This window comes from Harpia harpyja, chromosome 1 (assembly GCF_026419915.1).
Source record: "Harpia harpyja isolate bHarHar1 chromosome 1, bHarHar1 primary haplotype, whole genome shotgun sequence".
Lineage (NCBI taxonomy): Eukaryota > Metazoa > Chordata > Aves > Accipitriformes > Accipitridae > Harpia > Harpia harpyja.
Window position 1 is genome coordinate 81,200,895 of NC_068940.1, and position 288,358 is coordinate 81,489,252.

General features: G+C 42.2%; 3 protein-coding genes and 1 long non-coding RNA gene across 10 annotated transcripts; 1 reads left to right on the forward strand and 3 right to left on the reverse strand.

Moving 5' to 3' along the window:
- Positions 1–2,503: 2,503 nt before the first annotated feature.
- DYNC1I1 (dynein cytoplasmic 1 intermediate chain 1) lies at positions 2,504–202,243 on the reverse strand. 7 transcript variants are annotated; one of them, XM_052801851.1, is made up of 17 exons: positions 201,961–202,243; positions 184,312–184,426; positions 181,647–181,761; positions 178,851–178,992; positions 161,452–161,511; positions 157,293–157,408; positions 92,441–92,530; positions 83,384–83,546; positions 82,112–82,211; positions 77,071–77,196; positions 54,049–54,195; positions 49,713–49,826; positions 46,785–46,918; positions 43,950–44,094; positions 28,458–28,598; positions 22,015–22,140; positions 2,504–3,462 (listed from the first exon to the last, which is right to left on the reverse strand). In XM_052801851.1, exons 2-17 carry the CDS (start codon positions 184,417–184,419, stop codon positions 3,352–3,354), a joined length of 1,938 nt encoding a protein of 645 aa, XP_052657811.1. In that variant the 5' UTR covers positions 184,420–184,426; positions 201,961–202,243; the 3' UTR covers positions 2,504–3,351. The 7 variants fall into 7 exon arrangements, with proteins under 7 accessions (XP_052657811.1, XP_052657801.1, XP_052657840.1 ...); XM_052801841.1 differs by having other exon boundaries at positions 184,312–184,429; XM_052801880.1 differs by having other exon boundaries at positions 178,851–178,908; positions 184,312–184,429; positions 201,961–202,242.
- A 32,020-nt stretch (positions 202,244–234,263) lies between these two features.
- Positions 234,264–235,163, reverse strand: LOC128148309 (uncharacterized). Its single transcript, XR_008237250.1, has 2 exons — positions 234,720–235,163; positions 234,264–234,553 (listed from the first exon to the last, which is right to left on the reverse strand). It is a non-coding gene; the product is annotated as an uncharacterized LOC128148309 (long non-coding RNA).
- Positions 235,164–235,432: 269 nt separating this feature from the next.
- PDK4 (pyruvate dehydrogenase kinase 4) lies at positions 235,433–246,014 on the forward strand. The gene is made up of 11 exons (XM_052801978.1): positions 235,433–235,668; positions 236,514–236,655; positions 237,654–237,725; positions 238,310–238,494; positions 238,928–239,017; positions 239,547–239,624; positions 240,277–240,353; positions 241,079–241,177; positions 241,466–241,576; positions 242,295–242,408; positions 243,464–246,014. Exons 1-11 carry the CDS (start codon positions 235,521–235,523, stop codon positions 243,605–243,607), a joined length of 1,260 nt encoding a protein of 419 aa, XP_052657938.1. The 5' UTR covers positions 235,433–235,520; the 3' UTR covers positions 243,608–246,014.
- Positions 246,015–261,258: 15,244 nt separating this feature from the next.
- Positions 261,259–272,869, reverse strand: ASB4 (ankyrin repeat and SOCS box containing 4). Its single transcript, XM_052801965.1, has 5 exons — positions 272,565–272,869; positions 268,688–268,987; positions 265,562–266,052; positions 263,791–263,904; positions 261,259–262,137 (listed from the first exon to the last, which is right to left on the reverse strand). The coding sequence occupies exons 1-5, from the start codon at positions 272,776–272,778 to the stop codon at positions 261,949–261,951; spliced, it is 1,308 nt and encodes a 435-aa protein (XP_052657925.1). The 5' UTR covers positions 272,779–272,869; the 3' UTR covers positions 261,259–261,948.
- Between the last annotated feature and the right edge of the window lie 15,489 nt (positions 272,870–288,358).

Sequence of the window (288,358 nt, forward strand, 5' to 3'; positions counted from 1 at the left end):
TTCAGCCTTTCCCTTCTTAGCCCACATTGCTCATCTTCATGTGCCACTTGGCCTCCTTCTTCCCTGCTTGGGTTTGCTCTTTCTTACCCTCCTGGTTATGATGCGCTCTCCAGCTCACTCTGAGCACACAGTTTCTGTCCTTCACAGAAAGCTCACTTGCAATGGCCCCAAAGTAGCGCCAGGCTGTTTTCTAACTCATTCCATGCCTGGAGCAGGCATGGCAGTGTCCTGGCAGTGCTAGAGCATGGGGCATACTCTTCATGCTCTTCCTTCTGTTCTCTGGATGTTTGTAGGCAAAAGAGCCTGGAGAAGATGCTTTCTCTTTGCTGAAAATAAAGGGTAATTTTGCATTTATTTCCCTACTGGGCAGATTCTGAGGAACATCTTGTCATACGGGCTGTTTTGGAAAGCCAGTAAGGTGGAGCTATTTGTTTAGCAGCAGGAAAATCAATCAACCAAACAAAAACTGTTGGAGATTCCTGGAAGGGCAGCAACAAGGGCTGATCAGAATCTCCACCGCATGGCAATCACGACCAGCAGAAGTGGAGTAAATGCCTCCTGTTCTTCTGGGGTGCTCTTCCATCTGCTTCAGCTGCCTGTAATGGCCCTTTCATGTTGCTCTGTATATACAAACCTGGTCATTTCTGTGGAAATCTGGATCTTTTCCTTGTTCCCTCTGGGTACTGCTGAACCCCACTCAAGGAGGAGAGAAAAATAAAAAAAAAGAGGGAGTTTTTGGTCATATTCATTTGCACACAGCAGCAAACGCTGAAGGTCTTCTGAGGCTGCTCTTAAAACCATTTTACAAGCTATTAATGCTATAAAGTAGGGAGAGCTTGGAAGGTGAACATGCATCTCTCCCCCCCCCCCCCCGCCTTAGGTTCCAAAATCTGAACGGTAATACAGAAAAAGTGGAAGCAAATTTGCTGACCATTTCCACTGCACTGGTTATGAATGGCAGATGACAGCAACTAAACACCCTTCCCTTTACACAGCAGCATACTCTCGCACAGTGTCCCCACGCTTTCAGATGTGGATTTACCGTAGGGAGCTAAAGGGTAGTGAGCTACCCACCTCTTCTCCCCAGTGACACCACCAGTTTGCCATGTATCTGTGTGCACACATGTTCCTAATCTTGTGACCCACTAATGGTCAAAGCATGCCTCCCCCCTTCTGCTTTGCACTGGATCTGCTTTGCCACATACATAAACAACTCTTACATATGCTTTTTGAAAGGAAAACAAGGAGAAACTGGGGAAAAAAAACAACCCATAGATGAGCTCTAAACTGCTGCTTTACAGGTGTCTCCACTGGTCGCTTATTAGCATTCACCTTTAAGCTACAAAAGTGCTGCGAGTGCTACGCTGGTTCTTCAGGACAGCTCCCAAAGCACCCAGGGGAACAGCTGGAACACAAGGGTCCCTAACGTGTGGCTCCAGCCTCATGGAGCCACCAGACCAGCGACAGATGTAGCTGTGCTGTGTGAACTAGTTCATCGGGGGAAGACCCCGCTTACCACAGCCCAATGGGCAGGATGCTTCCATGGGCAGTGGGAGGTAGCTTCAGATTGCGTGTCCACAAGCACTGGGACGTATCTTCAGGTCCCACCATGAAGAAATGAGCCCATGCACTCTAACTGGGAGTTACTTCTAACCACCAAGAGGCTAAGGGAAATCCAGCTTCTCCAAAGCATTCCATTTCTTAGCCTACTCTGGCTTTTCACAGTGCAGAGACTTCCCAGCGGTTCTGGGTGTGACCATAGTTCTGAAGAGCACTAGATGATATATTCCTCAACACAACTGCCTAAAGACAAGACACGGTTCCCAGCAAACTTACGTACAAAATCTTTGTTGCTGTCTGACTTTCAAGTGTTTCTTGCTGTAACGGTTCACCCGCCTGCCCAAGTGAGCGTGAACCAGTGTTAAACCCAGGTGTCAGAGCCGTGCTCTGGCTCAGCATAATGTTGTGATGCCAACATAACTAGCAGCCTCACCACCAAGGTTAGCATTCACCAACATCCCTCTGGGTCACAGCACTCAATGACATCAGTCTGCACCCTACTGCTTTGCTCAAGCCACAAGAGCTTGTCATAAAGGAGAATATTCCCTTGTCCCCTATTCCAACCTGTCTTTCAGGACAGTTTGAGGAGGCCTTGTCCTTCCTATTCCTTTTCTTTTAGCGCATATGGCAGCATGTACTGCTCTGCATGTGCATGTGTGTGCACATAAGCATGCACAGCTAGGAATGGAAAAAAAAAATAAAAACAAATCAAGTCTAGAAGTTGACATGGATTAGTGTCTGCTCATGTAAAACGTGTAGCAGGATCTGATGCATGCAAGGCCTTTACTGGCAGTCCCTGTAGCCGAAGGTATCTATTTACATAGCAGCTGCATGAGCATTCTGCCAGTCAGGGCAGTCACATTTTCCCAGTGCCTCGCCAGTGACCGGTAATGAACACGCTGAGCACTGCTGGCAAGGAAAGATTAACCACACTGCGACAGAACAGGCTTGATACATTTTATTGGCAATACTAGTGTCATACTCGGGAACCACAACCCTTTGTCAGACTGTTAGTGTTAACTTGCATGACAAGTATCAGTGACCAACTGTATTTGAAATATAGTTAAAGTGCCTAGAAATAATAGGCATCTGAAAAAAAAAAAGGAAACTCATTCCATCCACTCAAGCCAACCTTTATAGATCTTACATCTTAAACACAACTGATGTACTGTAATTGTTATGTGGACTTTAATGTAACCTCTACAGCAGCACACAGACAATGCAGTTCTCTCATTATGCACATGCTTTAGGATCGTTTATTTTAATGCTTTCAAATAAATATGTTCCATGCAGCACACTGCAATAAATAAGGAGCAGCAACTTTCGTATAGTACATCCATTCATAATGTAAGTCACCATGTGAAACACCACATCTAAAGTCTTTGGCCCAGTCCCATACAGTGAAGCACACAACATCTGCACATAATCATATCTGGCTTCATATGGATTTAATAGGACTATGCCAGAAGGGCAATGTGAGCACAAGTTTAACCAGGGGTTCCTAGCTATTAAATACAGCTACTAAGTAGTTAAAAGGCAACAACTAAACCCATAAAGGGTTGATTTGTCTTTTCTTTCTTACTTTTCAGACAGAAATATAAAGTATGAAAATGCTCTGGATATTTTCAGCCTTGTGTAAAGCAGCATGATTAATATGGAATGCTTTGAGCAATACTGGCACGTACACTGGCATCAAAAGCCACAGCAAGACTGACTGACACCGAACACCGGCGTACTCAGTGGGGGAAAGCTGCTGTTCTGGCGATGGCGGGCGCTGCTCCTTCTCTTCCTCTAGGCCGACAGCTCCACCGCCCCTTCCTCTTCACTGTCTGCTCGGTTGGCGCGGATTTCCACCAAGGTCCGAGCGAAGCGGGTCCATTCATCGTTGTGTGGAACAGCCAGCTGGGGGAGAAACCAACAGGGAATTAAGAGACCGCATGGCGAGACCAGTTATCTCTCTGGCCCAAAATCGAGGCACCTCCTTTCAGGAGAGCTCCTATAGCAATCAGTGCCGTTGTGCACGCTGAAGGACCGAGGCATGGGCCTCACCAACCTGCTGTGGGTTGGTTACGCTGTAATGTGCTGCCGAGTTCCCAGGACAAATCTGGCAGCTTCTTATTCAGTACCAGCTAGAAGGAGCATCTACAGTCAATGGCAGAGAAAAAAGCTTTATCATCTGCTTGATTTTAAGGAAAAGTTTCTTGCTGGAGTGTTGTTGCAAAATCTACCCCTCGGTTAAAATATTTCAGATTTTCCAAACTAAGGCGAGGCCTTGATCTCTACAAGTATATACATGTACGTTTAACTTCACACACGTGAGCTGGCCATTTGAAGTCAGCGAGGCTGTGCCCAAGTGTAATTGTTTGCAGGACCAAGGTCAATGTGTGCAAGGTAACAGAGCTTTTACAACACTGTATTGAAACTATTTTCCTGAAGTTCATTAAAGCTCTTAATAGTAAAATAAATATATTGTGTTATTTTAGTTACCCTCCTCTATGTTAAGGAATTCACAATTACAAGAAATGCATTCTCATAGAAATGTTATACCAACTGGATACTACATTACTGGTCTGATTTTTTACATCATCATGCAAGATCCGTTTCCATTTAATACTATTGATGTTTCTAATGAAGAGCTCTTGAACATTAGGCTTCAAGAGGGACATGTAATCTAAATAGCTAGACTTCCAGACAAAATGCTTTAGTGCTATGGCAAAATAATACTGCAGTCATTTCCCGCTGGATCCAACATGGCAATTTCTGGAAGATAATGCAGGCTGGGATTGAGATAATTAGGGGAAAAAAAACAAAAACCCAAAAAAAACGCAAGCAGTTTTCTCAAACTTTGTTTTCATTAACTCAAATTCCAGAAAACAGCAACAAGCATCCCAATGAACCATGCACATTTTTACTGCCCTCTTGAAGCCCTGTGATTATGTCCTGAATATAATATGAAAAAAACCCCTGTTTTAAGATACTATGCAGTGCTTGATACTGAAGAAGGCAACTGCTTGGAAACTATGGGGCATATAATAAAATGCTGTCCACCTTAGCAAATGGATGCCTTTAGACTAAAGAATGAGTATGACCTTAGCTAACCCAGTTTGTGGTACCCAATATTCAATCTGTACTGACTTACTCCTTTTAAAACACCACCAAAAATGCCACACAGATGGCTGGCTAACTACGTCTATTTGGCACTAGCAGATTATAGGTGCACACAAGGCTGTATGGTACACTGTACTGGAATGCAGTCAATTTATCCTCTTCTCTTTACATCCCAACAGCGATACGTATAACTGGAGACTACAAAAAGGATCTATTACATGAACTAGCAAGCCCAGCTGGGGAAAGAGCTTGTGTATATGCCCAATGTTAACCACAGGTGAAAGCTCGACGTACACTGCTCCAAGTTCAGTGTCAATCGTATGGCCAAGAATTTGCAATATTGGATCTAAATATCTCCTTTGTATCTCACTCATGTTGATGAGTTTTTCAACTATTTTGTATCTAGCTTTGCCTCTACATCCAATATTTTGGGGAAAAACATAGCATGTGTTTTAAAGCTTCCCATGTATAGTGCATATATCAGTGACTCAGTTACATTACGAAGGGCTGGTGTACAAGTTTGGGGTTTTGCCTGTTGAAACACTGAATATAGTACAGTTCAGCATTTACTAAGGCTACAGTGAGAAATGCAGTCTGTGTGAAAGCCAGCTTGGCCCTCAATAATAAGTGTCACTGCACACTCTGCATTTTCCCTTCCTTGTCTTCCACTTTTTGCATTTTTCTCCTTTACTTTTCCCAGGAATGGAGACCAGAGTTACAGGAGTAAATCGTTTGAGACAACTGTCTCTCACACTTACATGCACAGATGTGGATCTAGTTATGGTCTTTATTTGAAAGACAGCTCTGTTCTTTCAAAAACCTTCAGCAGAAGGAAATGTTAACACCAGAATGGAGGTCAGTGCACCGACACACAAGTACTGACAACACAGGTTTGGTCACAGCCACACACCTATAAAAGCTACTGTATAGTAAGTTAAGGGACAGTGCAGAGATCCTTCTGTCATAGATGCAACCAAACCCAGCTGTATGGCAATTTCCCTGTTACTATTGCTTGTGTCCTAAAAGATTTTATTTCTTGCGATGTGTATGGCACTATCATTTATCAAACTCCTGAATGAATGAAAATGTGAAATGAGTCTCACTTATTTCAAGTAGTAAAATCATTAAAGTGGAACAATATCCTAGGCAAAGGACTTACTGAATTTAATAAAGCCTCATTTCTCCTTGTCTTTTAAAGTCCTAAACAGCATTACATTGTATTAAATGGCTGAAGAAGACAATATGTCACTCTAAAGAAAAAAAAGACATATATTTATGACATTGAAATCATTTAATTTCCTTTACTCCACAGCGTGGCCACAGACAAATAAAATCAAGTCCAGCCTATTAAAACAACTTGGTATCTCAAACTTGAGGAGTCTTTCCACAAATGGATGCATTACATGCATTACTGTTAGCTGACAGTGTTAGCAAGACCTGGGCCATTTTTAATGACTCAGTTCACAAAACAATTAATGATTGAAGTGAACACCTTTAACACAGAGATGAAAATACTCAATGCTCACACACAGTCTAATTACTTAGAACTTTGTCTTATTTTAATTTTACCTTATTTAATCTCACGCACTGCATCATGCTTTCAATGAGGGGCCAATCCTGCTAATAGACTGTTGGTAGAAAAAACCTCTCTAATACAAATTCCTCAGGGATGCAGAGGGAAACCTTGGCAATAATGAAGTCAAAGGAAAAAATTACTTTTACTCTTCTACCCCCCCTTCTTTCTGTGAAGGCCCTAATACTGAACCACAACAGTTATACAGAAAAAGACCACAAATAAAAACAAAAGCATCCACAAACTCCAATTCAAATTCTTGTCTGAATTAATGCTCCCCTTCCAGTAATTTTCCAGTCAAGTTCCTTCAGCCAGGCACACTGACACTCACAAGTGTTAGAGGCCTGGGTCTATCTGTGGAATCTTCCTTTCAGCTTCTTCGCACAAATTTTTTTCTGTAAATACCAGGGCAGGGTTGGAAGAAACGAGGAGATACTTCATAGAGGAAGGGCAAAGGTTTTGAGCTAGCTGGGTGCTCCTCACTCGTTTGGCATTTTTGCCATTTTTCTGTCCACTTCCAGTTACTACAAAGCAGCACGTGTTGAGTCTCAGCAGTCGTGATGTCGACACAGGGTAGAAATGTTCCCCAAAGCATAATAACTTAATGTAGTAACTTATATTAACATTTGGGGCAGAAGGTTATTTGAATGAACTGACACTAAGTTATGGAGCAGAACAAGAAAATAAATGCTATTAATTGTTCTCCTTTGATCCCTTCACAATGGAAGGTAAGCGCTACCAGCACCTAATTAATTGACTGAATTACACTACTTTAACTTAAATACCATGGTACATTTAGTTTGTGTGAGATGACAGTAATTCTAATGAGGAAAACCAGTATTATCAAAGCAAGGTGGTGACTTTAGCCAAACTTTGTCTGTTAAGCTGTTGGAAGAGGGGTACTTTTGTCTTTTGTCTGGCTTTTAAAATACCGAAAGAGTTCAGGCTGCAAGACTACTGACCTGCAAGTGTGACTACAAGTTTACACATCCAAATAAACCTGCTTCTGCTTGTGAAGTTACATGTGCTCAGCTGGTTACAGGAGTGAGAATTTAGTATAGGAAAACATCTTCTCAAGATGTTAGGATGGTGACCCATTTTTAATTAGGTGAAGATATTTAACTCAGGACAATTGGGGTCTCTTATTTCTCAAAAAAAAAAAAAAGTTTTCTTTATATCACTATCAACTTTTTAGATCTCCTGCCCCAATTCATTTTCATAAAATATTCTTCCAAAAGCACTCAACACCTATGAGTATGTGTGCTTCCTACATGATCAATAATGTATAACAAGTAACAAAGACATGTAACATACTAAATACTAGACACATTTAAGACTTTATCATTTAAACTAGTTCACAAACTCGTTTTCTTGCTGATACTAAAAAACTGATTTACGTGATGCAAACTCTCAGAATTAGTTTTGCTACCACCTCCATTACTTTCTTTTTAGATAAGCAGATTTTGGATAAGAAAAGATAACTCTCCAGCATGCTCCTCCTGGCTGAACGGTGCAGCTCAAATAACGTGGCTGGAAAAGGAAAGCCTCCCTGGGCAGCACCTCCCAGCCTGCAGTCTTCAGACCCCCATGCAAAGTGAGCTCCGTTGAGCCCCCAGATTGAGACTGGCTGCATGCTGCACACGAGGGCTGATATGCAGCAGCCACAATTAATATTAAGCACCAGAGAGAAAGACTGGTAATTTCAGCAAGCCCAGGGGCGGCCTCCAGAGAGTAACACTAAATAGATTTCTGCCTATTCCTGCGAGGCGTTACAGTTATCAGTTTATCTTATTATAGAGAAATAACATTATACCTATGTGAATCTTTCCCAGCCTGTGTTTACCCAGTCCACCATACGTACATATACCAAGAGAAGGCAACTCTTGACTGGACAGAACAGCATACAAAGGGCCTAGAAAGTAAGATGATGGGATGCAACAGCAAAAGGATTGTAAATTAGGAGCTGAGATCACCCCGTCCTCTTGTTCTTCTCCTTCCTATCTGCTAGAGGTGACTGTTTCCTGGCCAGCTAGAAGCCCCTTGTCTTTAGTATCATTCTCACCCTCTTCTGTTTTGGGTGATAATGTGTTGAGCTGTTCTTTCAAGACTGGAGAGGATCTAAACAACATCTAGATTTGGAAAGAAGGGATTTGTCTAGCTAGGCCACATAGGTCAACCACAGTAGGTCCCCCCAGCTCATTTTTCAGAGTCATGGGGTTACAGCAGACTTTGAAGCAACAAGGCTTGTAAAGTTTAAAGGTAAGATTGTTCCAACTTGTGCCTATTCTTTACTGTAGGTAAAGGATAAAATGACCAGACCCAAGGGAAATGACCACCAGGATCTTCCTGACAAGCGCCTGGCTTTGCCTTGCCGATGTGTCACAATACTACGTGATTTATGCAGTGAACAACAAAACGGTATCTTACAGTGCCACCACAGAGCCCTTGGATTTTTGAACCTTCTGAAGCTTCTCTGTGTTTCCTGGGTGATCACTCTAGCCAAGCACTTCACTTACCTGTTAGCTTTCCAGCCCTGAAGCACAAACACGTGCCCCCCTTGACGCTAGTACTGACCAAGGAGATGGTTTATGTGCATGTAGTAAGAGTAACAGACCCATCTCGCCCCGAGGCTCGCCAGCCAGCTAGTCACAGGTAGCAGCATGAATGTGAGTTTCACCAGGAACAGCCCCCTCCATCTTCTTGTCAAGGCAGAGATTTCCTGCGTGTGTAGAGCTTCCAATCCATACACCAGAGATCTTACAAACACAAACTGTATTTCCCATATTTTCCCAGAAACTGTGCTATTAGCAACTTCACTGAACACTACTATTCTTAACACTGTTAAGACAGAACTCAGGAAAAGGAGATGCTCTGACCAGACAACTCTCGATGCTGCCATTTGTGTCAGCTAGTGCTGGGTTCCCCAAGCAAGCAGAAAAGCAACAGAAAACCAGTGCCTGAAGACACAAATCAACATAAATCTCTTTCCATTTTCAGATCATTTAACACCTTCTAGTAACATTTGCTCTTTTAAGTTAGGTCTATTTAAAAAAAAAAAGAAAAAGTAATGATTTTGAGACAAAAAAAAAGCTTTGAATGTGCTTTTTAAAGGAATCTATCCAGAAGGTTGAAATAAGATATTACAACATATTTCAAGATTTTTCTATATTCCCCTCCTATCCATCTTTTTTATGGCTGAGAGTGTTTCAGCTCAATTTGTCCAAATCTCTGTATAGCTTCAGTTTCCCTGAAAAACCACTTTCCAGCAAATGAATTATTCATTGAGGATATTTCACTTTATTCCTGGCTCCTCGCCTTCCCTGGAGCCTGTAAATCTTTGGGATGGGAGCGGACAAACTCTTCCTGCCTTCATCCCTTCATGCTCCTGTCCAGCACAGCTCTCTGAGGGCTGGGGACTCTCCTGAGAAGGAGATAAAATGCAATTTCAGCAGCGGCAGCCTCCACTTTGGAGAAACCAGTGTCCCATAGGCTCAAAGGGAGCACAGTCATCCGTGTTCAGCCTATTGCGTCTCCTTTTTAATGACTTTACCTCGTGGGTCAATCTACCTGTCACTGAGACACTTGTTCACAACCTGCAGCGCTGATCACTGGTGAAAGTATCATGCAATCCCAATCACCAGGTTAAGAAGCACATTTTTTTCATCTTCACCTAGAGTTCAGACACCTCAAAAGCAAAAATAGCCATGGGAAGAACTTCCTCAGTGTTGTCTCTGACTGAGGGGTTGTTCTGAAGAGGCAAATTTTTCCAACCAGAACGGTCTATGATCGCTTCTAACAGACACGTCCCGTGGACACAGGTGTAAAAGGAGAATCTAAAAATGAACCGTTACACCACGACTTGGAACGATCTCCCAAAGTATGTGGTCTGCAGCCGGCCCGCGCAACTGTATTGCCACACACTGTTTTCAATTAGACGTTTGCAGACGAGCCTGCATGGTGGTCCAAGATACACTCTAAGGGTGACAGCAGTTCCCAAGTTAAAAAATCTGTGACCCATTCAAACACATTTCGTAGAAGTACAATGCTTTCTTGTTTTTGTATATAGAAAAACTTGTTCTGATCTAAGTTGATGGGTTTCTATAGCTGGTCACCATGTTCCTAGAGATCAGAAACTTTCTGATTAACACGCAACTTTTATTAGTTGCATTTGGGTTTGTTGTTGTTTAGAGGCAAAGGCTGATCTTACTTTAGACAATCCTGTTTACTTCTCTCCACTTCAACACAGCCGTATTTGCAAAAAAATCTCATATCCAGCAGGGAACATAAAAACTATATGAAAATTAATGTTCCTCTAATCTCCAAAATACTCTGTTGCTATTATAACTTTTGAGAAGGGCAAGTTAAACACTCTTTGAAGAGACAGCTAATTAAAACTTAGAAGATATTCAGATTAATTTGAGTTTGTGGAAAACACCAAGTCTGGTAAACTAACTTTAACAATTAAAATCTCAGACTTCACACTAAGTTATTTGTGTATGTGGTTTATCACCATTTTTATATTCTTTCAATTTAATAGCATCATCAAATAAACGTAGCTTCAGGCGAATATCATTTTAGCTATTTTCTCTAAGCAGAATTTTTGTCAACCTACATTGTCCATATCACCCTCTAAAATTAAGTAAGTGCTGTATTGAAAAGAAATCTGCTGCAAATACTTTGTGCAATGGATTAACAGCTGAATGCAGTTATGACATTTTAGGTAAAAATATTTTTAATGATGATAAAATATAACTACTTCAGCTTGATGTTTTCTAAAAAGTAGAACAGACAATCGGTCTAATTTTCTGGGTAAAAGAGAACACTTGCAGAATGAGGATCGTAATACTTACAAGTGAAAATCAAGAATTATAGTTCCGCTTTAAGCAACTGATCCTATCTTCCAGAGTTCAACAGATGTTTTATCACTATCACTGAGGTGAAAACAGATACGTAAATATTAAATATCTTGATATGCACACAGAGAGCAGGCAAGCATGCACCTATTCTGGCCCTGGTCTTGCCCCCCAGAATCAATTACAGACCGCCTTTGATATTTTTCTCAACCTATATGGATTTTTTTTTTTTTCCTGAAAAAGCCTATATTTTTCCAGGCAACACCCTATGCCACACACATGGATGGAAACAAAGTGGGAGGTAATATGTAACGAAATGGCCACCAAAGTAACCAAGAGCACCCTTTTCACATAACTTTGGTACCACTGTATTTAACTCTTGGGAGAGCCGAGCATCACTGTTAACAATGGATGAAACCACTAGCAGGAACTCAAACCCCACATACTGCATGCAGATGATTTTAATGAGATACAGTGTTTAGACCACAAAGGATACACTCCAGAGTAGCTCTATATATATTTGTTTACTTAATTGAAGGGGTGGAATACCATAGGCAGCCTAAATACTGCATTTATTCTATGCACAGCAGTCAGTCCAGTGTCACAGACACAGTATACGCCACCCTTCTACGAAGTTAATTACTTAGCCCTCATCTAGATTAATGTCTGTTGTGATTTATTTCTTTGCAATTCACCAGCAGGGTCTGATTTAACTAGTGCTGCCATAGTAAAAAGAAGACAAAATATTAGCTTATACAACAACAAAAAAAGAGCTTAATCTCAAACAGAAACTGAACCCATTTTCAGCAAACTTTTGACTTTTTCTCCTAAGGAGAACAGTAGCTGCTGAATTGTTAGACTTGATGGTAAGTTATGTTTTGAATACCAAGCAAACAATGGTGTTATTTTAATAATTTATACGTAATATGCAAAGATACACTGTATAAAGGACCTACATAAGAACTCAAGCATTTGAATACCCATTTATTCATTTTGCATTATGATACTGTCTTTAATCTTTAAAAAAAAAAGCAAAAAAAAAAAAGCAAGAAACAACAAAACCTGTGCTGGAAGTAAACACCAATTATGGAAAACTTCAACCTGAAGGATTAAAACTTGATAGGGTATATGGAAAAGAAAAGAAGGAAGTGGAAAGTATCTTTATATTGTAGACAACGCTACAGTTCCACCTATAGTATCAGAATTGGCTCAGGTTCTCCTGAATTAACCAGAAAGAATGATGTCCAAGCTATCAAACAGATTATGCTTCCCTCAATTAATGTATCAAAATGCTGCACTTGGTATTGACTACAGAGGATAAAATATTAAGTAATCCGCAGTCATCTTGAAAGAGATGACTGAAAAGTGAAATTTATATTACTTTTGTTTCCTTAGATCACCTCATATTTTTAAAACACAAACATTAAGCTATAAGCTTATAGCCTGTTCTTAAGCACACCAGAGTGCTTTCACCAGTCACATTGTGTGGAGGATCCTCTCCTACGGATCTCCTCAAGTGATACTTTCAGTGGCAGAGACTATTGGCCTGTTTAAGTCCTTGGAAACAAGAGAGATTTAATATAATTAATCAGCTACAGGAGCAGAAAGAGCATCTGCCATGCTTCAGAGAAGCTAACAATTTTGCTTCAAAAGAGGTGGTGCCCTAAGCATCAAAGTTCTTGCAGTTCCTACCTTGCCACCACTTCTGTAATGCCATCAATTTACAGGTTGATTAAGAAAAAGTGAGGCATGCTGCCCGCCATTTGTCTCCCATGGGGATCTCAGTCCTGCTTTGATTGCCATTTCTCAAAGTTATTGAAAACTCCTGTGATTTTTTGCATGAGTTTCAAGATATTTAATGCTTGGAGCTAAGGGATCAAGAGAATTCCTCTACCAAATTATGTTATCAGTTTTCATCATTGCACTAGAAAGCCTAAAAATACCAAATCGATCAAAATTAGAAGGTAAGGAGCCTTCAACCTATTATTCTTTCCAATATCTACATTTTTTTTTTACTGACTACTACATTGATTGGAAGAACTGTCCCATCATTTTTACTTGAAATACTAGAGGTTCACCCTGTGCGGTAGCTGCACTGGCAAAGGTGCCTCCCTGAAGTTCAGCTGAGTGAAGGACTATTGCCTCAGGGAAGAAATAAATCATGGTGTCTTCAGCTCAGCTTGCTTCCTTTCCAAACCACGTCAGCCATGTCCACGCCATGATTCATGCCATGAAATCTGGCAGAACAGGAACTGTAAAGGACTTTTGCCACGGCTTTCTGGCTCCCAGTTGGCAAATGGACTCTCAGCAAAAGCAGCTTATGGACCGCTCAAAGATTTTGGTTTGCAGGAGAGTTGCTGCCTTCCCTGAGATTTTGCACACATCCCATTATCTGCCAAAGCTCATCCATGAAATAGCAGGGGGGTTTGTTTTGTTGGGGGTTTTTTTTTGTTTGTTTCCATTTCAGACATAGACTTTTTCCATCACTCTAGGCATTGGAGGATACATTTCACATTTAAGTTAAACACTGAACATGGAATTTTAGCCACCAAATAGGATGTATTAAGACCCAGAGTTATCCTCAGTTGATATTTTAGGCTTAACCATTACTTTCCAAGTCACAAATTAAATATTTTTTCATGTTCAAAATACAGACCATTTTGCAAACCATAACAAAAGATTTGCAAATTGCTGCACACAAACTGAGCTTAAACCGAATTTTGCATTTTGTACTTTTTCCCCTTCCATACTCTCTGTTACTTAAAGCTATAAACATTTTTCAGTAACACTTCTTTTTACATCAGAAAGGCGGGAAAACCTTTCAGAGAAAATATCACCCAACAGACTAGCTAGATGTTTAAAATACATACTCTGTGACACTATTAACATGCATTGACTTCAGCTCTGTCCCCCACCGAGTGTCCCAGGATGCAGGGTCAGGATGGGGCAGACCAGCTAAAGCACTTGCTCAGCTTCCACTGCCTCACCTACAACTACCATGGGAAGCCTGGACCCGGATTGTCTTTTCCACTAAGCTTCTTGAAAGGTTTGCAGGAGAAGCAGTAACTGAGGAGCTAGTAGTGAAGCCACCGGTAGTGCCGATGCACTAAACATATAGTGGATGGACTGGTATGTCCAATCTGGAGCCTGCCTTTCTCCTTTGTCTCTTGCCCTTTACAGTGTTTCCCAGCTCAGCAGGAAAATACTGGCAGGAAAATGTCACATAGAGCTCTCCCTTCTCCCTCTCCTGCAGGCTTTACTGTGCAGAAAGGGAATGATCTCTTACAGCTTCTCTTCTGCCACTCTCATCACTTCGTTATCTGAGTCCCTTCTAATAGTGCATTAAGCTACATGATTAACTCCTGTCACATGTGGCTTGTTCTCTCTGATCCTCTCTGCAGGGGTATGATCTGGGCCTTTGCAAGGGAAAAGGAAACATACGTTGGCTTTAAAACCAGTGTGCAAATGAATAAAAAGGACTGGAGCCAGATTTTTGTTGGTTGGTTGACTGGTTTTCTTAAGCTTTTTATTTCATATGATGAGGAGTTCAGGAATTCTTATAGAAGATATTTGTATCATATTGGAAACTCATGTTTTTTTACCCCATGAAATTCTCTGGAGAGCTAGTAAGCTATCTCTGGAGAACTACTGAAATATTTCATCATATGCAACTGGAAGGTAAGGATAAAGAATCAACTGAATTTTTAGGATGACAATTTAAGCCCCCTCACCCCTCCTTTCTGTCTGTTTTCACTAATGCCCATTTAATTCCACTGTCTAATCAACAAATGAGAGAAAGGGTATCTTTGTTAAAAATCTGGTACTTCCTCCTTTAGCTTTAACAAGTAATATTCTGGTAGTAAAATGAAAGTGGAATTTCATGTTCATTTATATATATATAGCGAAACAGAAGAAAGTCTGTCATTACCAAGAACAAGCGTACATCACGGCATAGGGAGGAGAGTGACCCTATATGCCAGGTGCGACCCACTGCTGTATCAAACACAACCACATCACAAAACCCTGTTGACAGGCTCCACTTCAAGACGCTGTTTGTCCCACTGTCCCTACCCACTCTGGAACTTCAGCTTTCTGATAGTTAAAAATATTCTTCTAATTTTTTACTTGAATACACGACCAGCTTGCAGCCACATGCGCTGGTGGCAGTGTGTCCTCAGCTTCACTAGTTCTCCCTCTCTGGCCGCAAGCACTCCTATCTCTGTAAGTACACGAATCATCTACATTGCCACCAGGCTCAGACTTCCTTGGCTAGTCACACCAAGTTCTTCAGCCTGTTTCTAAGGCTAGTCTCCTCTCCCAGTAGCCCAGATCCACATCTCTCCCTGATAAGTGTCAAGCATTCTTTTAAAAAATACACATTTTTAAACAAGAGGGGAAATGATTTTGAAGTAATCCTTTAAATAACATCGTTTTTATGAAGCTGCTTTGTAAGTCAGAAGGCCACAATGAAGGTGACGGAGAGGGGCAGAGAAGCAGTGATGCTGCGTGATGTGCAAGAGGTGGCAGGGAAAGGGAAGCGCAAGGCCCTAGACTGGCACTGGAGATAAATAGCTCCAACCCTCAGCAACCAGCCTTGGGTAAGTCAGATTAGTTAGATCATGGCTCAGTTTTCCCTCTTGAAAAGCACTTCCCCAATAAAGATTGTTATTCATAATGCAAGCCTCCATTCCAGCTTGTGTAAGTACCAAAACACGACTGAAAGAACAAGGTAACTCATATCCTTTTCCATTTCTTACCAGACTAGTATGACCAACAAGCACACAGCCATGCGTATAGGGGTACTCATGGGCATAAATGTATGCATTTCTATGTCTGGATGTAGCCAAGCCTCGTTTCAAACTGTAAAAGTATATAAATGCTTGGTTTTAACTTATCAATGTAACAACATTGTTTTTCTACAGGAGAATAAACCAGTGCTTACATAAAGACCTCAAAGCATTCACAGTAACCTAAAGTAATGAATATTGTAATGAGAAACACAAGTATTTAGGGTGATAATGACTGGACTTTGCTCTACTTAGATCGGCTCACCCCCTATGGAGGCTACCAAAGCTTAAAGATTTTATCACCCTAGTAATCAGCAATGGGTAATGGCCTTCATAAAACACAGTAATTAAATTGACTGATTTCAAACTAGTGCATTTTTTTCATTAGGGAGTTCTTATTTAACCTACTTCAAAAATCCCTTTGTGAATACTGGCTATATCAGTCAAAATTCAAATGACAACGAGGGATGAAGAACTTGTTCTGTTCAATATTTCAGATATTATTAAAGTAAAAAGCTGGAGTTCCTAGTATGCTGTCATTCTCTCTCTTTTTTTTTTTTTTTGTCATCTCTAAGAGCTTCCAGTTTTAAAAGTCTCTCAAGACTGAACATTATAAAACGGGGCAGAGGGGAAGCAAATCAAAACCTTAGCTCTTTACATTTTCCAACAACTCTTAAGAGATTCTGCTTTGTTAAAACATGCTTTTAAAAGTCTCCGAGGCCAGTATTCCAACCTCCCTAGCAAAAATATCAATGGTGAAATTCAGGCACTGCCTCACAATCCATTTAATTATCCTTTATGCCTGGATTGTGTGTGTTGTTGTAACTACTGTATCTTACTTGATCTTTGAATGCTTTGAATAAAACTTGGTTGTAAGCACAACCCCTTATTATTGCTCAAATTTGCCTTTACAATATGTGTGTAAGCCATTTATCTGTGTTCCAAGAATACTTGTAACTCAACACAGATTTTAAAACAAAATATTTTATGGCAAGTCTCAACTCTGGTTTTGCGGCAAAAACATTTCCTAACTCAATATATGCTCTACGAGAGCTTTATGATGGCAAAAGTAAACTTACTGGAAAATCTACCTGGATAACTACATGACACAAAACCTAGTTTCGTATTTCTCTCTCTGGGCTACAGCAGTTTTTAACTGCCTGAAAGAGATGTTGGCTATGTTTTCCATATGAAATCTATAGTGAAACACAAGGGTCTCAAGGTAGGAGTACAAAGTACCAACCCTTCCCCACTCTACCCAGAAAAAGAAGTGACTGTAGCCATGCTGAAATGTGAGAGTTGGTCACAAATACGCATTTCTCTCCGTCTAAAACCCTAAGAATCTCAGAGCAGCTGTTAAAGGCCGCTGAAATCAAAGGAAATTATTTCATAGGCACCAGTGGGATATTCCTTACTGTACCACTTCATCCACATATTTCAGGCAGTTGCCAGCTCCTCCCTCACTGGTCATGTACTTGAAAATGAGATATGGGATTAACACCCATCATGGAGCAAATGGGGAAGTACACAAACAACCTAACACAGCAGCCCTAAAAGGGCTTAAGGAGATATTAACTCTGAAACCTACCAAAGTCACATAAACATCAATATGATTCTGATTTCACTGCAAGGAAATGAAGACAGAGGTAATAACTGTGTAATGAATCCCAGGTAACTGCTTGCTTTGGCAGAGCCAGCTTTCCTGGATGGTCTAGGGAAAGACCTTTTCTCACTTTTCTCCAGTTCCACCTGTCATACTAGTTGCCCTTTAAAAGCATGACTAGAATCAACTGTCTGAAAGACTGCCAAACAGATGCAATAGTTTGTTCTGTAACTAGTTTAACAAAATAATGTACAGTAATAAGCTCCTTGTGATTACAGTTTCAAACTCTCCAATCCTGTGCTGCAAACTTACTTTATATTTTATTAAAATCAAATAATAAATCATTGATTTACAGTTTCTATCTATTTATTCACAGTGCAAGCAGAATATGACCTGGAAGAGATTAATGGAAAAAAAAAAAAAAGAAATAATGGAAGGTGGATGAGAAGCTGCTTCTTTCACAACCAAGGGTGCAAAGAGCATTCTCAATAAGCCAGGTAAGCAAGAAATGTGGTTGTTAGAGAATATTTATGACAGCGGCAACTGTGTAACATCACTGAAGCATGCACAATGGCAGCAAGCTTTCTAGAAAATATAACTACAAAAGAGACATGCAGTTAGATCTAACTATCAATCACCTGGACCTGTGAATAAATCTATAGTCAGTGGTCCATGTTCTGTTAAAATCAACTTCTACCATACAGAAAACTTGCTGCCCAGTAAATAAACTGTAAGACCACAAAAGCTAAAATATGTTATACATACTATCACAATAATAATATCTCAACTACTAGACCAGCAGAGGTTTGAATATTTAGATCTTACAGAGAGTAAAGTATATTTAGAATGACTGGTTATATTCTCTGGTTAAGTTATATAGGTTTAAGATCCCATCACACTGAAACAATCAGATTTTTGTGTGTGCGTTTGGGTTTTTATTTCATTTTATAATTCACATTCTTTAAATCAGTGGTTACTGATCCACAAGAGCACATCTATATGGACTATTTAAGTCTCCTCTCCCCTGGAAGTGTGTGTATAACTCCTATTAATGCTAATGGGCATAAAGCACACGCATTGAGGAGAAAATAGACCACTCACTGTGAAAATAAACGTGTTCAGTTATTTTCAGACACAATGCCGAAATCAAACAACTAAAAGTACATACTCTAAGGAGATAACATTATATAGCCTAACTGAAAATGTCACCATTATTTTTAACTCCCTGGTCATGGACCGTGCCATGTCCTTCATGTTTCTGCCATTTCTTATGTCATAAAGAATATGACTAGATAACGTATCAAAGAGGGCCAAATCCTAAATACTTACACAAGTGAAACAGCCCTGATCTCACGCTCCTTGCCTCCACAAAGGATGCAAGGTTAGTCCTCGTGTCTTACGTTTTCACTTAGGCCCTATAATGTTTTCTCCTTACACCATATGGGTTAATAGCAGCAGTAAACTTTACTGTTCTCTAGAATAGTTCCTTAAAACTCTGATGAATCTACCGAAGTAAAAATTCCTATCACTTAATTTTTTCCTTAATGATTTGATACCCTGATGTTTTCTGCTCTGATCAAAATTCATGGAGTCAATTCCATCTGTTCAAACAGGTAAGAAAAATTGCTTATATAGTAATGTGAAATTCAAAGACACTGTGCTTTATTATAATACAAATATAATCACAATTTTTCTGATAGAACCAATGTTTTATGAATTTACAGCTGATCTAATGTGATCCTCACAGACATGAAAAAAGAAAGGTTTTAAAAAGGGTACAGTATAATTGGAGCATTAATGTTTTTGGTGAGTGTATTTAGGGTCTTTGTAAAGTGGGCTGCTGACTTTCTAATGCGAGTAATCACACCCATCTTCCCAAATCAGAGACATGCACCTTCAAATAAGTAGATGCTACTGAGTTATCAGTCAGGCAGGGATGAGTTCTTCCAGTGATGAGGCCTTTTCAAAAGTTGATGCTGTAGGAGATGGGTAGAGTGCTATTGCTGAAAGGTCAACTGTCACAGCTTAGGTGTCAGGCTTTGCAGTACTGCTGGGTAAAATATGAAAGCTAGGTGCTCCCAGCAGCTGTACAGTCCAGCTCCCAGCCCCTTGCCCCCAGCTACGTGCTTGTTCACCTACTCTCACACTGAGTCAGTTCATGGAGAAAATTACCCCAAAGAAAACAAAAAAACCCAAACAAACAAAAAAAATCAATACTTCTCTGCTGATCTATATCCCTCCCCACAACGTGGGTGGTGACAAGCACTGCTACCAGCACAAAAACTGGGCAGCGAGCGATATGGCTAGGGCTGGCTGGCTGGCAGTGGGAGAAGGACAGCCCATTTTAAACTGTCAGACCAGCCCCATCATATCCCAGAATCAAACCCATACAAATAGGACAGTCAAAAGAGGACCCCAGCTGAGCCATGGAGCTGGCCAGTGTTTGCACACTGAAGTAAAGAGAGAGCCTTAAAGGCTGCCATATTTCTGCCAGACACTTCCAAAAGTGCACGTGCATGCTGTGAATTCCCCGTGTGTCATGCCTGAGGACAGCTAAGCAGGGAATAACTCATCAGAGAGCTCTTTATGGACTGGCACAGAGGGTTAATGACTGAAGAAGCTGTTATTCACTGTACAAACCCTTGGTTCCAGGCTCTTGAGCTGCAAAGTCTTTCTGCATCTCACTTAAGGCTTTATAGTGAGAAGAGTTGTGCTGGAGAATATATGAGCACCCTTCTTTTTTAAACCAGAAAAAGCCACTAACAACGCAGCAGTCCTAGTAGTATCTAAAGCTGTTGCAGCCCAGACCACCCCTCCTAAATTTGGTACAGGAATTACTGCAGAGACTGATACTGCCAAAATGAACCAGGCAACAAATTAATGAGCTCCTTCATTCATTACGGAAGAGGAGGAGGGGTGGCAATGGCCTGTCAGCAGCCACGTGGATGGACATCCATCTGTTTGCATAAGTGTGTATGGAGCTGAGCTGGAGATGCTGGGGCTCTGCACAGGCAGGGCATGCAACATCCGTGAAGCAGAACACTTTATGTAACACTGATCTGGACTCACACAAATAAATACTGTTGAATGACAGTCTTTTCTTTTTCAAGTAATAGAAGCCTGTCTTTCTTTTTGATCTGAGTGTATCACTGTGACTCATTTTGCAGGTTGAAGTCTGATTATAAAGAGGAAAGGCCAAAAACTTAAATATTACTTCTTCTGCATAGAACACTACATCTATTTTCTCCTGGGTGAGCTTGCAGGGATAAACAATCCTATGAATGATTATTTGGTGTATGATATGCAAAAAGAGACATTTCTACAGCCCGTCTAGACTCCCAGACAAGATCAGACTGCGCTGTCATCAAAGACATTGCCATAGCCTATCGTTTCACTTGGAAGACAGAAAAACCACCTTTTCGGAAGAGTCATGCAAAAATGAAAACTAAATAAAAACAGCCTGACCTGTCAGTGTCATAGTGGAAATCTGAGCACGGTAACCTTAGACAGTTTAGAAATTATGCTAACAATATGGCAAGAAGTTTCAGCAAACATTTGTGAGGAAAGGCAACTCCTGCACAAGTGAATGCAATCCAAAAACATGAGTCATGCACAAGCAATTTTGCTATGGGCCATAAAATCACTTTATGAGAGTTACAGATAATTCTGTATGTATTCTATAATGTTTCCCTACTGTGTAGAGATGGATATCTCAGTATCCTATCACAGATAATGATGGAAAACAAATTCTCTACATAAAAGCTGATTGCTCAAAGATTCACCCTTAACTGTTCCAAGGGATTGTAATGCTGACAGAACACTTTACACCGTATTCATCAACAAAGAGGTAGATTCCATCAGTGCCAAACACACTGCAGTTTAGATGGTTTTTATAAGATGTAGCAGGGTGAATTGAGAGCAGCCTTAGAAACAGAATACACATTCTACTATTTCTCAGCACCTACATACTCTTTATCACACATACATCTACAGTCCTCCACAATGACACCTCTCATTTCCTCCTGTTTGTACTTTTGCACATATTCAGACATATTCAGCATTATTCAGTATTAAAAGAACAGATGTATTCTGTACATGTCATGCTGAGAAAAATCTACAGCATTAAGCCAGTCATGAAATAAGAGATACTGGAGTATAAAAGGTTAACCCTTCAGGACCAACTTCAGAACAACACAGCTTCTTTCTGAACCTCTGCTTTCCTCTTCACGTTCCTTTGTAACTTTTTCCAACTGTACCCATAGGCCCATTAAAAAAAAGTTTTAAAAACACTGAAAACTTTCAAAAAAGTCTTCTCTCATGAGCCTTTAACTAGTTAACTCTTTTGCAAGGTAGCTTTACAACAAACACACTGTTGGCAACCCAAAATCAACAGGGACTCCACTGAAAGAAAAGTGGCTTATTCTTTGGAGGTGTCTTACTTATGTGTTATGATACATGATCTTTTATCAAACTTGGATGTGGCATTCTCCAGGAGCCAAGCTTTAAAAAAACAAAACCCAATAATAATACCTCTCCAACATCATAGATCCATATGCGGCCTTCTGAATCACCAACTGCTACCTCCTTCCCAGCCTGGGCCCAGCGGACACGGTTGAGGGCAGAAGCTCCTTCTATGGTGACACTGGCTGTGGGAACCTGTCGAAACAATAGGAACAGAAAGGACAATAAAATCACACTGCCTGTGAACCTGGGGGTCAGTTTTGAACATGTCCTGCTTAGCTGGGTGAGTCACAAGTCCCTTGGCATTGCTGGAAATAACATACAACCCTCGTCGGGGGGGGAAGAAAAAGGGTTCATTGTTTCTTCGATCACATGTGCTAAAAAGAGGAAGGAGTAAGAGATTGCTTGGAATGAGCAGGGAAGACTTCTCCACAGTAAAGGACAGTAAATGAAACAGTTTTTTCCCCTTAACCTCGGAGACATGTGAAACCACATCTGCTTCTTTCTCAAAAGTCACTGACTTATGACCAAGAACCAACTGAGGGTAGGACTTGGCTTCAGTCCTGCCCTGGCTTCTGGCCTCTGACTCGGGCCCAGATAACCTGACGGTTGGCAGACACATCCCTGTATTCATGCTGACACATCCTTTAAATCCATACTCACCTCTGCGGCTAGATGCAGAGGTCGAAACTTAGGTACTACGTCAGAAAAGTCCTGAGCTAATCACTTCAGAGCAAGGACATGGCAGAAGTGAGAACAGCTGAGCTGACATTTAGGAACTCCTACAATATGTTCCCACAATTCTCTTTTATGTCCCCAGGAGACTTCTTCTGCTTTAAATACACCTGGATGCTGTCTAATTTCCAATCCTCCTCCCCGCCCCAAGTCAACCAACTTAACAGGTGATCCACAAGAATACATAAAGATTCTGGTTAATGCGTGGGACGAATAAAGCAATGAACATGATCTTAGGAGAAGTATTTGCAATCTACGCTGGAATGAGGGCATCAAAAGATGCTGCAGGAGGAAGGAACTGTGTGGGTGTTTGTCCCAGATAGGTAGATCACTCAGTTGATTTAGGTCACCTCATAAGACAAATGACAGTAACCTACAGGTCTGCTAAAGCTCCACTCAGCTGCCTTTAATAGGAGAACCTGCCTGAGCAAGGAGCCTGGAGCTTGGCGTGATGGTCTTCCAAACAAGGCTTTTTAGGTCAGGGCAAACAGGATAGGATAGCTGCAAAAGCAGCTCCTCCACCAGATCCATCTGTGAGAACAGGTCTTGGTCACATGGTGAGATGGGCACAAGGGGGTGTCCTGGGATCTACAAATGGACATGAAATTGGAGAGCAGCCCAGGCAAGAAGAGGTAGTTGAACAGGAACCAGAGCCCAGGCTATCTCTGGAGGAGTGACAGGTACTCCTTCTGTCCTCCTTGTTGGCACAATGCAGCAGAAGCAGGAAGAAAGCAGCTTGAAGGTGGTATTAAAGCCTGGTCTGAACACTGACAAACTGACAAGATTAACAAAAACATATTTTGCTGACTTCCATCTTGGTTCTCTGGCTGTAGCTTTATATTGTAGTTGTGAGATAGGTCCAAAGATCCAGGAGAATAATTTTAAAACAAGCATTGTATAGCTCCCATGCCAATCTCCTTCTCCTCAGTTCTAACGCCTTCATTGTGTCACACAAGATGAGTGACAGTAGGAAGCTGAACCTTTGCAGACTTCCCGAGACTCTCGTTATGGCCGCAGCACATGCGCGGCCATGCCAGCAGCAGGACAAGCACCGGGAAGCAGGGCTGCTCGCCCTGCCCCTCTCCCCCTGGAGACTCCCCACTCTTCCTCCTCCTCCTCACCGACCCAGACACAAGGCTGCAATACCAAAGTGGCAGCTCGAGCACAACGAGCCTGCCAAGCTAAAGCGTCACCTCAGCAAAGGGCTTCATGGTAGTGTCCTGAGGCCCATATGTGAAATGCCAAGAGGATTTTGTTTGCAGAATGATGTAGAAATAATGCTGGATAGCAATCAGAAAGCAGACACCATCCTCTGCCCCCCCCCCAAGAAGTCATTCAAATGCAAATAAGCTACTGGACTCATCTCCTCATTGTGCAAGGCCTAGGTCCTGTCCAAGGCAGTATTACCCAAAAAGCTGGCACGCTCCAACTCCTCGTCCCAACTGTTACTGCTTAGTGGGTGAGAGTCAGTGGCCTAAATCTGACATGGGGTCATTGATCCATGATAAAATCACAGTAGAAAACAAGCAAGTTTTAGTCCTGTGATCACTGAATTATAAAAAAAAAAAAGCTATTTTAATTCCAGCCAAAATTAATTTCAAAACATTTGGAAATCAGTTTCTTCAAACAACTAAATGCCACATTTTAGAGGACTAATCCACTAACCAGCTATGTTTCTCAGAAAACTGTAGATCAAAGATATTTGTTTCATATACAAATATACGCAGCGTATATTTAAGGCACTGAATTTTCACAAAATCTTTCAGAAGGCTGAAATACATAACTCTAGAGCTTTTTTTTTGTTAATACAGCATTCTTTCAGTGTTCCACATAAAAATAAGCAGCATGCATGCCACAGACACAAGACACAGCCCATGCTTTTTTTCAAAACCCGATGGTTTTGTAAAATCCTGTTACTATTCCACAAAGCTATCTAACAAAATAAAAAAGCAATAATGAAACAGTCTTTAAAAATCTAAATAAAAAGCCTTTTCTCCAGTGATACGGAGAGAAATATAGTTAAACCATAGTATCTTAAAATAGATTTGTCTCTCTCAGTAGTGATAGGTTAAATTACATATGCCTATTTTAGATTTCAAAGATAAGAGTTTATTTTATAATGGTAGCATTATGTTTTTAAAATCACATTTTAAACACTTCACAAATTCTCTGAAGTTGGTGCTTGTCAGATTTTTAACAATTTTGAAATGAGATTTTAACAGGTAACAGATTAAGAAAGATGGAGTCAGAAAAACCTACATGGTAAGAATATACCTTTTATTTTTTTAGTGTTATTGCTTATGTAGTGTCAAAACCTGCTTGCAAATACATCATCTGTTTCTAGAAATAGACACCATCTTCACACTTTCAAAGCTAAGGTATGGCATGCAAAAAAACCCCAACAAACATTTGAATGGGATGTAACACAGCAGAAATAAGCAATTTTGTAAGTCAGTTTAGTATCAGTTTATAGATAAGTAAGACTCACCAGTAACCTAGAGACCTTCTCCAATCTTGATCAAAAAAGAAATGTTCCAGACACGAGTAAGAAATTGGCATGTAGTATGCTGAAACTATCTGCAAACCTCACTATACTGATCCATAAGAATTATATTCAGTTTGCAAAAGAATGAAGGAGTAAGGATTTTTTGCTTAAGGTTTTTTTAATATTCTTTTATCAAATATAAAATAAAACGTGATGACTTTCGCTGCTATTACAAGAACAATTTCTGGTATCCACAGAACAACATGAAGCATGCAAACACCCTTGTTACTTTACACTGAGATTTTGAGAACAATTAGCTTGATTAAATCTGTGGTACAGTCAAATGATTTTAGTTATTGTGATCAGAAAGCATGTAGCTCTCAGGAGAAATGTTTTTAATAAATATGAGGAGTAACACTAGTAGAAACTGTGTTACAGTTCAAAAATTTGAAGGTAGCATATTGTAACTAAAACCAGGTATTTTCTTAATTGGTTTATAATAATACCTAAGTAATAATGTGGCTTATTTCCCAAATTAAACAAAACCAGGTCTCATTAACAACAATAATACCTATTTCCTACACAGAGATTTTTATCAATAGCTAGCAGTTAAACACATTAATATACCTGTCATTTTCTACTGTCTTCACAAATACTTCGACATCACATATCTGACATCTAAAAGTAATAATGATCTAAAAAATAGGTGTTTCAAGATTTCTTATTACAAAGGCAAAAGTGCCGACAAGGACTTTTTCTTAGCAAACAGCAGTGCAGACTTACATGGCATAATCAATCACAGAAATCTTGAAAATTATAAACTAATTATGACCTACCAGATAGTGGGTAAAAGCAAACAACAATCACTTTCAGTTACGGTGTTTAAAAGAACTGCTTACAGTTCTCTCCTTCAGTGCTACTGTTGCTGCTTCTCCCGCATAACAAAACCTCACAACTATTCAGAATCCGCCAGTTTATCATTTATAGAGATTTTTTAAATTTGTTTCATCAGTGCTCAGTAAGGAAACCAAATGGTATTTCTGCCTCCAGAGACCCAAATTCGATTCTCATAAAAATACAAAGCTCAGATACCACAGAAATAATTCCAGTCTGATCCTTACATGAGAGCTGGTTTTGACCTCTCAGAATGGAAATCATTTGTGAAATCAGGGGTGGCCTTGCGTGCAGAAGAAAAGCAGGATCGAGCTTGAAATTATTTTTTTTCCTGATGTTCCTATGTATTTATATGTAAACACACTGAAAATATATCAGCAGTTTTCTACGTACAGCCTTATTATTGATGGGAATGGGATCAAGCAGTCCATACTAATTTTTTGGAAATAAATTATGGTCTCATTGAGATAAATGGCAAAACATCAGTTGATTTCAAGCAGAGCAGGATTTCAGCCCTGGTATTTGGGGGGAAAGGGTTATTTTTTTTTTTTCTTCTTAAAATGCTGGGGTTTATGCTCTGTGTTTAAGCCTGCATTAATGAGAACACCTGAAGGATATGTCCCTCCCTTCCCAAAATAAATTCTGAGGAGACTCCTCCTGTATATCCTCCAGCTGTATGTGCTCTAATTAAAAAGGCTGCACTGCTTCCTGCTCAGAGCACTTCAAAAGGCCTCACTGCTCCCCTTGACAATGCAGCGCCCGGTGCTGGTTCCTCTTACCTGTCCATGCTTATTTATGGCAAGCACTACTCACTGGAAGCCATAAACTGCGCCTGTATTTTACTCTGTCTGAAATGTATAGCATGTTTACGTGAAAGGTGTATTAATGATCAAACTAATCTTAAGGAAAAAAAAAATTGTAAAAAACAGGGTGTATGGGGGGGGCAAAATACTGCTGCTTGCTCTTCAGTCTTCTCTTTTTTGGAAATAAAAAGAAACTGTCAGTTAATACGTGGCTTTTTTTTTTTTTACAGTCTGTTTGTTCTTAATTTTACATAATATTAAGTAAAAATATGCAAGACTTCAGTTGTGGAAAAATATTTTGATTCTGATTGCTGGCCATCTAAGACTGACCTCAAGCGACATAAGAGGTTTTCTCAAAACCATTTTTGGGGGAAACTCAAATCCAGAATAAATAGTATCTATACAAGTCTGCAGCATTTTTAAAAATCTGAAATAATAGAAGAAAAAGTGGTGTTTGGCACGTTTAGAAAATGACTTTTTTTCAAAAATACAGTATTTTTCATTCCCAAATTTTGCAGAAAGCTCTCTGACTAATCCTTTCTTGTCAGCGAAATTCAAAGGTGCGATGTTTCCTCCCCAGTTCTCCCCACAATTTAGTTAACAGCGATGGAAAGAAAACTTATTTTTTATTTGCATTTGTGCCTTTTGAGTGTTGCAGCAAATTTTAAAGAGGAAAAAGGTGAGGGTATAAAATCACAAATAACACGTGAGAGAGAGGCCCCACGCTTAAAATATTCAAGCGGAGCAGCTAGCGACTCAGAAGGGCAGGAGGCAAGGGAAGATGCAGGGGCACACTGGGTTTCTGACACGCTGGAGCCACTGGTATGGGGCTTGCGAGTTATCATCTCCAGAGGATATGGCGCAGAGGATAAATACGAAGCGAAATGAGGTCTCCCACCCAGAGACGAAGCACCTCCTGAGCGCGGGCGGCCGGCGAGGGGCTGCCCGGCGCCTCGGCCCCCGCCGCAGGCGGCAGGACAGGCAGGCCTATGGCCGTGGCGGCCGGGCTGCCGAGGTGTGACCACCTGAGTGCGGGGAGGCATCGAAAACGGGGCGTTTGAAGCGCCTGGCTGAAGCGCGGTGTGCCAGAAGCGGGGCGGGGGGGGGGGGCCCAAAACAGAAAACTACAGAACGGGCGCGGTTTAAAAGTGCACCTTAAAATAACAAGAGAGGGGAAGGAGGCTCCTTCCCGAGTCGGCACCGTGGCTATTTATTTGTGTTGGCTTTCTGCCGGGGGTGCCGGAGCCGGCCCTCCCCACCCCTGACAGGTACCCGGGAGCAGCAGCCGCGCCGCGGGGGAAGGAGGGAGGCGGGAGGGAAGGCGGGCGGGGGAGGGGGGCGGTCAGGCGCCCCCGGCAGCGGGACCTGCCCTCCCCGCCGCGCCCCGGGGCGCGGGCGGCGGCCGACGCCGGGCTCTCCGCGCCCTGAGGGAGCCCGGCGCCCCCGCAGACCTCCGGCGGGGGTGGGCGAGGGGGTGCTCGGCAGCGCCGCGCCGCCGGCCCTCACAGGGTTAAGGTCTCGCCCGGCGCCCCGCCGCGCCCGCCCGCCCTCGCCTTCCCGCCACCGGCCGCCGCCGGGCCGCCGCGCCGCCTCACCTCGGTGTCGTTATTCAGGTTCCACAGATCCAGGCGCCCCATTCCGTCCACGGAGGCGAAGAGCGCGGGATGCACTGGCGACCACATGACATCGTAGACATAGTCGGCATTGTCTTCAAAGGAGTAGAGCGGCTTGTTGTGCTGTAAAGCAGAGAGAAGCATGAAGACTTCGTGGCGCTAGTGCTGCCTGGGGCTGTCTGGCGAGTCTAATTAAAAACTTTGCACATTTACAAAGTGTCATAAAACTTCCCCAGATGAAAGGTCCTCGCGAAGGGTGGGACTGCGCTTTAATGGGGCAACAACTGTCCGGTGGGATAAATGAGATGCCCGGCGTGAGGGGTGTGGGACGCGCGGGTGACGGGGCGGGGGGGAGCGCCCGCGGCCTCTCCCGCTCCCGGCCGACACCCCGGCGGCGGCGCGGGAAGGGGGGGGGGGGGGGGGGGGGTGCGAGAGGTGGAGGCCGGCCGGCACCGCCGTGCCCGCCCGAGCCAACCGGGCTTGCGGTCGCACCCGATAAGGATCGTGAGACCGGCGGGGAGCCGCGCGGCGGCCTGCGCGGCCCTCCGCGCACCGCGGGCGGCGCCTGCCACCTAGCGGCGGGCGGGGCGACCCAGCGCCCGCACAGGCCCAGCCCCGCGTGCCGCCCGAGGGCCCGGCTTCCCGCCGCCGGCCCGCGCCCTGCGGCCGCCCCGCCGGGGCGCCGTGCGGACGGCCGTGCCCGGCTCTGCCCGGAGCGAAGGCTGTCCTCTCCAGCAGGCGGGAAGTCTTAGGGAAGTTAGGAAGTACACCACCGGGAATCGAGTCTAATTGTCCGTCATGAATTATTCATCCCATCTGGCTTGTCTAATTTTTGCATAATGGCTTCGCTAATCCCCGATCAATTAATGGAAAATGAAATTTGAATGATAATGAAGACTCCAGAGATGAAAGAAATCAAGTGTTCTCATGGCTTGTGACAGAAACCTAAACAATGGGACTTCTCCGAGGGTCTCCCTCCGCCGCCAGCTGCCTGCGGCGGCCCTGCCGCCTCCCTGGCGAGCGGGGCACGGCGGGGAGGAGCGCGCCCGGCCCCGCGCCGGCCTCTCGCGGAGACTTCCGCGAGAAATTAAGCACCGCACATGTCAAGGTCCCGTCTATAGGCTCTGTCTCGGCCAGGTCCCTCAGGAATGCACCCCCGTTCGCTTTACGAAGGAAACAATATCGGGAACGCCTCCATGCGTTGCGTAGCCGTGCGTTATCTTTCCGAAAAGTGGAGCGACTGACATTGCAATCATTGTATCGCTTTTCTGTCGCATATGGTTCATGTAGAGCGATAAAGCAGTCGGTTTAATCTCCGTTTACCGCTGGGTCCTCGCCAGTTTTGTTTTTGGTGCTCCTGCACTACACAACGTGCTTCGTTGGGGCCGCAAGCGCTGCGGCTCGGCACATGGACCGGTGTGTGCGCACACACGTCTCTCTATACTGCTCTGTTTGTGAGTATTCACGTGACGCGTTGTTATGGCAGTCCCGTATTGTAAATAATTCAGGTATATTTCTGCTCATCACAGGTATTACGAAAGACTATAAAAAGCATCCAGAGATTTAATTACATGACTTTGTCCTTTGAAAAAATAGTGAAGATACAAAGGGATCAGGTTCAATAGGCCAGTTTTTCCTATACTTGAATTAATGAAAGGCACTTTGAATGATTACAGGATCGGGTCCCAAATTTTTATAAGTGGCCTAACGTTTTTTTGTGCATTTCCTAAGAATAGCATGCATTTTGTTTTGTGTGACAATAAAATGAAATTAGAGCTTGAGCTTATAACCTCAAATTTATACAACATTTTTATTTCTTTTCCAAAGCTGGAGTTTTGCAAAAGAAAAGGAAAAAAATTACAAGAATATTTTCTTACCTAAACAAGGTCGTGTTCTCCAAACACATATGTATCTGCTTAGTATATTATCAGTACCAGTGGAGGGAGTTACATGTGTGAATGGAATTACATGCCTGTGCTAAAGCTTTTGCAGGTTGAGGGCCAAATGAAGACTAAGCTTTTGAAGAGGCAGAGGTATTTCATAGGAAATTTCAAAGTGAATCCTTACAGCTGTGATCTGGGAAATAATATTTAGAGCGGGCCATACAGATCCACAATGTCTACCTGCTGTATTGTGTATTTTCACTGAAAACACCTGGTTTTAGTTCAAATACGTCAACCGTGTAAATGTTGGAAAAATGGGCATTGAACACAATAGTATACCAAAGGGAAAGAAATCCGGTCAACTGCTAGGTGGCTGGTGTTTTTCTTATGCATGGGAAATGTGCTGCATATATAGCATTTTAACGTTTAATGTCATGGGAGAAGTAACAAAATTCCACAGAAGAGGACTATTAAGATATCAATCAATCCAGGGCAGATTTCAATCAGCATTTCCTTTTTGTCAGCATATCAAAACCTGTTTTGATCTTATTTTGGGTGTAACACCTTTTTAATGCTCTTTTTAGTTCTGCCAGTTTGTTTTCCAATTCATGCCTGAAGACCAAGGCATTAAAAGGAAGGGTCAGGAGATGTGGTTCTAGTCTGTATCTTGCTGTTCACATGCTGTATAGTCTCTGGCAAATAGCTTTAGCTGATGTGCCTCGGATTCCCTGTTAGCAAAATAAAAACACTTTTGCAGTGCTGGTGTTTGAGGTGAAAAGCACAGCAGATGTGCAGTGTGTATTGCCTTTACCATAACAGTGGAAATAATTCCGTCGGATAGGAAGTCAGGGGGAAAATCTGGACAACAGGAATAATACGGCTTTTGAGAAAGATCTCAGACGTGCAAGGAATGAGACACGAATGGAGATGAACAGGGAGTGGAGCGCTGTAAGGAAACGAGAAATTGCAGCCATGTGAGCAGCCCAACCAAAAGGCAAGGTCAACTGCAGTGTGGTTGGGAAAACAGGGAGAAATCATATGGTACCACCAGGCAGTGGCAGTGGAGCTGAGCTACAGAGCTACAGCTTTCATAGTGCCCCCAGCATCCCTGCCCTCCCAGCTTGACTAGCATGGGGGGGGGGATAGTATTTCCCATACTGTGTCTTGTTTTGCACTTTTTAACTAGAGAAGAAGGTAACAACTGCATCAGGTCAGGCTGGAGGGCCCTCTTGCCTAGCATCCTGTCTTCAATGGTAAGAGCCAGTGGCCTTTCTTAAAAGCTGACATTTCATCCTGGTCTGATTTTGCTCACTGAGAGCAGTTATGTTGATTTCATTGTGAAGACTCGATTTGTAAGGTTAAGTGTGTATATAAATGTTTGCAGGACTTCCTTACTGTAAGCCTTTTAACTAAGGGCCCAGGCCTGCAGATTCTTCTAATGTAAGGATTTATGAGTAAGGACCAACACCAACCACTTTTAGAAAATGTTGAAATGTGGAACCATGTAAAGGTCACTTTAAAGCAGTTTTAAATTACCAAAACTTCAGACTTACACAATCTATAACTAACATATGGCTATTATTATAAAACAACTGAAATCTAAACTTGATGAGCTTTCATTCTTAAATATCAACCCACTCTGTTATTCAATAGAACAGAAGAAATAGTTTAAAGCAGTATCTTCAGACAAACTTGTGCCAAATCTACTTATTACTGAAAAAGAGAGTTTAAGGTGAAAATGTGGCCCTACTGAATCAATGGAGTTTTACCATTGATTTCAGTAGGACAGGATTTGAGCATTTAGTGGAAAAAGCAAAAAAGCCAACTCCAAGACATGTGGTTTTGTCTCATTTATTTAAGCATGTCATCAAAATCTATTGTTCATCCTCAGTGTTTGCAAACGGGCATTGTTTAAAAGAACGACGTAGAGTGAACATTTTAAATACACGGGAGCTGTCTAGGAATTAGCGCTTCTCTATGAAATAAGAAACTCACGTAAATAAATATTACGTATTTATATAAAAGAGGTCTTTTTTTCCACATATAAATTTGACCAGTGTATTCCTCTTCTTATTTGCATAGAAGAATTTTCTTTAATCCAGGAGGTGCCACACATAAAGTAGCTAATTATCCATATAAAAGAACGTATACATATCCACAGGTTTTAACTAGCATCTGACTTCTGAAAAGCCATGGAAAAAGCTATTGGCTTTGCCTGTTTCATGAAGGGAGCGTTTTACACGTTGGCACAATTTCTGTGGGTGTCAGCTCCACCTAAAGGTACTTCCCTAGACTGTACCTTCAGCAGTACAGATGTATGGTGACACCACATACTCTGTTGTCTCCCCTTCTTTCTACTCCATTGTCTTCCGTTCTAAAGACAACAAGCCAAGCCTGTACTTCTGGCTCACACTGTATTAACAACAGCCATGAGTGCTGTGCGGTATTATAAGTTGATTCAAGCTAATTTGGTTTTTCTAGGTGTGCAGCAAATATGACAGATTCATTAGTCCTTGGCATAGAAACTTTCCGAACAATCTGATGTGTTTGTTTAGGCTCAAGGCTCAAGCTCCGGCTCTCGGGCACTTGGAAAGAGCAGAGTTGGAGCGGTCCTGGGCAGAGTGGCTGCTCTTGTGTCTGGCCCTTGAACAAACCAGGAATAGGGGCTTGGAACTAGATGATCTTTAAGGTCCCTTCCAACCCAAACCATTCTATGATTCCATGATTCTGTGCTTCCGGCCCCTATGGGACCAAATATTGTATAAATAGCCTTTATTCGTTAAAAAAACCAAAAAACCTACAAAAAGGTGTCAAAGGAAGGCCATCTCTTTTGGCATAGATAACACACAGGGAAGAGAAACTGCTGTCTTTATTTAAAGCAAGTGTTACGGTGTCACACTGACCAGAGGGATGCAAAAGAAACTGAGACAGGGCACAGTTGTGGGACTTCCACTCAGGTTAGGATCTGAGCTCTTTCACTGTTTTGTAGACCCTAGCTGCTAGACCCAGTCTTCTCCACCCTGAGAGAGAATTCTTACTACTTTGCTGAATCCAGGCTCATCTTTTCCTTTCTGACCCTGCCAGTTAGCCAGGCCAACCCAAAAGATGCGGATAGTGTAAGCAGAAACTAAAAGCCACTGGGAATTTCGAGGCAAATACTCCTCCAGTTGGCTTTACTTCAGTCTTGACCTTTCCTCCTTTAACCATCTGCTTCCTGGGACACCAGCTGTTAGCTGTTTGGGGTTACTTGTGCATACCTCTTGTGGTGGGGAATAAGTCCTCCGCTGTGTATAAGGCTCTACTACTCTTGTAAGCCTTCATGTTCTCCATTTGTATGAGAGTTAAAGAGGCCCTGTTTTTTATTCAGACTGATTGATCTCCATGGGAATTTTGCCAGTTCTGGACTACCATGTTTCTCCCAAATCTGTTTTCTAATAGTTCTGAAAATTTAGGATAATCCAATAGTTCCTACTTTAATACTATACTTATGGAACTTGACTTAGCTCAGGTTATGCTAGCTTTTAAAAGGTACAGCGATCGCAGGAACTGTTACAAGATGCCATAAATCAGAGGCACTAGTTACAAGTACATCCCTGATGGCTCAGCAAAGCCTGTCTGCATTCTCCCCAAAGGGTATCATTATCCCACAGACCCTGATACTATACAACTCACAACTTGCAGTCTGCTCCACCTTTCCCAGGACTAGCCAGACCTTGAAGGATGGCAATGGGAAAGCAAAAGGGGAATGTTTATGCACTTCAGCATTAGCCACTCAATGTCACTGGCTAACTGAGGTGCCCTAAATTGAGTTACATGAGTATTAGCTCCTTTACCAGTCTTTAAATTCCTTCTGGCAGTCAGATTCAGTGCTGAATCACAATGAGCCTCTGGGGCAAAATGGACATTTCACTGGGCTATGACCTGTGTACATGTTGTGCCATCTCACTGTCAGATGATTATTAGGTCACTGAATCAAGTCTAAACTGCATTTTTGGGCAAGGGTAACAGGCTTCATTTTTAGATGCAGTAGCAACAGGGGGGAAGAAATGAGAGTGGAAATGATCCATACAGTCTTCACAGCCCTGTTTTACTTAAATACTGTAGTATTACTATGTTGATTGGTTTTTTGGCATCCTAAAAGTTGCAGACAGTCAAGGCAGAAAACTGTTGACTTTCAGAAATGATTGTTCTTGCAGAGATGCTGAAACTGTTGCCTCTCTTAATTGCCAAAAATAAAAGAAAGTCCAATATTTTTGCATAAACATGTGGGAATTATTATAGATGGAGGAGGGGAAAAGGGTGAGACCGAAAGGAAAGGGGTTATGAGAGCAGACCAAGTCTGGAGATAACATGATGATTACATTTTTGTGGTTTCCTTCCAAGTCAAAGCATCATGGGTGAGCATACAAGAAGGAAGCAAAGGAAAAAAGGTTTGATGGGTGGCACAGGCGGTTTTAATGAGAACCAATCTTAATGTCTAATACTGTGGTATGGAGGAAAAAAAAAAGAACTTGGGAAGTCAGATATCACCTGACTTTTAGGAGCATCAGAAAGTCAAAGAGCAGAGCTTTCGGGGTCTGTGGAGGTAGCCTGGAAGCTATACGGACAGATAAACTGCTGATGTGGTTAACCCTCCTTAACTGTTCTAAGTCCTCTGCAGAGGTGCGACACATTCAGGCTGTGCTGCTAGACTTCAGTTGTTCTCTTCTACTCTGCCTTTCCACTAACTCAATGGAAAAAGACCTTTTTATCTTCTGAAGGCAAAAGGCAGAAAGCATGGCATTCCTCTTCACCACTGCATTATTAGCTGAGGAACTATTTTCAGTTAGTTTAATATAAATGTGTATTACTTGATGTCTAATGTAAATTTAAATGAATTAATGATAAGATATTTTCTTGACACAGATGAACTTTACAAACATCAGAAGCTATGTAAGGCCTTGAAACTCTACAAAACAGGCTTAAGAAATATTTTATATGAAGAAGCTAATATGCACACTGGGTTATAGTGAGGCACACTGGGTTATAGTGAGGCACCAGGGAGGTCAGTGTTCCCCAGCTCACTTTTCTCCCCAGTTCCTATTGGCCAGGCTGGTGTATGGTTGTTTCTGCGTTTTAGCTCATCCAGTTTCATTCCCAGTCTGGAGACCCTCTTACTCCACACTTGTGAGAGTTGTGCCTACAGGTTTCCACTGCTTGAGGTTTAATACCTTCTGCTCCACTCGCCCACATCAAGCTGGATGCAGTGTGGCTGGCAACAGTGGAGAGGTCTGTACAGGTATTTGCCATTTGTTCTGTATTTCCTCAGACTGCTGACTTCATTGCTAAATGTTAATCAAGTTTTCCACCTTTTATTTAAAACATGCTTTAAGCAAGCCAGCACTTCTTCCTATGTTACTAACTATGCATTTCAGTCATGAGATTTCTTCAGAAATACTGTCATTTTCCTTTGGAATTTCTACCTACTTCTCAAGATGGCTCAATTTCTTCTTTTAAGAAGCTCAAAACACTATAGAAGGTCTTATTGTCCCTACCTGGCAAACTGTTTCACAGTTTCTGTAGCTCATACTCCTGACTGTGTATTACTATATTCCTGGATCTTTTCAGAGAAGCACTTGGGTGACTTGCTGAGAAATACTAGTGAGGTATGGTTTTCCTAGGCTGATGGAAGAATTGCCAAATCCTGGTCAGAGGAAACACTGAACACAGAGTGAAACACTGAAGAAGGGTGGATGCGGTCTTCTACCTCCAGTCGTCACTCCCTGTTTATATCCCACATAGGTGGGATCAGAAAGCAGAGCTGGAGAGTGAGTGGGATGCTTTGGCAGAAGCTGGATCGCTGTGCTAGTGCTCTCCTGTCATGCAGGAGAAGCAGTGGCATGCACTTAGGTCCTGAGCCTACTCCTGTTGGAGTCAATGGGACTGGTCTCCCTGCTTTGGGCCTCAATTTGTTAAAAAGAGGTAGTTCAGCTCAAATTGCGAGGCGAGGAGGGGAGTGGGATAATGTAGCTGTGGTTTCAGGGGGTTGTTTCCCACCCCTGTGATTCTGACAGGAACATTCAGTATGAGGCCCCTGAAAATTAAATTTTTCTTTTTAATGGAAAATGCTGCTTCATCACAGGGTACCCGGCCTGGCATTGCATGTGGACTTGGCGAATTACCAGGCTTGCAAGCGACTCTGCTGCTGCAGTTCAGCTGCCAGGAAGTGCAGGCAGGAGCATGGGCAACACTGCAGGACGGCTGACACAGCCTGATGTTACAGCACCGTCTGCTGAAGAGTCAAGATTAGTATTTGTAGCTGCTGCCACCAGGATGCCGGCAGAGCTTTCATGGGTCAGCAAGCAATGATTTTGAGGCTAATTATTATTGAAGAGAAGTCCATCTTGTAGGATTTTGAATACCGTTCCTTTTTTTTACTGATAACAAAAGTCTCTCACGTAGCAGGGAAATGATGGCTGCATGAAGCAGGTGGGAGAAAATTTCCATTAGGGAAGAAGTCCTGGGTTTTATATATTGATAATTTTCCTGAAATGTTTCACTATTACATGTGAGCCTGATCCTCCAGCATAATTCTGCAACAGAACAGTCAGTGGGAGGTTTGCATTTTGATTTCAGGGGAAAAAGGAATGATGACTTTGTTTTGTACAGATTATATGAGCTCCTGAAATCCAATTCTGCTTTCCATGTGCAAATAAAGCTTTCATTGCTACAGCTGGATTTATGTTAGGGTTTTCTGAAATAGAGTTTAGCCCACTGAGTTTTTCAGAATAGCCTCAGTATTTTAGATGACTTTTATTTTTATGTGTGTGTGTGCCATTCTTCACAAAATGTTTCACAAAGGAGAAGCATGGTTTGCCTGAGTAAATGAAGTATGTTGGCCAGCTGAAGAATATTTTCCTATCACTTTTCAAATATGGCTACACCGAAAACCAAAATCATGAGAAACATTTAATGTGAAGAACTTGGGGCTGATTTCAAGCCACCTGACTTCACTTTGGTTTTGCTCTTTAAAATTACCTAGAAAATACCATAATCTTCTTTTTTGTACAGCTGGATGAGAGCCAGACCTCTGGCTCCAGAGGTAAAGGGCAAAAACTAAAAAAATCCTGTCTGAACAGGCAACTCCACCCTCTTCCCCAAGTCAGCTTGGCCTTTTGACAGAAAGTGAGCTCTGAAGCAAATTCATTCATTGCCTTGTTTTTGGACAAAACTCAAAATTCTGAACTCGCACCACAGAGAGACTGTTTCCATGAAATCCAGCATGCTATTTTATCACCCTTTGTCTTTCCCTATAATCAGATAAAATTAGCATTTGGACAGTGATTAATCAGATTAATCATTTTAATTGCTTTTATCAAAGAGAAAAGCCTGTGCTGGAAATGGAGTGTTGTCAAAGGAAGGTGATTGCCCTATGAGCAGAGTCAAGAAGGAGCTCCGTGTTGTGATGCAGCAGTGAGGGGGACCATTCTAGCCAGGTATCCAAAATAAGAGGAGTGAAATCATCCCAAGATAGACATTTGAGCCCCACCAGAATCAATGGGAGAGAGGAGTAGTAAAGGATTCCACAGAGAGAAGAAAACAGGGAGAACTGTCTGTATTCAGTCCATTTACCCCCAAAATAGACTAGTTTTGGTCTCCCTCACAGTATATTGTTTCTTTTCCTCTTTTTCTTCTTGATATTATTTCTTATTAGCCTCCCTAAACTCTCTGGGCCCTTTTGAGATCACCCACCATGGCACTAGAGACAGATGCAGATTGCATCCAGATTCAGTGGGGTGGTAGGTGCAGAAAGCCAGAGGTCCTGACACCCCTATAGTTTGATTTAGCATCTGGTCAGAGCACACCCTGGCTTTCTTCTGCTTGTATCTTAGCTTTTCTGGCTGCAGAATCAAGGTATAGCTGTCTGTGTGTGGCATGGGTAAAGAGGCTGATTGCTTCCTGGTAGTTATTTGGGAGAAGCCAGAATAAGAAGACAGACCCAGGAGCTCAGAAGTGCTGCCGCATCTGCCAGTTTAGATATGACCTGAGGCTGTCCAGATGCAAGAAAGCCATCAAAAGCTACAACAACTGATTATCTGCCAGACTTGGGCTCCTGTATAGTTGGTGGTGGGAAGAAGTAATGGTGGTACCTCCAGAAGATACCTAATGTATGCATTGCAATTACTTCTTTCCAGTGGCTGCATAAGAAACCAAAGTATGGAAGCCCTAAATAGTAGAGGATCCAGGAGGATCCAACTTCATATGCAGTAAGAGTCATCTAAAATGCCTCATGTGCTAATGTGAGAAGACTGAATATGGCCCAAAGGATTTAAAAAAGCTTAGAAAATAACATCAAGAATGAACAGGTTCAAGACTGAAAGTAGTGATACTTTCTAAATTTCACTAAGTCCAGCTCTCATCTACACTTAAGTGTATCTGAGATAAGGTACATGAGTAACCTCTGCATTTCACCAGTCCATTTCGCTGTTGGAGACCTGTCTGATCCTGTTTCAAACTGGAGAAGTAGGGCTGGCCCCAAGTGGACAAAACTGGTTTTCATCAGGAAGCATCAGCACCTTAAAATCAAAGCTTTAGTCTGAGAAGATCCTACTTTCAGTGAAACCAGAGTTGTTCATAGGCACAAGATACAGCTCAGAGCAAAATGGCAAGATGATCACAGCACTTCCTCCCCTTAGGGAAGACACCTTTGCAGCGTGGCCTGGTGCCCAAACCGCTGGCTTACAGGATACTCTCATGGAGCTCCTACACTCTTCATAAATAACTGTATATTCACTGGAATAGGAACATCTTCCGTAAGGCAGGGGAATGCTTTATACCATTAACCACTAACATCAGTGTCTCTAATCTGTGATCCACTCTAATCACCTGCCACGGGACTTCACTAAATCAAGTCATTCACTCCAGCACTTCCAATTACAGTTAAAACAATTTTCATGAGGGAGAATTCACCAAGTTGTTGTAATAGTTCACTAAGTTTACTGTCCTGTTATCATGACTACGTTTGACTACATTTCTATTTGGATCTTTAACTTCAGGCAATGCTATCTATAACACAAGAGGCTCTCACTCACCCACTTAATGTGATTGAAATTATACCAGAGAAAAATCTGAGCCAGTAGCCAGATACCTTGATACATGGTATTTGTAATGTAAAAAATAGTAAGTTCTTAATCTTAAAAAAAGTGATGACCCGACCCTGTTATTTTAGTAAACTTTAAAAATTGCCCATTTGTGAGTGCATTGTTTTCTTGGTGACTGATCCACACAATCATGTAATGCTCTGATTCATTCTGCTACACCATTTTCCATCACAGTAAGTTTGGTCTATCAAGTTGATCCTATCAGATCCTATCAGTCAGGCTTTTGGGGGAGGGGACTGGGGGGATAGAGGTACCTGTCTTTAGCAACACCACCACCTGCTTCTTTGCATTGTTCTAGTGATAGGCTTCAGCTTGACCTCTGAGGAGATGGTGTTCAACCTCTAGATCAAATTAAAACCAGTGGCATTTGAAGTTATATGCTGATAGGAAGGTATGAAAGTGGAAGGTAAAATAATTTACTCCAGGAGTCTTGTATCTTGGGTCATACCAAGATAATCAGCAAAGAGATGGGCATAAGATAGTGAAGGTACAGAAATGTACGTGAAGGCACATAGCATAGAAATGTGAATTTTTGCTGTTTAAAATGTGGTTTCTCAAAAATCACAACAGCCTGCAGACTGGAACAACACAGGACACCAAAAGAGAAGAGCAGCATGTGAAGAGCATACGAAAGAGAAGACAAAGGAGAGGGACTAGGAAGGAGCTACCATTGATGCACATGCTAGTAAGGCAAAACTGAGCATGGTCAAAAAAGTAGGTAGTCTGTCACTGAAGGCACACATGTCCTCTGGCTCAATTAGTCCTTGCTAATGGTTATGTGGTGGTCCTACTACCAGTCTGCTCACCTCTGTCTCTCCTTCTGATTATGGCACTCACTACCATTACTTAACATTGGGCAAAGAGGGAGGTAAGCATAGATGGGGATACAGCAATGCTGTTACAGCTATTCCAATCTCTTTTCTAGTCAGCTGCCCATCTAAGCATGACCTAGGCATAAATGCAAGACGAGAAAAACAGTCATTAGCACCTCGCCTCAATAAGGATAGGAGATAAAGGAGACCAGCTTAGGATGAAAGAGCTAACGAAATCCAGCTCTCTATCCAGACCTTTATTAACTACCTCAGCAGAAACAAGCCATCTCCTAGGCTTTAGCTGAAACTAGCTTGTTTTGCTACACTTTAACAATTCCAAGCTAGCTCCTGTCCCTTGACACAATATCTAAAAATTCGCACTCCAAACAGCAATTGCTGTAATAATAACAATACTTACATTTCATTATTTAACCTCATGCTATTCGTTCATGAGGATTAGTGCTTAATTAATTAACAACACTTAGCATTTCCACTTAGCGCTTTGCCTCTTCAAAGCATCATACAGACAATACCTAATTAAGGGCAATGCTGCGCAGACACTTCACATCAGGACTTCCCTTTGACAGCTCTGCATCCAAGACTTGCTCACATGGTGTAGCATGAATTCAAGTTGAAAGCCCTATTGACTTCATCAGGAACCAGGTAATGCCCTGGCTATCAAGTGACTATATACCTTTGCAAATTCCTTTTCTTTTCCTGTTACTTCTGCTTGCTTACTATTCACCCAGGGATCTAATTATTGGCTAATGTGATGGGTGATAATGTGAACCTTGTATTAGTGTTATCTACAAAACCTTCATTCTTCCGTTAGTGAAAACCTTATTCTCAGTCACCTGGTTGAACTGCCTTTGGAGAGAAAATGTGTTAACCACAAAAACGGATTATAAAATGTCAAGCCAGAGTTTTTAAGGGAGATGGTGCTTTCAATCCATCAGTCAAATGCCTGCTATGAAAGTGCCTTTCTCGTAAGCACCCCAGGGTGCTACACAACATCAATAGACAATATAAACACAGAGCTTTCATGGTTCACTTTACAATTGGACATTGACTCTGAATCTGTGAAACAGAAAGGAATTGAATTTCATGACCAAAGAGTATAATGTGCACAGGATTAAGTAGACAACACTGGTAGAAGCGGGAAAGCAATATGGCATTGGACGCTGATAGATTAAATTTACAAATAAGAAACCAAAGGAATAAAACAATTCTGAGTAAACTTTCATAAACCAGCAGTATCACTCAATGCTTCCTATCAATCCACTATTTTTTTCAAAGAATCAAATGTGCTGATGGGTTTATTCAAAGCCCACTGATTGAGCAGGCCCTGACTATGGGAACTGAACAAAGAGAGCCCTAAATATCTAATAGCTCCAGCCAAGAGAGTTATCCAGGCACTATGGAAGGAAACTTCTGCCAGAGTCAAATTGGAAGAAAAAGAAAACATTCATCACAGTTTAAGAACTTGTCTAGTGTCTCAGAGGATGTCTTCACAGGGCAGTGGCTGGCAGCCTGGGGCTGCTGCTGCTCAAACCTGCTCCAGAAGAAAGCAAGCGATCCAATACAGCGACACAGCTTCCAGCTCTGGGTGGTGCTGTGGTGTGTCACATGCACGTCACAGCTCACATCAGCTAGGTCAGACAGCTTTCTCAGGAAGCCCCTCTTGCCAGATGAGCTACAGCTTGATAGATATTAGAAATTTAAATGGTTTGATTCTTTGAAAACTGATTGTGTATTGAACAGAACCTGACCTAACCATTTTGGCACTGAATTCTTCCACAAAGATAACCGTCTACTGCTAAATGCAGTGTCTTTGTGGCCAAAATATACTGTGTTAGTGTTACTGCTAACTTCTAAAATCCTAGGAGTTTAAAATAAAAAAACCAGGCCTTATTATCCCTTAATATAATTTCATTTAAGCTGCAGATGGATGAGACCCTTATTGCCATATTCAACCTCAAGCTGAGGGTCAGATACTCATCCCAGACTTTTCTGGACATGTATGTTTGGAATTCAGTACCTGACTTTCATCTTTCCCCCCAGTCCTCACAAATTCTTTTCCCCTTACTCAGCTTCAACTTCAACCCTTCAATATTCCCTTGCCACCAGTTACTGCTGTCCAGGACTCCCTTACCTCAGACACCAAACAGCCTAGCTAGCCCCAACCAGCTAACACGTAAGCTCTCCATCACTTGGTTATCCTGCAGCCCTTTCTAATGTTTACCACCTAGGACCCATCCCAGACCCATTCCAGCCTGCCCATGACCACTCCCCTGGACCACTTCTGCATTGGTTAAGGCTGGATCCACAGATGTATATGGTTACATGTGAATTAGGTAAATCATGCACCTTTCTTATAATGAGTTTCCTAAAATATAACACTCAAGACAAAACTGTCAGCTGTGGTCACTGTTGATCAGGAAAAGATACCTGTTAATTAGCATGCACATTGGAGCAGGCCATTAACAAATGCATTGTGAAGCTACTGTGGAAGCTGATTCAAGTGATTATCTAGGTAACCGTGCTTCTGTTTCCAGCACAAGGCTGTCACATAAGCCCTTCTGATCACTTTTGTATTTACATTTGCTGTGCCTCTGTCCTAGCATCTCCAAGCCCTGATGTCTTGGAGGAACACACACTGAGATACTTCCTGACTGGAGTCAGCTTCCAGTACTGGAACTCTGCCGGGTGCAGCTCAAGATGTGAATCAAATGCAGGCATAAAAACACGGTTAAGACAAAAGCCTGGCATTTGGAAGGCAGTTCTCTACTCTGGTGTATGGCAAAAATAACTGTTTAGATGACTTATACAATTAGGATTTTACCTCTCATTCTCCTGTTTTACTCAGCCTGTGCAATGAAACAGGTTGGTCTGTTTAGTCTGTCCCACAGTTTTCACTCATGCTGTCATTACTCTATATCCATACAGTTCTATGGGGTGTTGGGGTTTCAAAGCTTCACAGGACTGTCTATTAATTTCTGCTGTTCATAGTGCTCTCCCTGTAAGAGGTCATGGGGACAAGTCCATAGAGTAGTCAGCAACAGATCCATGGTGGTCATGAGTGTTAAGTTCCAGCATGTATTTCCTCCCTGCTTCCAGCCATCAGTGTCTAATGTCACTGGGACAATTTATACTTTTTGGCTACCACAACCTCATACAGCAATGAATTTCACAAGTGATATTGATTGCATTAAGTCATACGTGTGCTTCCCCTGTTGCTTCATCAGAAGAAAGTGTTCCTGCTGCTGCACCACCATGGTGCATACTCCTAGCCTTGCAAGTTAGCCTGCACAGGGAGTGCTGGATGGATTGTTTGATGACTTGCAGTACAAGATATCCTAATCTCCTTGCCTAGTGAAATTGCTCAGCACTAGGGTTAATACTGAAGTGCAGGCCAGCTGAAGCTACCTTTAAAGAGCATGGTACGCTCCAGGGCAAATATGGTTGACACAGTTACACTAGGTATATATTTTACTTACAATTTTATCACTATGCCTATTCTAAGCACAGCCTTTCAATTAATTGATTCTTAGGGCTTGATATAGAAAATATTGAAATATTTCTGACAACGGCATTTTCACAAGTAGCATTACCCATCCCACCCCAGCTCGGATTTCTCACCTTTGTGGTCCACAACTTGACTGTCCAGTCAAATGATGATGTGACAAAGAGATGGGAAAAGTCAATTGGACCCACTGCCATGTGACAATTGATTCCTGTGACGGGTCCTTGGTGGCCTTCAAAAATTTCACCAATGCCAGCTTTACTGCAGGAAGAACAGACATTTGCATTCAGAGAATGATTTAACATCTGGTGATTTAACATCGTTTTTCTGTACTCTTAGGTTCCTGTTTCCTTTTAAAGTTCCATTTAATCTGTAAATCTCTCTCCTTTCAGTAAGGCCTTTGCCTGCAGAGGTTTACTCCTGTGGGCACAATTAATGCTTAGGATCCAGCACAGGGAGACTTTTTCTTACTTCTGAAGACTTGCCTTACTTACTTTTACGTACGCTGTCTACTACTGTAGCTTGAAATAACATTTACATATAATTATAAAATAATTCTAAATTATAATTATACTATAGCTTATGCCTCTGACTAAGCCATTATCACAAGGAATAACATTAAAATAAAAATGCAAATATGTTAATGACTTATCATGAGCAATTCTTTTTCTCTTAAATATCTAAAATAACTTTCCACAGCATCAGTCAGGTCACTAGGAAGCAAATCCTTTTTCACAAAAAGTGAAGGAACTGTTCCTGTCATCAGGTATCATACAGTCATTACTTTGAACAAGGGGAGATGTGCATTTCATCGGCTTGAGGCTAGAATAGCTATTAGGAAGGAAAAATACAATGCTGTGTAAGAGAGAATGTGCACAGTTTTCTTTTTCCTGGAAGCAAATGACACCAGATCAGTTGTCAATGCTGTGCAGGGAATCATGTGTGTCAGTGCAGGGGAATCATGAAATTACCCTTTTAGTTACATTATAGAAAAATTGCTAGTGGAAGAAAATACATAAAAATAGCCACAGCTCTGACAAGGCTGCCACCTCTGTGCCAGTGTGAATACAGCATACCCAAAGAGATGAGGAGCTGCACTGGAGGAAATTGGTCCCTCATATTGCTAGCATGGTGTCCCCTCACCTCTCCTGTTGACCATGGCAGTGTGGCCTCACTTAGGCTCTCCTGCCAGACCCTGCAGCATGTGCTGGAGCAGGGACTGAGTTCTGCAGTGCCTCTGCAGTGCCGGGTATAAAGCACACCTCTTATTTTATGCCTATCTGTCTACCATGTAGTTGGCTGCATAAGGGGAGTTCTGGAGCACTGAGAACACCTTGTGTATCTGCTGTGCTTTGACACAGCTGCTTCAAGAATAACATATGGCTCTCCACTGTGCTGGGCTGAAGGACACAGGAGCCTCTGGAAATAAAATGGGAATGATAGCAAAAAGCTCTAGGAAAGACAGGCAGGAGCAGAAAAGGAGTGCATTTGTCGATGGTCAGCAGAAGGTTTGCTAAAAGGGTGGGCTAACAAGAGGATATGGCACCTTCCTTCTCTTGTGAAGAACAAACCAGGCATGTCTGAAAGATCAGAAGTGAGAAATGCCCTTGGGCATGCTTCATTTATCCTAGCAGCCTAAGACTAATTCAAACCATCAGCCGCCACACAGCCTATCAGTACAATGTCTAAATATACACAATTTCGCAATACTGTCAGCAGTCAGGCTAAAATGAAGGTACTTTAAAATAAAAATTATATTGAACAAAATATATGTAAAACAGTATTTATACAACATTAGGAATGTCCAATAGAAGCCTTACAATCTTAAACCAGTGTATCCATGTCTATTTGGTCAACAGAAACACAGAATATGAAAATACTAATTCAGAGAATATTGCAAATATTCTGCAAGTGTGGGGGTGAGCTGTAAATCTATCAGTGAAAAAAGTTTGTTCTTTACAAAAGCCTTTCAAGCATCCCAGAGGATGAAACTACTACTAGAAGCTATCGGCGGATGCTAAAATCCTGCAGATTTACAGGGTGCAAAATAAGGAACTTGCAGTATTAAACTACAGCCTGGGTTATGCAAGGAAGGGATATGACCACCATGTGTGAGAGAGCACAGAGTACCAGTCCTGGGAGCGGGTCAGCCAGAGCTTGTGTACCCGTGTGGCACACTGTGGCTACATCTGTGTTAGCAAATAAACAAGGTGGCAGCCTGGGGGCAAACGGTGTGGCATGGCTCCTGGCTGTACCACAAAACCCTCTTGCCCTCCTGGAGGGTCCAAACTGCCCTCTGAGAGCAGGGGCCAGGAGGGCTCAGTCTCTAGCCTGGCTGCACAGACACAGCGGGCAGCGCTGTGCGGGAATACCCAGCGCTGGATGGCTGTGCACTGGGACATGCGTGCTCTGTTTCTCACATGCATATGTGTCCATGGTGGCTTTTCTCTGATATATCCCTGTGGAGACTGAAGATGGACCTGAGGATGGTAAAAAATAAAGCGGATTACCATCTCTTATGAGTGGTTTAGGCCTGATTACCCTGCAACAAAACTGTCTCCTAGGGCCTGAATCAACCTGCCCAGACATAGATACCTACATCTCAGCTAGCTGTCTAGACCTCCGTCTCACCTCATGGGTGAGAAAGAGGCATTTCTGAGGTCCTAGTCATCTCTTCTTCAGGCAGATGTCTGAAAAAGGTAAAGGAAATAAAACCCTAAGAGCAGTCGTTGCTTCCCACCAACTACGCAGGGATCCTGGGGCAACTACCCCAGTATAACAGGCTGTAGCATAGATGCTCAAAGTCAGGTGACTCCTGTCCTAGTCAAGCGAAGAACAGTACAGACACCATTGATCCAAGAGAAAAAACATGAAACACTCTCCACACACTTGGCTACCTCACACCAATGCAGGTACACAATGTTATTTAAGTACAAAATGCTGAACATCACCTTCCATGACGACAGGCTGTGTAGACTGTTCCCTCTTCACTGCCAACGACAAAGTTATTGACATCTCCAGTTGGGAAAGCCATTCCTGTAACCGCCACTGGTTTGGACTTATTGTACACCAGCTCCATGCTCTCCTACCAAAACAGGTCTTCATTATTATTCTGTGATCATCCTTTTGTTTGGCTGTTGGGGTTTTTTTCTAATTATTTTCTAAAGGTTACACAGGGTAGCAGGAGGGGAAGAAGAAATCATTTGACCCAGCTGCAGGACTTCGGTTTCTACATAGGACATTGTGAGAAGATGCAATGTCACAAACTAGGATGCACTGCTCCTGCCATCCCTGCCGCTGTCTGTCACACGTTTGAGAGCAGCTGGAAGGCACTAGTCTTTGCTACAATATCTTAAATCAGGCAGAGATGACAGGTGAGAATTTAAAATCTAATGGTGCAGAAACTAAAGGTAATACCTTAATGGTTACACTTGCCAGCCCCAGGCTCTAATAAAACATGCAATACCCTTCTATTTACAAACATTTTTGAAATCAATTGTTTGTCAGGAAACATGTAATATTGTGTGCACCTGAGGCATTTATCAGACTGTGCCAATTGTCCCTTTGCAGAACAAAATTTAAAAGTTGGGGTCCTGTCACTACCACCATTCTAAGCATTGCTTTTCAGGGATTTTCTGAGGTAACCATAAACACTCCCTCTAGACTCCACCATCAAGCTACAAACCAGCAAGCATATTTCTTTCTTCATTTGGTAGCTATATTTCAAAGTAAATCAGCATGCCCATTTTTGCTATTGCAAGTACAACCAGCATGAACAGTTTCTGGCTGTTGCAAGATGCGCACACTTTGAGCAGATTTTGCAAAACTTTCTGGTTGTTCAGCCTAAATGGTGTAACCCAAGAATCCACAAAGGGGCTGAATGATTTAGCAATTTTCATTTTTAGCTATTTAAGCGGGTATGTTTTCTGTGTTTAAAATGTCTAAGCTGCTATTCTTCTAGGGCCAAAGCCTGTAGCGTTTTTCTCAGGAGGGCTTTTTGCCGTAGCTAAAGAAAACGGGCATCCCTGTGAGAGGAGAGGGCTGCAAATCCATAGAGAAATACTTTTGCTTGGTTTATACTTTTCTTTGAAATACATTTGATTCTATTAAAAAGGCAAAACAAGACCTGGAAAATGCATTGGCAGAGCACCTGTGGACCATATATTTCTGTGAAAATCTTCTGGGGTGAGATCATCATTTAGTGTCTGTGTGGAGAAGCAGCCAGATACTGCGGTGGACTCTCTCCTCCCAGCACCTACACCGTGGCTGTACAAGAGTGTTCTGGATCTGTGTCTTCAGAAAGTTTCAGACTGACACACATCAGCAACACTCTACTCCTCCCAATTTAAAGCTGTGGCATGTAGCTTGACATCAAGTCCTGTGCCTTTCTTTTCCAGATCACCAAAAGCCATGCGCCAAACTTCAGTGTAATGTGGGGTGTGTTCCTATCCTTGTTGAAAGCCAGTTTTGGAGCAGGAAAATTCCATCTGAGTGATGAAGTACTGGAAATGAGATGTTCACAAATGTCTGCTTCAAAATTTAGTATTCCAGTAAGTGAATACATAAGGGTGGGATTTATCTTCTTGATGTTTAAGTGAAAAACTGGGGAAGGGATTCAGGTGCCTAAACATAAACATCTGGGCCATTTTAGATGCCTCCACTTCTATTCCAGAAGAGTATTGGTTTCTTATAGTCCCAGGACACAACTATCAGACCCATACTGTTGCCTTAGATGAGCGAACAACATGATCTAACTTTGAAGTTGGCCTCACTTTGAGTAGGGGAGTAGATGGGATGACTTCCAGAAGCCCCTTCCATCCTAGGATTTGACAGTTCTGTACCCCACGGTGGGTATCTGAAATAATATTTCACACTGGGATAGCAGGAGTCGTCCTCCAGAAGTGCCCAGTCTTTCTCTACATAAACTGTAAAGGGAACTCAAATTACTAGCTTAGACTTGACACAGACCTAACTTTTAGGTGGCTAAGGTTAGGATAGAGGAGTCCCACCTCTTGTGTCAACACTGAAAAGCAAATGATTTGATAGTAATTGCACATTAATGCATGATTAATGGATGGTTAATTGAATCATTAAGAGGAGTTTCTACACAGCATTTTGAGACAAGATCAGATCCCATGATGCTTAGCAAAAATGATATTAAATTTTTTTTTTCTAAGAAATTATGTATAAAAACCGAGTGATGGATTGGAATAGAAAATGTACTACTCCAGAAGATAACACTTAAAAGATGCTTTCCATAGACCTTTTTCAGCATCAGATTCTTTGTTTAGTTTCCATTATTATAATCACTAGTGGTTTGGACAATTTTCCTGGGTTTTCTTTCATTCCTGATACAAAGAAGGGGGGGAGGGGGGCGGAAGACAATAGTAGCAAACATTCCAGAGGGGGGAAATTAGTTCTCAAACTTCTGATTTGCATTGTTTGTTTCTTTGGCTACTGAAGGCAGGCAGCAAAGTAAGCTTTCTCACTGTGTGCCTTGGAAACCCGTAGTGCCTAGGGTGTGTTCAGCAGCAGTGCGATCTAGTCCATATTTGTTAAACAATGCTGTAGAGTAAGTACAATTTATACCACAGGCGACTTCTGTAATTACCGTGCTTTAAAATGGATTATTTCATTTTCACTTGAAACTGACCTATGTATTAACGTATTACAATAATTACATGATTTGTGGTAAAGGAAATGGGTTTTGGCTCTTAGCAGAGACTGCTGGAAGCAAGCTGTACTCTTTCAAGTGCATCCATTGGTTTTAGTTTGTATAGGACGTGAGGTTTTGGCTTTTAGGAGCTATGTTCCATTAAGCAGGTATCCTGCTCTACCGAAGGTGCTTTTTTTCCCTGTATAGGTGAAAACAAACCCACCTGTGGAGTTGAGAGCATGTCCAGGCTCCAGGAGCACATTTTGCCATCCGTAGAGACGGTGATGAGATTGTGCGCATTCTGTGTTCCAACTACATTCACACAATACACAGGATGCTGAAAACACATTAACACTGGAAATCAGAGAGCCATTCTCACTTCTTCACAAACAAATTTCTCATGTCTCATATGTTATTTTAAAGAACAATCAAGTAGTCACATAATACCTGGAGAATACAGGACTTAGCTTTTGCCAGATAGGATTTTTTTTTTTTTTACGTTTAAATTTTAAGAGGCACGTTATGGAGGTGGAAATGTTTTCAAAGTTTCATTTTCCTCATAATAAACCAACACAGCTGAGTAATGCTGTGAAAATACTGAATTATGTGGATGAGATTTCACCCACAGGGATATGTATCATTCTACTGATGGCTTTTGACACTGAAAATAACCGGCAGAAAGAGGTAAATTGTCCAAATGGAATCAAAATGAAAACTTTATTCAAGAAAACAGCTGCCTAAAACTTGAACTTTTCCAGAATTTGGCTTGCATGCTAAATATTTGCAAATGTACTCCGGTTGAAAAACATGAACAAGTCCATCAGCGTTCTCCAGCACTGGCCAATATACCTTTCAAAATCTGTCATTGTCAATGTAGAGTGACTAAATTTAGGGTGTTACACCTGGTTCACCATAGCATAGTCTTTCCATGGAGGCTGAATTCCACTTAATATGCAATAATGAAACTTGGCCTATTCCTTTTCCAAGGAACCTGGTAACATTTTGAGCCTAAAGAGTCACCTGAGATCTGATGGTGACACATGAGGCATGGTTCAAGTTCAGCAATCTCCAAAGTGAAAAATCAGTCAGACTGAACAATAAGATTTAATTTCCTTTGACCAGTACAAGTGAATCTGCTGAATGAAGGGTAAGACATATACACAAGTCAAGCAAAGAAAAATTGTATTTCTCTGCCTCTTTTGCTGATGAATAGAAGACCTGCATCTCCAGGAAGAAAAAATACTTTTCACTAAAACTTTCCTTATTTAATGAAAATTAGGACCAACTTACAAGAGATCCCTATAGAGCTTCTAAGCCAACTCCATGTAGGGTTAGAAACCTAGCATTTGCTCCTGCTGAAAGGAATGCCAGAACTACCACTTATTTTAGACTACTTTAAGATCCAGCTGCAGGTCACCTACCCAGTCAGTAGGGAAAGGCAGAAATCTTCAGAGCACTGGCTAGCTCTCAGGTTCGATACCTGAGCGGGCCCAGTAAATGCCCCCTCCCTAAGTGCAAAAAGGGCAGCATCTGAAGGCACAGTGTGTGTGTGTGCACACACTGAAGATGGACTCAGCAATTGCTGCTGAAATAGTACCTTGTGCTTGGAGGCCACCTGTATGCACCAGTAATTTGCAAGGTCTATTCTGATGCTGATTCTTCTCTTTCTCTCAAGATTGTCAGGCACCTGGCTTCCCTTAGATCATCAAATGGACCCCAATCTGTCCCTCACATGTGTCTCCTGCTATTATCCTCATATGATGGACCTTCTTGCTGCTTAGTGAGAGCTAATGACCCCAGTGCTAAGCATGATTAGCAAATACTGATGTGTGAAATAAGAATAGACCTATTTTTTCATGGGTGTTTGACTTCCAGTAGTCCAAACAGACAGGGACAGAGTGGGTGGGAGGAAGCTAAAGCAAGCAGTTGAGTATCTAGAATATTTGGGGGGGGGGGAGAGTGAGCCATGTCTTTCCAGCAGCACCTCAGTGTGCCAGGTCTGGCTTTAATCAGGGCTATCAGTCATCAATTTCATGCACAATAAAACTCACAGCAGAAATGAAAAGACGTAAGGAAAATGGATGAAAAAGACAACCAACTGTACGTAACAGAAAGTCTTAACAGGCTCCTTCCTTTCAAAGGGTCGCTGCCAGCTTGCTTTTATTTATTTTGGAAATGAAATCATCATGCAAAAAGGTTTTGTCTTAATTAAAATTTTCTGTTGTCCCAAGTGCAGATGTGTGGTGGGTGTGAAAGGAAATTAGTGAGTAAGCTGTGGGTAGAACTCTCTTTCCTGGTGAATCCAGGCAGCAATCAGTGATACTAAACTTCAGGAAGGTTTAAGTCAGTGATAACAACACACTCTATCTGTTTCAAATAAACAAAGTGGGAGAAAGAAAAGAGAAAAATCCCTTTTTCACATATGGCATAAGTTCAAATTAAAAGATTACTATTCAGCTCAGGTATCTAGCAGTACGCAAAGTAACATTGCTACAGTAGAGTTGTCAGTTTAATCCTTTTTTTTTTCTTAGCAGCTAGGATTCAAGCCAGCCTTTTGCAACCAAGACTTCGTTTACAGTTTATGTGATTCCTATATATGAACATAAAATAAGCACTCTTTTATTGTAAAATCTGATCACTCCTTAAAAACATCATGCTTCCTCATGTTAGACTGTGTAAACACTTATTTATACCAATCCATGACAGCACATAAAGTGCCCATCCACAACTGAAAGTAATTTATTTATATTTGTCAAAAGCAAAACATCACATATTGTTCTATTGCAATGATAAAACTAGTTTAATATATAATTCCAGGAGGAACAATTTCGTCTTAAATGTTTTTTGAGTGTAAACAAATTACTTCCCATTAATCTTTTCTTTTCCACTAGATTTGGAGTGCCAGTTGTTCAATTTTCAGTGATAGTCAGCTTCTTGCCACTAGTTTTCTGGTCTGCTACATCTCTAAATTGCACTTCCAGGAGAGACTGTTTCTTTTCATGCAGATTGAACATTACTGGCGACAAAATGAACAAAAACATTAGGGAAATGAAAAGCAATGTTGAAGTTGCAACCCATGGCACAGATCATTAGATTATTACATCAACATTCGTGATAGTGGAAATTTAGGGAACAATATTTGTGCTGCCTGGCCCACTAAGCGAGCCTGTGCACACCTGTCATTTTTTAATATAAGAGACTTGCCATCATAATACTGGCCCCATGCTGAATCTTTTTCATTAATTCACCTGGCATGGCTTCTAGAGTTGTCTTTTAACTCCAGGGATTATGTTGTCACAGTCAACTAAAAGCTGAACCTTGATCTGCAAATTCCAAAGATAAGAATCGCAGAATTGTAAAAGCTGGAGGTGCAAAAGACCTATCACTTTGTCTGATCCTTCCCTCTGCTAGAACAAGATTATTATCTTATCTCTCAGAGTGCTTTATGTAGTTCAGTTTCTTATGTTTCAGGAAATCTGCATTTTTCTGCATTACTGTATCATACTATTACATTTTTCTCCTCCTTTACAGCCTGTATTTTCTTTTCTGCTTCCCACTCAGGAATGGTCCCAAGCCCACTACCAAGATGAGATATATTTATCCACAGAATACACCTTCCAGCTCTTATGAAAAGGCTGCCTGAGCCCAAACTCTGGAAGAGGAGAACTCAAGAATGCACAACATCTTAGTGCAGGATGGACTGGAGGTCAGCGCCATAGCAGAGTGAGGACACTTTAGCAGGCAATCCAGGCTTGTCTCTTCCTCCAGCACAATATGAGTACTTTGTAATGTAAGAGAGTCTTCTAGCACAGACATCATCTTTATATCACAGAGAAACTCTCTTCCTTCTCAGGCATTTCGTGCTACTGCTCTGCCTATATATCTCCCAGACATCACCAGAGCCCTGTGCCACCATCACTATATCTGCAGGTATATGTTGTGTCAGCAAAATGCTCTTCCACATCATTTTATCGAAACAAACTCCCCCTCACTGTGCAAGCTCTGCCCTATGGCCCTGTCTGGAGTAGGAGACCATGACAGGCATTTATGTATTGCTGTATTGGAAAACAGAAGCAAACTGCCCCACTCTCTTCAAGGGCACCAGTCTCTACTTGCAGGACTCCACTGAGACAACCACAGGTGCCTAATCTGGTTCAAAAGAGAAATTAATGTACAACAAGACAGCAGTAAATGATTCAAATTGCCTGCCATGCTGGTCTGACAGACACACAGTCCCTATAGTGACCTGGCTGTCTTTACAGGCAATGGAGAGCAAGAGTCACAGTCCCACTGTGCTGCCACAAAGGCACCTCACTCAAGTGTTGTAATTGATCCTGCCCTCTTCCTTGGAAAGGAGGATAATCTCCTGACCCGACCTACAAAGTGTGATGGTTAAGCACTTACAGGAGGTGCTGGTACATCTCTCTTATCTATTTCTTTCCCTTCAAGGGCCACACTGTCTTCATCTGTGTGGCAAACAGCATTGTAGACACAATTAGACAGCTCCACTTCCCCGCTGACCTTTTCCTCTAAGGAAAGGAGGTGATTTTTATCCTTACCGTGTGAGCAGCAGCAGATAAGGGAGTTCTTTGAACCGGAGTGCGCCTGTGACTGCGATTATCCCACAAGACAATTTGGCCAGAGTATGTTCCACCAACAACCAGGTTTGGGTGAAAGCGGGCAAAACAGACAGACATCACGGAGGACTGGAGTAAAACAGGTAGAGAAAAAGAGAAGGGTAACATGGTCAGTCATCTTCAATTCTCTCCTTAAGGAAGGATATTGTCATTAGCATTTTGTATTTTAGAAATCACTGTATGAGCTCAGTTCATATTCCTTGCACACCAGCAATTCTGCTAAAGCCAATAGGACAGATGCAAAGGGCTAATTTTGACCCTAAAATGTGTGGTTCCATTGGTCCTAGTGAAAATATGCACCACAGGATAAGTCTTCGCATGATGCTAAACACCTGAGGTAACCTCTCCCTGACAGCGATGGGAAAGTGCTTAATTTCATTTCCAAAAGTGAGAACTTTAAGTAACCAGATGCCAACCCAACAGAGGTTGGCATCCTGGCCCATGATTTCCCATCAGGGAGAGCTCTTCCCTTGCTGCTCCTCTAGCTTTTAACTCTCAGACAATTTGAGGTGAGTTTGTGAGAGACCCTCCGAAGTTCACCTCAAGGTGCACTGCCTTGAGAGCATCAGCTGACAAGCTGTGTCTCATCATTGGATCAATGACTGATTTCTCTGCTAGAGAGGTCCTCTTCTAATAGCAGAGGGAATCACACTTTCTCTTACACTGTTTGAGCAGAAATTAGTTTTTCCTCATTTTAATGACAGCTGAGTTGCCTTTGTACATTTTCTTTACCTGGGGATGCTGAGGAGCCAGACTGGTGTAATGGTTACCCTGGCTATCTGGTAGAGTGCCCCACAAGCCAGTATGGAGATGGGTATCTATCCCAACTACCACCTTCCAGTCTCTTTAAAATAACATACAACATCTGAAGTCCTCAAGGGAACAATCCCCAGAACCTTCACATGCCAAGCTACAGCCAAGAGCAACAAGCTGTAACTCCTTCAAGTCCTCCATCCTCTTTGTAAGGAATTATTTCCCGTTTTTATATAATTGATCCTGGATGTTATGTCTTTGTTTTATGCAAATTGGAAAGCAAAAGTTACAGCATTCATATAATTTCCTGATAAAGGAACATACGAATAAAGACAGTTTGCAAAGAGAAGCAAATGTCATTTTTTCATGGGCAGTTCTAGTGATGCTTACAAGCAACAGAGCAAGACTTGAACTGCTGCAGTCATTATAGTCAGAAAGTTAAATTCACTGTTAGTGGTCACATTCTTAAAAATTCATTTTCTGGCTGTTTCCAATGAGTTTTGGTAACAAATCTTTGTTACAGTTTAATGACTGGATATTTTGAAGTGGTGATGTTCCTATGTGTAAACCCATTTTACTCAATGACAAAGGGTTAACTAAATTGCCGTATTTCAGTTGCATAAAAAGCATTGCAGACATTTAAGCAAACTCTGTTGAATTGGGAACGTAGGAGCTGCCAAGCTGAACTAGACTCAATGTCTACCTAGCTGACGACCCTGTCTCTGGCAGGAGTGGATGGAATTGTAAAAACTTTGACATGGGCAGATGTGTTGTTTTCTTTCCTTACTGCTCCTTATCCTGATTTCTAGTGACTAGAGACTTGTTTGAACTCTTACACCACAGATTTAAAACCTCTTCTGATAGGGCTAGAATTAATTATGCTAACTCTTGATGTCTATAACTAGGTTAATAAGAATAAAGCAAAATGTGAAGTTTGAATAGTTTTTACTGAATTCATGTGGCTGCCTGATATCCATTGTTTAAAGCCAGATTATATGCTAAATTATCTTAGTTTCTACTTACAGCATACAGCAGTATATTCAATACTGTTTTTTTGACCTAATAAGATTGCCAAGACAATTAAATAATCTGCCACTACCTTTTTTCTTCACCATTCTCTCCAGATTCTCATGGCTGTTCACTTGACATCTCTGACCCCTTCCCTTCTTGACTAAAGCTTTTGCATACTTTTCTCTGATGTTATATAGTCTAGTATCTAATGACTAGCTGATTAGTATACATAATTGCCTATTTTAGTCCACATCTATCTAACCGCTTGAGCATAGTAATTACACTATGGTCAGTTGTAGCAACAAAAGTTAGCTTCCAAACACCATTTCCAAAGGACCTATTAGCTTTACAGATAAGAAAACCCACCTCTGAGTAACAGGACTTTGGTACTGCTAAGAGGGGCTCAAATACAGCTGCCATCCGGTTTCCACAGATCCCCCATACATTATAATTAAAACGACCCTACAGCACATGTTCTACATTTTATCTCTTTGTTTAATGGCTTCATGAGTTGTTTTAATCAACCCCTCTCATTCCTTATAACTAAACTGACAGATATTCTTACATGAAGTGAAATAGCCAGATGATTTTAAAATAGTACAGCTCCACCACTGTGTACACCCCGCAGCAGCTACAAGGCTCCACATGTATTTTAAGAAACCCCAATTCAAACAGTCATTCCACAACAAAGTTCTCAGTTTGTCCGAAACAAACTTGGGAGACTCTGAAGCAGGGCGAAGAAGCCAAGTGGACAGTGTATTTTTAAATGTTGTGTTTTCATGGTTAGCATGTTTTTTAATTCAGAATCCCAGAATACAGTTGAATGGTCAGGATATAAACTGCTAAAGTGTGTTTTTCATAAAGCTCAAAAATAACCTACAGACATGACTCGGACTTAAGCTCTCTGTGCTACTTCTAGTTTTACGTATCGCTCCAAAGTAACTTGCATTCTTCAGCTGATGAAATGTTCACATCCTTTTAATTATGTCAATATTATTTTTCTACCAAGGAAAAACTTCTGTCAAATATTAGAATTTAACAATTTAAGGACTCCACTCCATAGCACTTAATAAGGTGATTATTTTCTTAAAGTTAATGGCAGTACTCAGATGAGTAAGGGCTGTAAGATCCAGCCCATTCATTTAACAACTTTAAAAGCATTCATTTCTTAACCTTAATGGGAGAGAGTGGCAGACAGGTCTCCAGTCTGTCTGAACAGCTCTGTGCTCAAGGAGAGCAGCAGAAACCATTCCCTGTAAGCCTCTTCTGCCTCCAGGCTGCCTCTTGTTTGCCGATTCAAGCAGTCTTGCTCCTCTAAAACAGTTTCGCCACTGACTTCAAAGGGGGAGGAACTAGCGCATTGTCAGGTTTTAAAATAACAGCGTATCCCTCTTTGCACTTCTACCACACCTTTCTAGGGAAATCTCACGACACTTTCCAATAACGACAGTAAAGCTTCCCAGTTTTTCAGTTAGGCATATTTTATATGCTGTAGGTGCTTAGTTACCCATTGCAGAGGACAGGAGCAGCTAGTTTCACAGTATATGGCACCAGTCCACAAAGAAATGTAAGAGGGATCATGTCAGAAGGCAACTTCACGGGGTATTTAATGTCCACAGTATAAAAGGGGCATTTAGAATAGGAGGTTCCCAGCGTTATCTTTTTATGGGTGCCACAGAGCATCTGTGCCTGCAAGTTGTTGGGACCTGCAAGAGATAGGCAAACCCCAGTGTTTGGTCACCTTCATTTCTCTGAATTGCTCTGTGCAGTGAATCATTTCATTATTCATTTTAGCTTAATGCTCTGGTGTTGTCTCCCTCTATGCAAATACAGTCTACGAGATTTAGCTTTCTCTGTCTCTGCTTAGCTTTCTCAGCAACCCTACTAAAGTATTTCTGGTACTTCTGGCTTTGTGATCTTCCACCCAGGTTTTCAACTTCTGTCTCTTGATGATGGCTTTCTGGTGGGCACCACCTCACTGGTGCGGCCGCCTCATCCCCTGTGTATGCTCTGCCTGTCCATGGAGGTGAGCAGCTCTCAAAGGGCCAGATGAGCAAGCCTGAATTAGCTCCATGTGGGAGCACTGCCCAGGCAAAAGGGAGAGCCAGGCCCAGGCTGGTAAACCTGAGATTTTTGTCTGGCAAACGGGCAATCCTGCTCCCCGAATGCTAAAGCTTCTGCTCCCGGCTGTTACAAGAACTGTGCTGAAAACCTAATTAAGAAACAAAGCATGAAATGTCTGTGCTCTCGTCACAGCAAAGAGAGGGCTGGCCTCAGAAACATAAGTGTTGCCCAGCCCTTGGAGAGGCCTGCAGTCGAAGGGACGAAGGCGGGACACCCCGGCCCCTGTTTTGGCAGCTGTTGGGTCTCCTCAGCCCGTATGGAGAGAAGTGCTACAGGGGCGAGAGGGTGGTGACTTTGCTCAGCCGCCTCGGCCTCCTCGCCCCCTCCCCACTGATGCACTCGACTCAAGCGGGCCCCGAGCCCTCTTCAAGTGGCTGGCAGACCTGTTTTTTATTTTAGAAGCTTAATCCGGCCCAGATTTGGACTAATGATGGCATATCCCTTCAACCACAGATACACATGCTCGGGACAGACAGTCATTTAGATTCTCCTTACTGAGAAGCCTGACCTCAGTACCCACATCTGATGTGCGTAAGGCCCCAGAGACTCAGCTGTCTGTGCTCATGTCCGTAGATTTGGATGGCACTCTGCCCAGCCACCAGTTGAACAAGTTCACAAAGACCTGGGTGCTAAACAATAATGACTTTCAATAGGCAATGACTACTGCATTCAGCGAGACCCCTTCTGCAGGAAACCACCCCCATAGGCAGCGCTGCCATACTGGTGCCATATGCCTACACTTGACACCAGATGGATCTCAAAACAATACTTTGTCAGTGGGAATAAGCGATCTGAGGAGTTCACAGGCATTTCTAGACTCCAGAAGACCAGGTTATATTGCAGCAGGCACTCAGGAAACTCCCGGGTAGATTCTCTAGCTGAGCAAACACATGTGAAAAAGCACTACAGTCTGTGGCATGCTACTATAGGTCAGTCTAACACAGACAACAGCGGGCAGTAAAATTAACTCCAGCTGAGCTGAAGAGGCAGATCCTTTTTCCATGCTTGAGGGAATTGGCTTAGAGGGGCTGAGAGCAGAGGGACAAAGCTGGGGTACTGCCGCTTAGCTAGAACCACGAAAAGGTGCCAAACTCATAGTCCTTTATCCCCAGGAACTGAAGAATAGGGACTGGACCTCTGATCACTTATGCCTGCCCTCCTGAGGAATAAATAAATAAAGACAAAGGCCCAAACTACACGTACAATTTACTTATAACCTTTTGCTCTCACTCCTGCTCGTCAAGAACAGCATTTAAAGAGTCTAAGCACTCTCAGTCCCTCTGAGAGTTGCCCTACCTTCTTCTGGCCAGGCAATCAGGAGACCATCTCCTCATGCTTGCATTGCTACACACACTTATATGTGGCTGCAGAACAGACACGGATGATATATCTCAACTGCAAAGGTGGATTAAAATCATCATCTAGAAACAAAGCAGCAGCTAAGTTACTAAATAAAGCCCTTTTTTCCTGCCAGACCAAGGACTGAGAAACAGCATAGAACTAGAATGTAGCAGTATCAGATCTGAATACTGGTTTGTCTGGTTTATTGCCCTATTACATCCTTTTTGCACCACAAGAGAAGGTGTGAGATACCTTGAAAGAGGCAATTCTAGGGTGACTTTCCCCTGGCTACTGAGATACCTGGGTTTGTACTCTGAAATAAAGACTATGTTCCTTCCAAGAGTCTTGCTTATTTTTAGTATCAGCTATTATCAACCTGGATATTTCAGTGTTTCACATAAATGTCTAAGTATTATTAACAGTAATAAGCAAATGGCAGACAGGATAGCAACAGAATTACAACTGTTTTTCCCAATTAAATTTGAAAAGGTACCTAAAACATTATTTATGTGTATGGAAACCTTTACCAAAGAAGTTAACTCTTAATTCTAAAAGCTTTGAATGCCAAGACTTCTGTATAGCTCCCCATGACTCTCTTCCTATCCAACTACAAAATAACATCTGAAAGATTTTGTGCTGGAGATTATTTGTGGTACCATACAAAATTTGTCTTCTACTAAAAATAAAATAAAAGCAGTTGACATCCTTCACGTATTTAAAAAAATAAATAAACCCAAACAAACACTTCTTCAAACCAAATGTCAGAATCCTGTTTAATTAAAAAAAGGAAGTTTATACTTGGTTATGGTGTGTGTCGACATCTATCCCTTTGATTTACAAGAGTATGGACTGGAAAGAACAGATTGCTTTATTCAAGAGAAAGAAAGGAGGGAGGGGGGCCCAGTGTGACAGGAAAGAGTGTAGGCTGTATTAACTTCAGTGCTTGTTAAAACATGAAGGATTAATGGTAGAAAGGGAGGGAAGAATTGTGAATGTCTCCAGTTTAGGATCTTCAAAAATGTTTGGGGATTCTAAGAATGTCTCACCCGACCACATGAAAGCTGCACAGAGAGACTCAGCCACACGACTGCTCTAAATCCAAAGCTGGTATCGCTCCACTTATACCATCAAACCAATGGAGCTGAAATGTAACCACAAATTAAATTTATTTTTATTGAAAAAGTACTAAGTCCTTAAAAAGAAGGAAAAGAGTATGTCAGGAAACGCAGCTCTTTCTTAGACAAGTTTACAGGGTAGGTAACTCTGACATCTAACCTCAGTGCTGACATCTGAGCATGGCAGCAGAATCAGAGCACTCTGCCCAAGTCTGCAGAAGGGCAATATCCAGCCTCATGCCTTCATTTTAAGCAGGGGAGAAAGCTCAAGCTTTCTACTTTCATCTTTGTAACTGCAGGTTCAGCCCGTGTAACTACAAGAATAAAATAATTAGAAGAAAGTCCACAAGCTGCCTTGCCAAAAGGGAATCTGCACTTCAGCCCTTTTGGAAAGTGCATTTACTGATATTATTCATTTGGTGGTGGTGTGATGACTCAGAAAAGCAGCAAAACTGCTTGCTGTATTGCAAAAGCAGATAAACATGATACTTCGCATATGCGATACAGGGAGCTTCTGCCTACCTTTATCCACGACTGCAACAACCAATCAGTTTGGTAACCCTGAATTACTACACATACGTGCAAGCCTAAGAATACAGTCTTTACTGAACATCATACTTTGTTAGACTGATGATGAGAGAATTAAAGCCTGGAGAAATAAGGAGCAATTTCATAACAACAGCACATCAAAATCAAGTTTTCTTTCCACCCAACTGCTTACATGCTAAGTACCGGAATTTTCTCTGATTTGGCTGCTTATCAAATTGCAGGGTCAAAACCTTAACATCCATGTGCCTGCATGTTGGAGAAGCAAGCACTTCCTTGGTGTGTCTGTTTTATTTAGGTCATGATACCCCAACAGTTATACAAGAGCACTCTTAATTGTTTGATTAAATTATTCACAAGCCTGAAGTGATGGGTCTGCACCACCCATGCAGACCTGGAGCCTTAGGGCATGTGTCTGCAGGTGGAGCGCAGAGACCTTCTGCCATCCCCACTCATACCACAGGCTGGCCAGAATTTGGAGCAGATGGTAGGTGTCAGCTTTAGCATGGCACTCTGGCACTCCGCTTGCACGCAGCAGGGCTCGCTACTTTCGGCACAGTATTAGCCAAAGGCTTCTGGACCAGAGCTGCTTGACACACAGCCAGCTCAGGCCATGGGTAATGGTGTCACTGCCTGCCACCACCCATAACTATAGCTGCAAGTGCTTTGGGATGGAGACTGCTTTGTTACAATGGGTTTGTAACAAATTTCTTTCAGAGGCATCTGTGTGGTGAAGGCCTCTAGAATTGACCAAATAATAACATTATATGAAAAATTTACTTGGTGGGTGGTCAGAAATGCCATTAGGTAAGAAGCAGTTCTTAAACTGAAGTGTTCAGCTGCTTTCTGAAAATACGGGGCTGGTGGCAGAATGTCCGTATCAACTACCAGAAATCCTTTCGACATCAGTCATCACTTACATGGGACATGACAAAACAGAAGTTGTCTGGTGTGTTTCTACTGACACTTTTGATTCTGTTAACTAGTGGTTGCTGTTTTCATATGGAGGGAAATTCCAAGAGATTTTAGAAGTTAAAGTCATTGGTGAATTGCAGCTTGAATAATTTTCTAGTGATGAAACCTCCTTAACATTCTGCAAACATTTACATTTAGTCACTTTGACTTCTGTTTTAAAAAGCATCTCAAACACAAAAGGTGTCTATCCACACAGAAGCTGGTTGGTGAGACAAAGGTATTTAGGTGCTGCAAAGTGCATTGGCAAATCCCATTGCCTGCCTTTCTCTTCATCTTTAGGCACCTAACCACATTTGTAAATCTAGCTTAAAATCATTGGAACATAAATTAGTGTCTTAACAGTTTTGGTCTGCCAGCAGCCAAAATTCAGATTCAGGAACAATCAATTCCAAACTGTATTTCATTGCTCATTCAGGGCAAGATGCGAGTCTTCTATTTTCAGCTTGTACAGTGTTTGCTATGGAGGATGTATACAGTTTTCCTTTCAACAGTAAGTAATATCAGGTTGCAATTGTCACCCCCCCCCCCCTTTTTTTTTTTTTGGTCAGAAAAGGGCTTATTGGATTGGACTTCTAATATTAAAGGACTGTTTAACACAGATAGCTATCCCAAATAAAGAACCTCAACCAAACCATGACCTCCATTGTGCTCTAGTGTGACCACCCTCCCATATAAGTGATAACACAATCCGCATGTTAGCTTAGTTACGTTTGGGTTTCATCTGCACTCAGAAAATCAGCAAGATAAGTTACAATGAACAGTCTGCAGTAATTCATGAAGGGGCAATAACTGAAGAGAAACAAAAGATTTCACATTCAACTTTTCAGCTCCATTGAAATGCTTAATTCTCCATTCCCTACAGACTCTAAAGAATATGCTTAAAGACACAGTCTTTGCACAATTTTAGGGACAGTTTAACTATGACACCAACAATTGCTGTAGCAAATACCCCTAATGCTATGCACTAAGTATCAAAAAGTATACCCTATGCACGATCTGCTGTGTATATATTCAATCTACTGTAGGTACACGCTGATAATACAATATAGAATGAAAACTGATGCTTCCCTAATCCTTTTTCTTTCTCTTTAGCACTCATTTTGGTGAGCAGGGCACAGATTGCAGCATTCAGTGCGAGAAGGTCCTGAAAGAGGTGGAGTATTTAGGATAGGACAAGTTTTCAAAAGCCGTCTGCATAGCCTTAAAGCACTGTTTACATTTCCATGCATTATTATCCATGCATGTGGATAGCAGAATAGAGATAACAGGATTAGAGTCCATAGTAATCCTACAGGGTTTTTTTTGGGGGGGGAATATTTTAAGCACTGCAAAATGAAATACAGATCTTGAGAAGCACATACTCAAAACATCACACAAACCAAAGCCATCTCTAAGTGTTGCAGTTATGCAACTCCAGGCAAAAGCATCTACACAGGTGAAGCCACTTCTTCTATCTAGCAAATGCCTGGGGAACCTGGCTGGGAGGGACAAGTCCAGGAGTTCTGGTCACTCTTCCTGAATTACTTCTGCATATTCTCTGATATTATCTAACATAAAACACAGACCTAGTCTTGGCAGCTCAGCCCCATGCTCATAAAGTGCCCCAGCCATTAGTCTAAGGACTTAAGCTTCTTCTTGTTGCACATCTCTTCTCCAAGCAGAGTCTGCTTTCTGCTGGAACCATGACCTGGCCTCAGGAGTGAGGCTCAAGGGTCCCTATCCAGGGTGGTTCCCATCTAGCCCTATGCAAAAGCAGAAGAGATCCCCCAGAGAGTGATGTGTGGGCTAGGCTCGCCTGGCATCTTGGTGTCCTGGACTCTTCTTCTCACAGAGAAAGCACAGCAGATAATCACTTGATGGCAAGTTCTGGAAATATCAAGAGTTGGGCTTTACAGAGCACACAGAGATAGCAAATTCCAGAGTTGGAGAACAGGAATAGAAACATGAGTTGTTCTTGAGCTGTGGTGGTAGCTTGGTGGTTTCTATGGCAGCAGTTCCCCAAACCATGCATTCGATCAATCAAACTATGTGAAGCCACAAATGAATTACAAGCCAGTACAGATGCTGCAAGAACAATTATCTACAACAAGTTGGGCATAGTAGTCACAGATGCTCATAAGGGAGTTGCAGATAAATCTCAAGTGTAGCACCCAGTCCAAACCCCCACAATAAATGCAGAGGCTGTGAGAACCCTGGCATAGTCAGAAGATCGAACATATCAGACCAAGAACACTTTAAAGCTGCAGCTGAGGAAGGAACTTATCTACATGCTTAAGTCTATCTTTTCTCAGAAGTCCATGAACTTAATTGTAGTCAGTTCTTCTAAGTTTCCCCTGACTTCAATGACTCAAAAGCCTGTTCACAGCCAAGCAAATTGGTAAGCGCTTTCCTAAACAGGCAGTTTCTTGATTCAGGACTTCTGAGAGCTGGTAACCTCCTTTCAGGGAGGAAGGAAGGATGCCCTGACATTCAGCTGGTCCCAGGAAGACTCTGTAGAATTAGAGGCAGTCACAGCCCAGCTGACTTCTGCATAACCTCAGAGACATGGAAGGGAAAAGGAGTATGAAATGTCAGAGACAGACTCACTGAATTGCCAAGGTTGGAAGGCACATCTAGAGATTGTCTAGTCCAACCCCTTGCTCAGAGCAGGGCCAGCTGGAGCAGATTGCTCATGACTGTGTGTAGCTGGGTTTTGAGTATCTCCATGGATGGAGATCCCATGACCTCTCTGGGCAACCCGTGCCAGTAGTCAGTAACCCTCACAGTAAAAGAGCTTTTTCTTATGTTTAAATGCAATTTCCTATATTTCAGTTTGTGCCCTCTGCCTCTTGTCCTGTCACTGGCTGCCACTGAGAACAGCCTGGCTCCATCCTCTTTAGTCCCCCCATCAGATATTTATACACATTGATAAGATCCCCCTGAGCCTTCTCTTCTCCAGGCTGAGTAGTCCCAGCTCGCTTGACCTCTCCTCGTACGAGAAATGATCTGGTCCTTAAATCATCTTAGAGGTCCTTTGCTGGACTCACTCCACTATGTCCAAGTCTGTCTTGCACTGGGGAGCCCAGAACTGAATGAATCTCTACTTACTGGACCTCTCTTTACTTATCAAAGACCCTACAAGTCTTTGACTGAATGGAGCTCTGCCTAATCCTGGAAATAGGTCACTTGGTTTTCCAGGTTAAGGCTTGGGAGCAAAGGGACAACAGTGTATCTTATTTTACTTATTTCTAAGCAATTGGCATTTTGTACTCTGTAGTCTGTGTCACTTGGGCAAACTTCTATCAGTTCACTGTCAAAATAATTACAGTAATCTTTTCTTATCTTTTTGATTTAATTGTAGCTTCTAGTGAAGACTGACAGGCTATTATATTTGCCCAAATTCATCACTTTCACTGATGTATCATTTATAAGTAGTGTCACTACATAATTGGAAATAATTGAAAATTAATTAAACATTGCACATAGATATGAGGATTGAGAGACTGAGAGGCACAGATAAACACCTATCTAGTGGAAGTGCAGAAGATATCACAGGCAAGTCTGTATTTAAGAATGAGGGCGGGAACATGAGTTGCCTTCACACTGTTCATGTCTCCCACAGTAAATTACTGTACAAATTCTGGTATGAGTTGCCTGGCTCTGCACCCATAGAGCATTAGGGAGCAGCTAAGGCCAGGCAGGAATAGATGACTACTTCCCATTATAGACCTAATTTTTAATTCCCCTTTCTCTGAACAAACCTTAGTTTCCTGAAATTTCACGTCCTGCTTTCCTCACTGGCAAGGTTCTGCTGTTAGGCTTCTGCTATTTTTTTCCATGAGTAGTCTTGTAGAGGAGCAAGGAATGAGATAAGTGTTTTTCCGGTCTCAGGGTCAAAGCCTTAGTTACAATAAATCAGCAGTTATGCCAGCTTACATTTGCTGACTCCTGCAGTAACAGAGGACCACATCTTGCTCAAAAACCAGCTTGCCTGGGTCATCCACTCTCACCCATGATGGGACATTTTATAATGTATCACTGTCCTGCCAAGAAGAATGGATTTACCCCAGACAACTCATGGCAAAGAGAAGTTCTGCACAACTCCTATACATTGTTAACTCAGTCCAAATTGGGCTTAGTCTATTTATTTACAGATGTAAACATGAGATAGCAAATGTTAAGCATGTTCTTCTCCCCATGAAATGACTGGTGATTCAGTCTATGTTCATGACCAATACGGAACCAAAGTGGAATCGATATTCATCTTAGCTACAAAAATACTAAATATTGTTGTAAGGGCAATCAAAACAAATTAATCATACATCCCAAAGCACCCTGGCACATTTTGTTGTAGAGATAATGAAAACACTCTGATCTCTCCAATATGACAAGTTTTTAAAAGTACATTGCTTCCTGCACGTAGGACATTTGGTTGCCATCTCATGCTAAAATAAATGTATTTTAGCTTTTCTTCTCTGATACTTTTCATTATAAAGACAACCCTGTTTTAATAAAATGTCACCAGATAGATCTGCTTTGTGAAAGTTAAATCTATGGTATTTGTCATCATTCGCATTCTGTCATTATGGTTATATAATGGATTGCAAAATTTTCACACGACACTAGGAATGACTTCATACGGGCACTTATTACTAACAAAGACTCACTTTTTATAATCATCATTGTAGTGACAGCAAATATGATACCATTATGCAGAGTAGTGCTTGTACAATAAGAATTACTGGGCAGTCCCTGTGGGGGCTGATAGAGACTCCTCTTTTTGCCGCTTTCCAGAAGACTCTCTGCCCCACGGGAAACATCTTCCAAGGATAGTATCAGTATCTCGGCCAGTCGGCACGTGCTTCTGCTTTCCCTTTGTGGGAAGCAGGGAGCGTTAATCATCATTAAATCAATGTTGCCCGTATACAAAAGGTCTTTTCAGGGAAGTACTTGTCAGTCATCCAGCTGTGGGGGCAGAGGGCGGAAAACTGTTGATTTTAGACCTAAAGCAGAGGACAGTTGTATCCCAGGCTGTAATGATGGATTCCTTGGTTTCTGGGGCCTTTTACAGCACTTTAGAAGAGTGACTGTTTTATATTTTGTGCCAGGTAACACAGAAAGAGGCTTCACTCCTCACACAGAGCTCCCACAGAGACAAAAATCATGAGGTGAAATAATTTTCTCGAATTTGGACCAAATGTAGTCTCCATTGCAAGTAGCTTACACTGTGAACAGTTACATAACCTAAACAGAAAAGTCATGCCTATGGCTGTTTATCCATCATTTGCAGTGCAGCTAGGGAATTGCATGGTATTTCATATCCTTTATGGAAAAAAATTCTGTGGAAGGATCCCAGTGACTTATAGATTTCACATCTGATCCTGCATTTCTTGTTCACCCAAACCCCTTTTAGCACTGGGAGTTTCAGGTATGCAAGAAAAGCTATAAAACATAATGTTCGTATCAACAAAGGAAAGTTATGTTCTTTTTTTCCTTCCTTCCTCCCTTTTTGTTGAAATATTTTACACTAGGTCATGTTGAAATGTAACCAAATCAACAACTACTAAACCATAAAACACCCTCAGGAACAATTGCAGGATTTGGTGATTTTTTTTCTCTGTGATTTTGGCATAGTGTGACAAATTTGCATTTTTTTACCAAAAGAGTTTTTAAAAATTCTGAGTCGAACGAATAATGTCATGTGTTTATAAGTATCAATAATCTAAGCCATCTGCAAAGGAATGGTTTTGCAAAGGCATCTCTTTCAGGACAGTCTGTGGATTTTGTCACTGCTTGAGGGTTTGGCAAACCATCAATATCACTATAATTTTCTCTTATGAAATATAGTTTTTGACTATTTTTTTTTTTCCTTAGCTAGCTAAAGTTTAAAAATACTGCATGTCTAACTCTGCAAATTCAAAGGTTAGGTTTTCTTCAAATTGCATTATTTGAATATTGCATATTAGATGCTAGTAATTCAGAAAGTGCTGAATGTTTCTGTGAAACAGAATGCAAGTTTCAGTGAAACAAAGACACTTAAAAAAAAAAAGAATGCCTACCATATCAAGTGCCCAACATATTCTTTATATTTGGTCTGAAAGGAAGACTACGTGAACTTTCAGAAGAGAAACAGCATCTTTAAGTACAGGTTCATTACAAATCACTATTTTAACACCTACAAAAAGCACAATGCTATTGCTAGTAGTGACAGCATATCATTTAAACATATGATAATCTACCCCCTCCAAAAAAGGCTTAGAAGCAGGAACCGCCTAAAATTTTCTATTCAAGACAAGCAGATTTGTCACTTCCTAATTCTTTGATTCATAATTGAAATCTCAGTTTCAAATGAGGAAGATGATCTATGTTAAGCATTGCTCTAAGCAAAGGAGCATTCTCTTGCTAGCAGACTTTGTATGTATAAACACAGTCCTCAAGTAATTCAGAATGTTAACAGGGAAACTGCACCCACCTTTTGTATTTGCAGTCATTTCACAGACTGATGAGATATGGCATACAATTATGCTGTTATAATGTACACATTGGCTTTGATGGGTGTGTTGCTCTTCAGGGTTCTGCACAAGATAGCAATAGATCCAAGTCATCATGGAAAAAGCAGCTTTGCTAAGGGTTGGGAAAGATACAGGTAAACAAACCCAAGGGAAGGCACACAACTCTGTGAATCCAATTGACATCCCTTTAGTCTACATAACGATGCTTAGTTTCTCTCTGATCTTGCCTGGAAGAAGGTTTCCTTCTCCCACTCCTGCTATGAAAAATATCATGATTTGATCTTCTGAGGAAATAAAGTCAGTTTTAAGAGATTTTTAGGACTGAAAGGCTATGCGGAAAACATGGCATACTTTTTCTTGAGCTGCAGATGCTAGCAGATGCCACATTAACAGCTGTGGCAATTCAGCAGTAAAGCAGGACTTGGAGCATTTCATACTGGTGATCTCAGGACTGGATAAGACACTGTGGCACCAAAGACAGAATATACATTTTCACATTTTCAGTGCCTTTTCTGTCCTCCCCCACTGATGCCTCTGGGTTCAGCAATAGCCAGGAGACAGGAGACTCTGCCTCTTGTATATTTGGTCCTCTTTGGCCCCTCTACAAATCTGCTGCATGCAGGTCTCTCCTCTCACCTAACACACCGAAAGACATTTTCCAAATACTACAGCCTTCAGATGTGTGGGTGACTTATACACAATCTGTCCACAAGTGTTGGAGCACTAATCTTAGGCCAAATGATAGTTATTTTTAATCACCAAAGGCTAGAAGTGGTGTAGCCTCCAATAGGAGGAGCAAAAAAAGATAGCTGGTATCAGTTGAGAACAGGAGGAAGAACCTGAACCAAAAGCCTACGAGACAAGACATGGGCTCTTGTTTACTGAAATCCTCACAGCACAAACTGTGCTCTGTGTTTCTATGTTCCAGCCTGGACAAACACAACAGGACAGAGGAAAAAAGTTTTAAAATAAGAACAGAATGAATATATCCTTCTATCACAAGCCGTAGCTGAAACTGTTCTCCTTCCCCAGTAGCATAGTTAGAAATTCCCCCCAGTTTTAATTCAAAATGGTGCACCTATGCATCTGCATGAATTATTACAGTGTGCAAATGACCACGTAGTCACAAATGTAATAGCAACAAAGTGTCCTGGAGAACAGGCACAGCAGAGCTCTATGCAGCTCCACAAAGATCATCCTACCAACGATGCATAGCAGGAAACAAAACAGAAATGAAAATGAAACAAACCCTTCATCTCTGAAGAAGCCCTACTTGATTCAATTTTACAACATTTTGGTATGCATTATAAAAATTCCGCAAGAAATTTGGGTCCTTAGGAACTGGAGCATTCCCAGTATGGGAGCTGCCTCAGCATCTTCACAGGCAGACATTCAGAGGTCCACTTACCAGAGAACTACTTTGAAAATGGGCAGAATCTGATTCATGTTTAGGATCATAGGGTCACAGGATAATGCATGTTGGAAAAGACTTTCTCTTCCAAAGGAGGGGCTTGGGGTTTTTTTGAAAATTTGCAGTCAGCTCAGAGCCACATGTCTTCTCTGAGATTTGCAGCCCTTTAAAGACTGACCACAGGTGCCCCCTCTAACTAGAAACTGAGGAACTAGACAAGTCAGCTCTGAGACTGGACATGCTGCTGGTTCTTCAGATTGTTTTTACTTACGAAATTCTGGGAAGCTTGGAGGGAGCTTACGGTCTCTCATTTCTTTGATGGCTCTAAAGAGCTGAATCCTTACTTGAAACTTAGCAGCAAAAAAGTGAGGAAGCCTTTGTGAAAAACAGCAATATAACTATCAGAGAAATTTTTCTTTAGTTTTTAAGTATTCCAACCATGCTTTCTTGACAATTAAACTTGTTCCTTTCTTTTAAAGTTCTGGAGGGACTGAGCTCTGGTCTGGCTTCCACAGAGATGGAAACTCAAGGACAAGAGGAAAAGGAGGATATTAGTCATTCATGCTGTTACCTCAGCCTGCTCTGCACACAAGTCTCATGGATTTGGGTGCTCAGCACCTTTAGGAGGCAGGCTGCTGGAGCAAAAAGTACATCTGAAGGAATTTATGTTGATTTTGAAAGAGCAGACAACAAAGCAACCAAATCAGGAAAAAAAAAGGCAACTGCAGCCAATATCAGCCACTAAATATAGCCCTTCACTTACCTCAGTGCATCTAATTCTAAGATATGCATTTCTGACTCCATCCATTTAGTTGAAAAGGGAAAGACCACACCAGGATAAGCAATGAAGAGTGGTCAAACACATAGCTTAATGGCAGTGTATAGAAGCCACTACAAAAAAGCTAGGGGAGAATGAAACATTTTGTGGTGCGGCTGAGTGGCTGATTTCTGTACCCAATCCACCAATATTTTCCAAGCATGGACAGCTTTTCTTGAAATTAAAATAGAAAACACAAGTCCCATATCCCACAAAAACCTGACAGTTTAGTAAAGAGATGGAACCAACCAAGTAAATCTGACTGCACGGCATTTTAGGAAAAGGACAGAAATAGCTGCAGCTATTAAAAGTGATATACTGCTGAAATCTTTTTGTGATTATGCTAAAAGTCAATCTGACTCCTTGAAAGAACTCTTAAATGGTTACTGCTTCCTCAAATAAAAGCTACTTCACATGTGCTCTCCTTCCTTAAAAATATGCTGAATGGAGTTACTTCTAAGTGTCAGATCTGTACTTCTCACTGCCCCTTTGAGACATTTGGAAAAGACATAGCTGAGAAAGAGGAAATTAATAGATCAGGAAATAATCTATAATAAATCAAAATGCAGTCAATGTAGTCATTTTTTTGTTGTTGCTGCTATCATTAGACTGGGTGTAGGAAAGCAGAATCCATCAAACTTTCCAAACACAATACAGAGTCCTCCAAATCAGAAAGTAACATTCAATTTGGTTTATTTGCATGAAACTAATATCTTTAGCTGTCTTCTCCTCACCCCTCCTCTCTTGAAGTGACGGATATTTGAAGCTGAGGTCCAGATACCTCAACCAACTTTAATAACCCCTCTTTGGTTCCAGAAGAAAGGAAATGGTTTGCAATATCCTGAAGTCCACTAGACCCACTGATTATTTATTTCCCTTTTATCTTCCACCTCTGTAGATCAGCTCTAACCCAAAAGCTATGAGATCTGGTTTAAGAGCGGTGCTGTACCCATGCTAACAGGACTTGCTGAAAGGAAGGGCATAATAGCTCAGAGTTCAACCACCCACTTTAGGGCAAAGATAGTCTGCATTCTCATTTGCCTCATTCAACCAGATATGTTGGTGCAAAGTTTCAGATACTTCTTCAGGTCACTGTGGCTTAGAAAGCTTAGATCAGTCCCCCAGGAAACAGAAAAAACATCATGGGCAGAGATGACCAGTAGTACATTAACAATGGGCATTGCATTACAAATAATCCTCATAATTAATGGGTAAGGTAAATTTTTATTTGTTCAGTGAAAAAATACATTACGGACATATAAGTGTTTTCTAAGAAAGAGAGCTAGAATAAGAAATATCATTGACGCTACTCTATCAATCAATAGTACAGGAACGTTCACATACAAGGCCAGCCCCATGCATTGCATATATCAATATAGGATTGAGCTCATGTTGAGTCATATCATCAATAACCATGCCATACTATTTTTGTTTTTGTCACCCCCACCTAAATGCAGACCAAGAGTAGCTGAAAGACGCAGTGTGAACCACTGCTTAAAGTTCTCCCACCAAAACGAGGGAGAGTCAATGTGATTTCCATGTCTTTGCTGGAATGCTCTGGATACTGCCAAACCAACCCAACCAGGGATGACTCATCTGTAGGCCTCATACAGTACTTCTGAAAGGCTTGGGTTTGCCTTTGGAATGCACTGGATTACACCAAGAGTTTGTGATGCTCCAGCATGGGGGAAGAGGACATCCCTGACTTTTCCCTACAAGGACATTCCCAGTCTGCACTCTGCAGTATTAACTGCATGCTCAATTTATTCCTCACTACCTAAGGAAAGCATTGGGCGTTCATTCCTTTGGCAAATGAAATCACCCTTCCACTTTGATTTTGCTTCTGAGACAACATTTTTTTGCTTGCATAGGAAAACAAATGAACAAATTGCCCAATCCCTCACTCTTCCTTGCTTTCCCATTTCTAACCTTGTGGTAAAGAGATGTATGATGAGCTATAGAGGAAAAAATTTGTGGGACTCCCAGCTAAAATATTGGCAGCACATCACTGGGTGAAGTAGAATCAGAGAATCAGAGAATAGTTTGGGTTGGAAGGGACCTTTAAAGGTCACCTAGTCCAACTCCCCTGCCATGGGCCGGGACATCTTCAACTAGATCAGGTTACTCAGAGCCCCGTCCAACCTGACCTTGAATGTTCCCAGGGATGGGGCATCTACCACCTCTCTGGGCAACCTGTGCCAGTGTTTCACCACCCTCATTGTAAAAAATTTCTTCCTTATATCTAGTCTAAATCTACTCTCTTTTAGTTTAAAACCATTCCCCCTTGTCCTATTGCAATGGGCCCTACTAAAAAGTTTGTTCCCATCTTTCTTATAAGCCCCTTTTAAGTATCGAAAGGCTGCAATAAGGTCTTCCCGGAGCCTTCTCTTCTCCAGGCTGAACAAACCCAACTCTTTCAGCCTTTCCTCATAGGGGAGGTGTTCCAGCCCTCTGATCATTTTTGTGGCCCTCCTCTGGGCCCGTTCCAACAGGTCCATGTCTCTCCGGTGCTGAGGACTCCAGAGCTGGATGCAGTACTCCAGGTGGGGTCTCAGCAGAAGGGCAGAATCACCTCCCTCAACCTGCTGGTCACGCTTCTTTTGATGCAGCCCAGGATACGTTTGTTTTTTTGGGCTGCAAGCCCACATTGCTGGCTCATGTCCAGCTTTTCATCCACCAGTATCACCAAGTCCTTCTCCGCAGGGCTGCTCTCAATCCCTTTATCCCCCAGCCTGTACTGGTACTGGGGGTTGCCCCGACCCAGGTGCAGGACCTTGCCCTTGGCCTTGTTGAACCTTATGAGGTTCATACAGGCCCACTTCTTGAGCTTGTCCAGGCCCCTCTGAATGGCATCCCATCCCTCAGGCATGTCAGCCGCACCACTCAGCTTGGTGTCATTGGCAAACTTGCTGAGGGTGCACTCAATCCCACTGTCCATGTCATTGATGAAGATATTAAACAGTACTGGTCCCAATACAGACCAGTAGAAATATAAAAACCTAAAGAAGGGCAAAAATAAAACAAGTAGAAGAAAATAAATATTCCACAGGAGGAGAGAGTAGAAGCCAGTAGGACTGTTTTGTTTAGAAAGGATTTGATAGACCACATGGCAGTTCACATAAATTAATTAGTAAACAAGTCCACTTGGCTGATAATAATTTTTCCCTTAACGCATATTAACTAAAGTTGGACCCAGTATTTGTAGCACAACATATTGTAGAGCTATGAAATTTACTACCACCTACACTGTATTGACGAGCCAACAACCTAACATGACTTTAAATGGGGCAAGAATTTCATACCAGTAAGATCATTAGTGACAACAGCTAAGATAAACATTTAGAGAATACTTCATCCCTCACATCTGAGGACTGAAATCAAACGTTTTGCTGATTGGAGTTAGTTAGGGAAAAACATCATCACTGGTAGATTTTTGCATCATTGTCTGCCATGGCTGATAGACAACTTTAGTTGAAGCCCCTGGGTTCTGGCAACTTTCAGCAAAGGTGCTGGGAAAGCCTGTTGTTCTGATTATGACAATTTCAATGATCCTATGTAAGATTAGAAAAAGTCATAGAAAGAGGTAAAGAAAATTAAGAAATTTCTTGGTAATCATCTCACTTAAATCTGTATAATATACCAGGAAAGACAGAAAAACTTTACAGTTCCTAGCTTCAAGAATTTACCAAATGCGCACAAGAGGTATCTAAAGTTCTACCTGCTGAAGTTCAGCCAGCTCTTCAGCTGTCCGGAGATGTTTCACATATCTATTTCTTCTGATGTTATCAGAACTCCTGAGGTGGAATTTCTTAGAATTTCCTCAGAAATGGCTTCATAAACCTATTTATTGATTTGGCTTCTCAGAAGTGGCTTGCATGAGTTCCTCAACAGTCACATCTGAAATGAGTTTCTACTTGCTTGTATCTCACTCTATGAGCCCCAAAATTAAAAGGCAAAAGGTGTATTAGTCAGCACCATATAGTATTTATTAAGACCACATTTTTATAGAAGGTCTTTGGAAAGGAAAATAGAGGGCTACTGGGAAAATACACTCAAAAAGTACTGTGTTTGTCATATCTGGGCAACCTAGCTGTACCGGTAAGGTGTGTGTTCATCTCTATCTGCTGGGCTGGACTGTTATAAGGTCATGTATTGCAGAGGAAAAATTGGGTGTGTCTCACAGAAGACCTGGAGAAATGACTGAATCAGGACTGAATAAGGGAATATTTCTCTTGCAAAATGGCAATATAAATGACATTGGGCTAACTAATAATACAGTTGGTTTCCACTAACTAACAGAATAACATGATGATCTACAGAACTGAATTCCAGACTCTGAGCTAATTTTTTTTCCTATTTTCCATATGAGTCAGTTAGCACAAAACCTGTGTTCAAGAGACCAAGTCTCACGCTTTTTGCTTCCCCATTTCATCTCATGTGGGTATCCCCATTCGATCTGAGATGCGGAAGATATTCCACAGGTCAGAAGCCCCATAATGGTGGTTCAAACATGGTTCCAACTCATAACAGACTTATAGTGCAAATTATCTGTGGACAGTTTGACCAAGAAAAGAAATATTTCCCATGAACAGAAGAACTGATTTCATTTAACTGAAAGATGATGAATCCAGGATGTATGTGAAAGCACAGGGCCATATATGTCTCTCAATTCACAGGTTTTAAGGATCCAGTTCTAAAAAGGGGGACATCCACCTTATGGGTGAATTAGACAGAAGCTCAGCCAGGCCAAATCTCTGGCCACCACTTTGTCCTATGTGTGTTTTTCTAATGGAGAGTATAGCCTGCCTCAATGCTTTGAATTTAGTGAGTCATACCTCCCCTGTTTAAGTGTACCTACTTTTAAAACTAGATAGAGTTTTCAATTAACGGAGCACATATTGTTATGTCTGTAGTCAGTCTTCCCTTTGTGTACTCAGAAGGGCTACCCTGAATCTGGTTATTATCTTGCAAAATCAATCTAGTTTAAGGATTATTCTTCCTGAAAATGCAATGGGCAATCTCTCCTCTTGAATATGTTGTTTAAAACATTAAGCTGCATGTACATCTTAGAAGAATTTGAACATGGGATCTGAGCTATGATCTTAAGCAGTCTGAAAGAACACATCAGTCTGCTGAATATGATATCCAGAAAAATAGAAGTTCTCCTTTCAAAGGTAATACACACACACACACACATATATATGTATATAAATCTGCATGGCATATTTGCTGTGCAGGCCTAGACTCCTTGTGAAGTTGTTTTTCAGTATAGCAAATTAGAAAAACATGCCCAGAATTAAAGGTTACTTAATCGGGTTGAAGCAGTAACTTCAATTCCAGCAACTCCCTCCCACTATGTTACATCTGATAATGTACCCAAGTCCAAACATAAACTCAGTTCAAAAAGATGTTTGGTCCTTGAATGTAAAATGACACTTAGCTTACACAATTAGCCAGGTAATACATATCCTTCCAAGAGAAGCAATTTTTACCGCAGAATAATCTGCATTTTACTAATCTCTGATTGTTAAGTTTTACTTGCTGAAACTTTTCCATATGGCTTTTTGAATACCACTGTCCTGTATTTAATTACCACAGAAGGATATTAATGAAGAGGTTGGGAATTTGGCCCAAGCCCTGTTCCTCAGTTTGGACAGTTTGATGGAGGTAGAGCCGATGAGCAGAACATTTCTGTCAATACAAGGCTGTGCCATTTCACACATAAAAGCAATGGCAAAAGAGGAGTAAACAGACCTATAGAAATAAAACACCCAACTATTTTTGAAATGGCCATAAACTTCTAAAATAGTATGGTCATAAAGTAGCACTGAGTGAAGTGAAACATTGGTTTGCTAACCTAAAGGAGAGTCAAACAGGAATTGGTGGAGTAGTCCTTGTAATTGAGACTGGTTTTATCAAGCTGTAAGTAAGATGCATGCCCAGAAATGCAAAGTGTACTTCCCAATTTTAAAGGCAAAACATGATATTGAGCAGAACCAAGGCAAGGGTAGGCAACTTGAAGTACAGAGGATGCAAGGAAGCTAACGTGGGTGGGAAAGCATATGTTGCTGCCTGGATGAGGAAGTGGTACACCACAGTTACTTCATAAGTGCAAGGGCTTTACAAACTAAATCTCCCAGGGACTGTTTTAAATACACAAAGAATGACACGCAGTCCTGACAGACTTTCAGTATTGTTTGAGAAGGCTGGTTGCCTTCTAAAAACACTGGACTGCTGCTTGTACTTTTTCCAAAAATGCCTATTTTTAACCTCAACCTCTTCATATAAACAGTGGGAAGATGCACCATGTAGTAAACTCTGTTTCATCTAGCATAAAATTAATGGCCTCCTCAGCCTTACCTGACAATGGAAAACATATTCCGGTGTGGTTTTCTTGAACTTCATGTTCCATACCAAGGCTACCCCATCAGGCTCATGTGGAGCATCTTCATTATTGTTATAAGATGCAACCATCAACTCAGGGTACTAGAAAGAAAAAGAAAAAGCAAATGAAGTAAGACGGATGATGAAGAATCTATGAAAAATCAGATGAGACAGAAATAATCTACACTAAATGTGCAATATCTGGTTTTAATTATAATACAAGCTCATAGTATTCAGCTTCAATTTGGTTTTATATTTTACTCATCCTTAACATCCTTAAAGCCCCTGCTCCTTGTTCTCTATCAGTTATTCTCAGATACCACAAAGGCAATGTTATTTTCTGCAGGTAATTCTCAGAAAAGACAACTAGCAGATATTCATAAAGGGAATGCAAAGCAAGGAAGAGGAAAAATTTGAAAGCTTGAGTAGTATTTCCTTAACCATTTCTTCAGGGACAAACCGTTGTCTTAGCTGATTTTGATAATAAAAACACTATGACCATAGCATTGACTTGCTTTTATTCTGAAATTCACAGTTTTTTCAGCATCCCTGAAAACTATTCTCTTATTTCATTAGGCACTCTTCCTATTCACTTATGCATAGAATCAACTTGAAAGCTCTTCTTGACAATTCAAATAGCAAACAAAACATTTTCTTCACAGAAGCTCAATTTTGCAAGATGCTGAGGTCATCTTGTAAAGCACAGGGTGACCTCAAATTCCACTGACTCAGTAAGATTGATGCAATGAGCACTCTAAAATCAGATCCATATTTTCTTGTATACCCATTATCCACTGATGTATAGCAGTAGATATGCAACACACATGTATGTATTTGCTCTGTTTATACATATATACACACACATACACATAATATCATATATGAAAAATAAGATTTTCACATTATGTTGATGACCTTGTATTGTTTAAAAACCCCATAAGAAGTAACAATTTGCCCACAAAACATCAATTATTTTCTACCGACACAATAGCACCCAGTTCTCCACTCCCACGTTTGACACTAGGCACCTCTGGTAGCCTCTGTCCTTCCCTCTAAATAGTCAAAGTAAGGCAGTAGACCTTATGGCATGTCCAGAGAAAAGCATGTGGCTTCTGCAGCCCAACGAGCCAGCAGCCCAAGCTCCACAGGACCGACACCCTCCTCTTGTAAACTAGGAATGCTTTCCCTCCAAATTTCTCAATGATCTCCGCAAATCATTGTCACTTTTTGTCTTTCCCGGGTAAATTCCTGCCAAACCATTCACCACTTTATAGGGGAACAGCGCAGCTGATAGATGTAAAGGAAGTGGGACAAAGAAACTGCCAATAGTGCTATTGGGAGCTGTGAATTTGGTCCACACCAGGCATTTTAACAATAAAAAAACCCCCACAACCCTTTATATCATTATTATTGGGGTTTGAACCTCTCTGCTGTCAAAATCCGTTTGGAAGAAATAATGCGCACAGCTATAACTTTTGCCATCAGCAGCTGTTCTTTCCCACTTTGTGTACACTTCCATGGATAATACATCATGGAGCTGATGATTTTTCTATTCAAGCTCATGGTTCCAAATGAGCCTGGACCCACGTGTGGGAGAACCAGGAACGACACATGGCCACCATAGCTGCCTCCTTCCCGTTTTGGGGCAGCTCTGACCGGGTAGTACCTACAACCTGGCAGACCCTGGCTGCTGGCACAGCTTGTAAGGGCAATTTAGCACTGTGGCAGTACACCCCCTCCACCCCCCAACAGGAAACGAAACTTTTCCAGGCAGGGAGGAGAGGAAGAAAAAACCCAAACCCTAGAGGCCGCAGGTTGAAAATTGAACTGACCAATGGAGATGTGCCAGGTACACGGAAGTGACCTTTTGGCCAACAGGGATTAAAACGACCACAGATCAGATTCGACAAGGGTATAAACAGGGCCCCGCCGGAGGACATTTTGAGCCAGTCCTCCTTGGAGCAGCGGGTCTGCAGTCGGGGACTCTCCCCTTGGGTCGGGGCGCTGCCCTAGGTAACTCCTGCAGGTGGAGAGCCCTCATCTGTTAGGTGAGTGTCGGCTGTGTAGTACTAATTCCCCTTCCATCATTGAGCCTGTGGCTTACAAATGTTGTCAGAGTTCTAACTAACTTTCTACTGAAGAATAAATCTGAGTTTTAACACCTGTTGGATTTGATTGTGCGTGCCTCCGAAACAAGCACCTAAATCACTTGCGTGGGATTTAGAGCATGCAGCAGACCAACCACCTCTTCTCCCTCCTCGAGAACTGACGGAGACCTGAGGGTGGTTAAATCCCACACCTGAAACACCACCTCGCTGGACACAGCTGTGCCAGCCTGCCCTCCACTGCTCTCATCCATCTCATCCCCCTCTTCTCTCTCTCTCCCGCAACAGAGATTACAACAACTTCTGAACAGAAAGCTCAGCTTCTCCTTTGAACCTTTTATTGCACATTGGCCCAGGTCCAAGTAAACAGCATGCGCAGTAGGCTCTTGCCAGGGCATCTCATTTTGGCTGAATAGGTTAGGTACCATTCGTGCAAACAGCTGAGCCCGCAGTTGCGAAGGGGCAGATACCTTGGCAGGCAGAAGCGACAAGCCCTTCCACCGGCATGACTGCAGCCAGCTAGGGCGCGGGACCAGGTCTGAAGCACTAATTTAGAGGCACTTTGGGGTTGGTTCACACTCCCGGAAAGTTTAGCGAGCATGTTCTGGTTGGCAGCACATCTGGCCATAAACAAACACTGACTCAAATCTTGCTGGTCTATATGTAGGTTTGGCAATCACAGTTTATGCATCTGACTGGAAATACAGTTTCAAGTTTACACAGATGCTGGGGTCATACCTAGCTGGGTAACACCATTATGAGGCTTTTTGACTCTTAAAAAAACAGAGCTAAGTGCAGCACCCTAAATCCACCCATGACACACTCACTGCTTCACTCAATCTACTTGCATTTACAGAATTTCAGTCCTCACCAGGTGCCCAGCTGTCCTGTTACTGCAACTGAAAACAACGTGGAAATGGTGCTGTGGGAAACAGCATTCAAGGCTGCTGCCTGAGAATCAAGAGAGACACAGCAGTATTCCTGAGACTGTGGTTTTCTTGGCTTTAGATGAGCTAAGGTTCATCCTCATGGACAGAGCAAGGCAATCCCACTCTCTATGTTTACATTCAGTCTGTTGGGCCTTTCCCTTAGATCCCTGATGAAGCATCTAAGCCATTTTCCCTTTGCTCTGCAAAAGAATCAAGGGGCTAGTGGGTTAGCTTTAATGGTATGAATGATCCCACGTGTTTGGGACCGTATTTTACATGCAACTGGGAACAGAATAACTTGTTTAATCAATGCATCAAGGTCCTTTGTTTGATTAAGCTTCTATTTGCCTCCAGGCTGTTTTGCAGCAACAGTTTTATCGCAGAAAAATTGAGCAATATGTGTTCTGCAGTTCCCATGATTATTCAAGTTACCCTTTGGCATACTGGACACTGCCATGTCCTGGAGCATGGGTGAGAATCGGAGCTGGCAGTTTCGTGAAATACCTCTGTCCGGCTCCTGCCGCACGATACACCTCAAAGCAGGAAAAAGAGGGGGCAAATCCCTCCTCCCAAGCTAGCGTAAGGTGGTGTGCAGAAGCCCCCCCCCCCCCGGCACAGAGAAGCCGCTGGGCCAGAGAAGCCCCCGCTGGGGTGCCAGGGAGCTGAGTGTGAGGAGTTAACGGAGGGGAAGGCAGGAGGGGCCACCCTGGAACAAAGAGGTGGGAAGCAGAACATGCCTAAGAGCCCCAGGGGCTGAGCAATTACATTTGGCAGTGCTCTTCTGAGGCGGCTTTTTTTCTTGCTGCCCTGGGAATACAGTAAGAGCTGCCTGTTAGGAAAATATCAGATAAGAATTCCATGTAATTTCCAGCTCCTGAACAAGTGAACAACCTAAGATAAGTGTTTCCTCAGGCTTATATTTGATTTCTGTGGAAATCCATATGTGCTTAAAGGCCACCCACGTCACACCAGTGCATACCTGTTGTTAAGCTGATATTTTGTATGAAAGCAAAGGGATAAATCCTTCATTTCACACACGGGGCGCAAGCTGGATATTACAAGAATCCTCGCTGCAGCTGGCTGTTGTACACCACACCCGGTCAGAGAGCCGGACCAGCACAGCCTACCAGTGACGCTTGGTGGGACCCTCCAACTCCTCTCCTCCCTGCTGCCTGCCACATCCTCCGTGCAGTCAGCTGCCACCTTACCTGAGAAGTACCTGGAGGGATGGAAGCAGCCCTGCTGCCATTTCAAGGGGAAGGAGAGAAGGAAGGATGTGAGAGTTACTGTGCTCCTTATCCACTGCCTTTCTCCAGCCCGCACGCACGCTTTACGTACTTGGCCTTAAACACATCATGCTGTGTCCACATGCACATCTAACATGGTGCAGAAAGAGCAGCTACTTCTAAGATTAGGCTAAGCAAAGCTTATTCTTAGCACTGGGCTGAGCTACATCTATAGCATCTTTGCCACCCACACCAGACTGCATCAGGGCTCTGGACACACCAAGGCATGCCTGAGACTGGGTTTGGAGCCAACTAGGCAGACTGGCTTGTGTTTGCATTTTTCAAGTCTATGTCCTCCTGGAGCAGTTCTGTTATATCTGTATTGGGGACCTTGGAGCAGGGTCTCCCTGGTTTCCTCCCCAGGGAAACCAGCTGCTTTGCTCCAGGCTGGAACCTAGGAACAGGCTAAAAGGGATGGAGCAGGGAGGATGAGAGGGGCTGGAGCGAAGCTGGGATCGAATGAATTAGACAGGACCTGTGCTGATGTGTGCGTGCATTAATCCCAGCTCTCCAATGGAGTAACTAATTAAGCTGGTTTCTGTGCTTTGCTGATGCGGCTGTATTGGTTTTGGGAAGCTTAAGCAGCTCTATCGTCAGTTTTATTTTGCACTATGACAATGCTTTGCAGCTGGCCGTAATTTTTTTAGGGCGAAGTTGGAAGGGATGTGGAAACATATCTCCCGGCTTCACATCTTACCTGAAGAGACCAATCCATACAGGTGACAACACGATGCTTTGACCAGTGTTCATCATAAAATTGACGGTTAAAGGAAAGGTTGGCTCCTGCTTGAACATCTCTGTGTGAATTCAAACAAAGTAACAGGTTTTGAAGTACCAGGGTTCAAATGCTGTGAAAAGCAATGCAAAAGTTTCTGACTACTTCTTCTCAAATCCCTGCCCAGCCTGGGGAAGCCTGCCACCTTGATTTAGTTGCTCTCACTGACTGTCTTGCTGATAATGAATCTGCACCAAGGAACAAATCTTACATCTGTTTCACAAAACCACATTTCTTTATTTCCCACTGCCTTTCTGACTCTTCTGGGTCACCCTGGGCCACCTCTGCCACCTTTGTCTCTCAGGTCTGAACCTGGCCCTGGCATTCAGCTCCCCATTTTCTGAATCTTCACCTCCAAGCTATAACCAAATACCTCTCATTTTTGACTCCTGAAATCTTAAAGGTACAGCATCTCTTCCCAGCAATGGAGAGGGCAGATGCCTCCTGGCACCATTAGGATGGGCTGAAGCTCAGTACTGGTCCAACGCTGCCACACTGATGCATTTAGCCGGTTCACAGGGGTGATGGTCTAGAGCAACCTCCAGTAAGTAACTTCAGTGCGACACAGCTACTGATTTGCCATGAGGCTTCAACAGATATGCAGCTGTTGAAACCTAAATACTTCCTCTCCTACTAACAAGTTTTGCTGCTTCTACTCCCCTATCAATTGCTGAATACACAACCTGTCACCTCTCGTCTTATGCGTTTAGATTGCGAACACTTTGGGAGATCATAATTTTAATCTACAGAATGCATAGTACAGTGGGATCCATTACAGACCCGAGGCAGTAGTAGAATATAAACAACAGTAATTTGAATTTGTAAAAATATCATAATATAAGCACACAGACATACATCACTGGAATGTATACATGCATATCTACATATACATGTGCATACACACATTTATGTATTTCAATTATTTTTTCAGAATTTGAAATTTCACCCCAAAGATGAAACAAAAAATTAAAACACCTGAATAATACGTCAAGGGAAAAAACCCCAGAGCAATAAAGCATGAAGCAATTTTACAAAATAATTTTGGCTAACAAAGTGACCCAAGCCTTCACAGAGAGATTTTAACCTTTTCTTAACTATAAAAATGTTGAATTTAGTTTTAAAATTAAGGCTTCCTGGCATTGGAATTCTTTTTATAAAGCTTATTTTACAAAAGCAAAAAAACCCCAAACTGACCCATCTTTCTCTTCTACATCTCTGCCACTGTAGTCAAAGAAGATGTCTGAATCTTCAGCCAAAGCTCGCTCAATTACACGTATTGTCCGGTCAAAAAATATCAGGAATTCTTCTGAATGGAGAACTTGCTGTTTTTCTTCTTCTGTCAGTTCTCTAGGAGGAGCTTGGAAAATGAAAAGATGTAGTTAGGAGTATGACATTTCACCTCTTTCCCAATGAATCAACATCTTCAGTGGCTTCTTTTGACATGAAAGCTTGCCGTAGCAATGTCAGGACAAAAATCAAAGCTTTGCTCTTAAAATCATAACTAAGAATTTTTTAGTATATCTAAAGATACTCCTGTGTATTCCCAGAATGTAGCATTTACATAGAAGAAATCCTGTAACTTATATATTTATTATTCTGAAATGGAAAATACTTAAACACCCCAAATTAAATAAACTCAGTGTTCTTATTTCAGGAAATGGCTGTGACTGACATTTAGGCAACACCTAACTTGAAAAAGCAGAACACTTATGTAACAAGGGACCTGTCAGAGGAGCCAAAGATAAAATAATCTTCTTAACTTATACTACAGTTCTTTGTATTAAAAGAGCTCACATAATCTCTCCCTTCACTTCTTCCCATTTCTCCTTGGTGTCACTGATAAAGTCTGTCTTTGCCTTAGAGCTTTTGTGAAGCAATGAAGTAAATAACCAAAGATCTTCTCTGAGGCAGCAAAATCAAAAGCAACCCACCAAACACCAGTTTCTTTAAGGCAGTTTTTTTCCTTTCAGGGGAATCCTAAGAGCCAGAGCAACAAACATCACTGAGCTGTGGCCAAAGCTGGCCTGGGAGGGGGTAGGAACTGTCTCAGGCACCGGTCAGGATAGCCTGGTCCCCCGAGATGGGGGACTTTTTTACACATACACAGAGATGCTAAATCTTTACTACCAAGCCAGTATTTCCAGTATGGCCCTTCATTTGAAAAATACTATCTTTGCAGGATGCACCAATGCTATGTCTCCATCAGTTTAATGACTTGTTGGTAAATTCCAACTCAAACATCAGAGGGAAAGGAAATTGGGATGCTGCTATTGCTACAGTGCAAAATTCTGTTCTCAATTACACTAGCAGGGTTGTATTGATATTGTGTCAATGTTGTATGTCAATTATGCCATTGCCCACATGTGCTTTTAAACCATCATTTTAGTTATATTTCAGAATTACTTGTATTTCAAAAAATGCCGTTAGTATCTTCATAGTTATGCCAAACCAACCTTGCAACTAGCTTAAATTTCCAGCGTGAAAAGCTCTGTTGACATCACAGGAATTATGCTAACAGAGAATTTTGTTCCAAATTTATAATTTGGTACACAAACAACATATCATAAACAGATTTACTGCAGAATTACAGAGACTCATACTTAAGAGTTAACTGGCAATCAAAGGTCTCCTGCATTTGGCTTTACACTACAGATCTGAGGTGTTTACTTGTGAAAATGCCCTTGCAGTCTCCCTAGGCCATATTGGCTTAAACCACCAGCAACCAAAAAAGATAATTCAGCACGGTGCCTCAGCGAGCACCCAGTATACATTAAAGTTTAACTCCCAGTCATACATATCTTAATGTTTAATGAAACAATGAGTGACAAAGTTTAAAGTTGCAGTTCGAAATTATTTTCGTGTGTGTGTGCCATGCCACACAGCTTCTTTCAGTTATCAGGGAGATGTAGCCCTTGCTCGCCACCTGATTTTTCCCATGGTTCGCACTAGATTCGTGAGCTCTGGTGCCCAAGTACGACGCCACCACCAGCCCCAGGGGCAAGGACGGATTGAAAGGCGCAACAGCAGGCAGGAATAGTGACATGGTCTGCATTAATGTTGTACTAAGCTCCCCCATTTTTCAGTGTACTTGCTTTCAGAGCACTCCCTGTGGTTGGGAGAGGCTGTTATCACCACACTTAGGTTTGCCTCAACTGGTCAAAGTGTTAGCTCTGAAAGACAAAATCTCTGCACTACACCTGGGCTAAATACAGAGGGTAGGAAAAATGCAAAAGGTGGAGGAGCAATTTGGCCCTCAGGAGACAAAGCAGCTAAGAAGTTGGAAACTTTAGCCTTTGATGATCTCCTATGGCCTTGGCCTTATGCCTCCTACCACCAGGTTAGTGGTCCCTGTGGAGCTCCACACATCCAGAGAATATCTGCGTCCCCCTGCACGGTCCCCCTGAGTAGCAGAGTGACAATTACCAAGGCGGGAGCACAATTTACCTCTAAGTGCTTTAGACAGAAGCAATGCATGTGAGAAAAAGAATGACTAGTAAAAAGTACAGGTTGACCTACTGCAGCATCCACTGCTGAACAGCAATTGGCACTAAGGGAACTCATCTGGCAAGGAGGCCTGTAATGAGGCAATATCCCACTGTCACCACTAAAGCATCGCTTTCCGAGAATCAAAGACAACAAGCATGACAATGCAGCAAAATGGCATAAAAGGGGAGAAAATAAGTGCAAATGCAACTGGAAAACTAATTTTAAACTGCTCCAAATGGTAAAAATTATTTGCTAAATCACATCCTCTCTACAGCTTGGAAATATAAATTTATTACTCGGCCATTTGCCGACTATAACTGGCAAAGAAAAAACAACCAAAAATCAACAGAAAGGAAAAAAGGCAAAAAATAAACAAACAGCTTGGGAGCTGTGGAGTGTTCACAAGCAATGGAGACACACATGATTGCAGTTCTACCTCAGCAAAATCTCCCTTGCAGTTAGCAATGATCTGTGGGAGGCCAGCAGTCTATTAAACCCTCTTCGGCATCAGAAACACCTTGGCTAAAGTTTGTAGGGCATAAATCAGCTTACCTCATTCATCTGACTGACACACCAGATGCCCCCTGGTGATATTAAGCTTCATATTTTAACCTTATTTTCTTCTTTCATTCGGCTTCCTCTGAAGTTTTATTTGAGGCAATCTCTTCTTACAAGAATGTTAACATCATTACTTTTTCCAGTGTAAAACATTGCTGTAACTACTGCAAATACATGAAGTATAAGCAAAAAAGCCAAAACAGACAGGCTTGTTCTTTCAAATATGAAGATTTTCTAACCATTTCTTTCTCAGAGCCACTTCCATTTTCCCCTTGTTCCTTCTCCCTGTCTGTCCATTACCTCAAATAAAATAAAAAGAATCTATGTAATTTTCTGCAATTTTTCTTCCTATCTGGGAGCTTACAGTTACTTTGATCTAAGCTTTCAAGAGACACAGACTCTCTTCAAGGAAAACTCTGAGAAACATAAGTAGCTGATCAAAGTATTTTTTGTTTTGTTTTGTCACAGAGACCTATGTGATGTGACAGTATCTTCAGAAATTCCCTGTAAGAATACAGCATTTGCCTTCAAGTATCTGCTCTCCCTGGCGTAAAAACCAAACAAACCACATCTAACCTTCCGTGTCTAACAAAGCCTACTGCGATGCTTAGCTTACCAGTGCTAAAAGTTACGTGCTTATTGCCTGGAGTGCAATGAAAGCTCCTGCAAAGGCAGACCTATACTTTGCTCTTGTTTCTATACTGTGGCTTCGTAACGAACTATTGTGCCTGTGCTCTGCTTCCTACCTGGAGGATCTGAGCCCACCCCTGGCCCCACACAGCTCATGGCGAGAGGAGCCGTGGTGCAGCCACCATGTTCCGCCTACACAGGGCTACTGGGCATCCCATCTGTCCGTGGACCCACTGAAACATCGGTGGGATCAAGCACCCACAAGCACAGTGCTGTCTGGGTGGCTCTGGGGTTATGAGGTCAACTGCGTGTATCGAAGAAGCCCTGTACTCATATTAATGTATAACACTGTACAAAATAAAATGGAATTTACATTTAAAATTAAAATACTGTGCAGTTATATATGCATGGAGGACACCACAGGGGAAGAAAATGCAGGGTATATCCGTAATGAAAGACATTGCACACTTGTGCATGAGCAAAAAGGTCTACAATATGTAACAAAAATTGAATGTGACATAAATCCAACAGATTTATTCAACACTTATTTCTGAAAAATAAGAGCATTTTTTTTTATTTCACATGTGATTTAACGTGATCCTCAGAAATACCGTATTTCACATCAGGTCCTTTGTCCACAAATTTCCTTGGACAAAACAGAAAAAAAAATTTGATATGAAAACATTTCCTTGGATCTTTAGGCACTAAGATAAAAAATGCTGCAGACTTGTTCTTATCTGGCAGAAGCAGGTTTGTAGTAAATATAATATAAATAGTTGTGATAACAGTGCAGGATCAAATTCACAAATATTTAAATACCAGGATTCGAGTCTTCTCCCAAAGAAGCCAAAAAGATATTTAAAAAAAAAAAACCCAAACCAGAAAAAAGACCCACATTTAAATAAGTATAATAGAATATAAAATTTTTCTCCTGGAACCTAAGCAATTGTAAAAACCTGACAAAAGAAATGAAGTCCATTAAAGGCAAAAAAGAAAAAAAAGAACAGAAAGAGTAAGTGAATGAAGGAAAGGGGGAACTAATAAAAACAGTAAAGCAGGAAGCAGCCTTGTTATGAGCCCAGAGATATAACGAGAGACAGAAGGAGATTAGTAAAACCCTTCTAAGAGCTGTATTATTTCTTTCAGCATGTATTTAAACCTAGGTAAACTGTAGATGTGCTGACAACCGAGGATGGTAGAAATGTTCAGCGTCAGAACCGCAAGGTGCTAAGTGGCTCTCAGCAGCTTTTAGTCCTTGTCTGCCGATAGCCTGCGACCCTCTTGTTTTTCTTGTTCTTCTCACTTTCATGTCAGGCTTGATATATGCCACATTCTGGTTTGATATGTGCTGTATCATGGTTCGATACATGTCATATCCTGGTTGTGTTGGATTTAAGATGCAAGCCCCTGCATGGCATAATTGCTGAACTTATAAAGGGAGATTTTGAGGTGCATTTAGGCATTTTTTGGTTCTGGAGTAGCAGGGTCCAGAGGCTTAAATTTGAAGCCAGGCAGGGCTGTTCCTGTTGATCGTGCTTCTCCAGGGGCTGTGCTGAGCACCATCCCTGAGCACACCTCAGCTGGGCTATCGGGATGGGCTGGCACACCTGAGCTCACTGTGGCATTGGCGGCAGTGAAACCGTGGTGTTACAGGCTATTACAAACCTCAGAGAGATCACAGGGGCAAAGACGGCAACCTTGTCCTGCTCCTCCGATGCTGATGGCTGAGCTGGCGAGAGCTAAAGCATCTCCCCCACCACAGCCTGCTGCGCGGACACCCGGGCCCCATGCACAGGGCCAGGGCAAGAGGGGGGCACAGCAGTACTTTGAAGCTGCAGATCCCAGACTCCCCCACCACAGCCTTTCATGCAAGTTTCTGTGGATATATCCACGGCTTCAGATAAACGCAGGTTGAGGCCCACTTTCAAGATCCAGCCTGTCCCACTGTTCCTGTGGTTTCTACCGACACAAAGAGGCACCTTAGGTGGAGCTCCAGAGCGCTCTGGTGGTGGAAAGCCCCAACCCATTTGATGCCACAGTTTGGGACCAGTCTCTTGTTTACGTGGTCAGGAGAGGCTGGAAACAGGCAGAGTCCAGCCCAGTTCACCAGCAGGTATCCCACACTCAGCTCTTCCAAGGACGATGGGGCGACCGTGCACCTGAGACATGGGTGACAACAGGCAGCCCCATGGAAGAAACACAGCGGGGTCCCAAGGCTTCATATGCTTCAAACGGTCAACAAGCCAGGTCTTCACCTCCCATTCCAGAAACACTTTGGGGATGTCGAGCTGCTCCTCTGCCCTTAGTACCTCCATGGCATTGAAGTGCTGCAAGGGGTGTTGTGCCAGACAGGCTGCCCTATTGCAGGTGCACTGTGTGCCTTACGGTGATGCTGAGACAGGTCCAGAACTACGGTCAGACCCTGCAAACAGCCGTGACTGCTGAATAATGCCACCAAACCCCACAGAGCAACGCTGGGGTGTGTGAGGGGAAGATGAGGAAATTAAGCATGCAATAAATGTCTGTAGAATTAAATTGGACTACCTATAAACCACAGAGGGGAAAAAAAAAAATCACATTTCCTCTTAAAATACCATTATAAAAATAGAGCACTCCTGTCCTGTTGGCTTGGGGAGAGGGAGACTGAACAGACTGGATCCAAGCTTTATTTTTCATCCTGACCTATTTTTGAGTTATATTCATGAAAAAAATGTCTGCCTTTCTCTCCCCACACTTCTCTCTCCCATGGTTTTTTTTCTTACACTCCTATAACTCAAAAAAGGCCATGCTGATTTTTTTTAATCTGTTAAAAAATGTGCTCCCTGAGCTGAAACCAAATTTCAGCCCAGAGCAAATTTTTACGGCTGGGTTATAAATCCCTGAAAAACAGGATTCATAATGGAAGTGCTGACACAGCCTTAACTACTATATAGCAGTGTGAATGGCGCCACTATAATATCTATTAGAGATTCTTTAAAAAGTTTGCAAAATATTGTCTTGCCTTGCAGAGAAAAAGAAGCCAGAGTACTTAATGCCAACATAAACATGCTTTTAACCCATTATGTGCTAATTTGCAGAAAAGCTATTAATTCTGAGTAGGCACACAGAGTGCAGCACCGACAGGAAATGTTCTTCTAAACTCCTGTTTGACTTGTAACATGGTTTTAATCACTTCCATGAAACACAAACGATGACTTCAAACTCTGAATGTTGCTCAGAACATGAGAAGGGTGATTACAACAGAGAGGAAAACGGGATTTTGTTGGCAAAAGGGCTGAAGCCAACAGGGAGAGAGCAACACCAAACGCTAAAAAATGGGACTCCATTCCCTGCCAATCTGGGGACAACTGCTTCATTTGATTCATAGCATTTAATGCCAGTCATCAGCACGTCACTATTTTATCCATTGCAACACATACTGCAGGTCAAGTTCACTTTCTATCAGGCAATGGGCATGTTTTCTTTTTCCTTGAACCCAGTCAAGTGTTAGCACCTCACAAAGCCGGTTCTGCTAAAACAAGCTGTGCCTTGCTTTTACAGCCTGCAGTTTGTGTGTCTGAGACTAGTGCTAAACAAGCCCAGTTGATCTACCATTCCTGGGGGGTCTGCTAGGCAGGGAAGGGGAGCACTGCCCCGAGACTAAAGAACAAAAAGAAATAAAAGATGTTGGCAGTGGTGCTTGGTCAGCAAAGTACATAAAAGGCTAACTTCAAAGCCCGCAAAAAAGTGAAAGAAATCAGTTCAGGAATGTATTTAGATTTTTTCTTCTCTTCATGCAGGAGTTTGTGCTTTCTCCCGAGGTATGGGGATGGGATCAGCTGTAAGCTGAATACTAGAGGGACATTCAGCAACTCAGGACAGTGCTTATGCACTGCGTGCAGTGATACTGTTTTTTACGGCTTCCTGTCGTCATCAGTAAAAGAGATACTGTGTTAGGTCCAGTAACTGCTAGACCCCATATGTGAGTTGACCCCACAGGTTTGGGAGGAAGGGTAATTTTCAGGAAAAAGTAATTTTTCCTGTGTTGCCATGTTTCTTGCGCATGTCTTCAGTTCTGCCTTTGCAGACTCTTGTGTGACTCCTGTTCCTCCTGTCACGGCTGCTCCCGCTGCTCCCCTCCACCCATGGCAGCGGTGGCTGGGGGCAGTGGGAGAAGCAGGAGGATGAGAAGTGGAAGGAGTGAATTCCCCCCTCCATGTTTCTACAAGGAGCTAACGAGCAATGGACACAGCAGGATTTATGGTATGGGTGATTTCTATGATGCTCGTAAGAGGAAAGAAATATCAATGTACAATCAAAACAGCATGGCTAGTACTGCAACTCACTTCAGTGTGTGAGGATAGTGCCTGTGGGCACTATACACCAGACTCAGTTTTTTTGGACACTGATGTAAATCTTGCCAGGCTCCCTTGGATGAGAAAGGAGCATCCACTGCTATACTCTCAGTTAAACATTTCATGGGCTTCTCTGTAAAATGACTCCATATTTTTCCCATAGTGAGATTATCTTGTGAAAAACAAAGCCAAGATCACAGAATCATCCTGATGATGATCACCATAGCATGAAGCGACTTAGGCCCTACCTGAGGAAGTAAGTTACCTTTCAAGAGGGTAAACAGTGTTGTGAACAGTCCTGACAATACAGAGCTAAGAAATGCTGGAGAAGAAACTCATTTCCTCTCACACTGGAGCTGCTGATATTTTAGCAATTTTCCCCCACTCCACACAGGGGTAAGCTTTGACTGTTCAAGGCGACATACCAGAATAGCCAATACTCTAGTAAATTCCCAGATGAGGAAGACCAAATTTCACATCCCTCTTCTCATTATGAAAGCTAGAACAGGTCCAAGAGAAGTAAACAAGAGACACCCAGCATATCTACTGTGCCCAGTGCTGATACGCACCACTTTGACACGTGTCTCTTGTCTGCACCAGAAAGAAGTAGTAACCTGAATTATTGTCTCTTGTAACCCTGGAGAGTGTTTCAGTCCAGAGAAATTGATAGAAGGGCTGGACCTGCCTGGCTTCAGCTTTGGCCTTAAGTTCCTTGGGGGCAGCTCCTACAAAAAATTTTGACAGTCAACATTTTCCAGCGAAATGGTTTTCTGTTGGAGGATTCCTGACCACCACTAGGTTTAAATTTGCCCCTCTCAAGCAGGCAGGCAGTTATGGACTCTAAGTACCTTTGAAGACCAACCAACTTCTTTATGGGGCTGCTGGAATGCCTGGCATTTGCATTTTAAATCTTTCATGTAAGCAAGCTATTTGAGCCAGATGACAAGTAAGCACCAGTCCTGGAATCCAAAAATCTCTACTTTGTTCCCAAATTATAAGGACACGTAGCTTCTTCTAAACAGCCAAAGTTTTGTGCCTTTCACAAGCTTCTCAGACCTACCAGCTGGGTCACTTGGATACAATTTTCTGCTTTTATGCCACTCATATGGTTTTGAATCAATAAAACTGGTGACTGTTTCGATTTCGCAGTGTTCTCAGTCATGGAGACTACCTATGAGAATAACTACTTGCAGGATACAGTCCTTTAAAGCTGTAACAAAATCCTTTTCATTTTTTAAAGTACCTTCTTTCACTTCCTGCTTCTGGTCTTGATTTTCCGTCTCCAAGTCATCCTGTGCTTTTGGCTCCACCATCTCTTCATCATCTTCATCCTCTAAAAAAAAGGAAGAAAAAGATTTGTGAGAGTCTCCTCTTTAAGGGAGATGGAAATTGTGTATCTTCTTTACAATTATAAACTGGTAGTAAACACAGGTAAAGCAAAGTGCACAATAAATGGAAATGTCTACATTTATACTCAGAGTGACACTCTCAGACGCTTCCCCCCAGACTGCAAGATAATCTGCTAACACAGGGCACCTGCCACTTGCGCTCCCTGTGGCAACTTCCCATCTCGGATGTCGGCTGAATATCTCCCTGACCTCGGAGATGACTTCTTGGATGGTATAAGAACAGATGCAAACATGTTTCAGCCTGGCAGCTATTCTACGGTTGGGACACCTGCTATCCAGGCACCTCATTTCCAATTCAATTCTCACCAGATTAATTTGTCTTTTGACCTACAGGAAGGGGTTAAATAGAAATCTGACCTCAGGTCAGATGCCACTAGCAAGCAAACAAGCATGGTACAGTTCTGAAAAGTCATCACCATCAACTGGGGGAACATGGCAACCAATAGTGGCATTTGGAGCTTAAGAACCATTCTTGCATTAATACAAATTTAATGAACACTAAAATTTGACACATGTCAGTTACTACTGCCAGATGTTTTAATGACCTTTCCTGACCTATGCAAATGCCTCTCCCTCTTCCCCTCTCTTCCCACATTCACATGTTCTCATTTTATTCAGGAGGGCAAACCATTCATTCCTTTCCTTGATGTCCGTCTGAACTTACAAGGGTTCCAATTGTCCAGACCAAAATATAATACAGCAGAGCTGGAGAGACAGTGATGCACCAAAATGGCTCAAAGCCTACCTAACCCTCATTACTTCTTCCCAGCTACAGCAACATGATTCATTCTCCAGTGCCCAGGGCCGGCACCCAACCCACTCACACTCATGAGAGGGTAGGGATGCTCAGCCTTCTAGATTCAGTGAACTACAAAGACTGAAAATAGACCTGGTCCTAAAAGAGTGAGTTACAGTAATTAACAGTTAGGATGAGCAAATCTGTGGGCTTTGGAGGAATTATTCTGGAGTGATTCTGGAGCTTGACGTACCATCAAGACATAGCAAGCACCACTGGCATCCTGGGTCAGTCCGTCACATGAGAGAATGCATGTTGTCCCAGAACTGGGGCATTCGGCCACCAGCAAAACCGCTGCAGTTCCTTCAGGGCATTCTGAGCAATCTGCCTGTCACCACACAGTTTCTTGTGACATGGTGCTTTTCCAGGCACACTCCCTGATTTAACACTGCCGCCTTAACACGGCCTGGAAGCAGGCAGGAGGCAACATGTCATGCTTCTCCAACTGCTCAGCTACTGGCACCTTCTCCTGCGAAGGTTGGCTGCAATCAGTCCTGGCTTCCTGGGGAGATGTTGGTGCTGACAGGTTGCATTCAGCTAACAGTAACACGCAGCTGTATTTTGTTTTCAGTAACATAATAGGCACCATAGTATTCCCACCATGTTGCCTACTCTAGGACTTCTCCCCCCAGAAGCCCACAGAGCGCAGGTTGCTAGCTGACATCTTGGCTGGAGAGCATGGCTTAGTCATGTACCGTAAGGAAGTGTCTCAGCATGGGCAAGATATGCTTCTCCCTCTTGGGAAAACGAGGAAATCTTGGCATAAGATCTGCCATCGCTCCCCCTACTGCTAGCGACTGCAGCAAGGAGAAGAGGAAAGCTCAGCTCCCCAGCCGTCAGGGAGGAGGGATAACCATGTGCTCCCCAGGCTGGGAAGGGAGGAGGAATCCAGTATGGATGGGGAGGCATTTCCAGAATTAAAAGCACTACTAATGAATGCCACCCCTTTATCAGGGATTTTTCAGACCATGAAGCTTGGAGTGGGGAAAAGGTAGGGTATTCACGATGCCTCCTTTTGATGCCTCACTTGACAATTATGTTTCTCTAGGTACCCTATATAGAAGGGCCATAGAGAAAAGCTTTTAGAGAGCAAGCCAGGGCGTTTCAGTTTGGCAGGGTAAATACATTGCTGTGTCCACTGGCTGAAAGACAGATAATATCTGATGCAGTCAGCAGAGAAAAGCTCTCCTGCTGTACACACACAGGAGGGGTAAAAAAAGGTCCTTCTGCCACCAGTCTGCGGCACTAGCGGAGATGGGGATGTATGAAGGAGAGACGCACACCCAGTTTCAAAGAACAGATGAGAAGTGTGAGAAGAGAGAGGAGTGACGGGCGCAGCAGGGAGTGAATACTCTGCTAACCTCAGGTACATATGCACACACAGATAGGATCGCAATGGTGTACAGATATATGCACACAGACACGCTTATGGTAGATACCTAATGAAGCCAACTCCCACAAGAGTTTTGTGAGTCTTGCATTACAAGTTTTCGTTCCCTAGAGCACCAGCTCTTGGAGCCAGCTGTTTACATATGGATTTCAGCTTCCATTTTTAACCTGTTTCCAACCTGTCAGCTTGTGCAGGGAAGTTTCAGAAAGGGAAGGCTTTGAGAAAACTTGCAGGCAGCAAACAAAACATAAACCAATATTTAATTGAAAATCTTGGGATTTTTAAGGCAGCATGCTATGCTTTTTAATGCCTCACTTGTAATTTGGTAATGGGTAGGGACGATGTAGCAAATGTAGAATTTGAGATTTAGTAGTGGGTTTTCAGACTGAAGTGAAGCAAATTTATCCCTGTCCCCTAGAAGTCCTCGATCCCTCTGATTTGGGGTGTCAAATTGTTTGCCTGCTTATAGCCCATTCCTGCTTCTAAAGCAGAGTAGGAATGAATGGCTGAGGCACAGCTGGAGCAGGGGGATGTATTGATACTTCAGCACCTATTAAGGTAGATCTTCTTCACTTCCCTTCCTTCCTCTTCTGGGAACAATCAAAATCAAGTTTCCCTAGATTTCTCTAGATTTAACTGCAGCAGGAAAAATAAGTAAAGGTTATTACAACACATGCCATGCCTTTTTCCAAGGGCACAAACATGAATAAATTAGTTTTACTGAGAAGGTGCTGCAAGAGTTTTTAGCAGATAAGACACAGTTGAGATGTCCTTATTTATTTACAGAGAAATGTATACACATACACAGAAAGACTCAGCTAAAAGAATGATAGGGTTGTGAGCCAAATGCTAAAATGTTAGCAAATGCCAGAATTTGGATTGCCTGGGCACGATTAGCTCCTTCCCCCTCCCCACGTGTAGGGAATGATGACATCATTCTGGAATTTCCTCCCTCTTGAGTGCTTGGCCTCATTTTCTGGGTGCTCAACAAGAGACACCTGGGGCCTGAAATGCAGAAGTGCTGAGAGCTGAAGTCAACTGGCCCTGGGCTTTGAGTGGAGAAAGTGCTAGGGAAACACTACGCATGCGAAAGCTCCCACATCTCTCTCTCTCAGCTTTCACTGAAAGTTATCATTCTGATGTTTTTGTCCTTTCTCCTCCTGTGCTTCAGTGCTTTTGCATGATGGCAATAATATTGTGAAGATAATAGTATTCTCAGCCTGCACAGATGTGTTGCAGAGATACGTTCATCAGGATTTGGGGCATATTAAGATGCTGTCATGGGAGCAACAGAGAAACAAAAGCTTGGAAGGGGATTAATCTTTTCTGTGTTCAGTGTAACACTTAGACCACGTGCATTAACATGAGATCTGAGGCCAGAGCACTGAATAGAAGAAGATAAAAACCAGAAGGGTTAAAAAACTGCCTCCCCATTGACTGACTGAAACAAGAATCCATTACAGAAAAAAAACCCTATATGTTATCATGTAATTAAAACTGTATCATCATACATATTAAAAAGGGCTAATTAAGGATGCCCAGGAAACCTGCATTCTGGAATAGCCAATGTTGCTTGGCTTTGCAACCTGAATGTTTATTTGCTATATTTTTTTTTTTGCTATTGCACGCTATTTAATGTCAATGTATGCATACTTACACATTTTCATAGCACATACATTTGCTGTTGTGCCTAAGTATGGTTATGCATTTGTACATTTGACTGTGCACATACACATACATTACAGAATAATGGGAAGTGCTTTGGCATTAATTTTCCTGTGTTTTACTTGAGTGTGAAAAAGATAACATTTATGGTACATTTATTGGAGAATCTGTGAGTGTCTACAGGGTTATTTGTTTCCACATGTGCCTGCTCAGATTGGATGTGCCATTGCAGTAATTGTCCAGAGAGATGAAGACAATCCTGTAGTTTCTGAACACAGATAGCCTTTCCCTATTTAAGAGCACATCTGACATCGGGAAGTTTAAAGAAGTAACTTTTTAACCGCTTACATCACAGATGTAGGAGTGTTCTAGTCACATTTGGCAAACACAGAGTTGTTACTAACACCAGTAGTGTTACACCCTGTTCAGAAGATCTAAATCAGAACCCAAATGTCTATTAAAGGAACCACATGAAAAAGAGCTAGTAATGAAGAAGTGTATAGCTGCTGTGTAACACTTCTCCTTTGTAGCTCTCAAAGGACTTTGCAAGGAGGCCAGTTTTGTTATGCCCATTTACCACGCAGAAGCTCACAGATAGACCCACTCACTGTAGATCACTCGGTAGACCAGCAGCTGAGTGAAGAATAGAGGGTTGGCTTCAGAGTTTCAGCCTAGAGTCCTTCCCACTAAGGCCACCCTGCCTTTTACTGTAAACAAACAATTCCTCAATGGAAATGATCATTAAATGCTTAGGTTAAAGATGTTTGTCTGCTGAAGCTGGTGGAGCCTTATGTGGGATTACTATAGACTGACATAGCAGGACCAAATACCGTTTCTTCTTAACTCAAAGCTTGATGACTCTCCAGGCTCTGGGAGGTGGCCGATCAGTCCTAACAGTGCTTTGTTTAACATGATGAAGTAAAAGCAGAGCAATTGTTCCCAGCTTGTACTTAGCTTTGAACACTCCTGCTTCTGTTCCAGACCAGAAGTGGTCTTGTCTAAAAGCTTGCCTGTTTTTTCCAACTATAGAAGCTGCTCTAATAAAAAAGTATGACTTCTTCCTACAAACCTGGTTTTGTTTAATCTGTGTGTAAACTACTAATTTTCGAGTGTTGCTCAACTACTAGCTCCAATGAGCCTGCTCTATGCCTGGCCTTTGCCTTAGCCTCCACAAGGATAGATCACCACTTTGCAATCGCAGTAAACGGAGGGGAAAGCCCTGTAAACACATGGCTAACTCCCTGGCACCTGCAGAAGAAATGCCCAGATGTGTTGAATTGGATCAAATGTTCACAGAGAGCACAGATGATCTCAGAAAGTCAGACCCTGCATTTCTACAGAGCTGAACTATTTATTACCTACTTGGACTTTGCAGGGTTTTAAATCACTGTATTTATTTTTACAGCATATAAAAACATACCAGGCACATTCAGGACAAACTAGAATACAATAATTACATCTGAGAGGACTGCACATGACACTGGCTTAGGGTTTTAATTCTTGAGATGAATACTGTTTTGCTTGGGTCAACATTTTCTTTGTTGGTTGTCTGAGTTTTGGATTGTCAGTTTTAGGCAGTTAGCACTGGTACTGCTCAAATAGTTTACTAAATAGCTAATTGGGGGGGGGGTATGTAATTATAGGCCTCTGCTCTGCTAATATACGTATCACCAGTTAAACAGCAGGCAGCATGTTGTGTATTTTTCTTGGGTGGAGGATTTACACCTCCTCAGACCTGCACCTCTGAGACTAGCTAAGAACTTGCAGCTTCTGTGTATTGTTTTTAGTATTGACAGCTATACTGAGTTAGACCAAGAGCTCTGTTTTTAATTCTGGGTAGGTACAAACAATCCCTTTATTAGAGACATATCTTTAAAACAGCAATTTAATTAGCATCACAATTATATATTTTATTGCCTGAGTCACTGATATATGAGAAGCCAGTGGGTTATTATATGGGGGTTTATATCAGCATCAACATTCCTTCAGTGCATGAGAAGGATCAGCCGTGCATATGACACATTCAGTAAAATCAAGTGTCTTCACCAGAAGCAGACTTGATATTTGCAACTATGAAATACCAGAAACTGTTGTATCACTTTTATATTTACAACTGTTCAAATTAATTTTGCTGTTTCTGTTAGGAAAGAATTACAAATTAAGCAAGAACAAATGCATTGTGTTTATATTGACATAAGCCTGAATCAAACAAGTTGAATATTGTTGGCATTATCCTGAGAAGGAGTTAGAACACTGTCTTTCCTTTTCGAATATGTTCTTTCCATCACTAGCAAAATATGCAACAAGCAAGGGAACACATATTTTTTCAAATAGGACTGCTTGACATTTCACATTTTTGAAAAATCTATGATTCGCAATCTGGCTGAATGACCTATTTTTCATATAATGTAATTTTTTGAAATATGTCCAGCTTTTCACTTTCATCTTTTGACTGCCCTTTGAAGCAAGAAGAGAATTAATTCATCTGTGGATTTTGTTTGCAGAGTGGGATGTGAGACTGGACGTACACTGGGCACATGTTAGTCATCCCAGATGGAAATATTCTTGCATGCAGGCTCTTCTTGGCAATAGGCAGCTGCCTCCTAAAATGTATTTCAGTTAGCCAAAGCAGGGAAGACTACTCAGTGCTGAATACTGAAAAAAACCAGAGGTGAACAGATATTGGCCTAAGCTCTGTGCAACAGGCTACAAAATTCAGATGAGAATTTCATGTGAGCCTGAGCTTGCAAGCATATCTGCATGCAAGAATCATATGCCTGCAAGGTACCTCTGCCCGCTACGCAGAAAGATACTTAAGTGTGCATTGCAGGAACATTAAAAAGCTCCAGGTCATCCTTCCAGAGTTCCCCATCCCTGACACGGCACATTCCCAACACATCATCTTGTCCTTATGAAGAAGTACAGAGAAGTCATGCTTTCTAACGGCCATCAGATGAAAACAGAACATTAGGAAAAAAAAAGGGTAAAATTGGATGAATGAATGTCTGGAACTATCTTATGGCCACAGCACCTAAAAGACTTGAACAGAAGCATGTGACATTCCTCCTTCACTTTCCACCTGTAAGTTTTTTAATCATCTGAAGAAAATGGTCTGTCTGTATATTCTTTGACTGCAGTTCTGCAAGAGCAAGGATAAATCACAGCAGTACAAGAGCAGACTGCCTAGCATCTTCAAACTCCCTTGATTTTTTGTTATCTTGAAGTGCTGTGGTACACTTGTAAAAGAGAGGCTTCACATATTGATAAAATACAGGCTGTATGAGTCACATTACTTTTACCAGACTCAGGTATACTGACTGAATCTTTTTGAAGAAAATATTGTTTTAAAAATTAATCATAAAAGAATATAATGTTTGACACATATATCACTTTAATCCGGAAGATTGCAGGGCACTTTTCCCTGGAATTAACATATTTAGCCTAACATCTTCCACAGCAAGTAGACTAGTAATAATACACCAGTTTTAAAAGTGCAGGACTAAGAGAAAAAGCCCTAAGTTTTCTTGTTACTTGCAAAATGAAGTACTACTTGCATACTTCTGCCACATCTAAGAAGGGTTTTCTGATCCCATCCCTTGTTCGCAATGCAAATCTCTGCAGAGCTTCACCCCTCATCCCATAAGGAGCAGGTGGTATTGCCAGACATTATGACCAGATCTCTAGAGTCCTCCTCTTGGGCTTCAGCTATCCTTGTACCGGTGCAATGAAGGAAATACATATTTCACCTCAAAAACAAACACTGTAGCCTGGCTGACTGAGAGGAGTCATTTAGTTCAGAAAATTTATTTTGCCTACAGCATAGGCTGTGCCTGTACTATTGCCACTTAAAAATTTGTCCTGAAATTTACTACACTTCCCTCTTAAAACAAGCACCCTGTAAGTAATTTTTTACTCAACATTTCTTTTTAAAGCTCTCCTTAACAATTACCGCATTCAATTACTCCTGGTCAGGCGATTCTCAGGACTCCCGGTATATGATTTCTCATAACCATCTCCTGATCTAGAGTTTCACCACTCAGCTCCTGTCCCTATTCCTCTTCCTGACTTGTGTTTGCAGTCAGACTTCTTTTTGGTACATTATGAAGACATCTTATTTTTCCATTTTGTGACAAATGATAGACTATCACATCCAAATGGCAAGAAAATGTCACAGAAAAATTTGTTTTACTATACCATTTCACTAAGCTCCATGTGAAACTATCCAAATCTCTTCACAGCCCTGATTGCAAACCTTTGCACCAGTTCAAGTGTTAGAATCAGTGCTTCAGAATATAATAATTTCTTTACCAATTAAAATGGAAAGCTGCCTCTGATTCTTCAGGGAAGCATTTCTCTAACTCAAGAAACTGATTTTCCAGTTACTTGGCCTGAGCACAGTTTTCAGTTGTGGTGAGAGTCTCAGAATTCAAAGTGTCCCTTGGTTTTAGTTTCTGGTCAGTCTAGACCAGACATGGATTCTTCTTTCCTCTTTTGGACTGTTGCAACATCACACTGGTTGAAAGCATTATGCAGTCCCCAGAGAACTAAAGTGCAGAGTACCCCACTGGAGTCATCATCTCTTCTAGCCGATTCCCTTTCCTCCTCTTCCTCCCTCCCAAAAGCTCATGTTCAGTTCTATTGTGCTTGAGAAAATTCCAGTTGGAAGATGTAACACAAAAAGAAAAGCACAGAAGTTTCCTTTTCTTGGCCATGGTTGGGCCTTCCAATAAAAATGCCAACATGAAATAATGATTGAACAGCAGAAGCCTTACTGCAGTATTTACAGACCTCTAGCTCCGAAACCAAATAGCATAAATTTAAAATATCCTGCTAAAGTATAACCGTGGTGGTGTTATCCTTGAGGAAGAAAGCGACGGAGACCCTTCGTTTCTGTGGATGAAGAAGGGGTTGCTAAACCATGCAGGTTTTCACAACCTCTGAAACCTGTAAGGATTTCTTCCTGCTGTGCTGCTGGAAGAAATCACGTCGTGCCAGGAGCGTGAAATGACTCCTGCACTGGGAAAGGGCACCGAGACGCGTGGCAGGCTTTGTGGATTGGGCCTGCTCAAGTCATTTTCAAACACTCAGATCATGTAATAGTGTTAAATCACAAAAGCCCAAGTATGTTAATGAAAACCAGTCCCCACAACCTATGGAACTAGGAGCAATTGTAAAACAAAAGCTGCTTTCATATTAAACACACACAGACATTCACACAGATGATGTATCTGGCATATACGCAGTGCCTGATTTGGAGGTCAATCACAGAAGACGGTTGCCTTAGCTGGGCACGAGGTACTTAAAACCTTAAGTATAATGTAGACCAAGCCAATTCTGTGCGATTTTTACTGCTGACATATAGGGGCTAGGACTTCACTCGTAGACTCATTTATTCCAAGTGCCAATGACTTTATACTCCACAGGCCACCTCTCCTATTTTCCACTGTGCTTTTGCTTGAGCAAGATTACAAAATCTTGCTATTGTGGAAGAAATTAATTCTCCACTTCCATACTGTGTCTCCGTTCGTGAAGCCACACTAATGTGCTTTAGGTCAAATTCTCCAGCCCTGATTCTGGCCTTAACTTCTCCTGCAGGCATTAGCATGAGTTCTGGCCTTTCAGAGTTTCTCCGTTATTTTTTGGATATGAAATAACATTTCAGTCCAAGGCCCTGAAATTAGCTGTATGGCCACATAGTTGTTTGCAGGACCATGGTTTAACTTTTAACTCCATCTTTTCCACAAATCTCTCTCTCTTTGTTCTATGGCACTTTATGAATAAAAATCAATGCTTAAGATGTAGCATATGCTGTTGTAACTGAAATATCTGACAGCATAAATCTCTACATTTATACACAAACCTCAACAGAGGGAAATGGAGACAAGAATGCTGATGTATTACAAGGATAATTGGAAAAAACAACTATATTCATAAACAATTACCACAGCAAATACACAAAGACTCCCTCTCTTTGTCTCCCCGACACACACATGCATACACTTTGCTCAGCGCTTTAAAAATAACCATTAGTCATATGGCAAATGCATTTTACATGAGCAAAGGTTCATTTCAACATTTGTCTTTAAAAAGGCAGACAAAAAATTGTTTTATTAAAAAATTAAACTACATAAGAATAGCTGGATCATGTCCCTATGAGTGTGTGCTTATTACTTATATGGGCACTGAACAGACCCCACTTAATTCTGTTTCCCACTGACGCCAGTTCACCTTAGTCACTGGTGTCAGCCCCGATTTGCATCAGCGTGTGCGAAAAAGGAATTCCCTCTGACAGTTTCGAACTTGCCATATTTTAATTTCAGTGTTTTTGTCCTACCACGCTGGGAGAGTAGAGGCTTCCTCTTCTAGTGTCTCAGTTTCGGGGGTATCAATGTGAGCAAAACCTTTTGGCGGCGGGGAAACCAAGGTGCAAGCACATCAGCTGCTTGCCCAAAGTCACTCCTGAAATAGCTGCAGATGATGGAATAAAACCCCGGTCTCCTGATTCCGAGGCTGATACTTCAGCCGCTGCTTCCCCCGGGCATGTGATCAGGGCTCAGCCTTCGTTATGTCAAACCAGCTGTTAAAAAACACAAGCCGGTTTCCCCCAACTGCTTGTTGCAACCTGTCTGGCGAGCACCCAGCTCCCTGCGCTGCTGTCCCCACTGCTGGGAGCGTCCCTGCCCGCCCGCCCTCCGCCCTGACCCTTGCCTTCCCCTCCCTGCCTCCGCAGCCGCTGCACCCCGCTGCCCGCCCCGGCTGCCCTTCGCCTCCGCTCCCGCTGTTCCCACCCCAATTCTGCTGGGGGTCACGCTTCAAAGTCTTCCCCCCCCCTCCCCAGGAAGGCCTCTTCCTTCCTCCTGGCCCCTCTCCAGCCTCCCTGGCATCGGTCTTCCTGAGGCAGATATCAAAAATCCCCTACTTGCAATCCGGGGGTTTGTGCACGCCGAGAGCCATACCCACCTGCAGATACCTGTTTGACACAGAAATGCCCTCTGATTTGGATTCTCAGATGAACACTTCAAGGTTTTCCTGAGAACTTGGGTTGTAAGATGCTAATTAAAAAAACCCTAAAAACCAGCCCCTGCCCCACCAAGTTCCCAATTGCTATGGTTAAAACCCAGCTTATCCGCTGCAGCTTGGAGGATCAGGTATGTTTTTGTGTGCTTAAGCTCAACAGACTTCAGTAGCTTCAGATCTCTAAACCGGCATACTGCATCTGCAGTTGGCATACATGGGAAGATTAAACTGCACCACAACTGCTCACTGGAATATCCTTCCCTTTTCCGACTTCACAGTTCAGATTCAGCAGGAAAACCATTTCTGTGGCTACTTTATATTTGTCACACTTTGGAAAATAGATGCTTTGAAGTGCCATACAATAGGCTGCCTGTAAAACAAAATCCTCCTTTTTCTCCCGAAACACTGTAAAGACCCTCTCCTCAGCCAGCTTTCGGGAGCTCTCAGCTACAGACAGGGGCATTAAGTCAGAAGAACCACATGAAACTGGAGAGAAAATAAACTGGGTTATGCTACCTCATAGTCCTTCACTTGAAGAAGCATCTTTACACAGACCTTTTTTTTTTTACAAGAAAAGAAAAGAAAGAAGTTGCTGGCTTCAGCCCCTACGTCTCCTTTTGGTTGTAACACAGCTCACAGCTGCGAAGTTTACATGTGTTAACTTGGGATGCCACAAGCCAGCCAGCAATGAGGTTGTCATCCTGATCTAAGGAAACACAATGTGCATACATGCCAATGATTTTACTGCAAGTGAAGCGTTTTGCTGAGATAATTCAAAGCATACTATATTTCATCAGTTGACTATTCCATCTACAGCCGATCACAAAAGCCAGCAACACTGGAGCCATATTCCGTCAAAAAAGGTGCAGCTCCGTAAAAGCTTAGTCTTTTGCAAAATGGTACCACTTTCTTTGTGGAAGGGGTGGGGGGATATTAAAGAAAGCAAGATGAAGAGACAGTTCTGGCAATATCAAAAAGGCTTGTTTTCACATTTTCTGAATGGATTTTGGGGGGCTTTCCATTAAAAAGTACTTCTTATATTTTTTACTTTTAGACTATTTTAAAATATGAGATGAAGCAAATCAAAATGAAAAGATTTTGGTTTTGTTAAAACATACATGTGTTGAGTGACCAGACAGGAAAATAAGACAAAATTTTACTTCAGGTGGCATTTCAGTACATTGGAGTCTTCTTTCAACCTGGAACAAAATTACATTTTGAAATTTGAAATTTCACAGCACTGCATGAAGAAGGGATTCCTTCTGGGCCTGATTTTAATGCTGTCACTGCCTAAGGGATTCAGTCTTAGTTGAGTGGGGATTTTAAATTCTGATATTAAAGCAACACAGAAGTACACACTAGGTTGGGGATAAGGATGTCTTTCATCACAGTAATGACAAGATCTCTTTTCCCATGATCTGAGATTCCCTCTGCTACAACTTCAGGTTAATAATTTCTTTTAGGTGGGACAAACTTAAAGTCATGCTTCCAGTGCTGAGTGCCTGAAGGCAAATTTCACATCCATGTCCTGAGAACAAGATAACAGACACCAGTGACAAATCTACTAAGTGCACATTTGAAACACAGACCAGTACACCAGACAGTGCCAATATTTGGAGGAAATATGCAAATGGGCATTTACCACTTTTGAGACCTGATCCAGACTTTTTTTTTTGCATGCAGAACTCCAAATGAATGTGACAAATGCATTATGAAGCCAGCAAAGTACTACCAAGCTGTCCTGATGGCCCTTGCATGGAGAAAGAACTGCCCAAGCAAGTCTGACAAGCTTCTCGGAAACCATTGTCTTAGCCGCCTGTACTGTTGTATAGTTGGATAAAAAAGGAAAAATCACCGCAACAGCGGTGTTTGCTTTGGGGGTAAGCACTGGGGGTAGTGCTAAATTCAGCAGCCGCAGCAGAACAAATAGAAACTGTGAGCTTTCCACCACATTAATGAAACTTCATTCAAAAGGTGGAGTGTAATGTTCTTCAAGATGGATAATTCACATAACTTGTGTGATTCAAACACTCATGTCTCCACACTGGCTCCACACCACCTCAGGATTTATGTTTTATTTCAGTTTTCATCGGATTGCTCATGAATGACCAACGACAAAAGAACATGTGTGCATTTTTCTTTTTCACAGGTCCCTGTTAATGAGGACTCTGTTGCATTAAGACAGTCAAGATTGTCTCTGGCAAAACGTGTTGAACCAAGGTGTTTGTGCCTGCATAAAATTAAGCCACAAGTACAGCACTTATTTCTGACAGCAGATTTATAATAGGAAAATCCCAGCAGGAATGAAGAGTTAGAAACCCCCGTTGTAGGCTTTTTCATAAACTTCACCTTGATTTAGTATCTCAAACAAGTAGCAGGAAAGGCTAACAGCAGAGGTAATCCTATCATCTTTTCTCCAACAGCACCATTCCATCTTTTTGACTTCCTCATGCTGCTAACACGAATTCAAATCATCTGTGTTTAAACTTAAATGCAGTGATTGACAGATCTTTGTAGTCTCAGTCCATACTGAAGATTATTCTAGATACCTATCAGTTATTACTACAAGCCCTGTCTGATATCCAATACCTACAGGGAAAATTGTTTTTAACGGTGTAATGTCTGATCTATTTTGAAAGCTATTTTAAAATAAGAAACTAACGATAACCAGGTGGCTAAAATCCAGACAGGTTTTTTTTATGGGTTGATATTTGGGGGGAGAAGGTGGAAGATAACAGCAGAACTCTGTTATACTGCAGTAACAACCATGATTCAGAGCAAAACACGGACAAAAAAGAAGCATTTTGATTCCATGACATCGATTTCTGTAAAATCACCCATTCCAGTAACATAGGATACAGGAAAGTTTAGGGGTTTGCTCCTGGCTCTTAGTACAGACTCATGACAGTATACGCTGCTATGAAGTAATTGCTTGCTTTCATGAACACAAGTCACTTCAAAGCTCAGTTGCTATGCTAGAAAACAGGGATGCTAGAAGAGACCTCTGTGTGTACTACATCTCTTACTGTGGACACAAACGAAAAATGAAATAGTCAATGCAGTGGTCAGACCATCCACTGTGCTGAAGGGCCAGTAGTGCACAAAGGCAGAAGGATGTCCTCTTTAATTAATACCCCCTGAGCTCAGCTCTGCCAACCCCACTGCTATGATGCAGCTATAGCCTTGCTGCTCCTGATTACAGCATTACAGAATAGGCTGGCATTAGGCACAAGAAGATCAGCCAGTTGGGTAGCAAAGCACTCCAGTCAATGGCCCTGCACTCACGGGGACAAAAGTGGAAGCACTGCCCTCTCACATGAGCAGCCCAGCGAAGGTGGAAGATGGAGGAGTGATAGTTGAGCAATGCCAGCTGGTGCCCATATTCAGTTCCCTGAGCTGATCACTTCACTCTGAGGCCGGCTCTTCCCCAAGCCTGTTCCATCCTTCCCCACCACTCAGTTTTGCTGCTGAAAGATTTTGAATCAGTTCTGCCTGACAGCCTCATGCTCTCAGTGCTTTCCCCTACAGCACTGAAATGTAATAGCAGGGAAAGAAGTACAAGAGAAGAAGCTTGGCACAAACAGCAGGCAGGACTTTGCCCTCAAACTCCACCACTTTTCAGAGCTCCTACTCACATGACTGGGATCACACCCAGATCTTTGTGAAACTTGATTAACTTTGTGCTCACAGTTAAATGAATCTGAAACTGTTAGACAAGGGCTTAACAGTGCTGCTCAGTTCAAGAAAGTCTTTCCTGGTTCTGTGATTGGGGCATATGAGGAGTGAGCACAGCTAGTGTGTTTTGGCTGTAAATCGTGGTAGGAAAAGAATAAACAAAACTGGGGAATGGAGCTTGTGTGTCTTGGGTTAGATGGGATGATTCGGGCTGCTGAATTCCTAGTGGCTTTTTCAAGATTTAATTTATCTCTGGTTGTTACTCTGTGTGCTTAGCAATGAAAAAAGAAGTACAAAAGAGATGAAAATACTGACTTTATGAAGCCAAACTCAGCCCCCTAAAATCAAAGTCAGTAAAGGCATCAGTAAATGCATCAGTAGTTTGGCCAAATTGGAAAGTCACAAAGATGGGCAAGTTCCATCAGCAGAATGACAGCTAAAAATAAACTCACATGGAAATGTGCATGGATGTTCATTTTTTCATGCACTGGGCAAATAAAATCCGATCGGTTTTTGCATTCTCAGTATTACCCCGTTGCATTACATGGGAGCCTGAAAGAAGATGATGATTTAAATAAAAAGATCCTCCCCTGTTTGTCAAGTTGTCATTTTTCCATCTGCAAATAATGAAACATAAACTACTCTGAAAGGGAGAGAGATGGAAGGGAATGTATTCCATGGATCTGTGGAGAACCACACAGAAACATATACAGAAAAAGAAGCTGCAGCACGGAGCACTTCCTGACCTCCTTTTGGCTACAAGTCTAAAAGAAGTCTCTAAGGCAAGAAGCATGAAAGAGCTTAAACAAGAAACCCTTCAGAAGTACAGCTCTTTGCTGCATGAATACCACAACACAGGGAAAATCTGCTGTGTAGGAGTACAGTCCTCCCACTTGAAAAGAGCTGGTAATGCCATCATGTCACGGAAAGATTTTCTTCATGGCTTTTGTGCATTGAAGGCATTAGCAAAGTGGGAAAAGTGCGAGCTGACAATTGTGCAGAAAGAAGGGTTTCTTAATTACATTGTAAAGCATGTCTCATTTAAACATGCAGCAGAATTAATGTTAAAAATACATGTCTTCCCATATAAAAGGATGCAAAATCAGTGCAGGTTAACCTAGCAGATAGTGCGCTCCAGAGGTCTTTACAAATATTAAGGAGATTAAGTTTCATCAACGGCACCTAAATATTACTACTACCCCAGCTCCCTCCTGTAGTGTTTGCTGCAGCAGTATTCACAGGCCCCCTGTGTTACCTTCAGCTGGACCTTCATACAATTCAGTCCGTGCCTCAGCATTTGGCCTAATGCTTTGTCTGTCCTGTCTGTTCATCATTTCCCACTTCACAAATCCCCAGTTCAGGATGTGTTGACCCTTTCCTATTTAGCCATGTCTGGATGTCTGCTCACATTCGCTGTGCCATGTGGCTTCAACCAGTTACATCCATCCCGCTTGTGGAGGTGAGACTTGAGCTCAGATCAGTGTCTTGCTGTGTTCCCACCCAACTGAGTTTCTCCACAGCTGGCTCCCAGTTGTGCCAGACTGCAAGTCAACAGTCAGGCAATACGGAGCACCAAGGCATTCAGCAGAGGCTCAAACTGTGAACCCTCATGACAACAGAAAGACATAACCCAAGTGTCAGAGCCGAGAATTGAAACCAGGGCTCTGTATTTTGATCTGATACCTTACACAAAAGGCTGTGTAGGTGACCGAATCAAAGTCTTCAGCACCAGGAATGCGAATAAGATCTGCTGGGTTTTGAACCAGTACCACTGCCCGAAGACTACACCAGGATGATGGCAGCTTTCCTGTTAATGCAAAACTTCCTGGGTATGCTGAATATGAACATGCTTATTCATACTATTTCCTTTTGTTACATGTTGGTGAATAGCAGCCTTCATCTCTACGCATGTCATTTTTCTCGTTTCAACTGGTATATCAGTCACCCTTGCTGAGCCTGCCTAACACTGTAAGGACCAAAGAATATTCTATACAAATTAGTGACACAGACCACTTGTAGAGTACAAAATCCTTACATGAAATAAATACCAGAGATACACTTCCCTCCCTGTCCTGCTTATGGAATTCAGAATTAAAGGCCAGACTTGCTTTCTTTCCCTGACCTTGGAAAACTCTAAATAGGATTATTCTCCTCCTGCTTACTGATCCTTCAAATGGCATTTGCTTCCACTAACATGCTTTTTAATTCGGGAAACATTTTTTTCTTTTCCTTCATTTGCCTTGGAAGTCCACTGTAACACATATAAAGCACGGGCTCTGGCTTTTGTGATATGTTTGTACAAGGTCTAATGTGCATGTGCAAGCATATACATGCACATTCAAACAGACAGTGCTAATATGCACTGGTGCAGCTGAGCACTTCGCCTTGCTTTGGGCTATGCTTTAATAGAACAGGCATCAGGGCCTTGAAGCATAGCAGTAACGAGCTGTTCCAAACATGCTTTGTGTTTTGTTTTCAGAGGAGGTGTGGTGGGGGCACAAGGGATACTTAATCATAAAAATGCTGAATATTTAAGCCCTTTCCCCCTTCCACCACCCCATTTAAATCAGCAATGCAGTTGGAATGAAATACAACTCAGCTTTCAAACATTTTCGTATTTAATTCAATTTACTTCTAGATTGATAGCTAAACTCGAAACAGATTTTACCCCTTTTCTCCTGGATGGGGAAACAGAGATGACCACATTCCCTTTGAACTTGGTTTAGAATGTTTCTGGTTTTACCTATTAACTGAAAACAAACAAACAAAAGAAAGCAATTATTAAAGTGGTCCGTAATCTATTTCCAGTAGAGGACTGCAATGAAATGGGGTGAAGAGCTGAGTCTCTCTGTCCAAGCCTAAGGGACAGGTGTTTCCAGTAGCTGACACGTGGGTTGGCTGTCTCAGAAAAAGGGCAAGATCTTGAATTAGCCTTTTATTTTTAGAAGCAAGCTTTCTCTACAAAAGTTTAGGTGCATCTATGAAGCACTTTGGGTGGTAGGAACTGTGACTTTGGGGGTAGATGGCTCCAAGAGCCACCCACATATGTGGGGAGAAGAAGCCATGGGTGTAGATCACCAGAAGTCAGACTGAGAGGTGAAACTACCCAGCCATCATGTGTATTGTACCAGTTGACTTCTGGGAGGAATGACAGCAAAGTAATATTCAATCACCTGTTTTGGCAAAGACATGAGTAAAGGGGAATGGAAATTGATAACAAAATCACAATTTCCACTGATGTAAATGATAAAATCCACCAGCTAGGCATTTCTAACACTCTAAACTGGGAATATTGAGACTTTTTTAGAGTGATCCTTCAGCAAAATGGAAGAATTAAAAGGTTGTGGACACAGGGCACACACAGTTCACTTGAGGAAAAGCACTACCTCAGCCCAGCCCCAACTGAACCTATGCTGCCAACAGCTCCGTTCTTAAGCAGAGATGTTTGATCTCCACAGATGTCAATCTTGCCACTTTCATAAACATTCATTGCATTTTAATGCCTGCCTTTATTTTTTTAAGTCTGGTTTTGGTGACTATCCCAGAGTTCAGACGTCTCTCCAAAGTTTAGAGGACTTCATTCCAACATCTATTTTTTTTTCTGAAAGTACACTGGAAATTTCACAAGAAAATCTTTTCACTCTCAAATCTCCACATCATTCAGGTTTCATCCAGGTCAGAGACAGTATTTTGCAGCTTGCTCACATTTTTTTTTCAGGGGTTTGCTCAAGCCCAAAGGGTAATAGAGGAAAATGATGAGGAGATGACTTCCAGAAGTCCCTTCCAGCCTCGACCATTCTGTGATTCTGTGAAAACTGACTAAAAATGAAGTTAACTGGGTCTTCAAAAATACAAGTTGTTTGAATTTGGACAGAAGATGAATCTGTGGGATTTTTTATTTGAACATTCCTATTGCCAGCACATACTAATAAAATGCTAAATGCATTTCTGAACAAACAACTACCCTCACAGTGTTTGTAGCTGAGGTCTCTGTCTTGACTTTTAGATAGCCTAAGACCAACGTCCTCTCACTGGAGTTGCAGTTATCTGTATCTAGTAGGAGGAGAGTGGAAAGGGCTGTTCTTTTGCTTCTGTAATTCTTCCAGAGCCTACAATAATGAAACACATCTAGAACCTCCTTCTACACTTCATTTCCATTCAGAGGCCTATTTTACACACCACAAGCATGGCTCTATTTCACACACCTCTCATAATTTCAGTGAGTGCAAGTTCAGGCACAAAGCCAGCCCTGCTTCTGAAGGACTCAGCCCTGCAAAGTCTGTTCACGCTCAGTCCTCCTCTGATGTTTAAAAGGGTCCAGCCTCCCTTTAGAAGTACTTTACAATTCAAAAGTGAGGGTGAACTGTTTTCTGTTCGTTAAACTTTGCTCTGGCCTTGCTAGCAGACCTAGACTTTCCATGTGCACAGGAATGCAATAAACACACAGGGAGAAAAAGATCTGTGAGGAAAATAATTTAGAAATCAAAGGGTCATAATATACCACTTTTAAAGTATTTTGTGGATTGAATTACTGAATAATAATGAAAGATGAGAGATTAATGGCAACCTGGTCCAAAGCCCTCTATTTATACCCAGGCCAAATAAAATGGTAGGCAGGTGCACTCTATCCCTGACTCGATAGAGGACTTCTGTCTGCCCCTCACTTTTCAATCCCATTGAAGTTATTATACATGTTTTTGTAAAAAGACAAAGAATATTTCCCAGAGTTAATGACAAATATATTTTATCTTTAGTATTTACCTCCATCAATTACATTTTTTTGGCAGTACTATAAAACAATGCAGGGCAAAAAAATCTCCATCCATTCTAAGCAGAGTTCCCTCCAAAATTACTTTCATCTTTGTTTACAGGAAATCCAGACAGACTACTAAAAGATCTTCTTTTTTTTCTTCCTGGCACTAACAACCATCTGAGATTTTTTTACTCTTTTAAGAATTTCAGGAATTTTTATTTTGTTCTCTGTTTTGCCACTGCAGTGCAATCACAAAATTGCCAGAACAGAAAACTCTAACACAACAGCAAATCATTTCTAGAGAAAATAAAACATTTATTTCCTGCCTCCAAATAGTTTTTTTTAAAGTTCATCCATAAATAAGGCCATGTTAATGCCTTCTATAGCTCCTGTTCCAAAAGCTCTTCCACTCTAATACAACTTTTTGTTGCACATTTGTACTTTGTTATGCTACTTGTTCTGTAACAAATAAAAAGCCCAAACAAACCAATTTTCTGGCAACAAGTTTGCTCATTTATAAAGTCTTTTAAAAAGAGGGGGGAAAAAAGATGCTCTGTTAGAAATTTATGGCATCAGATGCTTATTATATTTCCCCTAAGTTAAGGTTCTTTATGATAAAGAGCCACACCAAACAGCATCAACAAAGATCAGAAGACTGAACATAATGGACTTTCTAAGCTAAATCTTAAACAATAGAGCATTTACTGCAGTGTTCAAGTTATAAGGAAGAGTAACAACTGGGGAAATGAATGATAGAAAGAAATGGTCTTGAGGAACTTGCACTTCTATGGATCAAATTCTGTCCAATGGCAAGAAGGAATTGCTAACTGAAAGCTGCTCACCAGAGTATACAAAGAAGGTGACCTTAGTCTAATGCCTAATAAATAAACATGAAAAGCATACACCAATTACAAGCTATATACTGAAGCATGACGAGACCAGGATAGGCACAAAGAGTAGCAGAGGTTTAGCTAAAAATGGGGTTATCAAAGAATTTTGCTGAAATAAAGCTTTTGGTACAAAAAGGGCATCATGTTCTGACAATTGCAGGATACCTGTGATTTCAAACTCTGCATGCAACGTATTGTAGTGATTGACTTTGCAAGTGATATATAGGAAATGCAGCAGACGTGACTGCAAAGTGAAGCCTTATATAGAGGAACACAGTTTAAACCACTAAAAAGTGTGGGAGGAAAAGAAAGAATGGGAGCTCAGCTCTATAAGCCTTTTTTAGGCCAAACCCTAGAAAATCAACTGGAAAGGCTGAGTACTCAGCACTTTGGGTAACCAGGCTATTTGTTTAAGTGCCTGTATACAGATTTATGAGCCAAAGTTCCAGCTCTTTATAAATCCTTAAGCACAAAGGCAGAGGGTTAATATTTCAGAAGTGCTTAGTTCTTAATTACATTTAAAAAGATGAGGTGCAAACCTACGTTGTAGAGAAGATTTTCAGAAGACCTCAATACCAAACAACTCCCAGTATGGCCACCTTGAGGCTTGTAGAGAATCAGTTACAAAATCTGCTTATCTTAGACCTAAATAAGGCCTAAATGTATTTACAAACATGATCCTAGGACTCTATCCATAAACAGTTAATTTCTGTGCCTACTACTATTGGATGCACTTGTGTAAGACTTGCCCGATCTCTGAGGCCTTAGCTCTGCTCCTTCACCTCCAGTGAATTTCACTAACAGACGGTGTTTTTACAATTCTTATTTTATTGCAAAACTGCCATTGCTATGTGAGGGCAGGAAGGGCTGCAGAAGACACGGGTGTGTCAGAGGTGCCCTGGATGGGTTGCTGCTCCCCAGATCTGCCACTTGTCCACCAGACCACCATTTCTGCGTGAATCCGTGGTCTTCAGCACATCCCCAAATCAGGGCCAAGTTCAAAATGTGCAGTGCTGCTTGCATGGCATGTCTGAGAAGAGACCGTATCACCACCTTCCTAAAGACCACTGCTTTCTAAACAAATATGTCACTGAAAGAAATCTTGAGGAGAGGGGTGGAGAAAGGAACTGAGGGGAAAAAAAAAAGATGAGGGGAATTGACTAAAACCAACCTAAGGAATATTTTTCTTATTCCAGCATGAAATGTTGACAGAATTAAATGTGGGATTAAAAAAACCAACCTTCTAACGCACAGTTTCATGTTACCTCCGCAAGAGTTTTGATTCCACTTATGAGACTTCCCGAATGAAAACGCTGGCTGTGTGCCTGCCTCAAAAATACATTTTTTCCTCAGCAGAGTGGATTTGCCAGTTGTCAATGCCATTTCTTTGCTAGCCAGCAAAATATGTTCGTACTCACAGCAGGCAATTACCATTCTTTTCTCTACTGGTAAGGGGCATGACTTCATTCCTAGGCCTAAGATCCCTGGATCCTTTCCTTGTTGCATAGTCTTGTTAGCCAGTGTAATTAACCCTTAAAGCAAATGGAACAATTATTTCCTTTCTTTCTAAAGTGAGTTTAAATGGCTTCATCTGACAATGGTTTTGTAAACAGGCGAATCTGTTTTACACATTTGCGGCCTGTTCCAAGGGGCATTGGTTGCTGGGAACGCCATCGGAACTAAGCCGCCTCGCACCACGGCTTGAAAACCGCGGTTACAGTCAGCTCTCCAAAAACAAAAACACCGGGGATCGGATCCAAAACTTCTTGAAGTTAATGGGAGCCTTTTAATTAGTTTCAGTGTCTTTGGGGAAGGCCCTTAGGGCAAATATTCCTTTTTGAAACTTGTTCTCCAACTCATGGGGCCGGGAGGTGGTATTTTTCATGCATACACAACAGTGCTGCAAATGCTCCCAAGCGCTCTTATTACAAGCCCCAAACCATACTGGGAAAAAAAGAAAAAAAAATAACAGGTCTCTGGAATATGAATCTGATCTGCTTTGTCTGATAAGAGCAAGAATATTCCAGTGAACACCAAATGCGATAGAGCTAACAGATCTGGGCACCTCACTCACAGCGAGCAGACAGGGCAAATTACTGTTAGGGTCCTGATCTGTGTGAGTAAAGCATAACATGCTGACCACTGAAAGGTGCCACAGTGAAAAATAAAAAAAAAAAAAAAAAGAAAGAAAAAGTCAGGCTCCTTATATAAAAGCAATTGTGAATTCAGCTGTATAAACCGGCTGCTTAAAAATGCTGGGCCCAGAGATTTGCTATGGTCAGTTAGATCTTCCATAGCACAGCTGGGAGGTTTGGGGCTGAACCACTAGACATACACGGTCTTTTCTAGAGTACAAGGATTACATCTTTCCTTGTCGGACCGAAGCACAATCTTTTATTTCTGCCACTGCGCAGCACTCAGGCCAGAGCCGGCATTGTGCTAGAGAAAAAAAAGACAGACCTTGGTCACATACCGATATTCATGTAACACGGCTCCTCGCTCAAAGGAGCAACGTTTACACCACACCGTTTACACGTTCACCCCATGTTTACACCACAAAAAATGGGATCAGAATCTGCACTACAGTATGTGGGGTACAACTTTCCAGCCCAAATATGGTCCTGAACTAGAGTTATGTAGAACAACCTGTCTGTACCAGAAAATGCAGGCAGCTTCTTAAGGGTTACATTTCCTTTTTACATACTTCTACATCAAAACCATATTGCAGCATAGCCCAGGATTCAAACACATCCTACAAAAACAGGCAGCATAACTCTGATATTGAACTCCAGCCCAGTTTTAATTGACTGCCAGCTCTCAGCCACTTCCTAAAGCTCCAGATAGCCAATACCAATGTTGTAATTTCTAAATGTGTGCTTCTCTCAGCTGGAGACCAAATCTAAGAGCTTCGGCTTGCCTTTTGAAATATAAACACGATATCTTAACTCCCACAGTAGACCCCCACCTTAGACACCTTTCTGAAGGGGGCAAAAAAAATTAAGGAGGGTGGCAGGCAGGCAGTTGCTTAAGAGGATATTCCTGAAGTATAAACAACACAACGTTTTCATCATTCATTGACAAATAATTTACAGTGCTGCTGGTGAAATCCCTTAGAAACGTCTTCAGGCACTGGCAACAGGGTAGACTGATAAGTATTTTTAATTAATGCCACGGTAATCATGGTGTTCCATATACTTGGGATGGTATTTTCATGCCAATACTTAATAGCAAAATGGCTTTCAGTGCATGCTACAGTTCCCAAAAGCACGACTCTACAAAACTCAGAGGCAGCAGTCTTGGGCAAGAGAAATGTTTAATCATGGGAATTAGGTGAACACTACACACTGTACATCGCTATGGCCAGGACTGGCAGACAGTGCACAGATGTTTTGTCCTAGCTAGGTGTCTAAGAGCAGCCTCACTAACATTTCTAGGCTTACCATGCCAGACAGCGTTGATGGAGCAAGTCACTTGATGAAGTAAATTGGGGGGCTCACGAGTCCCTACCTTCTTCAGATGGTTACTCCCCATTTTGAATGTCCATATTTTCCCACTTCTGCTGTACTCACTATTGCCTCCAAAAACCTTCTGAGAAAACACTTCCTCTGCAGAACCTGCGCAAAGGAGCTGTTGATGACATCCTGTCCCTTCCTTTCAAGTCAGAATAAATTTTTAGGCAGATGCTAGGGATTAAAACAGCTATGCTGATGTCTGGAGGGCCCTCAGCTTGACAGCAGTAGCCCACAACAAGAAGCAACACTAGTTTTGTTTATTTATAGCATTGGTTGAAAGGTTTCAAAAGTGCAGTGAAAAACATAATGTCACTTCCTGAAGCAGGCATAAAGACATATATAAACATGTCCTCCAGCCAGCCAGAGAATGCGGTTTTGGTAGCAGTGAGGAGGCTGCCTCTGTCACTCTAGGAAACACACTTAAACGAAAGCTGAGTTCCAGTCCTGGCTCCCAGTGTAAGGGGAGGGGTGATTTAGCAATTATTTCTCTTGTTCATTATAGCATCTCGTGCCTGCAAAGCTTGCAGAATATTGGCACTGCCCCAAAATATCTCCAGCGCTGATACATCACAAAGCACCAGAGTGCAATGATGCATCACCACCTCCCCACACAGCAACATGACATGAACATCACTAAAGAACAACACAGTGACTTTAACACTGAGTAATTTAATTGATGACTTGAGCTCTAAATAGCCAATTCCCTTCACCTCCTCAGCTGCATCCCTCCTTACAAAGATGTCATCCACACTAAACTAGCACTTACTGTTGTGATACTGATTGATGCTTCATGGCAGCAAGTAACAGGAAAGAGCTCTAGTGAAAGTTCATTAACTTTAAGCTAATGCATTTTATGATAAACAACAAACTGAATCACTACGGGAGGGAGAACATCTTTGATTAACAGGAGATGATCTGTAAAACATCAGGAATGCCCAAAAGCCAGATGGAGCAAAGGGTGAAACAGAGGAAGATGGAGGAAGCTAGAATGGAAGAGAATACCGTCTCTGAGCACAGGACTGGCAACACAGAAAAAACAAGATGTAGGTTCCCTAAGTGTTTATTAGACAAAGTAGGATCTCTGTCCCAATGGATACCTAGGGTGTTCATTTATTTTACTCTTCTTCAGAAAAAAATATATGGAGAAGCTGAAGGGAGAACTGGATATGAAACCATGTCAGTTTATGACTATTTCACATACCATGACTCAAATGGTCTTTTTTGGTCAACAGCAGTTTCAAGATAACTCGAGTGATCAGATTTCTGCTTGGATTGCAGAGAAGCTGTGAATCCACCTCACAGCTACACCAAACTCCATGGCTGTATTGGAGGCAGGCCAGAGGTTTCTCCACGAGCGCATACACTGGTGGAGCTACTCATGCATCTCTGCCTTTCCCACCCAGCCCCTTCTTTCTACTCCCAAACTTCTTTCTCTACTCATGCCTTGGACCCACTTTGTCCGTTTGGGAGTATATTCTCTACATCCTGTGCTCAAACACTTGGACAAAAGATTCCAGGGGAGGTCAGGAAAGAAACCAAACTTGTGACCCTCTCTGTATTTCTAGGTATCATTGCATAACAAGACTAAGGTCTCTTAAATCTCTTGGAGTACGGGAATGCAGGCAAATTCCCACAGCGCAGCTCAGAATTGCACAGGCTTCTAAAATTCCTCCAAATTTCTTCATTCAGTCTCTAAACAGAGCAGGGATGTGGAACATGTTGGTACTTGAAGCTTAGAACTACCACTTGGTTAATTATATAGCTGATTATGTAGGACTCTGTTGGCTGACGTACACACAAAAGCTTGGGCATTTCAGTAAAAAAAAGTAAAATAAATAGAAAGACCTACTGCCACAACGTGGCAGGAGCTAGGAATGATGAGAAACAAGGTCCTCTGGCTTCATGTGTGGCATTTACAATATGGAAAACTCAATGCCACACATGAAGTACAGTAAAAGTAACAGAAACAACAAAGTAGCTCTTGGTTTCCTTATTTAAACACTTCAACTACAGCTGGAAGCTCCCCTTCTGCAAAAGCAACTCAGTCAGCACAAGCCCTCTGAACTTTTTCACCCAAGTTGCCTTGTAGAAAAAAATACAGTTTCTTGCTTCTCAGTAACGGAATTTTTAAAAGTACGTGTGTATATTTAGTGAGGTTGTTGAATTACGGAAACCAGAGCTACACCCGGCAGATACTCCTTAAAAAAATAAAAGCCTTTTGTGCATTTTGATTGGGATGACTGCTAAAAATACTCCAATGCAGCTGTTTAATTTGCTGTAGCTCGAATGCTAGTTTTATACTTTTAATTACTACTATACAAAATTCTTTGATTGCATTTGATGAAATTAAGATTTTCAGCGTTTAATGATTAAACCTGAGAAAAAAAATGCAACCACTTGCTAGTTAAAATGTAAATTGTGCTGGGAAACCAAGGTAAATCTTTTCAGATAGTTGTCACAGATCTAGTTACACTAGCTTGACAAACTGCTCAAAACCTGTTCATTCTATAGTCTCCTAAGGGTCAAAAAAGGTGTTCTCTTAGTAGAAAACCTAGATACCACTGCTGTCACTTAAGTTTTGCACTTATTTCTGAGGATAAAATATGTCCCTGTAACAGCAAATGTCACATTTTCAAAGACCCAAGGTAGCCTGGTTTAGATACACATAATTTTGTTGGTGCGTTTTTTACACACTGTCCCTCAGGCATGCAAACACTGGGATTCACATGGACAAAACCATGGGAGTGTGCAAATACACATGTGTACAAATAAGAAAGATGTTTACAAGAGCACACAAAACTTAGTGGTTGAGTGTCGTGGTTTAACCCCAGCCAGCTGAAACTAGGACATTGAGGTATTTTGCTATGCATACAGAGACACAGGTTTTGAGTTCTTCTGGACTGATGCTGAAAGCCACCCGCAATTAACCACGTGTTCTTTTGTGTGTTGTACCTTGACCACATTAACGTGATGGCCTGCTGGGGAGAGAGCAGAGTTTCCACCTTAGAATATCAGAGCCCTCAATGTATGACCACTGTTCAACCACTTTTTCCTTGTAAAAGATGCCTGCCACAGCCCTTCTCTCTCTAAATTTTGGAGCGCTCCAGATTGTTTAGTCTTACTGTAAAGCTGCCGTAAGGGCCATGCACTTCATCTGATGTATTTCCTCTATCTGGGATAGGTGACTGTTGTGCCAACATCTGGGGTAATGAGGCTGATGTTCAGATTATCCTCTGGAAACTCAAGTCTATCACCCCAGCCAGTGTTACTCAAGCATAGCTCTGGCAACAAACTAAATATATATTGTTCTTTTAAACAAGACCAAGCCATATGAAAGGAAAGCTGAAGTGCCAAGATAAAAATACAGTGGGTGTTATTAGAAGCATGTACTACAGAGGCATTTGTTCTCACAAACTTTTTAAGTAATACTGCAGTGATTATAGCATGTTGATATCTATTGCAGAATCTGAGTCTTCATGTAACTGCATCACAAGTACTGGACTTTGCTGCTAAATAAAAATTGTGCACCTACTTCACAAGCTGCACAGGGACACCAGGAATTTAACAGAAGCCTCTGCTCCTATGCATGTATGCAGTAAGCTGTACTTAATTCAGACACACCATTTTTTTTCTTAAGCTTTTACATTTTTACCTAGTAATTATATTACAAAGGCACGCAGGCAAAGGACAAGCACACAAAGCACACTCTCTTTCCATTTTCTTCCTCCCTGCAGAAAATGCCAGGATTTGAGATGATCTCTCTGACTGATTCTTACAGTACTCAATTCTACCTTCATTTAGCAATCTAGTGTATTTTGCACCTTCAGATTTTTAATTAAATATTTTAAGTCACGCACAGTTGATTATGCCTCCTGAGCACTATACACTTTGTTCTAGTGTAATGAACTCTTGCCATACATAGATACAGTAACAATGCAAAAGCTTTATAAGTCAATTCTTATAGTACCCCAAATGAAAGCAGCATGAAATCCCACCTTCATGTCAGTTGTGCACCTTCCACAGATTACAGTAAAAATGGCATGTACATGTATGCGTCTGGGGTTTTTTGTTTGGGTTTTTTTTGTTGCTGTTTTGGTTTTTTTAGTTGCTCTGTTTTGGTTTTTTTAGGATGGGCAACAAAGGAAAACATGTTGCATTAATGGGGTGCAGAAAGAACTGGACTAGTTTTCTAGGAGGTGCTGTCACAAAGACTCGGAGCAAGACTGGGGTCAGAACAGAGACATGTAAACTCTTGTCTCTGGCAAGGAGTTGATCATGGAATGCCTATATGATGCATTACTAAGGGTAGGCAGGGTATAAGTGTGGGACAAGAGTTCCCGTGTCTGCCCAAATTCCCTGGGCAGCCACGTGACCATGCATGATTCATGCTGCAACATGCGCTTGTGTATGACCCAGAACATGGAAGAGGTGAAGCCTGAGCTCCCATAACCCTGTAACATAGCTGCCCTAGATATGTCCCATGGTGCACAATATGGATAGCGGGAGCAGAGGTCAAGGGGAGCACTCTGCTTTATAGTTCAGCCTCTGCCCCATGTGCCTACAAATGGCACAGATGTAGCCAGCATTGTTTCAGAGAAGTCTCACACTTTCTTTGCATTGCTTTCCCTGCTATAGAGCATATAGGAAAACCTTGACTTGTCTAATTTCTGAGTGTGTAGCCATGGCTAGACTATTTTTAGGAAATCACACAAGAAATATTTCCCCTATATGTTAATGGAAATGGCACCCACATTAGGCAGTACAGACCCTCACATTGATTTTGCTACATTCCCTGGCATTGATGCATTTAGGTCCTTAAAAGCTCATCGTGACTTAAGTCAGTCCACTCCTATCCTGCTAAATATATGGTTGCAAAAGTTAAACAAATGTCATTAAGAAAGCTGTGATCTTCCCTCAGTCATCTCAGGCATTTGCTAAATCTGCCCTTTTCCATGGTGTTTTCTGTGATCATTATGATGCCTGCAGCTCCAACAGAGGTAGTAACAACAGGAGCACTTGTTTATACAAGCCACAAAGAGCTGTCTACATTTGAGTACTGTTCTCTTTTGATCTCACACACAGTCAGTTTTACCTACTGAGTCCATCTTTTTAACTATGGCCACTTTTCCCAACATTTCCAGAAATCTCAACTCATTAACATTAAAATAAAATTTCTTCCAATAGACTGATTTTTTTTTTTTGTGCCAATGAATACAGAAAAATTTCGTGTTTCTAGTTTCATGTTTCTAGTTAAATAATTAAGATTGTATTAATGGCACAGGCTTGTTTTAATGACAGACAATATTTTTTGATACAAAGCCAAAATAATATTCTGGAGAGATCCTCCCTCATTACCCAAAAGTCTGAAAACAAGCCAAACTGTAAAGTGGATACTGTGGAACCCAGGAAGATAGAGACCGTCTTTTTGTTTATTGATTTTTACCAGAAATAAAGATTGAGAACTATTCCAATGTTTTCTCCTAGTCTTTGCATTAAAGATAGAGGCTTATTCAAATTATAGTGAACAGCAAAACCCATCCACTCTGAGGCATGACTCATGTTTTTTTCTTTTGAACTCCCAGCCCAAAAGCAGCATGCATGGTAGAAGGCATGGGTTCATTTGCCAACGCACGACATTTTTCATGCTGTCACAATACATCTTGTGCCAGCTAATCAGCCAGCCAAGAGTGGCACCCACCAGCTGCAAAGGATGCTCATCACTTCCATTCCCAGTTGGTGGGAAAGTGCCATGTAGAGAAGTTTGGACACACAGAGAAATGCTGTTTCTAATGTAAAAAAGCAAACAAAAAACAAACCCTTATGACAACATTGTAAAAGATATTATAGCAGTGTCACAGAGCCTTTCAGAAACAATTCATTAAACTACTTTAAATATTCTTATGCAAGCTCTGGCACGAAAACACTGCAAAGTCTGTATAACCAAAGCAAAAGGCGATGAAAGATCCTGTACAACCTCAATTCCCCCTCTTTATCCCTCCCGCAATACTGAAGTTGCCAGGGTTTCACAGATGTTTTCAGATCATAACACAAGGTCAGAGGATAACTGGTAAGGTCAGCTGGAAAAGGGGGAATGTAAACACTTTTTTTGGACCTTCATGAATGGGACTCTCAGAATAGGAACTTCAGGCTGAAAGCAAAATGAGATAATCTGACTCCATTGCCGTCCTGTACTGTACTTCTGGCTCAGGGTTCAGCGTCTTCTACAAGCCTCGAAGTTGTTTTACCTGCTGATTTTGTGAGTGCCACTCCAGAAAAGGCAATCATAAAGGGATCTAAGTTCTAACCCAGAAAGAATAATTTTACATTAAGGAATAATAAAAAGAAAAGATATTCAGGAGGTTTTAAGCAAACCAACAACTAAAGATTTTTTTTTTTCATTTCATCATAAGAGAGCAGCACACTCTACTGGCTGTTTCCCTGCAGTTTTCTAGGTAAACCCCTATGCATTATTACTGTAAATCAGTACCTTTTACTGTTCCACTGATACAATCAGAAACAATATAGTCTAGCTGGAAAAAAGAAAACTGAAGGATATGGATGGCAAGTCCTGCTTCTACCACCGGCTCACGTTACTCAAGGCAAATGACTTGACTTGCAGCACTGCAGTTTCCATGTTAAAAGAGTAAGGAGAATGACACCAACCATTGCAAAGCACATGGACACTCATAGTTTAAAGGCACAGACAGAGAGTACTAGTACTGTCATTACTGTATTAACAATGAAAACACAATGGTAGAGGTTTACATTTCATCTTTTATACCAGCTCAGTCGTTCAAGATTCTTCCACATTTTAGCACAGCACCGTCTCAGGAGAATGCATGTCTGTATACTTATCAAGATGTTTGTGGTTAAATATTTTCTGTTCTTTAGTTTTGTGTCTCTGCAAATACACGATTTTGCCTGGAAAGTATATAACTGATGAAATTGAAGACTGCTATTTGGCTGATTTTGCATGGAGTACATTACAAAGAGATGTCATTCACTCTCATGAAAAGTCCATCTCAAAGGCATATGCCCTACATGCCAAGTTGTGTGTTAGACCACAAGAAACAGTTAAACTGGTGCTCCAGTGTTGTGTGAGGTTTCTGCTGTTAGCACCCGGTACACAGAATCCAGTTTCACATAACTGATTGGTTTAACGTGTTTTTTCCTTTCAAAATATACCGATTCAGTACATTCCAAAAATGTTACTGTTAAAAAAACAACTTGCATACTTAAACATCCCTGAATGTCATATACAGGGAACTCTTCTTTCAGGTTAAAATAAACCTATTTAAAAAAAGAAAAAAGAATCCCAGCCCCTAAAGCAAAAACATTGGTTTCACAAACAACTATCAATAGTCATTAGTGTACTGCAATAGTTTGAAACAAATCTGTAACTTTCATTTTATGCAACTATTTGTAGTATTTCACTACTACAGACATCTTTGTTTCTTTATCACAGCTCTACACTAACTTCTCTATAATTCAAAAGAACATATCTTCATTCCCCAGCTACAGCTTTGCATATATACAGACTACTTATAACACTATTAAAAGAAACTTCCTAACTAGAGACATAGAATTAAGTGAGAAGAAAAAAAAAAATAACAAAAAACCAGATCCTACAAATACTTTTGTTCACGTTTACACAGAAACATTTTTATGAATAACCTATATTTCTTTAGTATCAATTCACTTAACATGATTTTGCCTTTTTTTGCTTGCAGGTAAAGAAATATAACCAAACTCTTACGGAGTCTACAAAAGAGACAACATGATTGCAAGGTACTTCCAGGCTTTTTTTCTACAGAGAAAGAGACAATTCCCTGCGTTCACTGAAAGTCAAACGGGCTCTTACATGCAGCTGTAATTTTTAGTTTATCTGAAAACAAATCAATACTGTCTCCGCAAAACTCTAACTCTTTATAATGGCACTAAACTGAACTCTCTTTATCAAGTTCTCAACAGAATTTCAAGTTTATTTGTCTATGTTTACAAGAGATTACATTCAACCAATTGCACCTATGAATAGAGTACCCAGCTCTTTTATCTGGAAAACTGGACAAGAGCTTGCTTCATGAAACTACTTCACTGTGTACAAAAGAATATATGATCATATACAGTGTCACAGGAAAACCGGTAAGATAGTTTTCAGAGAATGGCATCTTTGGGGCAGCTGACATATTTCACACACTTCTTTCTGTCTCACAGCTAAGGAGGGATGAAATTTACCCCTGTAAGAGAAGCTAAATCCTTCTGGTATAATTCAGCCAGTCAGACTTCAGTTCCTTTGTCCTTAGGGCTTTCTTCAAAACCTTTTGAAGTGAATAGAAAGACTTCCTCTGACTGCAGTAACTTTGGCGCAGATCCTAAACCATGCTCCTCTACCTTTCACTCACCCTTATGCCTTCCCTCTTTCCCAAACCTTGGAACCAGTGTGCATGTTTCATGGCTTCCAGGAGCCTCGGGGCCGCTCTAAATTACTTTAGCTAATATTATCTCCCAAAGAACTAACTGGGGGGGATACAGCATCAGTCTATTGTACCTTCTCCTCTGGTCTATCTCCATAATGGGCTCAGAAGAATGGTTGGCTTGAGACAGCTAAGATTTTTAGTGTGCCAGAGGAATTAATATCCAGAAACTAATTCAGCTGTTTTTATTTTACTGGCAGAAAATAAGGCCAGGTTCTGGCTGGAAACAACTACAATTCATCTCAGAAAACAACTTTCTCCCAGCCCTGCATTCCTTCCCAGCAAAGGGGACATACTCAGAGCTGGGCTCTGGGAGCCCTTCACTGCAGGGGAGTGTGCATGGCGTAAGGCTCTCCGCATCCCAATGGCACCAATTAACAGAACAGACACTTATAAATATAATAGTAAGGGTCAGATGCACAAGGACTCTCCTTTTATATGGCGATTACAATCAGCCTAAATTTACAAAGGTAGAATTCACAGTGCCCATTACATGTGTTTTAAGTGTCTCTAAATCTGGCCGAGTCCTAGCAGGATGCCATCCAGAACCCCGGGTTCCTCTCGGAGAGGTACTGCCTTTCTCTTTTTTCTTCTATAATCTGCATCTCCATGGTACTCTAGCAGCCATGCATTATTCAGTAGAGCATTGAGTAGTGTGAGTGACATCTGTGGGTCCTTTTTCCCTTCATATTCTCACCAGAAAGAATTATATTTCATTGTTATCAGGCCCAATGTAATGGTCAGATGGTACAGACCGCTGGCAGAGCCGCTTGCCAGAAACAGCTCTCCCATGTCAAGTACGTGTGTCAAAGCCATTTGACGATAGAAGCATTTCCTGAAATCACATTGCATCTCACTGTTACTGAAATTAAGGTACATCCCATAGGTCTAAATGAGCAACACAAAGGAGCTGACTGCTGAACTCCATAAAAATGCAGTCAATGCTATGACTGAGGGTCTAACAACAGAAAAACCAGGATAAAATAGTACAGAAGGTTTATAAAGAATAGGGATAATGTGATAAGGATCAAATGTGTTCAGTTTGTACACCTAGAGAAAAATTAGCTTCATTAATTTATTGATATCTTTTTCATATCCAGAAGAAGTGTGTAACTTCCTGGTAAAATGAGAAGTGTAGAGCAGTTGAAAGGAAGATTTTACATTTAGTTCAGTACTGCAGAGAATACAATGTGCGAAAATATCATTCTCCAAAGCAGAACCAAAAGGGTATAACACAGACAATCAATCTACAAAGCTATACAACCACCAAAGCCACTGTCTTTTTTTTGCTAGTTCCTGCTTGCTAATTTCCTTCTTTTCTTCTAAGTGCAGTAATAATATTGCATGGGTCCATTTTATTTACTTACCTGCTTTAGGATAATGTGACAGTCTACCAACCTGTCTGCATGCTTATACCTTTTCCATTCTAATTAATAGCTTGCCTGAACCACACAAAAATGAGAAGCTATGAGGGCTCTGCATTGTTTGTACCTTTTACTGTTTCTTTACCAACTTTTTTCAAGTAACTTTTTGTGTAATCACTGAGCAAAATTCTGGAATACACAGTCACAAAATTCCCCTTTAGGACTTTAAAAAACATGCCAATGTAGAGAAGAAATCTAATTATGACATCAGATCATCATCAAACACACACAAACATATTCTTCTAAAATAGATTCAGAATCACGTGTTAATAACTGTCCGAAATGCACAGAGTTATTTCTGTCTTATGACCTAGTATTTTTTGAAAGCTTGATGAAACATAAGCACAGCAAAAGAGAAACGTTGTTACAACCTGCAATTGTATGAAATAGGAAGTAATCAGGAGGCTGTCTAGCATTACTTGCATCATCTAAATGTGGAAGAAAACTTTGACCACTGGAAAATGATTATTATGCAAAGAGTCAGCTGCATGGATATGTTCCTTCTCTTTCCCAAAGCATCTTTCAAACACTTTGCCTGCTGCAGAGCCTGCCAGACAACGTGCGATACATGATTGTGTTGGCGGGCCAACGACCACTGCCGTGTTCTCCACAGTTGCTGCCTGCCGATACAGGGTGGGTCTGCTCCTACTTAGATTTAGTCCAGTTTAAGCAAGCTATCTGAGCTCTCCAAGTGGTCAAAAGGCTGAAATAGGTGTCTCCTGAAGGCAGCTCACCCCACCTTAGATTGTTATGTTGCTGCTCTCTAGAGATGTCCCTGACTCTACAGGCAACCCCAGCAACTAACATAAACAAGGCACTTCATAGCAAGCTGGGTAAGACTGATGCTGTGTTCAGTGATCAGGCTGCAGCTGGGGTCTTCAAAGGGGCTGGCTCAAAGACCGATGAACACGGCATCCCTTGAAGTCTTCACCAGGAGCACCCAGGAAAACATTAGGAGAGTGCCTTCACCTAACTAACCACTGCCCTAGTGAATACTCCCTGCTCGGCATCATCATTCTTATTCTCTCATGACGAGTGGTGGGTTTTGTCTCTTGCTACTTTTATCTATGTGGATTTGATCCACTGGTGAGTGTGAGAAAAGCTTGTAGTGTTTGGAGGGCCAGCTGCTGATGGGGGCATGTTTCAGGTCCTGGTGTGTCTACAACACAGAGCTGCTAAGCTGCAGCTTGAAATTCCTGTTGCGCTGTACAAGAACAAGAGAATAGTCTGTGCAACTGAACAGCAGCAAATTCAAACTTGAAAGGAGGAAATGCTTTTTTCAAATAAGGTGTAATAGGACCTTGGAGCTCATTATGACAGGATGTTGCTGGGGTTATGGTCTTATGAGAGCGTAGGCATGTACTGAAACAGTAGTAATATCCAGGGTTGTAATAGTTAATGCTAAAAGGAAGAGTATGGGAACAAAAATGAAACCTTATGCTTCAGGATTTAAAGCAATCTCAATTTACTGAGAGAGATCTTTTCTGAGTGTGATGAAAAGAGGGAGGAATTATCCACCTCTGCCTGCTCTGAGTTGCTGAAACCTTTCTCTGAAATACCTCATTCTGCATGTTGTTGAAAATAAAAGTGCCACACTGGATGGATATCAGACTTGATCCAGACTGGCATTTATGTTACTGAATATCTCCTGTATATTGTATTGTTGATTGTATACTACAATAAGATAGTACTGTATGTGAGGTGTTTTTTTTAAGGGCAGGACATTCAGATGGATTAATTAACTATTTGTTTATTTCTTTACTTTAGTGTCAGAGATGTCTTTTCAAGCCACATATATATTCATTTCACATAAAGTGTAATTAGACTTTGGAGCTTGTTATCAGATGATCTCCCTGGGGTGTATGTATGTAAGAAAAGATTTTGCATTTTTAGCTGTCTCCGAGGTCCACAGAGATCACAGTTCAGACAGTTTAGGCAAGGATATTCCTCTGGGAAAATGGCAGGATGTGAACAACTCCCACTGGCACTAGCAGAGACAGCACATACAAAATGAGGGTACACACAGCCCAAAAGAGGATGCTAAGAGCAGCGAGAGGGTTGTACATACCCACAGAGAAGGTTTCAGCCATGTTAAAATATGATGGGTGATTGTTAGTATGAGGTGAGAAATTTTCCCCTCGTCAATTAATAGAAGGCCTGGAATACAGAACATGCTGACTTACGTATTTTGCTGGGGAAATAATTGGAAATATTTTCTTATTGAAAAGGAGACAAGTGGATTTAAAACATGTCATGTTTTTAGATGACTAAGTTTCCTCTGTATGGAAGAAGAGTTATAAATATTGCATTTGAAAAATGTCATGTTGATAAAAAAGCCACAGTTTCACCAATATAAAATATGAATGTAAACAACATGTCTGTCAGACATGGCTGTAACATACTGCTTAACACTGCTAACTTATAATATGCACCTATTATTGTTAGTTCTCTTAATGAAAGAAAGTAAAGACACTGCATAAATTCTTGAACACATGTTTCACTTTTCCAACTGCCTTGTGCTGTAGAACATCATGCTAACAAGAAGTGATGCTAACAAGAAGCTAAAACCAGTGTAGCAAATGGGGCATTTAAATATATATAAACATACAGACATTCATATATAAATAGAAACTGGCTATTTTGGGGAAATGAATGGATCCCTAGACAGACATATTTCAGTTTAATATTACCTATATTTTCCTACATGGTAACCATTACAGTCCTGCTTAATCAGAAAAAAAAAAATGGTTATGCTCAGTGCTAAAATGGAAAGTCAATATTCAGCTATCATCTCTTTTAGGTTCAATATGAAATTTTGTCTGTCAAGCACAGGGAGCAAAAGGAATATGAATTTTGACATTTTTCCTCGGTCACTTCAAATCGAGACTTGACACCTGTATCTGCTAGCAAAAGGCGTGTGTTCATGTTCAGACCATTTCCATACAGACTGCCACCATGCAATGGCACTGACAGTGTCAGAAACCCCAAATCTCTGTTTTAACATTATAAAAAAAGCATATTTTAATACCATCTCCAAATATGCTGTACTTGCACTGTCTCAAAGAGATTATTTTTGTTCTTTCCTGCACCAAAATCCATGTTCTCTGCTGTGATTTTCAATCTCCACTCAAGTACAAAGCATCTACATTGTTATTTGCTGAGAACTGCGGCTCAATGTTGCAGCAGGGTGGCATACCTCTATCTAACCACCACATCATAAAAATGGTATTCCATTTGCACTTCACACTAAATACTGACTACAAAGTCATATGCAAGCATTAAGCTATAGTCTTTCATTTGAAACAGAAACAAAAAACTAAAATGAAACTAAGGGGACTGCATAAAACAGGTTGAGATGTTAAATACTTGATGATGATTACTAAGAAGTCTGGAGGCTTGAGTATCTGATTAAACAGAGAGGGAAAAATGACCCTTTGAACTTACAACCTACTGGGGGTGGTTTCTACTGCAATAACACCCTGTTTAAACCCTATGGCTACAGTACATCTGCGGTTCACTGGCTATAATTGCAGCTTTAATACTGTAACTGTAGCAAACAAGTCCCATGGTGTATTAGACTAAACACACGAGGCATTCTGTCCTCTTGACTACAGCCTGTTTAACGGCATTTCAGGCTCCAGCACATAAGTCTACTCTTGGCCACGCACTCCCAAGCAGTTAAAGTTGGCCTGAGCTGGTTCCAGAGGAACACCGATCCAACCCAACTGGGCATCGGACAATTACTTGAGAATATCATTTAGGGTTGAAACTGATATTTATCTAGTGATTGAAATCAGTTGGGAACTCAGTTACTGTTGTGTCAGCATTATGTCTTTCCTGGAGCCTTCGGCACTGTTGGTTTGGCTTGTTCCTACACTGGGCATTTACAGCTGGGCTGACGTGGCAGCTGAAGAAGCAGCATACTGAGTGTATTTGTTTGTGTTTTTTATTATACTTCACTCTTTATCCTGGCCCCCCTCCTGAAAAAAAACAAAACACAACCCACATCAGGAGAACTGAACTCACTTGGACTACCCTCTCCCTTCCTTTTCAGAAGTCTGCCCATGCTCCCCCCTTGCCATGCATCACAGAGACCAGCCCCAGAGCCAGGGACTCACTTTGAGCCTCTTTTGTCGAACACACTGCAATGCGCAGCCTCATCTATGTAGCTACCCAAATAGAAATCCGTGTTTACTTACGGTGAGTGAGTGACCTATTGAAACTCTTTAAATGTGATGTTTCCTTCTGCCTTGATCAGATGTCCTGACTTTATCTCTGCTGTTAAGGACTGGCCAGTGGAACTCCTGCTGCCATGTCTCATGATGCATGTATGTACGTAGACCTCCGTAATCCTTCCTTTAGTGAGAGGTTTCATCTATCCAGCCCTGCCCAAAAGACCAACCTTTTAATGCCTTGAGTCTTCCTTAAATCCTGCACTAAAATGAGTCATTAGCAGTCATTAGCCTTGTCCTGACCCTCAAAGTAGGAACCAATTTTTTTTTTCCAAGTACTTTTGCTTTCTTTCAGTAAAATACAAATTTTCCAGTCTTCTGACTGTATCACTTGGTCAGTGAAACCTCATAGCCCTGTTAATGCTCCTGCCTCCCACAGTTGGACATTTCTTTTACTGACTTTGTACCTTTCTTTTTTGCATCTTCTTTCAAACCCATTTTTCAGTATTTTCTCCTACGTAGCCAGTTTATCTAAATGCAGGGTGACCCTGAATACAAAGGAGACCTGACATTTTTTCTGTGGGGTGGAGATAGGCACTGGTTTTTAAAGCAAGGCCATTCCTTTGCTTCCCTGAACTTTTGTTCCCCTGTCACCCACTCCCTTCCACAGCTCCTACTTTGTAACCATACCCTCCTATCTCCATAAAACACCTGCATCCCCATTCCCACTTCTTCTGCTGGAAAGCCCAGGGACACTGCTCTATTCCTGCAGGCACTGCAGAGGCTTGAAGGGGGCATGCTGTTTACTTGCCTCTGTGTTATGTAAAAAGTCCAAGCTCCTGACCACGAAGAAAACGTAATGACTATAAGGCAAGTACATTCTTAGGGCAACTATTTGGGGAAAAAAAATAATAATCTTGTTGTTTGGGGTTTTTTTAATGTAGGACAAATGATAGATTTTATAAATACCCAGCAGTAGCTTACATCACCAAGTAGAGTCTAGTGGGAGCTGTTTCCACTAGCTGCAGGTAGAGTGCAAACCACATATGGAGACTTATGATCTCGTACCACAACTACCAGCCAAAATAGTCACGGTCATTTCCTTAAAATATTGGAAGAGTACTTGGCACCCAATTTGGCCAAGGAAAGGAGACTGCACACGAATATTTAGACTTCCACTGTATTCTCAAAATAATGTAGGTTAGAACTTTAAAAATAATATATTGCCCCTAATAATAATAGTAATACTTCACAGGGTTGTAAGTACCTTTCAACCTAGGTTATCAAAACACTTTACAAAGACAGTTAAGTAAGTATCATTATATCTATTCTACTCTGAGGTGACAATGACTTTGTGTCAGTTATAACTGCAGAACAATCCAATACTTACCCATTATTCAGTTTCCCAAAATAACCTGTAATTCTCTAAGCAATTCTAACAGGAAAACGAAGTTACAAATGGGGCAACTGAATGATTCATCCAACAGTGAATTTAATGGCTTATTCTCCTAACAGGCAGAATTACCACCACATTGCACTCACGCTGCAAATAATAATGGCTTGCATCTATACAGCATCTTTTGCCCTGAATGATCGCAAAGCACTGGACAAACTCTCTGCAGTTAACAGCTGAGGACTGCCACATGGCAGCATAATGCAGCCACCTCTGGGAAGGAATGCAAATAGCATACTGAAGCAGAAAATTAAAGAAAAAAACCACACAAACATTAGCCTCTTTAAAGGAAAGCTGAAAAAGGGTGTAAATTCTCCTTAGTGTAGAAATATAGCAGAGCTCTTTTTGGTAGGTGACACGAAAGTTACGGTGAGACAATCAGTTGAAAAACTCTGTGGGGTTTCCTAAATAAACACAAAAGCCAGGGCCCCAGCAGGTGGCCAAGTTTGATATTCAAATCATTAACATTTTACATGTGGAGTTTTCATTAGGACAAGGTTACCACATGATGGACAATCTGTATATATTTGCAGATGTGGCATGCAGGGAAGTCAAACCTGGGCAAGGAGCATAATTCACAGCAATCTCTCTGCCCAAGAATAGCTGAAGGCAATGTCCAATCAAAGTACTGTCAGTGCAGTGCTCAGCGAATAAATGAGTTGCTTTGACAGGAAATTCCAACAGCAATTTTAATTCTGATCAGGCTTCAGGAAGTGGAAAGAATAAAAACACATCAATTATAGTGACAGGAAGTTTTAAATCACATGGCAAGCAGCTGCTGCCAAAGGACACGTCTGCCAGCTTTGTTAAGAAGTATGGTATTTTGGTGCGACCAAAATTTTACACCAAAATTTTACAGGCTGACATCAGTCCCTAATTGTATGTTATCCTACTACACGGGTAAAGAAAATGACACAGTGCAGACAGCACACCGTCATTACAACAAATCAGAGAGGCTGCTTTTTTTTTTTAAATCCTGACCCAAAACAAGCATATTTATAACAACTCCAGAACACACCACCAACTAATGATATGAAGCCCATGCACGTCTATCTCAATAAAGCAGGAGATCCCAGCAGCAAGGCAGAGACCATCATTTCCTGAGTCAGCCTTAGGCTGCAGAACGATCAGCACTTTAATCATTTTACATACATTGCCTTTTTTCATTAATCCATGTTGTAAATGGTGACCACTGAGATGAATCAGTGGTGCACTGAGAGGAAGCCTGAAGAACGTCTGATACCAAGTTCTTACTGTACGGTGCAGACTCAGAGTCTACCATTATAGTTATATAGGTTAGGTCCTCAGTTATATAGGGTTATGTGCTCTTCCATGCTCCCTGTGCAGTACCGCATGTACCATGAATGAATTCTGGGCTAGATTTCTTATGGCAGAACCTAATTAAGCTGGCCTGGGAATGGGATGGTGGGGATGGGGTGGGCAGAGGGAGGAGGTCTCAGGCTAAGTTGCTGATTCTCCTCCTATGGCATGATGGGTCAAATGGCTATCACTTCAGGGCAAATCATTCAAATGGATGCAAATTGTTCTGGCCTCACTTTCGGGTACACTGAAGCTGTTTTATACAGCACTGGGACTGGAGAAGGGTATTACAGCTAATGTAAATGTGATTTATAGTCTGACACAATGCTGTAAAGCAGCCCAGCTGTACAGGTGATTTAGATCCCTATAGTAAAACCTTGATCTCACTTTTGTCAATGAGATTTTGTAATTGGCTTCAGCGAGTATTTCTGCCCTGGAGTCCAAGAAGGGAATGGCTATTGCTGGCTACATGACAGATGCCTACAGAAGGTTAGTCAGATATGGCAAGTGCCATTCAATGCAAAGTGACCAAAGAAGTGTCTTGAACTGCCAAACAGTGATTGACTCATATCCTACATGGATAATTGATATCCTCCACAACTGAATTACATCCTCTGCTACACAGCTTCCTGGCCTGCCTAACTCCTGCTGTCCCTTCACTGAAATGACCAAGAGTGTCAAAGGGCTTAGAGCTGAAGACTATGTTTTTCAGATGGGTGGGTAAGTATAGGAGAGAAAAATTTGACCTCAGAAAAGGAGGTGCTCATGTGTTTTGCTAATCACATGGACACAGATAGGATAGTATTTTTTAAACTGCAGAAAAAAATACTCAACCAAAAGTTACAGAAGTATTTATTCAGATTTAGCAAAGGTCACCAAAACCGATGTCATTTTGACAATACTGGCAAGCTTTGCATAAAGTTCTCCTTTTCAAAGAGAATATTTTTCAATAAAAAGACTACTGGAGGAAAGATTTAAACTAATTCTACATAGAATTTTTCATTATGTCTTTGGAGACAGTGTGAATATTGGATTCCAAAACAAAGAAAAAAAACCTGTCAAGATAAGACATGATACATCTTTTTATTTCATTTTAACTTCTACTTAAAGAGTAAATGAAGCAAAAACATAAAAGTGTTCACAGTTTCCTGCATAATTATCCACGTTCAAATCTCTCCTCAGGAGAGATTCTGTGGGCTTTGATCCAGGGATTTTCAAGCATTTAAGGAAGATACAGGAGCCAAATCTCATATTTCTTCTGAAGAAAATATGGTATAATTTCCTTATGCTTTTAAGGACATTCCATATAGGGACAATCTGGCCTGAAGCCAGAGACAAAGAAAAATACAGGCAGACTTCTTAAATGTCCATTATTTTTGTATGTCTGTTTCTATTATTTTTTATCTTTATAAGATTCTCTTTATATTCAGTGTTTCCAATCCAAGAACACTTAAAGGATATCTATCGTGTATCTTACTAATTGTCCATATTTTTCATCAAAATTACCCTATTTCACCCTAAAATGACATGTCAGTCTATGTACATGCAGATATATATCTTTTCCAATGATTGTGCAATATTTCAACTGCAAAGCTATGAAATAATGCACCAAAAATCACTTAACTCTCATTGCATGCTGCTGCCTTGCAACAATACCTATGGCAGTGACAGTAAACTTAGAAGAGTGTGAGAAACTCATCTTTAAAGCATAGCGCTGAGTCCTAAGGCACTTCTAAAGTAAGCAAAGAAAAAGAAACGGACATTTGCATATACAGACAGGTATTTAAAATACCTCCTAATGACCACTCTAGCACTAAATCACTTTGTGCTTCAATAAGTGCCTAAAATGGGCGAAAGAGTGAGCGGCACAGATTTCCTGTTTCTGTTTCCCAGTATTGTCCTGCCAACAGTTACTATGAACATATGTGCACAGATTTGCTTCCGAAATCCACCATTGGCCCAAATCATCTAGAAGTTTCCCATTCAGGTCACCTAGAAGTGTACCTTGAAGGACAAGCGTCTCCTACGGCACATCCTTGGATGTGTATCTTGGCTGTACCTTGACTACCTACCACAATGTTCTTAGCAGCACCATTTTATGCAATGCCCTTATTCTGCATAAGGACTGTGGCAGGCTGGGTTGCATTTTATCCTTCAGCCGAACTGAGAAGGCTCCCCTGTTTCAAGCTAAACACATTCTTCAATCCTTAGTGTTGCTGTGGCAGTTCCATGTGCCAATAAAACCTGCTATAAACCAGACTCTCATGCATCTTCCTCCTGTGTTAATTAGCCACTTTGTGCAAAGTATCTGCAAACCATGGAAATAAATCTTTGGTTTCAGTGGTTTTACTTCTTTCCTGCTTGATTTCTTCTCTCTCTGCTTTTAACAGCAAGACTACAACCAACACCTGGACTCCAACACTTTCTTGTGGCCCTGTCTTTCTGCTTATGCTCGCAAAGGACCCACTGGTCCACTGTCAATACTGTCAGTGTTCACAGGCTGATGAAGTACTAGCAGTGCGTCATGGGCATACGCAGCTGAAACTCAACCCTTGTAGTCCCAAGCCTTAGTCCTTCTCAGGTTTCTTTTACTTTGTTCCCAACACTGCTTGCCAAAGTAACTCCAGAAACAATAATGTTTTACAGCTGGAGACCAGAGGAACATAGACAGGACCCTCAAAGCCTGACCACTTGACAACATTAACCAAAGGCAAAGAGCAGCACTGGTTTACCAGGAGGTGAGTTATAGAGCCTTTGATGTCTTGACTGATACTGCTTAGTGAAGTGTACACCCCCATGTTGCATGATGAAATTATGACCTTACAGCTGTGAGACCTTCCCTTCATCTGGCTCTGCCCACCTCCAGAGACAGACTTCCCATGCTGGGATGCACAGGGTGGCAGTTCTGAGACTGCTACCTTCACTCCCAGCCTAAATCAGGGTTGTTCTCATTTACACTGTGCAGTATCTACTCCACCAGCTGACAACAGACCCCCCCAAGACAGAACATGACCAGATACTCAGCTGCTGGTACATTTAGTCCAAGAGCTCTCTGTGTTGACTGACAGAAGCCTTACCTTCTCTGAAGGGTACACTGCAGCTGATCAGACCAAGTTTATTTCTCATTTACTCTGAAGAGCAAAACTGCAGTGGACGCTGCAATCAGAGCATCTGGAATCAGGAGCAATGCAACAAGATGACTCATTAGTCCGTGGTCAGACTTCTTCCAGTGCAGGATGTCAGCTCCTCATATCCTCTCCCTCTGCCACCTCCAGGAGCATCCTCTTAACTTCTTAGGAAAATACAAATTTATCTTTGTGGTTTGCAGGACTTCCTCTTCATTATTTCTTCATTCTTTACAATCTATTATTCATCCGCCTGCTTGTTCTATTCATCTTGATTTCTTGTCCGTCCCTATCACCAGGAGTTATTCTTTAGCTTATGATGTTCCCGCATCTCTTCAGCTCTTTGTTATCCCACCAAGTGTCAAATGTCGTCTTTTTCAGTATTTTCTCCAAAGACTTCTTCTGATTTAGCTTATGACTGGTCCTCTCCTGTATCATTTTGTTTCTTCATCAATCGGGGAACAACACATATGGTGATTTACTGTTGTAATTACTATTGGCTAATCCTTGGAAAACTGTGTTAAAGTTCACAGGTGGATTCAAAAACTGAAATCCCTCCCCCCAAGAAAAAGATCTCATCTCCAGATAACCACTGGTTATTGGTTTTCCAGCTGATACACTGAAGGTTCACCTCCTGGAAAGCCTCTCCTCTTAGTCACCTTCCAATGAGGCCATATAAAGGGTTCTCCCCACCTCAGTGAGTTGGTCAATGATATAAAAGGGTGATGCTGGCACATGGTGATTTTGTAACCAGTTTACTATCCAATTCCTCACAACCATTAGAACAAGAGGAATCATTTACAGAGATGCCTTTCAACATTCATCTAAGTTTTTCCGGTCTCTGCAAAACCACTGAAAATTTGTAGACTCCATTGCTGAGAATTCTCCAGGGATCATGCTACTCCCTGTAGAGATGTGAGTTCTTCCTAAGTCCTGTTCCTTTGGTCCAAGCCATCTTGCTTCATTCATTCCTTCCCTGAGGAACTTGTTCAAGATTCTTGCACAACTGAGATCTCACCATCCAAAGGACCACAAAAAGACAGCTCTGTGTTTCAGTTTGGCCATATCCAGACTCATGATTTTGAAAAGCAAGTGCTTAAAATAAATCAATAGCTCACCTCTTTTAGCAAGACCTTGTTCCTCAGCAGAAGAAACATTGACTGAACGCAGCTTGCAGGAAAGGAAGACAGGTCACTGTCCTTTTTAAAGACCCTGCATGAAAGCCCCACCAGCATGAGAGATTCAGAGGACTAGAATTCTACCAACTCTAATCAGCCATGGGAATGACCCAGCTTGTTGCAGTGTCTCAGCATGTCTCATAAAATGCACTGAAACATTTGCTAACAGGACTATCTGCATGTTATTGTTCATTTTTATTACAGCAGCAGTAGGAGTGCCCATCAATATCAGGACCTTGTGCCTGGTACAGATGTCAGTTGTCAGTGTGTTAACCAAAGGAGACCAGATTATTCAACTTCCTACTCCCAATATAAACAGTCAAATAACAAGACCGTTTCATGTCGATGTGCCATTTGTACAGACAAATGCTCAGCAGCATGGGTCATAAAAGTTAGCCCACAAGGACTGTTTCTGGGAAAAAAAAAAAAAGATTCTTAAACTTATTTTAAGATTCATATCTATGCATTCATGCATGTGTATTTAACCATATACATAATTCACTTAAGTTTAAGAGACCTGCTTTTAAATACTTCACCACTGTGTCATACCATGGAAACTACCTCAGGGCTACTAGGAAGGGGGTTCAAACATCTCTCATATAAAACACATCATTATGCATTAGAGGAAACTTCATTCACCAGAGAAGAATGGCACACCAGCTGGAGGTGAACACCATAAACCACATAAAGTTTTAATTAAATTCATTAAAAATTCTTTGTCTCTCACTGTGTTTGGAGGCAGATAGAACTCTTTAACAATGGCCAGCACACAATCAGGTTTGTCAAAACTAATAATAATACAAAAGCATTTGCTTACCCTGGGACATTTTGAAAAAGTCTGAGCAAGTGTATTATTTTTAATATGGAGCATTTTTAAATTATTGCAAGATGTGGCCAGTCTTGGAGCAGAGTTGCTGTTTCTATTGCTCATTGGATTGATAAAAGGTGTTAATAATAAAAGGCACATTTTTAGCAGTTGACAAAGTGAATCAACCTGGAATATATATATTTAGTAGGGCCTGTTGTGACAGGACAAGGGGGAATGGTTTTAAACTAAAAGAGAGTAGATTTAGACTAGATATAAGGAAGAAATTTTTTACAATGAGGGTGGTGAAACACTGGCACAGGTTGCCCAGAGAGGTGGTAGATGCCCCATCCCTGGAAACATTCAAGGTCAGGCTGGACAGGGCTCTGAGCAACCTGATCTAGTTGAAGATGTCCCTGCTTATTGTGGGGGGGTTGGACTAGATGACCTTTAAAGGTCCCTTCCAACCCAAACTACTCTATGATATACAAAACCATTTTTCATGACCAGTATTACTTTACAGCATGCCTTCTATATCCTGTACTGGTAAGTATGATATGATATTATTACATTTGTTATTATTATTATTACTACATTATTATGATATGATACTATTACATTTCTTGCCCTTCAGAACTTGTAGTCTATCAGCAAAGCAGGGTACAACAAATGAATGTTACAGCACCAGATCTCCTCCTGAAAACACATACATGCCTGATGTCAGACAATCAAATATGCCAGGGGACTAATCATGAGCACAGAGCATGCATAAATATTTGCAGGATTAAGCCTACTAACCAGGGTAAAAGAGGATAGCTATGTGGTTGCTTAGCTTTTATGTAAATGACTTTGTTTTTCAAAGCTGAAAAGCCTTGCAAAATACTTTTATGTTTAATCAAATCCAAATAAAATGATTCTACAATGTACTGAAGGGCTTCACATGATGAGTCAGTGACAATGATGTCAGCTATTTAGACTCATGGCAAGCACTTAATTTTGGTCCCAGTCCAGGTCCCATTGAAGTCAGTGGGAGTCCTTTCCCTGATTGCAACATGAGCCTTTGTTACTAAATTATCTCAAGCCGATGAACTGTGAAACAGAGAAGTTACTTTTACTAACCATTCCTAATCCAGACTTATTAAGGATAATTGTAAACTAGTACTAACTAATTCAGTAATTAGGTCTGAAAACATACTCACTGCATAGCTAATACATAAGGGTTGGGTATTCATTTTTCATACTTCATCAAGACACTCTGATACAAGAAATACCACAGGTCAAAGGAACAGTCCCACTACCTATGTGATATATTCCCCACTCTACACCTCAGCAAACAGAATTGTGGTTTTGTCCATTTCATAGTCATGGTGCTATAAATTTTAGATTTAATCTGTATCTGTTTGATGTTCAGTGTTCTTTGGGGCAAGGAATTTGATGGGCTTTAGTTCTACCTTTACTGTAAGGCATACGCCTTGAGCAAAATGTGACAGAAACATACATTTGAGCAACTATACAATACAAAAATTAGCCTGGTGGATCAAAATCATGTTAGCACATGAAGTGTAGTATTGAGTCTACGTGATAAAGTATTCTGACTAGTATGAAAACACTATTTAATTGAAGAAACAAAAGAGCAAAGTAATTTTTCTGTTTTTTTCTCTGTCCTATTGCCTTTAAGTATCAGCTGTAGAAGTGCTGTCCTCAATTACATAGGTTTCAGAGGAAAATAAGATGCCTGCTTTCTCAGTTTGCTTTCACACAGGCACAACAAGCAACTTCAAAGGAGAATAGCTAAGAGATGAAGGAGCTGAAGAAACAGCAATAACAATAGTCCCAGAACTGTTTCAGGGGTTGACAGAAGAACACTGCATAAAGCATTTGCCCATATTCCCATCACAAAATGGTGGGAATTATCTCATCTAACCTCAATCATCTAAAAATGAAGCTTATATTTTAAATATATTGGCTAAGTCCTGTAGGCAATGGAGAAAGGCACAAACAGAAGGTAATTCTTTCAGTGGTATGATAAATGCAATAGGTACGGTAAATTGCCTTCTGGAAGGGTCTGTCTCACTCTTTGGACCATAGAAAGTCTACACAAATAGGCTAGGCCCCTTAAGGTGGAGCTATTGCATGTGATTACACTGAAATACTGAAGTATATCTCAACAAGGATGTAACTAGTTAGCTTGGGTACTAGCATCAGTCATGCTGCCAGATCAGGTAGCTCTGTGACAGCTAAAAATCCTAGTAAATTTGGCTGCTGTGAGTTCACTTAGTTCATGTTTAAACTGTTAGTGGTCTCCACTATGGGTAAATGAAGAGATATACCTATGTCTCTGCAGCGACTGTAACTCAGTTTGTGATTTGCTCTGAATTACACGTATAGATTGTAACAAAGATAAGACTCCTAACATTCACTCCATTGTTCTGTCCCCAAGGCTATCATTTGCCAGGTGGTGAGATCTTGTAGTGGTCAGCTTTATATATGCATCTACAAGTATCCGTACATCTATAGATACAATATAGATAGATAATATATTACCTAAACATTGTATCTATAGCTATACCTATAGGTAAATACTTAAGTAACTATATAAATATATCTACAAGTTTTTAGCACAGTTCAGTTGATAGACTAGAGAGACAAAAAGAGAAAAGGGAGACCCCGTTTGTCTCCTGTTCACTCTCTGCCTCCATAATGTTATAAACTAGGAATCGCAGGACAGATACCTCCCAAGCATACAGTATCAGCAGTGCACTCGTGCCTGCACACTCAACCTTAACTCTGCCCAAGGCCGCCTTGAAAATAGAAGCTCACTTTGTTCACTGGACACCTTTTCATGACTGCACACCTGAGACCCAGATGTAAATTTATTGCATCTTAGCTTAAACAGCAACTCTTACATCCTTAAAATGTATGCAAACACTTCAGTGCGAAACTCCTAGGAATCCTGCCTGTTTGGAAATCCACAGCCCTGAATCCAAGCTTTCCACATTACCCAATGTAGCAAAGAGCAAAATGCAGACAAGAAAAGATCCTTATTCCTGATCAGTCTGAACTGTAAGCATGGTGTATCACGCCCAGTTCACATCTGGATCAAATCAAGTAGTTCCATTGGCCTGGAAACTTGGGCACAGACTGAAGGACAGTCTGGGCTAGGGTCCATATCCCGCCTCACAGGGCTGTGCTGGGTTCAGCTTTCTTGGGATCAACCAACCCTCCAAGTGAATACCAGCACATCTCACACTCACAGGTAAGAAGTCTGTGAAATGCATGCAAGAAGAATTCGTGCTGTCTCATCGTATAACATGATGGGATAGCTACCACAGTACACTGTGAGCCTGACAAGAAGCAATATGGGTGAACTGACTGCTCCAAGAGATTTTAACATAGGAGGTAAGATGACCCAATCCATACCATTTGGCACAGGCATCACAGACCATTCTCTGGGATCACCACCAGAAATATATAGCCTGTGTAGTTGACCTGACAAGAACCAAGTTCCTACCTCTGGTCTAGGCAAGCATTTACCACTTCTCAGCATCCTCAGCAATGGATCTCCTCCAAGGTAAGGAATCTATCACCAGATTTTCTATCACCAGAAAACACAAGAGGGACCCAAATTAGCCAATAACTTTAAAACATTGTCTCAGATCCATAAATGCCAAGGTAAGACAGGATGGCTGCTCTAGATATCCAGAAACAAATCAGTCCTATGTCATGATGATAATGAACATTCAGCTAGCATATTGAACACTACACTTCTGGTGCCTGGTCCAACAAATAACTTACCCCAGATCACCCAACACTTTACTGGTTAAAGCATTAAAGTGTACTCTTTGCTGGGTGAAAAACTGGCTGGCTGGATGAGCCCAAAGGGTTGTGGTGAATGGAGTTAAATCCATTTGGCGGCAGGTCACAAGTGGTCCCCAGGGCTCAGTATTAGGGCCAGTTCTGTTTAATATCTTTATCAATGATCTGGATGAAGGGATTGAGTGCACCCTCAGCAAGTTTGCAGACGATGCCAAGTTGGGAGGGAGGGTTGATCTGCTCAAGGGTAGGAAGGCTCTACAGAGGGATCTGGACAGGCTGGATCAATGGGCTGAAGCCAACTGTATGAAGTTCAACACGGCCAAGTGCTGGGTCCTGCACTTCGGTCACGGCAACCCCATGCAGCGCTACAGGCTTGGGGAAGAGTGGCTGGAAAGCTGCCCGGCAGAGAAAGACCTGGGCGTGCTGGTTGACAGCCGGCTGAATATGAGCCAGCAGTGTGCCCAGGTGGCCAAGAAGGCCAATGGCATCCTGGCCTGTATCAGAAATAGTGTGGCCAGCAGGAGCAGGGAGGTGAGTGTCCCCCTGTATTTGGCACTGGTGAGGCCGAACCTTGAGTACTGTGTTCAGTTTTGGGCCCCTCACTACAGGAAAGACATTGAGGTGCTGGAGTATGTCCAGAGAAGGGCAGCCAGGTTGGTGAGGGACCTGGAGCATAAGTCTTATGAGGAGCAGCTGAGGGAGCTACGGCTGTTTAGTCTGGAGAAAAGGAGGCTGAGGGGAGACCTTGTCGCTCTCTACAACTACCTGAAGGGGGGTTGTAGTGAGGTGGGTGTTGGTCTCTTCTGTCAGGTGGCTGGAGACAGGATGAGAGGAAATGGCCTCAAGTTGCGGCAAGGGAGGTTTAGGTTGGATATTAGGAAAAATTTCTTTACTGAAAGGGTTGTCAGGTACTGGAACAGGCTGCCCAGGGAAGTGGTTGAGTCACCATCCCTGGAGGTATTCAAAAAGCACGTAGACAAAGCACTTCAGAACATGGTTTAGAGGGCATGGTTGATGGTTGGACTCGATGATCTTGAAGGTCTTTTCCAACCTAAATGATTCTATGATTTGCCTATTGGGCAAAGCAAAGACTTGATCCCAGGCATGTCATACAAGAAACATCTGAATTTTGGCTACTAAGCTACCAATTTTTCTAAATACATGTATGTATCAGGTGTAGGTGGCAAGGTTTTGGTAGTGGGGGCACTGCAGGGGTGGCTTCTATGAGAAGAGACTGGGGGCTGCCCTGTGCCAGACAGAGATGGTTCCATAGCAGACCCACCGCAGGACACAGCTGAGCCCATCAGCCATGCTGCTGGTGCCTCTGGGAAAACATATTTAAGAAAGGGCAAAACACCACATGGCAGAGAGAGGAATGAGGAAAAACAAGTGTGAGAAACAGCCCTGTGAGCACCAAGGTGAGAAAAGAAAGGGGGGAAGGAGGTGATCCAGGGGCCAGAGCAGATATTCCCCTGCAGACTATGGAGAGACCATGGTGGAGCAGTTACTTCCCTGCAGCCCATGGAGAGGACCATGCCAGAGCAGATATCCACACTGTAGCCCATGAAGGACCCCATGCTGGAGCATGTGGATATTTCCTAAAGGAACTGTGGTCCATGTAGAGGCCATGTTGGAGCAGGTTTGTCCTGAAGGACTGCAGCCCATGGGGAAAACCCATGCTGGAGCAGGGGAAAAGTATGAGGAGGAAGGAGCGGCAGAGAGGATCTGCTATGGACTGATAATTACCCCCCATACCCATCCCCCTGAGGCACTTGGGGTGGAGGGGAGGTAGAGGAGTTGGGAATGAAGGAGTGAAGTTGAGCGCAGGAAAAAGGAGAGGAGCAAAGGTATTATTTAAATTTTGTCTTTGTTTCTCATGATCCAAATCTATTTTAATTGGCAGTAAACTAAATTAATTTTCCCCAAGCTGAGTCTGTTTTGCCCAGGATGGTAACTGGTAAGTGATCCCCCATCCTTACTTCAACCCATGAGCTTTATCATCTTATTTTCTCCCCCATACTGTTCAGAAAGGGGGAGTGAGAGAGTGGCTGGGTGGGCAACCAAAGTCAACCCACCACAATGTATATGTCCCCCAGCTTCCATTTGTGAAGACAACAGGTCAAGGCAATTTTGAGACTCCACTCTGGAAGGTGGGTTTGCGCTGTGTTTTCAACCTGCACGTTATCTGTGATGCAGCATCAGCGCATGGAGTTCTTCACGCAGTCACAGGCAAAATCTTCAGTGCTTTCTGTGTTTCATAGCAGATGAGTAGTTGTTTTGAGCATGTTGTTGCTGAGTAACTAACTGGAGGGAGACAGTAAGACCTGAACGTCTGTGTGGAGATGACAAGAAACGAGATATGAAACAACCATGTTTAAGGCCTAAAATTTCAAAAATTCTCCAGCTCCGCAGTTGGGGCCAGACCTTCAGAAAAAGTTCAGCTCCAAACCAAGTACTGAGATCTGAAAGAGTCATCGAAACCCAGCAGCTGCTACTGAGACCAGTGAGGCTATTCATAAGTGCAGGGATCTGCTTGTGCCCAACTTAGAGGAGCTGGACCCATTTTGAGCTCTGATGTGGCAAACTTTAGAAGGCAAGCGGGGTGAGGAAAATAAAAAAAGAAAAGAGTATCCACAGCAACAACATGCAATTATAGACTTAAAATAAGTGTGAAGCTTCATGGCTCGAGTGCAACACATTTTACAAGAATAATTACTATTCTCTCACTTCCTGTAGGCCTTCAGTAGGGCATTAACTTGCAGGAAGAGTGAGCACTATTTTGGAGGTTTATGACTAGGACATACATCTGAATTAACTGTGACTCAGAGTGAATTTATGCTAAGTTTATTTAAAATAAGATAGATGGGCAAGTGGCTGCCAGGGTCTGGTTGAAAAGTGACATTATTTGTGGAGACAGGCTATTGTATTGCAGCAAAAGAGAATTCCATCTTCTATTAATAGTGGCCAGTGGGAATTCACACTGAGACTTTTACTTCACTGACATATCCATTTCATTAAAAGTTTCTTCATCCAGATCTTTTCTTCAGTTTTCATAGTAACTCTTAGTGTGTGTGTGAGCGAGCAAAAGGTTTCCCTGGAAAGGATCCAGCTACTACTGATTTTGAAGGAGGGATTCTCAAGTACTTCAGAGGAGATCTACAATTCGTCATTGTAATAAATAAAACATGGCTTTACACAACCTTGGTAGCGGCTCTTGGGAGGGAGAAGGGGGGCCCAGGGTTGCCACTGGAGGGCTCTGCCCAGATGCTTGGGTCAGGCTGCGAAGATACACTTGGTGAACAAAGACCCAGCTTGGGGTGCATCCCCATTCATCTTTATGGCGGGTAATAACGTGGGGTGTGGCAAACCCTCTTCATTCTACCCAACCCAGCCACTTGGCTCCTTCTCCAGTTAGTCTGAGGGCAAGCAGCTGACACTCCTCTACCCCAGGCAGGTGGCCTCTCCTATGGAAATGAGCCAATTAAAGGAGACTATAGAGGGGCACAATTGGCCAGCTTCTTAAGCTGTGGCTCAGCTATAGAATTGAAGATAGAGAGGTGACAAACAGGAGAATTTTCAGCTGCATAATTTTTGACCCAGTACATTAGTAGTGTGAGTTAAAACAGAGGGGATTTTGGCATGTGAATCTTTTCCCCTTGAGTCGCAAGTGCCAAGAAACAAATTGAGAAGTGTGAAGTAACAGAGCAGTGGTTTTTTTCTGTACATCTTTTTAACACTACTAATCAAGGGCTTTCCACATTATGGCCCGTGTCTATTACAGCCCTGATTTTGTATCTACTTATAGGATTAGAAAGATTAAGTGCTAATTAGAGCACTGAGGATTAATAACTGCTACTTCTGCAATGCACATTCTTCTTAATCTTGTCTTTAATTCCAGCAGAGATTGGTCCATGCTACAAAGCCAGAGTTTGCCAAAGATTACTAAAGATGTAATAGAAGGTGCTGAATATTTGTTTTCTTGTATATACTGAATAGGCATCATCCATTAGGCTAAAGAAGGAATTACAGGGATGGTAGGAAAAAGCATGTTTTGTTTCTGAAGAAAAAAAAAAGCTGTGTCTTCATTGTTCCATTGGAAGCATTGCTAACCCAGCTTTCCCCCTTTTTACATTTTCATATCTATAACTTCTAATTTGAGCATTGTTAATTCAAAGTATATTCAAATACTACTGAAATGATACATATGGTAAAGTGAGAACTAGGAATATGTGAAAATGGCAAATAGAGAAAAATTGGCCACTGTCTTTTCACTGACTTGACTGGGGAAATCATGGTGCTGTTCATTAGTGGGATAGTTTCCTTCTGTTCTCATGTTAAAGCTCAGTTGTAACATACTGATAGTCATATATTTGCAAATAAGTTTAGAACTATTTCATTACTTGAGGGGAACACATAAATCAGCTCAATACGGCAGTTGTTCATGTGTAAAACATGGCTAGGAACTTTTCCAGAGAGGAAAGACTTAGAGGAAGGTTTTCATTTCCAGCCAACAAAGGATTTAATTTGCACACAGGTGTTACAGGGCTTGTCTCTGAATTCATGGATCACTGCTAGTTTCAGATGTCAGGACACAAAGATGGGTCAAAGGCACTGTGAGATGACTTGCAGCTAGTTAAAGGAGTTTGAGGTCAAGGCTGCTAATGTCAGAGCTCTCATTTTCCACCAAGTGACACCAGATGTACCAGGATCTCATTCAATTACGTATTTCCCACTGCAACTAAAAGAGCAGGTTGGGTTCTGCACAAGGGGGCTGGCTGACTACAACATTTTTTGTTTTATTCTAGGATAGAGTAGTCTCTCATCTCTTGGGTGGAGGATGGGATCCACTTGCTCAAAAGCACAGAGCAAGGATCATCCATTAGGATCAAGCAGGATCTGCAAGGAGGGGAGGTAGAGCATGGTCCTTCTCCATGCTGTCTGCAGAGGCTTTGAAGCAGTATTACTTCCATGAACAGAATGACAGTTGCACAACAGTCCCCTCTGAGGCAGACACAGCCTAAAAACTGGTTCCTCATTTCATTGAGAAGGCAGTTAACCTTTCGGGTTTGTTCCTCATCTTCTGGAGCCTGAATAGTTTAGAGAAGGTGTAGGCACAGCTGTGACAAGGCTATTGTTCTCCCTCCAGCCTTGTAAAGAATTATTAGGTGTGTTTCCTGGGCTTGCATTTAATGCAGAGGTACCTTGTGGAAGAAGGCCTGGGCCTCTTTGGAACAGGAAACTCCCAGGCATGTGGGCCTGGTTTTCAGGACACCTTCCCAGGATTTTGTTAAGATTGTGGAGGAGCTGCAAAGAGTCAAATTACTCTGTCCCTGTGTAATGAAATCATCAGGGACAAAGTCTAAGATCCCTAAAGAGTTTTCCTTCCTCAGACCTCCTACTGTGTGTGACCAGAGCCAATCTTCTCTCTGTTAAATCAGTTCTTAGTAGATAATTCCCAGAGAATTACTGATGCTTAATAAATTCTCCGATCTGCCCATTCAAAACAGTTTAGCATTAAGAGGGCTCTCTGCTGAAAACTATATGAAAACCATCTTGAGTGTAAGAAAAACCCTTCTCCAGAAGTCTTTAGAGAAGACCTGGGAGGAGAGACAGGGAATGGGAGCAAATATTGCAGCAATGATCACTGATAAATATACCAGTAGACTGTGGATGTAACAGGCCACCTTTTAGAAATGGAGTGGGACTGTCCTACAGAAATCCTATTTTAGCCTATGTGTGCAACATATTTCAGGAGATTAGACATCTGATGTCTCCTCCTGCCCCCAAACACCAAACTGTGCATGACCACAGACTACGGCCTCTTCATTCTTCCTCCCAGAAGAAACCCTTGTCAGTGTCAAATACGTTATTCTGCACAACAAAACCCACAGAAACACATTTTCTAAAGCCAAGCCCTTATCCTAATTCTGTACTACATAAAATTAACATGAGCCAGCTGGTGAAGAAAGCCTTTAGCGGTATACACCTAACGTCTGTAGCTTGCTAAGAGTGGAACACAGACACACCACACCTGGTACCTGCCTGATATGGCTGTCCTGGAGAATATGTATTTTAACAAGCTGTACTCTACTAAGTGTACTTCAAGAAAGGATTGGCAAGAACGAGGGATTGCAGCTGATTTCACTTCTGTATTATTCCCCTGGATTTTTGTCATAATACCTATAACTGAGTTTTTAAGGCTTTTTTTTTAAACATTTCTAGATAATATCTTTCTTTCCAACCTTTTATATAATAGCTTGGTGGTCTTCTCAGACTCCCTTCATCAGCACTTACATTCATACAGCTTTTCAGTCACACAACTCAAGCATCTTCTGTTAAGTATAATTCTTGCCTCAGACAAAAGATCAGGTGAGTGGTTTTCTACAGCTCACACCAGCATCCCTCCCTCACCTCCAGCATCCCTTAGGCATGACGCGTCGGTTAATGGCTTCGCCACCAGAGGGAGCTGCCTGAATGCCTTTGAGAGATTTTAATGCCCAATTTAAATTAAAAAAAAAAAAAAATTCCACCTTTGAAATCTTGATATTTAGAAAAGGGGATGTAGTTGTGACAGACATAAAAGGGAATTATTGAAAGACTGTTATACAGTGCAATGCCTCGGACCTTTGCTCCGCTTTGTTCTAGTCTCATCCAATCTTGTACAGTCTGGTACAACAGCACAAAATAAGCTTTGTTGATTTAATCAAACAAAGCAGTCTTGAATTAGGGTGTTTATGCCAGCTATTGAGATCCACAGTATGACTCTGATGGACTGAGGTTTGAGAAGAAAAGGCAAACTAGACTTTTATAGCTAACTAAGAACACTCGGTGATACATGACAGTGCCTAGGATAGACCATGTTTCTTACAAAATTAGTGTCCATTAGTACTAATACTAAGGCTCTGTCTCTTTAAAAACTGAACTTCTGCTTTAACACTGATTAATCTTTAGTTGTCTCCTCTTTTTAGTAGTAATTTCTATCCCAGTTGTGCTCTACTTTCCAACACCACCTTTTGTTTACAGAAAAGGGTCCCTGCTTTCCCCCAGTTATGCCTAATGCCTTTCCATCACACATATTTTCATGTATCCTGACACATATGTTGCATGCATGGCGATGCACAAACGTGCATCTGCATTTCCCATTAAATGAGGGATTCAAAGCTATACTCGGGTCCAGACTTGTCTTATCCTCTTCAGACTGGAGCTGAGCTCTAGGATTCTCTGGAAGGGAAAAGCCAAACTAAGATATTTAACTTAACCCCCAGCTTCTGATCCATGAGCGCCAGACAGATTGAGCATGGGAAAGCTCAGGTATGGTCTTGCTTAGTTCTGGGACTGGCTCTTCTTAAGTACAGCATGCATTCACAAAGCTAGAGCTGAGCTACAGTCAGACACGGGAAGGCACAGCAGGCCTGGTGCAGAATTTGCTGTGGTAGAGGTCTGCTGCACATTATCTTAGGGGACAGGCAGAGCCAGAGCTCCACACTGATTAAACCTGGAAATCTCAGCCCCTAACATTCAAAGTAAAAATAACTTTATCTATCTGTGGATTTTATCATGGAACTTCCACAGGCCTGACTTGTTTTCACAGCACTGGGGCTTGTTAGCCCTAGTCACAGGTAACTCCTCATCCAACTACCAAAACACGAAGTAGGACACAGTCCTCACATGGTGTCAGTGTATGACACTTTTAGGCATACACAGTTTACTCAATAATGAGAAACCCACATTAATATGCCTACATATTAGCAGGAGAGCATCTCAAGAGCAGCACAAAGGAATTCCAGCCACTCCAGCCAGTAAGTCAGCTTCAATGAGGGCCCAACTCAAATGCAAACACACAGAGCATGGGGAATAAACAAGAAGAGTTAGAGATGTGCGCACGCCTTCAGGACTACGGCCTTACTGGCATCACGGAGATGTGGTGGGATGGCCTCTATGACTGGAGTGTTGGAATGGAAGGATACAGGGTCTTTAGGAAGGACAGGCAGGGGAGATGAGGAGGGAGTGTCGTCCTCTATGTCAATGACCAGCTGGAGTGCACGGAGCTCCACCTGGGGATGGGTGAGGAGCTGACTGAGAGCCTATGGGTCAGGATTAAAGGGAGGGCAGGGACAGGTGACATTATAGTGGGGGTCTGCTACATGCCACCCGACCAGGAAGACTAATTGGATGAGGCCCTCTATAGACAGATAGGAGCAGCCTCACATTCACAAGCCCTGGTCCTCATGGGGGATGTCAACCACCCCGATATTTGTTGGAGGGACAACACAGCAGGACATAAGCAATCCAGGCAATTCCTGGAATGCATTGATGACAGCTTCCTTCTCCAAGTGATAGAGCAGTCAATGAGGAGAGGTGCTATGCTGGACCTTGTTCTCCCCAACAAGGAGGGGCTGGTGGGGAATGTGAAGCTCAAGGGCAGCCTTAGCTGGAGTGACCATGAAATGGTGGACTTCAAGATCCTTAGGGCAGTGAGGAGGGTGCACAGCAAGCTCGCTACCCTGGACTTCAGGAGAGCAGACTTTAGCCTCTTCAGGGATCTGCTTGGTGGAGTACCATGGGATACAGCCCTGGAGGGAAGAGGGGCCCAAGAAAGCGCGTTAATATTCAAGATCACCTCCTCCAAGCTCAGGAGTGATGCATCCCAACAAAGAGGAAGTCAGGCAAACACACCAGGACGCCTGAGTGGATGAACAAGTAGCTCCTGGACAAACTCAAACACAAAAAGGAAGCCTACAGAGGGTGGAAGCAAGGACTGGTAGCCTGGTAGGAATACAGAGATATTGTCCGAGCAGTCAAGGATTAGGTTAGGAAAGCTAAATCCCCGATAGAATTAAATCTGGCCAGGGACATCAAGGGCAACAAGAAAAGCTTCTATAGGTATGTCAGTGATAAAAGCAAGACTAGGGAAAACTCTAGACTGGGAGACTCCCTCTCCAGAAGGAAACAGGAGACCTGGTTACCTGGGACATGAAGAAGGCTGAGGTACTTAACGAATTTTTTGCCTCAGTCTTCACCAGCAAGTGCTCCAGCCACACCACCCAAGTCACAGAAGGCGAAGGCAGGGACTGAGAGAACCAAGAACTGCCCACTGTAAGAGAAGAGCAGGCTCGAGACCATCTAAGGAATCTGGAGGTGCACAAGTCCATGGCACCTGATGAGATGTATGCATGGGTCCTGAGGGAACTGGCAGATGAAGTGGCTAAGCCACTATCCATCATGTTTGAGAAGTTGTGGCAGTCCGGGGAAGTTCCCACTGACTGGAAAAGGGGAAACATAACCCCCAATTTTAAGAAGGGAAACAAGGAAGACTCAGGGAACTACAGGCCAGTCAGTCTCACCTCTGTGCTTGGCAAGATCATAGAGCAGATCCTCCTGGACACTATGCTAGGGCACATGGAAAATAAGGAGGTGATTGGTGGCAGCCAACATGGCTTCACAAAGGGCAAATCATGCCTGACAAATTTGGTGGCCTTCTACAACAGGGTTACAGCGTTGGTTGACAAGGGAAGAGCAACGGACGTCATCTACCTGGACTTGTCCAAAGCATGTGACACTGTCCCACATAACATCCATGTCTCTAAATTGGAGAGACATGGATTTGACAGATGGACCACTCGGTGGATAAGGAATTGGCTGGATGGTTGCACTCAAAGAGTTGCAGTCAACAGCTCGATGTCCAAATGGAGAGCAGTGATGAGTGGCGTTCCTCAGGGGTCAATATTGGGACCAATGTGGTTTAACATCTTTGTCAGTGACCCGGACAGTGGGATTGAGTGCACCCTCAGCAAGTTTGCCAACAACACCAAGCTGTGTGGTGCAGTTGACACGCTGGAGGGAAGGGATGCCATCCAGAGGGACCTTGACAGGCTTGAGAGGTGGGCCCATGAAAACCTCGTGAAATTCAACAAGGCCAAGTGCAAGGTCCTGCACATGGGTTAGGGCAATCCCAAGCACAAATACAGGCTGGGCAATGAGTGGATTGAGAGCAGTCCTGCAGAGAAGGACTTGGGGGTACTGGTGGATGAAAATCTGGACATGAGCTGGCAATGTGCACTTGCAGCCCAAAAAGCCAACCATATCCTGGGCTGCATCAAAAGTAGCATGGCCAGCAGGTTGAGAGAGGTGATTCCGTCCCTCTACACTGCTCTGGTGAGACCCTACCTGGAGTACTGCGTTCAGCTCTGGGACCCCCAACATAAGAAGGACATGGACCTGCTGGAGTGGGTCCAGAGGAGGGCCATGAAGATGATCAGAGGGCTGGAGCACCTCTCCTATGAAGACAGGCTGAGACAGTTGGGGTTATTCAGCCTGGAGAAGAGAAGGCTCTGGGGAGACCTTATAGCAGCTTTTCAGTACTTAAAGGGGGCCTACAGGAAAGTTGGGGAGGGACTCTTTAACAGGGAGTGTAGTGATAGGACAAGGGGTAATGGTTTTAAACTGAAAGAGGGTAGATTTAGATTAGATATTAGGAAGAAATTCTTTACTGTGAGGGTGGTGAGACACAGGAACAGGTTGCCTGGAGAGGTTGTGGATGCCCCATCCCTGGAAGTGTTCAAGGCCAGGCTGGATGGGGCTTTGAGCAACCTAGTAGAAAGAACCTAGCTTTGAGTCTAGTGGAAGGTGTTCCTGCCCATGGCAGGGAGGTTGGAATGAGATGATCTTTAAGGTCCCTTCCAATGCAAACCATTCTATGATTCTGATTCTATACATGAAGCACTCCGCTATCAAGCTAGTCAGTGAAGAGCTAGTCAATGCAGTCAATGGCACGTAGAGAGAGTTTTGGTTCACCCTACAGTAGTCACTTACATTTGGTATCACACACAGATATCTAAACTCATGTGTCCTGGTCTCATGAGCCTTAGACTGTGAGAAGAATTCCCCTCTCCCGCCTCAATGCTTTAAAAAGGATAACTTTCAGGAACATTAGTTCAGAGAATTACAGTGTCAGAGAGATGCAGAACCCAACCCAGCCTCTAGAGTTTCACCTCTCTTTCGCTACTTCATTCCAGTCTACTTCCAAATGGAGTAGAGAACTTATTTTTCCTCTTTCCCTGATAGCCAAAATATCCTCAGTGTTTGAATACAGCAAATAAACAGATGGAGCACAGGCATCAATTGTGTTCTTTGCCAGAACTGGGCAAACATTTGTGATGTAGGATGAGGTTATCCTGCTCAGGAGGAGTGTATGGTAACGCATTTGTTTTCCCCACACGAACAACCACCTGTTGAAGATGATAAACAGGTGAAGTACATAGGACCTCCATTGTTCTAGAAAGTCAGATCTTGTTCCCCTGTATATGGGATCTACTTTTTCAGAAATGCATTTCAGACTAACCTGTTTGCAGTGACAGTCTGGCAAGCCAGAGAAGTGAGAACATCTTATTTTATCAATGAAGAAGTAGTTTCTACTTCATGAAAGAGGAATGACAACATTCCTGACACTGGCCAGCAAAGCCAGAGAGCTCACAGACCTTCACCTTCTTGCTGCCCCCTGTTTTTGAGGGGAGCCAGATCAGAGGAGTATCTCTCTTCTCAGTGCAGGGACAGTGTGATGTTTTCCACACTGAGATTTTGTCTCTTGGCCCATTAAAGAGCAGGAGAACAGTAAGCTGGAGCTGAGGTGGGCACCCAGCAGAGTTTGAATGGGCAGGCTGTTTTCCTGTCTGAAAAGGTAGCTTGCAGGCAGACATACAGACCTCCTTCCACTGTTGTACGGCAGTGAGGGATTCATCCCGGGAGAGGTCAGGCCATGGCTTTTCTGTTGCTGCATTCTCCGAAGTGTGCCTTCGGCAAAGGGCAGTTCTGCAGTGCTTTGGAGGGTCCAACCATCAAAGGCTACATGGGGCTGCCATTCTGGGGCTATGTGAGAGTCTCTGTACAGTGAAGGAATGTGTCCCAGAGACCTCTCAGAATACATTTGGCATAGTCTAGGTCTTAATCAACTCCAGAATGGAAAAAGCAGCACAAGTGAAATGTCTCTCAATGCCTACAAATACCTAAATTCAAGTCCAGTTATAGAAGAAGGAGGGGAAGAAGGAGGGGAAAAGTAAAGACCACTTTTTTTCTTGGGCTCTGGAGCCAAGATCTGGGTGTTTTTGAAGTCATCCTACAAGGAAGAAAAGAAAAGTCTGAAGCTTACTGTGACCTAAATAAAGCAAAAGAATTAGGTACTTGTGATCAAAGGGTTGAATGATGCATATACACATCTCCCTAAATAATAGAGTGGGTGGGGGAAATGACATGTCATTATTCCTCTGAAATAAACTGAATTACCTGTTCTGAAAAGAGGAGTTAACCTGTTTTTATACAGTGAAGAATAATGCCACATTATTTCTTCTAAAATTAGCAGCTGACAAGCTGAGACTTCAATGCTTATAGCATCTGGCTCCCTGGCACCACACTGTACTTACCACAATGAAGCTTTCCTTTACCAGTTTTATAAGCTTTGGGGGGGAATAGCCATTACCACAAAGGCCTACATCCACTGAGCTCCAGAACAGCAGTAGGTCTAAGTTACCTCAGAGTTTCTTTCTTTCTTTCTAGAGAAGCAATATACAGAAAATCTGATACTGACATTTCAAAAAAGCTGCACAACTTTGAATGGACTCAAAGTCCTCTTTCGGTGGCTTAATTGTACAGGAAAGATCTTTCCAACCAGCTGTACCCTTCATTAGTTGTCTTCCAAAACAGAAGCAAGCATGTGACAATATCATCCTAAAATTCTGCATTTTGACATTTCCAGTGCCCAAGGCAGGCAGCGAAAGAGTGAATTCTGAAAGCTGAAGTCAGACTCATCTAAGTAAATAAGGGGTTTCTTTTTTTCTTTTCTCAAACTCTAAGGCTTCGGATACTGAATAACTGAGCATATAACCATAGTACTGGCTGAACAATTTATCTTAAAAAGATAATGGCTATATTTTATCACATGAATGCATAGGAACAGCGTAGACTTCTCCTCAAAACTGCTCTCCCGAGGAATTCCCCTCTGTTTGCTGTTCATGTTTAGAGACAGTATGAAGGGCTCAGCATTCATAAAGAGGCTTGGGAGATTGAAAACCTGAGAAGTCATTTCCATCAGACCTGGGAGACCAAAATCACAGAGATTATTTCCCCTCTAGAGAGTTTCCAATTAAATACCACTTCAATGGAATAACCAAACATCTCCTTTACTGATGCAGGGCCATACTCGTGTCCAAGTTATTTGCAGAGAATTCCCTAGCGACAAATTGGAAAGGAAATAAAAGCTAAACTTTCTCTCCCACACATCTGAGGGAAGTGATTGGGTGATGTCTTCTCTGTGTTTAAATATTAAAACTTCACTTTCATTGATGTTTTTTCCTTGACTGTGGTGACACAGAGATATGAAAGATAATAAATCCCGTCACCAAAACCACTTATCACCATTTGACCTTTCCCATCACAGGTTTGGCCTGGGCACTTTAAAGTCCACGACTTTTTACGTTTGCACTTATCTTCTTTCACACAAGTGAGCAATGAGAGCTTCCTCTGTGTTGGGAGAACCAAGACAAGCCACATAGCCCTCTGTGCTTGCTGTCCTGACTGCCACACTCCACAGCAGCACACTGGTGTTTTGGATTTTTTTTCCTTGAAGGGTAGGAGATTGTCCTCTTGTCTACCCAAGAAAAGGATTTTGTAATTGTTGAAGAGCTCCTTGGAAAAAAGCAAGAAGGACTTATTGGAAGAAGTTGCTTCCTCAAGAGAGGTTGGCCTGTTCAGAAAGGCTTGTCAGCTAATGAGTGCTGGAGTTGCAGGCCTGAGAGAGGTAAACACGTCAAAGCTATGTCTTCAACTACCCCTATCCATAGGCTCTTGCACTGGACAAAGGCCCTGCGTCAGGGAGGAAGGGCATCCTCTCCATCCGATCTAACAATGACTCCATGATAAAGTCCCAGGGTTGAGCACCTACTGGTCTCAAGCCAGGAAGGCAAGGCCTCAGGGGCAAGCCCCATTTTCTCGAGGCTTCAGCAGCCCTCAGAGACGAGCAGAGATGAGCTGGATAGAACTAGAGAGGCTTGTGAGGCAACCTCTCCCTCTGAGAAGGCAAAGCTGTCAGGACATGCTGCTCAAGCAGCAGCATCCAAGCAACAGGGTTGTCTATGCTTGAAGGCACTATTTCAGACAACAGATGACTAGGGTAAACTTGTGGTCTGGAAAAGTAGAATCTGAGTATCTAGCTCAGCAGTTTTCATTTCTGGTTTCTTAAAGGCAGACCTGGTAACCCAGTTGCAGAAAAAAAGCTGGTTATGTTAATCACTGTATCTTCCCTGACGGTAACTTATATTTAAACAGATTTACTTGCACATCTTTTGCAACCTACTTGAATCTTCTTTTTCTGTATGGAGCCTGGTGAAGTTCTACACTATCTGCTACAGGAAAGCACCCAATTGTTGAACTCTTCTTGATCCTTCATTGTTAACAGCAAAAATGACAGTCAAGACTGTCTTCAGTTCTTCTTCTTCTACCTGCTTTGTAATAGTGTGTAAATTACATTGGGCTAATGTAGAGTTTTACATTCAGTTTAAATGGTTTCAACTGACCTGCAATCAGTGTTCTGCAGTACAACCCTAGCAAGTGTCTAGTCTAAGGAAGAGATACATCAGCACTCCCCGACTAACTACTCCACGTATTTACTTACCAACGGGAAAGCCAAACAACTAACGAACAGCTCCATGAGTACAGATAATATATCTGTCAGCAGAGAGAAAGCAGGACTGTCCACATTAAAGTATGTAAGCCTCCTTTTTCAGCACATGGAGCTAAACTGTAACTTCTCCTAAGATTCACCTACTGGAGGGGGACACAGTTACACTGACCATGTATCTGAGGGCAACTTTCCCTCACTGTCTCTTTACAAAGCATGCAATGAATAACTTCCTTGAGAAAGAAAGAAAAATGGAATAAAGCACTATCTTAACTATGTTCATAATGATTTATCTGAAAATATGTTCTCATTAAACTGGTAGGTAACCACAACCCATTGTAAGGCAGAAGTAGTTTGGTTCCACCTGAATTTAAAGTCATTATTCTAATTATTCTCACCAGAACAGCCATTAATCACATAAACAATACCTGGCTTACAGAAAATATGTGATAAGTAGCTATATTATGATTTACTATTATTTTTCTTACATGCTTTAACTCTTTCTCAAATACTTATTTTCTATGAAAATTTTTTAGAAAAAAAAAAATCTTACCTTCAGATTGATGTGTGGCAAGAGGTGTCTGTGTCTCCTTGGAGTATGATACCACCTCCCGAGGTAAGAAATCAACCTGGGTAATCTTTGACACCCCTAGTTTGTGCAGTCTGCGTCTAAGATGGAATACATGACATCAAAAGGTTAGTCATGTTAAATGTAAATCATCAGCAGGAACAAGAGTGTTTGCTTTTATGAACAGGATCAAAAAAATACTTCAGTGTTTACTAAGATGAAACACAATACACTATGCATAAGAAGTACCTAACTGCAGTGAAGAAAATTAACCTGGGAACCATTTGCCATAATAAAGTACAGTTACTGAACCTTCAGATCATGCTGCTGAGAGGGACTGTAAATGGGAGAGAGAAATGACCTGCTTGTGCCCCTTGTAACATGCAACAAAATTCTCTTTCATACCATTGTTACTACAATGTTCTGCCTGCTCAAAAGAGTTAATCCTCAACCTGAGATACACAATAGTGGAAAGAGCACAGTGGGTGTAAACCAGGCTGGATTAGGACTGTCAGATGTTCACCTGAGAGTGATAATAGAGCCTTTAATTGGCAAGGTGGTTAATTTCCATAAAGAAGGAGATTCTCCCTTCTACAGGAGTCATTAGTAGTGGAATTGATGTAGGTTTATGATTAATAGAGTCCTAATGCAAGGGTTAGAGGGGAGCTCCAAGATACAGCCAGAACAGGGCACGTATAGCCTTCTCTTTTTATTACTTCCCTTACTTTAAATAAGCTGTATGAAATAAATCAGTAAAGCCAATTAACTGTAAGTGGGTAAGGGAAAAAGAAGAGAGACAGCTGAATGCGGTCATGAACACTTTTAGTAATACACAGTTCACTCAACAGTGGGGGGAAAAAAATCAATTTATTTCCTGAATATTATTTGACTGTCTGTAGGGTGGGAAGAATAAACAAACAGTTACTTGCAAGTGTTTTACTGGAAAAAATGCCAACTTTCAGCAGAGAAAAGAATATGTACATAATAAACAAATCAACTGAATAAGTCCAGTTGCCTAGATCAACAAGTGCAAGCACGCTTATATGTTTATGGAAAATAAATTCATGGACACGATGTTTCTGAACTGCCATGTCATTAGAGAGCACAATTTGGAAAAGCAGAAAATTCATATGCATTATCCATATCCTCTCCATTTTCCAGACTGTCAGAAGAAGAGAGGTCAAAGGGGTTTTGATCTAATTAATTTACAATGGTTTAGGTATTCCATTAAGATTGATGTCTGAAAGGAAATGAGAGTCTCAAAAGGAAATTGTCATCATTGGATGACACCTCCTGAACTCTTCAGCTAGTTAATGCTACATCAGCTATACATTTTTCTAATCTATCTTATTGGCTGCGTTGTTATTAAGCTGAATGCAATTAGATTCAGCAGGTAATCAGTATGAATCAGCCATATCACGTAACAAACCACTAAAGCAGAAATAGTTGTTGCAGCTCTGAGTCTTTCTTCTTTTCAAAGAGGAAAAATTAACAAGTCTTCCTCCTTACAACAATCTGTGACTTTGCCAATATGAACAAAAGCTACAATTGTCTGAAAATCCTACAGAAAAACTTCTAACCTATTACTGGGGGCAGAAAAACTTCTACAGCTTGCTATATACTTCAGCTAACAAAAGCTTCAGTAGTGTTACATTTTTGTAGCTGCTTTAACTGAGGGTTTGCATGAATTCAAGCTTTAATAAATATCTCACCCAAGCAAAATCTCATGTGCTTTTCCCTCCTTCAGCACCAGACGTGCAAGCTCTGTTGCCTACTTGGTCAGTTACACTTTCCTATGTAACCAGTCCCCTGCTGCCACAAGCTAGTGGTTCCACTCAACCAAGATTCTTAAGCCTTCTGCATTGAAAGAGCTTCTTGACAGTGGTCTTGGTTAAGCATAATCTCTAATTAATCATGTGCCTAATCTGGGCCTAATTAGAACCTCACCTAATTCTAACAACAGTTTCACATGACGTCACTCTGTATGTCCTCAACAGCCTGAGGATGGGGAACATCGATCCTAATGGAGAGTTGGATTTAACTGCTAGTTGGGTTAGCCTCTTTGTAGACTGCTAATCAAGAAGTGGGCTACATTCCAGAGCACTGTGCTGAGAGAACGTGTGGAATTTTTCACCTAAAACATTTCTAATTTGGGAACTGCTGGTGCCTGTACAACTGTCTAGCATCACCCATATCCTGGTAATTACTGAAAACAGGGTGGTCTTTCTTATCTGAAGGAATGTAGTCTCTTAGTTCTTTTTTGCCCCTGTTAAGCAACCTGCAACAGTTCTCATGTAACTAAAAGTTGGCCTAGCCCCTTGGTCCCAAGCACACAGGGACAACTGGAGCATCCTTTCAGTATCTGGACTCTAACAAATATGGACTATAATGTTCTAGTCTCTAGTTCTTTTTAGGGCAGCAGTAAACTGTCTATTGCTTTCCCATCCCCATTTTTCATCTGAGGTGCTCATAATTCTTATCATTTACAGTTTGCTGAATATTCATCTTAAAGAGCACATAAGCTTTGAAGGATTCCTTTCAAAACTGTCTATGGGATGTCAGTAGGAGGACAGTAACTAAAGTCCATGCATTAAAATTGATTCCTCTCTCTGTAGGTGGCAGAAGAAAGATGTATCTGCTAGAAGTGTTTTGCTACACACATCATTTAATTGCTGACTACAGGATTTCTTTTGCATTGGTATTTTTTTAAATCTAGTCTCATGACACCAGAGGGAAGTCTGGTCCTCTCTCTAACTCTGCCTTGGTTTTGAAGACAGTTTTCTTTCAAAAGAGGCAGGACTTCCCGTCCAGACTACACCTGTGGATTTACTCTTTTGCGTGCTTCTTTTATGAGTGGTCAGTGCAAAGACAGAAAAAGTGTGAAGTCTGTGGCTATACGCAGGGTTATCTTTTTGCGAATCAAATAAAGGAACTTGCTTTGCACAGCTCTTTGAGGAACCTTGCTCCTAGGAGTTCTCATCTTTAATCCAAAATTCCGGGAAAGGGCAGCTGAGATTTCTAAAAGTTTTCTGTATATTAAAACAGCTCCAAAAGCTCTATCTTTTTGGTACGGTCCAGGTAAAGTTGTAGAAGCTGGATCTATTTGAAGCCACGCTCACGTAGAAATTACAACATTCATAGTACTTCTGGATGTGGAGAAACCCTGTTTAGAAAGCTCTCTGGATACTTTCCAGTCCTTCTGATCTTTCCTGGTGAAGAGCCCTAACATTCCTAACTGCAGCTGGGAGCACTGTCAATCAGTAGTTAAAGGGAAATTGTTGTTTTCCTTATAGAATGGTGAATAAATTTCACAGGAACTAGTAAAAGCATAAGACACTTGCCTGGAGATTCAGACAGGCAAGAGCTTAAGTTCATAGGTAGAGCAATTTCTTCAACATAGAGATTTGGTTTTGAGTATGACTCAAGTTCTGAACAACTTGAGGGACTGCTAGCTATCCTTTGTAGAGGAACAGTTTATCCTAAATATCTCTGCAGGTAGGCATTTCTAAATTATTTAAATCAACTAATTTTTTCAGATGCTTGGGTTAGAGAAGTTCCACCCCATACTGGAAAATATTCATTTTAGCTTTAGTACCATTTTAAAAATACTTGATTGGCCTGAACTCAATTAAGATAGCAATTACTCTTGGACTATGACCATATTTAAGTGCACAATTATAAGCATATATAAAGTTCCTAAGGAAAAAGGGGAAACTGTTACTGCATGTGGAAACAGCATAACTATGGCAGACAGGAAGGAGGGGAAAAGTACCTTGCAAATGATTCAGAGAGAAAGGTCTGAATCAACAGGTACAAACAAGGCCAATGTAGCTGTACATGCACATTTAAGTGCCACAATAATAACATTTCATCTGTAATGAAATAGTTATTTGTATTGTGTTTCAGGCAACAGAAATAGCAGCTTATCTTTTCATGAGCTTCTTTAAATAGAAGGTTTTTTTCCACAAAGATGCTTTGCTGAAGCTTCTTACTGATGAAACCAAAAAAAGGAAACTTAAATTATGGTCTTTTTGAGTCAACAAAGCAAATGAAAATCACATAAAACCAGCTCAGCTGGGAAGCATTTTCAACATAATTCTTGCAAAGAAATGATAAACAAATAACAAAAAGAGCTGACATATACCCAAGTTCAGAGTCAGACTGGAGCTGCAGCACTGAGGGGTCTGTGTCCCATTGCAAGGTCCTAGGGTGGTAATCAGCCGTGCAGCACAAAGGGAGGGGGGAAAAAAGAACACACAGAATTAACTGAAAGGATGAACAAAACCCCGTCTCATTAGTTACATGCTCTATGTAGTACATTCAACCTTCAAGTGCAAGGGACAGCCACGCTATGTCAAATAAGGTTTGTGTGTCAAACTGTGACAAGGCAGGCAACTTATTAAAACTACAAATTATTGGTAAACAAAGGGAAGAAGCTGGGTTTCCTTTCAGATATTGGTTAATGAAACTTTTTTTTTCTTTTTCTGAAAGATTTCTAACTCTTTAACTATGGTTGATACATTCACAATAATCTGTAAAATCTGCAGGCACAATTTATTGTAATCATGTTTTTATGATAAAGTGGACTGAGCACTTGCCATGAACTCCACTCAATAGTCTAGCTCTTCACACACTCCTGAGACTGACAGTAAGCCATTCTGTAAAGGAGTGCTCTGGGCGCAAATATCGCCTAGCGCATATGCCAACAAATGCCAAACTGACACCAGCTCTGACATATTCTGGGGGCATCTGGGACAAATAAATTCTTCTTCTTTTCCTCCAGATAAAATTTCTGGGAAAAGGGGAATGATACATCTAGGGAAATCAAATCTATGACAGTCTCTTAATGGACTGCTGTCATATGGGACCGTCACCAAATGTATGAATGCTCCAGAGGTGTGGTCTGTAGTGAAGACGTTTTTCCTTGCATTGCAGTGCAACTTGCCATGTTACCACATCTAAAACACTTTGCAAACACTCACAGAGCCTTTCCGGAGTCCTGTGAAATTATAATCCCCCAATTTAGAAATACAAAAATTGACATATTGAGGCCAACATTTTCAAAAGTGCCCACTCATTCCCTGGCTCTTGATTTTACTTTATTTTTCCTCCCTTGGGAAGCCACATCTCGTATGCAAGAAAACTGTCAGAACCTATGACAATCAGGAATACAAGTTTGGCTCCTGAGCACCTTTTCCTGTGGTATGAACGCTAGATTATGCATTGCTCTCACTAGCAGAGGCTGAAGCAGAGGACAGTGCTCCTTCATTGAAGCAAGCAAGTCAAGCAGACACACAGGATAATGATAGTCCTCAAAATTAAAAACTCCCCTCATTTCTCCTGAATACAAATTTTGAGGATACAGAGAACATAGTATTACCACGTTCAGCCAAAACCAGCTGTATAACCAGCCATGCTCAATTTACACAAGCCTTTCTGCAACAATAGCAACTTCTGCCAATGAATCGCTCATATATACTAACAAGTTATTGAATTAGGTTAGAAATAGATCTCTTAAAGCCATGTAATTATGCTACCTCCTGTACTTAGTAAACTCATCCTTTCTATTACCTATGTTAACTCACTCTCTGCAGAGACAGACAAGGGCATGTGCCGCACTCTGTCATGTCGGAGGGAAAAAGAATCAATCTCAACACCCTGTACATCCAAAAAGAAGGAAGAATTGTAATGCAAAGGTGCTTTCCCATGCAACATAAGGGCACTTATTCCCCTCAACTTCTTATGATCCATAGTGCTGTGTATTGGCATGAAAGACTTCACAGTGATACAGAAAGGCTTCTCCAAAATGAAACTGTATTACAAAAGGGTCAGAGGCAAAATCATACAGTAATAAAGAACAGATTTTTCTTTGTAACTTGACTGTAGCTCAAGTACAGTGGAAAGTGGACATAAGGATCTGAATGCCTGAGGTAAGGCAAAGGCATCAGTGACTAATGCATTATAGTTAAAAATGCTATCTGTGTGAATTACTCTGGTAATGTCACCAAGGTCAGTAGCATATATTAGGACTTACTATGTAAATGCCAGTTTCTAATCTTATAGCTGCCTAGGGGCTGCTTATACACGCATACTCAGGTTTTCCTAACACTTAAAAGAAAACATACATAACTCATTTCAGTTTTTCCCCTCCCTCCATCCACTTTCAAACCTACCAAATTCCCCAAGGGATAAAGACTATTCCATCAGAAAGAACTCCGTTATCATCTGATCAAAACAAGAGCTTGCAACAGGTCTCTAAAGAGGCACACCCCTATATTTCACCTCTAAGAATCCAGACCAGGCTACATTTACCTGGTACCCAGCTGAATGCCTAAACAAAATAAATTTAGAGATCTCACACCCTCAAGACAGCACTCAAATCCCCAAAATATGAGAACAGCAACACCTATGGTTCAGGCCATCATTTGTTACATGCAGACCATACATGTAGTGGAGACATGTTCTTCCCTTAAGTTCTTCATTATCTGGATTCTGACATAGAGACTTCACCATTCTTGACATTGATACCTACTTTTAATAGCAATTCTCCTTGACTCCTGATTACACCTGTTTTCAACAGTTTTAGTGCATCTGCAAAACATTTCCTAGATTTGTGCTCCAAATGGTAATTGTTCTCTCTGCATCATCGTGTTACCATTTGCAAGGGCTTGAAAAATAAATAAGGAAGCAATCTGCTGTGTTATCCTCTCAAGCTTGGCAGAGCAAGGTTACTGTAGAAAACAAGGCTGCAGGTAGCAGGTCTTCAGGTTTCAAGTCTCTTGCCATGGGAGACACAGAATGCAAGTGGCTACACTTGCATAGCAGAGGCTGGAGAACACAGGGAGTGACTACATGTTTCAAGGAACAATATTGATTTGTCCTTTGCCTCTTCCTGGCACCTGAAGAATGTCTGCAGATCAAAATGAAAGTGAGCAAACAGTAAAGATGTAATCTGGACCTGCAATTTAGCCAGTTTCCACGGCAATAACACTGAAAAAGAAATAGATTCTTTGAGGATTAGCAACCCAAAGACAATGTTGAATAGCCTGTGCTGTCATCCAGACTAGGAAATTAAAGCTAATCTCTTTGTGATGAGCAGACATAACGTATGACATTCTGTGATCGTTTGGATGAGCTTGTTCTCCTGTGGACAGTTCTCAGTGGGGATTGTGAAATGCCATTAGATCTCAGTTAAAAAGCTGTGCCAATCTTTCTCAAATCTAGTACATGAGTTCTTTCTCCAGAGATTTCTCCATGAAGAAAATGATTAGGTGCTGTTCCTCTTTTTTCTTTGTTCTTCATAAAAGAAAACTGAAATTAGCTTTGGCACTTCTAGTCACCCAAAGACAGGGCCAGAGGGAGTAATGTTACAGACCCTGAAGACAAGTGCATGGCCTAGGAGAACTGCCTGACTGGTCCATCAGCAGTCAGGCAGAGGTGCTTCCACTCTGGACCCTTTCAGAAAGCACAAGTTGGTGAAAGTCCCCCTAAATGGATTCAATGGATTTTGGCACAGATCTATGTAGAGGAGATGATACAAAACATTTTACCTTAACTTTTTAATGGGGAAAACAGACGAGCATTAGACCAAGCAGGGAAAAGTAGTGTTCCCTTGCACTTTCCAGTCCTTCCACAAACCTCCTGCAGACCACCTGAGCTGAGCCTCCTCCAGTGGGTGAAGCAAGTGCACGCAGCGTGGGAAGGGACCCTGGAAACTCAGCGAACATGAGCAGCATGGCCAGGACTAAGCCAGATCAGCCAGTTCCCACCACCCAGACAGTGCAGACACTATTTTAATCAGAACTACCCAACATTGTTTCAAAGCTGGTTGCTGTATCAGTCTCCCACATAGTGACAAACAATAGCCCTGCTATCAATCTTCTTTTTACATGTTCAGTGCACAACAGCTGCCCTTGGCTGATTGTAGGATAAAAAGCTGTAACTATTATCAAATAACAGATTGTTCTAAAGCAGCACAAAGGGAATGAGGGCTTTTAGATATTGCACTAACTAGACAAGGTATGAGTGTTATTACTTCTCTTTAAACTGATCTGCTTTCACTCTCTTCCTTTAGATAGGCATATTTTAGTATTCTCTATTTGCTCTGTATTATTATCTCAATAATCTTTTTTTTCCTCAAATTTAGGACAGTATTAATGCTGATGCTGTTTCAGCTCTTAGTACTGAAAAAGTACCAGATGATTTTGATACAATGCATCTTCTTTTTCCCCAGTCAGCAGGGGAATAACCTGCAGAAAGAAACCAACAGGAGGAGGAGCCCCAGATGTCATACATTTATTAAAGGATTGGATGGTAAAGCAACTTGTTACATTTTTCTATTCTGAATACATGTCCAAAGCATTAGGGAGATATTCAGAGCACAGTTTTAAGAGGACAGAGACCATTGCAAAATTTAAGGTGGGAGGTGAAAGCAATTTGAACAGAAGCATTCCCTTTTCTGTATTATTATTACCATGGAAAACCAGGCACTCTGCCATCTGTTATGATGCCCTGTGGAACCCTACTTCCAGAAGATTTTATTCTGATTGCATAATGTCAGTTATGTAGATTAAAAATGTGGAAAAGACTAAAGTAAAGAAACTAAAAATAAAAGAAAATATTTGAACTCTTTTAGAAAGTTCCCAACCTCTGAATGCATTAATTAAGTATGGAGTCTGTCATCTAAACCCGTCTGGAATCCATGAGAACTTCTCAGCTGATTTAAACAACTTGGGGTCTGGCCTCAGTGATAGTATATGAAACACGTAAGGCATCAGTGCCATACATTTACTTATTAAATCACCACCATAAAATGATATTTAATATCCAGAATCATGGTCAGATTGCAGTACAACTTGGCTCTGGTAAGTGCCCCAATCCAACACTTTTCAGTCAACCAGTATGCAACATGCTGGCAGCTTTGTTCTGACTCTGCTTCCCTGAAGCTAAAATCAAATCCTCCCTCATCTGTTGCTGATGCTGCAGAACATGTGTTCTGCATGATTTCTTTTCTCCCCCCACACTCCCTTCCCAGGTCAAGAGCAACCAGGCCTGAAAATCCATGCTTTTGAATAAGGCTACTCACAGAAATAACAGCAAACCCTGCTTTCCCAAGGGGCCTCTTGCAAGTCAGAAATCTCTTTGCTGCATTGCAATTCACACCTTCAGGCAGAACTAGAGGAAAGCAAACACCATATTGTGGCATCTCCTGTCAGCAAGAGCTGTTGTGCTTTCCAGACCAGGAGAAAACTGCACTGACAGTGTACCAAGTCCCAAAGTATCTGCTGAACTGAGATATCCATATGTGTCCTTAATGAACCACCATTAGACCTGACAGGTCCCAAATCCAGCGTCTTCCCTGCAGCAACAGCAACGTCCTAAAATGACCCTTTGTGTGGGATATAACTATGCCCTCCTAACCCTAAAATACAGTGGAGCGTGCCATGACTCCACAGATAAGCTGTGCTAAAGTTTTCCGAGATCAAAGGCCAATCCCATTAAGTAGAGCATAGATTGTTACTAAACTGAGAGACAAGAATTGAAGGAGACTCACCCACAACATATGAAGTCTTATAGCACCTTTGCTTAGCAGAGTAAAGCTTCTAAAATTATATGAATGTTTGTTAGGAAGAAATTACTAGTCTCATTCTCCCCATTTGGGAAAATCCCCAAATCAAATCCCCAGGGATCTTGACATTACAATGGGTATTTATACTATCTTCAGGCACCTAAATGAAGCGCTCCAGCAATGAAAGATGTCACCATGGACTCTGCACAGGAACAGAAAGACAGGAGATTGCTCCATGCAGCAGTTCTGAGCACCCAACTCAGACTCCTAACTGTGAGTAGGTTTCAGAGGTGGTTGTCCACAGAGAATTTGGCGGGGACAGCCCAACTAACTTGGGCAGGTGACTTGGGAGGCTGAGTAAAGAAGATGGAGCCAGACTCTTCTTGGTGGTGCCCAGTGACAGGGCAGGAGGGAATGGACACAAACTGAGAAAAGGAAATTCCACTTAAGCATAAGGAAAAATTTCTTTACTGTGAGGGTGGTCAAACACTGGAACAGGTTGGCCAAGGAGTCTGTGGAGTCTCCATCCTTTCAGAGACTCAAAACCCAACTGGACACAGACTGAGCAACCTGCTCTAGGTGACCCTGCTCTGAGCAGGGGACATTGACTAGATGATCTCCAGAGGTGCCTTCCCACCTCAGCCACTCCTGGTTGTGTGATTCTGTGCTCTCCCTTTCACCTCCCTGCTAGCACCCAATGAGGAGCCAAGGGGCTATCTGCACTGACAGAAGAGCTCCTTGAGAGCCTGCAAGCTTCAGTCTGCTTCTTGTTTTCTTTTCTTCTAACTTCACATGCAACTAGGAAAAGAAGTGAATTAGGAAAAAAGAGCGAACCAAAAAGCCCAAAATTGCAAAGAATAACAGGGTTCTTGTTTTTTACTTTGACGGAAAGAGGAGCCCCGTGCTTAAAATACAGGCCTGGATTACAATTTCCAAAAGATTCAGAATTGCTTACGTTAAGAACTGTGCACCTGCACATGGATGATGATATACTGAAAACCAGGTTCCAGCCAACTCATATATTCTTGTAAGTCCTGGATGCAACAACTGTGAGATATGAGACCTATTTTAAAATCAGTAGAATACAACTCTTAAGATGTGTTTGAATGCATTTTTTCAATACGATACCAAATATTGTCACCAAATTACGATCTGGTATTATTTGCAATTTCCATAAGTAATCCATCACATATAGAGACTTTTTTTTTTTAATGTCTAAATATTGCCAGAATGAATTTAAGGCTGCATAATTATTTAGCTATAAAATTTTAAAGAGTTCTGCCTATTTTGTTGTGTCAGCTTCTCCAAAGCTCCTACTTTGCTGTTGATTAATTAGAAAATCTGAACTAAGAAACTGTTGGTGAGAAATTACTACGGAAGTTTAAAAATATATACGTGTATAGATAAGCTGTTTGGTTTTATTCCCTTCATTCTACGTTTTTATAATCTTAATTCTCTCCACTATAATTTTCACTTTCTGTTATTTGTCATACATTTAAAGTGTGTCTCCAAAACAAAATATACCAAGAAAAGAGGATTCAAAGCTACTACTCAGAGATGGAAAAGTACCACTTGCCTCAATTGATGCTTTGCATTTAAGCCACTATTCTGCTGCCATCTGTGCTCTGTTTTGCAGATTTGTTCCACTTTAAAAGGGCTGGCAAAAAGAAAATACCTTCCTTGTGCTACTTGTTTTCTGAAGCACATTATAAGCAAGATGGCTATCAGCAGCTAGGGAGGATTTGTGCCTCTCAACAAGACGCTCACTTATGCTTGTAGAGTAGTATGCTCTGACTTCACCGCATGTTCTTGTGTTCGGAGCTGGGCTGCTAGTCATAAAATAAAATGCCATAATACATTCAGCAAACAACGAGTTTGGCACCACTCTTGGAGCACAGCCAGATACTTGGGTTTGCATTTACACTTCCAAGCAGGCTGACACCTCTGACTTCCAGTCTTCACCAATAAAAAGAGCAACTATGACCTTCCTGAGAGCAGAGTGCTATCTTTCAGCTGCCTGGCAACCATAACAGCCCCTCTCAGAAGGGCATGAGTTTAAATACTCTTTTTTTTTGTTTTTTCCCCCAAGGTATGATTATAAAAAATCATGGACAAATAATATTTAAAACACATCTATATTTCGATATTCTTTTTAAATCAAGGCTATGCTGCTGAATGTATTTAATAATTTTCAAAATCCACTTGACTTTTAAATCAGAATGAAGAATTCTGGCATGCCTTTAATTGTAAGGACATATCACAGGACCAACACCTTGTTGATTCCCATTTCACAGAATTGCACTAATTAAATCAGCAGTTAAATTCATCCAATCTGCTGAACTTATTTGATATATTTAAAGTCTGTCCTTTGATTCAGGTCTACATTACAGAATATAGTCTCCTGGCAATGTAATGAACCTTGTCATTCTCACAATTTATATGCTATAGCTACAGAAATCCTAGTCTGCGAATTTATGCTGGTTTACTGGGAGGGTCACTGTGAGCAGCAGGCTGGATCTGTGAGGACAGAAGGTCAAATAGTTAGAAGCTTCTCCTGAGCCTATGAACTGACACAGATTTACTCTAAGTGCATGACAGCATGAGAGCATGAATGGTCATTTTGAAAGTGCAGTAATAAAAAAAACGTTCAGGAGGGAGAAGGCACAAGTTGTTTTGTTCTTGTAGCAAACCCTGAAAATTCTTTTTTAAAACAATATTTTTATCTTCGTTTTTATACCAAGAGTAACTCTATGCAACAAAATAGAACTCAAATGATCACAAATGTAAAGAAAGAGCTTGACAGGACAAATTTTACGTTATCAGCTCCTGCAGATGCTTTAAAGGAACCACAGTACTCACGTTAGGGCACTTTCATCCAGAGGCCATGGATATGCATATAAGGGAAGTTATCTCATAAACTTCAAGGGGCTTTGGATACAATCACATAAAAGACAAAGTCACATTTATTAGTCAAACCTAGGAAAGACAACCCATAGCATTTCAGAGGAGTCAAAGAGGTAACATGAAGGCTGGAACCTACGATTTTTAGTTCTGGTATTATTCAGCTGAAGAAGGTGGTGAAAGATTTCAGCAAATTTTCATTTTTGCTTCAGAGCTAAAATGCAGTAACTACTAGCTGGAAGAAGAGTTGGTGTTTCCCTTCCTTTATACAATTTATTTTGTGCTAGAAACAGCAAAATCATTCCAGAAGGGGATAAGATTTTTGCTACAACTAGGTTGAAACAAGAGTTTGTTGTATGTATGAGAGTTATCAAAAATTTTTCACATCAACAGTCAAAATGTCAAAAGTTTTCATGACCCAATTATCTGACTTCCAATAGACCAGCTCAGAAATTATATTCTGATTTTGAATTATTGAAGTAAATAAGTACAACTAAAATTTCTGAATCAAAATCAATTTTAAATGGAAAACCAAAATGTTCTGCTTATGAAAAATTTAATATGGGATGCTTAGACTGTTTCAAAATTCCTTGAAAAAAGAAAAAAAAAGATCTGGAGATTTACCAATATCTTTCCAGTGGCAGCAATTCCCACTTCACAGATTTGAAGAAAATTCCTAAAAAATTCATTACTGAAATAGCTACACAGAGCCTCTTTTTATTTTTCCAGATTAAACATAAAATTGTGAATTGGGATTTTCTAACAGGCTTTTTAATAGGCTAGTGAAGGAGAAAACATCTACGTGCACGAACTGTACCAGTTTAACTATGTTAAACAGTTTAACATAGGAGGTGATCTCACACAATTTAATTAAATCAAGATGAAATTCTGTGCAAGAGAACTGTTTAAGCCAAGCTGGCCTTAGCAAGTAAGTTGTTTTGTTTTAAGAGGATTAGTGTTTTAGTCCCTAAAATCATCTGATCGTCTGACTAAATACATGCATGATACGCCTGGAAATAACTACAGAGAAGTAACTACAGCTGGGCTGATAACCTAAATGGTTAAGTGGGGCTTTATACGTTCATATTATTTTCTTCTGGATGCAGCTGGGACTCAGGTTTCCAAGGCATTTTATGAAGCACCCTGGGAATGGCAATCTTTCCTTCTCCTTTAATTTATAGCATGGAGATGCGTGCTAATGAGAAAAATAATCAAAGATCTGGAGGACTGAACTCTATCCATCCTTCAGGAATGAAAGCATGAAAAACCTTAATGATGCCACAGGCTCACATGCTAAAAGGATTGCAGATGATTCTAATTAATACGGACCATTCTGACTTTGTAACTGGCACGCACTGAAAAACACTCCCTACTTTCTAGGTCAGATACACAGACACTTGAAAGCAACTGCCAAATATCAGTCCCTAAGGTGTCTGCTTATGTTTATAGGCTTAAAAAAAAAAAATATATTGGCAGGGAGAGACTTCAGATATCTAGGGCTAAATATACATTGAATATAAAGGAGAAGGATTGTGGTTCTTCTTGTGCAGGAACAAAAGAAGGGAAAAGACTGCAAGAAACCTGCCTTCCTCCAGCCTCATATACTAACCTATGCAGGGCAAGCCATGATGTGTGCCAGTAGCTCAACGCAGCCACCCACACCGAGCAGCCCACGCTCATGGAAGGAGGACTCGCCAGCCCTGTTACTGTCCTGTAAATGGGCTGGGAGCGGGAAGCGTGAGAGATTTGCAGCATCGCTTTAAAAAGCAGCAGAGTTCCTAGGGCAAAGACAGCTGAGACAGCCAGGGTCCCCCCAGGCAAGGGGAGGAGGCTGACACTGTCACTCCTTCGCAGATGCCAGCATAATTCAGGTCAAGAAGGCTTAAGGCACAATTTGGCCTCTAACACTGTTGGAAACTGTAAGATAAAACATGTGTGCCAAGAGATCCTGACAATGGTGTCATGGTAAATAATACTGGAAAAAATTTAAACAGCTGGCGTGTGTATTTCTGCCTTACCATGTAATGGCAAACATCCCATACTAAGCCCAAAGCCACCAAAACAGAGTAGCAACGCCAGCATCCCACAGGTTATCCCATTTGCCTCTAGCCACCAAGCAAATGTTTCTCTTGACTCTCCACTGTGAAAGACTCATGTCTGCACTACACAATGGTCCGTAGGGTTACAATCCTTCTTTTTCTCAATAAAACACCATTCAAGCGAAGTTTGCCATAAAGTAGTTTTCTTCCCTCGGTCCTTCCTGTAGCTCCCTCAGAGTCTTTACATTGTCCTGTGCTTCCCTTTGGCTCAGCCCATTTATGAAATACGAATGCCGCTAAACCAGCCATTTAAAAGCCATTTTGTACATATAAACCCATCTTAAAAAAAAACACCGTAAAAAACCCCCAAACTGCTACTAAACTGTTACGGCTGCTGCTCCTGAGGCAATACAACACAGGCCCACTTGTACTGGTCGCATTTGAAGAAAGATGCCTATCATTTGTGAACGTGGTAACACAATGAAATGCTGGTAATGCAAAGCTGAGCAGCACTGATGGAACAGCATCATTGCGCAGAACCTGTCAAATGCATTTACTTAATGATAAAGTAGCTAAGCCCTAGGCGATACGGTTATGTTAGCAGTGCTTTCAGCAGATCGTACAGAAACATGGTTTTGTTAATGTCTACAAGAGATGTTTTCTGTAGCTAAAGAGAAGATAGGAAATAAGCTGCATGGACTGTAAAAGACAATCTACTACAATAATCCAGCCTTCCCGTATAAATGAAATAGAGACCAGGATCCACCTTCTTCTGCCTTCTTTATCTGTCTAATTAAACAGCAAAGCAGACATTTAAAAGGGAGAATGGCATTCTGATACTCTTTCTTCAGCTTGTCAATATGTTATATTACTGTACTAGGTAAGGAGCTGTTTAAAAATAAAACAGTGAAATAAAAACTGAGTTGCCAAGTCCGATATTTCAGGCAAAAAGCCTAAAAAGCACAGAACCTAAAGACTTTTGTGAAATTTAGATACACTCATGAGAGATCAGCAAACAAAGTCTTTGTGATTTTAAATATTATGTGGTAAGAATACACTTCTTAACTAGAGATGCCTTTTTTTTTTTAACTTGACTGACAGTGAACAAGATTAAATACAAAACTGTAAAAGTGTAAATACAATAATGACATGCTTTGACATATCCTAGTGTATTTCTTTTTACACACAAATTGCTCAGAGTGGCCATGGTAGATAGAAGCAACTCAGAATCACGTCTGATGAAAACATACATGAATGCAGACTAATATTGTCAGCAAACTTCAACGTAGAATGAGAGAGAAGATGACGTGCTCTTGACTCTCTATCAGTAAGGACATCCAACCTAAAGTGACAGCTGCTACTATGTTCTCTGGAATACAACTGGGAACACATTCAGAGGCCACAGTAACTGCAAGATGAACAGACATAGTGGACAAAAAATTATGCCAACAGCCAAAGCCAAAGGTGATATTGCTCCTCAGAGAAAAGTCCTCCAGCATTACAGAGAGCTGTTCTATTTCTAGGATTGCTCATGCACTGTATTTTATCTAGAAATAAAAAACTGTAGTGATGATGAGGCAATCAGGATTCCAGAGTGGTCTAACTTCTACAGCATATTAATGCTGAAAAAATGGCATATTACTGCTACAAAACCTCTTTGAGAAATCAGATTTCCCTTTAGTTTTTCTTTTCTTTGCTATCTAATGCTATGTTCAAACTCATTCTCACTGGAACTTTCATTAAATATTTACAGCTTTCATCTAAATAAGGACTAACCCTGCTTTACTGCAAGTAAACTTCACGCACTGAAGGAAGCTACGCGATTTCAGTGCATCAAACACATCTCAAAACTGTGATATCAATGGAATGGTAACATAATTCAGGTAAGAACCATTTAAACTAAGTATTATGTAGTGCCCTAATCCAAGTAAGAACAATAATTATAGAATGAGTAGCTGTATCCAGACAAACCTACCAAAACCAATGGACTGTGAGAGAAATAGTATAAAATAATCCACCTTACATTATTTTACAGCAGCTAAACCACCACATTGAAGTAACCATCCTCTGAAAGAAGCTACCAGAAGATGAAGAATGCTTCCTATCACCTTTGCCTTTATGGGACCCCACAAAATAATCAGGTATCTAAACGTATGGGCAGCAAAATATGCAAGTTAGAAAGTAAAAGAGCACAGATGAAGCTGTTGCAGAAAGAAAGGCAACCATTAACCTTTACACATCCAAGACAGCTGAGCCTGGTGCAGTTTACTGAGCAGATGGAAGGCAGGAAACCTTATATGCAGTCTAATGGGATTCTCATGTTCCAGTACAAAATGCATAGAGGGGAGTGCTGCATGCATGGGACTTCACTGCACACACGCACACACAACCCAGCTCCACAATAAATGGGATGCTACTGTGCCAACCTACCATTGTAGGGTAATGAACCTAGCTGGGAACATATGGGAGCAGTGAAGGATACAGGGAAAAAATGGGCAACGCAGATAAATCACACCTTGGTCCACAAATGGAACTCCTCCAAGCGTGCAATATGCCAGGGTGAACACATGGACACTGTGCAGGTATTACAAGCATACATACCAATGCAGGCTAGTATTAGCACATGAAAGCTACCCAGCCACAGGAGCGCAGCCTTCCAGCACAGATGTATTTCTGCTATCTTATGTTGAGCTGGCATGCAAAGCACAGACTGACCCTAGTGCTCTGGCTCTACCTGTGACAGGGTACCGGGGCTTTTCCAGAGAGCTGCTCAGCCCATAAGACTGGGTATTGCACTGCCTGGCTGAAGGTTTGTCCTTGTGTACTCCCTCAGATGACACAAACATGCAGTTCATGGCTGTGAGTGCTCAGAAGATGAGATTTATGCATGTCTAAGGTATGTTGAGTAGTAAAATATGCCTCTCCATGGGCAGTGTTTCATGACATCCTAGCTAGCATCCTCTCTGGCACACTAAGGTAGCAAAAGTTCACAGTATCTGCTAGGGAGGGCTGAGATGCATACAGTTACCGTGAAGAAACTCCATATTAATAGCCCGGAAGAGGCAAATTTGTGTTTCATACCATGCTACAGCACAGGAGCTCTCAGCACATGCCTTTACCTCAGCCCCTTTCTTCATAACATTTACTCAATTCTAGTTAGCTGAAATCTACATTTCAGTTGTGCATGTCTGTATAAGCTGACCATCAGCAATAGCACACTGGGCATCAGCAAAATGCTTACAAAATAGTAAACAAAACAAAATATTTATTCTGAAAGAGCCAAGCATACTCTATTCCAAGGAGAATCTTGATGGGATCCTGCCACATTGTCCTGTGGAAAATGAGTCACATCTGAATACATCATAACAGAAAGCCCTGTGAACCAATAACCCATCTATCCAGAGATAGGTATTTGTTCAGGCTGTGATGTAATTTTCCTGTCCTATAAGTGTAGCACAAGCAGCACAGCCATCAGAAAAGTGAAGTGGGGTGTGCAAAGCAATGTGGAGATGGGCAACAGGGCTCTGATGAATTGTTCAGAGCAGCCTGATAACTAAGAGCATCACGTACCAAACCATTTCTTATGCCCACAGTTATGGTAAAAAGTATAACACACCTCTGCCTACCCAGAACTGATCCCCAAGACCACCTAAAAAAACAGTTGGCTCTCCTGTCCAACTGAAAACATTCAAAGAAAACTGTCAGTATTTTCTAGCACCGTTATTCATCTAACATCTGCTCATTCTTACAGCTGCTGTCATGGCTCAGGGGGAAGCTGGAATGCTCCTGAAACCTAGTGTTATCCCTAGTGAAAAGGCTATGACAAATAGCAACATGGTACTAAAGATCAAGCAGCAAAAAAACCTATAGAAACCTGGGCTGCACAGGACAGAAATGGTTCCATAATTTAGTGCTATTACACAGTCCGTCCCACACCTTCTCCTAATAAGCTTAATGGCATCAGGGAAAAGACAACATTGCTCTAGCTATTGTGCTAGAGATAACGGACAATGGTCCTGCAGGATAGCAGCACTACTGGTCTATAGATAGTGTGGCAGAAGGGACCATTGTGACCACACAGCTTTTCTTCCTGTGCAACAAAAAAGCTGTACGACTTTTCTGAATGAATTATTGTTTGACCTATTATCTGCCTGTTGGGCAGGCATATTATCCTGAATCTGCATTATCACTGGAGAAATGTCCAGTGATATAAGATCCAATAGAGTCTTTAGGTAAATTGCTTTAGCAATTGATTTGTCTCACCATTAAAATTTTACAAAGTTTTTCTGGTTTTATATTTGTCCAGCTTCAATGCCAAACACTTTGCTGCTCTTACACATTGCCTGCTGGAGCCCTTTTGCTCCCCATATAACTATTACACTTGGTGACCAAGTTACCAGCTAGTTTTCATCTTGTGAATTAAGACTGAGTGAGGTCTGTGGTTCCAGGGTAACAACTAATTAACACTGTCCAGCTGTCCTTCCTGAAAAGTGTATGTCAGAAACCTGAATTTCTAGCTAAACTGTGTTTACTGTTCTGTAAGAAATCACAGGTGCTTGCCAATCAAAACATACCTCAGATATAGTTGGTGATATTGGGACCAATAGGTTAAGTCTGACAACGACCAGAAGTGCCAACAACTCATAGAAGTGTGAACCCAACCGAGTTCTGCACCAGAAACTGCTGCCTCAAATGGGAATGTATGAAGATCTCTTGCTTTCTTCAAAGCTTTCAACAGGGCCTCCCTCCTATAGTGAACCAAAACCTATGACTTAACAGCTATTTTTTTTGAATATCCATATCTTCCTCTGGAGAACACTTCAGCGATGAGTAATCAGATTGCATGCAGGATTTCTGCCAGCCTGTGCAAGCTCGTTATTTCTGCAGCAGTGTTAGCAGCGACAACAACAGACAAGATGTGATCTCTGAGATTGGGGCATTAGCGGTTTAGGACCTAATCTGCTCTTCCCTAATGCCTGTGCTCAGTCTACTGTTGTACAGCAAATTCGTAGCAGGATGAGGAAAAGGGGAAGATCTTACAAGCACGATGGCATGACAAGGGATCCAGCAAAAGTGCCCTCTCTATCATAGGCAGTGAAATGGAAGGATACATTAAAGTGAAGCAGAATAACCTTGCTTATACAGATAAACAGGCATTCATATATGCAGTAGTCAAAAGAAGTCAGAAATACGGTCTAGGCGTCTCTCAGAGAAAAAACAGCTGAGGTGGTGTCATCCTGTTTACCCGCTGTGATGACAGGTCTACCAACATCTTCCTCTCCAAGTTTGACTGCTCTATCACACATGCCTGCTTGAGTGCACTCATTCACACAAACACACACTGAGCGCATCTACCTGGACCCAGTGACAAACTAATTTAACTCATTGCCACCCAATACTATCCACAGGTTACAAAGATTCCACAGGGCCTGGAGCAGACATTATTGAATTTCCATTACCACAAATCAGTCACTCCAGGCAAACACCTGCAAGTGGCCTTCCTGACACACAAAACAGCTCTTTCAATACCAGAGAGGATGGCAAGCAAACTGGTGGACTACAAACAAGGTCTTGGGATTCCCACTGAATTCCTAGTATGGCCACAACAAGCCAAAATGAAAGCCCACAATGCAGTATGTCGTGAGCTTTGAAAAGGACAAACTCCGTTCCAGCGTTGTCATAGCTGCATGTAGGGCTGTGGGAAATAACTTTATCCTGAACAGCAGGCTATACTTTGCTTAAAAACAACTTTTGTTCTGCTCGAAGTACTTTGATTTGCTGAAGTCTACTGCATTTATTCATGAATGTAGCATTACACTATTTTCTGTGTTTTGAACTGCCATATCTTACAGGCTAGGGCTTTCCTACTTAACAACCTCCATTTCTTGTAGAGGGTAGACCTGGGAGAAGGGCTGAGCAGATTTCAGCAGCATCTGTGCAACCTGCACATCACAACATACAGTGTCTGCATCTGGCTGAAGGGGGACCCGATAGACTTTCAGCTTACAGAATTGTGATTTTTCTAAGGAGAAGACTGGTGTGGTATGAAAACTGGTGACCTGAAGCTTTGGTGACATTAGTGCTGATGTCTGTAAAGGCATCGTGTCTACTCCTGACAACTGTTAACTGTGGAGAACAACCACTGTGTTTTCAAGCCATTAGCAGAGTCTTGGCTCACAGATTTGGATGAGCTGGCAGCTCAGCTTTATGTTGAATTAGTTTGATACAAAAAGAGCTGTTAGGACCCATGTTTTATGTTTCTCAAAATATACAATATAGTTGCTTGGACCTCTTCTTATTTGAAGATATGCGCCTTTACCAGCAGCATCCTCCTTTCTTTTCTACTCCAGAGTAGGAATTATTCAGCGACTGCCACTTCATTTCCTATTTCAGCCATATGAACAAAGATAAGGAGGTTGCTCTTGTGCCCATCCCTTACACACACCCCACCACCCCTTTCCAACAAGAGAGCTGCTTCCCTCCCATTCTGCATGAAACTCTCTGATATCTGCAGCTTCCAAGGCAGAATTGCCAGCTGGTCCTGGGGCATTTCAGCACGTTTCTGTAAAAGCTCTTCCCTGCCACTGCAATGCCACACACTGCCATGAGCAGCCGCACAAGAACCCAAGGCAGCCTGGTGTTACACCTGGGAGGACGTCCAAGGGGATGGGTTATGTGAACAAAGATAACCCACATGAGAAACAGGTTCTACCACTGGGCACTTCCGCCTGGTTTTAGTGTATATGCACACAGAACGACAGCTTTCTGTGAGCCATTTTAGGACCGCAAATTCAGCTCTTGCTTCCAGTATGAGGTTGGTGCTCATAGCTTAAGATCCACTTGCTGCATGCATTTATTTACCTCACATCTGAGACCAGTCTTACTGGATGGTAACGCACAGTGGAAAATGCAGAAACAAAAGTACACTTTTGCTACGGCATGTTCGCATTTACAGACGCAAACTTAAAAATGGGAAAGTAAGAGCAAAGTGAATAAACCCCACACTTATTCAACGTTATTGAGTCTGTGTCTTACCTTCCTATGGGTCCCAGATCTCCCGAGTCCTGGCTGCCTGCGTCACTGGGTGTGCTCACTGATTTCGAAGAGGGAGACATAGGGGTTGGGACTAAATAATGAAAATAACAGGTATCCCATGTTAACACATGCAGCGACTGCACTGATGAAGAGCAGTGTCAGACAAATCAAAACCAATGGACCAAAATGATAGTGGATGAATGAGTGGGAGAGTTTGAAATGGTGAAAGCAAATAAGGAAGGAAAGAAAAAGAAAAGGAAGAGAGTCAAGTGAATTTTAAGTCTTTTGGAAGTGTTAAAACTGACATGAATTTAGACAGGACTGAAAGCCCAATAGGAATCTACAGCTAATCAATGGAGGAGATATCTGTGGAAATAAAATAGCATTTGTTTTCTTGGGTATAGTTTAAAGTTGACTTGCAAAAGATTTTAAAGGTATGAAGAAATATCAGGGGCTTGTCTTGTCAAAAAACTAAGTGAACTCTTCTGGAAAAGTCAAGTAGGCAATAGAACAAGCATACTTTCCAAATTTTGAATTTAAATCAAAAGCCAGTGTCCATTAGATATGGTCTAAGGCTGCAGTGCGGAAATGACATCAAAAATAAAAGCTAAATAAGGAAATCCAGCTAAGTTAAAATCATTTCCCAAAGATGGTGAGAATACACATTAGTTTGCTTAGTAATTGTGTTTTCTTAAGTAATTTAGGTCATATAAAATTTCCATTTTGGGTGGGACATGATTTCAACACTCAAGGAAAAGTTTCCCTTGGTTTACATACTATTTGCCCAAGCTCTAGAAATGATTTTCCCTTTGGCTTGCCAGGGCTTTTGAAGCATATTTCATGCAAAGGCAGTTTTGTTTCCTGAAACAGGAAAGGAAGTTCATAGCTCAAGGTCAGCCCAAGTTAAAGCTCTTCAGCAAGGAAATAATAAATAAAAAAGTAAGAATATCCTGATTTCTTTTAAAATGGTTTCTCAAAAATATTTAAAATGCAGAGATGGCTCCAGTCAAGATTTAATGCAAATATTCTTCAAAGCAGCCACATTGAATAAAACACTAAACGAGGTTTTAATGCAAGAGTGAAGTTTCCCATTTGGTTTACATCATGTGCATTTCCTATTATAGATTTAACAGAGTAAAACTTTAAACTGTTTTGTTATGCTCTATAATGGATAATGACAGACCTGTCAAGAGATTTGGATTTTCCATGTGGTCAAACATTTCATGCAGATTCTCACTAGAGACTGTCACAGAAATGACTGCAGCATGAAAAGTGAATTCATCTTCATGACAGCCCTTTGGCAGGTTACAGGTATGTCGTGGCTGTTTATGTATTCCATATTCACACTGGGATCTGGATATCATATCCTTATGTGAAGGCAGAATTAAAGCCTCCTTTGTATATTAATTGTGACTGTATATACAGGGAATGAAAGAGGACAAAATACTATTGTTTAACTAAAATGAATCATCTTATGTGTGAACTTTCATGGTCTTTTGACAGTATCACACAAAATAATTAACTAAGATAAGAATTGATAATTTGCAACATGAATATATGTGTTTAGTTAATAATATGATAAGGAAATACATCCTCTTTTTTAGATAAAAATGAGTATTTTAAATGCTAAAACATTAAAAATGTATCTGATTTTATGATATCATGATATAATTTACAAAACATATTTTATGATACATAAAAATAACCTTAACATTACTTGTCACACATTTCTTCTGAGAAGTGGTATTTAAAAGCTTCAGTCACTATATCATGACTTATAAAAATAGTAACTTTTCTCAATAAATGTCGGTTGATGCAAGTTATGAATTGAAATCCCAATTCAGAATGTCACAATCTACTTGCATATGCACCCAAGCATCTGTACGAGGTCCTTTCCTAAATCAAGGCTTCAGTATTTTGTCAAATTTGGAGGTTTTCCTAAATATTACAGGCAAGAATATCTAGGGGTAAAATCCTAGATTCAGCCCCAATGAATTTAATGACAAGGCTTGATACCTCCAGAGGAGCCAATATTTCAGCTGAAAGAGTGAGAGTGATTCTGGATTCAAGGGAGAAGAAAGCACTGGAAGGAAGGAAGGAAGGAAAGAAAGAAGGAAGGAAGGAAATTTCTCACTTTAGGGCCACCTAATAGGTGAGACAGAACTTAAGGTAACCAATATTCAGGTACTATAAACTTTGCCCTGTGTATTTTTAAACTGAGGACTTCGGATTCTAGAAATGAAACAACAAAACCAAAAAGAGGTCGAGCACATGAAACCAGAGCTAAAATCTACAGTAATGATCTGATGATAAGCTTTTTGCTATTTGTGATTTGTCTTTTTATTGCCCCTCTCCAGTTTTGCTTGATTTTAAAAGAAAATAAATGGGAGCTCCCACATGACTACGCTCCTCCTTCCTTAGCAAATGCTTAATGTGAATTTTTGAAACAAAACTTGGGGCTAACAAAGTACAGCATTTATAAAATTTTGTGGGTCATCAGATAGATGTGACAGAAGATAAAACAGTCCATCAGAAAAGAAATCACTGCTGGTATGCAAAACCAACCTGCATTATGTTCACAAAAATTTCTTGAAGAGATGAAACAGATGTTTCTGGCAATGACAAGTACTCAAAATGCCATGAGCTGGTATATGTGAATGGTATGGCAGGCATTCAAACAGAAGAGTTCACTTCACTAATACAGCCAAAAATCAAAAAAGCCAAGCATGCTTTAATAGAAAGAATGCATTCACTGTGGCAGAGCTGAATGCTTTACAGTGTGCTTCACTTAAATACCTAGAGGTGGTTCTGGAGATATACCAATGCTCTGTAACAAAGCTTCTGTCTCTCGTCTTTTGCGGTCTAGGTCAGAATCTTCCTGAGCTGGCTCCTTCTTTTGCTGTAGATCAGCCTGAGTTAAAACAAAACAAACCAGAAAAGTTTCATCTACATATGATCAGCTCTAGCAATTAAGTGTGTGGAAAATATTTATATGCACCACTGCTTAGGTACACTTTGAAATTCACTTAGATACATTTAGATAATTTATAACTTAGATAATTTATACTGTATATATCAGTAACAATATTTTTCCCTGAATGCATGGGAAAACTGGTCTTTGCAAGGATATTTGCAAAGATTTTTACGGCTCACCGATGGAAATCTTCTGTCTCTCAGTCATCAGATGCAACTTATGCAACTTCAGCTAATATAAAAGCTGACCATAGAATACAGATATCATTACCCTGAATAAAAATGGCCCCTTCCTACTTCCTCCAGGATCAAGAAATAAAATCCCATTGGACTTTAGTGATGTAGCTTAAGGGCCTACATTTGGTCCCAAGCACTTGTTGGCAATACAAATACTTTCTCATAAACTTCAACATCTAACAGGAGCCAAGGAAAGGACTAACGTGTCTAAAATAGAATTCTGGCAGCCCGGGGCACCAACAGCCAAAACTAATGGTCCATAAGATCCCTCCCCCTTTGCTTAGATACCTATACTTCCTTGGAGCTTCCACACATTAGCCTCCTCCCCCTTCGGACTACCGGGACCTAGAAACAGGAGGAGCAACATCTGCATCAGCCAGAATCTCTTATATTTGGCTCATCATTCCCCAATTTAGTAGGGTGGAAGGAAAACACCGATACCCCAGCCTCGTGGCTAGAGCACTCCATTGAAAGAAACAGGCTTGCAGCCCTTCTCCCAAGCAGATGAGGGAACTGAACCCATGTCCCACTTTGTAGTCTAGTGCAGTAACCAGTAATGCAAGTAAAACAAAATGCAAGTGGTCGGGTCTATCTTTTTGTCATGTCTTAAATACAGCAATCCCAGCATAGTTCTTATAGAGAATGTCTGGAGGCATCTGTCTCTATACTTTGGATCTTAGGGTTGCTTTTATATCGGCTGATCCTATCTAGCCTCCACACAGAGAGGTTTTCATTTCTGCTGAAACCAGAGTGTGGGGCACAGGGCACTTGCACAGTGCCTCAGCCTGGTGTTGATGTTGGTGCAGGCACAACAGAAAACCTTGAAGTTCAGAAGCATCCCCATGTTCTCTGGTTTGGACACAGCCAGGACGCAGAGGAACATTGCTTTTACAGACAAAAACAAAGTTCAGGCACGTCCCTGTGCTCACCTCTTCCCATGAGCTAGCCTGAAGTATCTTACAGTAGACAGGGTTGTAGACAACTCTTCTGCACCAGTGTACATGGCTAAGCACCTAAGTGAATGTTGGACTTCACTCCTGGAGGCCGTCGGGCATCGCAGTGCACTCCATTTACAGCACCAGTTAGGCACTGCAGCATAATATGTAGAGCTGGGTGTCCCAAGCTGGATCTGGCTATTGGGGCCAATGGAAAGTTCCAACCACCACAGGATCTCCACGAGGCATAAAATCAGAGGCAGGAGACAAAGGAAAGGACTTAATAGCTTCCTCGAGCCATTAGCTTGGCTCCCTTCCCTCTAATTCATTAGCAGGCTAGTAATGAACACTGAAAATGTTAACGTTTAAAGTTCTGCTTACAGAAGACTCCCCTAGTGACTCCAGGAGCCTCACTGGGGGGTGTGCTGGTTAATTGCACAAAAATGCCTCAAATGAAAAAGGATTTAAAAGACAGCCAAAACTGGAATGCTGATTTCTTGGATCACATCACATTTCCACAGTAATTCCATGAAATTCATGTACAATATTAAAGTGTCAGTTTAAAAGGAAACCAGTTATTAGTAAAGGATAACAGGTGCTTTAAACTATAGTAAGTGTTGACATTTGAAAGAAAGGAAACATAATCACTTAATGCTTCTCTGACTTTGCATGAAAATGAATATCCACTCCCTGTCAATTCTCACCTCTATTCCACTAAGTGACTGAATAAAAAGAAGTACAAATCCCTTAATGAAAAACCTAATGCATATTGTCAAGGACAAATAAACTAATATGTCAATCAAACTTTAACAGAACTGAAAGATGCACCCATGCCAGAAGATGAAAATGCAATTGCAATTATGTTTTACTTTACTGGAGAATAATAATTGTAAATCTGCTACTTTAGCTAGTAATCAAACTAGCCTTCAGAGTACAAAAATACATATTTAGATTGTAATGGCTTGAAAAAAATGTGAGCCCTCTTTCTGTCTTTCCCCACTCTCCACTCCCATTCCATCGAAGGAGAGCCCAGGAAAAAGCATTGTGGCAAATCAATTTTTCTTTCTACACACACATACATATCATGTTGTCTAAACTGTTGTCATCTGCCAGTGCGTTGGTTTTAAAAGCAATTCCCTCACTCCAACTTTCTTGACTAAAAATAAGCATTTTGATTTTAAGGTTAGACTGATGTGGGTTTGAGGATCTCATTCCACATGACAGATACCTTGGGGCATACAATACTGAGATGTCAAAACCTCAGCAAGCACCTTCTGCAAGCACGAGCTATCTAAAAGATGCTTTTGCATATTTACCTCTTTCTTCTTCCTTTCTTCCTCCTTCCGTTTCTTTTCTTCTCTTATCTGAGCCAAACGCTGCTTTTTGCGCTCAAGTTCTGCTTTTAAATCACTTTTGTCTGACATTTTGACTCTGCTGGAAACAAAATTATGGAAATCAATGTGAAAATAGAATTAAATTTTTCCCAATTTACTGAAAAAAAGATACTTAATTATATAAAAAATAGTGCTTCTAAAATTGCTACAAATATATTTCTGCATAAACGCTGGCCCTTGGACTACACAGAAAGCAGGATATTTGTTTCACAATTCTTCTTTCAAGAAATTAAACCAGCGTGTCACTGAACATGGAATATATTTTCAAATGACCTTTATTAGAAAACTACCTTTGTGAAGCAAACCCACTTTTTGGCTGCTGTTCAAAATAATGCTTTAATGCTTTTACACACTGAAGGTAAAGTCTTGATTTTCATCAGCTTCCGCAGCTCTGCCAGACTCTAGGACCCAGATCCACAAATGGATTTCAATTTTAAGTATGAGAATGAGATCTGCCCCAAACAGCCCCATACATCTTAGACAAGTGATAATTTTACTTGCAAAAATTGGAAACGTGGTAACTTTCGCTTCTGCAGGTGCCTTGAATGGCTGCCATCCCAGGATCCCGCCCCGTTCCACTGGTACAGCCCCACACCAACCACCAGCTCAGTCTCAGCATCCTTCACATATTCACCCCTCCGGGGAGCACCCTCACCAAGTTATGGGCTATCCTGCACAGGTATCTCCACCACCCTTTCCAGGGAAAGCTGGGCCGTTCCCCCAAAAAGCTGCAGACAAGGCACAAAACCAGGCAACCCAGCAAACCTGAGCTTCTCTTTAAGGAAGCAGCTCTGCCAACAGCCTTGTGCTCAGATCATCTTTCCAAGAGGCCAGAGACATGCCTAATATTCCTGATTTGACTCCAGTCACACAAACTTGGCAAAAGCATTTCTTTGAGCTACTGAAAGACCTCCCCCACCATTTAGTCTCAACCACAATTCTCTGTAGGAGAATTATGTGAAGCCATGTACACTCTGTGTTTTAAATCTCTGTCAACCTATGCTGCTGTTCTGTGAGCCTTGAAAATGAAGGGTAAAGAGATACAAAGTCACATCAAAGAGAAATAGAGCCAGATCTCTAAAGAACATACGATACCGATCCTTTTCTACAGTTTTAAAACCCCACCAGTGTTGCACAAATCCGTAACTTAAGTCACGGATAATTTATTTATTTTCTAACAACATAATCATTATGGGCTGTCATCTGACTGTATCAATACTGATTTTCTTATTAGCCCTTTATTTCAAAGACAATCCTGACTAATAGACATTCATGAAAAGAGTTAACTGTGCCTTTCCTATTAATTCACACATCACTGACCACATCTACCACTGCAACCCAAAATCAATCAGATCAATGGCAATGCCATGTATACGCAATGAAAGTCTATTGTTTGCTTGATGCATGGGAAATTTAAATGGCAGCTCTCCGTTAATATCATCAGAACTTCACCCACATTACTGCCTGGGTGGGTGGATGACCAGAGAGTAAATTTATATGCTAAAAATTATATGGCATTTTTACGCATCATGAATTCCTCTGCAGTCATCAGCTTCCTCCTCAAAATGATAAAAGCATAGTTAGCCCATGATATGGAGGATATTGCCAACAAAACATCACCTGCACATTAAATGCAATCTTGGCCCCAAATGCTTTGTTGTCTTTGAAAGCACTTTCCTTTCATGAAAGAAAAGAATAATATTTGGAATCAGAAGAGGAAAGCATTCAATGAAAATGGCAGGCATAACAGCAGCATGAGGGATGCCAGAGGGGCCAGCGTAACTGTATCTGTGTGTGGACCACACCACAGATGCTAACATTTCCCAGTCAAACTCCCAGCTGAAGCCCACCAGCAGGAGTTAAACCAGTCCAGCTCACACTGCCACAGATTCTGCACTTCAGCAGAGCTGCCCATCCTGGCAAGGTACCCTGCAGTCCTTTCAAGGCCCAAGGACTCCCAGTTCAATCCACAACAACTCACAGTAAATGGTATAGCTAGGAAGGACATTAAACTGCTAAAAAACTGGACCACTGGGTGCACTGGCTGTATGCAGAGGACCATCATTTCTTTATTTGTCCATCACTCTGGTCCTATTCATGACGATACTGTTTCCAATTTGAGAAAGAGAAATCAAAACTGTTAGAAAAATTGCATTTCATAACAAGAAAATTAAGCAGTAGCACCTTAAACAACATTAATCTGTGTGATCAGTTGATGTCAGCGAGCTATTTTTCACATGAGAAATGCCCAGAGAAGAAAAAAAGCTTTTTAATGGCAGTGCAGGTAGTATTTTGCCTACCGATCTGCTCAGGATTTGTGGTTCTCTCTGAGATATGGCTGAAATCCCATTTGAAGTCATTTTCCTAATCTGTTGCACACGTTTGAATTCTGATTATGAAGTTCCCCCTCAGAGCCCTTCAGACTAGATAGAGTTTTCGCATCCTTTTAGTTCTGCAGTTTGGCAACAGAGCCCAAGCTCCTGTTTCTACGCAAAAAATATGCAAATGCGTTTTAAGGCTCATGACAGAAACCCTGAGGGTCTGGCATCCCTTTCAAGCTGTTTGTCAGATATCAATGAATGGCTTTCTAAAAATTCATTCCCTTAATGTCAGGGAAGCTAACTAGCTTTTTCCCTGATTTAAGCATCAATGGTTTAGTGCCTGGCCCCTTCTTTACAATGCTCCAGTCAGGGTGATCAAATCCTATTATAACTTTGCCCTATTTTTAACAAAACAGATCTCACATACAACAAAGATGATGTATTAAATTTCCTTCAAAGAATGTTACCAGGGCTGAGTTATAGAAAGAAATTAATCTCAAATTACTTTCATCCTGCATATGTCATAGTCATGTGTTAGCTCCCCAAACAGCTTACCAACCTTCAAACTGGCTATGTAACCATACCATTTCTCAAGATGTCAGCAAGCTAGCAGTCTAGAAGCATACTCTTCACTCTATGTGGCATTAACCATAGAGTTAATACTCTGTATTCATTACTGGGAACAAACTTCTAATAATTGCCATTCTGAGTGCCAAAAGGCATGCTACACCAAGAGAGATAAAGGCAAACAGTAAAAAAGACTTACTTGAATATTCTCTGTGGTGCAAAATGACAGCCCAAGGCTTATGTACAACCTAATCTTCTTCAGCCTGAGAGAAGGCATTGGTCAGAGAGGAACAGTAAGGAGCACATTTTGTAGTGACGCAATTAAATCACCTATCATCTGGGAGAAGGAACACATAGGAACAAACACACTGAACACTGCATTAAATGTAGAAATAGTTCTCATAGCAGAGCAGCAGCCTAGGGCTCCCCTCTTCAAGGGAGGTGCATAATCTTAGATCAATTTTTATTTTGTTTGGCCAAGTTTACTGTCAAGTGATACAGTTTTAAAAGGCGAGAGTCCTGCCACCCCAGAAGAGCTTACTGCCCTGTACTGGCTTTGTGTGGCAAGGTTTTGGTAGCGGGGGGAGGTTACAGGGGTGGCTTCTGTGAGAAGCTGCTGAAGCTTCCCCTGTGTCCGACAGAGCCAATGCCAGCCGGCTCCAAGACGGACCCGCCGCCAGCCAAGGCCGAACCCATCAGCAATAGAGGTAACGCCTCTGTGATAACATTTTTAAGAAGGAAAAAAAGTTGCAGGACAGACAGAAATGCCAGCCAGAGAGAGGAGTGAGAACATGTAAGAGAAACAACCCTGCAGACACCCAGGTCAGTGAAGAAGGAGGGGAAGGAGGTGCTCCAGGCGCCGGAGCAGAGATTCCCCTGCAGCCCCTGATGGGGAAGACCATGGCGAGGCAGGCTGTCCCCCTGCAGCCCAGGGAGGTCCACGGTGGAGCAGATATCCACCTGCAGCCCGGGGAAGACCCCACGCTGGAGCAGGTGGATGCCCGAAGGAGGCTGTGACCCCGTGGGAAGCCCACACTGGATCAGGCTCCTGGCAGGACCTGCGGATCTGTGGAGAGAGGAACCCACGCTGGAGCAGGTTTTCTGGCAGGACTTGTGACCCTGTGGGGGACCCACGCTGGAGTAGTCTGTGCCTGACGGACTGCACCCCGTAGAAGGGACCTATGCTGGAGCAGTTTGTGAAGAACTGCAGCCCGTGGGAAGGACCCATGTTGGAGAATTTCATGGAGGACTGTCTCCCATGGGAGGGACCCCATGCTGGAGCAGGGGAAGAGTGTGAGGAGTCCTGCCCCTGAGGAGGACGAAGTGGCAGCAATAACGTGTGAACTGACTGTAAACCCCATTCCCCGTCCTCCTGCGCCGCTGGGGGGGGGTAGGTAGAGAATCCGGGAGTGAAGTTGTGCCCGGGAAGAAGGGAGGGGTGGAGGGAAGGTGTTCTGAGATTTGGTTTTATTTCTCATTACCCTACTCTGGTTGATTGGTAATAAATTGAGTTAATTTTCCCCAAGTTGAGTCTGTTTTGCCCGTGACTGTAACTGGTGAGTGATCTCTCCTGTCCTTATCTTGACCCATGAGTCTTTTGTTATATTTTCTCTCCCCTGTCCAGCTGAGGAGGGGGGAGTGATAGAACGGCTTTGGTGGGCACCTGGCGTTCAGCCAGGGTCAACCCGCCACACGCCCATGTGCTAACATAAGTTCTTGAGATGTAGCAGGATATGTGGATGTGAACCACCTTGCACAGAGAGCACTCGCCTGCACTCCTAATATTCTGACGAAATTCTCCTTTCTTTGAGCTATTGGAGGAAGAAACCTGCTCCTCTTGGCATGACTTTTAATGAAACGGACTGTTCTATTTAAAGATGTCAGTTTTTCCCATATGCATTAAATATGCCTTAGAGTCCCCTCTTAGGCTTGGAAATACAGCCAATTCCACTTACACATTGAAGGGCCACCAGACCCACTAGGATGGCAGCCACCCAGGCACGTGCAAATGCAGCACTGAGGCTTCTGAGGACTGCGTGCTGGGACTTCACCATGTACTGGGCTTATCCCACTCAATCTGGATGCCCACAATGTAGATGAAGGGCTATCCTTACCACCAATGGAGGTAAAATCAAAAGAGTCTGGGTATCCTAGGATGTGATTCCACTTTTCCTAATGCAGATGTCTAGAAGCAGTTAAGATTAAGTGTGCCCCAAAGCACCGGTTCCTCTCCAATGATGATGAAGGGCACTGGGTGATCAGTTAAGGTCTAGAAATCTCCACTGTAAATGTCTCAGACTGGGTGAGAAAAATCCTGTCCTTAATACGCTCCCAGCAGTTCCCTTTAGCTTGTCAGTGTATGAAACAAGATCTTCAAAGACCATTTACATTAATCTTAAAATAATAATGGTGTTTGCACAAACTCCTCTGCTCTACAGAACACACGCAGAACTACTCCACTAAGCTTACCACACAGGTAGTAACACCTCACAACCATTTCATTAGCGGCAGCGGTAAGGACATGAGCATGGAAGATGTAAACAACAGCGTTTTAACTTCGACTGGACTAAAAGCCATGCAAGTACTTTTACAGGTACAAGCCAGTAGACTTATTACAGTTTTATAATAAGCTACAAGGTCTTTATTGATGATCAGTATCACAATATTTGAGCAGGTATTTTCTTGAACCATTTATATGAGCACTTAACAGCAGAAACAGTCACAGGCATCTAAAAAGGTTTATGACAAGTGCAGAACTAATAAATTGATACTTGCCAGAGTAATAAAACCACGAAGTTACAGAGGTACAAAGAGTGGCAACACAGGTACATACCTTGGACTAAATATAAGAAAAAATAAGCACGAAGTGCCCAATGTATAATCAATAAAATAAAACGAAAGAAAATTATGACAGTGCACACTTTTTATAAGCAGAAAAAGAAAATAAGATATAACATCTCCCTCCTCTTAAAGCTTGTTCTTTCTGTCTCCTAGAATAGCATCTTGTCTGTATGCTATCACCAAGCTTATCTAAAAAGAAACCTAAGTTTCCAAATCTGGTAGGAGATAAAAAAGCCTACAGATTTTATTTCTTTTTGGTGTTTGGGGGATTTTTACATGCTGTTCATTCAGTAGGCTGCACTAGAGTAGAACTATATTCACCAGTTCATAAGCCTCAAAGTCTTTCCTGTTTTGTGACTTCCTATGTTGTCCTTTTCGTTATTATCTCCATTGCAATTACCAAAGGGGTTCATTAAATACTGTTACATATGGCATTAGTCATCCTATATAACTAATTACAAATAATTGATTCATTAATATACTTTTCTAAAATAAATAGGCAGCATCTAGTACTTGCAGATGCTGTACATGTATTATTCATATGCCTTCATAATGAGCCAGTTACTCTTGGGTCCAAAACTGCAAAATGTCTTTAGTTTGAAAGGCAAAGGAAGTTGCACAATAAAATACATTATTCAGTGATTTTTGGTTTTAAAGAATGGGTTTGTAGAGTGGGAGTAATATTACTATTGAAACTATTACATATGGAGTTTTCTACTGGAAAAAATTATTCATTTCTATTATGCACCATATTTGTCTCTGTTTTGTACAAACTAACACATTTCCTACAGTTAGGAATATTATACATTTTTACAACAGAAGAAATTCCCATGGGATCTACCTATGACTTTCCAAAGTGTAAAGTGTTCATGCAAAGCATGAAATTTTACAAAGCAGATAAACATCTTTGGTCCGCAAGAAACCAGAGGGAGCTGTTACCCTAGCATAAATGCATTCTAATCCATGGTATTCATTTGAAAGCAATGTTTGAAACACACTTCAAATGGGCAAGAGGAGCTAGAATCATCTTCTTGACAGCAATTTTTAAGTAAACATATGAGTACCTCCTTTCATCATGCATCAGAATTTGTACTTGACTTCAGTTGAGTAACATAAATACTTTTGCTAAACAGACATATCAATGTTTATAAGATCACAACAATGGGCAAATATTTGCAGCTGCAAAAACTTAGCACTTGCAGCATTTTAAGGAATCTCCTGTGTGATGAATTCAGGGAAAGACTAAGTAAAATTGGAGAGACTAAGTATTTTTTTCTACATAACCTTGAGGCAAAACAGTCGGGCTTTTTACATTGCATCTGTGTATTTATCTATAAATAAAAATGGTTGTTAAGTGTTAGATTTCAGGGAATGTACCATTTTTATCCTTCAGCTTCTGAACATTTCTAGCAGATGGGCAAAGGTCTTGTACTTTGTTCTGTAAAGGTTTACAAATCACAGCATCCCAAGATTTGGTTCTGTGCTTCCTCCTGGTTGCTATGCAACAGGTCAGTGCATCTCTAGTCTATTTATTTTGAGGCTGACAGGGTGTAAGATATGTTCCCACAACTGCTCAATTAAACATCCCTTACAATCTATTACCATTTAATCTTTTCACTCTTGTTCTTCCATAATAGCCCTTCTACAAAATGAACTCAGTTACAGCAGAATTATAGGGTCCCTACAATGCAGCATATGAGCAAAGCTCTACTATTGCCCATTCTTCCGGCACCAGGCGTCGTGGCAATGAAGCATCACCTTCTCATCATCCCATTCTCTCATGCCCCCTTAGCCTCTTAAATTTACCATGACCTTTTCAGTTCCAACAAGCATAGTTCCATGGGAGAGCCATCAAGGTTGAAGTGAACAAGCTGCTGGCAACAACCCACTGGAGATAAGTAAGAAACACAAGACATTCCAGCTAGGATTAGAATGAATTGAAGTACTACGTACTAACAGCAAAGCTGCTGCACAACTCCCAACAAATATGCTCCCTTCATATGGAGTTCCACAGAACTGACTGCATGTATCACCTCAAAGAAAACTAGATTTTAAATAGGTCTTTTCAAGTGTCTTGGATTTTCCCTCAATAAGCATTAATGAGCACAGTTATAACTGCATAATGATCTCAGATGTGGTGCTGGGAGATGATCCTTAATGATGCAGCCAATACTGATTTGTATCTTCTCAGGATCTGACTCAGCAATCGTGCCCCAGTTATGAAGAGCGGATGTTTTTAACAAAACAACCAATTGCATGCCTGACAACATTTTGGTCTTGTAGAATACAAGATCTCTAGGTATTCTTGGTCAGTTCCCTCTCTATCAGCTTCTGTTTCTGTTATCTTTTACTGTTTGGCTGCAAGTAAAATGCAGGCCTCCATATGTGGCTCTGCATGTGGCTGGGAATGGACTTACCACAATTCTGAATCTTTGTGACTCTACATTCCCCACACATTAACTGGTCTTACTAGTTGCACTATGTTATCTTCTGTGAATTTCCCAGCTTGCTTCAGAGAGGAACTGCAGGACCTAGCAGGATAGGTTTTTTTAAAAAAAGTTTTCTGACATTCAAAGAGAACCAAATGCAAGCTACAAATTGATAAGATTTTAGAGATGGATAACGTGAGAGAGATGACAGAATTTAATCCTCAAGCTACAGGCCACTTATCTCAAAAAAAAGCCCTATATTTCATGTTTCTGATTTCAATTTCTTTTATATGTACTTCTTATATAATGCTCAGATTTCAGTGATGTCTGCTGCTATCATTGATGTCACCACTGCTTCAAAACCTATATAAAATATCTGGTTCACCATAACAGTACCAAAGTGCCTCCCAGGAATATATTTAATGACTTTCTAACTCCTAACATAGAATTTCACTTCAAGATGTCTGCTAGTCTCACCTGAAGTGGAACAAAGACTCATTTTCTCCATCCTGCAAACCTTTCAGACATTAAAACATGTACTTCCACTCCTTACGGGGGCTAAAACTGACCCCTCTGGCTTTTCTACCCTCCTCCTGAGATAACCCTAGTGGTATATGGCCAGCAAACTGATACTTAAAGCCATTTCCCCAAACATGAAAAATGCATGCTCTGGTGTCTGCCTCTTAACCCAGTTATGACAACTGCCAGACAGACATCAAAGAAGCAGCTATGCTGCCGACATACAGGTTTTGCTGGAAGACTTACCCAGATATCATTTCTTTCTTAAAACAAAAATATGCTTTGCTTTGCAGCTGATGTTTCTAAGGATGTAATTAGGCTAAAAATATTGCACATTGATTTCATCTCTGAAGTCAATACACCTAAAGATTTAGAAAGCAGGGAAGAGCCCTGGCTGTAAGAAATATGCAGAGTATCTCGTATGAGTTCTCACAGTTTTTGAGGAAGCAAAGTGGAACAAACAACACTACCATTCCCTTTGTACTTCCAGGGCTTCTTTGGCTGTACTAAAAAAGCAACATGAATGATCAGATATAGCCTTAGCCAATCATCCACGTAAGTGGAAAAAGACATGCCAAGATAAAACGGCAAAACGATAAATGCAGATGTCTAACAGCATAATTTAAAGGACATATAAAGATCTGCAAAGAATTTGAATATGAGAGAGAACTGAGAACCAAGAAATCCATGTCTTCCATTTATCTTCTCTGCGGTTAAAGTATTCCACCCAAATGGGAGAAACATGTTTTGGGCACGGGGTTGTTTGTTTGTTTGTGGTTTGTGTTGGTTTGGGGGGGTCTTGGTGTTTTCTTTTGTCTTGAGAGGACTGAAACACACCTCCCTAGGGTGACTGTTGGCTAATGGGTGAGAAAGACTAGAGGAATGGAGGTTGCATTCTTGACCATTGAAGCTATTTTCTATTAATTTCTTTTCTGCAAAGACTCATTGGACCAGAAGAAGCAGATGCAAGAGAGCGAACATTAGTCCCTAACTGAGGCCCCTGGGTTCTAGTCTTTGTTTCAGGGTTCATTTATATTATATGCAATGACTGTTTAGTTTAAAATACAATGCTGTATTTAGTACCCGGAGCCCAAGACTCTTCTCTCTTGAAGCAATGTGCTGAAGAGTCCTTTCTCTTTTTCCCCACATGCTCTGTCGTGCCCAAAGAATCTTTAATACTTTAGACTTACATGGAGCCGCTTCAGTGGGAAAGACTGAGAGGGTGCCTACTGCAGAAGACAACATAATTTGCTGATTAGAGCATAGATGAAGGCAAATATGTCCTTAAGCAAAGGCAAAAACTACCTGAGACTCTACCTTAGGTGAGTCCTGTTAAAACCAGGGTGCACTAAAAGGGGGAGCACATGCTATCAGCTGCAGCTCAGCATGGAGCACACAGTCTGACAGATGGGCTCAAGAAATGTAAACTAGATGAAGCAGCCTAGGAGAGACAGACAGCGGACACCCAGGCTGTTGAGTCTGGGGGTTCAAGAGTAAGAACACATCCCAAAGAAGTACTCTAAGGTGAAAAAGGGAGTTTTTAGAGACTGCATGTGCTTCGAGAGCTAGGTGACAGCCAACCACAGATTTCTGAGGACTGCAATTTGGGTTTCTGTTTCGACACCATTTTATAAGTCTAGATTTACCTGAGCTTTGCAGGCACCGTAAGAACTTCCAAGTTTGGGGCATTCAGGTATGCATCCCAGGTTCAAGATGTGGGCACGCTTTGCACCTTAAGCACAGCCTCCTACCAAGGCAAGGCTGACTGCACGTGAACTCTTCCCTCCCACGCACACACGTACCTCTCAAGTGCCCTGGCTTCCACAGAGAAGAGACTTGGCAAATGGGCTGACTGAGAGCAGAAGCAAACAAGTCCCCAGCCTAAATGATGGTGCAGTCGCACCTCTGGAGTGCACTGCAGGACTCCTCCAGAAGTAAGCCTCAGTGCATGACTCACTGCGCCAGGACTTCTGCTCCAAAATTTGAGACCAGGACACCAGTTAGATGCCACCAGTTCTCTTCAAATGAGGACCCCAGAGCTGTAAATATTTTTGGAAAATAAATCAACTTTTACTAGTGCTTCCCAAAATATGGGACCACTGGTGGTCCACAAGGCAATCAGAAATGGTCCACATCTCGTTTCCAGCCACATTAAACTGCAAAATGTACGGGCTTATTGGTTCCAACAGAAAGTCTTGAGGATTAAGAGGGGAACATAGTTTAAAAACTCTACAAATCATTGCAATATCATCACAAGAGAGAACCGAGGAGAACCCAGGAGAAAGCAGGTAATACAGTTAGCCCTTTAACAAAAACGGACATTATGTGATATGAGAAAGCACAGCAGTCTTACGTCTTACTGCTTTATAGATATATGCAGTATTTTAAGAAAAATAATACAAAAAATGGGAGGCCACTGACTTTAATTATACTTACGCCTAATTCATCACTTAGTTTAGTGAGATCAGAAACTTTCTTGGGAAGAACTTGTAATTAAACTTTAGAGAACTTTAAAAGTTTACTAAATCAAAACTGAGGAGGCATGATCTTCATTTAAAGACTTCAAAATCAATATTAGTATTGACTAATATTAATATTGCATTATATTATAATTTTGTTCAAAAAGACTCATATGTTTGTATGTCAATGTGGCTGTCTATAGTTTTTTACTTCCCTGTCCTCTGATTCATTGATGAGTAAACAATAAAACCCAGTAAGTGTTATGCACATAAAGGAAGGGCTGCTGTAAAAGGTGTGGAGAACATTGGTAGTAAGGTTGCAACATCTTTTTTTTCCATCTTAGCCCCTTCCAGAGAATATAATTTAGTGTCATCTTTTGAGTTCTATGCTTTAAACATATGAGAAAAAAACTAAAGTTCTATAATTTATAATTATCAGATAAAAATAATACTGAATTTGCACAGGGTGTTTTTAATATATTTGAATAGGCCCATAAAGGCTGAGAAACCAGGCTTTCCTGTGTTTTCTTGCTATTAATCAACTTTCTGTGAAAAAGAAAATATTGTGGGAAATAATGGGACAGTTTTCCCACGGGCTCTTTCAGTACAAACAGAGAATGGCATCACTGGTTTTTTTTGTCTCCAGTACAATACCCTCCTATCCCATCAGCACAATTTTTTTGTATTATTATTACTACTATGGAGATAGTGAAAGGCAGGAATACAACATTCACAGCCTTTGCCAAGTGCAGCAGATGACGTACATGAATAGCTAACTGCACAGTAGGGGGTATGATTTAGGTCAAATTTCTTGTTTCGTTCCAAAAGGTTATAGATTTTTAAGCCATTCGTTTTTTAATGCACCACACAGCTTACACCCATACATATATATAACGTGAACAATCTTTTCTCTGTTTTTTGCAGAAGTCATTTGTGTTCCCAGGCAATGAAGACTGGCAGAAGTTGATAGTCTGTAACAAACTGCTATGGGTGTGTAACAAAGCTCTATGAGCAGCCAGAGCTAAAAAAGGACAAAAAAAAAAAAGAATTCATTTAGGGGCAAATTGAGATCTGAAATCCTTCAGGATTATGATACAACCACCTTCTGATTCAGCAACTGCTCAAAATGTAACTAGAAACAAACTGATGAAAAAAACCAATGTCATACGACTTTGAATAGCGTGATTAATGAAAACGGTGATTCTTTTGTACTACTTAAAGAGAAGACAAACATGTATTATGAAGCAAGTCACATGAGTTTAGACAGTCCCCCAACTTTGTTTGTGCTGTGAGAATCAGAGAAGAAATTCTTTTAAATGCTCAGTCAGTGGAACAGTCCTTAAACCAGGACAGACAGGTTCAAATACAAGGAACCATATTAGACAGCAGTCTGGTTTGTTTTTTTTTTTTTCTGTGACCCTGTTTTATTAAATATTTTAATTTCTGAAAATATACAATAGCAATCATTTGAAATGTCTTTGCCCCAATTACCAAGTGACCTGGTAACCACTCCGATCCTAACAGTAGTGGCCTAATGTGCAAAACACAGAATAAGGGCATGCCTTGAGTAGTATGGATTTAATACCACTGTCTATGCACTTTAAAAGCTAAGACCTGTGTTAATGGATACAGAACGGAAGGGCTGAATAGTTTAAAGCAAGAGAGATCCATATTTTCCCTGCATGTGGTCTAGGACCTACAGTGATTAACTTTCAATACTAACATAGCATAGTTTGGGGGAGAGTCTTTCTGTCAAATTCAGCCTGAAAAGATTAGAATCAAGCATCAGAAAAGGCTTAGAGATATTGATATAAACAGATAAACAATATATCCTCCATTATACTTATTTATATTTAATCATACTAGGCAGTTTTGTATCTTTGCCTTATTATAACTCCCCGTTGTTTGAACACAAAACACACTGCGTCTTTCAGCTGGTCTGAAGTGTAAAATGAGTAACTGAGGAGAAGGATTTGGAATTACTTGTACCACACTGCAGAGGGAGGGAGAAAAGAACAGGGAACTAAACCCAGTTCTATCCCAGGGAGACATGACAAAAGGGAAGGGAAGACCAGCCAGGAGGGAACATGGCATTAAGACTAATATTGAGGAAGAGAGAAAAGGATAAGCCTCAGTGAACAACAGCAAGAAGGAAAAGAAATGTGAAGAGGAGAAGATATCACTGGAAATGAAAAGCTATGTCCTTAGAAGATTCCCGCTGTAATTGTTTTCTGCTGAGCGGCAGTAAATGAGCCCTCTTCCTCTGCAAAGTACTCATTAATTATTCTAGGCCCAAGCAGGGACAGTCAGCCAGCACCTGGCAAATACACAGGGTAGAATTGCCCTGGTCCAGGAGGGCTCCAGGGAGGTTTGTTCCTCAGGTTGATGTAACCTGTCTCTCCAGGTCAGGCAAGCTGATCCACATGCATGGGAGCAGTTCAATATGAAAATAGGATAATATGTACTTTTACTCTAAGATTAACAGCCAAGAATCACAAGAGTCACCTGAGCAGCAATTATTCATCAGGTAACACAGGTATCTGCACACAAGTCAAAGCAGCAGTTACACAGGACCTCATCCAAAGTCTGTTAAGTCAATGCCAAGACTCTCATTGGCTTCAATAGGGTTTGGAAATGCTCATGGCTTTCAAACAATGTACACAGCTGACTCCTGCCATCACTCTAGAGGCTAGATTCCCCACCAGAGAAGTCACAGAGAAACTCCTATTACTGTCAGCAGCAATAGGGCTAAGTCCTCTGCCCTTAAAACTTCAGCATGGAGTTACGGTGTGCTGCCCACAAAACTCTCCCAGAAAGGTCATTCCTGCTCCGTGCCTTCTCCTGCTGCAGTACGCTCCCAGACACTCACCAGAACGCTTTTGCCTCAGAAGGGAAAACAAAAAGTGCTGAAGAAGCACAGTGGAAAAAAAAAGAGGGGGGTATAGTTTTAAGCTCATGAGGAGTCAGGACATCATAGCTCTCACAGATGATCAGAGGTGTCTTGTGTCTATGAGATCTAGCGGCTCCCACATCAGTCTGCTTCACAGCTTCCTGCAGCTTCTGCCATCTGCCTGGAAGTAGCCATTTCCCAGAAAAGTTGGCAAGATGATGCCACCTAAAATGAACAGTATTGGGGGAGCAAGCTCATGTACACTGTATACTGCCTTCTTTTGAGTGCTTGCAGATGGCCAAGTGAACAACAGCTCCCAATGTCATGTCTGACTAAAAAGAGCTAGCATGGGTTTAGATGGATAATTACCAAGTAGCAAGAGGGACATATTGTCTCTATCTGAGATTTAGACTGAGCCAGGGTCTCAGGCTGCCACTGCAGCTTTTCAGATACTTTTTTTCAGATTTTTCAAATTTTCTGGTTTTTAAGCATTATCATTCCTGCATTACCATTTCTTCCTGCTTATATAGGTCAGCTGAGCAGAAGATCATATGATCCCTCATCTGGAAAGCAAGCCCCCTTATGGACACATAAATGTATACTCACCTGTATAACTTGTGCTGCTCAGATGAACTAAAATAAGCTGCACTGGCAAAACCACAGTTTTACTAATACAAGATGCATCTGTACTAAGGGCACTTTGCCAGCATAGTCCATCAGTATTCCTGCCGGAAAATGTCCCTTTTACAAGCAGACTACATCTACAGTCATTACAGTTTGTTTCATTTAAGGTTTTTAAAATAAAAATACAAAAATATCAGATGAGTATTGCACTGAGGTCATGATGTCTGGCTATGGGTGCAGAAAGCCTGAGACCATACCTCTGCAGATACAAATTTCCCCATGCACCTCAATGAGGATTTCAGTGTTAGCTCCCTCTAACTTCCCTGAAAATTGAAGCCCATGGGTAGGACAAGGAGGATCTTTCTGTTAACATCCCACCACCACCTCCAAGTAGCAGCTCGTTTTGGCACTAGGCATCAGTGACTCTGAAAGATTCCTAATTACTACTTCTGTTGTTAGTCCAACCAAGCCAAAGGAGCTCAGCAGGGCACTTGAGGCATAGCACTAGTTAATAAGCCTGAGTAGTCCTGGAGAGAGACCATGAACATATTTTAAACCTCTGCGAGAAGAAGTCAAGTTTGAGGAGCTGGAAGATACGACAATTACCTGATTCATTAGCAGGAGTTGGTGAAGCTTTGAAAAACAGCAATGCCTTTCTATACCCTTATGTTTTTCTATTTCACTCCCTCATCTTTTTTCCCTCCCAGCCCATTTCACTTCATTGTCCAGTACCCTGCAATGGTGAGACCTCTACCACAACCCACTGTGTCCAGCTCTATCTAGTATTCCCTCTCTCTCTTCTTGCAGATTGGAAACTGATGGCAGCAAGGAATGATTCTTGAAACCTGTCTTTCTTACAAAAGAAAAGGAGACCAAGGGACTTGATCTGGTAATTTATTTGAAAATAAAGCAGGTAAGTTCTTGCCGCATAATTTAGGGTACCTACACTGAAGACAGATGCTAAAGCAAGGCTTTTATCTATGAGAGACAAAACAGGAACCAGGAACCTGAAGCTGGAAAAACACAAACTGGAAAACAAACAAATGCATTTCAATAATGAAAAAAATAGCCACTGAAAGGCATCACAAAGGAGGGCAGCTCACTGCCCTTCCTCCTATAGAAAGAGCTGGAAGGTCAGCTTCTTAATCTGAGATCTGCAAGGTACAAAAGAGTATTTGCCTGACTATTCTCTGAGTAGTTAGGTTTCTAAATTCTCAATAATCACTGCATGCATAGGGTGTGGTTTACTGCTGCTCCTTTAAAGATTCCTCTCCTAAACTGTGGATAAGGCAGCACTGGAGTTAATGCATTTTTAGGGTAGACTAATTTGATGCAGAGGTGTTTAGAGCTAAGAGAAATCTAGCTAATCCAACTCTAAACAATCTCTTGGACCTCCACATACCTGGCCCTCAGAAGTCTTTCACATATCAAGGAAGAGGATAGCAAGTCCCAATCCTCAAAATAGTCTGTACACAGAGAAGAAGGTGCAGAAGGGGCAACACAGTTTGTGTTTTCACGGATTATAAATGGATGGTTTTGGGAAAACAAAATGAAGCAGAGGACAGTTATCAGAGTGAGCACTCCGGGGGTAAAGACCTGGGTGCAGCCCCAAGGTTTGCACTGAGGAAGCCCACTCTTGCTGAGAAATGCTACACAGAGATTACAGAAAGAATTTTATCCACCTTCAGGAAGTGTGGAGACTGTTACTAGACATGTCCTCTCAAATGGAAAGAAAGTAAAAAGAGGAACTTGAAAGAATCAGAAAAGAAAACATATAACTTCTTCCCATTAACTTAGCAAGAACAAATGAGGCACTTCAACAAAGCACATTGGTAGTAACAGAAATTCCTCGGTGGCTCTGATAATACCATCTGTCAGGAGATAGATGGTCGTGGGATTCGGATTTCCATTCTGAAACAGGTTTTGCAGCACTGTGCTTCATGATATTTAGAGCCATTTCAGAGGTAATTTAAAGTCCTCATGCAGAGGCGAAGCGCTGACAAAACCCTGTATGTCAGGATAAATTACCAGGTGCAAGTGCCAAAGCCACGTGCCAACTTCATGTCAAGTCTTTCCATCTCATTGCCCCTCTAATAGCAGGTTAGATTGCTTGATCTGCTGAGAATCCTTATTTTATACGTATTTATAGTTGAAATTTGTACTTTCTGTCAATGCCAATATTGACAGAAAAACATACATTGTTCCTGTCAGTAAAACAGAGGTTTTGTCTAGGAAACATCTAGGGGCCTTAACGCTCTCTGCTGACCCAGGGGGATTCCCGGGGCGATGTAACTGTAACAACACGCTTTTGACAATGCATTTCAATGGACTACTAGTGAAAAAGGCCTCTCATTGATCACCCCCTTCTCTCACCCTTTTAGGGAATTACCTTAGGAACGGGAAAAGATCTAATTCTCGCCTGCTGTCGTCGTGGACTTGAGTAAGCCCGCTGTTGCCCACGCTGTGCAAAGAATTAAAGATGGGAAACTTTTTCCCACCTCCCTTTGCTTTAAGCTACTCGGCACCGCGACAGAAGCCGAGGAGCCTGCGGCAGCCTCTCGCGGCAGAGCGGGCCGGGGCCGGGGCCGGAGGAGCCCCGGGGGCTGGCGCAGGTGCCGCCGAGGCCGGCGGGGCTCACCGCAGCCCTCTCCGCCCGCTCCCTCCCCGGAGACGAGCCGCCGGGGGGGGAAGCCCACCCCCGGCGAGGGCCGGCCGCTTCCCGCGGAGCAGCCGGGGGATGCCCGCTAACCCAGCGCGGCCCGGGTGCCTGGCCTCCGGCGGCCGCGCCGAGGCTCCGCGGCCGACGCCGCATCCCGAGGACCGTCCCCCCCCCCCCGCCCGGCCCCTCCGCCAACGCCGGGCCCCCAAGGGGAGCCCCCACTCGCCCCCCCCCCCCCCACCGCCTCCCGCGGGCGCCTTACCTCCGTCGGCGCCCGGGAGATGCGGAGGGGCTCCCGGCGCCGTGCAGCCCTCACCGAGCCCCCGCCGCCGGGGGAGCGGAGCGACTCCCCGCTGCCCGAACGGCTGCTGCCCGCGGCGCTGCGCCCTGCCGTGCCGGTGCGGTGCGGTGCGGTGCCGCCCGCCGCTGCAGCAGGACCGCCGCTGCCGGCTGAATGTGCTGTCTCACGCTGGACAGGCTCCTCCCGAGAGCTGCTGCTGCTGCCGCCTTCCTCCTCCCGCCTCCTCTCCTCTTCCTCCGCCCGCGCGCCCCCGGCAGCGACACCCCCCGCCCCGCGCCGCCGCCGCCGCCCGGTGGCCCACCAGCGCGCGGCGGAGCCGGGGCGGGGCGGGGCCGCGGGGGGCGCGGAGCAGGCGGCGGCGGCGGGGCCTCCTGGCGGGGAGCGACGCCCGCCCGGGGCTCCGCAGGGCCTGCACCCCCCGCCTGCCCGCCTCCCCAGCTACTCCGGCCTGAAGTGGGGTCCGCCGGCTTCTCCGAGGTCCCCTCGCTGGCACCGCCGGGTGTCACCCCCACGTTGGCGCTGGCTCCCCCCCCCCCCCCTCCGCAGCAGCCTAGCCGGCAGCTGCACGGCAGCCCGGCGGTCAGCCCAACAACGGCTTCACCAGCAGCCCCGCGACAGCCTAGCCACCATCCACCACCACCTCCACAGCATCCTTGCCGCCATCCCCACGGCCGCAGCCATCAGCCCCGCAACGGCTTAGTCGTTGCCCTCAAAACTGCCTAGATACCCCCCCTCCCCCCTCCCCCAGCCTCACCATCCCCCGTAGAGCAGCCTGGCCGTCAGCCCCGTAACAGCCTGGCCAACTGTCATGAGGGCAGCAGGCTCCCGCCGAGGCCCTGTCCCTTTGGGGAAGAATGGGGAGAGCTCTGGAGCAGGTGAACGATACCCAGCTTTCATGGTTAGATGAGGGCAAGGCTGCCCAAAGCCAGAGGTTTGTTTTGTCCCTGTTTCCTCACACCACTCCTGTGGGGATGGTACCCGAGCATAGGGCCAGACTCCTTCAGCAGCACACCTGCTCCTCTCCCCATGCCGACACATCCATCTCCTAGGGGAGAGCAGCCAAGCGGAGCTGTTGGAGGTAGTCCATGTTCCTGCAGATAATATCCATCTCTGGCGTAGATGACCCAGCTTCGCTCTCCCTCTTACCGCACATGGGTATGTTGCCCCACACAGGAGGAAAACGTGCGCCCTTTGGTACCATGGCTTGTTCTTTAAAAACGCGATGTCCTGGACATACGGCTCGCTGTTCTCCAGCCCTGTGGTCCAAGAGAGCAGGAAAGGTACCCTTCTGAAACCTGTCCCTGGAGCCACGTTTGGTTTGTTTTGGTGGGAAGCACTAACTCCATTCACTGTCATTTCAGGTCCAGGGCCTCTCCTGGGAAGAGTGAGGTATACCCAGACCACTGAAAAGCCAGTAAGGATTCACATCACCTCCAGTTCCTGCCAGACCCAGCTGGACCGCACCTGGCCAGGAGACACAGAACCCTAAGAGGAAGAACAGCATCCATTGTGGGTGAGGACATGGTGATGAAATAACGGTTTCTCAGTTTAATTGGAGTTGAAGCAGGAAAGATTTGTATCTTGCTCTCCTGTAAGAGTCCTTAAAGAGCAACATCTTCTGCTTGTGCACGCTGGAGCACGTGGAAAAGAGCCCATGGCTTTAAATGCACAATTTGGAAAGTTTCAAGTTTGGGGGACTCAGTTTGCAACTCTTTATTAAAATAAGACCCTTTCAAAAATCAGACACTCAAAACTGAACTTCAGAAACTGCTGTTTGCTTTTGGAAGTGTTGGCCTTAGTCTCAGCTTGAGCATAAATCCCACGGGGTTTGTTCAGGTTTCTTTGGATTGTGCATCATTTGCAAACTCAGCGGATTCCTTTAAATTGTTCCTGACATAAGAGGGCCTTGGGGTCATTTAGTATCCCTGAATCGACAGATCAGACTGGTTCTACATTGTGCCCGATGAGGTTCTGCTATTGTTAACATGCTGTCATATACATATAACCATAATGCCGTGGTATCGTATACATGCAACATGGTATCATAGACTATATCATGCCATCACATCGTATGATGGTATCAGGCACACTGATATGTGTCACAAATAAGTCTTCAAAGCTTGTTAAGTCCAACATTTTTTGTTACAAAGTAATGGTATTTTATGTTCTACCAATAACTCACATGAAAAACCACTGTAAACCCCAGTTCAATGAGACACAATTTTGATATTTGCTATATTCACATTTGCCAGAGGTGATCTGCTCTTTTTAAAGTGTAAAAATAAAGCATGAAAATGGAAACATGAAGGAAAACCTGCAAAAACCCCTCATGAAACATAATGACAGATCTGGTAAAAATTATTTTTGACGAATGGGGAATCCTATGCAGAAGAGTTTGGAAAGAACTTCAGTGGCCAGGGTAGTATGAAAAATACACAATTTCTCCTCAGAATCAACTATTGTAAGGAAATTTGGATAGAAGCCAGCCTTGCTCTATGTTCTTAATAGGAGATCCTAGGACCAGCAAACTTCAGGAACACGAGAAAAATACACAACCAGCCCAGTTAAGGAGTTCTCTGAAGGAATATCTAATTTCCCTACAAGTGACGTGCTGTTCTCTTTGATCTCATTCTCATCATTGTCTTCTCTAACCTTCCACAGCAAAAGCTCTCACCATTTTTGTGGATTTCTTGTCGTGGGGACGCAAATTGTATTATCACTGATTTTACAAGACAGGGATAAAATCTTTATATTCCAAAAAGATATGATTATATTCATTTTTACAAAAAAATCATTATGATCAATAATATCTTTTAAACAGCATTTCATGAAAAACATCCAGTCATTTCAGTATACACCAGGATGTGTACTAATTTTACATTTTCCCATTAAACACAAATCCATAATATTATCCAACTCATTATATTCTGCCAGTAGGCATTATCTGATTTTGTATGTCTTAATCACCAGGTGAATGTACAGTAGGGCAGAGTTAAGATTATTTTCAAAACTTTAAAGTTCTCTGTGGATTCAGAAGGTAGTTATTGTAGCCTCAAACTGCTTTATTAGATCAACAGAGGGCAAACCAGTCAGCAGTCATGCACATCTGACAAGCTGCCTTCTCTCCGGCAGAGGTCAGTTGTACATGGACACACAGCAACCATGCTGTCATCGAAAGAGAAATCAAAGATTAAGGGGAAGTTTGCGGCTCATCACAGCCCATGGATTGTGTGGAAAAAAGGCTACTGATAAAATTACAAAAATTCAGTGTTTGCCTGTCTCCCCTCTTCTATCTTACAGACACACATGTAAAATTCAGAGGTTTCTGTGGACATTAATAAGTGCAATAGGTGGTTGATTACTAAATCTGAAAAGTTCAAGGGAAAATAATTTGACATAATTTCTTTTTGAAGTTACTTTATATAGAGTTGTTCACATGTAAGTTATTAATGAAGATTGGCATAAGTTGCTCTGACAAACCAACAACCATTTATGATGCAACATGAGACAAATAATTAGTAGTGCATTGCATTTCCCTGCCTTAGGCACCAGCAACTCCTACTTCACAAAGGGCGGTAACAAATAAGCAAACCCTCTTGGAAGTTTGTGCCACTGGAAGATTAAAAATGAATTTCAAAGCAGACATGTCCAAGGCTTAATGGAAATGGCAGCACTTTTTAGACACTTCGCATGATAGACTTCACCTGGGCTCTGCAAATAACAGAGAATGTTACAAAATGCCTTCCAGCTTTTCAAAGGCAATGATTTAAACAAAGGATCAAAAGGCAGAATGAAAAATGAAAGCAAGCTTTAGAAAAAAGTGTGGAATATCACTTCTGAAATCAGGTTTATTTTTATGGCAGTAAAGTCACTATAGGGCACTATTCCACATGGCTTTAGAAATCTTGTCTTCACAAATGAACTAGTTAGTTAGTCTCAGAAGAATACATGGGCGGTTACTCAGTATAGGAAAAACTTAATCAGAAAGTATTGGAGAGCTTTTCTTACTGTTTGCTAAAACCAGGTAGTTCTCCAGGCAGATCACTGAGTTGAAATTTCTGCAAGCCTGAATATCCACAACAGGTGCAAGAATATAAATGAAGAGTTTAATTGTATCTGGTACACAGTCACTAATAATTCCTCTGACATTTGATTTGCTATTGGTAGATCACCAGTTCCAAGATCTTTGCACAAACACATGTACAAAGCTAAAAAGCATGTATCTTAAAAAGGAAAAATTATTTCTCAGAAAGAAATGGCAAAAATAAGAGGTGCAGTGTACAAGTAGAAGGTAAAGGAAGATCTGTGGCAGATGGGCGAGTTCCATGTTGTTCTGCATTTGGGTTACTCTTCAAAGATATTGCAACTGTGTGCTCTTAGAAACAATTATTTTAGTGACAGGGTCTTTTCTAAGCCTCTTTTCTTCCTTTGTTCCTCACTTTCTTACAATATTGGCGCCAAAGGGATTAGTTAGAAGGCCAGGAAATAACAGTGTCAACAAAGTTCTATGGGACCATGGGTAGGTAACTGAGGGACTTAGAAGATACGAGGTACTGGTTTCAGGATTTGCAGATCAGCCCAATGGCAGTGGCCCACACAATGCCTGAAGTGTCCAGGGAAGGAGTAGCAAGGCTGCAGCAGTATATTTTATTTTTGCTGCTATTCAGGCAACAAAAAAGGAAATTAAGGGGGGGGGGGCAAGAACACACTGGTACTTGCAAGACAGGGAAAGGTGTCCATGCTGAAACAGAGCAGCATTTGACACAACCATTTGGGTCTAGTGGGTTTTTTTTTCCATAAAGCCCCAGCTGCATCCCTGCTGTTCGTACAACTAGCGCTCTGTAGCCCTGACTTGTCTCCTCTGACAGGTTCACTTCACCTTGAAAGCTCTCTCAGCTTTTTTGGCTTGTGGAGATACCAAGTTGAAGGGAGGATAAGGTATGGCTTGTTACCCTATAGAGGAACCCTAGTCCGGGTCAAGAGAAAGAATAGCAGCCTGCCCTCCTTTCTATCCTACTTTCAAAAAATAAAAAAGCTAACTGTATTCACAATGTTAACTATACATTGTGATTGATGTACACTCTATATTTGGTATTTATATGACACTATAAATTCTTCAGTCAATCTACCTATACAGTAGTTAGTAGATTAATGTGTCAACTGTGACTGAAAAAGCTTGGTGAGCTGTAGTATAAATGTTAAGTGATAATAATAAGCACCAACTAAAATAGCAATTAGCTGGAAGTTAGAGCTACATTTCTACAAATTGATCAAACCTTAGCAGAGCAACACTAAGCAGGATGACTGTGGATTCAACCTGGTTCATAAGGTAGAATTCATCCTAAGGAATCCTAGTCTTCCCATAAAAGATAACAATCATTCTCCAAGAAAGTGTCTTTTTGTGTTGTCCTAAAACATTTGAGACTCTGTCCATTAAAACATATCATTACCCATGCTTCTGGTTTTGCACTTGTAACTGAGGTACGGAAATGGCATGCAAGAAAGAAAGCCTCCGGAAATTTTGGTAGTGCCTTTGGAAATAGCAGGTGCTTGCCATGTAATGCAACCAGTTACTTTTAGTTGAAATGGTTCAGTGTACTGGGAAGGGCTTGGAAACATAGGAGCAAAACAGCTATCTTGGGAAGGAACTGGAAAGTTCTGGGAGATACTTTCGCAAGCTTCCTGGCAGTGGTCGTGCGGACTCAGCAGCCTGTAGAGGACTTCAGGCTTGAAGGGTTTTACTGTGCTTTGCTACTGTGATCATGTTCTGGATTACTGAGGAAACTGCAAAAGGAGAGCTCCACAGCTTGTATGGTAGGACCTGGAAGAGAAATGGGCTTTGTGCAGGACTGGATGAGTGGCTTAGGGAACATAGACTGAAATACTCTCTTAAAAACCAAACAAAATAGATGCCTCCATTCACCTCTGTTTTGAGTTCCTGATGACTCAAGAACTTTGTTGAAGGGAGCAAAAGAAAGGCTGAGATTACAGAATTACTGGCAGCACTCAGAGATCTTTAGAATTATTGGGTGCTTTTTACAAAACGCTGCCTCATTTCCCCACACCACCTTTGGTTTGAAATCCAATCCTTCATCTTTGATTTAAAACAACAACAATTTGCATTTTTACAAACATCAAAGGATGCTACATTTCTTTATAGGATTCCTGAGACCTCTCAAATATTAACTTGAAGCTTAGCTTTACCAAAGTTAAAATCAGCAGTACATACAAGGTGATCCATTAATTTAATACATCATGAAGATGTATTGGAATGAATGAAACCAACTAAGTTCTATTTTTGACAACAAAGTGAACCTTATGGCAAATTATTCATATGACTGAAAGTAAAAATGCATTATGGAGAGAAGATCATAGAAGAAATGATTTCTCTAAAATATCTCTTTGAAATGTCCCTTATTTTTCGTACTTAGTTCTGCCCAGGACAGTCATCTTTGCTGTGCTCTCCATTATGCCTTAACCATGAATTGGATGGACTAATTGGTGTAAATTAAATGGAAGTTGTGGCCTTAATGTCCCATCTACAGAGATAACAATAATAGGTGCTAATTACAGTAGTGATCTGGATCTCTTTAGAAGTGGCTATCAGTGCGTTAGTGCACAACAGAAGTTTCCAAGCAGTGTCCTAGCTCTGAGTTTATGCTGTTGTCTTAGAAAACCAGTTACCTAGGGCCTGAGACATCCAGCCCTGGCCATGGCTTCCATTCTTTAACCCTGCTCTTCTCATACATACCCATTGCTTGTTGACAAATAGGCCTGTATTTTTTGCTCTCCCTCATTTTTCCTGAGTCGAAGTCTCCAGATGAGGATAAGCAGCTACGCTTGCCTGGAGGCCTGGATGACACTCACAGAGGGAAGATGAAAGCAGCAGCAGAGAAATATAACAGCTTAATCTTCTTAAAAGGGCATAGCTGATAAAACAGTTCTGGGCTGGGTCTTGTTCCACTGCTTTGAATTGCTGCTTGGTTAAGGGAGTTTCATGTTGCAGTGTGCGAGCATGATTATTTCGGCATTGCTTCTGATCCCAAATAGCTGTCAGTGCCTAGAGTTGTAGATGGGTATGTTTTTTCTCATCGAAATCTAAAAATAAATGGTGGAGGAGTTGGGGAAAATTGCTACTGAATGCAATGAGCTTTCAGACACAGCAACCACCTTAGTAAGGAAGCCTAAGGGAAGAGATATGGCAGCACAGAGTGTTCCACCAAGACAATGCAAATTAAAATTCTGCAGACAAGTGGCCTTCAGACCCAGGCTTTTGGAAAATCATATCACTTGTGCATTTTAGTCCAGAGTTAGGAGGCTGCGTCCTTGTAGCCAAAATGAATAGGACTGCTTAAGCATGACTTTAACAGGGCTATCTGTCCTCACTTCATGCCTGAACAGAGAGCTGTGTGTCTGCAGCATAAAGAAAGTAAGGTGATTTGGGATCCCTCAACTCACAGGACACTGAGATTATGACTTGGGACTGAAAGTAGGCAGGCATCTAGTGCCATTTTAGACATCGTGGTGCGTGACAATGATTCATTCTGACTACTTCCCCACAACTTTTTAACACACCTATCTCCTGCATTGAGATGTCTATCTTTGTAGGCAGCTCAATTCCAACATTTTTGCTTTGAGGGATGTCTGTGTCACTCTCACATATATACAACCGACACGTCTCCTCTAATCCATCCCCTGTGATGTAGGCATTTCATGCCCAGTGCCATTCTCAAGGTCTGTCTGCTTGCTCTCTCCAGGCATGACAGAACTATGTCTGCACCAAGAATGAGATGCCAGGGGCAAGAATAAATCTTGTCCACTGGTAATAAAACCTCCCACCCCACTCTGCTTAGCCTAGAGGTTAGTGGAGATCACAGAAGAGATGGAGGCAGGAGGCTTGTTTAGGAAATTGTACACTAGATGGGTATAAAGCCAGTGTCAATTAGAGTAAATAGGGATTAGGGAAGAGTTAAGGCCTGGGATGAACTTTAGGTCTGGACAGGGTCAGAACAAGCAGCTCTGCAAGATATAGGTGAGGGTCCAAGACCAATAGTGCTAAGGAGTGAAGAGGGTCTGAAAGGGATCACTGCACCTCCCTTGTCTCCTAGGATTGTGGTGGAGGAACTCACCCCTAAGCCTTTTGAGGAGGGAGGGTCTGGCAGGAGCTGCAGAGGTGGAGGTGGAGGTAGCTCCAGGGGTGAATAAATGACAGCAGTCACAGCACAATCATTCCCTGAGTGGTGAAGGGAGAGGTGGTGATAGTCCAAGATGTTGCTGCTGTGACATCAAGTTTAGGTGTCCCTCTAGCACAGCCCAGATGATGTTGAGACAGTGATGGAAGGAGGAAAGACACTATGTCTGTGTCTCCACCCAAGAAAAAGGAGATATCTGCCTGAAATTCATGGCCCCAAGCAGTGGAAACTTGTCTTACCTCTGGGACTGTGATCATCAAGTACAGCAGGGGCTCACTTGAGTGCTGGCTTTCCTTCTGCACACCAGCTTGACAGAGTTCATTGTTGAGAAGGTGCTGGGATAGTAATTGACAGTGGGAAATATATCCGTGAGGGATCACACTGTTGCAATAGCGCTCTGCAGTGCCAAAGTGCCTCCACACCTCTTAATGTGCAATAGTTGCTGGCCTCTGTTTTCTGGAGCACGTTGGGCATCTTCAGAAGACAGCCCAAAATCTGAGATGCTGACTGAGAAGATAAGACCAAGGTTGTCTTTGAAGAAGAGTTCTTTCTGCTGGAAAGCTGTGTACTGGGAGTGATGGGCTACAGTGGAGGCTAGGGAGAGGAGGGGAGTATTAGGGAGGTCAAGGGCTGTGTACATAAATCTCTCTTACCTCTTGGAGTGTTAAAAGTGGCCAGACCCTGCGATGCCCAAATCATGTAAGTGCCCATCCACAGACCATATTCCCATGTAGCTTGTAAGAGATCTGGCAATAGTCTGTACTGAGAAAGGAAAAATGTACAGTCTGGTCAGAAAAGAAGTGCTGTGCATTGGCTTGGTGGTGTCTGAGTGATGAAAGATCAGTAGTAAAATGTCATTAGTAGACACCTTGTGTCTGCATTGATACCTTACTGCTGGTCATGCTGGAAGCAACCAGTTGTATTAAATTACTTGTTTCTTGCCCTATGAACCTAGTCCCTAACTGCTGCAATGCAATCACATCCTGGACCCCTGTCAGTGTGCAGGCAGCTGCCAAGTGGAGCACCAGTTAGGTGCCACAGTAGGAAACCCATGGACCCACGTTCCTTCTGGGACCATGTGAGCACAGTGTAGGGAATGTGACAGTCCTCAAACTGTCTGTTCATGATGCCTAATGTGGAGGAGGAAAGAGAGTTCTTGCCTGAGTTATGTCATCTCAGAGGCCCCACACAACACTTATTCTCCTGGAAAGGGTTGTTTTCTTGTGGAGGAGGCAGAAGCCATGCTTTGGAGTGGCTAAGACAAGCACTGATTTCAGGTGCGTACACTCTTTGACCTGCTTACGGCAGGGCTATTTGGCATCATCCACCAAGGCTGATGCAGAGCTGCCATGGGTCTAACTGGTTGTATGGTGCCAGGAGTCTGGGGAGAGCAGGGAAGGGGGGACCTCTTAACCTAAACCTAGGATCAAATTTTTTGCCCTTGAAATTTTGTGTGTCAGCAGAGAAATCTGTCACTGTTGTCTTGATTCTGCTGCAGTATTTGCCCAAGGTGCTGCTGTGCCTCACTGCAAGCTCACCCTATCCCAGCCATTCCCAAGATAAGGTGTTTCTTCTTGCCATTCGTGTAATCAGCAGAAGGCAGTGATGGGGCTGAGGTGTGGGAATGCATGTGAGGCTGGGGATCTGCTGTGCCTAACAGTGCTGCTGCCCTCCATCCCCACAGCGACACTGGCATTTCTGGGACTTTGTGTTACACGGAGGTCTCATCTGTTGGGGAAGAGCATGGCCTTCCAAGGCCTTTTTCCAGGGGGAAAGCTATGTGTGGTACATGGGGGAGAGGGTGAGGGGTCTCTCAGCAGCTGCCTTGGAGCCACCTTGGCAAACAGCTCAGGGATGCAGGAGCACTGCACAGCTCCACTTGCAGCCTTCAATGCCTCTACGTTTCCCTCTGAATGAACAGGGGAGCAAGATACCTGCTGCATGATTGAACGCAGGCCTAAGCTTTGGGAGATGCCTGTAGACTAAATGCAGATGACATCTTTTAGTCAGATGAGCTGCACATCAACTATACCCATCCATTGTAAAATATCATGTAAATGCACGTTATGAGAGATTCAATTTTGGCCACTTCAGTTCTCACAGCCTGCTAGCCGTAGCTAATGGCAAGGTAGAGGTTTTACTGCAGCCTGGGGACTGTGTATTTCATTGGGCAGCCATGATGTGCCACCAGTTCATATCTCAGCAACCCTTCCCATTTCTATGTCAGCAGCTAGTGTTGCCTCTTCTTCCTTGGGCTGCAGCTGCTGTGCAGTGTTTTCTAGAATACCTTCTTTTACCTAATTGCCTGTCAGCTGCCTGCAGTCTGTATGTGCTTCCTGGATCTGACGACTTCCCTGCAGCACACCTGGCAGGTCTGGCACATATTGTTAATGCCTCTCCAAAAGCACCCAGGAGTAGTAACTCATTAGCAGGAATTAGTTTTTGAAAATTAACTGTCAGGCTTTGCAGTGTACAGATGTAAAGCCCTACTCACAAGCAGCAGCTTTTATTAATGTCCTATTAATACAACCGTACCAAGGCAAAATGACGATAACATGGAATTATGTTGAAAGCATTGTAAGCAGCTTAGGAGTAAAAAGTTTACAAAGGTGTTGTAATTGTCCCCCAATCTATTACACATCCAAGAAATCCTGTTCCAGGGTTACACGGGAAAAAAATCCAGCATATAAAGATCTAGAAGGGCACTGCTGATTTTATACTATATCGTTATGATGATGGAGTTTTGTGTTTGCAACCACTAATTAGAGTAGATGGATTTATAAAGGCATACTGCTTTCCCCCCCATCCCCTAAAAAAAACCCCTGTGGTATTACTATAAAGGAGGCATAGAGTTAATAGAAAAGTAAATATCTGTGAAAAATGTCAAACTGTGCAAGAGGAACCGTTACCTATGTGTCACACTCCACACTAGGAAGATTAATCTATCCCCACCTCAGCATGGGTTTCTCGCCATGACTGCGATGAAAATAAAAATAGTTCTGTGTATGTGTCTAGCCAATATACATACAACTCTCCTCAGTAAATATAAATATCTTTTGGGGGCATGACCAGATACTCTGTTTTCCACTGGTTCATCCTATATATGTAAGGTTTTTTATGACTATCCTAAAGAAAGACAGCTGATGTTCTACTTTTTAATAAAGACTTTATTATAATATCTTCCCTGTTTACCTGAAGAATGTTTCTCTATGTATAAACAGGAAACTTCATTTCAATGACTTCCAATGCATGCTGAGATAGTTCTATTGTTTTATAGTATATATTTTAATTTTTATGTGTTTCCTTCATATTTGGGAATTATCCTATCATTGTCCCAAAACCTTTTACATACAGGTAGGCTGTGAAACAGACTGTGCAAAAAGTTCAGTGAGCTCCATGGGACATGTAAGCACACAACACTGCATTGACAAGCCCAGGGCCTATGTCTGTGTATAGGAGCCAATGCTGATTACACTGAAGTCAGTGCCAAAATCTCCCTTGCTCAGAGTCCATATAATGTGCCTTGTGAAAAACTTCTCACCAAACAGATATATAGCATCACCATCTATGTGTTATGTTGAAGGAGAAGCTTTTGCATTACATACAACTGCCATGCCTCAGCATTTATTTCACACCACCACCCTCCTTCAAGATAAGCTGAGTTACGTACAAAGTGACTCTCGAGCTGTGAAATCAGTCTGGCATGGCCATTCACATAGCAAGAGGGAGGTCTGCATTTGGGAACCTCATAAATGGATAATTAGGCTCATGCCATTGATATCAGTCCCAGGTTCTGCTACCCAAAGCTGCAGCCTCTCTCATGTTTTGTGATCTCTCCCCATAGAGATGCCCAATGTAAGCCTTCCACTGTAAGTGCTTTTGCTACCTTTGTCTGAATAGTACATTTTCATAATCATCATCTTCTTCAGATAATTCAGGATCAATCAAGTCGGTCAGTGGGAAGCGCTTGGATGTCCAGTCTCCAGATGAAGTGGGTGGGATCTTTCACAAGAGTGAGCTGCTCTACAACACCAGTCCCTGAAAAGCCAGCATCTCATCCAGTTGATGATCCTACTCTCCATCATCCAAACCATGGATTCCATCCCTGTGTACTTACATTCTGAATACTTCTTTAGTCCATGAACCTATCCTTTTAATTCTTACGGGAGAAATCATTTCACTACACATTGTATCATTAACCATCACACTTTTCAGGAAGATATGATGGGTGGATGAGAGGGTGTGGGTATATTCCAGGGTAGAGCATATACACGATGTAACAGAGTGATTGGAACAGCCAGCATTTGTTTTTCATTTTTTTCCTTTTAAATTCTTGTTTAAGCACTAAGTTTTATGTCTAATTTAGGAGATTAGAAAAACAGTCCTAAACAGCTTATTACAAAACCACTACTTTTGTTTCCTTACTCACCTCTGTATTTTGCGTTTGTTCAAATATTGGTGTTTTGATGTGTTTGATACACTGCCAGTAAAATACAGTTATCCAGTATTCTTGATCCTCCTATTTATTCAGGCTTCTTATTACATATAAGAACTTGCATTAACACTCTTGACATTGATTGATGCTTGGTCCTCCATTAGTACAAAGGTACATAGAAAAGAAAAATAAAACACCTCATAAAAGTGTGACAATCATAATAAAGCCAATATAATAGACTTAATTACAGCTATACAGTGACATATTGCCACTAGGTGGCAGGGCAACAATGCATTCCGTCAGGGCAACAGATTAGCAGAATTAATTCCTACTCACATCCTCCGAGGATTTAGTGTTAATATTGTCTACCCTCTTACATTTCTCAGTTAAAGGCCTTAAAACTGTAGTGGGATTGATTCTTTCTTTGACAGGGTCACTTTTTTGAAAACTCTGTATACTGCTGCACTTAGCTCTGCCACTCTGATAACCATAGTGAGGGAGTTACGAAGAGAAATTAGAGGCAAAGTATAAAGAAAGTATAAAGACAAGGGGAGAGCAGTAGACATCATCCACCTGGACTTCAGTAAGGCCTTCAGCACTGTCTCTCATAAGATCCTCATAAAGATCCTGATGAGGTATGGCCTGGATGAGCAGTGAAGTATACTGAAAACTGGCTGAATGTCTGGGCCCAGAGAGTGGTGATCTGTAGCACAAAGTCTAGCCGGAGACCAGGAACTAGCAGTGTACCTCAGGGGTCAACATCTTCATTAATGATCTAGATGATATGGCAGAGTGTAACCTTAGCAAGTTTGCAGATGACACAAATCTGGGAGCTGGGAGGAGTGGCTGATACACCAGAGGGTCGTGCTGCCATCCAGAGGGACCTTGATAGAAATGGGTGGACAGGAAACTTATGAAGTTCAGTAAGGCAAGTGCAAAGTCCTGAACCTGGGGAGGAACAGCCCTCTGGGTCAGCATATGCTGGGGTCCACCCAGCTGGAAAGCAGCTTTGCAGAAGAGTATCTGGGGTCCTGGTGAATACAAAGTTGAACATGAGCCAGCAATGTGCCCTTGTGGCAAGGAAGGCTGATGGTATCCTGGGCTGTGTTAGGAGGAGTGTTGCCGGCAGGTTAAAGGAGGTGATCCTCCCTCTCTATTCAGCACTGGTGAGGCCACACCTGGAGTACTGTGTCCAGTTCCAGGCTCCCCAGTAGAAGAGAAACATGGACATACTGGAAAGAGTCCAGCACAGACTTCATGCCACTTATCACCACCCTCCGGGCCTGGCCATTCAGCCAGTTTTCAACCCACCTCCCTGTCCGCTTATCCAGCACATATATCAACAGCTTGTGTATAAGGATCTTATGGGAGACAGTGCCAAAGGCCTTACTGAAGTCCAAGTAAACAATATCCACCACTCTCCCCATCTACCAGGCCAGTCATTTCATCATAGAACTTTATCAAGTTGGTCAAGCATGACTTCCCGGTACTGAAGCCATGCTGACTATCCTGGTGATTTTCTTGTTGATCATGTGGCTGGAAATGTTTTCCAGGATTAGCTGCTCCATCACCTGCCCAGGGATCGAGGTGAGGCTGACTGGCCTGTAATTCCCTGGGTCCTCCTTCTTGCCCTTCTGGAAGATAAGAGTGGCATTTTCTTTCCTCTAGTCTTCAGGCACTTCTCCCATAAGCAATCAAAGATTATTGAGAGTGGCCTTGCAATGACATCTGCCAGCTCCCTCAGCACTCATAGGTGCATCCATCAGGGCCTGTGGACTTATGTATGTCCAGTTTGCTTAAGTATTCCCTGACGTGATTCTCTTCCACCAAGGGTACATCTTCCTTGCTCCAGCCTTTGCTCCTGGCCTCTAGGACCTGGGATTCCTGAAGGCTGGTCTTACTAGTAAAGATGGAAGCAAAGAAGGCATTCAGTACCTCAGCCTTTTCCATGTCCTGTGTAACCAGGTCCTCCACCTTATTGAGCAATGGGTCCACATTTTCCCTAGTCTTCCTTTTGTCACCTAGGTACTTATAGAAGCCCTTCTTGTTGTCTTTGGCATCCCTGGCCAGATTCAATTCCATTTGGGCTTTGGCTTTCCCAGCTTCATCCCTAGATGCTCGGACAATGTTTCTGTATTCCTCCCAGGTTACCCATCCTTGCTTCCACCCTCTGTAGGCTTCCTCTTTGTGTTTGAGTTTGGTCAGGAGCTCCTTTTTTATCCACATGGCGCTCCTGGCATTTTTGCCTGACTTATTCATTGGGATGGAACTCTCGTGAGCTTGCAGGAGGTAATCCTTGAACATTAACCAGCTTTCTTGTCCCCACATTTCCTCCAGGGCCTTATCCCACAGGACTCTTCCAAGCAGATCTTTGAAGAGGCTGCCCTGGTTTGGGCTGGGATAGAGTTATTTTTCTTTCTAGCAGCTGGTATCGTGTTATGTTTTGGATTTAGTATGAGAAGAATGCCGATAACACACTGATGTTTTCAGTTGTTGCTAAGTAGCACTTAGACTAAGTCAAGGATTTTTCAGCTTCTCATACCCAGCCAGCAAGAAGGCTGGAGGGGCACAAGAAGCTGGGAGGGGACACAGCCAGGTCAGCTGACCCAAACTGGCCAAAGGGATATTCCAGACCATGTGATGTCATGCCCGGTATATAAACTGGGGGCCGTTGGCCTGGGGGCAGATCGCTGCTCAGGAACTGACTGGGCATCGGTTGGTGAGTGGTGAGCAATTGCACTGCGCATCACTTGTTTTGTGTATTCCAATTCTTTTATTATTATTGTCATTTCATTATTGTTATTATTATCATTATTATTTTCTTCCTTTCTGTCGTATTAAACTGTTCTTATCTCAACGCATGAGTTCTACTTCCCCTCCGCCCCCGATTCTCTCCCCCATCCCACTGGGTGGGGGGTGAAGTGAGTGAGCAGCTACGTGGTGCTTAGTCGCTGGCTGGGGTTAAACCACAACAAAGGCCAAAGTCTGCTTTTCTGAAGACCAAGGTTGTGAGCTTGCTTTTCACCCGCCTCCCTGCCCTCAGGATCCTGAACTCTACCATCTCATGGTCACTGCAGCCCAGGCTACCTTTGGTCTTTACATCCCCAATAAGCCCCTCCTTGTTGGCGAGTATGAGGTCCAGCAGAGCACCTCTCCTCGTCAGCTCCTCTATCACTTCGAGGAGAGAGTTATCATCAGTGCACTCCAGGAACCTCCTGGCTTGCTGATGTCCTACTGTGTTATCATTATTATTCTGCAGATATTACTATCTAAATTTGTGCTGTATATTGAACCTGTTATGCAACGTGCTTTATTCTGTTGACATCAACTGACTTCCGTAAGTTTGGCAGTCCTTTGTGCAGGATCCACAGAACTACCCCAGATTCCTTTTGCCAAGTCACCTGAGGGTCATCTCTTTGTGCGTGGGGACTGGACTTGGGACTTGGGACTGGACCCATTCTGCTATATTTTTAATACTATGTGTGCTGTAGCTAAGATTCCTGTTTCATTTTAAACCATTACTGCCACCATCAGAAATTTTAGCTGGCCTGCAACTAATAAGGAAAACAGTGGTCAAAATGTTCAGGAAAAAGAAAGATACTTTTTCTAGAACTTGCAATAAAGTCACCTCCAAAATAATTAGACTTTCCACACCTTGTAGGGCTGCCTGTTGGTCATATATAATAGTGCCATGATAGGTTGTTTTTTGTATATCTGGTGACACAGTGCAGGAATGTAAAAAGCAAAAGTAAGGGACTGTTAAAGCAGCCTGAAGACTTTTCTTGAAAATTTGTTATTTCTGCTCAGAAACCTGTAATTATGATTCAAAGAAACGTAAAAAAAAAGATTCTTAAGTGAACACCAAAAGACACTGAAATGACCAACTATAAACTTTGAAAACAAATAAAAATAAAAACTGTAAATAGGAGTCTTAAGTATGACTGAAAGCAACCAGGCAAAATAAAGGATTGGCATTATAGGAAGAAAACATTTCAGGATCTCAGCAGGCAACAGCCCTGAGCTCAGACATTTCCACACAGGCATATCTAACCTAGGCTGGGTTAACTGTCATGACATCCTACACTACCACAGAAATCTGCTAGGGTGGGATGTCTTGAAGAACATAGCCAGAATTCATCCATTGTAATAATGTCTACTGTCCGTTTCAAAGCCTTTTGCTTTCTAGACAAAATAACACTGTTTTTACAAAATTTTGCTTCTTCATTTATTAGAATACAATTAACTTATGGAGTTTGCTAAATTCCAAGTTTTCTCTCTGATTATTTACCAAGAATGGCTACAACATACATTTCTTCTAACAGCTACATAAATCGTGTTCACACAGTGCACGGCAAGATTTTCCACATTTCAGGAGTAAACTCTAGCTAAAAGCACTTAGCAAAACCATAGTTTTTCTGGGCCAGGAAAAACGAGCCTTTATGTTTCGCAGCAGCTTCCCTAGCAGATATTTTCACTATGCCAAAGACTAGGGATACAGTAGTGTCTGGTTGCTCAGTGTTAAGTCTGGAAGTCAACTTTCTGAAAGAAGGATTAGTTGTCCATTTAAGATGTTTTGAGTTGCACTCCCAGAAACTTGGGCATATAAAAGGCATTTGTCAGTTCTAAAAACATTTCCTTCCATTTTTGCACAAGGAGCGTACACAGAGATTTAGTGGCAATACCATCCCCCATTTACTTCTTAGCTGGTATTGATTTAAACAAAGGAACAGGCTTCCAGTTAGTGCAGACTGGCACAGCTTTGAAAATTTTAGATGGAAAACTTGAATGTATAAAATAATTTCAGAAGAATAAACTTGAATTCCTATGGAAGTTTTCATTTTCAACTCTGTAGCATTTTCCCCGAAAATATTACAGAACTTGTCTGTGTTAAAAGACAAAACAGGTATAGCTTGACCAGAGGCCTAGATTAGATCTGACAACGACTTGTTTGGAATCCCGAATACCTAATCTATTTCTGTACACCTATATCATGTTTTCCCTTACCATCTCTGCTCAGAGCCAAAACACAAATCATGCTGCATGTGGATACTTGGTCACGTGTAGGCATGGCAAGCTCTCAGACAAACGCAGATGAATCAGGAACTGCTTCTTTCCAAGGTGGGAAAAGATTTATGTGTCATTGAAACGTTGACACTTTGTGAATGATAAAAACAACATGTCTTCAACGAATTCAGATGTAAGGAGGGGGAGAAGTCCATGGAATAGTAAATAATATTTCTGATTTTATTGCGTTCAGTTGCAAGGTGATATTTAAATACTGTCTCCCAGAGTAAAATAGGAATGCCATGCTGTTGTATTGCTGCCTAGTTTTCATAAATAGGCTGTTTCCAAAGAATCAACACCTACAACTGCCATGCTTCTGACTGAAAACTAATTTGTCTGAGCTATGTTTATATCTCTTTCGTATCCTTCTTAAACTAAATAATTTCCATTTATGTGAGCTAGTAGCTTTAATTTTATGTCATGCAGCAGGTGTAATCCAGGCTCTAATTCTGCCTAGACTTAGTTCAAATGCTCACAGCCTGTTTGCTTGGGAACTAGATGATAATAATATACTACCTTGTTCATTGTCCTACGCACATTGCATCTTCAGTGCAGAATTGCACTGAAGTTCTTTGCAGAACTAGGGTTAGTTCTCACCAGTATTCTGTCAAGGAAAAGAAGTTATGTGAGTTTGTACTTACAGAAAATTGGTATCCTCAAGAATCTTACTGTTCACAGAATGGGCAAAGGTTCATCTTTACCTACCAGCAGAACAGAACCTGAACTGGAGAAACCATGCTGTTACATCAAAGGTTGCTCATAAGCCATAGTAGCTCAAACTTTATAGATTTGGTTTTGACATTATTCTTCTAGGTGCTGCCTGTTATGTTACATGATATGATGTTCATATAATGAAGCCTATCAATTTGTTTTGTAAAAATTATCAGAAATCTAATCTTTACCCAGGTAGTTCAAATCTGACATCATTTATGAAGATAAGTCACTTCTAGCTAGTCATCTTCCTTTCCCTCCACAAAAACTTTTAATCATAAAGCTTTCCAGATCAGAAGGACAGAGTTTGTTTCCCTGTCCATCAGAAGAATATTACACACCAGAAAAAACAATCACAAGCAGTACGTAAACGATGCAGAGCTTTTTGGGTTGATTTGCTGGGTTTGCTGGTTTGGGGTTGACTGGTTTGGGGTTTTTGTAGAGGTGGAGTATAGTGAAACATTACTGAGTACTCAATAAAATAGGTAATGTTTGAAAAAAAAAGGACTAAAACATTAACATTCAGAGAGGAATGTAAACCTTTCTGTGAAAGTCATGATCAAGCAGGCTGGTAGTCAATGGGTATGAAATGTAGTGCTTCTTGGAAACATCAGGCTGGTAAATCAGCCCTTCTATTTGTGTTGCTGGACAAATAGGTTGCATATGGAGACTTTTTTTTGCTTCCAAAGCAGAACTTCTTTTTTGCCATTTCACTGACTGTAACTCTACTCTACTAGGTGATGGGAAATTTTCTCTGTGAGTCAAGGTTCAAAAAAGGTCTGGAACTGTTGGAGAGTGAATGAACACAGGTGGCAGCACTGCCTCACCCTGGAGGTTACATTATCGCTCACCCCCAGCGGCATCTATGCAGGCAACATTTCACATAGATAATTTTTGTTCCAAAACTACAGACGGTGATACCATAAAATATGCTTCACCATGAGACAACCAAGTATTCTTTATGGAATGAAGTGAAACAAACATTGTAAAAAAGCATTTTAAAATAAGGTTCCCTGATGTTCTAGAGATATTTTTGTAAGTAGAGAGGAAAATGAACACAAGTAAAAATCACTCTTTTACCCTTTTCTTTTAAACTGCATTTTTTCTAGCAATAGAAACAAAAATAAAACAAATGAAATATTTCTTATGCTCTAGAAAGTTTTGAATTTAGGATTCATAGTATTCAAAAAGACCTCAGTCTTGGACATGAATTCCTCGATTTACAAAAATGATTGTACCAAAAGAACATTGAGGTCACTGATAGTGAAGGACAACAGAGAAAAGAAAAAGGTGGAATAAGGTAAAAGTATAAGGGAAGTTAAACAAAACCAAAAGATGTAAGGAAGAACACATCAAGGAATCTATTTCCACTTCTTCCTTCCATTTTCTCTCTTCCACTCAATTATTCCCTTTTTGCCATCACTTCCTTTTTTTTTTCTCTTCTCAGGCATTCTCCCTTCTCTCTCTCCAACATTTAAACAGAAATGGAGCCCACAGGTACACCCCTTTCATCTCCCTCTTTGGTCTCAGAAATTAAGGCAAAAGTTAATGTGCAATTCATATATTGTCAATATGGATTTAACAGAGAACTTGTTTCATAGACATGTTATTTCTTGAGACAATTCCACCATTGTCAATGCAGGTTGGAAGCTTCTTTGTAATAATTGTAGAAGTTTCTCTGTGATAATGAACTGGGTGATCATTATGAAAGGAAAAATATGGAAAGTATGCACTCAAGCAATGCACTTTGCAATTATCCTGCAACCCTCCACCAGCTGGCATGACTTCCAGGGCTATTGCATTAGGGTTCTTTCACAGAAGGTTACCCTCCCAGAAGGCTCTTTGCTAACTATCATCAGAGCCTTCCCTGACACAGTCCACTCTGTGGATTGATGTTCAGGGCTGTAAATTCCCATCAAGACAGTCAGTTTGATACAGGCCTACAGCAAAAATCAACCTCAAGATTTTTTTTTTGGCAGTGTCACCCTCAAAAGTCTCAATATATTAAATATATTGTTGATAGAAGTCAAAAAAGTTAGAGAAATGGAGCTGAAGTGTTTCATGTTGCTTCATACTCAAGCCATTGTAAAGAAAGTGCCACCCCACTGATAGTTCTGTGAAGGTGGAAATTAGAGAGAGAAGCTGTTTGGCTTCCATAATGGTTGCCATTCATAATCCCATTTGGAATCCAAACCATTGCCTTCAACATAGTTTGTGGCTAAAGTCTTCACTGAAACAAATCATAAACCATTGTCCTGTATGGTTACCAACTCTCATCTGAACTTTAAATTATATAGGTGGTACAAAACCACTCTGGGTTTCTTTCATTCCCTAAACATGAATCTGAAATAATCCTTAAAGTAAAAAATAGCAAAGTGACTAGTGCCCGCAAGAAAATACATAACCTGAGTACATAAATGAAAATGTTGTCTAAGTGCGCTATCAACACCAGACCTGTCCGTGCCCATGCAGATCATACAGGACACGATGGTATCTAGGTTCTTTCAATTTTCCTTTCATTCTTCCTTTCCCTAACTGTAACTCTACCCTAATTCTAACACCACTACCCGCCCGAATATAGAGCATAGGATATTGGCTCTGAACCCAGTGCTGAATACTGCCCACGGGCAGTGGCGGCTGGGACTGAGGATTTAGTGTCCACCTATGACCCACCAGCCTTGCACACCCCTCATCCCAACTTCATCCAATCTGCAAAGGCCCTGACACAGGGGTTCATACAAAAACATGCCTCCAGTGCCTTCTAAGCCCAGCCCTTACTTCAGCTGTGCCTACTGTTCTCACTCCACTGCTGAGCAGAGCTCTCCCATTCCTCAACAACCCCTGTGCCAAATGGTAAGCATCTGTGTGCAGTTGACTGAAAAACAACTTCCCTAAACGATAACGCATGAGGTCTTCCATTCAGGCATCCTCTCCTCTTCCCCAAATTAACCCTATTCTCTACCACACTCAGAGGTGCATAGAGGTGCCAAGCCTCAAGTTGTGGGCATTGGCCTCTATGGACACCAACTCTCATAATATCCCAGGGACCATTCCCTAAGCCAGCACAAAGAGGAGGGTCAGCTATGTTTGTGTCCTCTCCTCTAATCTTCTTAAAGAGGCAGTCAAGCTGTCTTCCAGAGTCATTCTCTGTGACAACCTGCTCAGATTCTTTTTTATTCTGCAAACACTTCAGCTTCTGATCATTTTGGATACCATTCTATAATGAGAGATGACTTCATTGACTTGGATCTTCAGACTGGATGTCTGCAGGCAGTAGCAAATAGTAGCTTTGGGTTGTTCTCTCCAGATGTTGACTAACTGGGCAGAAAGCTTACAGTCTTGATTTAGGAACTAACACAAAAGGCCAGAGTGAGGTGTGAAAAACTTTCAAAGAATTTTGTGTAGCTTAGAGCTAAGGACTGTTGCTATAGGACACATAATTTATGCAATTCTTTGAAGGGCCATAAAGACTTTTGACCGTGTTTCACCAAGTCTTACTGTCTAGATTGAGGTGGCCTGCATCTGATTCCCTGCTGAGTACTGTTTCAGAATTTAAGGTAAAGCAGGCAATGGAGTTACACCTGTAAAAAGTCTAGGGAGTTTTCTAAACATCTATACATCACTGAGGCACGGAAAAAACCATTGTTCATACTGATAGCAAGAACATCTATCCAAAGTCTGAGGGAATAAAGAAAGTAAAGATTTTTTGACCTGAACAATGAAGGAGGCTTGTGTGCCTTGCTAGGAATAAAGTGTGCAGCACTTACAATCCATGTCTCGTCTTCTGACTAGTCTTGTTTTGAGTATGGTTCTTAAGACCACTTTCTATTCCTGTTCCTCTCCTTCTGCAATACCAAAAGACCCCAGCAACACCATCTCTTATCAGTCATCAGCTATGAGGTGCTGAATCGTAATAGCAACAGCTACTCAGAGCCCTTTGTATCATAGTGGTATGAACCCTAAAAAGGCCTTGATAGGACCACTATATGGGATATCTGTCCTAGAAAGAGTCTATACTGTATGGACACAACTGGGATGGCTTAGTGAAGCTAATGTGTCATGCATGTCTAGTCTGGGAAGCTCACAAGAGCTCTCTAACAGAATGTGGTGGCCATGACCCCAACAGCTGACTGAAAAGAAGGAGGCTGTCTTCACTGAGATCTTGCCTAAAGCAACACTCAATGTGTTAAAGATTTCCATGCAGAGCTCCATCCTACCTTTCTAATATTTTCTTACTACTTAGTACAAGGCATCTGGAGAGGAGACAGGTAACACTGCTGTGTCATTCAGCGGTTCCAGGGTTAGGTGTCCCCCGCTTCCCTCCTGATCTCAGAGTGCACTCAGATGTTGGTGCTCACAGGGGGTTTCTTCAGTTCACCCTCCCTTCCTGCCTCCTAGTTCCTGGCACCGGGTCCCAGATCTCCCTGCTGGTGTCTCTCAGTTCAGACACCTGTGCTTCTTTCCTCTGACAGTCCGTGACCGATGATGGACACAACAACTTCATAGCATTTTTAAAACCAAAGTATTGCTTATTTTAGCCAGAAAGAACAAAACACACACAGAAAAGGGTTTCAAAACAAGAATATGAATGTCTGTTTTATTTTTCCTTGCTGTAAAGGTGGCCTAGGTCACTGTCTTCCTCAAGTTAGACAGTCATAAGAAAACAATTTTCAACTCATTGAATTAATCTATGTGTAATGTAGGAAGCTGAACAAGGGGCAAATCAGACTCCAAAATAATTTTCTGAATGTTGTTAAAAATGATTGAAAATTTTAAAATATCAAGCCTAAAACTGACTTTTTCCTGTCACTGGGCATTTTGCCTTACAGAGGTTTGATCCAGTTCCCACTGAAGACTACAGCTAAAATGACTGGAAACATTTAACTGAATGCAGTGGACTCCAGATTAGGACTTCATTCACAGTCATTCACATGCTATCCAGTAACTGGAAATAGCACATATAGAACTTCCCTCTTGCTGAGAAGTTAACCCATCATTTCAGGGATGTCCCAGTGATCCCCTCTAATATCTCACATTGCAACACCTATGCATCATGCTTAGTGCTATTTGCAGTTGGCAAGAAGATTTCATACCATCCTGCTGAATATCGTCCATTTTACTCATACGTGAACTTGTCAGTCGTTACCTGAACTCTGACAAGTACAGAACATCACAGCAAGCTCTTCCACAATGCAGTAGACAGTGAGCACACCAAGCCTGTCCTCTTCTGTAAACAACTTCTCTTAACCTACTTTCAGACACACAGCTGTCACATCCCCAAATACTTTAAAAAAATTTGAAAGTTTGGGTTGAACACTGCTGGTGACAGCTCAGTTTCCCAGTCATAACACAGAACAAATCTGTTCTGCAAGCATAAAATCTTCCTCTTAGGCCAAACTAAGCTATGTAGCAAATACACACAGCAGCTAGGAGGAGACAGTCCATACACTTCTACTAGAACTGGGAAACACATCCTTTTGACCATGGTGTAAACAGTGTATCAGACATAAAATTAACTTTTAAAAAATTCTGAAGTTAATAACTTTCCTAATGGAAAAAATGGGAAGAGTAAGGCAACCACGTATTTCAAACACTAGTCACATTTCTCAGTGTACTTCTGGAAAACATGCTTATTAAAATGAAAAGAGTAGGATAGGACGGGACCAGGCAGGGTCCCTTTCCAAAGGAAGCTCTGGAAAAAATAATTCAACTGATGTGATTACAATGGGATTGTTAAAGGCTATTTACATCAAGGAAAACAATGCTTTTCTGGCTCTGGCCTGGGTGCCCTTCAGCATTTCCCAGCATCTAGCACACCCAGGCAATGCCTGTGTCACAGGACATACCCAATGGCATGCTACTGCATTTTTGGTCCCTTACCAAGCTGACGAGTGACACTTAAAATGCCACCCTCAGAATGCTGTGGTAATTGGCACACTGACTTTGTACAACTGTGAGAGATGCTCCTAAGGAGAGTTAAAATGTCACCTGCATAGCTAATGCATTTGAAATGTTACCTGTTATATATTGAGGTAATGCCAGGAACTATGATGCTAAAGCATTAACCATATCCTGCAAGCTGATCAATACCAGTATAAATTTGACAACACTGGCAGGAGTTTAGATTATGTTAATACAAACAGCAAACAAAGAGCAGCCAGAAAGATACTCAGAAGTAGGGAAGATAGCAAGGCGCCCAGTCTTTATAACAGTGCTGAAAAAAGAATCAGGAGAAAAAGCTTTGTATGATCTGCATTTGTGCCTTTATCTATTCCTTTTGAAATGTTGGAATGCATTTCTTACCATAGAGGGGGAAGTTAATGGAAGAGGTAGTGAATGGATGGAAATAACCTGAAGTGATTTATGTTCAGATGAGGGTGGTGAGTCACAACTCCTTCAAGCAGGAGCATTTAGTCTCTAAGGTATATAAATATCATACTTGGAAAACTGCAAGTTGCAGGTTGTAGGCTTGTTTTATTTGGCTGTCCTAACTTTTAACTGGGGTTCAATAGATTCGATTTTTCAATTTCAGACCGTTAGAGAGAAGAAGAAAAGGAGGTTGTAATTTTTTTGTCTTGACTACCTCATGATCTTTTCGGCACATAAAGGTCACCTACAGCAGATATCAATAATCACACTCTTTACAGTTTCCTTAAAGTTCATCATTTTAGTGAACCACTTCACAGGTTACTAAACCAAACCAAATTACTGCTCAGCAAGAGTGAATTGGTGCCTTTCCTCTATAATTTTATGTGTTCCCTCTGGGTCTTCTCTGCTCCAAGGCATTCAAGCATTTGGAACAAGATTTGAAACATGAACTGACTGTAAAGGGCTAGAATTATCTGGATGTTTCAAAAGTACAATTTTAGATAGATTTCTCCAGGAATGGTTAAACAGGGCACACATACCCTTTTTATGTGAAAGAGAAAATTCTGGGAGTCAAAATGCTGTAATTTGTCGTCTTTGAGTGACTTGGGGTGGAAATTTATCCCACATTTTCAAAAGTACAGTTAAATTCAGGATGTTGGTCAGACCTAGCACGTAATTTTTCAAGGTGATACAGGTTCACAACTCTGACTGAAGTCTCTCAGAGCTCCAGAGTCTCACAGCCTTTATTAAGCAGCCAAAACTGCTCACACAAAATTACAGACTGCTTTTCAAAATGCAGTCCACCACTCCTTTGAAGCTTTTTCATGGAAAGGGCAGATACCATATCCACTTACTGTATTTCACAAGGAGCGTCAAAAGTGTAATGAAGGTTTGACTAAGATGTTTTAATGGGAGAAGTGATAGAAGCATCTTTATTAGTTCACTTTTACAAAATCTCTGATTTTTCTCAAGGCCTTAAAGGAGGTCACTTTCAGTAAAGATCACATCCCAACTAGGATTCTTGGCACTGATTTGAATCCAGCAAGGATTTTACATTTTAACTTAAATGCTTACAATTTAAAAACTCTGCGTTTCCATATCTGAGAGGAGATTAGCATATACATCACTCAATGTACATGCTCTAAGACAACCTAAAATACCCATAGAAATAAATACAGATATCCTTGTTCACTTCAGTGTGGCAACACCCACGCAATATCAGTTGAAGTACCTTGCTCAAATTGTTATCCTGTTCTTGCTGGAACTACATATGCTTTTCTGAATTCCAGGTTGCTTTTTTGATAACTTCCTTATCACTGTTTCTTAAGCTTCAGCATATAGGGAGTTGCAAATAAGAAACAGGTTTTCAGGCTTCCACATAGCATATCTGGAGTGGAAAACAGAGGGAAAACTGGTGCTCCAGCAGCTGCCCTGGGGGAAAGCACTGCCCTCCCTCTCAGCACTCACTGAAAGCTAGCAAGGTCTCTTGTGGTGGTTACCAAGTTTTCTTTTGGCTGGAGTATCTTCTGGTGGTTTATAGTAGATTTATTGCTTGATCTGAATATTAAAATTTCATAACATTTCTCCAGTACTGAATGAAATAGAGAGTAAGCTTATATTTCTTTCTGGGAATGAGGAAATCCCCAAATATTCAACCCTACTTAAATATTTATTAATAATGACTAGCCATGACATGGGAGACTTGACAATTCACCCTTCAACAGTAGTAGTGTGAGCATGTAAAAGGAAATTACGTTTCCTAGCAGGTGTAAAGGGAGATCTTACACATTTCAATGAATCTATTTTTGTGCAGTGAAAATCTATCGTGTTAATAACATAACATTTTCCATCTAAATTTATAATTCAGTTGATCTCACAAGAGACAAAGACTTTTTCATCTCTATTTCACAGACTGTATCCTACTGTTAATAGGTTGAAATATTTTCTTTCAAAGGCAGCTTTGTGAAACCAATGCCTGCAAACATATAGCTGATTATTTGAACCCAGGTATTATACTCCAGATAGTAGGTAATCAAGATTTGTATTTGCACACATTTTGAACTTTTTCAAAATAGGCAAATACGTCAGTTAAAACTCTGCTTTCTTCATTCAGTATTTTTGAATGTCTAAGGGTCTTTTCCCATGTAAAAACTAAATAAAATGTATGTTCATGAATGCCTGTGTATAAATATAATCACCACAGTTCATTTCGAGTATTGGTATAACTTCAACGAGTGAAATAAAGAAATATTAAACTAGTGGGGGTTTTTATGTCACTTTAGGTAGACTGAAATCTTGGACACCAACTACCACTATAGCTCTGATGATTTCATTTTTCAGTTCAGTGACTATTAGATGAGCACTAAATTGAAAAATGAATTTGAAAATGCCAATGTGGATAGAGTAATAAAGAATATTAAAAGAATTACTGTAAAAAGAAAACATACTAATACTGCATACTGAAACTCTGTGTATTTTGCTAGACTCTAGTATACCATGAGATTAACACGGTTCCACAGTTAATGGAGAGCTTCCCTTGTTTAGGCTCTTCTTAACGTTCCAGCAATGTTGCATTGATGATTTACCCATAATTAGATAGCTGTTAGTCATATGACACAAAGATATTGTTGTACTTATTCGGACCCAATGGCAAACAATTTTAATTGTGCAGTGCAACATTTTTTATTGTACTGGTTCTTTATCAGGACTATTTTAATACACAAGCTTCATTTTCATATTTAACTGCTGCTATTATGGCTTAGCCTGTGGTTATAGATTTCATCAAACAAGTAAACTCCCATAGGCTTACTGTGTGGCTATCTTCTGTAAAGTACATTATGGAAACTCAGTCTTTATGAGATCAACTTACCAATATTTGTGAGTTCACACTTCAGTAATAATAGTCACAATGTTGCAAACAGGAAACAAACTTCCCTTGGGTAATCCCAAACACCGCGGGAAACGGCATTCCAGCAATACCATAAACTCCACATCTCTTTTGAAAGGGTGGCCAGACAGCACCATAGTGAGACCTCTTCTAGATGATGTCTCTTGTCATATCTCAGTATTTCCTAGGCTAAATTTCTTATTCAAGTTCCTACGATGTCAGACACTAAAATAAAAAAATTCTTCCAGATCTGATGAAAGAAATGCTGAGAGGGAACAACTGGGGAAACAGAATGCTTTCTAAGATCAGCCCCAGACAAAATAACCTGGAGTAACAGTTCAAGGCTATCATTCAGAGCAGAAACTCAAGCCACCACATCCACTTTACCAAGTGTCCTGCTACAGTCAACAGTAACAAGCACAGCTGATGATATAAAAGACTCAGCAAAAACATCTCATCCTCACCCAGAGTGGTCCACACTGGAAAGGAAAAGCAGTATGTGCACCAGTTCAAAGCCCATGACTCGTGTAACGGTTACAGGTGAAGCCAGAGCTCCTTCTTCTCAGGGTGAGGTGTTTCTTAAGATTTCGAATCCAAAACTTTTAAATTGATTCACCTTGTTCCACTAACTCCCTTCCCATGTTCCTACAGAAAAATATAAATGTTTTCTGATTCTGCTGAAACATATTTAGGCCTTAAAAGTTGTATTCTTTTGGTAACATTCACTTTTTTCTGATTTTTCACAAGTTGTCCACCTTTTCCCCAGTGCTCTTCTCCAGAGCAGGGCTGTTCACAACAAAGGCAGCCGTGGCCCAGAGTGATGGCTGTCCTGACGATACCTTTCCTCTTGTTTTTTCCTCTGCATCAGCAGCTCTCATAGAGGATGCCACATGCTTTTCCACAAGAACGGCTATGGTAGCTAGCTGAGGCTGGAGAAGGACTTTTTTTTTGTCCAGCTATATACTTTATATCAGTGCCAGCCCACAGTGAGAGTTCACCTCTATTTCCTCTGCAATGGTGTACTTGGCCGAAGATTACTATTCTCCTACATAGTAAGCAGACTCCTGAATTCAACATGTTCTAGTGACAAGCTTTTCAAGATAAACACTTTTGAGCAATATTTTATCACAGTTTGAGTCCTCGTTTTTTTTTCCTGAAGGGTACAGCTATACTCCAAAACAGTTTTCTCCTTCTCTACTATCTCTACACTCCAAGTTTGAAACACCCACAGTTAATCTTGTGCAAGCCTCTCGCTATTTTTTGGAAAAGCAATTTTGAAAGCAGTGATCCATTCTCCTTGTCCTTGATTTTAAAGCAGTTGACACACAATTTCAGACATGGATAACAAAGGCAGGGAATGAGGAAAAAGGGTGTCTCCTGTTCAGGGATGCTGGGTTGCCATGCGCATCCTGGTGTTTACAGCTCCAGCTGTAAACAGGCTGCCGGCTGGCCGCAGCTCCAGCAGTAAAATGATCCAGCTACTGTACTCTTGACTTTTGCAAACTATGAGCGAGCAGGGGAGATTGCGCAAGTGCTGGCGCAGCTGCAGGACCTTTCCCTCACTGAACCGGCAGCGGGGCTGGGCACACCAGCCTGTTTGTGTGCTGCTCCACAACCTTTCACCTACTTTGGCTATTTTCGGCCGCGCCGGGAGCCCTCGGCAGCTTGACAGCTCCTCCAGCTGCAGCGTTAGGTGACAGAAAGATGAGAACGGGAAGATATGACCCTTGTTTGTAATGCTATTTCTGTCTTTTTTTCCATGCGAAGGGCCGCATGAATATTTAGAAAACAAACGCATTAGTAGATTATAGTATCAATCCAATTGCCTAAATGCAGACCCACCTGCAGGCAGAGGGTAAGTGCTTTTCCCATGGTACTGCTGGAAATTTCATGAAGTGCTGCGAATACAGCTCATGCCCTTCAGTCATCAGCCCATTCCTTCCGCTTACATTCAAAACTTTCTAGTGCTACCATCAATTTCTACCCTGACTTACTGCTCCTCCTGGGGTCATCATTTTCCCTTCCTTACAAAAGCTGAATTAGAAGTTGCCTTTGTCCCTAGTAGAAAATGTTTTTTCCCTCTGGTTTCCCAAGGGAAAAAACTTCAGTAATGTTGCCTGTTCACCTGTTTGCCACACCAACCCTCCTACCCATTTCAACCAAATTTGAATCAACTTCCTACAAACTTTGTACAAACTGGCAGATGGTTTAGGGAGGAGAGATTCAAATTTTGGTCCACACTGAGGAAAAGGCAGGGGAAATTCGGCCAAGACTCATTCTACTAGACAGCAGCAACCCCACTAGTTGTCACACGTATTCTGGCTGGTCAGGAGAGGGTACCCAGCCCAGCACATCATATTGTGTCTCCAGCACTTGTTGGCAGGTGGGTTAGGAAGAAGAGCCTTAAATTTGTGTCCCCATGGGAGAAAAAGGTAGGGCAAAATCTGTCAAGACACCTTCTATTAGACATCAGCAACATGGCCACTTATCATGGGTTCTGGCTAGCCATGAACACGGCTCTGACCTAAGTACAGCATGTTGTGTCTCCAGCAGTGGGGAGGACATAAGGAACATTGAGGAGGGAGACAGCTGATTGTGATGGATAGCAATTAGGAAACAAATGGACAGGAATCTGGGCTTCATTTGTTTCACTCTTCTAGACCCAGCTGTTGTGCAAAAAAGCAGAATGTTAATGCAGCTCCATTTTCTTAAGGATAGTTGGCAAAACATTACTGTGACCGAGCAACTGAAAGCGTTACTGCCTTTTCAAAACTTCCCCCAGGACAGTTCAGAAGAGGAAAGTTAAAATATTAAAGCAGCAGAAATGAGACCCCATCTGACGAATGCTGCACTTCAGAATCTGGCACTGTCTTTCACCATCAAAATCCTGTTCTCCGACACCTGCGCTTGTAACCGTCACGTGCACTGGGGCTTCAGGAGGAAGGGGGAAACGGTGGTTTGGAGAGGAAATAAAGTGAGAACAAACAGTACTGCAGTCAAGATAGATTGTGGAGTTATTTGAAGTGGTTACAATTTTCACAGCCTAGTCTTCTTCACATGCAGCTTGGCTGACCATGAATCCTGATACATTCATAGGTCCTTAAAGGTCATCTAGTTCCAACCCGCCTGCCATGGGCAGGGACACCTTCCACTAGACCAGATGGCTCAAAGCCCCATCCAGCCTGGCCTTGAACACTTCCAGGGATGGGGCATCCACAACCTCGCTGGGCAACCTGTTCCGGTGTCTCACCACCCTCACAGTAGAGAACTTCTTCCTTATATTGTTACCTTTGTGCCTAAAACTTAACTGTCTTGCCCAATATTCAGGACATCCCTGACAATTATTTATATATCATTTATATATCAGATATATCATTTATGTTTACAAGAATGGAAGGTTATATAGTTCAGAACCTACTGTAATATATAACCCATCATACAAAGAGCGAGAAGCAAATTTGCATTTTGAAGCAGACACGCTTCTTCCAGAAGCTCACTGGAGCAATAAAACTCTGCTAGTTGTTGCACTGCTGATGTATAAAATTCTTGTAGAAGTTTGGTTTGATTTGAAAAGCATCCAGGTTTTGGGTTACTGGAGCCTTGCCCTTTTAATAATTGGGGAAGGCAATACACTTCCTATATTTCCTGCAACTATAATTACACTGTTTGTTCAGAGCTAAAATGAATATGTAAGATTTTTGTTCATCCCTTACTGCATATAACTACCAGCAAAACTATGAGAAAACAAGTTGCTGTAAAGAAAAGGAACGTAAACAACAGGAATTATTCCTAGCAGACTTTTTCCCTATTCAGAACAGAGCGTGTAATACAACTACTCAGAAAGGTTATTCAAGTTACTTATGTTAAGCAGGGCCAGCACACCAGCAGATTAAAATAAAGTATCTCAATAGGAACAGAAATAGTGGCCTTATAAACTAGAATAACTGCCTAGCGTGGAGGACTTTCTTGACTCAGATTTTATTGCAAAGTGTCACTCTTGAGATTCTTGCTTGCCATTGATTAGTGGCTTCAGGAAGAACATGAAACAAAACAAAAGCTATCCTACACATGCTCCATAATTTAAACAACTTTGTATGGTATTTTTACTTCCATGAGTCATCTGCAACTTGCAGGCAAACAAAGTTAAAACAGTCAAAAGCAAACTCCAACATCTATTCTTAAATTTTCAACTTCTGGCAACTGCAGGAAAAATCAAAATGGTTACATTTGTTATTATTAGATGTCTTCATTTGGCTTCGTTTCATATGCCAACATTCAATCACTGTGGTAAAACATAATATATCTGACGGAACGGTAACAGAGTAACTTACCCAATAAAATAATAAACCAGAAAGTACAGTGGGAGTAGTACAGTGGGAACAGAACAGTAAGCAGGGATAACAGACATAATGACTAGGAAGACAAAAATGAGATAAAGTTAAAAAAAAAAATCTAGTGATAAGCTGAAGTGTTCTCCTCTGCCTAGTAAACTAAGTATATGAATATTTTCCCTCCCATGAAAAAAAGTATACATATTTCTGTGTGTCTAGAAACACACACATATAAAGATTGGCCTGAGGACTTATATGTAAACGTTAAGGCTATATTCTTTTGTATCGTTGTTTTATTGCCACATGCTCTTGCTGCTACTGCCCAAGATTTAGGATGTCAGAAAGTCCTTTGCCGACATTAACTCCATTCTTCGATGCATTATGCAAAGCCTGCCTTTAGTGAAGTGGACTGGGAGCCTTGGGGAAAAGCCAGGCAGCGCTGGAGATCAAAGCTGCCTCTCCGGTGAAGAGGAAAGGTGTGCAGGCTCTCCCTAGCTCATCCGTGATCCCGGGAGGCGAGGTGACCGCCAGAGAGCCGTTCGGTCAGTCACCTCTTAGGTCAGCTCTAGAGAGAGTAAATAAGGGTCACATGGCGATTTGGGACTAGTGCGTCACCGAACCAGCTGTCTCCAGATATTTGGTCACTATTAATCCGGGTCACAGCGATGACCTACAAGCCAAGGGCCCCGACCCAGGCCCGTGGTTAGGATCTAATTTTGCCCCCGTCACACCTCCGCGCCTTCTCTGCGCCGACCCCGGACTTTCAGTGATTCCACCGCTCGCATCCCCTGCGCTTGGTGCAGAGAGACGGCTCCCCCGCCGGTTAACCCACAGGACACCAGCGTAACCCCTCACGGTCGGCAACGCGGCTGCCGCTACAGCTGCCAGCGGCCGCCGCCCGCGCCGGGCGGGCCGGGCCCGCTCCCCGCAGCCCGGGGGACCCCCGGCGCCCATTGGCTGCCTCTGGAAGGCCGGATCCCCCCTCAGCGGCCAATGGGGAGCGGGAGGAGCGCGGGCGCCCTTGGAGGTTGGCAAGGCCGCCCCGCCGCTGACATTGCCCGGCCCCTGCCCAGTGAACAAGGTCGCGGGAGGCGGCGCAGGGCCAGCACCCCCGCCCCGCCCCCGGGCCCCGAGGCTGCCCCGCGGCCTCCCCGGCCAGCTCGGCGCCCCTGGCGCTTCCCCCGCGGGGCTGGCGACGCGCCTGCTGCCCGCGGGGACGGCGCGGGGGGGGTGGGGGTGGAGGGAGGGAGGGAGGGGGGTAAGGGGGAAGCCCCGCCAACGGCTGTCACGAGCCGCCCCGCGCGGGGAACGTTCCGTTAGGGGCGGCGGGCGTGGCCTGCCGGAGCCCCGCCCCCCCGGGGACTGTAAATAGAGGCGGCACGTGAAGCCGCCTGCCACAGGCGAGGGGACAGCGCGAGTCCCACCGGCACTTACCGGATACCCACTCACACACCCATCCACCCACCGACCCGCTTACCTGCCACCCACCCACCCACCGACCGACCGACCGACCGACCGACGCCCCGGGAGCGATGAAGGCCGCCCGGATCGCCCTGCGCACCACCGCCCCCCTGGCTGGGGCCAGTGGCAGCAGCAGCCGCGGCCGGTTGCCGCGGGAAGTGGAGGAGTTTTCCCGCTTCTCCCCCTCCCCGCTCTCCATCAAGCAGTTGCTGGACTTCGGTGAGAGGCGGGACGAGCAGGGGAGGGGCGGGGCGGAGGGTCCGCTCGGCGGGGGACGGCTGCAAGCCCGTCGCTCGGAGGCGCGTCTCCCCCTGAGGGGCGAGCCCGGGGGCTGCGGCGGGAGCGGGGTGCGGGCGCGGCGCTGCTCGGGCCGGGGGAGGCGGCGATCCCCCCCCCCCGCCCGCCCGGAGGGGTCCTGGCTCTGCCCGCGCTGAAGGCGCTGCCGCCCCCTGGCCTGACTCCCCAGCGCCAGGGCGGAGGGAGGGGAGCGGCCCCTCGACCACCCCCGGCCTCAGGCACCCGCCGGCCAGTTGCCGGGCGACGGTGAGCTGTGACTGCCTCGGTCAAAGCTGGAGATCCGCTACAGCTCCATTTCGGTGGTGGTCACGGGATGGGGGGGGGCTGAGAGTTAAATCAGCTAAGGATGTTTTCGTGTTCTGTTAGCGGGGAGGAGTCATTAGTCTTGTCTTGCCGGAGCGTACAAGCTGTACCCAGATCCGATTACCGCTTTGGCAGCTGTAAAGTCTGTGCTCACGTGACATTTTCGGACGTCACCCCAAAGAAGCCCGTGTTTACGAAGGCTGGAGTGCTGCTTCTACAGGATTACAAATAAGTCCCGTGTCTAAATGGGAAATGTACAAGTATTCCTCCCAGAAACACGCTGCGTCTCACTGTCACGTAAACAACATTCAGCACAAACATATACTTAGGCTTAGGAGAACTGTCCAGTAATAATGCAGTGATTGTAAAGGAATATAGTCCTGAAGTCTGTGGAAAGACAGAGCGATTTGTAGTTGTACCTTGATACTTCTTAAACAAAATTTTTACTTTGGATTTATTCATAGGCTCAACTAATGGATGTGAGAGAACTTCTTTTGCATTTTTGCGCCAAGAACTTCCTGTGAGGTTTGCAAACATACTGAGAGAAATTGAACTTCTTCCTGATAAACTACTAGGCACTCCATCAGTACAATTAGTAAAAAGCTGGTAAGTAAGAACTACTGGAATTCAGCCTGTAAAATAACATAGCTTTGACAACTTGGTTGTCATAGACTTTTTTGAATAGTAGAAGACAATGACAAAGTACACTAGAAATGTAGTTCCTTCATCCAAGCTGAATTGCAAGTTGTTATACACTGTCCTTTTTTAGCATACTAAAATTAAATTGAAAAACAACATAGTTATTTTTAAATAGTTTGGGGTTTTTTTTAAAACAGTTTGGAATCGTGAGATTTGCTCTACCAGCTTTCTCTTTAAGAAGGGAGAGAAGAAAATGTTTTCTGTTTTCACATAGCATTACAGACCCTCAGAGCTACACAAAAATAGGAAAGCAAGCTATATACTTGTTTGGGTCTCTCACTGATGGAATTACTAACAGAGCTTCCGTTCCACAGCATATTGCCTTGGCTTGTGCAGCAAGTGTTTGGAATTCAGTTAACATAATCTCTGCAGTTCACACAGTGGTTGAATCTGATCTAACCTTGCTTTACTGGCACAGTTGCAGCACTTGCAAGGATGGCTGACATAAAGGGCAAATCTGGCAAACAGGTGTGCCTTTGCAGCATGCGTCAAGGCTGTCAGATGTTAGCACAAGAGGCTCAAGTACTTAGCTTGTGCCGAAGCTGATCAGATTTGGAAAAATTTTGCTTAGGTGGCTTCCTGATCAGTATTGTCATTTGGACCTTCTTTTGAAACACCTCTCTTCTCAAGAATTGTAAGGGGATACTACATACCTAAAGTGAGGGTTTAGATTCCTTTCTGGGTGGCAGGCACAAGAAAGGACTTTGAAAACTTACAGGGTTCAGGCAGTCAGGAAGTGTCCATCTGTGATTCTGTACTTGGATGGAACTTTGATACTTCAAAAATACTTCAAACTTCTAGCTGACTTGTTAAGAGTAATGATTTGTACAAGAAAGTATTTTTCCTGTTCTAGGCTAATAAGAATCAAACTAATAGCATATATTTCTTGTGTTCTTTTTTAATAGGTACATCCAAAGCCTAATGGAGCTGGTTGAGTTCCATCAGAAAAGCCCAGAAGACCAAAAAGTCTTATCTGAGTAAGCTTTTAATTTGTTTCTTTGAACTTTTGATCTCGCATTCCACTTTTCACAATGTAGTCAGTTTAGAATGACAGCTGTCATGAGCTGAATTTGATAATCTAGCATGAGGTGCTGTGCATAGAGCAAGCTGGTTTAAATCCGATCATGTTTAGCAATGTTGCAAATAAATATGACCCGTTGCACCTTGGTTTCAAGGCCATACTACCCCTTGAATGGTCATGACAGAGAAATATCAACAAAAATTATCTGTGATGTCACATCCCTGCTTCTTTCCAAGATGTCAGCTAGGTGTCTTTTTCCCTTCCTCCCATTCTCCTCTGCTCAAACTATTATGAGTGAGTAAACAGGCAGTGAATTTGACATGGCTAATGATTACACCTTTTGGATTAAAAATATCAAACTCTTCTGGTTTAGGTCAGTGAGGGATTACTTTTAAAAGAATGAAAAAATAGACTGTACTTTAATGTTAAGGTTGTTATGCACTTATCTGTGCTGCTGATGGATTAGATAATGACATTGTACAAAGCTTGCCTCCATGTAGTCTTAGAATAATGTTCTAAAAAGATCTCTTTTTGACCTAGCTTTATAGATACATTAATTAGAGTCCGAAACAGACATCATGATGTGGTTCCTACAATGGCACAAGGAGTAATTGAATACAAAGACACTTATAAAGTAGATCCTGTCACCAATCAAAACATTCAGTATTTTTTGGATCGTTTTTACATGAGCCGTATTTCTACACGGATGCTAATGAACCAACACAGTAAGTAGAAATTTTTACCTGAGGAAAAACTTCAACCTAGTGAGAAACATGTTAATGTAAACATTTCTTAAAACCATTGGAGATCTGCCTCGGATAATTTTGTGTGACACTGAAAAGTTAGAAACTGAGTGTATGGCTTACGAAAGTAATGGGAAAACTTGTTTTCTGGACTACAGACTAATTGTATTGTCTTGTGTGGAATATGTAGGGATCTCGTTCTTTACATCTGAAAAGCCTTTAGATGTTGAACTACAGAAAAGCCAACATAGTTTGCTGGCAGTAGAAAGAGTTTTTAACTCACAAAAGGCAGAAACAACACTCAGTATTTTATATGTGATTATGTGTTGTGATCACACTGAATTATTTTAAATTTAAGGCTTCTTTATCATACAGTATTTGGGATTAAATACCGTATGGTTTTCATTTCAAACAGCCCTTCTTTTTGATGATAAATCTGGCTCAGGGCACCCAAGGCACATTGGAAGTATTGATCCTTGTTGTGACGTTGTTGAAGTAGTGAATGGTACGTATTCTCAGAGCCTTAACATTTCTCTTAGTGATCAGTATTTACATCTTATTGCAAGCAATTAGGGTAACCAACATGTGTTGTATAGGATGCTGACTGTTTTTTGTTGAAATAGCTGAAAGCAGTCTATCAAAACATGAGCTTTTATAGGACAGAATTTAAAATACAAAGCACCACTTAGAAATGTGTTGGAATAAGGCCTAGCAAGTGACAGATGAGGTGGGAGTTAAAGTTGTCTGTGGTGTTGAGATCGGCCTTACCTACTGATAGATAACAGATGTGTCTGTTTTACCAAATTATCACATTGTTCTGAAGATTTGCCCATGCTGCTGTAATTGCCTATTTGTTCTCAGTTTTTACTGCACATAGTGGATGCAATGTTATCATTCCTTTGAGACACAGGCTTAGAGTGTTCCACACCTTAGCAGTTACTGCAGTTAAAAATCATATTTTGCCATGCGTTAGAATGAATTTCTACAGTTTTTGATACTACGCTTCACATATTTTATTTCAATAAATATTTCAGATGCTTTTGAAAGTTCCAAGATGTTGTGTGACCAGTATTACTTAACATCTCCAGAACTGAAACTTAATCAAGTGAATGGTAAGATGAGAGCTTTTACATCTGTCTTCCTATTGGTAGCCAAACTGCAGCTTTTACTGAATCAAAAGGCTCCCATTTCTATAGCCATAATGGTACATACCAGTTGATCTGTCTTCGGCTAGTTCCTCTTTGTTTTCTGTTACAGGCACCTCATTTAATCTCCTGTGTCAGAACCCAAATGTCATTGTATCTTAAACACTAGATTTCCTGAGGTAACATTTAGGAATTTGAGAGAAGCAAGACTAACCTGTACTTTAAGTAACATGATAAGTTGCTAGAGAGGAGCTCTGTCTCTGGGATGAGGAAGTGGGGCTATTGACTGACATACTGGTTCTGGTCTAAGCTGCCTGCATGTGTCTGACCTCAGGCAGTCTGCTTAACCTCTGAAATCCTTTAATTATAAAAGGGAATTAATACTTGATTTTTTTCAGTTTATTTGAAACAAAACTGTTATTAAGCAAGTGGCAATTACAATCTAAACACTGTCAGGAGTGCATAAAGTTGTTTGCTCATTTTGGGGGGAAAAAAAAACCTGAAACTCGGTTTATTTTGTTTGTTTTGGCATACAGCTTGCTTATTTTACAATTTGGATACAATACAGAAAAATTTCATCACCCTTTTAAATCTTGCTTGTATTTTTCCGTTCCTCTAGGAAAATTTCCAGGAGAGCCAATTAACATTGTATATGTCCCATCTCATCTTTTTCACATGCTTTTTGAGCTCTTCAAGGTAAGTCAGTACAAACTTGTTTCTTCCTTTAGTAGTCTGAGCTGGAGTCAATACTTAAAATCGCTAGCTACGTCTGAATGAAGTAAAGCTCTGCATAGGACAGTGAGATTTCTAAAATTTTCTTATTTGGGGAAATAGCTTTGGCAGTTGGGAAAGGAATGATTGCAGTTTGTAGGAGAGTATTTGGATGCTTTTGTGTGGTGGTAAATGGGACAGGGTAAGGGAGAGAGAGTAAAAGTGGGACATGGGCTTGTGACCACTGCTAGTCTTCTGCTTTTAGTGGTTACATCTGTGGTGCAGGTTTGCTCTGGTGCCTTTTCTGTGGAGTGGGTGATAACATCTTGAAGTAGTGAATGGGGCTGAACTAATGTGCTGCCAACATGGGGTGCAGAATTCTGGCAGCCTTTAGCAACTCCTGAACTCTGCTCTTCTCCAGAAACCTGGATACTTCTAAGGGACTTATGTTAATTAATTTACATTGGCTGAGTTATGTTGGGCAAGAACAGTGGTAATCTTTCATGCATAGAAGAGTCTTGGCTATGCTTAGTCACTTTTAGGTGTGAGGCCTCCTCTGCTCCTATTAACGCTAAATTGCTAAGTGTGTTGCTTAGGAACTAGGCACTGATAGGAATAGAGGGTAATGGTGCTCAGCCTCTGCGTAACACGGGTATGATTTTAAGTACGTAGATCCAACACTCTGATAATGGTAACCTTCTTTTCCATAGAATTCAATGAGGGCAACTGTTGAATTCCAAGAAAACAGTCCTTCCCTTTCTCCAGTTGAAGTGACAGTTGTTCTAGGACAAGAAGACCTGGCAATTAAGGTATTTTGTTGGCCTACTACAATATGGGCTTAATGTAATCTTTATGATTGCATATGCTGCAGCAAATTCTATTAAAACAACTTCCAGCCTCTGACAACAGATTAAAGATACTATGCATGAGCATTCTGTTGATAGCCTCCATTTAGCACAGTTATCTAACTGAAAAATAATATGCTGCAAAACAAATGTTTGCATTTATTACTATTGGGAAGGTTTGTTCAAGTAACAGCATTTTAAATACCATTCTTAGTACGTGATTGTAGTTAACTTTATTCTCTCTTAAATCAGATCTCAGACAGAGGAGGCGGTGTTCCAGTAAGAAAAATTGAGCGGCTGTTTAGCTATATGTATTCCACAGCACCAAGGCCGAGGATGGATGATGGTCGAAATACCCCTCTTGTAAGATATTTTCAATACTCATGTTGCTGATAAGGTTGCTGTAACTGTTGAACAGATTGGTAGGTTAATAAATAAGGAAACACTGTGTCCACCCTACTGCTTTGTGGGGTATGCAAAGATTATTGAGCCTCATAAATATGAACTAACATTTTCTGAAACAGATTTTTAATATCTAGCTTAGTGGACAAAAATATGCTCTTAAAGATATAAACAAAGAAGAACATTCCAACCTGAATCTAACCCTGTTTTTTTTCTTATACTGCAATGACAGTAATTTACTTGGTCTTCACTCCCACTCAGTCCTCAAACTTATTATAAACTATGCTGTCTTTATGGAGGCAAGCACAACTGGAATAGGCTTAGACTATTGTTTATCTACCAGTAGCAAATTCCTTTTACTAATCAAGCTGTACTTGCAAAATTGGGGGAGGGGAAATACAGAAATGTAATGTGTGAAAGTGGGATATGTATATAAACCCTCCTTCTTCCATGGAGATTTGTTGGGTTTTTTTTATTTTCTTGTGGTTTGGGGTTTTTTAATAGTCAGTTTCAATATTCTGTATGAAACTGAGTAGAGATTTCTGTTTTCTTTTAAGAGAAGAGGAAGTGCAAAGGACTTTAACAGTTTAAAATCTCTGAACACTCGCCAGCTATTTAATTTTAAATCATAAGAGCTAGGAAAAAAATAAATTAATTTTGTCTTGTACTTTATTTTTAGGCTGGCTTTGGGTATGGCTTGCCAATTTCTCGTCTGTATGCCAAATACTTTCAAGGAGATCTAAATCTCTACTCCATATGTGGTTATGGAACAGATGCTATTATCTACTTGAAGGTATGTATTTTGATTTGGTTAAATAAAAGATAACTACCATTAATGCAGTGACGTAACTACTCGGTATCATTTTAAGGTAAACAAACTCCCTGCTCATGAGTAGAAAAGCTCCCATTTTTATTAAGAAATGCCAGTAAGATTTGTAACTGGTATCTAGAATTAAAAAGGTCACTTGGCTTTAACTAGTCTACTTGAAAAACTACTAGCAAGAGCCCTGCTTGTTTTTAGATTGTATTAATATTTGTTATCTGCTGGTTCATGGAATACAAAGTACCAGGAGAAAGTGAAGTAACAGAAAGGTGTGAGCAACACATCCGGTTTCTTTACTGTTGTTTCTCTACTCTGACAACCAGAAAGTCTGTATAAACTAATACTTAAAGACTCTAGTATCTGATCCTATTCAACATCTGCTATGTAGCCCATATATGGGATTCAGATACCAGTAATCTTGAATACCTGGCATATAGCATGCACTGCTGTTTTTATAAAAAGTAACCTGGAAAAAAGGGCTACATATTCTTGTCTACTTTCTGTGCTTACTCGTGGGAAAAACTTGTTTTGAATTTCTTCTAGTAAACCAAAAACATAGTTCCAAGCACACCGAAGCACAACCAGAGAAGCAGTACAAAAGGAGGAGACAGTTTGACTATATATGTGTTACATCTGTATTTAACAATTTCCCAATACAATGTGAATTTTTTTTTAGCTGCAAAATATGGAAGTAGGAAAGGAACATATTTTAAAATTTCTCTGGAGTTTGGTAAATGAAAGTTCTTTTCCATGTCTTCCAGGACAATCTTGAAACCAGGTTACAGGGTAACTCTTCAGGCCTATAAAAAATGCATAAATATGATTTGATGTTACTGCATTTGTACTGCCCAATTATCCAAAGCAAACATAGATACTGAAGCAGATAAACTACTGCATCTATTGTGTAAATAACTTTGTTTTGTATTGTCACTGGCTTAACACTTGAAACATACTGCATGAATTTTTGAAAAGTGGCATTATTGAGAGGTAGAAACCAAGTAACATTTTTTCCTTCTTGATTTTAGGCCCTATCAACAGAATCAGTAGAAAAACTCCCAGTTTTTAACAAATCAGCTTCCAAGCATTACCAGGCTACCTCAGAGGCAGATGACTGGTGTGTCCCAAGCAAAGACCCAAGGGATGTATCAAAGCAGAGTGCAGCTCTCTGAAGAGAAGTTGGGATCGAGGCACCCATGGGGATCAAGCTGGCTTCTCAAAGACTAGTGTTTGGAAGTACTCATCTACCTCCAAACAAACAAATTCTTCAGTTTCAGGACTGGCAGAAGAGAAAGACGACAAGGCTGTTATAGCCTAGGCTGTATGCACTGAATGTGAAATCTTGCTGTGGACTTCAGATGAGGAAAATAGCGCATATGTCTTTAAAGAAGAGATGTGTATAGAGGAAAATCAGACTATTTTTCATATGATCAAAGACTTGAAGTGGTAGAGGTGTGCAATTTTTTTGAGTCCTGTTTAATGCTTGAATTCTGAATACTGATAAATGTCAGTTATGCTGGTGTATATTTTTCTCCTAGAATAGTTATCAGCGGTTCATCTTATTACAGAACTTCTCAGGTAATAGATAACACCTGTAATTTATAGCTGTATAGCTCATTTGGAAAAGATCCACTTAACATGGCAGTCTTGTAGCAAGATACAAACAGCATTCACATACAGCCTGACTGGAAGGGAGGGAGCCCTGGGAGGTAGGGAGAAAGTGTTTTCCATATATATAAGGAAGTCCTGTTTAAGAAAAAACTCTATTCCCGTAATAATTCTTATGTGATGCCTTGCTGTGTGAGTTACATTGCTAGATTTTTTTTAAGTTAAGCTGTTCCTGGAAAAACTAGCCAAGTAAGGCTCCTATGCATAAGGTAACTAACAAAGAAATCAGGATATTTTTGAAAGCTACTGGAAAGAAATGGAAAGCTACTGGTTATAGCAGCTATAAGGTTAGGCTACATCTAGCCTACATCTCCACACTCCAGAAAGCATGTGCCATGTAAGTCTGTTAGGATTTTCCAAGAACTGAAGTCAGACATGCAAGTTGAATGGAAAGGTTTTGGTGATCTGTATTATGTAAGCATGACGTGGGAAACAGCATGTTTAAAACATGGTCTCATGGTTCGTTTTTGTTGTGCTGTTAGAAGATTAGTGGCTCAGTACACTAAACCAAGATCTGCCTGTCGTCTTTGTCAAATTTGTATTGGACCATGCCAGCTCAAAGAGGTACATGGGGGTTCTACACCCTGAAAGCTGTGATGAGCACTGAAGGTCTGTTTGAAAGGTTTTCAGGAAGAGTGGTCTTGGAACCAGAATTTCATTCTAAGAACTGTTCATTGCAATGGAAAGGGCTTAGGAAATGAGAAGTTTCAAAATATGAACAGCACTGAAAATGATAGAGTAACTTCTATGAACAGCAAAATAATGGGGAGTTGTCACAGGAACAGTGCCAGAGGGAGAGAGCTGTTGGGAAAAATAGTTCATTCCCAATAAGCTTCTTCCTTCCCCATTTTTCTACATTTTCCCCCTTACAAGCAAGGTAAACTTAATGACAGAATAGAAGTTAAACTATTGGACATTGCCAAACTGGCCTGTCAAAGTTCATCAGGGCTGTATAATATTACTTGATTTTTTTTTTTTTTTAACTAATTAGCATATTGGCTTAAGTGTCTATGATCCTTTGCAAGAAGTTGCAAGTACAGTATTTAAAGCATCCTGCTCAGCTGTATGGCAGTTTTCTAAAACAGATTTGTACTTGTTGGACAGAAAGCCACTCCATACTCTACTGTGAATATCAAATATTTTTTAGTAGGAACAAGAGAAAACTGGAACTACCTTTGTGTTCTAGAAGTCCTGTTGGGATAGATTCCTCCATCAAAAATAAAAATGTATATTTCATTTCTTAAAAAATAAATTTAGAAGTATTGGTGATAACTGCTGAGCATAGTGACTTCAGTACTGCGTCAAGGCTGGTTTTATCCCAGTGAATAAGCTGCAGTCACCAGATCATGTATCTGAGCTAAGCTCAGTGAATGAAATGGATAATAAAAGTAAAATATATTTGTCTAGAATATACAGGTGTGAAAAAGCTGCCTTCACTGCCATAATACACTTGAGTATTGAATACAAGGTTACAAAAACATACCTAGGTAGTTGTTGTCAAGTAAACACAAATTATACCTCTCTGTCTGCACCTGGTAATGCTTGAACATGAGTTGTGATCTCATGGTATACTGTACATCTGTAACATAGCTGCAGCTCCTCCAGGTAGGAGCTGTAACTTCTGTCTCAAAGCAGCTGAAGCACACGGTTCCTGTAAACTTATCTGTAATGTTGCTTGCAGAGAGAAGCTGCAGAACACATTCAGGATGCAGACAGAGGTATATATGGCACTTAAGGAACCCATGGGGAATCTCAAGTATTAAAAATTACTTAAGGGCTGTCTACCTAGATAATAGAGGACCTCTTTCAGCATTTACTGAATTTTTATTCCTGAAAGTAAAGCTGTAGTATTAAGCCTTTTACTTGGATGTAGATGTTTAAATAATTTTATAATAAAATCTTCTAAATGGTTGTCTAGTATCTATTTTCTTTTAAGAAGTCTAGTGCAAGCAATGGCCTTTTTTATTTTAAGTCTTATCAAGCAGAGTTGAGCAAAGCAACTTTCATACTGTGTCAAATAGATGTAGCAGGGGAGAGAAACACTGAAACAGTCTGCTTACCCTTAATGTTGCATCTGCTGAGAGTTTACATAGTGCCTAAAATCAGTGCATCACCTCACATGTCACCTTTTTAATTAGGAAGCATTCATCTTCAGAAATGAGACATGAGAATCCTTCATCAGTGCACATTCTACCCTCTAAAATACCTATTTTTTGTTCAGCTGTAAAGAATGTGAAAATTCATGACTAGTTTTACATAAAAAAAGACATCCATCATCGAGTCTGTATTTAACAAATGACTTTTTCCACAGACTAAGTGAAAGCCTCTCTTCCAGCTCGGAAGCAATGGGACAACTGGCTTTTAATAGCTGGTTTGTAAGAGAATAGTAGTTACCAGACAGAACAGACTGTGCCATGATAAAACAGTCCTGTACACCTGGTGCTTTAGCAGACTTGTGTTTACCTGGGAATGTCCTGCATCTCCCTTAATTTTAAGAAGATAGAGTAACTGTAAAAATGCATGTAGGTACTTTACCTGAGAGAGGAGAGGTAAAAAAACAGCCAAACTCTGGGAGTCTGGCAGTAAATCTACAAGTGACAGTCTTGTGTGCCGAGTTTCCCCTTCTTAACGATGTTTTTTCATCTTAACAATGTTTTTTCACATGTAATGCCAGGGAAGCAGATCAGATGGTGTAAACCTTAAGCATTTTGCAGTTACAGAAATGTACCACTCTGACATGCATCAGTATGTCAGGTGTGTTGGGAGAAACAACCCAGAGCTAAAGTACACCAGGGACTTTAATAAACTACTACAGAAAACAAAAGAAAACCAACAACAAAAACACCTGTTGTGTTTTCTTTTCCCCATCCACCTTTACTGTTTTGCAGTCCCTAGAGACAGGACTAGCACATTTCCCTCCAGGTTCTTCCAAGCAGAAATACATATACATACATTCTATACCTCACCCACGGCAGGCTCAGGAGACATACAGGCTGCACGTGGGAGCCAGGCATGCCGCAGACGTGGCAGGGATGCACCTGACTTGCTGTGCGGCCCCGTGTCGAGCACACAGCTGCAGCAGGCAATGTGCGGTCTCTCCGCAGCGTGCTGCTCACAGGCTATTAGTTCCAGCCAAGCTCCTGCAGTCCAGAAGGCATTAGAAGTTGAAATGATTTTTTTTTTTTCTTTCCCCCGCACAAACCCAGTGAGTGACAGAGGCCACACACCTGGTTCCTGATTCAGCAAAGCACTGGAGGTACAGGACTGGCTTGCTTCTAGCACATCAGAGGTTCACTGAAATCAGCAAGTTTACTCATGGCTAAAAGGCGTTCTGCTTTTGCAGGAGATAAGCAGATGTTGCACTTTCTCCCTTTGCCCCCCGATCAGGACGTTACAAAGCCAGGTTCCTGATGTCAACAGAAACCGCGCCAAAGCACCCTATGTTTTCTCTTCCAGATCATTAGCTAAAATGCGTACACCGATTTTGTTACTGGTGCCTTGGGCACATGTCCAGACTAATCTTCCTGGAGCCTTGATAAGCGGTTGTTCATTATCATCTTTTTCCTATCACTTAACCAAGCTTTCAAATCCACCAGACTTTGCCCTTAGCATGCAATAATGTCCTTCCAAGAGCATTATTACAAAACAAGCTTTGCTACCTTTGATAAGAAACACTACTGGACTGGAAAAATAGATTTTATTTTTTTTTCCCTTACGGTAGTGATGATGACTTGAGAGGATCAGGTTATAACCCCCAAGAATTGTCGGCCCTTAAACTCTTGAGCAGCTTTGGCAAACAGAAGGCAAAACTTGGCAGTTTATGATCCCTTGGCTCAGCTAATTTGGGGGGGGGGGGGTGTGTGAAGAGGAAGGGGCACACTTCTGGGTTAACATCTTTGGGTTTGTATTCCCCAAAAGCTGGCAACCTAATTTTAGATGCCTATATCCCGATCCTGTATTACAGGCCCTAAGGTGGCTTTGCACGTCTGTGCTGGTACGCACATTCAGGACAGAATGACTGGCTCAGTACCTGGCCAGATGCTGCTCCTTCTTGCAGTCAGCAAAGAGAAAGCAGGACACCCCGGTAGGCAGTCTCAGTCAGTCCTGCTTCTCTCCACTCACCTCATAGGGAGGGAAGGGCAGAAAATCCCCACGGGCAGTCTGAATTCTTCGCTGCAATCTCGAATGTTGGATGGCACAGCAAGAGGCTGGAACACAGTTCTGGGTCTTCAGAATATTCTGAGGCTTCTTAATAATGTTATATTTTTATATAAGTAGAAAAATATGTATGGGGTATCAGGAGCTACTCCTCACCAACTTTCCTCAATATTCCTTCTGCAGCTATGAAAGAAAACCAAAACAGAGTGCAACAAATTGGCCCACGTAGAATTAGCACAGATTATCCTGTGTCACTCCCTTGCTTTGCAGTTCCTAGCAGGATGAGGCAAGAAAAGAAAGGACCTACCTGATTTCCTGCTGTGTGAGGGAGACAGCCTCGAGGAACGAGCCTCACGCTGCCTTCCTGGAGTCACGTCCAGTTGAAAACCCAGACAGACCTGTGATGCGGGAAACAGCAAGAGGAGTGACCACCATTCCCACCTTTTGGGGCTGCAGAGCATCCTCCTGGAAGGCAACAAAGAGTTTCTGGTTTAGGATGGCCATACTTGAAGTTACGTTAATATGATACATCCAGATATGCCCTGTCTGAAAGGCTCCAATAAGAAAATCAAGTAAAAAAAGATAATTGTTTTCATTGTTGTTTATAGGTTGGGCTTTCTGTACTGTGTCACATTAGGGGACTGGGCCTGAAAACTGAGAACCTTGGCATGGGATTCGGCACACCAAGTACGACACCTTATCATGACACTATGTACGTGTCTGTATGTATGTGCCAAGGTGTGGGTTGGATATCTAAGCTCCCGCTTATGACCAGAGTCGATGTATCCAGAAGACCCCAGAAAGCTATCAGCTCCTTCTGAAGCAGACACCTACTTCTGGCCAGCTGAATAGGTCTCCTGCCTTCAGTGGCAGAGTTCAGCTGACTGTGATGGGACCATAGACACCTGGGGCACATGTAGGCACCTGCGTTTAGATGGCCTCAGCTGTGAGCTGCCTCCCAGCTAATTCAGTTACCTAAAAATAGACATCCAATGCTATATGAGGAACCCTGGAATACTCTTCCTGTCTCTCATCTGTCACTCCAGAAGACCAGAGATCTTCCACAGGTCCTTTGTGATATCTGCCAGTCCCATGCAAATACCTTGTATGGACCCTCTTGGCTTTCTCAAGTATCAGTGACTGTATATGTTTAGGTGAATGACTCAAGTCCCCTTACTAGTTCTGGGTTGTTGCGGGAGGCTGGAAATACAGAGCTCAAAACAGCGTCACTGCTGTGTCATTGCTGGCCAGGGTGGATAGATAATGGAAAATCCCAGACAATATTTATCCTGCAGCAAATGCCAGGGGGATCATTGCAGAGGAACTGGCTGGCTGCTGGCACAAGCTGTGTCAGCCTGGAGCTGCCTCTGTGCAGCTTGTCACCACTGGCTGCATTTCCCAGCATCGCAGGTCTTTCTGGGTTTGGGGCTGGCCATGGTGCCACATGACCGCAGGAGACAGCATGAGGCTCATCACCCGGGGCTCTGCACCCCACAGGGCAGCACTGCTGCCCGAGAGCTCCGAGCCACACTCATTCTGCCTGGGACACCCAAATACCAATTACTGGGCAGACCTTTTACAGAAAATTAGGAGCTAACTGTAGCTGATGCTGGTTGTTAAATACCATGAGGCATACCGAGAAATCAGATGCATTGAAAGCTCTTTTCTGAGTGTTTAGAGTGGCTTTCTCTTCCTAGCAGCTTTACCGTCCACAACAGTCCTGGTTGATTTTTAACAAATTAACTGGGAAACAGGGTTGAATACCTGGCGGGGATACTTGTCCTTTCCTCCAACCGCTGTGACACACAGCACGATTAGTAACGTGCATTGCAAAGGGTGACCCAGAGTCACTCCCCTGCTTACAAAGGGTATTACTGGAGGAATTCAACCTTCATGCGGGGATGGATCAGATGGTTTATACCACTCTGGGTATTAACAGACGTGTCATTGCTTCACAGACCGTAGGAAGCTGTTTGCTCAGGCATAAAACTGAATTTGTGTTGACACAGAAGCACTTGTTTGTGCTTAGTTAGGACCTGTTATAAAACACTCTGAACTCACTGGACAATTTTCCCTTGCTTCAAATCAGTTTTGCCTCAGGTCTTACATAAATACGTGATGAAGAAAGCTTCATTTTCAAGCTCTGACCAGGGACATTCCATTTGCTTCACCTCCATGGCCTTGCCCTCCTGTTCCTCTTTTCTTCCTACTCCTGCTGCTGGTGCCAGGCTGTGCACGCTCTGAGCATATCTTCTGTAGCTGAAGGATGGGAACAGCGCTTTGGAGCACACCACACTTGCCAAAGCTTTTGATGATTTTTTTCAAGGCCACTGGATGATCAGTTCACTTGACCAAAAAAAAAAAAAAAATCATAGCACCTTCTGCATATTCCCAGGCTTCTGTCTTTTGAATGACAACATCCATGTCAACATCTGGAAAAAGAGCAAAACTATTCACTGGAGTGCCATAATTTGATGCAGGCAGACCTTGGAAACTATATTACAGACATTAGTATTCAGGGCTGACTGAAAGAGGTGTTTTCATCCTTCTCCAAAGAGTTGTTCTTGCCTTCTCCTTTGCTCTACAGCAGAATGATACTCTCCACCTGTGAGTATTGATGTTAAGGGAGATGTGTCTTGAATTAAATCTGTATTATTGCAGTCAGACAGAACAGAGAAGAACTGCAGATCCTCCCATTTCTTCCCAGGAATGAACACACCCACTGCTATAGGAAATGGGAGTTCTGGGGGAGAAGGTCTATCCTCAACAGCACGGTCTTTCAGAGGGGGATTATTTCATTTCATAAGAACAGAAAGAAGATTCCAGTAAAGCTGTTGACAATGAAAGGCTAAAATAAATGCTCTTCACCGTTTCCTTAAAGTATATTAACACTGGAAGGTTTGTTTGGGTTTTTTAATGTAAACATTTCTAGCAGAATAGCAGTATGTTGGTGTACATGATGTTAAGCTTTTACTTATAAAAATTTTTTAAAAATAATCGCTTCAGAAGCAGGTATTCAGTTGTTCTCATTTTTATAGAGTATGGGTATGGAATACAGAATATAGGTAATGGATCAATAAGTAGGTTGTCTATATGCATGTCTGAGAACTTCTGCTGGTGTAATTCACTTTTCTGTAATGTGCTTCTAACACATACTAACCCTTTATTTTCTTTTTCAAGCAATAAATGAAGTGTAATATAATGTGGGATCAACATATTAACCAATGTAAATGATACATATTAGAATAATAATAATTCATCTTTAGACCTCGCACCACGTCCATTGAAATCTGTGGCAAGCTTCCTGTTGACACCAGTGAACTGTGGACAAAGCCAAAATGGTTTGAGCTGCTGATCAGTAGAGGAGACACGTACACTCCTGAGGGTCTCTAGAAGGCAGCAAGCAAACTAATTTTTAACTCCTTCAGAGTGCAAGACCGGACAAGAGGCCAGCTTCACTGTGTTACCTGCCATGCAGTCTGCAAGGTAGCACGTGTTGTGCTGGAGGAGTTTATGATCAAGCGATACACCTAGGGGAGGAAGAGGAGTATGTGACATACATTTAGACATTCAAGATACGTTGAACAGAAACATGTATATGCACATATGGCCAATTTAAAGGTACTGAACTGGCTGACAGCTCTTGCTTCAACACCATCCCCTTCATCCAATGCAGTGCAACCCTTATACTGGAAAACCTTCAGCTCCAAACACCCCAGACCAGAGGGAGGTCAGCTCTCAGCCTTTCTGTTCAAGCCAGGTGAGACCAAAAGCCCAGGTCCACACTGGGGAAGTCTGGGCGCAGAGATGCCGTTGTCTCTAAGGTCTAAGCGTGTTCTGTTCAGCAAAGAGGGCAGTTTGTCCTTGTGTCCCCAGCCACTGAGAGCTTGGCTGGGTTAAAGGAACTTTGCCCACACCTGGAGACAGAAGGGCAGGACTCTTTAAGGGCACACAACAGTGACCAGCCACAGCTTGTGCTCATTTCACACAGCTGAGGCTTTTTTAAAAAAAAGGATTAAGAGTGTCCAAACCCCAAACAATGTGAGGGCCTGCTTCAATACGGCTGGAAGATTATTCCAGCTGTTTGGGGCTGGGAGCCTAAAAAAGCGAAGCTTGCCTCCCATAGTCAGTGGAGCTCCAAGACACTTGGACATGAATAGCTTGGTTTAAGCATAGGGCAGACCGGCAGCTAGTGCTAGATAAAAGGAAACAAATCAGCGCTGTAAATAAGGAATGAACGATTATAAACCTTAAAAATACCCTTCAGGAAACACGTGACTGCTGTTCAGTTGCTAGCTGCTGGCTCTTTTGTTCTGCTTACAGCTTTCCATCCTTTTTCTTTTTTCTCTTTTTCTTTTTAAGGACAAACACTGGCTAAGTATACAACACGGCCTCCTCCGGTCAGGGCTGGGGGCCACGAGAAGCAATGGTGTCCCTTGGCGTTGTTCTGGCAGCCTCCCAAGTGAGGGGCAGGGAACCCATGGGGACAGCGTGTTCCCCACCGACTGCACCGGGAGCTTAAAAACATGTTTATGTCAAGTCAGCAAGAGCCGCCCGGGCTGGTCATGCCGCTGCTCTCCCTTCCCTTTCAAGGCTGCTGGAAGGAGCAGCGTCAAAGTTCAAGCCCGCGTTTGAGTCTGTTCCAGGCGCTGCCTGCAGTTTGCTCCTGCCTACCCGGAGCCACTTACCTGCCATCTCACCAGTGCACCCAGGTCACCTGAAAATGAAGGGGAGCCAGGGCTCTGCCCCTCTCCCTGTCCCGTGTCGGAAAGGGCAGCTCTCCCTGTGCTTGAGCAGGTGCCGGTGACCGGGCAGGACTCGGTGCCATTTAATGGCAAACCCTCACACACTCACAGCACAGTCGGGTGACAGCGGATAGCGTGTTCCGGTCAGCTGAAAAAGGAGTCCTCCTTCTTGATCTTCTCCAGGCAGGATGCAGCCTCTGTCAAAGCTCTTGAGAGGATGGAAAAGGGACAAGGACGTTAAGGGGACACTGAATGTATAGCTTGGGTATGCCCCTGAAGCACAGAGGTGCGTGGGTGCTGTGTGAGTTGCCCCACAAGAGGGGACTGTGATGGCTGTAACACGGCGTTCCAGGTACTGGTGGAGTTTCAACCAGCTGGAAAGAAAATTAGGAGATTTGGGTTACAGAGGTCTCTGGTGCCCAGCTCACCACAGCTGTGTCAGGGTGTTTTGGATGCCTCCATCCGAAGTTTGCTAATGCCACATGTCTGCCTGGGATGGGGTTGTGTATTCACCTGTCTGTTTGCCCGTTGTTAAGGTCCTCCTGAGAGTCCTTGGCTGCCCCTGAGGGCAAGTGCAGGAGAAGATGTTCAGGTTTGCCCTGAACTTGCAGTCACTGCGGTTGGAAGCTGCTCTCCACAGAGGGGCTGCAGCCCATGCTGGTGGCTTCTGAGTCCTGCATGCCAGGGACAGGCCTTTCGGGTGTGCCTGCAGGGGCAGAGCATGCAGAAATGGTGACCGTGACCAAATGGAGAGTCTTGTGTTCAAAATAACATTGCCAGCTTCAAGTACCACACGTCAAGGTTCACAGCCCTCAAAATGCTGATTCTCTTGTTAAATAAACAATGTTTAATCTTTTTGGCTTACATTGGCTTTGGTTTTTTCTTTTTCTGGTTTGCTGTTGGACTTCACCTCCAGATATGCATGACCACTCTCCCAGGTTTATTGAGACAGTTTTCACCATGTGAAAAATCTACGATATCACTTCTAATGCCAATTCTCCCCTTTCTCCCTCAGTTCTTTGCCACTACCACCGCTCAGATCAGCCGAGCTCCTACATCTCCCCTGCACAGCTCCCTGCCTTATCTGCCCATTTCCATCCACCCAGGCTGAACTGGTTTGGCTGGGGCAGGGTGCAACCGCTGCTCCAGCAGCACAAAAATAAACTGCCAGAGAGAAATGGCTTCATGGACAGGGGCTTTGCTGATAAACCTCAGATCTCTAGAGGGTCCTGGTGTCATTAGAAGCTGAGGTCGCTGTTTGTACTTCCTCCCACACCACTGGAGAATGCAGAATTTGATTCTGGGGAAAGCCGGCAGGGCAAGGAGTCTCTCCCACGTTTCTGATTACAGGGTAGGAACCTTCCACCATGCTGGCAGATGAAATGTGTGAGCACAGCTTGCCTCAGCTGGTGCTGAGCCAGGCAAGGCACACTGCCTGCACCCCAAAATCCATCCAGCATTTGGGTTTCATTCACCCGCCATATAAGTGAGGGGCATTTGACTGAAGAGTTTGTTTCAGCGGGCTGGGTAAACGGGTTGCTGCGGGTTAGGAAATCCAGACATGGTGGAGGGTGGCACAAACCCACAGAACTGCAGGGGAGCAGAGAGGAGTAGTGGCTCTGCTCCCCTTGCTAAAGAGGGTGCAGTGGTGGAGTAGCAGTGGGGATCAGGCACCATGTCATGTGCCAGAGGCTACACAGCCAGGGAGGGGAGGACACACAGCTCTCTCCAATCTGTATCCTCCAGATAATCCAGCCGCCCAGTGTGGCGCAGCCCCAAGCTGCAGCTGGTGCTTGCTGCCTCTGCTGGATACTCCACCCACCCTCCCAAGCTGAGCACCTTGAGTGCTGGAGCACACATCCAGAAAAACATCAAAATAATATGCAAATATTATTCTAAACAACAGGACTGGGAAGAACTAGAAGTTCCTGTGTTAAACCCTCCAAATTATTTCTAAATTAATCTGACAAAAATAGCAAGGCAATTGGGTCTCAGTTTTAGACTGGAACGCTGCATATTCTGCAGGTCACACCAGGCTTGATTGCATTAGAGACCTTTAAGGTTGGGGCAATGCTGTGGTACATACTGTACTCCACCTACCCAACAGCTGCAAATTACACCATCAGTGTATTGACGTATAAAAACCAAATGTTACATATAAAAATGTATTACTTCTTTTCTTTCCAGCTGGTTGAAGCTCCTTTAGTTGAGAAGAGTTTGACTTTGTTCATGTCTTGTTGCTCTGTGTGTGTGCAGGTGCCTGTGCAACTCATTTCAGATTATTTTTAACTGGGACAAACTCCCTTCAGTGTATCAAAAAAATTACCCCAAACAAAAGCTACCAAAACCTGCTATAAGGAGAGAGAGAAAGAGAGAAAGAAAGAAAGAGAGATCAATCAATCAATCAATCAATCAATCACTGAAATTCCGTGGATTTATGGTGGATGGAAGGGCAGGGCTGTGGTAGAAGTGGACCCAGATGGCAGACTGGGATCCAGATCAGCAGCAAGGTATAGTTCAGAGCTGCCAGCCCCACGCGGTGTGCTCACCATGGACATAGGCAGACAGCATGCCCTTGAGTTCAGGGCAGCCATGCACCTTTTCCCCAGCAGTGAACTTGGAAACAGCTGGGTAGACTCACCAAAGGGTTGACTCAACTTTGAGAGGTAGATGTAATTCAATGGACTTCACTGCAACTGGGTCTTTAGGGTCAGTTTTACTCTGCATGGATGTTAAAATACCTATATTACTTTTTGTCATGAAATGGCTTTGCCCTGCCCGCAGTGATGTCTCTTTGCCTGTGCTCTCCAGCACGCTGTGTGTTTGTAGTCAGCCCAGGCACTGCCCTGCCCTTCAGCAATGCCTGCCTTCTCATACTGTGTGAACCAATGCCCGTATATTTATAGGGCACACAATTCTGTCCCCTCCTTTATAGCGCATTATTATAAAGTAAACTCTCTGCGGGTATTGCTGCTCTTTTGTTCCTGCACCTTTTTCCTCAGACCTTAGCAGTTATTTATTTAGTCCCTGACCAGCTAGTGGTTTTTGTAGGGTTATCAGGAATAGGTAAAAATCCCTATTCTTGACCAGAGTTGTCTGGATTCAACCCCCTTTCTGCCCACAAATAGCCAGCAAGCTTATGGCTACACTGAGGCTGTGCAACTCCCCACTGACAGTTACTATTGTCATAATCTAACTCAGTGCTAGTTTCAGTACCAATAGCCTAAGCACCCAAACCAATTGCACTGTTACAAGGCTAAAATGTGGTGTGATTCTGGGAGTAGGCAAAAGGCTGATACCAGCATCCCTAGCCAGCCCCAGCTTGAAAGAACAGAACTGAACGGTTCATCAGTGGTGTAAAAATCACCACGTGCCCTGCTGTCCTTGTTTCAAACCTCTTAATTGTAATTTAGCAGCACTCCATAGGGTGCCTGTGCAAGGTAAAGGGCAACAAACAGCTGCCACATGCTAAGAAAATTTTAACTGTGTATTAAAATTAAACAGGTCATTGGAATGGGTAATATCCATTGTCACCTTTCTACTTTGTGTCTTACAAAGCTTAAGACGCATTTGGAGAAATAGAAACAAATTTCTGAGCAGCCAACCGATTTCATCTGACAGTTGCCAGATATAACAATCTTTTCTGACCCACTCATCTGCTGTACCAGAGGTCCCTGCCGTTCCACAAATAGAGACTGTGGTAGATCTTACCACTACTTTAATATAATGCTTGGGGAGGTTAAGGTGTCAGACGCTAGCTAGGCTTTGGCATCTCTGCTAATAGCATGTTCTACACTGTCATTTAGTAGAAGAGCAAACCCTAGGGAGTACAGGGAAATTCCACTGCCATATCCTGAAAGTAAATGGAAATATCGCTGTGCCTGACCCATCTATATCTTGTAGCATTTCAGAAAAGCAGCAGCAGCCCTTCAAGAGCCCTGCAAACCTTCCAGTGCACTGAAAAGCTGGCATGCCTCTTTGGCTTCTCAGAGTTTAATAAAGGTATATAATAGCATAGGCTACCCCAGACTGTTTCAATCTTCCTTCCAATTTTAAAGACTGAACTCTTGTATGTTTAATTTAAAGGTATTTGTCCCATGAGCAAATTTTGCTGCCAAAAGCATTAGTACAGTTTCAAAGGACATTCTTCAAATATGAATGAGCCAAGACCCTGTGATCATTTTAATTGATCCAGCAGTGCTTGCAGCTAAAAGTAAAGCTTCTGCCTTTTATGGCAGACCAGACCTTTTCCCCTACCCCCTAATATTTCTGTTCCTGACATTTTACGAAAATAGTCCTCAGTCTTGCTCAGTCTGGGAGATTTATATAAATTCATGATTACAGCAGTTAACTTGATTCTGTCAAAACTGGTGTATAGGCTGTAAGATATTGCCCCATGGAAAGAAAAGAAATGTTTTTTCAAGATGGCAAGTGGCTTTGAATAAATAAAATTTCATTGATGTCAAAACACTTATGGGAATTTATTGGTTTCAGCACCGATACCCTGATTTGGGTTGAAAAACTCTGATTGAAACCAGATCAAAGATTTTGACTGGGATCTTTCTGCAAGTCTCCTCACACATATGCCGATGCACACACAGACCCATGCAGAGCTGCCAGAATCAAAATGGGCATTTCAACACCATTCTGCTTTCATGTAGTCAGGAGTTTTGGTTCAAAACCTTACAAGATGATGCAGACAGCCTCGTCATCCTCCGTGCAGCCCTAGTGACAATGCCATGTAACAGCATGAAAAGGAGTGCAGGCAATCCATCCCCTTTCTCTCCCGGCTTTTCAAATGCTAAGGGCAGAAAGACATGGAGACCCTGGCTGCCTGTGCCAGGTGACCCGAAGGCCCTCTATTTTCATCTGGGCTTTGAACCTTTTCCTCTTTATAATGCAAACTCATCTGAATGCAGTCCATTATGAGAGGAGCAAGGGATGTGGAAGCTTGTGCTGAAGATCCTGAGGCTGAGTATTGCTGCCATTTGGCCAAGCTTGTTTCTGGAGTAGAGGTGGGTGACATTGGCTGTTGAGTATGATCTTAAAGTACCAGTAATGAGCACATTAACAAAACATGTATCACGCTCTAGGACCAGTCTGTATGCGGACAGTTGTCGACACTTATCCAAAGACACGTTTGTGGAGAGAAGACCTACTTATCACATCTATAAGCCTTGTGCAACCCTTATGGTCTTGATACCACTGCACAAAGTAGGAGGCAGCTGAGAATATATCCTTGCCCTCCTGCCACCAGCAGCACTGGGAAACTAGCCTGTCTCAAGGACGAATGGTGAAGGTTTTAAAAACATGTTGGCTGGAGACTGAGCAGGAACTGGTCAACGTTTACTTCTTCCTCTTCCAGTGTCCTGAGTTGCTGCTCTGCAGTCTCTGGCTCCTCTTTTTGGCATTAGGCTGGCAGGACAAGCAGCAGTGTTGGAGAGGTGAGCCAGCCATGCTGTTTTGGTTTCATTGTCCTAGTATCTAAAGGCTGACCAAATATGAATAGATGTTTAAAGGTTTTGCAGGAAAATACAGTCCTGAACACTGTTAGACTTCAGTTTCACCTACATACTCTCCTTGGATAAATTATTGGAGTTTTGAGTCAAACTGGATCCAATCAGACATCGGGGGCTAAGTTTAAAATTATTGCAAGACCACTTTACAGAGAGGATGTCCATATTTCCATGAACAGCTGAATTATGGCTCTGCACTGGCCCACAAATCCATGCAGAGTGTCCCTATGGTCATAGATGGGATAACTTCTTTTGTCAACAATGCATGTGGCTTAAGAACATCTCTTCGTATACATCTTTTAAAAAGTGCAAGGACAAAACATGTAATCCCAATGCTATCCATTGAGAAGTCATTAAGGGAGCTGTGGGAAAGGGCTGCCAAAGGGAAAGGATAGTTCATTCTTTGTGCCCATCTATGCTTTAAATATTCTAATAGTCTGTGAAATGCAGTGGGAATGTCTCAAACACAGCTACATCTCTACTAAGAAGCCAATGTCACAGAAGACACCAAACAACCCTGAAAACAATTTTCTGTCATTTTAGGTCATGACTAGGTTCAAACTTGCAATGTAGGGGTGACAACCCGGTCTCTCATTATTTCCACCTGCAGCCATCCAATCTGTTGCAGCTTTGAAAATATAAAAGCATGATCGGGAGTTATATGACGGTATGAAATTTCAAGGCATCCACACTAAGGATAATAAGACTGTGCATCCCATACATTTAATAAATTATGAGCTTATTATCAGGTACCCCCATGCCTCACATGAACAACTCCATCCAGTGCGTGGGAATAGAGTACAGTAAGAGAAAGAAAGAGAAAAATGCTAAAAGGTAGCAAATAATAAGGTTTGCTTACTGTTGGTCTCTCTAACTCCAACAAGAGAAGCAATAAAAGTGCATCAATCAGGACTTTTTTCTGTGATAGGGATGTTCTCCAGTGTTTTTAACAGCTTGCAAATTCCTATGACTATAATCAGCCTGATCCCACTGTGCTCCCTGTCAGATACCACAATGGCTATAATCTGGCACCTGCTCGGTACAAAGCTTGGAAGTGAGGCTGGGTGCCCACAGAATAAAAATTAAGTGTGTTCACTGTGGAGGGGGAGGATCGGAGGGAATTTAGGAATACTGGTGACAGCCTTTTTTCTTCTCTCTCAGCAAGAGAGTCCTGACTACGACAAGTCAGAAAACGCTGCTATTGTTCTGCCTTAAACCTCCCTCTTCCAGATGCAGAATTTCACTTCCAGAAGCAGCCAGCATGGGGATGTGTTCCCAATAAAATCAGCTATGTCCATCTGTCTCTTCTGGACTACCCAGCTTGCCCCATTTTCAGACTGTTCAGGAAGCAACAAACATTTTCTTGCCTTGATCATTTTGCAAATCCTCTTCCTCATGCCTGACTTACGTAGGTACATCACCTAGAAAAGCAGTGGGTTTAGATAACCTAAGCTTTTTTCATCCTTCCAAATTCACTGGTTTTCCTCAGTGCAGAATTGCCTGGATCCCATCGACCTGGAACTGCCTCAAGCAGATTTTTCTACAGACAACCTGCCCCAGATCCTGATCATTCTCCCCTGCAGACTACTGTAGTGTCTCTGATAGAGATATCCCTGCAACGCTGTAGAAACCTTTCATCCGTTTAGTAAAGTACAGGGACCTATATTACAACTTAATTCACATGAGAAATCATTTTCTCATGGTCTGTGCTGTCTTTGAAATTCTCCATTGGAACTGGAAACTGTTAAATAGCAATCTATGTTGCTGTCTAGCTAAACATAAACAGACCCATGAATTGGATTCTCTCCTAACACAGTGTACAAGCTTTGATTCATGAAAACTGAGGTGGAAAGAAAGAGAAGTGATTTATAACACTAAATAATCTGCACATTTCTTCAACTGCTGTTATTGCCACTTAGCGAGACACAGAGACACTGAACAGCTTGGCCGCTCCTGTCTGGCTGGGAAGAGCCTGATGTGCTGTGGGCTCTCTTGCAATGAGATAATAATAATGGTGAGGACCAACAACCTCACAGCCAGAGGTGCAGTGAGAAGTCAGGAGTTACTGGCTCCCGATGGTGGGCATGGCTCACTGCCCTTTTAACAGAGCCCAGAATTGTCAGGGTCTAGAAAAAGTGGAACAGCACAGATGGATTGCATCAAACTAAAAAAGGGAAGAAAAATGGGTTTTATCTGCAGGTCAGATCACACACTTGCCCTTGCTGCAGGATACTTGGTGTGTGAACTGCCTCTGCCCTGAATTTTATCCTCCTGGACCGGAGACAGTAGCTCAGTCAGGGGTAAAGGTTTCCTGCAGAGCCGGGAAACCAGTGCTGGCAGGTCCAAAAGCACAGGGCCTGCAAATCAGGGGGACTGGCAGGTCTGTATCAGCACAGCCAACACATCTTCATCCTGGAAACACCTTTCAGTTAAGGTAGGATTCCTCTCACCTGCGCTTAGCTGCCAAAAAATGAGGTGTATAGTCCATGTTAGCAAGCTAGGTTCCCTTTATAGTCAATGAAGAGAAGGGTTCATATTCTTCCCAGATCCCACCCAACACCATCCTGAGGGATATATGGATGGGTATAAGTACAGCTGTGCAGGTTGCAGGGGCAAGTCCATTCTACCTGCATTTCTTCACACCAGGATATGAATTTATCATCAGTCACAGTGAGAGTGGAAACAGAGACAGCATCTGATAAAAGCTACCCAGGCATGAATATCAACACGCAGAAATTTCAGTGCTGCAGATTTCAATCCTGTTCACATACTATGACTGATAATGGAAAAAATTCTTACAATTACAAAGGATATTATTATGACAAAGCTTTATAAGATACAGACAGGTGTAGTGAACAGCAAACTAACATTGAATTGAGAGTCAATACACAGGAAAATATGGAAACTACTAAAATCCTGTCTGTGGTCACAATTCAAAGCAGTTTGCCCATGTCTTTCTGGGAAAGCATTTCTGTGACTCTAATAAATGTCCTGTTTTTCAACAGTATCCTTTCTTTTACTCCCAAAATGACAGCTGAAGAAAATTACAGTGAAACAGTATCAAAGGTTGTTCAGATTGAATCTAATGCTATCTAGCAGGCAGTGGAATAAATACCAAAGGAAGCAGCGGCATCCTTTAAGCTAGGCTGAACAAAGCATGGAAGTACGAGCTCCTGTGTTTGTTTGGAGCGGGGGGCCTTTCCAGCCCTGCCTCCCCCAGCACAACCCGCAGCCTGCAGCTGTGATTCTTCAGTGCAGGGAGAGACAGCGGCTCGGAGGAGAGCCAGTAAACCCCAGCCCAGCTTCAGGCTGGCCTGCCGCTGTACGAAAGTGAAGGGCTGTGTCATGGTTGTGCCTGGATCTCCAGCACCCCGCCGAGGTGTGTGGATCCAGGGAGGGAGAAGCCGGTGCCCACTCCACTGCAGCTCAGTAGATGATTCCTTCTGGTTCCAGCAGCAAGTACTTCTTCATGGACAGGGGGATGGAGAGCAAGGGGACTCCTCGGTGACACCTTTCTGACAATATCGCCCGAATAGCACATCTGCATAAATGCATGAGTGACCGTGGTGAATTGCTGCACACAGTGAACAAAGAGTCATAGAAATCCTGGTGCCGCTGTAAAAAAACACAGGTGGGTTTTAGGGCAATAAGGCTGTTTCCTGCCCTCCCTTTCCCCTGCCCACATGCAGCCCTTGGCAGAACAAGGTAAAAAACACAGCCAGCCCCCCTGTCCCTTGGAGGCTCATCAAGCACCGGGGACTTGGTTTAGCCAAAAGCCTGCGCAAAATCCTTACGCTTGCCTCAAATATTTAGTGTTAAGTTAAAGGCCATGATGAAATCTTTAGGTTTGGTATGTCTTTTATCCATGAGTTTGAGGTGGGGCTTCCTCTGTGGTGTTAGCCCTGATCTGAACAGACGCTGCAGCCAGCTCAGGGTCAGCGCATGTGGACGAGTTAATCCTCTAAACCTCACCACAGGGCAGCGAGGCAGCATAATGCCGGCGTTACCGGTGAGTTCGCTGGGGCTGCAAACGGCAAAGCACCTTTGGGCTTACTCATTGCCCCAGTGGCCTTTTAGAATAAATAAAATTACATCCCCACGAGAAGAAAAGTGCAGATGCTTACAAATGATGTTGAAATAAAAGAAGCAAATGGTAAATACGTGCAACTGGGTGTGACTTGGCCTTATTTTATAATCTTGCTACTTGACAGATCTGGTTACACATATTTTCAGGTACACATTATGTATGGAAAAGTACGTATTTGTGTCAACAAAAGATTTGCTTCAATTTCATGTCAAATTCAGCAAATAGCTTTGACAACAAAAATGAAAATCTCAACAAAGAAATAGAGCAACTGTGGACTTTTCCAAATAAGAATGTTCCAATATTTCAGATTAAGATTTTTGTTTGAAGAAAAATTATTATTATTAATTATTGTTATTAAGGTGAAAAAAGACCTTTAAATTCTAATTTTGTGTTTACCCAGCATGATTTCTTTTAAATTTTTCTGAACAAATCTGACCCCCCAAAAGTCTCACAGTTCCCATGGCTATATAACTCTGCATTATAATATGGATGGAGTTGCCTAAACATCACCGATAATGTATAGCAGATATTGGTGCACTTAACTTTGGCACTGATTTGAAAATTTTGAAAAAGCCCAGTCTTAATAAAAGACTAGATTTAAACTGGAATATTGGGAACTATGAGGATTTCTGAATTAAAGGGATAATTATGTCAAAGCATATAGTTTGTCACACAGCTTTGCCTTTTGACAATATCTTCTCCTCTTTGATCTCTTATTCTTCATTTAAATTCTCCCTTGTATTTGCATCTAACCAGTCCTGCTCACAGAAACCCAACTCATGCAACAGAAACTAGATACATAGTCATACTCATGTCAAATGGTACTTTTATAATGTTAGCTGACTTCAAAAAAATATAAATATATGTATTGACAGATCTGAAGAAACACCAGTCACAGCCAGAATCTTTGCACTTGCTAAATGCAGGGAGAGCTGAGCTCCTACAGCACCCCTGACAGGGGGTGCTCCAAAGGATAATGTTGCAATGAAAATTTCTCAAAAATGTGTCTTTTGTCAGTGAGTGATATGTTTTTGTCAAGTGAGTGGTATTAAATGGGGAAGTCCTAAATCCTCTGAGATGTTCTTCTCTTTCAAAAGCATTCTCACTTTTCTGTGGTCGGATATGGAGAATGCAAATAATGAGCTTGGATTTTACTTGGTTACAACTGATTAAGAGCTTACCTCAAAGACGTCATCAGGTATGGCTGCTTTCCACTTAGATGTTGATTTGATGTGTTTGTAGGTGTTGACAACAACCTCCACAGCTCTTGGGTGGGAATGACAGGCTTGTAGCACCTGCAGGCAAGATGCACAGAGACCATGAGTACCACCAAGAAGCTGGGGCTAGCCTGGATGCTTGGCACTGTGCAAGGGCATACTGAGACGGACATAGCCAAAGAATTATGAGAGGATAAGGTTGGAGATGCAAAGGACACAAGCCCTGTCTACGCTATTCAGTGCAAGTACAGCAAGAAACCCCAGGCTAGCCCCCAGTAGAGCTGTGCACAGCCCAGTTTAACACCATACAGAAGTACTGGCTTAGATCTCCAGAGCAGTGTAGCTTGCTGACTGGGTAGGCTTTATCACCCAAATCTGGAGATAACTTGCTCATAGCTGGGTTGAGTGACTCAACACCAGACAAAGGCATGCACAAAGTCCTTGCTCCAAGTCATGCAGCACAGGAACAGAAAAAATCCCATCACATGAATCAAAAATGCATCATTACAGGAAAATTTAAAAGAAGACTGGGACATAACACAGCTCAGAAGTAGGGCTTCCAAGCCACATGAGGCCCCTGACACAACTGCTCTGCCCAGTAACTTTAGCTCAGTAGGAAAAAAAACAAAGTCTATTGTCACTCGCACTCAGGGAATAACATTTTGCATTCACACCATATGATGCATAATTTTGTCCCACACAGTCACCAGGTTTTCACAAACAAAACTGCAGAGCATCCCTCTGGGATAAATATCATCTTACATATTTTACAGATGGCAACTGACAATTTGGAAGGGAGGTCCTCTCCATGCAACAGGAGAAAGGTGGAGGCAGGAAGAGGAGACCCGAGACCCGGCTCTCAATCGCACTCTAGGAAACTAAGTGTTGTTCTGTTACAGACAGGGCCAGTTCATCCTGGGCTCAAGAGGGCACAACCAAAAGATTGGCATTTTATTCAAAGGCTTCTGGTTGCTTGGCTTGTTAAAACTTTACATATACAGTGGAGGAGCTGCAAAATGTTGCTCAGGGCACTGGATGAGAGAGAATAAGTCCTGACTACAGCAAGCTTACTTAGTTGTCTGCTATAATAAGACTGTCAACTACTTCTGTCAGTGCCTTGGGCTTTGCAGACATTTAGAAATTCTTTGGGAGGGATCCTGCAATTTTTTTTTCTTTTTTTTTTTTCATCAACTATGAGCCCAGGCCTGGCATTTTCCCTTAATTTCTCACATTTCCTGGGAATGAGACAAAGCTTTATTGAGATTCATTTCATTTTGAATAGATTTTTAAAGGCCAGAAGTGACAAACTGAATCAACTGGTCTGATCTCCAATCTTTGGTAGAGGCCATGAAATAAGCATTTCGTATAACCCAGTTAAGCCTGTATGGAGCCAGGTTTGACAAAAGCACGTAGGTTTTCTGAAATGAGAAAGTGAATCAGCTCTGAAAAATTAGGCTTGAGCCAGCATTTAGAGTTCAGGGTTTCAGGTTTGTTAAGAACAAAAATGGGATCTGGGTCTGATTTCTGACATTAGCAACTGTAATTTCACTTCAGTCAAATGATATCACTCTTACAATAGGTCACCTCACAAGGTTTTGGGCATTCTGGGCCCACAGTTTACAGGACTCCAACAAATCCGGATACCACTAAACCCTGAAGTTTCGATCTCTCACCCCATTCCTGTTTCAAGACATCACCTCTCTCCATATCCCTACTGTACAAAGCCATCCTTAACCTTATGGAATTGCAGAGGATATATCCTAGCTGCTCCATGATTCAGTAGCAGCTGGTAGCAGATGTCAGGCTGGGCAGCTGGCCGCACAGATGTCACTTTTATGATATACTGTAGGGGTGCACAGCCGTTGACATCCATGACATTTGCTTCTGCTCCTGCCTCCAGCAGCATGTGCAGCAGGACGTGATCACAGTTCCAGGCAGCTTTGTGGAGTGGGGATTTGAAATCCTCATCACGAGCGTTCACTTCAGCTTTATAGTCTAAGAGCATCCGACAGATGAGGTGGTGATCCGGGCTGTATATCTGATCCTTATAGTGCAGGGCCCAATAGGCTGCACAGGCCAGGGGAGTCTCCATGTAGGCATTGAGAGCATCAACGTGCGCTCCTTGTTCCACGTAAAAGGCCACGAGCTCCGGGATACCCAAACGCGCAACGAGGTGCAGAGGAGTCTCCTCATCTTGGTTGTTTGTTTTTATGTTCACATTTGCTCCTGCCAAAGAAAGATGAGGGGACAAAATGAAGGCAACGAAAAACCAGATTCGGACATCTCTCTGCTTGAGCCCTGCTACCCAAGGAGAAGGTGAGGTGGGAAACTGGCGTAAAAGACACATATGGAAAGGCAAATAGCTAGGGATGTGGATTCTGCATTTCTTGAGCCTTCAGGAAACCCTTAGAAACTTCAGGTTCTTGGATCCAGCCTCAGATGTGATAGCTTGGCCCCAAGCTGGCAGAAGACCTTATCTGAGCGCTCCATTTTGGAGCAGCATGCAGGTCCAAATCTCTGTGTAAAATGCTTTTTCCTAGAAATGAAGAACTGAAGGAAAAAGGAGAGCTTTACTCCTACTCCGGAGAACAGTTCTGCTCGGATCTGCAGCACCTCATTAACTGCGAGCCTGGAAGAAGGGCCATTATATGATCGATCCAGAGAGGCTATAAAAACCCCAATGCCAAAGTCCCCGGCTGAGGGTCTGGATCCTGTTTCCAAGCTGTTAAGGGCGCTGGTACGACTGCTCCGTCTGTGCCGAGGGGGCTGTCGCAGCTGAAGCAACAGCACCATCTGCTGAGCAGCCAAGCCGGGCCGCGGCGGGGGCGGAGGGGGGACCCGAGCCCCCACCCGGCCCCGGCCCCCCACCGGCCCCCCCACCGGCGGGGCTCCCCAGCTCCTGCCGGCTGCAGCGTGACTTGCCGGCTGCCTTCCCGCTTTCCAGCTACCGGCGATTCGCTCTAAAGAGATGCAAATGACTGCAGGAATAATACTGAACGCTGCTTATTAAGAAAGAGGGGAAGGCTGGCGAGACCCCATTCCCCAGAGCAAAGCAGAACCGCGGTCAGTGTAAAAGGGCAGCGGGGCCAGCAGGCTGGGGGGGCGAGGGGCGTCTTCCCGAGGCAGAGGGTGCCGAAGGCGACGGCAGCGGCTGGCTGGGCGAGGGCTCCTTGGCAAACTGTCAATAATGTGCTCGTGCAAGAGCAAGCGCACGCTGTGCGGCCAGCCCTCTTCTCTTACGAAGGCCCTTACAGTCCCAAATTGACACTAAGACTGAGGTGTAAGGGTTGGGAGGGAGGAAGAGCTGTCAGAAATTACCTCTGGGCTGGAAAACCTGAGTGCTAATGCCATTAGGCCATGTTCAGCGTTAGTCGTGTTGGACGTCCATGAGAGTATCAGCAATCTAAGCTTGGAGGTGGTAAACAAACAGGGGATCAGGTTTGCTTGGTTGGCGAGTTGCCCAAACCAGAAGTGGTTAAACTGCATTTCCCTGGAGTGTGACACCACTCAGTGGAGGTGGCAGGGTGGGAGATGCATCTTGGAAACTTTGGTGCGGGGACATTAACCGAAACCCTGGCTTCAGCTCTTGGGTGGTGCTGCTATGTGAACGTGCACACCTGCCGCATTTTGCTCCAGACCTGTCCTGTTTTGTCTGGAGTCTCCACATCTAGCTCATACGGAGATTCAAGTTTACCGAGTGCTTTGGGATGCAGGGTGGCTTGTAAAGTATTATTATTCTGTTGTTGATGGATGGGTGGAGAAAGCCTACAGAATACATCCTTTCATTTGCATTCATCCTATGCTACATTTTATAAGTGTACATTTGACTTTTAAGCTTTTCCATGGTAGCAAATTCAACTCCTGCTGTCAGGACTGTTTGCTTTGGGCAGGATACAACTGGCAGCATTTATTTTCCTTTCTACCAAACAAAATAATATGTATCTTTCCAGCAGAAGAAAAACTATGTGGTTATTCACTCGGGACTGCAGATTGCCTTGCCCACAAAGCATACTTGGGTTCTGCATCTCAGGAAAAGCCTTCAATAACAACACATTTAGCAAAAAAACCCCCAAAAGTGTTTGTATTTGCCATGGCATAGTGTGATAAAGAGGGGAATCTGTCTGTTTATAACTGAGGACTTGAACTACCTGACTTTGCTGTACCTTTTATGTCTGTCTTTTACTGTCCCCTGAGTCAGCATCCTTGTGTTAAGGAAATAGTGTGCGACACCAATTTATTTATCCAGGAATTACGTCTATTCATAACTTCATTTGTTACAGACAACCAGCAGCGTAACGTATCTTACTTTGGGAAAACAAAAATCTTAGCCTTTTTTTCTTCCCCAGTCCCTAAATAGATGCAGGAGTTTGGCTGCTGATGAAGAGATGGTATGAAAAACTACATCCAGTTTTTCTAGGCCAGGTCTCAAAAAACAAGTGGTTGAAAGAATTTTACTGAGATCAAGGAAATTTGAACAAGAAAGGAGAGCGGTACACTTTCATGTGAAAACATCTCAACAGTAAACCTAGATGAAGGAGACAGAAAAATAGTAGAGAAATAGATTCAGAGGAGCTGTTCTGCTGAGGGACTGACCGGGCAGTGGGCTGGAGGCACTGAAATGGGAAATGATCCTGGAGTAACGGTCAGTGGCCAGGGAGAGGGAAGGACAAACGGGGTGAGGAATCAGAAAGGGAGAAACTTCCTTTGATCAAAGAGATGGGGAAAAGGATACTGAGATGAAGACATGGGTCAAGTGTGGATGGAAGTGATAAATACAATGTACTTCGACAAACTGCCTCCTAAGAGAAACCACCACCACCTCTGGGCATACCACCAGAGATGCTCCAGAGCTTTACCTTACCTCTCCAAACCAGCTGCTGAGCACAAGGCATGGAGGTTCGTGTCGTACAGAAGTGCAAAGGCGCTTGTCCACTCATTGAAAAGCAGTTCAGCTTAGCTCCGTGGTTGCAGAGGATCTTGAGACACTCAACATTTGCCATTTCACACGCTACGTGGATTGCAGCTTTACCATTGGGCCGGCAGTTGATTGTAGCTTTGTGATTGAGGAGGACCGAAAGACTCTCCAGATGTCCATACATGACAGCTAGATGAAGTCCAGTTGCCCAGGATATTTTTAATTTGTAGCTAGGCAGCCAGTACCCTGTACAAAGTGAAAATGTGTTACCATCCTTGGCAAAGACTTTCATCTGGACTATCCACCTACTGAGAATAATTGAGGGTGAAGGAAGGGTTGGAGTTTTGCTTTAATTTACTGCAATTTCAGCAGCTACAGCTTAGTGCATACAAAGTTCTCTCAAGTATAATTTCATTTGCATTACACACTTTTACTACATGTGCTGAATAGCCTGCCTTTTGGAGAGGTAATTCCCATGTAGATGTACTCTGAAGGCAGCTTTTGTTTTTCTTGTGACCTGTGTAGTCTAAATAAAAAAAAAATAGGCTTAGAGCATTTGAAATGCCACCAGCTAAAAAATATGGGGGAAATGGGATCTTCAGCCTGCCAATAGCTGAACAAAGGTGGCATTGGAGTAAGAAGGCAGCATTTACTTAGGCCAGTGACTCAACAGATAGCTCAGCCTACTATTTCTGTGTGGGAGATGGCAGGATCTTGCATGTCAGGAGCTGGATTCAGACCTACAGTGATGCATTGTACATAGATGACCCCTGGCAATGTGGCTGCAGCTGTATCACAGGTCGCCTGCCAACCACTGCCCCTGAGGAGCGTGAAGCGAGGAGTTTGGATGCTGATGTAAATTAGGTTGAAGAGCCAAATAGAAGCAGTGACACTTTAGCATGAAATTTGGCTCCAGAATGTTTGGATTTTTCTCTGAAAATGTCACAATTATGGTGTGGGGTTTTTTTAATTACCAACAGGTGTAAGACCAAATAACACTTAAATATTTGTTCCCAAAATAGGACTACATGCTTAATGACTACACAGAGACAGTCTCAGAAGTGATTACTATAATCATTTGTTTAAAAAAAGCAAAACACAATAATAATGTGCAGAAGGGCAAGAAAAGTCTAAAACTTCTTCTTTTCTCTTTCTTTTTAGATACAGCAGCTGCACCTTAGCTAGAAAGTGCATACAAAACTTTCTGGGTTTGATTTATCTATTTCTCCTTGGACAAATGCCTGGTTGAATACTGTTACCATGTAAAAGATACAGAAAAAAATACTAAAGATGTATAATGACGTCAAATTAATTCAGACCTCCATTTTAAAATCTCTAGTTTTATATAGTTTTTCAACCTTAATGTCATATAGATACAGTTTTTACAGTATTCATGTGTGTTGTATTAGACAGAAAGAAGATGGAGAGGAAGAAAAGAGGTAGATAGAAACAAAGTGCTGGTGGCAGGGAGAAACATGGATTAAAGTTTTTCTTCCCTCCTAGTTAAATTGCAAGTATATTCTGAGATAAATGCCAGTAATGCAGTTGTATGCCTCTGAAAAATACTAGATTTTCACTGAAAGGTTACAGATATAAAATGGACAGTCATGACAGCAACTGCACCTCCTGCTCTGGCATGGCTGCAGTGACATGTTCCTGACCAATATAAGCATTTATTACTACCAGCGTGTGAGATGTCAGGGGTGAGAAACTGTCTAGAGACCATGGCATCCACTCTAGGACGAAATTCTGGGGGACTACCAAACCCAGGCCCCAAGGAGCACATGCCGCGAGCGGCAACAGCAGGCAGCCCCGAGGCACCTGAGTGCCCAAGTGGGGTGACAGGCTCCTCTGCAGCCACTCAACCCTCTCTCAACCCGCTGACTACGCAGGCTAGGCTGGCAACTCCAGTAAGACAACCTTTTCATCATATGCCCCCAAACCAGGCACAAAGTAGGTGGGCTATATCCCAGAGTCTATGCTTATAGCAGAGCAAGTTTCTTAAATCACCTCCCTGTCTGAATTCACATGCAGTATTCCCCCTTGTTACAGGCGAGCTGTGGAGCACTGCCGGCTTATCCCACACGGAGCTGGGCCTCACATTTATGGCCAGATGTGAGCCATAAATGATATGTAACAGCAGGAAAGTGATCCTTAAAAGCCAAGTTATCACTTTATATAGCCACAGTTTTCCTGCCTGAGACCACCGTTTATTTCCTTTGCCTGTGCTGCTGCAGGTGAGCTGTGCTCTGCCCTCTGCCCAAACCCGCGGGTATCTCTGCGCCCAGAGGGACAGGGACCAGGCACTGAGCAGGAAGCAGACATGGGCTCCGTGGGAGGCCTCGTTCAGCTTGCCTGGCTTTTTGGGTGGAAACGTGAAAAAACCATGGCACACGCAAGGTCAGTGTCCTTGGGAGCTCTCAGCCTCTGGAAGAGAGGAAGAAAAACCACTCTGTCACCCATGGCATCTCTTTCCTGCTTCATTGCTTACGGCTGTGGCAAAGCTCAGGCTGTTCCTCAAGGAAATCCCCCTCTCATATCACAGTTATCTGGGATTCAGAATAAAAGTAGAATTTGCACAAGAGCTGATAGAGCGCCTCCTGCCTTTCGGACAAAGAAAGCAAATACGCTGCTGTGATTTAGGCCATAGGGTGCATTTACCTCTCTACTTTTTGGAGAAAGGAGAGACTTCTCCAACAGAGACAGGTTAATGCTTGCAGTCAAATGATCTACAGTTAAAAATCTGTGCATTAATCCTGTAGTCTCAAACCACAACCAGAATGCATTTCAGCCTGCTGAGAACAGAGGAAAAGGTATTTTAAGATACATTCATCACTGTGTGGGTTAGTTCAGACACTGTCCCAAAGGGAAGGACATCATGACTGCATCATCCTCACGCTAATGAAATCAAAAGAACAGGAGCCAACCATTAAATGAGAGGTAAACACAGAAAAGGAGAAGAGGTGGGATGTTGTGCCTTCTTTAAACCACAGAAAAAAAATGCATTTGCTGGGACTGGAGATGTTTATCTCCACGTATTATTAACTTCTGGCAAAGGCTGATTATTACTGTTTTCTAGATATACATGAACAGTCTGTTAGCAAGTAGGTCATGAAGAATGTTGATTTTAGCATAGAGCAAACTTGTTTTATTGCTTTAAGTTATAAGTTTTTGGAAACGCAGCCAGTGTCTGGCTGAGAACCAGTTTGGGTTTTCTGCACTCTAAAACAGATGTCTTTTCTGGTTGTGTTTTTCCAGATGATGTTTCTGTTTTGACAAACTAGCACATCCTCAGTTTCTGTCAGTTTGAAAAAAAATTCTCCTACCATCCAGCAACATCCAAGGTCTGCAGGATTTCCTTAGCTCTCCTGAGCTAAGGAAAACGCACTGTACTACCACCGTAAACTCAAAATGGAAGAGACTGAGTATTTTATGTTTCTAAATGGTCTGTATATGTGACTGAGTGCATGCAAGAAAGGTATATACCACACTTAGCCTGCATGTGTCTATTCTGGGCTTTGCACCCGAGTTCTCTGCGAGGAAGTGGCAAAGGACCCCTCTTTCTGGACTCCCCTGAAGCTGCAGTGGCTGCCTCAGCAGCACGGAGGCTCAGGCTGGTCTCTGGCCTGCCCTCCACCAAGCCCAGTGGGTACAGCTGGTAAGCTCCCCTACTGCGGTGACTGCGGCCGTACAAACCTACTGAGGCGTTACTGCCTATGAATCAGCTTACGCTGCAGCTTCAGAAGAGATAAAAGACCACAGTTTCTTGAAAAAATCACTCAAACCTGTCTACTTCCTGGCTGGTGAATGCTGCCACATTTACCTTGTTTGTAGGATGCCAGAATCAGGTTTTCATCTTCCACTTCAAACACTGTGTCCACGTCTATTTTCTTTTGGCTCAAGAGCTCTTCCAGTGTTTCAAAGTCATTGGACTTCAGGGCTTCAAGAAAAGCCTTTTTCACCAACTTTGCAGCTGCAGCTCGAGTAATTTTCCCCTCCGTATTCTCTCCCTCTTTGTGTGTCTCCTCCAGATCCATTTTCAAACGTATTTGTTTGTGCTGTGAAGAGGGGTACACTGAGGTCCCTATAGCACAGTTGCATGCTGAAGTTCCTGAAGACTAGAAGGTAATTTTATCACTCGGTCATGCTGATCTGCTTGTTCTATTTATACGAGGAGCATTTCAGGCATTGAAATGCCACTCTTAGATATCACCACACTCTTTTTATGAAAGTGAGGACAGACACACTAGCAATAACACCAAAATAAGAGTTATTTCCACAGGCTTTATACACATTAAGCTTCATTAACCACATGGTTACCCTCTGCTCCCGCCATACACGTACATTAAAAGACACTAGTCCCGGGTGTTGTTTCTCAGCTGGAGAAGTACTCACATTGCCTTTCATAGTTACCATTGCTGATTTATTGACTGCAGTGGGATGTGGTGCTCTGCCTGCAGATGCCTTTTAACTAGTGCATTTCAGGAAAAAAAAAAAAAATCCCCAAGGCACTCTTCTGTGGGAGGTAGCTCGCTCTTTCCCCAGGATAGCATTCAGCATGTTGGTCCTGGTTTCATTCCTCCAGCCATCAGGCAGGTCTCCACAAGACCCCCCCACCACACAGGTCTCACAGGATCCCTGATCTGTAAAGCCCCAAGGGAACATTGTGTTGATCGAGCCTGGTCTCCTGTATAATACCCTGAGCAGCAGGATTTCCCTAGTTTGCTCAGGGGCCACAAGCAGTGCTCCCAGGAAGGAGAAATGCTGGGATGAGGGGGCTGCAGAGCTGTACAGCCATGTTATGGGCTGAGCTCACACACCACAGGGGGCTTGCATGTGAATTAACTCACGTGCAAGCACAGGAGGCCACATGGGTCCATGGGCTCTTCTCTTTCCCCTGCACATCCTTCATCTAAATTCAGACCCTCTCCCTCACCACCCCGTCACCCACTGAACACTTCCTCCTTCCCCCCCTTTTCCTTCTCCCTTTGCTGGCCCTGTCCCTGTGCTGACAGCAGTCTGCGATGACGCAAACCCACACGTGGCCAGCATGAGCTGCTGCCATGTATCATGTAGAAGTGGTTCACACGTGCACCCACTTGGGCTGCTGGATGAGACCATAGCTAGAAGGAGACTATCCACCCTTGATTTAAATCACCCAGAAAAGCGGACACCACCACAACCGCTAAGAAAAAATTTTCATGTTTATCCTTCCTGGGAGTTTGGCTGCCCAGTGGGCTGATGGGGAAATGTGAGCCAGGTGATAGTGGAAGTCAGAGCAGCCTCTGTGCTCGTAGGCTTTCCAGGGGCCAGGCTCCTCGGGCAGCCCCATGAGGACCTGCAGGACCCCCATCCGTGGGAATGCTCACCAGCTCTCTCGTAGAGCCAGTACTCAACAAAGGTGTTGTGGGACAGCATTTCATGGAGAACTGTGAAATTTGTGAGTTCCTTCTACCTATGTACTTTTGGACAAAGAATACTTCATAAGAACAACTTCCCTGTGGTACTGTACTTTGTAATAAACACAGTGGGAAGGAAAACGGCTTGCCCTGGTGCTATAGGTCCCAGGCAGCTCATGTGAGTCTTTCTAGGCTTTCTTAAGAGGAGAGTCAGCATCAGGCTCTCCATACCTTTACATTCCCTCCTGCATGACTGCCTCACTCTTACTCGGTTACTTTCGGTAGTGGATGACTCCACTTCATGCTTTAAAAAAAGCGTTAATGCTCGTCTGGCATGAGCAGAGGGACAAGATGTGAACTCCAGATCTTACGGGCTTCTTCTTACTTGCTCCTTTTTTTTTAAACCACTATATTCCTGAAAAGTCATGGATGCACAAAGCACTGATACATGGCTGCAGTCAATTGTTCACCTCAGCTACAATTTTCGATTTGAAATGGACTAGCTTTTCATCTATCATCTTTCATAAATAGTATTAGATGACACAAGGACATTCAATCTAGCTGAAGGGATTGTGTCAGTATCTCTCCAATGCTGGTCTGCAGCTTGAAGGTTGAGATGCACAAGCATGATGCTGTAACAGATTACTGCACATCTGCTGATCCATCGTGCTTGCTCTTGGCTGACAAGCAAGGTGAAGTAATTTGTGATGGCTTGGCCCACAGTGAAAGATAAAGCTGATTAAAATTATCTTACATCCATCATGGTCCAAGAGCATGCACAGGAACAGCATCTCAGACCAGATGATGCACTACTACTTGCTCACCTTCAGCAGTTTGTGTGGCCCTGCTCTGACTCTCACAGAAATTTTTCTTAACATTAATGAGCTTATGAAAGAGAAAGGGAACAATTATAGATACCTATAGCCTTTATAGTTAGTGTTTTCCTGTAAGCTGCATTTGGGTCTAACCTTGAAAAACCTACGCATATGACTGCACTGGTGGTTTCAGTACAATTACATACAAGAATGAGGAAACGGTTTTATGTTGTACATTGACAAACCATCACAAAAAGTTAGATTGACTTTTTTAAAGTATGACATAAGAATTTTTATTAATTTGCCTGAAGTATAGTCAAAATATATTTAAGAATACATAAATACTGTGAGTCATTGGTGGGGTAAAGGGACCAGTTTTTACCATGTATCTGTATTTCTGCTGTGTGATTTCCAACAGACTTCTCCCCCACCGTACCACAAGGTGGCAGTTTGATTTTGAAAGTCAAAACTGATGTCATCCAAACTCCAAGGCTGCCAAATACTCCAAACATCTCACTGTGAAACAATAGCTCATCCCTTGTTTAACATCAGTACTAGTATTTATGATATTTATAGGTTAGACTTGAGGCCACTGTGATGGGCACTGTGCACTCACACACCATGTCCACTAAGAAAACCTGGTTTCCACATTTGGGATCAATTGTCTAAATTACACGGCTAATGCAAAGGCACATTTTTACCAGGGAGACAACTTCTGCCCCCAGGTTTGCCTCCTGCTCCGCACAGCGCCGCGCTCCCGTTCACAGGACAAGCCGCAGGTGCACAAACACCTGCACCTCGTGGGGAAAGGCTGGATCTGCCCCTCAGAAGTGGTTACAGCAGGTCAGAAGAACCAGGTGTGAAACCACACAGCAAGCAAAAGAAGAGCAGACAATGTTCTTGGGGTGCACGCTGCTTTCCACTTCGGGTGACGGGACTGTTGTCACTAGCTCCAGATGGGCTGCTGAGGATCCTCTCTGTCAGGGTTATCACAGGCTTGCTCCAAAGCCCGCTGAAGTCAGGGGAAGTATTTCCACTGATTTCAGTGGGCCGTGTCCTTTATTAGGTTGGGCACCAAGCAGCAGAGCTGAGCCAGGGAAAGCTGCCTGGAGGTGGGTGCCTGAACGCCGTCGGGGTGGTGTTATGAGAAGGATGATTGGTGGCACAGGAGTGTGTATGAAAATCAGAGTTGTGACTGCTTATAGAAGACAAAGCCTTAAGGAGAAAATGAGAAAAGATGTATTGGCAGGCTGTGCAGAGTGTGTCTCCTGAGGAGCCAGGGCCCCTCTGCTGGCACTTGCTGATGCAGAGCAATAATCTATTGGCAGCTACATAACTCACAGCAGTGCTGGGAACAGCTCGAGCAGAGTTTTGGAGGTGAAAACCAACATCCTGGACTCTATGCTGGGGCAGGCAGAAAGCCAGCAAACGGAGAAATGCTCCAAAAGAATGATGGTGATGCAACCAGAGCAGTGGAGTTGTTCCTAGCTGCAATACAGAAAAGCCTGGCAGCTCCCTGCCAGCTCCCTGCCAGCCAGCCTACTCTGCAGCAACCCTGTCCCAAAGGCAGAGCTGGTGGGGGTGGGCATGGACAGCAGTAATAGATGCAGGGTCACCTACCTGCAGCTTTAGTAGGGTTGTTACAAATGTTCTCCCACCACCACTTACAGAGGGGACCTTGAAACATTGCCTGCAACCTCCATCTCCGAGCCTTGCAGCAGTGTATCAGCATGCTTGGCTAGAGAGGGTTCAGCTCTGCCCTTTCCTTTCCTCAGCAGGTCGCTGGCTAAAGCGGGTCGCTTAAGCAGTAGTAACACAGCCCCCATGTGAAGCAGTCTGTCCTGCTCTGAAGCCTTTGTTAAGGAGGGAGAAGTACGAAACATCAGATCTGTCTGCCTGAAGCAAAAACCAGATCCTTGAGTTAATCCCACACTTTCATCTCTTCTGAACAGTGCGTGCTTGTAAAAATACTGTTGCAATAGTGATCACAATCCCCTCGCCTTGCTGCGGCCCTTACAGCATCTGCAGCATCAGGCCGAGTATGCAACACTGCCGCCCACTCTGTGGGCAGTATTGCCTTGTATATCCTTTGTGTCGCCAAGTATATCCCTTGTTTCTTCTTGACAGCTCTCAGTTCCTAAGCTGGATTAAGCATGGCCCTCTTACTTATTCATATCACACATCTTTTTGCTAATATTGACTTTTTTTCACTGCTGTATATCTTTCTGCGTGCTTTAACCATCACCATATTTTGTATGATTTTCTTCTTCCAGGATGCTGACTATGAGTGTAAAGATTAGATAAATCTTCCCCATGCTTCTTGCTTTATTTCTTAGTAGAAAAAAAGCTCTTTAGCTGTGCCAGGTGCAAACTATTTTCTCCAGGTGCTCAGCTGCAAATCACCTTTTGAGAAAAGTCCTCTCTGTAAATTCATCCCTGTGACTGGTTAACTGAAACCTTCTTAGTACCAGTAGTTTGGAATCTTCCTCTTGTTCTTTGTTGTATTATTTCACTTTTGCGCTCATTTGCTATGGATGAGGGAGGAAAATAGTCTCAGATCCTCAAAGGCATTTAGACATAGAACTCTCAGCTCCCTGGAAGTCAAATTCTAGGAGCCAGGAACCTAGGTATCTTTGCGAGTCTGGGCCTTCTGTTTTTGTTTTCAGTAAAGCAAGTATAATTTAGAAATACAGATCAAGTGAGGTGCTTAAGCCTTTAAGGTACATGCATGTTACAAAATCAAAGGTTGATGCCAACAATGCTGAACCGTGTTCTCATGGAACTTCATGTCTGAAGACTTCATGGCAAAAGCTTAGCCTATCCTTCCACGGGTTTCGTTTTGGCTTTCATGCCTGGTATTTCCATCTTTAGCCCCAGGGATGTCTTTCCTTCATTTCTGCATAGTGTTCCAACTCCTGCTATCGGAGTATTTATTAGGATGTCCAGAAGCTCAGGGCTGGATTACCTATTGATGTTAGGATGTTAGCAGTTGAATTTAGGATGTTTTAAAATGAGGAATAATCTCTCAAAAATTACTACTAAGATAATATAATTAATAGTTTTTTGTCCTATAAAAAGTATGCACAAAATGCACTTATTTTGCAAAACAGTTAAATACCATCTTTACCCAGATACAACGCTTGTAGGTTCCCTTTGATTCAAAGGGCATGAGTATTGTAAACAGGATCCATGTACACAGACAGAAATTAAAATCAGGTGGACAGTTTTTTCAAGGCATGGATAAAATGAATCTTGCCTACCTATGCTTAGTGGAAAATTGTTCTCATATTTTTTGCAGCTTGACGTCATAGTATCTGACAGTATGTAAAACAGTGGGATTTTGCAACCAAACTTAAAATGTGAATCTCTTCCACTTCTTTCCTCCTGATGAAGCGAGGCATGGACTATGGGCTTAAATGAAGCCTGTGGAAAGCAGTTCTTTAAAGACAAGTGTTCCTTCACAGCAGCGAGACAAAAATAATTCATTGCCCATAGAAAGAGCCCCACAGGTGGCTGTGTCTCTCCTACCCTCCTCTCTCATGCCCCGCTGCCTGCTGCTTGGCCGTGCTGCCTGGCAGGGCTGGCAGGGGCTGAACTCCCACAGGGATTGGCCAAAGTTGAGACATTCTCATCATGCTCTTCCCAGTAACTTTTGCCTTACCTGCCGAAGCGAAATTTGTGCAGAGCTGAGATGGTGTATGTGAGATGGTTCCTATATATTAAATTGTTTCCTATATATTAAATATTAAATATTTATCAAATAATAAAGTGATGAGGGTTTTAGGATAGGCAAACAGCCAAAGTGTGAAAGGCTCTCCAGTTTTGCAACTGCTCTAAAATGCCAGTCTTTTTGGATTAAAATACCAACGTATGAAGGAATATGAACACATTCAGCAGAAGCTGTACTGGTATTCTTTGAACAGCCATCAGGCAGCCTAGGGATAAGGCTATTCCTGCTCTGAAGGACTGAATTTGAAGCGATGCCAAAATAAAGCATGTGGAAAAAATCTGCCGAATGGGTGGAACACGTGGAGAGGGAAGATGAGATATCATGAAATAAGCAGCGCATCACAAACCAGGCTGGACGCTGTGGTGAGGCAGACGGGGACACCACAGGTCTGTCTGTCTCCATAATCACCCTGAGCTCGTATCGTTGGGCCAGCGGCTTTGATGAATGTTTTCAATCTCCACTGTTGCCTGTGCTTCCCACCCTTTCCTGATAAATCAGTCACTGATACACATCGGCTGTTCGTTACATTTCTAAGCAACATAAGCTGTTAAGCTTGCTCTTCAGGGTATTGCCACCTACCTTCCCTGAATGTGACAGAACAAGTCCTTAGGTGCAGAAGTGACAATATAGTTATGTTAGTCTAAGTCAGAATATGCATATTAGATGCTGGTTTTATTGGTATTATTTACTGTATAAATCTTGCTCCACCTGCAGGAATTCCAGCTCTTATTGACAGACATCCACAATTTGTGTGAATGGTGCAAGGCTGGCTTGGCCTCAATGCCTTTGCGAGGGGTGCAGAGCAAAGGGGGTGAGAAGTGAATCGCCTCCGTCAGAGCTCAGGCCGTATGAACAAATTCTTACGTCGCGGAATAGAGCTCAGTATGTTGATTCACCAACCTGAGTCCATTAGTATAAAAGCCAAGAAAACAAAAGCAAATATTTCTCATCTAAGCTTACAGTTGCATTGATTTACACCAGTTATTAAAAGACTCCCCGAGGAAAGAAAATAACTAATGTTACCATTTACCTCCTGAGCCTCTGAATGACTGAATCAGTAATATGGTAAAAACATCAATATCTTACAGCTATTTATATTTTGATTTTTTGTGTATTGGTGTTTCTAACATTATACAGAATATCTATTGTAAAATTATATTCAACTTAATGAGGTCTGAGTTAATTTACTAGATCTGTATAGGAAAATGTGCTTGCAGTATTAAAAGCATTTTATTTCCATTTAACAATCTGTTGCCATAGTGACCAATCACAACTTTCTCAGTAGCTTTGTCTAGGAATTGGATGTAGGCTTTATTTTTGCTTTATTTTTTCTCCTGCATTCTCTGGGCCAAGTCCTTGTTTAACTCATTTTTATTCTTTTTATAGTCTGTCCTTTTCCAACCATATTCTCAATTAGTCAGTAAGAGTTCTGTCTGAGTTTAAAATAAAGATCATGACTTGGGATCTTCCTTTTAAATAATTATGTAAGAAACAGGAAAATACAATGCTGCACACCGTGGGCTTTCTTTATCATCAACAGATCACCCAGACCTAATATAAGAAGGAGTCCTAAAATATCAAAAGCCCTGGGAGTCTGATACCTTTTAGTATCAATATAATAGTCATGTCAAAGATATGGTGAATTGCATCTAAAACTGAAAAGCTCTTGGAGAAAAGTGATATTTCAAGAAGATTCTTTATCTTCTTTAAAAAAATCAACACACATCACTCTGTTGCAGCCCAAATCTTGTCAATAATGTACCTCCTTCTGAGAAATGGTAACTTAAAGTGGTGTTTTTATTGCTGCTTGAAATACATATCTTCTCCAAAAGACGAACAGGCTAAAGAGCCTGCACACAACTGTATCCTCTCCTCCTGGGGCTGGTAGAAGATTTTTGCATGGGGAGAGGCAGTGAGAACATTTCTGAAGCAAGGGTAAGTAGACAGGGGAAGATGCAGTTACTCATTTTTGCCATCGCCTTTCTCAAACCAGACTTTTGTTTCCTTGATAGGCACAGAGAAGCGTAAAAAACCTATGCAAATATAGATACCAGCCAGAGTGAGATAGTTGGAAAGATTATGTGACTCTTGCAGCATAACGCTCAGATCAGCCAAGAAAACTTTTTTCCTCCTTTATCCAAACATAGATAGCTACAGTGTAGACATCTGACTCTTGCGCTTGTCACATCATCTCCTGGGAGAGTCCGTGGAGATGGTTGTAGGGTGCAATTTCACTTGTCTGAAGATGGAAATCAAAACCAGGTCAGACATACTCTAGAAATATTAATTTTCCTCCGTTAAGTATGAAGTAAGCCAAATATAATCTGATTCTGTAGGAAGGTACTTTTAAAAGTAAATTACAGATGTTTGTCAAAGGCAGTAATTTAATCAATATTTAGTTTAATCAGTTGATTTTTTAGGACATGTTTACTAAAATTATACAGAAATAAAAGCTGATTAGTAAGTAAGATATGTGCCGTGGTGATATTAGAAACTACTTTCAAATACTATGAAGAAAGAGAACATTATTGTTTTTCTTTTATTATTTAAATTTACTATTTATCTAACATTCAAATCAAACTTGTGATACAAACAACTGTTGTGCTATTCAACAGAGGAAAATGTTCTTAATCCCGCTAAATGCTCATCACTGAGTGAATGCAAAGTGCAGTGAAGGAGTTAGTCATCTTGCAAATATGCCTGATTCTTGGAGGACAGGTCTGCAGAAGAAATCAGAGAATTCCCTTTTGAAAAAAATCTTACTACTTTTCCTTCTAAGGACATTTCTTTTTGGTCTTTTTTAAAATGACCCAATAAAAAGTGGCAAATTTCCCCGAACTCTAATTATATAATTCTGAATTATTTCCTTACAACTGTTATTTCTTGTTCACACGTTAAAAGCTCTGAGAAAGTTTTTACCCTCTGCAAAAAGTGAGAGTAAATAGCCAAAGTGCTTGCAATCTAATGAATTCCAGAGGAAATATTTTGGTGTAGATCTCTGTGATAACGTGCAGTCCTGTGAGTGCTGTTTTGTAACCAAAGCAGGGTGGTTCAATGAGCAAAAGCTAAACGGGGACGGAGGGCCCCAAATGTTTGGATTTGCCCCAGTTTGGCCATTGATGTCTGTGGGACTGAGTGCAGGGGATCCCTGGGGCAGGTGAGGAGCGGAAGGAGGCTTGTGGCACGCAGCAATGAATGCCCTGCCCAAATCCTTCTCTCCCAGCATCCAAAGCCTACCTGAGACCAGCACCCTGGGGGACATACACAGCAATCTAGTGGCACCTGCACCTAAAAGTGCCCTCTGTTCTCCTAGGGGAAGGAGATCAGCAGGAATGCAGTCTGCTCTTCCTGAGACAAATCCCTGAATCAGTTCCATAAAACACAAGAGACTTTAAGGGGTTTTAAGACTCAGAGCAAAACTAGACTCTCGACACAAAACTTGAAGGAAGCAGGGAGCAAGAGCCAGTTGTGTGAGTTTCCAACTCAGGATGTCAGGGATGATAGGTCTCTTTTTCTGGGCTCTGGCTGGGACAGCCTAAGTGCCCATGGTTGCATCTTACCTGCTGTGCAGAGAAGCCCCTAGGCCAGCCCGATGCCAGCAGACTCATCTGTCCATATTGTCTTTTGAGCTTTGCAAAGCACTTAATTGCGTCAGTGAAGACACTTTACACAACCCTTGAAGCCCCACCTAGGCTTTAAGGAAGAGCGCTGGAAGTTTCAGCCCTGTGCAATTTTACTGCATTACAAAATTGTGACACTAGGTTATAGGAAAGCATTAAATCAACAACTTTTGAAGCTACTAGTATGAAAAAAAAAACAAACCAAAACCCACTTATATGGATAATAGAATTTAAAAAATAAGAATGTATATATTGGGATGAGACCTTAGTAATAGTTCACAAGAACATTTTAACAGGTGATACTGGAGTACTCTACAGCCTTCTGAGTGTTGTATGTAAGATTTCTAAAAGATGAAGGTAAATGATTTCTTGTTCATTGCACTGGTATTTGTAAGTCAAACTAACGTGGTAAAAATTTAGAATACAACATGTTCTGCACTGTGTTTACCTCCACACTGTGGACAGAAAGTTTAAGCTTCCCTCAAAGATGCTTATCAAAGGTTTAAAATATAATCTTTGCTTCTTATTATGTAACAGAAATTTGCCTTTAGAGTTCAAATTTATGCTCATGTTAGAACAAAAGGTGAACCACAGAAACAATTCATGCAATGTCTCCTAAAAAACTGCTGGCAGCCAAATTCTAAGAGTTTTGGTACCACATAGCTCAAGCTGTCTACCTGCTGGAGGGCTGCTGGGACCAGCCACCCAGCATGCTGCAAGGAGATGAAGAGAAACATCAGTGTTTCTGGGTGTCAAGCGTACAACACTCCACCCTGTGCACCTTCTAGCTCCTCTTTGTGTTTTCCTCTTGATGATATTAGGCAGAAAAGACAAAGACTAGCTTCTTTTCTAGAAAGTCCATCACAGCCTAATGGGATTCATGTACAACCTGCTCTTGAGCTGAATTAGGCTGAGAGCAAGGTGGATGTCTGCACGTAGCAGTGCTCTATAGCATCCCCTGGGTGCCTTCTCTATCTGCCACTCACATGCCACCTCCTCCACAAAAGCAGACTGCAAAAAGAGTGGGTATTTTTGGATGTTACAAAAGCTCTGGCTCCACCAAGGCCACATTCTTTGCTCTTTCGCACATGTTTGCAGAGGAGAGGCTATGATGTAGCAACTCTTAATGATTTCAGTGAGTGTTCGGTTAGGTCCTAGCCTCTTTTTCACATTATCTGTTTACAGTTTATGCTTAAAAGAAAAGTAAAATAGCTTATGAATCCACAGGAATTATACCTTTATATGGTTATATACTGTTATAACAGCGTACATCCATATATATCCATACACTGTTATACCTGAATGAAAGCATTTTTAAAGCTAAATATTAAGAAGATAACTGCAAATAGGTAAACTGTCTGTATTTCGCTATATAACTGCAGGAATCTCTTGGCTTTTTCAGACTTACTGTGAGTATAATTTAGACAGCCGCATCTACAGGGGTAGTATTGTTTTCAGTTTGCTCTTATAGCTTAAGTAAATCTTAGCTGAAAGATTTTACACTTTATTTTCACCTTATTTCCAATGGAAGGCAGGTAATCATACTCTGTGTAGGGATCAGATCTTAGGTGCATACTCTGTATTATTTAGTTGTCTGTCCCACCCTATATACCCAAAGGATTATGGATAATAGTATTTTTTGTAAGTAAGTCATAGCTTTATATTTAGTATATTTAGTTTTCACATCGGTTTTACCAGAAGGGTTTGAAAACTTAGAAAACAAATCCAGACGCAGACAAAACCAATCAATACCTGTGTAAAGTTCTTCCCACTGAAAGCGATGATAAGGATATGTCATTCCTCTTGCTTCTGCTTAGGCAGGCTCAGGGGCTGGGTTTGCTATAACCCAGCCTAACCGCCAAATATCTTTTAAGACTGCAGTTATAATCAAAGCTGCCAAAAATTGTGAGCAAAGTTGATTCTGTTACTTCCCATGCACTGACTCTTCTGTCTTGGCCTCCAAACTACTTCTCCTGCTAGGGATACTTCCCATGCTAAAGGAAATGGCTGCTAGTTGCAAGGCTGCTCTCAAGTTTGTAAACACTTTGCTCTGTAAACTGGTAATAAAATGAACGACGTGGATGTGTGTGTGGTTTTATCCATATATATGATCTCCCTACCACAGCAACTCTGGCTTCTCTCTGCATCTGTGATTCCCTCGCTGGTAAGGGAGAGACCTCAGTTCAACCTCCCTGAGCCCCCTCACAATACCCCTTGCTTCTTCCTACATGACTACAGACGAACATGAAGCCGAACATGAAGCAACCTACATGATAAGAGTGTGGCTCAGCCGGGTCAGGGAACACAGGGTGATCAGGCCAAATGAAACCACCAAACCCCTGATGCCACCTCATGTTAATTTGGGGCTCTCTGCTGCTCCTGGTTGCCTGAAATGCCAAATATTCCAGCCACATGTTGCATATAGTCCCAATCCACTTGTACAGTTTCAGGCAGTGGCCACCGTCCCGCTAATGAAGAAGTATGAATTGCTACTAGAATTGCTCCACTAGAACAGTCTGGTTTGAAGGTCTCTTTACCTTTGTGTCATGTAAGAGCCTCCATAGCCAACATCATCACTCATGTATTTGAAGCAACTCCAGTAACACCAGCACCAGAACTTGGAGCTGTGAGATAATCTTGGTGGTGTTATACTGGATTTACACTGATGTAAATCTAAAAGTAGGCTGGGGTGTACACGTGGGATAGACCAAAAAGTGAGAAACCAGGTGCAGAAAACATAGTTCATGAAGAAACATGCACTTCTGTGCTCATTCTACACTTCCATTTCCTCGTTTTCTTAATGCTTCACAGTGCCAATACAGTTTAAGAAGCCCACATTTTAGAAATAAACTTTGTATATTAAAACTCTTAGTCACATTTGCATTTTGCTGTAGCGCAAAACATCATAGCGTAGTATGTATCATAGTTTTACTTGTTTGTTACTGTATTTATAAGTCAAGGCTATTTCCTCCCTTTCTTTGTGTTAAAGTATTTTGAAAGCTGTTGAATTTCTAAATCTCACTTTGTATCTTTTTACTGAGATATTATATCCTGAAAATTCAGCTTTTGTTGTTTCTTTTCTGAAAAATTTCCCTGATATTTGTAATGCATAAGTAAATAAGGGTAGCACTCAGTAATGCTTAATTGGGCATTTCCCTCTTAGTCCTTTTCTGTGTCATTGGCTTGTTCCACTTTGGTGAGAGGCTGCAATGGCATCATCACTACCACAGCAGGCAGCAGTGAGCCTCCTGTGTTGTGAAACTACCACCACAGTTGAAAATCAGTGCTGGATGCCTGCTTGTAAGGTTGCGTTGGACTGTCCTTCACCTTCTACCCCAGAACACAACCATGCGCAACACTTTGCCTGATACGTGCACCAATGCTCACACCAGTGTAGCTAAGCATACAAGAGTCTTTGGCAGTGGCTAATATTTGATAGTGGCTCAAATCTCAGCATTCAGGACATTGTCCTGACTTTTTTTTTTTTTTTTTTTTTAATCTGCAAGGGCATGAAAGTACTGCACATAGATCGGGCTGAGACTCAGAGCAATTGTTGTGTCTCACCTGAAAGTCCTACTGTACAGAAGAGTGATGATGACAGGAACATGGCTCTCCCTTACTTGTGTTTGAAGTCAGGAACCTCCTTCATTTCATACACAGCTTTAATCTTTCAAAAGCCACATGGCCCTCTCCCTCCTTTGAACAACCATTATCAGTCATGGTGTTTGAGAAGCTTGCTGCCAAGAGAGCAGAATTTCACCTGCAAGACTTAAGCATTGTATCTCCAAGGTACACTACTGTCTCAGCATGCTTCTGCCTGGAAAAAGACAGCATTATTTGCTTTATGGTTGTGACAAGGCTGAGCCGTGGCAGTATAATCAAAGCCATCAGTGATATTCTGCACACCCAGCACACTGTCAGCAGCAAAGGGCAGATTGCCTGGGAGGACCTCTCTGACTTTCGATTTAGCCTGGCATCTCTCCAGTTTAGCAATTCTGCCACCTATAAAATAATTAAAGCAGCTCCCTTTGCTGCTGCTTCCAGATGCAGCAAGAAGCACTACTGCTTAAAAGACAGTAAACAAGAGTTGGGCTAGGACATAGCCTTGCTTGGGGCTGGTTTTGACAGTGACATGTTCTGACATCTTGTCATCACTGAGAACCTTTGCACTACCTCACACCATCATGAAATAACCAAAATATGCTCACAAATTTATTTGGGCATCCAAATTTATGCAGATGCCTCTGGGCTGCCCGTGGCTGACAGTGTTGGAGTCTTTAGTTAGCTCCGCAAAGGCCAGGTAGAGACCTTTGCTTGCTTTGAAGTAGGACAAGGCTGAAAGCCAGACTGTTTCTGCAAGAGCCTTTTCAACACACTCACCAACAAATCCACTGATGTCATTTTGACACAGATTTTCCTCAGCAGTTGAGAAAATCAATATGCCTTGGTGTCACTGCAGGAATGTTTTTACTTTTTTCTTTGTAAAAGGCACTATGCATCTGTATTCTTGAACACCTTGAGGTACCATCTCTTTATTAGGTGATTGTGGTGAACTGCAGTTTTCTAACTAGTTGGTGACACTGTACTTACGTATAGTGGTAGGGTGTGAGCAGGGACTTTGCCTTGCCCTGTGGCAGCTGCTCAGCAGCTGTAGGAATCTCTGCTCCCTGCTTTTGAATGGGGAGCTGAGAGGTGGTTTTTAACTCTAGCGGAGCTGAAGAATGCAGGGTTTAAGAAGTTGCTGAGGTCTTTGAGCAAGCAGTCTGCAATTTCCCTTTGATCAGCTAACAGGGTTAAAGTGGTTGTAGGCCACAGCCTTTGTAGAGAATCTTGTAATTTCTATGATTGGCAGCTTTTGAAGCTTTTTCCCTCATCTTTTAGTGTGCAAACCACAGGCTTTGCTTGTGATTTCTGCCTGTTTTTGTGGTAAGCAGCTTTCTTGCCTTCCAGTTTTTATTTTTATTTGAAGCTGGTGCAGCACCTGTATGTCAGCAGCAATTGGATGGATGTGCCCTTTCATTAACCCAGTCCTAAGATCTGCATTCGGCAAAACCGGTGAGTTTGGTTTAATATCTCATTAGACTCTCTTTGAAACTTTCCACACTGTGTTGACATCTTCTGCTAGCTTCTACAGTTAAACTGTAGCAACATTGAGGTTGGTCTCTAGTTGCTTCCTCATGTCTGCTTTGTCTTCATGCCTGCATGTCCTCTTCTGAATTTGATTCAGTATCTGTAAAGCAGCTCTGGGTCAATGAGCGCTGTCAGACTCCTCACTAGTTGTCGATCAGCTTTGTCCTCAATGCCCTCTATAGCATGGGTCCCTCAATGCCCTCCATAGTCTGAAGGGTCTAGTTAATACTACCATGTCTGCATTATAGGCTTCTGTATTCAGTCAGATCAGTCCCCACAAAGTGCTCTAGAATAATATTCGGACCTTTAGTCTTTAGTGTAAATCCATTGTAAATACTTTGGCAATGCAGATATTGGTGAATTTTCTTCAGATTAACATCAGCATAAGAGAGGGCAAAATGTGGATAAAAAGAGAGTTTCAGCTTTTTTAAAGTTTGTTTAGTAAAACACATTGTGTTCGTTAATGACTCAAGCATGATGCATTTTGAAATAGTTTGTTGTGAAATCCAAATCTGTGTGTACATAGCTTCTGTATCTTATCTCTTAAAAAAGATGATGATATGTGTTAGAGAAGCACATGTAAAGGGCATATCTTTCACAAGTGAAAGATTTAAGACTTCTAAAGTATTTGGTAGAAATTATTCCCTTTATCTTTAGCCATGTAAATGCTCCTTTTATTTTCTTAGCAAGTTGTCTGTCTAACTTTCCTCTATCAGGAGTGGAGAGAGAGAGGGGGAGGCTAGGTATCTACAGAGCACTACTTGTCCTACTTCACCCATGCTTCTCCCAGTGAAATAAATACACCCTTGGACACATTTATAGAGGGCTACTTTTCTTTCCTTGTCTGTAGAGGAGTCTAAATGACTAAAATAGAATAAGACTTATCCCATCTCCCTGCTCTGCTCACTTCCTCCACCCCCAGG

What these genes read in the sequence shown, in the direction of transcription:
- ASB4 (XM_052801965.1), bottom strand. Translation starts at nt 272,778, where the DNA reads ATGGATCTGGAGGAGACACACAAAGAGGGAGAGAATACGGAGGGGAAA. An exon ending in TCAGCAGCTGGTTTGGAGAG is followed by an intron (nt 266,053 to 268,687) that starts GTAAGGTAAAGC and finishes TTTCTTTGGCAG; the next exon opens with GAGCAAATGTGAACATAAAA. An exon ending in ATCCTCTGCAATTCCATAAG is followed by an intron (nt 263,905 to 265,561) that starts GTTAAGGATGGC and finishes TCTTGCCTGCAG; the next exon opens with GTGCTACAAGCCTGTCATTC.
- DYNC1I1 (XM_052801851.1), bottom strand. Translation starts at nt 184,419, where the DNA reads ATGTCAGACAAAAGTGATTTAAAAGCAGAACTTGAGCGCAAAAAGCAG. An exon ending in GTATGGATTGGTCTCTTCAG is followed by an intron (nt 77,197 to 82,111) that starts GTAAGATGTGAA and finishes TTTTCTTTCTAG; the next exon opens with TACCCTGAGTTGATGGTTGC. An exon ending in ACATGCTCTCAACTCCACAG is followed by an intron (nt 46,919 to 49,712) that starts GTGGGTTTGTTT and finishes CTGTTTTGGTAG; the next exon opens with GAGAGCATGGAGCTGGTGTA.
- PDK4 (XM_052801978.1), top strand. Translation starts at nt 235,521, where the DNA reads ATGAAGGCCGCCCGGATCGCCCTGCGCACCACCGCCCCCCTGGCTGGG. An exon ending in AAGAAGACCTGGCAATTAAG is followed by an intron (nt 241,178 to 241,465) that starts GTATTTTGTTGG and finishes CTCTTAAATCAG; the next exon opens with ATCTCAGACAGAGGAGGCGG. An exon ending in ATGGTCGAAATACCCCTCTT is followed by an intron (nt 241,577 to 242,294) that starts GTAAGATATTTT and finishes CTTTATTTTTAG; the next exon opens with GCTGGCTTTGGGTATGGCTT.